Source organism: Rhinoderma darwinii, chromosome 7, assembly GCF_050947455.1.
Source record: "Rhinoderma darwinii isolate aRhiDar2 chromosome 7, aRhiDar2.hap1, whole genome shotgun sequence".
NCBI lineage: Eukaryota > Metazoa > Chordata > Amphibia > Anura > Rhinodermatidae > Rhinoderma > Rhinoderma darwinii.
The window spans coordinates 82,081,476-82,369,833 of NC_134693.1; the positions used below are offsets into that span (position 1 = coordinate 82,081,476).

The 288,358-nt window shown below is 42.7% G+C and overlaps 2 protein-coding genes across 2 annotated transcripts; one reads left to right on the forward strand and one right to left on the reverse strand.

The window, feature by feature from the left end:
• The first annotated feature begins 16,014 nt into the window (after positions 1 to 16,014).
• GSG1 (germ cell associated 1) lies at positions 16,015 to 167,661 on the forward strand. The gene is made up of 6 exons (XM_075832301.1): positions 16,015 to 16,074; positions 18,267 to 18,579; positions 120,720 to 120,767; positions 144,561 to 144,713; positions 166,693 to 166,804; positions 167,284 to 167,661. The coding sequence occupies exons 1-6, from the start codon at positions 16,018 to 16,020 to the stop codon at positions 167,573 to 167,575; spliced, it is 975 nt and encodes a 324-aa protein (XP_075688416.1). The 5' UTR covers positions 16,015 to 16,017; the 3' UTR covers positions 167,576 to 167,661.
• Positions 167,662 to 175,299: 7,638 nt separating this feature from the next.
• EMP1 (epithelial membrane protein 1) lies at positions 175,300 to 212,121 on the reverse strand. Its single transcript, XM_075832302.1, has 5 exons — positions 212,080 to 212,121; positions 180,566 to 180,676; positions 179,379 to 179,478; positions 177,109 to 177,252; positions 175,300 to 176,203 (listed from the first exon to the last, which is right to left on the reverse strand). Exons 2-5 carry the CDS (start codon positions 180,641 to 180,643, stop codon positions 176,052 to 176,054), a joined length of 474 nt encoding a protein of 157 aa, XP_075688417.1. The 5' UTR covers positions 180,644 to 180,676; positions 212,080 to 212,121; the 3' UTR covers positions 175,300 to 176,051.
• Between the last annotated feature and the right edge of the window lie 76,237 nt (positions 212,122 to 288,358).

Here is a 288,358-nt window from a genome sequence, read left to right on the forward strand (position 1 = left end):
ATGGCAATGAATAAGAATTTCTATCAGCCACTGTGCACTCAGGGAATGCTGGGCGTTGTAGTACTACAAATGCTGCCTGTATTGCAAGTTGGATGTTAACCCATGCAACGGGGTTGAGCCATGAGCCCCTTCTAAAAGCTTATTCACACACTGGCTTGGCAAATAGCAATGAATGAGAATTTCTATCAGCCACTGTGCACTCAGGGAATGCTGGCCGTTGTAGTACTACAGCTGCCTGCCTGGATTGCAAGTTGGATGTTAACCCATGCAACGGGGATGAGCCCCTTATAAAAGCTTATTCACACACTGGCTTGGCAAATGGCAATGAAGAACGGCAAATGGCAAATGGAGAATTTGTATTGCAATTTGGATGTTGAGAGTAGAGTAGACTCCCGCTGTAGTGGATGAACCCCTTCGATTGCTGGATTCCTGGCTTTTAGATTCCTAAAGCTTTCCCTTACTGCACAGAGATGCTATCCCTACAGCTCATGGCTAAAATGGCTGCTGAGCTCCGTGCATAGACTTTTATTGCAGGCTTGAGCCCGCCCCTATGCTGCCTCCCGATTGGCTGGGAGAGCCGTTTGCAAGGCATTATGGGGTATCCTGATGTCAGGTGATATTTTGAAATCCTCCATTTTAGATCTAACATGTGGCAGGCGCCAAAATGTAGCTAAAATGGGTTCGGCCGAACCCGGTGAAGTTCGGATTCGCTGCGAACCGAACTTTTCACGATGTTCGGACCGAATCCGGGTTCGGTTGTCCCGGTTCGCTCATCTCTAGTCAAGATGCTCACTACAACCCTAGATGAATGCCTTGAGAGATGTAGTTTCCACAATTTGGTGACTTCTCGGGGGTTTCCACTGTACTAGTACTTCAGAAGGTCTGCAATTGCGACATGGCACCCAAAAAAAAACATCCAGCAAATCTATGCTCTAGTAGGCCCAAGGCGGTCCTTACCTTATAAGCCCTGCTGTGTGCCTAGGCAGAGGCGTGGCTAGGTTCTCCTGCACCTGTGGCAAAGATTCAGTTTGGTGCCCCCAACTTCTTTTCCGACATCTCCTTCCCCCTCGACATGTTTGATTTCTCTACCAATCAAAGAGGTGTAATTTTTTTTCACATTTTTCGAGCATAAAACCATTTGTACATTTTACAAACAATATAGTTATATAAGTTAGTTAACATACAAATAAATTAAAAGAAAATAAATTAAAGTGGTCAGTGTGCCTGACTAATACAGATTTTATAACTGAGCGTAATGACACTATATGGTGACATAATGAAGAGCCCCCTCTTATAGATAGGGCCACACCCCCCCCTTGTACATACTGCCACACACACCCTCTTGTAGATAATGCCACACAGCCCCCCTGTAGATAGTGGAACATAGCCCTCCCTTGTAGATAATGCCACACAGCCTTCCCTGTAGGTATTGCCACAAGCCCCCTCATTTAGATAAAGCACAAAAGAAAAAAGAGTCAAATACTATTAGAGTATAAATTGCCAAAGGCATAGAAAAATACATATTTTATTGAACAATACAAAATACATGCGTAAAATACAGACTACAAATCAAACAACTGTATATCTCCAAATATGTAGGAGGAAAAGTTGAACCACAATAGTTGTAAGTGTATACACAGGAAAAAGGAAGTTTCTCAAAGAGAGGTTATGTTAATTATTCTAAGGTAAATCAAGTAAAGATATAGGGCATAAAGCAGAGTGTGCACATGTTCATATCCCATAATATGTCATATCACCATTACAGTGAATCATGTAATATAGAGTGGAAGATGACGTAAACAGTAAATATTAGTAATCATTTTCTCCCACACTAGTTGTATTTGGGAAACATTAGGCAATGAGCTCAGCCTATCTAAGCCTCAAGTGAGGACACAACGTTTCTCAGAGTATAAATAGCATAACAAATCGTTTAGTTGTAGTAAAACCTGTGTTTATTACTAACCCATGCAGCTCCTCAGATGCAGTGACTCCCAGGTATGGAGAAACCCCAACGCGCGTTTCGCGTAGATGGCTTTTTCAAGCCCCCTCATTGTAGATAGTACTACAAAGTGCCCTGTAGATATTGCCACACTCCCTCCTAGTCAGGGCCGGTCTTTTGATAGATGGCGCCCTGTGCGAAATTATCTTTCGGTGCCCCACCCCATCATAAAAAAATGCCCCATAAAAAAGTATAATGCCCCCATAGTATAATGCCCTATATAGTGCCCCACATAGTATAATGCCCCTTTAGTGCCCCCACACACAGTATAATGCCCCTTTAGTGCCCCCCCATACAGTATAATAATGTTTAATAATATAATATATTATAAACCCTTCAAGGACACTGTATTTTCTCCTCTAATTGTGCCCACACAGTATTATGCCCCCTAAGTGCCAACACAGTATAATGCCCCCTCCCCTGGCTGCCACACACAGCCCCCCTTGTAGATAGTTCCCCCTGTAGATTGTGCCATAGAGGCTCCCTGTAGACAGTGCCATAATTCCCCACCTCCTCCTTGTAGACAGTGCTATACAGCCCCCCACTTCCCCCTTGTAGACAGCGCCATACAGCCCCCCACCTCCCCCTTGTAGACAGTGCCATACAGCCCCCACCTCCCTCTTGTAGACAGTGTCATGCAGCCCCTACCTCCCCCTTGTCATACAGCCCCACTCCCTCTTGTAGACAGTGCCCTCACCTCCCCCTTGAAGACAGTGCCATACAGCCCCCCATCTCCCCTTAGTAGACCGTGTCATACAGCCCTCCACCTCCCTCTTGCACACAATGCCCCCACCTCCCCCTTGTAGACAGTGTCATACTGCACCCCACCTCCGCTTGTAGACAGTGCCATACAGCCACCACCTCCTTGTAGACAGTGCCATACAGCCCCCACATACCCCCTTTGTAGACAGTGTTAAACAGACACACACCTCCCCCTTGTAGACAGTGCCATACAGCTCCCACCTCCCCCTTGTAGACAGTGCCCCCCAAACAATTTTTTTTACTCACCTAGGCACCGTTCCCATGACGAACCGAGCTGCTCCACAACGCCGGTGACGGGATCCATGTGTAGGTCGGCGTGATCCAGTGTTGTCATCACTCCGGTCTGCGCAGTGATTCTGTCCCTGCGCCTAATAGGCTGCAGGCGGAAGAGCCTGTAGCCTAGTCCAGAGTTTCCCAACCTTATCAGACTCGAGGCACCCCTGGAAAAAAACAACTCCTCAGGGCACCCCTACCAAAAATTATTTCGCGAAAGACAGAAAACGGCTAAAAACAAGCACTACACTCTTAGGGTATGTTCACACAGCGTTTTTTTGTAAGGCAGAAAAAATCAGCCTCAAAAGGGAATTTTGACGTAGATTAAGGGTATGTTCACACGAGGTTATTACGTCCGTAATTGACGGACGTATTTCGGCCGCAAATCCCAGACCGAACACAGTGCAGGGAGTGCATCATAGTTATGTACGACGCTAGGAGTCCCTGCCTCACTGCCGGATAACTGTCCCGTACTGTAATCATGTTTTCAGTACGGAACAGTTGTCCGGCAGCGAGGCAGGGACTCCTAGCATCGTACATAACTATGTTGCTAGGAGCCCGGCTCCCTGCACTGTGTTCGGTCCGGAACTTGCGGCTGAAATACGTCCGTCAATTATGGACGTAGTGACCTAGTGTGAACATACCCTTGGAATTGAAAAGGTTATTTGACCTTTTTTTTTTGCATTTTTTGAATTTTTTTAAGCCGTTGAATCTAATGCAAAAGATGCAGGCAAAAAAGCTCCAAACGAGCGCTGCAGGTATTTTCTGCCTCCTATTAATTTCAATTGGAGGTCAGAGGTGGAAACCACTTGAAGACTATCAGCCCCTCACTCATAGTAAAGTAACCATCAGCCCACCACTCACAGTAAAAAATCATCAGCCCACCACTCACAGTAAAATGACCATGAGCCCGCCAATCTCACTAAAGTGACCATCAGCCCGCCACTCACAGATGCCCTCTGTAGATAGTGCCACACAGCCCCCTTGTAGGTAGTGCCATAACCCCCCTGTAGATAGTGCCACACACCCCCTTGTACATAGTGGCATACAGCCTCCTTGTAGATGACACCCCTGACCCCCCCCCCTTCCTGTACATAGCGCCAGGTGTGTCACGACACCCCTGGAGAGTTCTAACTGCACCCCAGGGTGCCGTGGCACCCTTTTTGGGAACCACTGGCCTAGTAGATAGCAGAGCAGGGAGATACCTCCCTGCTCTGCTATAGTGGTCAATAGTATAGATAGTGCCACACAACCCTTGTAGATACTGCCACACAGCCCCCCTTGTAGAGCGTGCCATACCCCACCCTTTGTAGATACTGTCATACCCCCTTCTAGATAGTGCCACAGAGCCCACCAGTAGATAGTGCTACACAGCCTCCGTAGATATTGCCACACTACACCCTAGTAGCTAGTGTTTCAACCCCCTTGTAGATAGTGCCAAACACACTCCCTGTAGACAGTGGCACACCCCCCCTTGTAGATAGTGCCACACAGCCCCCCCTTGTAGATAAAGCCACACAGCCCCCCTTGTAGATAGCAACAGACAGCCCTCGTGTAGATAGCAACACACAGCCCCCTTTGTAGATAGCGACACACAGTGCCCCAAAGAAAAAAAGCTTGTAGTCACCTATCCTCATTCCTGCAACTAATGGAGCAGCTCCACAGCTTCCTCGGTAGCCTATGAGACGGGATCCTTGCGTAGGCTGGCGTGATCTATTGACGTCATCACGCCGGCCTGCACAGGGATCCTGTGCCAGCACCTTAGTGATTGGCAGAGAAGGGAGCTAACTTCTTGCTCCACCATAGTATTCAATTGTATATGTGTTCTAAGGACACAGATACAATTGAATCTGGCAGTCACCTGGGGGCCCTGGTTGCCCGGTGCAGGTGACGCACCAGGAATGGGAGGCCCTGCCGTCCAGCACGTTATGGGCCGAACGGGAAACACCCTTTTTGTGCTGCGTGTCCCGTAGCAACTGCTATAGTAGTAGCGCTGCAGCGCCCCCTTCCTTTCCTCCTAGTTTAGCCCGGTGCATATGTGCCCTGTCTGGCCCACCCAAGCTACACCCCTGTGCCTAGGCAGCAGATAACAACCTCATGTGGAATATTACAGTACCCGGAAGAACCGCATAACAGTTTATGGGATGTATGTCTTAGGGTATGTTCACACGTAGTCAACCAAAACGTCTGAAAATCCAGAGCTGTTTTCAAGGGAAAACAGATCCTGCTTTTCAGACGTTTTTTTACCAACTCGCATTTTTCGCTGCGTTTTTCGCGCCGTTTTCGCGGCGTTTTTTACGTCCGTTTTTGGAGCTGTTTTCATTGGAGTCTATGAGAAAACAGCTCCAAAAACGTCTGAAAGAAGTGTCCTGCACTTCTTTTGACGAGGCTGTATTTTTACGAGTCGTCGTTTGACAGCTGTCAAACGACGACGCGTAAATAACAGGTCGTCTGCACAGTACGTCGGCAAACCCATTCAAATGAATGGGCAGATGTTTGCCGACGTATTGGAGCCGTATTTTCAGACGTAAAACGAGGCATAATACGCCTCGTATACGTCTGAAATTTGGCCGTGTGAACATACCCTTTGATAGCACAAGCTGAGCACAACATATTGGGCACGCAAATGGTCTTACTGTGGGAAACTAGCAATTTTCCCTCTGCACAATCCACTGCACCTAAAAGTCAGGAATACACCTGTTAGAATAAAATGCTCCCTACACCCCTAGATGAAAGCCTTGAGGGTTGTAGTACCAAAATTGGGTCACTTCTTGTGAATTTTAGCTGTACTGGCACAAAAAGCATTCCAGCACAATCTGCGCTCCAGAAGCCAAATGGTGCTCCCTTCCTTCTGAGACCTGCAGTGTGCCCAGACAGAAGTTTACTACCACATCTAGGGTATTGCTGTACCCAAGTGTATCTGCGTGACAAATTTTGGGTGGTTTTACTTTTTTTACGCCTTATTTTTCGTTTTCACCCCCAAATTCTATGAAACATCTGTGTGGTTCTTAAAAAAATCTTCCAAGGCCTCTTTCACACGCAGAATTTTCCTGTCAATTTTAACTGCATCAAAAACCGCATCTAGTGTTATTAAGATGTAACATAAGTTTTTGTAAGGCGTTTTTAGTGGCATTTTTTATTTGGTATTTTTTGGGCATACTTTTTTTCTGGCAATTTTTAAGTCCTATAGAGAAGCCCATGGGAAAAACACCTGAAGGGTAGGAACACACAGTGTTAAAACTGCGGATTTTCCGTAGTACAGTAGTAGCAGTGTGGGTGAAATAAATTGCTCTGCGGTGCTGTTTTTGACCCCGCAGCATGTCAATTTATGGTGCGGAATCACTGCACTTCTGTTGCAGGTTTTCCCCATTGAATTCAACGGGGTAGTAAAATCCGCAACAACTACATTATTTAACATGGTGAACGCCGTAAAAAAAAAAAAAAAAAGCCAGAATTGCTATTTTTTCGTCATCCTAGCTTCAAAAAAATTTGCTAAAAACTGATCAAAAAGTCGCATGTACTCCAAAATGGTACCAATAAAACTACCAGTCGTTCCGTAAAAAAAACCCCTCATACAGCTATATAGGTGGAAAAATAAAAAAAGTGATGACTTTTAAAATATGGCGACACAAAAACAAATAATTTTGAAAAGAAAAGTGTTTTTACTGTGTAAAAGTAGTAAAACATAAAAAAAACTATATAAATACGGTATCGCTACAATCGTAACAACCCGCTGAATAAAGTTATTATGTTATTTATAGCATACAGCAAATGGCGTAAATTTAAGACACATAAAAGAATGGCGAAATTTCCATTTTTTGTTACACTACCCCACCGAAAAAAGTCAATAAAGAGTTAATCAATAAATTATATGTACCCCAAAATGGTGCTGTTACAAAAAACAACTTGTTCCGCAAAAAAAAAAGTCCAGCTATGTCGACGGAAAAATAAAAAACGTATAGCTATTTGAATGCGACGATGAAAAAACGTAAAAAATTGCTTGGTCATTAAGGTTTAAAAACACCTTTCGTATTAAGAGGTTTAAGGCTATGTAAACCTTTGAAGTCTCTGATTATGATGATGAACTTAGATGTGGCATGCAGGGCCAGCTTTTAACTAAGCCGTCAAGCCTGCAGACCTGACGGATTTGGCTTAGACGACAAGATACAGCTTTTATGTCTACAGTATATATAGAAGCTGTATCTCAAAAAGTAAACAATTTTTTTTATAAAAACCTTATTAAAAGTTGTTTAAAATCACATTATACACAGTTTTCTTAAAAAAAAGTGACCTTCAGGGTATGTTCTCACGCTTACTAAAAAACGTCTGGAAATACGGAGCTGTTTTCAAGGGAAAACAGCTCCTAATTGTCAAAAGTTTTTTTTAGCAACTCCTGTTTTTCGCTGCGTTTTTTAAGGCAGTTTTTTTAGCTGTTTTTCTATAGAGTCAATGAAAAACGGCTCCAAAAACGGCCCAATAAGTGACATGCACTTCTTTTTCGTGGGTGTCTTTTTACGTGCTGTAAAAAAAATGCACCGTCGGAACAGAACGCCGTATTTCCCATTGAAATCAATGGGCAGATGTTTGTAGGCGTTCTGCTTCCAATTTTTCAGCCGTTTTTCAGGACGTTTACGGCCCGAAAAATGGATGAAAACACTACGCGTGCACATACCCTAAAGGTTTACTTTAAGGAGGTAATCACACTACAGGCCCACCTACATTCAGGTTGTAACACCGTAAGGGCTTATTCAGACGAACGTATAATACGTCCGTGCAACGCGCGTGATTTTCACGCGCGTCACACGGACCTACACTACCGTTCAAAAGTTTGGGGTCACCCAGACAATTTTGTGTTTTCCATGGAAACTCACACTTATATTTATCAAATGAGTTGCAAAATGACTAGAAAATATAGTCAAGACATTGACAAGGTTAGAAATAATGATTTTTATTTGAAATAATAATTTTCTCCTTCAAACTTTGCTTTCGTCAAAGAATGCTCCATTTGCAGCAATTACAGCTTTGCAGACCTTTGGCATTCTAGCTGTTAATTTGCTGAGGTAATTGGGAGAAATTTCACCCCATGCTTCCAGAAGGCCCTCCCACAAGTTGGATTGGCTTGATGGGCACTTCTTGCGTACCATACGGTTGACCGTAACCAGGGCCGCCATCAGGAATTTCAGGGCCCCCTACAGCTACATTTTCTGGGTCCCCCTACCGTGGCACCGCCTATTAACGGTACTCCGTCCAGTACTATATCATGGTACCCAGGGCCGCCATCAGGGGGGGTATTATGGGTACTGATGTGAGAGGCCCGGCCAAACCTAATTGAAAGGGGGGCCCGGCAAACTGCCGCGACTTGCCTTTGGTAGAAAAAAAACAGGCCCCTGCAATGGGGCCCGTTTTTTTCACCAAAAGAATGTCATGAGCTGCGGGCCCCCCTTTCAATTAGGTTTGGCCGGGCCTCTCACATCAGTACCCCTAATACCCCCCTCATGGCGGCCCTGGGTAGCATGGGGGCCGTCAAACACCGCCGCCTGTGCGACCGATCACGCGCACCCGCAAACTCCCGCGCATGCGCACCGGCGACCGCCTGGAACCGCGCACCGAATTTTGAGGCAGATTTTGACCTGCCCACACTATCTTGCCGCGTTTTTTTCCCACGGCGATTGAGGACAGCAGACAGAAAACGCAGCGAAAAATGCATTTTCTGACTCCCATTGATTTCGATGGGAGGTCAGAGGCAGAACCGCGGCAAGAAAGGACGTGCTGCTTTTTCTTTTTTCCGCGACTGGCTCCCATTGATTTCAGATTAAATCAATGGGAGGCGGTTTTGGAAGTTTTTTGGTGCTGATTCTGACGCAGTGTCCGAGTCAATATCAAGGGCCAAAAACTCTGTGAACTGGGCCTTATTGTTAGGGCTTATTCAGACGAACGTGTAATACGTCCGTGAAACGTGTGTGATTTTCACGCGCCTCGCACGGACCTATGTTACTCTATGGTGCCGTGCAGACTGTCAGTGATTTTCACGCAGCGTGTGTCCGTGTGTCCGCTGCGTAAAACTCACGACATGTCCGATATTTGTGCATTGTTCGCGCATCACGCACCCATTGAAGTCAATGGGTGCGTGAAAATCACGCCCAGCACTTCCGCAGCCGTATAAACTATGAATGAAAACAGAAAAGCACCACGTGCTACAAACAGAGTGTCATAATGATGGCGGCTGCGCGAAAATCACGCAGCCACGCATCATACGCTGCTGACACACGGAGCTGTTATGGACCTTTTGCAAGCGCAAAACGCCACGTTTTTGCGCGCGCAAAAAGCACACGCTTGTGTAAATCCGGCCTTAGGGTAGGAACACACTAGGCATGAACGCTGCGGATTTTACATTTTATTGTGTAAAATCCGCAGCGTATCACAGTCGCAGCAGAGGGGGTGAGGTTTGAACAAATCTCATCCACACGCTGCAAAAATAATGGACCTGCAGTGCGGCTTTTTGGCTTTTTAAGTCGCATGTCAATGTATTCTGTGGAATCGCCGCTCCTCTGTTGCAGAAATGCTGCGGTTCTGCCGCAAAAATCACAAATGAGAAAAAAAAAAAAAGGCACTTTTTTAAATTTATAAAAAAGTTTAGACTTGCCCCGGCCGTAGTCCTGGTGACGCGATCCTCTATTCTTAGCGTAGCCCGGCCTCCTGTCATGACGTTTCATCCCATGTGACTGCTGCAGCGGTCACATGGTCTACAGCGTCATCCCAGGAGGCGGGGCTACGTTCAGAAGAGAGAGATGCGTCACTTAAACTACGGCCGGGGTAAGTCTAAACTTTTTTTTCCCTGCAGGATTCCCGCAGCGGACACGCCTCACGAAACCTGCGCCACTATTTGGTGCGGTTTTGCTGGCGGAATTCCCTGCGGCTCCCGGGATAAGCTGTGGAGTTTTACTCAGCATATCCGCCTAGTGTGTCCCTTATGATGTCGCTCCTGGAGCTGCTGCCGCTCTCTAAATAGGCAGTTGGTTCAGTAGAATTTGGAATTATTTTTTTTTGTGAACCAGCTTAAAAAAATACAAAACTTTTGTGTTAGGGCCTGTTCACATCACTGTTCGCTTCCGCTCCGGGGTTCCGTCTGAGGTTTCTGTCGGGTGAACCCCGCAACGGAAAGTGAAAGTGATAGCACAGCTTCCGTTTCCATCACCATTAGCGCAGTCGACTGCGCTATTAATTCCGTCCGAAAACCAGCCGGAATGGTGACGAACGGAAACCATTAGCGATGTTTCCGTCACCATTGAGATCAATGTTGACTGAAACGGAAGCTGTGCTGTCACTTTCACTTTCCGTTGCGGGGTTCACCCGACAGAAACCTCAGACGGAACCCCGGAGCGGAAGCGAACAGTGATGTGAACAGGCCCTAACACAAAAGTTTTGTATTTTTTTAAGCTGGTTCACAAAAAAAAATAATTCCAAATTCTACTGGACCAATTGCCTATTTAGAGACCGGCAGCAGCTCCAGGAGCGACATCATAAGGGACACACTAGGCGGATATGCTGAGTAAAACTACACAGCTTATCCCGGGAGCCGCAGGGAATTCTGCCAGCAAAACCGCACCAAATAGTGGCGCAGGCTTGGTGAGGCATGTCCGCTGCGGGAATCCTGCAGGGAAAAAAAAGTTTAGAATTGCCCCGGCCGTAGTCCTGGTGACGCATCTCTCTCTTCTGAACGTAGCCCCGCCTCCTGGGATGACGCTGTAGACCATGTGACCGCTGCATCAGTCACATGGGATGAAACGTCATGACAGGAGGCCGAGCTGCGCTAAGAATAGAGGATCGCGTCACCAGGACTACGGCCGGGCAAGTCTAAACTTTATCAATTTAAAAAAGTACCTTTTTTTTTTCTCATTTGTGATTTTTGCGGCAGAACCGCAGCATTTCCGCAACAGAGGAGCAGCGATTCCACAGAATAAATTGACATGCGACTTAAAAAGCCAAAGTCACACGGCAGGTCCATTATTTTTTTTTGCAGCGTGTGAATGAGATTTGTTAAAATCTCATCCACTCTGCTGCGACTGTGATACGCTGCGGATTTTCCACAATAAAATGTGTTGCATAAAATCCGCAGCGTTCATGCCTAGTGTGTTCCTACCCTAAGGCCGGATTTACACAAGCGTGTGCTTTTTGCACGCGCAAAAAACGTGGCGTTTTGCGCATGCAAAAGGTCCATAACAGCTCCGTGTGTCAGCAGCGTATGATGCGCGGTTGCGTGATTTTCGCGCAGCCGCCATCATTATGACACTCTGTTTGTAGCACGTGGTGCTTTTCTAATTTCATTCATAGTTTATACGGCTGCGGAAGTGCTGGGCGTGATTTTCACGCACCCATTGACTTCAATGGGTGCGTGATGCGCGAACAATGCACCAATATAGGACATGTCGTGAGTTTTACGCAGCGGACACACGGACACACGCTGCGTGAAAATCACTGACAGTCCGCACGGCACCATAGAGTAACATAGGTCCGTGCGAGGCGCGTGAAAATCACTGACAGTCTGCACGGCACCATAGAGTAACATAGGTCCGTGCGAGGCGCGTGAAAATCACACACGTTGCACGGACGTATTACACGTTCGTCTGAATAAGCCCTAACAATAAGGCCCAGTTCACAGAGTTTTTGGGCCTTGATATTGACTCGGACACTGCATCAGAATCAGCACCAAACAACTTCCAAAACCGCCTCCCATTGATTTAATCTAAAATCAATGGGAGCCAGTCGCGGAAAAAAGAAAAAGCAGCACGTCCTTTCTTGCCGCGGTTCCGCCTCTGACCTCCCATCGAAATCAATGGGAGGCAGAAAATGCATTTTTCGCTGCGTTTTTTGTCTGCTGTCCTCAATCGCCGCGGGCAAAAAACGCAGCAAAAAAACGCGGCAAGATAGTGTGGGCAGGGCAAAATCTGCCTCAAAATTCTTTAAGGAATTGTGAGGCAGATTTTTTTTTGCCTGCAAAATACTGTGTGAACAGGGCCATACATAAACAACACTTTGAGATAATTTACTCACTGTCAGAAGAGCTGCTCCCACTCCAGTCCTCTTCCGGCGATGTCTTCCAGGGGAGGTCTTCGGTCCAGACGTCCAGTCCTTCACCTCCAGCCAGGCTCCAGGTAAGTTTTGTCCATGTGGGTCCGCGGCTTCGTTCGCGGGTGCGCGGGCGGCCGGTCGCGGGTGCGCGCGCGGTCGATCGCGGGTGCGCACGCGGGCGGTCTCCAGTGCGGGCGTTCGTGGATGCGCGCTCGCGAGTGCGCACGCGCGGGAGTTTCATTGTGCGCGCGATCGGGTGCGCGCGCGCGCGCGGGCGGACGGTTTGACGGCCCCCCATGACGAGGGGAGGGGGCCCGCAGCAGCAGCAGCAGCAGCAGCAGCAGCTCACGACATTCTTTTGGTGAAAAAAACGGGCCCCATTGCAGGGGCCCGTTTTTTCCTACCAAAAGAATGTCGAGGCAGTTGCCGGGCCCCCCTTTCAATTAGGTTTGGCCGGGCCCCTCACACCACTACCCCTAATACCCCCCTGATGGCGGCCCTGACCGTAACACAACAGCTCCCACAACAGCTCTATGGGGTTGAGATCTGGTGACTGCGCTGGCCACTTCATTACAGATAGAATACCAGCTGCCTGCTTCTTCCCTAAATAGTTCTTGCATAATTTGGAGGTGTGCTTTGGGTCATTGTCCTGTTGTAGGATGAAATTGGCTCCAATCAAGCGCTGTCCACAGGGTATGGCATGGTGTTGCAAAATGGAGGGATAGCCTTCCTTATTCAAAATCCCTTTTACCTTGTACAAATCTCCCACTTTACCAGCACCAAAGCAACCCCAGACCATCACATTACCTCCACCATGCTTGACAGATGGCGTCAGGCACTCTTCCAGCATCTTTTCAGTTGTTCTGCGTCTCACAAATGTTCTTCTGTGTGATCCAAACACCTCAAACTTCGATTAGTCTGTCCATAACACTTTTTTCCAATCTTCCTCTGTCCAATGTCTGTGTGCTTTTGCCCATATTAATCTTTTCCTTTTATTAGCCAGTCTCAGATATGGCTTTTTCTTTGCCACACTGCCCTGAAGGCCAGCATCCCGGAGTCGCCTCTTCACCGTAGACGTTGACACTGGCATTTTGCGGGTACTATTTAATGAAGCTGCCAGTTGAGGACCTGTGAGGCGTCTATTTCTCAAACTAGAGACTCCGATGTACTTGTCTTGTTGCGCAGTTGTGCAGCGGGGCCTCCCACTTCTCTTTCTACTCTGGTTAGAGCCTGTTTGTGCTGTCCTCTGAAGGGAGTAGTACACACCGTTGTAGGAAATCTTCAGTTTCTTGGCAATTTCTCGCATGGAATAGCCTTCATTTCTAAGAACAAGAATAGACTGTCGAGTTTCACATGAAAGCTCTCTTTTTCTAGCCATATTGAGAGTTTAATCGAACCCACAAATGTAATGCTTCAGATTCTCAACTAGCTCAAAGGAGGGTCAGTTTTATAGCTCCTCTAAACAGCAAAACTGTTTACAGCGGTGCTAACATAATAGCACAAGGGTTTTCAAGTGTTTTCTAATCATCATTAGCCTTCTAACACAGTTAGCAAACACAATGTACCATTAGAACACTGGAGTGATGGTTGCTGGAAATGGGCCTCTATACACCTATGTAGATATTGCATTAAAAACCAGACGTTTGCAGCTAGAATAGTCATTTAGCACATTAACAATGTATAGAGTGTATTTCTGATTAATTTAATGTTATCTTCATTGAAAAAAAAACCGGTGCTTTTCTTGCAAAAATAAGGAAATTTCTAAGTGACCCTAAACTTTTGAACGGTAGTGTATGTTAGTCAATGGGGCCGTTCAGACTTCCGTGATTTTCACGCAGCGTATGTCCGCTGCGTAAAACTCACGACATGTGCTATAGTTGCCCGTTTTTCGCACATCACGCACCCATTGAGGTCAATGGGTGCGTGAAAACCGCGCATGGCACACTGAAGCACTTCCGTGTGCCGCGCACGATGCGCGCTACAGTAGTCAAAACTATGAATGGAAACAGAAAAGCACCACGTACAAACATACAAACAGAGTGTCATAATCATGGCGGCTGCGTGAAAATTACGCAGCCACGCATCATATGCTGCTGACACACGGAGATGTTATGGAGCTTTTGGGCACGCAAAACGCTGCGTTTTTTGCGCGCGCAGAACGCACGCGCTCGTGTAAATCCGGCCTTAGCATTACAGATAACACACTAGAGGTCAGTACATAATGTTATCTTTTACTTCAGATGCATAGTTGCTTATCTTCATTTATTACAGTATGCCATCATACATAATTTTTTATATATGTTATACACACTGTGATAGCTGTGACAATCTCTGTGATAGCTGTAGAGGAATTCTTAAAAGTTTTTTTTTATTCAAAAACAGTCAAAACTAAGCAATAGATGAATAGAACTTTAAACAACTTCACAGAAGAGGACCACTTGAGTACTTTTTACTTTAGGCAATTGTTGTTTTGTTACTGATTTTAGTGCATTACTTGAACATCACAAATAAACCATTGGAATAATTATTTTATTTTTCCCCTATTGTCTTACTTTCTTTGGCTAAGCTGACACTGCCTATGGCCGGGTTTACACGAGCGTGTGCGTTTTGCGCAAGCAAAAAACGCAGCGTTTTGCATGCGCAAAAGGCACTTAACAGCTCCGTGTGTCAAGATCATATAGTGCGTGGCTGCGTGATTTTCGCGCAGCCGCCATCATTATGACACTCTGTTCGTATGTTTGTAAACAGAAAAGCACGTGGTGCTTTTCTGTTTTCATTCATACTTTTCACTGCTGTTGCGCGAATCACGCGTGTCCCACGGAAGTGCTTCCGTGTGCCATGCGTGGTTTTCACGCACCTATTGACTTCAATGTGTGCGTGATGTGCAAAATACGCACAAAGAACGGACATGTCGTCAGTTTTACGTAGCGGACTCACGCTGCGCAAAAATTACTGACTGTCTGCACGGCCCCATAAACTAACATAGGTCCGTGAGAGGCGCGTGAAAACCATGCGCGTTGCATGGACTTATTTTATGTTCGTCTGAATAAGCCCTATGTCTGAGTTCACACGGGACTGATACGCTGCGTAAAAGCACGCAGCGTATCCGTCCTGTGCGCCACAGGGAATTCTGGGCGAAAAACCGCACTAAACTGTGGTGCAGTTTTTCGCCGGAATGTCCGCTGCGGAAAACTGCAGCACCAGCTGGCCTACTAGCAGGCCGGCCTCCTGGGATGTCGTTTCATCCCAGGAGACCGCTGCAGCCTGTGATTGGATGCAGCAGCGGTCACATGGGATGAAGCGTCATCCCAGGAGGCCGGCCTTCTGACATCACCCAGACCGGCCTCCGGGGATGACGTTTCATCCCATGTGACAGCTGCTGCAGCCTGTGATTAGCCAGGAGGCCGCAAACACAGACTTCTGGGTGAGTATCAGGCTTTTTTCTTTCTTTGTTGCATTTTTTGCGGCGGGATCGCTGCGAACCCGTTGCAAAAAATGCAACAACTGCTATTTGTTGCGGGATTGAGCTCCCCATTGAATTCAATGTGGAATTCCTGCAACAAATAAGCATTGTTAACGCAAATACAATTAACATGCTGCTACATCTAGTTTTGATAAAATGTGAATAGTTCAGCTATTGCTATGCAGAAGATCTGAGATCAGAATGAATTTGAAGGGTTTAGATCGAACAGCTGGGACTTGATTGTTTTGTGGATTAGGAACCTCCATTACTGTGCAGCAGATGTTGGTGATTTCACTGCAATGATTCGAGTTGGTCTCTGGGAATTGCGATTAGATGGGAACAGAAGAGTATTACCAGCAGTTTCTTGTTTTCAAGGCTTTGTGCACGGCTTGTTGTATCTTTGTTCTGCAATCCATAATAACTATTTTATGTGTTCCTGTACGTCTGTGCCATGCACCTTTCATCAGAAGTGGCATCGTCTGCAAGATTTCTGCAGAAGACTACATCAGTAAGTTCTTATTCTACATTTATAGTGACATACTTTAGAAGCGGTAAATAATACCTTAAGGGTATGTGCACACGACCTCTTTTCAGACGTAATGGAGGCGTTTTATGCCTTGAATTACGCCTGAAAAGACGGCTCCATTACGTCTGCAAACATCTGCCCATTGCTTGCAACGGGTCTTACAATGTTCTGTGCAGACGAGCTGTCATTTTACGAGTCGCTGTCAAAAGACGGCGCGTAAAATTACGGCCACGTCAAAGAAGTGCAGGACACTTCTTGGGACGTAATTGGAGCCGTTTTTCATTGACTCCAATGAAAACCAGCTCCAATTACGTCCGTAAAAGACGCCGCGAAAAACGCGTTCACTTGTAAAAACTTCTGAAATTCTGGAGCTGTCTTCTCCTGAAAACAGCTCCGTAATTTCAGACGTATTTGGAGTTGTCGTGTGCACATACCCTAAATGTTAGGTCTAGAATTAACATAGAGCATAGTCCTTTATGTGAGGACTTTACCAGTCTTTTGTATTTTACACAAACTTGTTCAAAGCTTTTACAGTTTACAAAGCTTACATATTATGCTGAGTCTTCATTAGTTTTACTTCCATCTTTTATACTTATTAATTTAACTAATCACTTTACAATACACATTTGGTTTACAATTATGTTTGGCTAATATGATCGAATTTGAGCTTCAAGGTGCTCGTACACCGTATGGTAGTGCTCCAAACTGGCATGTGTTTTTACGGCATATTTCCAAGTTTTCTTTAATTGTAATTAAAAAAGAAAATTTTAAGACGAACAAAAAAAAACAAAAGATTAATATCTTTCGTTGTTTTGTTCATCTTCTAAAAAAAACCTGCAGCTAATAACCTCTATTATAATAGCGTAATCAGAAAAAAAAGATCACGGGTGACCTGGGGGTGATCACGGGTGATCTGGGGGTGATTACGGGTAATCTGGGAACACAGGTGGATTTGTGGTGAGTTCTTTACTGTCTGACAGCAAAAGATTTGAAGCAGTATCTCTCTCCTCTCACAATACAACAAGAACCAGCACAAATCCTGTGCTGCATTTTCTAAATATTTGATTATGGTCACTGTGATAGGTATATCATAGTGACCATATGATCAGGGACTAATTATGTCGGTCCTGTATCAGTTACTATGCACAGACAGACTCTGCCTTGTACTTACTGTGCATACGTGCACTATTTTGTTTTGCATGGGGGTGGGGGGGGGGGGGTGTGCCGATCGGTGGCTGCAGGGGCCCAACATAATTTTTTTTTATGTTCTCTCTCCAAACATTCATGGTGAGAGGAGATAAAAAGCTTATTTTTAGTTCATACTGCATTATATGGGTTATCGCCGGTATTCGTTGAAGACTAGCTGAGAGCAGGAAGCTTTCCCTCCTCCCGGCGGCACTTATTTATTCTGATGTAGTATCATAAAAAGGCACATGCATCAGAATAAAACCTGTTAGTGGCCGCCGTAAAAACATGTATGGGCGGTCACTAACGGGTTAAATATAAAACGGTCAAAATTGTATTATAACTTGGAATTACTGCAATGAAGGTTAAGTGAGTATTACTAGGTCGCAGGTACTACTATTGTACCCAGGCAATATGCATACATACATACGTACGTATTATTATTATTATTAATAATATTATTCAAAACTGATTTATACTAGGTAAAAGGAAATACATACCTTAAATTATACAAAACATCCAAGCATATATTTATAAGATGTAAATAATTTTAGCAAAACCAGCTCTATTACCCAAATTCACTAGGGTCCGACCACTGGGACCCCCACCTATCACAAGAATGGGCTTAGCCTGCCGTTCCTGGGATCCACATAGGAACGGTGCGGTAGTGCGCATGCCCAACCACCACTCCATTTATCTCTAAAGGTGTCCCGAGCGCTATCTCCGGCAGCCCCATAAAAATGTATAAAGCGGTGGCTGAGCATACGCACTACGGTTCCATTACTATGGGGCTCCCAGGAATGGCAAGATGAGCTGGTTCTCGAGAACGGTGGGGGTCCCAGTTGGACCCTTACCAATCAGAAATGTAATAAATATTGAGTATGGGAAAACCCATTTAATGGGATTATTTTGCATTAGATAATTGTCTTGGTATCTATAGCATTTATATTGTGTTAGTGATAAAAGCTTTACATTTTACTTTCTTATAGATGGAGCTCACAGAGGTTGTCCCCTGGCGTCGTGCTATACTGGCACTGAGTTTTAATTTGGTGTCCCTTGCTCTCTCCACCACAGCTCTTCTTAGTAGTTACTGGTGTGAAGGCACACAAAAAGTTCCTAAACCTCTTTGTGGAAATGGAAAAGCGACTAAGTGCATAGTGGTTCCTATAGCTGTGGAGAGCATTAATGCCTCTGGTCAAGATGTGGTCCATTACAGCTGGGAGACGGGAGATGACAGATTTGCTTTCCGCTATTTCCACACTGGAATCTGGTATTCTTGTGAAGAAAACATTTTGGGGGCAGGTAAGAAACATGTTATTGTTTTTTGTATAACTAAAGGTAATGGTGTAGAGCAACAGAAACCACTACCACTTTAATTGGATATTTACCAAGCGAAACAAATAGAGCTGGGCACAACAGGACGTTCCAAGGTGAAGCTATAACAGCCTATAAAAAAGGGGCTCTAACAACTTCCCCACTGCCTCAGGGGCGCATTGTTTGGGTGTATTAAATTCATGATAATCACGTCTTTTACATTAAGTCCATCTTATCGTCAAGAAGGGCCATCAGTCGTGCATTTTATTCATTATCCACGAGAGCTTAAAGGGGTTGAATAGGATTAGAAATACATGGCTGCTTTCTTCTAAAAACAGTTCCACACCTTTTCACAGATGGTCTGTGGTATTGCAATTCAGCCCCGTTCACTTTAATCCCGTAAAACCCATTTAAAGAAGCACTCCAGCAATTAATTCTTTGCATATATAATGCTAACTCACCAGCTACATTCCAGCAGTGTCATTTTTTTCATCCCAGCTCAGTTATATCTATACATTTTGAACTCTGTCATTACGGGCAGCTGTGTCATATAAGTTCAGGCTGACCACCAGAATAGACTGTGCTCTCATGTGTAGAACCTACAGGACGTGGGGTACAATTAACACACAGTAATGTTTTTTACAAAAAATGCTAACTTTATTCATAATACAAAAATATTTAAAAGATGAGTTATGCAAAGCATGAACAAGACGTCCCTCATGCAGGGAGCATATATGGACACAATGTAACACACGAGCATGGATTAAACAAAAAAAATACATAAGTACAGGATGTACAGATATGTATCATGAAATCACTGTGTATCCTAGAACATGTTAGCTAGACAGCTAACAAGATATGCAAATGTGCAGCTGGTCATTAGATGCAGTGATCAGTGTTGTATTATGTAAAAACAACATGTAATTGTGCTCGAATATACAAGGTGCGTTTAAATTACATACCTTTCTGACTTGCCCTGCAGGAGAGAGACGTCAGACCCGACGCGCGTTTCGGCGGAATGCGTTCGTCCGGGGGTGGCGTCTCTCCAGTGGGGACCTCCATTAAAAGGTTGACTCAGCCAATCAGACAGAAGTAGGGCGTTAACATCCAAGACCATGTTTATGCTAGTATGGGCGTCACACACCTGGTATGGAGATGGCCGGTGATGCACTCCCGGATGAGCGTCATCAAGGTGGGCGGGGGCCAACGACGTCTGACATCGCCGGGCCATGCCCACCTCGATACAGACACATGGACCGCAAGGCAGTCCAGCCACTCCCCCTGGGGTGAGTGCGCAGCTCAACATGCCTGAATATAAGGTAAGTATAAATAAAGATATGTCCGATTGAATGACTCGTGGAGAGACGTACTGAGAGAATAAACGTTTTAGAAGCAGCAATGTTATTACAAATTACAGGCATATATTGGATACTGTGGCAAAACATATATTGTGAAAAAAGTTTAGTGCTCATAAGGGAGACAAGATTAAACTTGATAAAGAATATATGGACCAAGTAAAAAATATATATAATATGCAGCAATATGTGAAAATTTTTATACAACACAAATAAATAAATAAAACCACCGTGAGAAGATATATATATTAACATAAATAGTTTAATGGATAACCGTGAATTGATAAATATATGTATATATGAGAACCTACTTATATATATGCAGTGAAAAGATTTAATGTGTATGGACCTAAATATGTGAAACAATAAAGTATCCAAAGTATATTATCTATATGTAACAGGGATGTGCTATATACCCATAAAAACTCATATATCTATGACACTAAAAAAATATATATATATATACAAAAATATGTGTGAAATGTATAAAATATATGTCTCCGTATAAAGTGAAAAATGTATGCCAGAATTTCATAGACATCACAATATACATACAAAAATTAATAAATAAATATACAATTGATAATGCTGATATAGCATGTGTACGTATGTATATGCATCAAAAACGGTTACTACACACACACATACACTTACATACGCAGACAAAAAAAATGAAAAAATGAAAAGGACCAAGGGGTAGTGGAGAAGGGAGGAGTCTAAATTTACTGCGAAAGAAGATGAAATGGGGGTATTCTTCTCTACATTCCTTGATGATTTTCATTTCTATATTCCTACTTCAATTGTCTCCAAGTGTAGTGACGTCACTACCATCTATATGTAGCTGAAAAATGGAGGTCATTAGAAACAATAATGACATTACAATTAAAAATGTTCAATACACAGATATTGCTTTGTATATATATATTTTTTTAGTGTCATAGATATATGAGTTTTTATGGGTATATAGCACATCCGTGTTACATATAGATAATATACTTTGGATACTTTATTGTTTCACATATTTAGGTCTATACACATAAAATCTTTTCACTGCATATATATGAGTAGGTTCTCATATATACATATATTTATCAATTCACGGTTATCCATTAAACCATTTATGTTAATATATATATCTTCTCACGGTGGTTTTATTTATTAATTTATTTGTTTTGTATAAAAATTTTCACGTATTGCTGCACATTATATATATTTTTTACTTGGTCCATATATTCTTTATCAAGTTTAATCTTGTCTTCCTTATGAGCACTAAACTTTTTTCACAATATATGTTTTTCCACAGTATCCAATATATGCCTGTAATTTCTAATAACATTGCTGCTTCTAAAACGTTTATTCTCTCAGTACGTCTCTCCACGAGTCATTCAATCGGACATATCTTAATTTATACTTACCTTATATTCAGGCATGTTGAGCTGCGCGCTCACGCCAGGGGGTGTGGCTGGACTGAAAACCAAAAAGTTATCCTTACATGCTGCAATAAGACCAAATCAAACGTATCGTAGAAAGATACAAAAATACTTTATTGAAGACAAACAACACAGTTGATCAAGACACTTTAAAAATTAACACCCATAAAACCAATGTACATCAGTACAAGGAAATAGACAGTGTTGAATATACGGCAGGGCAAACAATGTTGGTACTATGCATACCATATCATTAAATATGAAGTATGTACCATGGGTATGAATATACTTGTAACAATATTGCACAGCCTATTACCTAGAGTATGACCACAAAACATGTATGGTAACAATCATAGGGAAACCATTAGAACCTCATGACACGCATACGAAAACCCACCATGAGCCATTCCTCTGCCACAATACTGTCAGAACACCCCAACGTGCGTTTCGCACCTGGCTTCGTCAGGGGGTGCTGGAAGAGTGTGACCGGAGGATTTAAATAGGAGGTACACAGCTGGAAGTGTACCTCACTTACTTTTCCATAGGATGTTCAGCTGGCGCATGCACGAGGAGAGGCGGCACCTCAATCACGCAGTCCACGGCGTCCGGAACTGAGCAATTCGCAACTGTACAGAGATCAAGTCCATGTTGCGTCATGGACTACGTCATGAACTGCCCCCAGCCCAGCGCATACGCACAACACCCACGGACCACCGCATCCATCTTGGACAAGGGCAAGGCCGTCGCAGTTGCCCATATCCAATGATAGAAAGCGGTATATATACAGGAGCACCATTTGGAACTAGAGGAATGCATTTACAGATCCCAGATTATATAAAAACAATACAGAAATATATAGTCACTACATAATACAAGCAGACAAACTCACACTCACTACCTACGCACTTACACATTATACACACCTACATACATACATACATACATACATACATACATACATACATACATGTAATGACGGGGTAGGGAGACAGACAGGTGAGCCCTAATCTACCCGCCACTCAGTCCCTGCCTACTTTCAACGACCCATCCTAGGTGACGGGGTACAACTGGGCGACGGTCCCTACGCTCAGTAAGTGCACGACAGACAAACAGACAAGGGTACACAGAAGCTAGGGAAACGGGGTAGCTGCCCACGGAGACACCGTGAGCAACGAGAGTAGTGAACGAGCTGAGTCAAACCAGGAGTGCACAAGGTACAAAACGCTGAGCAGGAGAGTGGTCAGTAAGCCAAGGTCAATAATAAGCAGAGGATCAGTAGTTCAAGCAGCAGCAGCAGCAGCAGAGCCAGGACACAAGCAGAGCAGAATCACAGGCAAAGGAGGAACAGGAAAGGCAGGTATAAATAGACAGTGGGCGGGAGCTAGCTCCGTCTGGTCAGGCTGTGATAGACTCTCCCACTCCTAAGCCTGCTATCCTGAGTGGTGGAAGATGGAGTCAGTCTCACAGACATAGGAGCAGGTGCAGACTGATTACCCACGGGCGTCAACACAGAAGCTGTGTCTGGCAGATCCTTTACAGTACCCCCCCTTTTATGAGGGGCCACCCTTTCTAGGTGGACCTGGTTTATTGGGGAAACGAAGGTGGAACCTCCTGAGCAATACCCCAGCGTGAACATCCCGGGCGGGTACCCAAGTCCTCTCCTCAGGTCGGTATCCTCTCCAATGGACCAGGTACTGAAGGGAGCCTTGGACCATCCTGCTGTCCACAATCTTGGCCACCTTGAATTCTACCCCCTCAGGGGTGAGAACAGGGACCGGAGGTTTCCTCGAGGGAGCCAAGGACGGGGAGCAGCGTTTAAGGAGGGAGGCATGAAACACGTTGTGTATTCGAAAAGACGGGGGCAACTCCAGTCGGAAGGAGACAGGGTTAAGGACTTCAATGACCTTGTACGGCCCTATAAACCGGGGAGCGAACTTCTTGGACGGGACTTTAAGGCGCAAATTTTTTGAAGATAGCCACACCAGATCCCCGACCACAAACAAGGGGTTAGCAGAACGTCTTCTATCTGCCTGAGTCTTTTGTATGCTCTGGGACGCCTCTAGGTACTTCTGAACCTGGGCCAAGACTGTGCACAGTTCCTGATGAACGACATCTACCTCAGGATTGTTGGAACTACCAGGTGAAATGGAGGAGAACCGTGGATTAAACCCAAAATTACAGAAAAAGGGCGAGACCCCTGACGAGTTAGTGACCCGGTTATTAATGGAAAATTCGGCGAGGGGAATGAATGAGACCCAATCATGTTGACAGTCAGAGATAAAACACCTTAAATATTGTTCTAGAGACTGATTAGTCCTCTCCGTTTGGCCATTAGTTTCAGGATGAAATGCCGAGGAGAAGGACAGATCAATCTCCAACTTTTTACAGAAGCTCTCCAAAACAATGAAATAAATTGTACCCCTCTGTCAGAAACAATATTGACAGGAACCCCATGGAGATGCAGGATGTGTATGACAAACAAGGTAGCTAACGTCTTAGCATTGGGTAGTTTCTTGAGGGGCACAAAGTGGCACATCTTACTGAAGCGGTCTACTACAACCCACACCACCGACTTGCCTTGAGATGGAGGCAAATCGGTGATAAAATCCATGGCGATATGGGTCCAAGGTCTCTGGGGAATGGGCAAAGAACATAGTAAGCCCGCTGGTCGGGACCTGGGAGTCTTGGACCTAGCACAAACCTCACAAGCGGCGACGTAGGCCTTAATGTTTTTAAGCAACCCAGGCCACCAGTAGTTTCTGGCAATGAGGTGCTTGGTACCCAGGATGACTGGATGGCCAGATAGTGCAGAGTCATGTTTTTCCCTAAGTGCCCTTAGCCGGAATTGCAGGGGAACAAACAGCTTGTTCTCAGGAAGGTTCCCGGGAGCTGAACCTTGATCAGCCGCAATTTCGGAGACTAAATCAGAATCAGTAGAGGAAATGATTATACCTGGAGGCAAAACACAAGCAGGATCTTCCTCCGAAGGAGGGCTTGCCATGAAGCTACGCGACAGTGCATCAGCCTTAATATTTTTAGACCCAGCCCTATAGGTGACCAAAAAGTTGAATCTGGTAAAAAATAATGCCCATCGAGCTTGTCTCCGGTTTAGCCTCCGGGCAGATTCTAAGAAAAACAGATTCTTGTGGTCGGTAAGGACCGTTACCTGGTGCCTAGCCTCCTCCAGGAAGTGGCGCCACTCTTCAAATGGCCATTTAATGGCTAAGAGTTCGCGGTTGCCAATATCATAGTTACTCTCAGTGGGCAAAAACTTCCTGGAGAAGTAGGCACAGGGACGGAGATGGGTGAGGGACCTGGTATCCTTGGACAAGACAGCACCCACTCCCACCTCGGAGGCATCAACCTCCACGATGAATGGCTCCATTTGGTTGGGCTGAACCAGCACTGGGGCTGAGATAAAGCACTTCTTAAGGACCTCAAATGCCTGGACAGCCTCAGGAGGCCAGTGGAGGAGATCAGCACCTTTGCGAGTAAGATCCGTAAGAGGCTTAGCGATGACCGAGAAGTTAGCAATAAATCTCCTGTAATAATTAGCTAACCCCAGGAAGCACTGTATCGCCTTCAGGGAGGCAGTTTGGACCCATTCCGCCACAGCCTGGACCTTGGCGGGGTCCATGCGGAATTCATGAGGAGTGAGGATTTGACCCAAAAATGGTATCTCCTGCACCCCAAACACACATTTTTCGGTCTTAGCAAACAGTTTGTTTTCCCGAAGGGCCTGGAGCACCTTCTTGACATGCTCAATGTGGGAGGACCAGTCCATGGAAAACACAAGTATGTCATCAAGGTACACTACAAGAAATACCCCCAGGTAGTCTCTTAAAATCTAATTTATGAAATTCTGGAAGACCGCGGGAGCATTACAAAACCCAAAGGGCATGATGAGGTATTCAAAAAAACCTTCGGGCGTGTTAAACGCAGTCTTCTACTCATCCCCCTCTTTGATGCGGATAAGGTTATAAGCCCCCGTAGATCAAACTTAGAGAACCATTGGGCCCCCTGAACCTGATTGAAGAGATCAGGAATCAAAGGAAGGGGGTACTGGTTCCTTACAGTGACCTTATTCAAGTTCCGGTAGTCAATGCACGGCCTAAGACCACCATCCTTCTTCCCTACGAAGAAGAAGCCAGCACCTACCGGAGAAGTAGAGGGGCGAATGTAACCCTTGGCCAGGCATTCCTGGATATATTCTCTCATGGCTTCACGTTCGGGACAAGAGAGATTAAATATCCTACCCTTAGGGAGCTTAGCTCCTGGTACCAAATCGATTGCGCAATCGTATTCTCTATGAGGAGGTAACACTTCGGAGGCCTCTTTAGAGAAAACATCAGCGAAGTCCTGAACAAACTCAGGTAGAGTGTTCACCTCCTCAGGGAGAGAAATAGAATTAACAGAAAAACATGACGTCATGCATTCATTACCCCATTTGGTAAGATCCCCAGTATTCCAGTTAAACGTGGGATTATGCAACTGCAACCAGGGAAGGCCTAAAACCAAATCGGACGATAATCCCTGCATCACCAGTACAGAGCACTGCTCCAAATGCATGGAGCCAACAAGGAGTTCAAAAACACGGGTATGCTGTGTAAAATTACCATTAGCAAGAGGAGTGGAGTCGATACCCACTACCGGGACAGGTTTAGGCAAATCAATCAATGGCATAGCTAGAGACATATAAAATTCCACAGACATAATATTAGCAGAAGACCCTGAATCCACGAAGGCACTGCCGGTAGCAGACCTACCACCAAAAGAGACCTGAAAGGGAAGCAAGATTTTATTAGGTTTCATATTTACGGGAAATACCTGTGCGCCCAAGTGACCTCCGATGACCCGATGATCACTTAGGCGCAGAAGTTTTCCGGCTGCTTATTCTTACGCCTAGGACAGTTGTTCACTTGATGCTTGTCATCCCCACAGTAGAAGCAGAGACCATTCTTCCTGCGGAACTCTCTACGTTGTTAGGGGGACACGGAGGCCCCGAGTTGCATAGGTACATCCGAGTCTTCCGTGGAAGAACGAAGCAACGGAACCTCGGGAGGCATCATGGGGGAGTTAGAGGAGAAGGCACAAAAACGTTCAAGTCGTCGTTCCCTGAGACGTCGGTCAAGTCGTACCGCTAAAGCCATAACCTGATCTAGGGAGTCAGAAGGGGGATAGCTAACTAGCAGGTCTTTCAGGGCGTTCGACAGACCCAATCTAAACTGGCACCTCAAGGCAGGGTCATTCCACCGAGAAGCTACACACCACTTCCTAAAGTCAGAACAATACTCCTCAACAGGTCTCTTACCCTGACGTAAGGTCACCAGCTGACTCTCGGCAAAGGCAGTCTTGTCAGTCTCGTCTTATATGAGCCCGAGAGCAGAAAAGAAAAGATCAACGGAGGAAAGTTCAGGGGCGTCAGGAGCCAAGGAGAAGGCCCATTCTTGTGGCCCGTCCTGGAGCCGGGACATAATTATACCCACCCGCTGGCTCTCAGAACCTGAGGAGTGGGGCTTTAAGCGAAAATAGAGCCTACAACTCTCCCGAAAGGAGAAAAAAGTCTTCCGGTCCCCTTAGAACCGGTCAGGCAACTTGAGGTGGGGTTCAAGAGGTGAGGTGGGGGGCACTACCAGGGTAGCATCATGCAGGTTGTCCCTTTGAGCCAGGGTTTGGACCTGTAGGGAGAGGCCCTGCATTTGCTGAGCCAGGGTCTCAAGGGGGTCCATAGTTGTGTCAGGGACCAGGGTAGACTAGGTATATGGGCCTGTGATTATGTAATGACGGGGTAGGGAGACAGACAGGTGAGCCCTAATCTACCCACCACTCAGTCCCTGCCTACTTGCAACGACCCATCCTAGGTGTCTGGATACAACTGGGCGACGGTCCCTACGCTCAGTAAGTGCACGACAGACAAACAGACAAGGGTACACAGAAGCTAGGGAAACGGGGCAGCTGCCCACTGAGACACCGTGAGCAACGAGCGTAGTGAACGAGTCGAGTCAAACCAGGAGTGCACGAGGTACAAAACGCTGAGCAGGAGAGTGGTCAGTAAGCCAAGGTCAATAACAAGCAGAGGATCAGTAGTTCCAGCAGCAGCAGCAGCAGCAGCAGAGCCAGGAAACAAGCAGAGCAGAATCACAGGCAAAGGAGGAACAGGAAAGGCAGGTATAAATAGACAGTGGGTGGGAGCTAGCTCCGTCTGGCCAGGCTGTCATAGGCTCTCCCACTCCTAAGCCTGCCATCCTGAGTGGTGGAAGATGGAGTCAGTCTCACAGACATAGCAGCAGGTGCAGACTGATTACCCACGGGCGTCGACACAGAAGCAGTGTCTGACAGATCCTTTACATACATACATACATACATACATACATCCATACATACATACATCCATACATACATAAATGCATAAACACATACTCTATACACTTCACACATACATACATTTTGGTGACTGCTTCACACCTGTTTCCTGACGGAATTGGAACACGGTAAATTGGAGAGCATTTTACAGCCCATTGCAAATCCCACTGTGGCAGCAGAAGGGAAGAGGTGATGAGCAGGTCATGCAGGGTAATGTGGACAAGGGCGCTATTCTGTAATTTAGGAGTATTTCTGGTTTGGCTTAAAAAGCTTGTATTAGTAGAAAATGAAAAACAAAAGATACGTTGTCGGAGTCATCCACTTACATTGCTGATTCTCAGCAGTTCCATCACTGATGGTTTCCTGGGTCCCTTAGATGCTTATTTTTTTATAAACTTTTTTGGGCAGCCCCTTTTTAGATAGTGTCACAGTGCCCTCTGTAGATAATAACACAGTGCCCTCTGTAGATAATGCCACAGTGCCCTCTGTAGATACTGCCACCCACCCACCCATAGATAATGCCACAGTACCCTCTGTAGATAATGCCTCAGTGCCCTCTGTAGATAATTCCAGCCCCCCAGCTAAGGTCACAGGGTTCTCTGTAGATAATGCCACAGTGCCCTCTGTAAATAATGCCACAGTGCCCTCTGTAGATAGTGCCACACACACACACACACACACACACTCACACACACACACACACACACACACACACACACACCTCCCTGTAAATTGCTCCATTGGGGCTCCCTCTAGGAGTGGAATCCCCAGACAGAGCATTACTGCATTACTGAGGCTTGGGCCGGGGATTCCTCTGCTGGAGGAGCCCCTGATTTAACTGTCCATTGACAGTGATGTCAGGGGCTCCTCCTGGACCGGAATGTGATGTCAGGGGTAACCCCGGACCCGGAGCCCCAGAGCATAGCAGTGCACTAGGATAGGCTCTGCTCCGGAACTCTGGGGAAGACCCTGATATCACTGTCTATATATGGACAGTGATGTCAGGGGCAACCCCTGAGGTGGAGTCTCGGGCAGAGAGCTACTAGCGCTCTGCCTGGGACTCTAGCTCTGCTCATGCCATTACTGTCCATAAATAGACAGTGATGTCAGGGGTTTCCCCAGCCGGAGTCCCAGAGCAGAGCCACTTCTAGAACTCTGACTGGGACTCCAGCTCTGCTCCTGAAATCACTATCCATATATGGACAGTTATGTCAGGGGCTTCCTCAGAGTTAGAGTCCAGGAGCAGAGCGCTAGTATAAGCTGTGCTCTGGGACGTCAGTCCTTCGGCCTGCTCTTTCCACTCCAGAGGGAGCTACGCTGCCCCACGGGTCGCAGATGCCATTCTCAGGGGCTGCATGTGGCCCGTGGCCGTGTGTGTGAGACCCTTGCCTTAGGGTATGACCACACGTAGCGGTTGAGTTATGGTGGAAAACCACATTTTTACTGTAGTTTTGTGATGTGGTAAATGGCCGCCCTTTTTTTTTTCACAGGTGAAACACATTTGTTTTATGTTTCACCTATGAACAGTATGTGGCCAATTACTGCATCACAAAATTACAATAAATCGTGGTAAAAGCATGTGCATTTTTCCGATGTGTTTTTTTTAACTACACCTCAACCGCTACGTGTTAATATACCCTAAGGGAACAAAATAGTCAAGCCTCCCTCACACAGAAACTATAACTAAAATTCTTCCCCACATAACATTTACAGCAAAGCCCCCTTTGTGCAGCAGTTTTCAGGCAATTGCTTTATAACCAAGTCATTGACCACAGTTGTGTGATAATCTCTGCAAAAAAATACAATATTACGGTAACCTGTGAATAGTTGCTGAATAAGTCGGCCCACGCATAGCATTCATAGCCAATTCGCCCCCATCCCCACAAATATGATATATTAAGAAGTCCCCCCCCACACGCAACATTTACAGTAAAGTCCACCCTCCCACACAAAAACGATTTATACAGGATCCCCCCCACACATAGCGTTTACAGTAAAGTTTCCCCTCCAACAAAAACGATTTATACAGAATCACCTCCCCCACACATAACACTTACAGATCCGCATCCTTGCACATCACTTACACAGCTGTACTTACCAGTCCTGATCTCCGTGGAGGAATCTTCATGCTGTCAGCTGCGTATTACAAGTTGCAGGCAGGAGGAGAGCTGTGTGTAAGGCCTGATTCACACGAGCGTGTTTTACATCCGTGTTACGGACGTTAAAACAACGGCCGTCACACGGACCTATGTAATTTAATGGGGCTATTCAGACATGCATTGTTTTTCATGCAGCGTGTGTCCGCTGCGTGAAACTTACTGCTGGTCCTATTTTTGTGCAATTTGGTACACCACGCAGACCATTGAAGTCAATGGGTGCGCGAAAACAACATCTTCCGTGTGCTGTCTGTGTTTTTCGCGCACCCGTTGCTAAAGAAATCATGAGGGGAAAAAAAACACCTCCTTCAGTTTTTTTGCTGACGTAACAAAAAACGCATGACATATGGATGACACAAGCGCGTAAAAAACATAGACGCCCACCGTACACGGGTGCCACACGGAACTGCCTTTTTTTACGCGCGCAAAAAGGAAACGATCGTGTGAATCTATCATAAGACTGCTCCTCTCCAGCTCTTTTTTCCCCCATCCTTTCTAACTTATAGGTAAATAGATGGGGCCAAAAACATCAACACAATCCACGTTGTTCTCCTCCACAGGCAGAGTGTGTGACCACCTCTAATGTATAATGCAACCGCTAGGTGGACAAACGCTCTGCCTCTGCAGGAGAACACTGTGGATTACATTAAACGGCTTCTGCTACTGTACAAAACACTCCCCTGCACTGCCCCAGCTTTTTCAAATTAATTTTATAGCAATGGCTGGCGGCGGCCCTAAATGTCTACTAGAGGACCGGCCCGGGGGGCACATGTCTCCCTGCCCCTGGCCCAGCCCGCCCCTGATGGAGGACAACCCATAAATGCCACAGAAACTATAACAGGAATACACAAGTATTTTTAGTATCATCTCTACTGTAATTTTAGGCCCTGTTCAGATGGAGTTTTTGCAGGCAGAAAAAATCAGCCTCAGAATTCCTTCATTAATTTTGAGACAGATTTTGAACTGCTTGTGTTTTTGCGACGGTTTTTGCTGCGTTTTTCGTCCGCGGCTATTGTGGCTAATGCAACGACCATGGGCAAAAAATGCCATGAAAAACGCTCGGAAACGGGCACTGTGGGTTATTTCTGGCTCCCATTGATTTCATTATGAGGTCATAGGCAGAACAGCAGAAAGAAAGAACATTCTGATTCTTTTGTTCTGCTAACGGCTAAAAGCCGCCCAGGGAAAAAAAACGCCTCTGCCTCCCATTGAAATCAATAGGGAACGATTTCGGATGTTTTTTGGCACTGATTCCGACACGGCTTCTGTGTCAAAATCAGCGCCAAAAACTCTTTGTGAACAGGGCCGTACCGTAACATCACCCCTGCTCTAATACCAAATACTAGTTAATGTCTGTCAGCTGTCTCTAACATAATGTCCTCTCTATATCTGAATCTCTATATCTAAATCTATCAAAAACTAGGCTTCTTTTGTATCCCTTATTTACCAACCTACCTAAACCTGATGTTTTCATTTCAGTATATAGCACTACCATATCTCCTAGGCTGCAGGCTTGTTGTCTTGGGGTTATGTTTGACTCAAATCTGTCCTTTACTCATATTCAATCACTTACATGCTCATGTTAACTGTACCTCAAAAACATCTCCCGAATTTCACCATTCATCACTGTGGAAACAGCCAAAACTGTAATTGCTACCCTGATTCTTTCTCGGCATGACTACTGCAACTCCTTACTAATTGATACTCCGCTCACCACGCTCCCCCCCATCCAATGTATCTTGCATGTAGCATTTATGCTTATCCTTCTATCCAACTGAAATAGAAATGCCTTTACCGTGTGGCAGTCAGTACACTGGTTGCCCATTCCTTTTAGAATTTAATTTAAACTTCTAAGTTTCCTCCTTCATCCCAGTCTACTGCCCCATCCGTGCTCTACAATAATCTAAGGTTAACATACTCCATAATCTGAACCTCCCGCTCCAGTCTCCAGTATTTTTCCTGTGCTGCACCAGTTCTCTAGAATGCTTATGGTTTCTTAGTATTCCTAGCAACTTTTTCTTGAACCAGGGGGTTACTATACATTAGGCAGAGGTTACAGCTGGGCCCTAGGGCCTGAATGCTCACTTTCCTGCTTTCATAAGCAAATTCCAGTGTTTACTCTCTGTACTCAGATATCATTGTTTATTTCCCCTGTGTGCATTATTCTTGTATTATGATACTGTGCTCCTGTGCATGACTTTACTATGGTCCTTAGCCATAAGTTGTGACATCACAACATTTATTCATGTTCTATGAAAACACTGTTTTTTTTTATTCCTGCTTTGTGAATTTACTGTTTATATCAGTTTTGTGACATCACTGTTTTTATTAACTGTACTGTACTGTGCTTAAATTTGAAGTGAGGGGATATTATTTTATCAATTTCCAGGGTCTGTAACATAAAATAACTTTTAATTGATGCAAAGTATTTTTATTTACATTTTAACTTCCAATTTATTAAAAGGTGCCTAAACTTTTGCTTTAAGATGCTCTTATTAAACATGTCAATTTAGATTGGGGCTCCTAATGCTGGTGCTTGCTGCATCTTTACTACATATATTTTCAATAAAGGTTTTGTGATTGTGGTTATTGTGGTGCTTCAACATACATAATTAACATACAATGTGTTCTAGCATGAGGAGCCCCAAAGAGGAGTACAGAGCGCCATCATGTTGTAACGATATTGTTTCTCAGGTGTGGAATTTAATATCGAGTCAAAAGCTCAGTTCATAATAATAGTCAGTAGTAATGCAGAGTTTGTAGCACTTTAATGAATAGCACTTCAAGAAATTGTACTTGAAGGAGTTGTAGTGCAGAAAACTGGAATAAGGAGTCTAAGGAATCCTGCGGTCTTCACACTGAATCCCCGCAAGAGGGTGTGGACTTTGCTGCAGGGGGATTCCCGATTCCCAGCATAGTTCCAAAATGATGGCTGGGCTACAGGTGAAGGAGTACAATGGAGCGAAAGATTAGCGATGGTCAGATGTATACCGAGTTAGGTACACAGGCGCAAGAGATTAGTGTAATGACCAACAGGTTTGTAGACCCACTGGGCTACTCCACCGGATTGGCTTAGGTCCTTCCTCTAAGGGCCTCGTTGTCTAAGCAGTCTCCCCAGTCTTCACCCTTTAACCCCTATACATTGATCTGGTCTTCACTGCAGGTCTTGATCTGGTCTTGAGGTGGTCCCGGTGGAGTAGCTTCTGGCCAGGCAGATGCAAGGCAGGCACAGGTAGATGGTGCCTTGATGGATGGAGGCCCAACCGTGGATCACGGGTAACAGTGGTATAGCAGATATCAGAAGCAGGAAACCGAACACAGACAGGTAGCGAATTACTGGATGCAGGCTGGTAGCGGATTACTGGATGCTAGTTTGTAGCAGATTGCTGGATACAGGCTGGTAGTGGATTACTGGATGCAGGCTAGTAGCAGATTACCGGATGCAGGCTGGTAGCAGATTACCGGATGCAGGCTGGTAGCGGATTACCGGATGCAGGCTGGTAGCGTATTACTAGATGCAGGCAGGTAGCGCATTACTGGATGCGGAATAATAACGGATTACTGGAAGCAGGCTGGTAGCAGATTACTGGATGCAGACTGGTAACGGATTACCAGACATAGGCTGGTAGCAAATAGCAACAGCAGACAGGCTAGAGAATGGCAACGGACAACTGGATACATACTGGTAATTGGCAGCGATAGCTGACAGGATCAGGTGCATACAGGAACCTTCGCAGGATAACACTAAATATTTCCAATATTGTTCAGGCACCTGGCAGACGGTGAAGTTGCCTTAAATAATCCTGGGGAGCAGTAGGGATGATTGGGTGATTTTTGAATACAGTGCATACTGGCCCTTTAAGAGAAGGCTGGAGCGCGCGCACTCGTGTTGTAGAAATCAATTTAGGCAGGTCATCAACTGGACCTCGTTGTAGTCTTTATCTGGTTTCAAATGGTGGGAGAGCATGCAATAGGTACGATGCATCAGAGAAAAATTTGCACACTTGACACAATATGTAAGTCCAAACAGATTCTCTGATTTATTAGGAAACAATACATAGAGTATAGATCATTAAAAGGGGTGTTGACCATGTCTCCCTCTTCAATCACATAAGAGGGACCATGGCCTTCGGTCCATCCAATCAATGTTGGCCATGTCTCCTCCCTCTCCAATCACATAAGAGGGGGCCGTGGCCTTTGATCCATCCAATCATAATGAGAACATGTATAAATTATTACGTGATTTATTAGAAATGTAGTCATCATATTCTTAGCCACGTGCTCAGAGTTTGTTATGTGTTATTTCTAGAAAAGTATCTTTTCAGTTTTTGGTCAGCCATTTCTGGGAAAAGAGGAAGCTCTCTTCAGTTGTGGTGAGAGAAAGAGGAACAAAAGTAGAGACAGTTATTATGAAACGTAGTTTTACAACATCTTTTTGCTTTGTAAGGAATAGTTTCTTAGGAGAAATAAATTTAATCTTGTTCATAAGAACATGATTAGAAAATAAATGATAAAGCACAGGCTTCCATCTCAGACCCTCCTTTTTCTCATTTTTAAAACCTATTCACTAATCCCCCAAGCTACTATCCTCACCCGCTAAACCGGTGAGGGGGACATCCTTACTGCTTCTGCCCATCCACCTGGGGCTCAGTGACAGGTTGTTTTCTCATAGGATATTCTTCATGGAAGGGTTTGGGTTTCGGCCTTTGATTTATCACCTTATTTCTTTTTTTTACCTTAAAATGTTATTAGCCATATTAACAAACGAAAGCCTATATAGCCAAGTATGCAAAATAAAATAATTTGGAACACAGTTTGATGTATACCTTCAGCCACCCTGCTATTCCTTTGTACCAATTGGCTGGGTTTAAGAAAGAAAAGGCATTATCCCACCTGGAATCTTTGTTAACCTCGTGTCCTTTTAGCCACTTTTCTCTAAAGACTAGCTATAACACGTAGGTTGCCTGCAGGATCAATATAATGGCAACAGGCGGGGCCCACAATCTGGCACATTCCTCCTTGAGAGGCAGTTAAGCAATCAAGTACTATGGTGTGTTGGTTAGCTACTACAATCAATGGCTTTTGTATAATATTGGTGGTATTGAGTAAGCTAATAACCTCAAATATTTGTTTATCCAAATAGCCTCTACTAGTTTATCCCACATCTGCATTATCATAGGGTACCATGTGTACTATATGGCTTCACCCATATGCCTGGGGTTTGTTGTCTGCCCTTCTTTTGTACAATGTGTTTCTGGGCACAGCGTTAAAATATACATTCTCATGTGGTATAATAAAAGTTGCATGTGTTAGATAGGCTAACGTACATGTATCCGTGAAGTTACTTGGGAGCCATTTATACGCCTGATGTTCACATACAATATACATATTTTTCGGTGCCCCTATGACTGACCCTTTAAACAAACTGGTCACCCATTTAGCCATCATATTACCTTTTAATATGGTGGACAATCAGTGATGTCGGTGTTATTTCTGACATATAATCGCAAGGCCTCCCCAAGTAATTGTACAGTGGTATTTACGCTGGGGGGCATCTGACCTAAAGTAGCATCAATTTCTACACACTGAGTATCGATGTAACTGGTCCGGTTGCACTCTGTGTAATTTAATAATGAGAAAGGTACTCCTTTAGATTTAATCTGAATGCAGCTGCAGGATGGGTAGCTAGTATAACAGGCAAAGTCCACTTGAGCTGAAGCCCAAGGTGTTGGTGCAAATTTGAGGGATGGGCCGCCCCTGTTAAATAACATTCAAGGCTCTTCCGTCGATGCAGCTACGTGCAATGGTACATTTTTATTCTTGTTTTTCCCTGTTAGAGTAGTAATTACAGTATTATTATACAGTTCCCTTATTTCATTTAAAGTAACAGGGATAGCGAGGTAGGGCATGCTTTTGGCATTGACAGGGCTGTGTGTGCAAATCCAACAATCAGTCAGGTTACATAATGTCACATATCCATCAAGTTCAACCAAGGGATGGGAAAAGTGAATGGAAAAATTTCTACACATAGGAGCTAATATTTTTTTGTTCTAGGAAATTATCTAAGCCTTTTTTAAAGCCATCTACTGTCCCTGCTGTGACCAGCTCCTGCGGTAGACTATTCCATAGATTCACAGTTCTCACAATAAAGAAGGCTTGTCGCCTCTGCAGGGTGAACCTTTTTTTCTTCAGACGGATGGAGTGCCCCCTTGTTTTTTTAGGGGGTTTTACATGGAACAGGATTTCACCGTATTTTTTGTATGTGCCATTAATATATTTATATAAGTTAATCATGTCCCCCCCTTAGTCGTCCTTTTTCAAGGCTAAATAGGTTTAATTCTTTTAATCTTTCCTCATAATTTCGATTCTCCATGCCCCTTATTAGCTTCGTTGCTCTTCTTTGTATTTTTTCAAACTCCAGTGCATCCTTTCTATGAACTGGAGCCCAGAACTGAACTGCATATTCTAGTTGAGGCCTTACTAATGCTTTGTAAAGTGGCAATATTACATCTCTGTCCCGCGAGTCCATGCCTCTTTTAATACACAACAATATCCTGCTGGCCTTTGAAGCAGCTGATTGACACTGCATGCTGTTATTTAGTTTATGATTTACAAGTACACCCAGATCCTTCTCAACAAGTGACTCCCCCAGTGTAGCTCCCCATAGAACATATGATGCCTGCAGGTTGTTGGTATCCAGATGCATAACTTTACATTTATCTACATTAAACTTAATTTGCCAACTGGATGCCCAAACACTTAGTTTGTTTATCCGCTTGCAATTCACGAACATCTTCCATAGACTGAACTATATTACATAGCCTGGTGTCATCTGCAAAAATAGAAATAGTGCTATTAATCCCATCCTCTATATCATTAATAAATAAGTTGAATAATAGTGGTCCCAGCACTAAACCCTGGGGTACACCACTTATAACCGGGGACCATTCAGAGTAGGAATCATTGACCACAACTCTCTGGATACGATCCTTGAGCCAATTCTCAGTCCAATTACAAACTATATTTTCTAAACCTATAGTCCTTAATTTACCCATTAGACGTCTATGAGGGACAGTGTCAAATGCCTTTGCAAAGTCCAAAAACACTATATCCATAGCGGCCTGCTCACCTCTTCATAAAAACAGATCAGGTTAGTTTGACAACTTCTGTCCTTAGTAAAACCGTGCTGGCTGTCACTTGTAATACTATTTTTTGTCAAATAATCCTGTATATAGTCCCTCAATAGCCCCTCAAAATGTTGTTTTGCTCCCTCAGAGCATGATACAAAACCTGGTGTTGTTTTATGAACTTATTGTCTCAATTGTCCTTGAGTACATCATTGAGGGTGCCCACCAGTGGCAACATCATCAAGAGCGGGAGAAGTAGTTAATGTTTTCCAGTTCCCAGAGTTCTCGTACCTGCTACCTGTATCCTGTATCCCGTGCTACCATGTTCCTGTGCCATTGAGAGCTGGAGTCGTGTTACATAGTTACATAGTTTGTACGGTTGAAAAAAGACACATGTCCATCAAGTTCAACCAAGGGATGGGAAAGGGGAAGTGGGATGGGAAAGGGGAAGTAAAAAATTTCTACACATAGCAGTTAATATTTTTTTGTTCTAGGAAATTATCTAAGCCTTTTTTAAAGCCATCTACTGTCCCTGCTGTGACCAGCTCCTGCGGTAGGCTATTCCATAGATTCACAGTTCTCACAGTAAAGAAGGCTTGTCGCCTCTGCAGGTTGAACCTTTTTTGCTCCAGACGGAGGGAGTGCCCCCTTGTTTTTTGAGGGGGTTTTACATGGAACAGGATTTCACCATATTTTTTGTATGCGCCATTCATATATTTATATAAGTTAATCATGTCCCCCCTTAGTCGTCTTTTCTCAAGGCTAAATAGGTTTAGTTATTTTAATCTTTCCTCATAACTTAGATTCTCCATGCCCCTTATTAGCTTCGTTGCTCTTCTTTGTATTTTTTCCAACTCCAGGGCATCCTTTCTATGAACTGGAGCCCAGAACTGGACTGCATATTCTAGATTAGGCCTCACTAATGCTTTGTAAAGTGGTAATATTACATCCCTGTCCCGCGAGTCCATGCCTCTTTTGATACACGACAATATTTTGCTGGCCTTTGAAGCAGCTGATTGACACTGCATGCTGAAATTTAGTTTATGGTTTACAAGTACACCCAGATCCTTCTCAACAATTGACTCCCCCAGTGTAGCTCCCCCTAGGACATATGATGCTTGCAGGTTTTTCATACCCAGAAGCATAACTTTACATTTATCTACATTAAACTTCATTTGCCAAGTGGACGCCCAAACACTTAGTTTGTTTAAATCTGCCTGCAATTCACAAACATCTTCCATAGTCTGAACTATATTGCATAGCTTGGTGTCATCTGCAAAAATAGAAATAGTGCTATTAATCCCATCCTCTATATCATTAATAAATAAGTTGAATAATAGTGGTCCCAGCACTGAACCCTGGGGTACACCACTTATTACCGGGGACCATTCAGAGTAGGAATCATTGACCACAACTCTCTGGATACGGTCCTTGAGCCAATTCTCAGTCCAATTACAAACTATACTTTCTAAACCTATAGTCCTTAATTTACCCATTAGATGTCTATGAGGGACAGTGTCAAATGCCTTTGCAAAGTCCAAAAACACTATATCCACAGCGGCCCCTCTGTCTAGGCTTCTGCTTACCTCTTCATAAAAACAAATCAGGTTGGTTTGACAGCTTCTGTCCTTTGTAAAACCGTGCAGGTTGTCACTTATAATACTATTTATTGTCACATAATTCTGTATACTCCCTCAATAGCCCCTCAAACATTTTCCCCACAATTGATGTTAAGCTTACTGGTCTATAATTACCCGGCGAAGACCAAGAACCCTTTTTGAAAATAGGCACCACATTTGCCCTGCGCCAGTCCCTTGGCACTATACCACTCATGAGAGACTCTCTAAATATTATGAAGAGGGGGACAGAAATAACTGAACTAAGCTCATTAAGAACTCTAGGGTGTAACCCATCTGGTCCCGGGGCCTTGTGTACATTGATTTTATTTAATTTAGCTTGGACCATATCTACAGTCATCCAATTCAGTATATCAACTGATATATTAACAGCACCGGCAGCGGCTACATCAGCTGCTCCTTCTTCTGTTGTATATACAGAGCGGAAGAACCCATTTAGTAACTCTGCATTCTCTTGATCCCCTGTGACCAACTCCCATTACCACTATCTAAGGGTCCTACATGTTCAGACCTGGGCTTTTTTGCATTTATATGCTTGAAGAATTTTTTAGGATTTGTTTTACTATCCTTGGCCACCTGCCTTTCATTTTGTATTTTTGCTGATTTTATTACATTTTTACAGATTTTATTAAGCTCTTTATATTATACAAAGGCTGCAGATGTACCCTCAGATTTGTATTTTTTAAATGCCCTTTTTTTGTCATGTATTGCCCCTTTCACAGAAGGTGTAAGCCATGTGGGGTTTAATTTAAGTCGTTTATACTTGTTACCTGTAGGAATACATTTTGCACTATAATTACCCAAAATAGATTTGAAAATCTCCCATTTATCATTTGTCCCATTATTTGACATTAGTTCTTCCCAGTCTATATCCTGAATTGCCGCCCTCATCCTGGGGAAATTGGCTTTCTTAAAATTAAATGTTTTTGCCCTCCCAGCCTGCGTTTGTTTTTTACAGTATAGGTAAAATCTAACTATATTATGATCACTGTTACCAAGGTTTTCACGAACATTGACATTCCCAACAAGCTCTGCATTATTAGAAATGACCAGATCCAACAGAGCTTCACCTCTAGTCGGGTCTTCCACAAACTGGCACATAAAATTTTCCTGCAACAGGTTGAGGAAATGTCTCCCCTTTGCAGTTGAAGCCGAATCATGACACCAATTAATATCCCGATAATTAAAATCTCCCATTATCACAACAGTACCCGCCTGTGCAGCCCGCTCCATTTGTTTATATATTTGACCTTCTATCTCTTCAGTTATATTGGGGGTCTATAGATTACACCAAAAGTAATTTTTTCAGTGTTTACTAATTTGTGCCGTATGCTACACCTTCCGTGCTACACAGCGCCTGGTGCCTGCCTGCTGCCAAGGTCCTATCCAAGCCTATCATCGCTACTGTCTGAAGTTACCACAGGTACCCTTAATCGAACTATAGACTGTGACTTGGTATCCTGTTAGCCAACTGCTATCCCGCTATGGTAGTACGGCCCAGTGGGTCCACGCACCCATCATGACCGTACGCTCAGGCCATGGACCCCGCTGGTCAATCCAAGACCATGTTGACAGCTCAAGGCATGCAAGTAGATCTGCGAGACCTCCCCGGCCGGGGCCAGGTTCTTCTTCGTCAAAAAGAAGGACGGATCTCTGCGACCCTGCATCGACTATCGTGGTCTCAACCAGATCACTATCAAAAATAGATATCTGTTGCCATTGATTTCAGAAGTTTTTGATAGCATACGAGGAGCCAAGATTTTTTCTAAACTAGACCTCGTGGGGCTTACAATCCTAATCCGGATTCGCTGGGGTGACGAATGGAAGACGGCATTTAATACCCGAGACAGGCACTATGATTATCTGGTGATGCCCTTCGGCCTGTGTAACGCTCCCGCGGTCTTCCAAGAATTCGTCAATGACATCTTTCGGGATCTCCTCTATGTTTTTGTTGTGGTCTATCTCAGTGACCTCTTAATTTTTTCCCCAGACCCGACAACTCATCAGAGACATGTCCGTCAAGTTCTGCTGCGATTGATGGAGAATCGCCTGTATGCCAAGCTGGGGAAGTGCATGTTTGAGAGGAATTCTCTACACTTCCTGGGCTACATAATCTCGGACCAAGGTCTCAAGATGGATCCGGAGAAAGTAAAGGCCGTCCTGGAATGGTCACGTCCTCAAGGATTAAGGTCCATACAGCTATTTTTGGGATTTGTCAATTTCTACCTGCAGTTCATCCCAAGATTCTCCTCACTGACAGCTCCCATCCCTACCCTCACCAAGAAAGGCATGAACGCCAAGGTGTGGACTTCAGAAGCTGAATCCGCATTTAATAGCCTGAAGAGTGCCTTCACGTCAGCCTCTACCCTCCATCATCCTGATATATCTCGACAGTTTTCGTTGGAGGTGGAGGCCTCCTTAGTTGGTGCTGGCGCACTTCTGTTCCAGAGAGGTCTCAAAGGCTAGGCAGTGGTATGTGGCTATTACTCTAAACTTTTCTCTTCCACAGAGTGCATCTACTACATGGGGATCGAGAGTTGCTGGCCATCAAGTTGGCCCTGGAGGAGTGGAGACATCTACTAGAGGGCGTATCTCATCCCAACCTGATATTTACTGACCACAAGAACCTCACCTATCTCCAGACGGCCCAACGGCTGAACCCCCGTCAAGCCAGGTGGTCGCTGTTCTTTGCCCAGTTCCAGTTTGAGCTCCACTACTGCTCGTCCGACAAGAATGTGAGGGCCGATGCCTTGTCCAGGTCGTTTGAGACAGAGGACACCATGGAGTCTCCACAAAATATTATTGATCCATCCTGTATTATCTCTGTTAAACCTCTGGAAGTTAGAGACATCCCGGCAGGGAGGACTTTTGTGCGCCTGGCAGACAGAGGGAGAATCCTCTGCTGGGGACACAGCTCCAAACTGGCAGGTCACGCGGGTGCCCGTAAGACCCGAGACCTAATTGCCTGTCATCTCTGGTGGCCCACGCTGCCCAATAGGTATGATGCATCGAAAATAAATTAGCACACTTGACACAATATGTGAGTGCAATCAGATTCTCTAGTTTATTAGGAAACAATACATAGATTATATATCATTAAAAGGGTTGTTGGCCATTTCTCCCTCTCCAATCACATAAGAGGGGCCATGGCCTTCGGTCTATCCAATCAATGTTGGCCATGTCTACTCCTTCTTCAATCACATAAGAGGGGGCCATGTCCTTTGGTCCATCCAATCATAATGAGAACACGTATAATTTATCACGTGATTTATTATAAATGTAGTCATCATATTCTTAGCCACGTGCTCAGAGTTTCTAAGGTGTTATTTCGAGAAAAGAAGAAGTTTCTTTTCAGTTTTTGGTCAGCCATTTCTGGGAAAGAAGGAAGTTCTCTTCAGTTGTGGTGAGAGAAAGAGGAAAAAAAGTAGAGACAGTTATTATGCAACATAGTTTTGCAAAGTCTTTTTGCTGTGTAAGGAATTTTTTTTTAGACAGGAGAAATAAATTGAATCTTGTTCATAAGAACATGATTATAAAATAAATGATAAAGCACAGGCTTCCATCTCACTAGGAAAACAGCAACTATGGGCAGGAGCAGGCAGAAGATGTCAGCAGCCTCGTGGGAGGGGGGCCACTGAAGAAGGTACAAGACAGCGGTCGGGACCGCTGGCAGGAGCGGGACCCGCCGCTGGCAATACAATCAGCCATGACCAACCATATGCAGAGTTCGGTACACAGAATCAAGAGATCAGCCATGGTCAAACGTATGCAGAGTTCGGTACATATTGGTTAAAGGCTATGTAAACCGTTGTAGCCTTTTTTTAAAATTATTTATTGTATGTGTTTAGTGTTTTTATACACTTAGTTGTAAAACGTCACTGTAAGCCGAATCTGTCAGAGGAACACATGAGCTGCTGTCAATCAAGTCATCAGTCCAGCTGACTGAAGGATTCGACGTACAGTGACATTATGCAACTTCTATGTATAATGGATACATAGGACCAGCAGCGCTGAAACAAAATATGTTTTTTTATAAATGTACGGAAAAAAAAATTCTAAAAACACAAAGCAGATCGGCCAAGGTTGCAAAGCAAGACTTGAGAGTTCAGAGCTCAAGTCCAGGAAGTTCAGTTCCTGACATGTTTCAATTATAGCATCTTCCAAATTGATGTAATATTCAAAATGTTAACAAGGATTTCCACCAAAAATGTAAAAAAATTGCCATATAATAGAAGCTAGAGCAGCAGCTAAAGTTTGGTAATTATATTTTTTTCACAAAGATATACTGTATTTTTCGGACTATAAGACACAGATTTTAGCAAGAATAAATCTTGCTAAAAACTCAGTGTCTTCTTGTCGGCAGTCGAGGGACCCGGCTGCGCCAGATCCCCTGACCGCTTCATTAATTAATCCCTTCCCGACCCATGACGCGTTGGAACGTCATGAAGCGGGGAGTGATGTTTGGAGTGGGCTCACACGCTGAGCCCGCTCAAAACACTGACGGTGTCAGCTGTGTTTTACAGCTGACACGCTGCCCTAATGGCCAGGAACAGTGATCGCGCAGTTCCTGGCCGTTTAACTAGTTAAATGCCGCGGTCAATAGCGACCGCAGCATTTATATGGATTTTCCCATGAGGGACATTTATGACATATCCACAGGATATGTCATAAATGTCAGATAGATGGGGGTCCCACCTCTGGGACCCGCACGTAACTCTACTAGCTTTTTGTGCTCTCCCAGCCACTTAATGATTACATGGTCGCGTTACAGATACAGCGTAACTTGCTGAGCTACGCTGTTTACGTAATTCCCATAGGACTGAATAGTAGTTACGGAAACAGTGTAGCTCGCATTCTAGGCTGCTTCTGTAACTGCCATTTGCTACTATGAGAGTTGCGGAAACAGCATAGCTTAGCCATTCCCTACTTTACGTCGTAACTCGACCATGTACTCATTAAGTGTCATGGAGAGCACAAATAGTTAGAATGGTGTTTAGGGGGCCCCGTTCTACAGATAAGTGCGGGTCCCAGAGTTGGGACCCGCACCTATCTTGTGAATATGTCATAAATGTCCTTCATGGGAAAACCCGAGGGGGACGGCCCTCTCCGACAGCCCAACGGCTGCCCCACAATGTGATGGTTCTCATGGCAGCCTCGGACCTAATGAAGGCCCCCAGATCTGCCTTTTGTGTGCCACAGCTAAGCACTGCTTCCCGCAGGGCATAGCAGAAGCCTGTAAAAATGACAATATACTGAAATACATTTGTATTGCAGTGTATTGTACCAGCGATCTAACGATCGCTAGTTCAAGTCCCCTAGGGGAACTAATAAAATGTGTAAAAAAAGTTAGATACATTTTCAGGAGTGTAAAAAAAATTCAAAAATATTAAACGTTCAAAAAAAATAAGCCTTTCCCCATTTTTCCCCAAGCACAATGTAAAAAAAAAAAAAAAATTTATATTGCTGCGTCACCTTAGCGCTGAAAAATGAACTTAAAAGTGATCAATAAATCGTATGTACCGTACCAAAAATTATTTTTTTTAACAAATAGTTTTTTTTTGTAAAAGTAGTAAAATATGAAATCATTTTTTCCTCTTTTCTATTGTCTAAAACCTGGGTGCGTCTTATAGCCTGAAAAATCCGGTAATCATTTTTCTATTTTCTTGCGCAAAAGTTTAGCAAAAAAATGCAGCCATATTGGTTACTGCTTTTGAGTTAACTTCTCTATAGTGAGTTAAAGGGGTCATAATAGATTCCCCTTAGAAAGTAAGACATCATTCATAAAACAGTGACAGATGTCTGTAAATCATTGTATTTATGTTACAGCTTGACTACAGCTCTAGCAGTACAGCATATATATTTTGACAGATGGTGTGACGCGGTGTGAGCTCTGCAATTGTGATGCTTGCATTTAATCCAAGGTCAAGTATTAATACACTGCTTCTATCGCTACACCTACCAGAAGAAAAGTGAATAGGGTCTTTAGTGCACATTTACCAGTATACATAGCTGCTTGCGTTATTAGAATTATTAGGCTTTCAGGCCTCATTTACACGACTGTATTGCTGCTCTGTTTTGTATGGAGTCGTAAAAGGGCACCTATAAATATATATATATATATATATATATATATATATATATACACACATACACATACAGTTGGGTCCAGAAGTATTTGGACAGTGAAACATTTTGCCTCTGTGCACCACCACAATGGATGTTAAACAAAGCAGTCAAGATGTGATTGAAGTGTTGATATTCAGCTTTAATTGAAAGGGTTCCCCTTCCCAGCATTTCAATCCCTTCCCGACATTTGTTGTAGGAAGCTGAGCCTGCACCATCAGCCATGGGTGTCAGCTGTGTGCTACAACTGACACCCGGCTGAAACAGCAGGGACCAGAGCTAGCTCCGATCCCCGTCATTAACTCCTTAGACGCCGCATTCAAAAGCGACCACGGCATCTAAGGGGTTTGTAGTCGATGGCTGTAATAACACCCGGAGGCCTAATGGTGGTCTCCCGGCCTGCCGAGTACATAAGCCTACTATTCCCCACCCAATGATGGCTCTTAAAAGCCTTCCTGACATGACAAGAAGATAGCATGGGCTCAGAAGCTGAGCAGTACTGCTGGTACTCCAGTCAGGCGCCCAAAAACAATGATGAAAAGAAGGGGCCCGTCTGCTACTTTTAACATTACATTGAGGGCCCCAGCGTTAGTTACTTGGAGAAAGGAACGGACCCTGCAATGTAACGGGCCGTTCTTTACTCTGAAGTAACTTACACTGGGGCCCTGAGAGGAAGATGCTGCCTGAGCAGGAAACAGAAGCTCCATGTCATGTGTGGAGGGAGCCACCCACAAGACACTGAGGACGGAAGAAGAAGGAAGAGCCGGAGAGGAGCAGTGACACGCAGCTCCCCCGCTCCTGCCTCCTAAAATGTTTTTGTGGGGAGGGTGTGACTTGGCTGTGAATGCTATGTGTGGGAGAAGGGATTCATTATTAATTTTTCTTGGGGGACGGGGAACTTAACTGTTAGGCTGAGTTCACACGTGGCGGATACGCCGCGTAAAAGCACGCAGCGTATCTGCCCTGTGCGTCGCAGGGTATTCCGACCGAAAATCCACATCAAACTGTGGTGCAGTTTTTCACTGTGTCCACTGCGGAAACTGCAGCATTTAGCCGGCCTGCTAGCAGTCACATGGGATGAAAAGTCATCTCAGGAGGCCTCACTGGAGGAAGAAGCCCAGACTCCTGTGTAAGTAAAAGATTTTTTTTTTTTTTATAGTGGCATTTTTTATTAAATTCAATCTAGAAAACCCGAAACAAATAAGCAGCGATTCCGAAAATACAATTGATATGCTGCGTGTGACGATTGCCGATCACGTCACAGGGGTGAACTACACTACTGAGTTTATTAATTTACCACATAAATCCACGCCCATCTACTCTAGATGACCGGATTATGCTAAATCACTCACATAGGTTTCCAACACCCCAATAATTTATACCACAGTATGCTACGACCACCTATACTTATCTAAACAATAGGGGCCTACGTCGATATATTCCCTTAACACCAGTTACAATAACTTAGATTATCTAAATGGAATACACAATAGTGCAGTGCAATACAAAAAAAGTCAGATTAACCCCTTCCCGCACCTTGGCGTAAATGAACGCCCAGGTGAGCAGTTACATCCGCGATTTAACAGTTAACCACCAAACGGCGCTACACCGCAGTGCCGGTTAACTGTGCAGGGTGTCTGCCCTACTCTCCCCATTGCCGATCAGCGGCCTATCGCCGCTGAATTCGGCAATTAACCCCTTCAATGCGGCGGTCGATTGAGATCACCGCATTGAAGAGGTTTTGAGCAGATCGGCAGCCCCCCACATGCATTTGCGGGGGCTGGCGATCCTTGTCACGGCAACCGGAGGCCAGACAATGTCCTCCGAGTTGCCATGTTCGGAAGCCTCGGAGGAGCAGCCTCTGGCTTCCTGTCAGTGTGACTATCACGTCACAACGACAGTTAGAACACATTACACTACGTGTGTAGTGTAATGTACTCTAGCAGCGATCAGAGCTGCAAGTCTAAGTGTCCCCTAGTGGGACAAGTAAAAAAAAGATAATAAAAATGTTTTAAAAAAGTGTAAATATTAAAAATAAAAGTTATAAGTGACATAAACAAAAAATGCTTTTTTTCCTATAATAAGTCTTTTATTATAGGAAAAAAATTAACACGTTAAAAAAAGTACACATATTTGGTATCACCGCATTTGTAACGACCCCAGCTATAAAATGATAATATTATTTTTCCCGGACGGTGAACACCGCAAAAAAAATAAGTAAAAAAACAATGCCGGAATCACTATTTTTTGGTCACCACTCCTGACAAAATATACAATAAAAAGTGATCAAAAAGTCGCATGTACGCCAAAATAGTACCAATAAAAACTAAAACCCGTTCCACAAAAAACAAGCCCTTGCACAGCTTTTTTGACTGAAAAATAAAAAAGTTATGGCTCTCAGAATTTTTTTTTATAAATAAGTGATTTTATTGCACAAACGTTGCAAAACATTAAAAAAACTATATACATATGGTATCACCGTAATCATACCGACCTGCAGAATAATGTAAAATGGTCATTTATAGCCCAGGGTGAACGCCATAAAAAAAATAAAAAAAAACATTGTCAGAATTTATGGTTTTTGGTCACCTTGCTTGCCAAAAAATGGAATAATAAGTGATCAAAAAAATTGCATTTACCCCAAAATGGTACCAATAAAAACTACAGATTGTGCCGCAACAAATAAGCCCTCACACAGCTCCGATGGAGAAGAAATATAAAAGTTCTGGCTCTCAGAATATAGCGACAGAAATTGTTCAGTGTCCAAAAGCGGATAAGATTGGGCGCCATTTATCAGTGTGACACTGGCCACATATCTGCGGATTATTATTTATTTTACCCCATTATTATACCCTCTTATTATGCCCCTGATGTACTCCGCACAGATTACATATGCCCTTACATTATAAACTGAAATACCAGTAAAACGCCAAACAGAACTAACAAGCTAAATCTGCGCGCCAAATGCCGTTCTCTCCCTTCTAAGCCCTACAGCGTGCCCAAACAGCAGTTTACGTCCACTGATATGGCATCGCCATACCCGGGAGAACCCGGTTAATATTTTATGAGGTATTTGTCTTCAATGGCACAAACTGGGCATAACATATAGTACACTAAAATGGCATATCAGTGGAAAATTTTAATTTTCACTCTGCACCATCCGCTGCGCATTAATGCCTTAGCGCACCACAACATAGCATGTGGGGGGTGATGTATGGAGCGGGCTCACGTGAAAAATAAAGAATTTAGAACTGCAAAATCTCTGTTTTTTAGTCACCTTGGCTCCACCAAAAAATGTAATAAAAAGTGCTCCAAAAATTGCATGTACCAAAAAATTGTACCAATAAAAACGACCGCTCGTCCCGCAAAAAGTAAGCCCTCCCAGCACTCTATTGACGGAAAAATAAAAAAGTTATGGCTCTTGGAAAGCGGGGAGGGAAAAACTAAAAAGGAAAAGAAAAAAATTGTTCAGTCCGAAAAGGGTTAATTACTTTCTAATGAAAAAAACATTTATGACCACATATGGGGTATTGCCGTAATCGGGAGAAATTGCTTTACAAATGTTCGGATGCTTTTTCCTATCCTTTGTGAAATTTAAAAAATGCAACATTTTAGTGGAAGAAATGTTGATATTCATTTTCACGGCCTAATTCTAATAAATCCTGCAAAAGACTTACTTAGTTACATAGTTTGTACAGTTGAAAAAAGACACATGTCCATCATGACTTGTGGGGTCTAAATGCCGACTATACCCCTAGATTGATTCTTTAAGTGGTGTAATTTCCAAATCGGGGGTCACTTTTGGGGGGTTTCCACTGTTTTGGCCTTTCAGGGACTTTGCAAATGCGACATGGCACCCAAAAACCATTTCAGCTAAATCTGAGCTCCAAAAGCCAAATAGCACTCCTTCCCTTCTAAGCCCCGCTGTGGGTCCAAACAGCAGTTTATTACCACATATAGCATATTTCCGTAATCGGGAGAAATTATTTTACAAACATTGGGGTGCTTTTTCTCCTTTATTCCTTGTAAAAATTAAAAATGGCTACCTTTTTTTTCAGAAAAAAAAGTAGATTTTTAACTTTACAGAATAATTCCAATGAATTCAGCAAAACAACTGTGGGGTCAAAATGCTAACTTTACACCACAAATTCCTTGATGAGTGCAGTTTATTACCACATATGGGGTATTGCTATAATCGCGAGAAATTGCTTTACATATTTCGGGTTGTTTTTTCTCTTTTATTTCTATGTTTTTTCAGAAAAAAAAGTAGATTTTCATCTTTACATACTAATTCAAATAAATGTAGCAAAAACACTGTTGGTTCAAAATGCTAACTATACCCCTAACTATACCCCTAGATAAATTCCCTGAGGGGTGTAGCTTCCAAAAAGGGGGTCACTTTTGGGGGTCTTTATTGTTTTGGCCCCACAAGACCTCTTCAAACCTGACATGGTACCTAAAATATATTCTAAAAAAAAAGGAGGCCCCAAAATCCACTAGGTGCTCCTTTGGTTCTGAGGTCTGTATTTCAGTAAATTAGCATACTAGGGTCACATGTGGGATATTTCTAAAAACTGTAGACTCTGGGCAATAAATATTGAGTTGCATTTCTCAGGTAAAACTTTCTGTGGTATAGAAAAAAATGTATTACAAATGAATTTTGGAAAAAAAAAATGAAATTTCACCTCTACTTTGCTTTAATTCCTGTGAAATGCCTAAAGGGTTAAAACACTTTCTGAATGCTGTTTTGAATAATTTGAGAGGTGCATATTTCAAAATGGGGTGATTTATAGGGACTTTCTAATATATAAGGCCCTCAAAGCCACTTCAGAACTGAACTGGTCCTTGTAAAAATAGCCTTTTGACATTTTCTTGAAAATGTGAGAAATTGCTGCTAATGTTCTAAGTCTTGTAACGTCCTAGAAAAATAAAAGGATGTTCAAAAAATGATGCAAACATAAAGTAGACATATGGGAAATGTAAACTAGTAACTATTTTGTGTGGTATTACTATCTGTTTTACAAGCAGATACATTTAAATTGAGAAAAATGCTAATTTTTGCAAATTTTCTCCAAATCTTGGTGTTTTTTTACAAATAAATATTGAATTTATCGACCAAATTTTTTCAATAACATAAAGTACAATATGTCATGAGAAAACAATCTCAGAATCACTTGGATAGGTAAAAGCATTCCCAAGTTATTACCACATAAAGTGACACAAGTCAGATTTGAAAAATCGGCTTCATCCTGAAGGCCAAAACAGGCTCAGTCCTGAAGGGGTTAAAAGAGGAAAAATATACATACAGTTACAATGCATTCAGTTTAAAAAAATAAAAGGGATATAAGAAACAGAACAAAACGTTACTGATGTACAGCAGTGATATCCTGGCTGTGGGGACAGCTGAAAATACGGGTAGTCACTCTAACCGAGATATGGATCCCCAACGACTGACACTGACCCTTTCTTCTCCTGGCATTTTAAACCCATTTTCTTCCCTCCAGTCCACTGGCTGGTGATGTCACTGAGAGGAGGCTTTTCATATGATAATGATGCATACTCCTCCCATTACACAGTGGTATTTCTATAGGCAAACATAAAAATGATCATTTGCTCTAGGTAAAACAGATGTATCTTTTGTCAGAAGTGGTTATGAACTGACCACTTAATAACCTACTTTTGATGATATTACCTATAACACCACACCTCCCCCTTAAGACATGGCATGGGATCATTGATATAGCCATCAATATCCCTAGCCGATCTCCGCAGCTTCCCCCTGGCACGATAACCCATCTGCGTTGCCATGCTCACTGCCCTTTTTGTCCTGGATAGTGAAATCATATTGTTGCAAAGCTAAACTCCATCTCAGCAGCTTCCCGTTATCACCTGCCATCCTATGCAACCAACTAAGTGGGTTGTGGTCGGTCACTACTGTAAATCTGCGCCCATAGAGGTATGCCTGTAATTTCTGCAAGGCCCATACAATGGCCAAACATTTCTTCTCTACAGTGGCATAGGCTACCTCCTCGGTAGAAGCTTTCTGCTCAAATACATTATTGGATGTTCATGTCCTTCTGTATTTACCTGGCTGAGCACTGTGCCTAGTCCATAGGCACTGGCGTCAGTCTGCACCACAAACTTGTGAGTAAAATCCGGGCTTTGCTAGACTGGGGAGCTAGCAAGGGCAGCTTTTAAAGATGACAGAGAACTCTCGCAGTCGGCAGTCCAATTAACTATTTGAGGTGGTTTCTTCTTTGTGAGGTCTGTCAAAGGTTTTGCTAGGGAACTGTAGTTAGGAACAAACTTTCTATAGTATCCTGCGGTCCCCAAAAAGGACATAACTTGTTTTTTGGTCTTATGAGTGGACCAGGCGGAAATTACATCTACCTTCCCTGGCTCTGGCTTTAGTGTCCCTCCACCCACCTTGTGCACGAGGTACTGCACTACGGTCATGCCTATCTGACACTTTCCAGGCTTGATAGTCAGTCCTGCATCCTGGATACGCCTGAGCCCCTGCGACAGGTGGGTCAGGTGATCTTCCCAGGTCTGACTGAACACAGAAATGTTATCCAGGTAGGAGACAGCAAACCCTTCAAACTTCTCTAACAGCTTGCTCACCAAGCGCTGGAATGTGGCAGGAGCATTTTTCATACCAAAGGGCATTACCTTGGACTCATAGAGTCAAAAGGGGGTTATGAAGGTGGACCTCTCATGCGCTTCCACGGACATAGGGATTTGCCAATACCCCCGACTTAAATCCATGATTGTTAGGTACCGGGCACTGTATACGCATCAAACACAGTGATGGCATTCAACTTCCTGTAGTCTACGCAAAATCACGTTGTTTTGTCCTTTTTGGGGACAAGCACTACAGGTGTTGCCCAGGCACTTTGAGACACCTGCATCACGCCCAGTCCTAACATTTCCTCTATTTCTTTCTTCATGTCAGCCCTCACTTCTTGGGAAACTCTATTAGCTGCTTGCCTAACAAGTTGGTGATCCCCTGTGTCGACATGGTGAGTGGCTAGCTGAGTTCTCCCAGGTCTCCCTGTAAAAGTGGCAAGGAAGGGGTTAAATACCTTCTGCAGCTGGGACTTCTGACCCTCAGACAGCTGTGAATTAACTACGGCATCCTCAATGGATCCTATCTCCTTTGCTGAAGCCACTAAATCCAGCAGTGTTTCACTTTCTCCATCCTCTGGCAAACTGCAGACTGGCAGAGCGCACATATCCCGGTCATAATGCGCCTTGATCATATTCACATGAAAACCATTGTGTTTCTTGCGAACATGATCGATTGTGACTACGTAGTCCACGTCGTTTAGGCGTTGATGAATTGGATACGGGCCTTCCCATGCCGCCTGGAGTTTGTTTTGGGTCATAGGGACCAGTAACCATACCTTCTGACCCACCGCATACACTCTCTCTCTCTCTCTCTCTCTCTCTCTCTCTCTCGAGCATTTCTATCATACCACCTCTTCTGACTTGCCTGTGCCTGCACAATGTTCTCATGTACTAGGCCTGTCAGTTCCTGCATCTCTAAATTTCAGGACATAACCAATCACAGAGACCTCTGGTGTAAGCAATTCTCCCTCCCATGCTTCTTTCATGAATAGGGGTGGCCTCTCATGGTAACACGGCACCCTCCCCCCCTTTTTTTCCTCCTGTTTTCCTTCAGTTCTTTTTATGGTCATTAATTAAAGGTCATTTGGTTTAACCCTCTTTTTCCCCTATTTTTATTTGGTACTTACCTGTATGAGGTCAGGTTCAGGTCAGTGGTCAGTGGTCCTGGAAAATTCCTATGTGGCGGGAAAATCTGGTGTTTTCATTGGTTCCCTTTGGTAAAAAGGCGGGAATTTTGAATATATATTCCCAGGTTTTGGAGTGGTCAGCCGCCCGTCCGAGTTGGATGAAGAAGAAGAACATCATTGCCCCTCCCCCCTCCCTTTTAGGCGTCGCGGTATCTTGATAGTGGGGGGTTAGTCGCCCGGTTTATGGGTGGACAAGTTCATGAATTATTGGTATAATATTTATTGGTCTTTAATATTTATTAAAATATTTGGTATTTATTACAAGTTTAATGTTTATTTATTCTATTTATTATGTAACCCCTTAACCCCTTCCTGCTCCTGGACGTACTATTAGGTCATGGCAGCTGTATCGTTCGCGCTCCATGACCTAATAGTACGTCTCGGGAGTAACGGCCGTTTCGGCCGTCCTCCCGACACATACAGGAGCAGTGATAGCTGCTGTCTCGTACAGCAGCTGTGACAGCTCCTACAGCGGGGACCGATCGCTGTGTCCCCGCTGATTAACCCCTTAAAAGCCGCGTTCTATAGAGATCGCAGCTTTTTAGAAGTTAAGTTGCCATCGCCAGCCTGCTACACGATAGCGGCCGGCGATGGTGACTATGGAATCCGGACACCAAACAATGGCGTCCGGCTATGCCATAGACGGAAGCCTAGTGGGTCCTGACAAAGTATGCTTGCTGTCAGTGAGTAGCATGTAGTGCAGTGTATTAGAATTGCGATCAGGGCCTCCTGCCCTCAAGTCCCCTAGTGGGACAAAGTAATAAAGTTAAAAAAAAGTAAAAAAAAGATGTGTAAAAATAAAAGAAAATAAAAGTTTTAAAAGTATTAAAAGTAAAAATCCCCCTTTTTACCAATTCAGTCATTTATTATTAATAAAAATATATAAACAAACAAATAAACTATACATAATTGGTATCGCCGTGTCCGTAACGGCATGAACTACAAAATTATTTCGTTATTTATCCCGCACGGTGAACGCCGTAAAAGAAAATAATAATAAACCGTACCACAATCACAATTGTTTGGTCACTTCACCTCCCAAAAAATGGAATAAAAAGAGATCAAAAAGTCGCATGTACCTAAAAATGGTACTGATCGAAACTACAGTTCATTACGCAAAAAATAAGTCCTCGCACGGCTTTATTGATTGAAAAATAAAAAAGTTCTGGCGCTTAGAATAAGGTAACACAAAAAGTGAAGGATTTTTTACAAAACGTATTTTATTGTGCAAACGCCATAAGACATAAAAAAAAAACTATAAACATAGGGTATCGCCATAATCGTATCGCCCCGCAGAATAAAGTGAATATGTCATTTATAGCGCTCGGTGAACGCTGTAAAAAAAATAGAATAAAAAACCAATAGTAGAATTGCTGTTTTTTAGTCACCACGCCACCTAAAAATAGAGTAAAAACTCTATTGCATGCACCCCAAGAAAACTACAATGGATTCCTCAAGGGGTCTAGTTTCCAAATTGGGGTCACTTTTGGGGGGTTTCCAATGTTTTGGCACCACAAGACCTCCTCAAACCGGACATGGTGCCTAATAAAAAAGAGGCCTCAAAATCCACTAGGTCCTCCTTTGCTTCGGAGGCCGGTGCTTCAGTCCATTACTGCACTAGGGCCACATGTGGGATATTTCTCAAAACTGCAGAATCTAGGCAATACGTATTAAGTTGCGTTTCTCTGATAAATCCTTTTGTGTTATAAAAAAAATGGTATAAAGAGGATTTTCTGACAACAAAAAAAAATTTACATTTCACCTCTACTTTGCTCTAAATTTCTGTGAAACACCTAAAGGGTTCATAAACTTTCTAAATGCTGTTGTGAATACTTTGAGGGGTCTAGTTTCTAAAATGGGGTGTTTGATAGGGGTTTCTAATATATGGGCCCCTCAAAGCAACTTCAGAACTGAAATGTAACCTAAAAAAATAAATAAATTAGGCAATACTTGGCTTCTTACATTATACTGATAATGAGCCGTGCCCACCCCGAGATGACCCCAGTATTGACCGTTTATATAAACGGAGACCCCTATTAGACCGTTTCAGTGCCCGGTTTTCCCAAGCATACCCGATAAGTGTATTTCTATTGATGAGTCCCTGGTACATTTTAAAGGGAGGGTTCAATTCCGCGAGTACCTGCCGGGTAAGAGGGCAAGGTATGGCGTGAAGATGTATAAGCTGTGCGAGAGTGCATCAGGGTATACCTACAGATTTAGGATATATGAAGGAAAGGCCATCCCCAAACCAGACTGCATCCTGGACTACAATAGGTAAATGGGAGGGATGGACTTGTCAAATCAAGTCCTGAAGCCCTACAGCGCCATGCGGTGTGGTATAAGAAGCTGGCCGTGCACATCATACAGATGGCATTGTACAATGCGTACATGCTACATCGATGTGCAGGCCAGAGGGGAACTTTCCTGGAATTTCAAGAGGTGGTTATCAAGAACCTAATCTTTAGGGACCAAGAAGGGGGGGCACCCAGTACATCTGGAAGCGGGGCCACACGCATCGTACCAGGGCGGCAACACTTTCCAGAAGAAGTTCCCCAAACTGGCAAGAAGGGAAAAAGTCAAAAGAGGTGCAAAGTCTGCTATAAGAGGGCGATAAGGGATGACACAATATATCAATGTGACACGTGTCCCGAATAACCAGAGCTCTGTATGAAAGAGTGTTTTAAAATTTATCATACATCCCTTGGTTTATAATTTACCCCAATTTTACTTACCCTGATGCACTCCGCACAGCTTATCCCCCCTCGTGTTTCCCCTCTGGGCCCTGCTGTGTGCCCAGGCAGCTGATAACAGCCACATGTAGGGTATTGCCATACCCGGGAGAACCCACATTACAGTTTATGGGGTGTAGGTCTCCGGTCAAAATGCTCACTACACCTCTAGATGAATGCCTTAAGGGTGTAGTTTTTAAAATGGGGTCACTTCTTGCGGGTTTCAACTGTACTGGTACCTCAGGGGTTTCTGCATACATGACTTCGCACTAGAAGGCCAAATGGTGGTCCTTTCCTTCTGAGCCCTCCCATGGGCCCAAACGGCAGTTTATCACCACAAATGGGGTATTGCGGCACTCAGAACAAATTGCGCAAAAGAATTGGGTATTTTGTTTCTTGTGAAAATAAGAAATTTTCAGCCAAAACTACATATTATTTGAAAAAAATAATTTTGTTTTAATTGCCAGCCCAATTCAAATAAGTTTTGTGAAAAAAACTATGGGGTCAAAAGGGTCACAACACCCATAAATGAATTCCTTGAGGGGTGTAGTTTCCAAAATGGGGTCATTTGTGGTTGGTTTCTATTGCTTTGATACGTCTGGGGCTCTGCAAATGCGACATGGCACTCGAAAACCAATCCAGCAAAATCTGGACTCCAAAGAACAAATAGCGCTTCTTTCCTTCTGAGCCCTCCCATGGTCCCAAACGGCAGTTTATCACCACAAATGGAGTATTGCCGCACTCAGGACAAATTGGGCAACAAAATGGAGTATTTTATTTCTTGTGAAAATAAGAATTTTTTGAGCTTAAACGACATATTATTGGAAAAATATATATTTTTTAATTCCCAGCCCAATTCAAATAAGTTCTGTGAAGAAACTATGGAGTCTAAATGGTCACATTACCCATAAATGAATTCCTTCAGGGGTGTAGTTTCCAAAATGGGGTCACTTCTGGTGGGTTTCCATTGCTTTGATACCTCTGGGGCTCTGCAAATGCGACACGTCACCCGAAAACCAAACCAGCAAAATCTGCACTCCAAAGAACACACAGCGCTCCTTCCCTTCTGAGGCCTCCCATGGGCCCAAACGGCAGTTTATCGCCACAAATGGGGTATTGCTGCACTCAGGAGAAATTGGGCAACAAAATGGGGTATTTTGTTCCCTGTGAAAATAAGAAATTTTGATAAAGAATGACATCTTATAGGAAAAAATGACATTTTTTTCATTTCACAGCCCAATTCAAATAGGTGCTGTGAAAAAACTGTGCGGTCAAAATTGTAACAACAACCATATTTGAATTCCTTGAGGGGTGTAGTTTCCAAAATGGGGTCACTTCTGGTGGGTTTCCATTGCTTTGATACCTCTGAGGCTCTGCAAATGCGACACGGCACCCGAAAACCAATCCAGCAAAATCTGGACTCCAACAAACACATAGCGCTCCTTTTTTTTCTGAGGCCTCCCATGGGCCCAAATGGCAGTTTATCACCACAAATGGGGTATTGACGCACTAAGGACAAATTGGGAAACAAAATGGGATATTTTGTTCCCTGTGAAAATAAGAAATTTTGATTACAAATTACATTTGTTTTTAAAAATGACATTTTTTTCATTTCACAGCCCAATTCAAATACGTGCTGTAAAGAAACTGTGCGGTCAAAATGGTAACAACAACCATAAATGAATTCATTGAGGGGTGTAGTTTCCAAAATGGGGTCACTTCTGGTGGGTTTCCATTGCTTTGATACCTCTGAGGCTCTGCAAATGCGACACGGCACCCAAAAACCAATCCAGCAAAATCTGGACTCCAACAAACACATAGCGCTCCTTTTTTTTCTGAGGCCTCCCATGGGCCCAAATGGCAGTTTATCACCACAAATGGGGTATTGACGCACTAAGGACAAATTGGGAAACAAAATGGGGTATTTTGTTCCCTGTGAAAATAAGAAATTTTGATTACAAATTACATTTTTTTTAAAAAAATGACATTTTTTTCATTTCACAGCCCAATTCAAATACGTGCTGTGAAGAAACTGTGCGGTCAAAATGGTAACAACAACCATAAATGAATTCATTGAGGGGTGTAGTTTCCAAAATGGGGTCACTATTGGGGGATTACAACTGTTTTGGCACCTCAACACCTTTTCAAACCTGGCATGCTGCCTAAAATATATTCTAATAAAAAAGAGGCCTCAAAATGCACTAGGTGCTTCTTTGCTTCTAGCTTCTGAGGCCTGTGTTTCAGTCCATTATCACACTAGGGCCACATGTGGGATATTTCTAAAAACTGCAGAATCTGGGCAATTAATATTGAGTTGCATTTCTTGGGTAAAACCTTCTACGGTACATATAAAATGTATTAGAAATGAATTTTTGAAGAAAAAAAATGAAATTTGTAAATTTCACCTCTACTTTGCTTTAATTCCTGTGAAACGCCTAAAGGGCTAAAATACTTTCTGAATGCTGTTTTGAATACTTTGATGGGTGCAGTTTTCAAAATGGGGTGACTTCTGGGGACTTTCTAATATATAAGGCCCTCAAAGCCATTTCAGAACTGAACTGGTACCTGAAAAAATAGCCCTTTTGAAATTTTCTTAAAAATATGAGAAATTGCTGTTAAGTTCTAAGCCTCGTAACGTCCAAGAAAAATAAAAGAATGTTCAAAAAACGATGCCAATCTAAAGTAGACCTGTGGGAAATATAAACTAGTAATATTTTGTGTGGTATACTCTGTTTTACAAGAAAATTCTGAAAAATGCTAATTTTTGCTAATTTTCTCTAAATCTTGGCGTTTCTCACAATAAATATTGAATTAACGACCAAATTTTTCAACATAAGTACAACATGTCACGAGAAAATAATCTCAGAATCGCTTGGATAGGTTTAAGCATTCCGACGTTATTACCACATAAAGTGAAATATGTCAGATTTGAAAAATGGGCTCTGAGCCTTAAGGCCGAAACTAGGCTGCATCCTTAAGGAGTTAATAAATACTGCAGCCATTTTATTCCATCAGCATTGTCTCTTGGCCTTTATTTATTAATTACGTTTTTAGTATGTGTGTTTGGAAGGTTGGGTGGCGCTTGTGTTTTCCATGATATCTAGGGGTCCCCGTACCCTCCTGCCATACAGGAGCTCAAAGGGTGAGAAACCGGTTGATGCCTGCAGTACCTCTCTGTAAGCAAATAGCAGGTGCGGGAGATAACGCTCCCAGTCTCGCCCTTGGAGCTCCATAAGCATTCGTAGCATCTGCTTGAGGGTCCCTTTAAACCTTTCACACATGCCATTAGTCTGAGGTTGGTAAGGGCTGGCCACCAGGTGTTGCACCTGTATTTTCTTACAGAGGCACCGCATCAAATTAGACATAAACTGGGTCCCCTGATCTGTTAGCATCTACCTGGGAAATCCTACACGGGAAAATATGGTGGGAAGGGCATCTGCTACCTTATCAGCGCTGATGGAGGATAATGCTATGGCTTCTGGGTAACGTGTGGCATAATCCGCTACCGTCAGGATAAACCGCTTTCCAGAACTGCTGGGTGTGGCCAATGGCCCTACCAGATCCACAGCGATCCGTCAAAAAGGCACATCAATTATGGGCAAAGGAATGAGGGGGGGCCCGCTGAATAGGTCCCGACTTCCCCATCCTTTGGCACACAACGAACGGCAGTAATCTGTCACATCATTCCCCAGGCCAGGCCAATAAAAGTTGTGTTTTAAATGACTTTTAGTTTTACTTATCCCTAGGTGACCAGCTAGTGGTATCTCATGAGCCACCTGCAAGAGTTGTTCCCTGAACTGATGTGGCACCACTATTTGCCTGTATTTTAATACATCCTGGTGGCGGTCAGTGGAAATACTTTATCTATACAGCTTATACTTTGTCCCAGGTTATTTTTTCAGTGTCCCCCTCCTCTGGTTTTCGATCAGCCAGCTGTCGCAGCTTCTGCAGACTATTGTCAGTGCGTAAGGCTGTCTGAAACAAGTGACATTCTGCGTCAGTACTGGCTGATAATAACACTTTCTGACTAACTTCTGCCACTGGCTGCGGGCTGTCAGCTGTCCCCACTTCCTCTGTAGCAGACACAGAACCCAGACACAGGTTTGTGTTACAGGCACCCTGACTGCGTGTTACAGGAGAACTGGACACAACATTCTCCCTGTCTTGGTGAACTGGTGTGTGTGTGGATGTGACGGGAATTTCATGCATGTTTATGACATTTCCCTCTACTAAATCGCCACACAAATCATTATCTGATGCTATACAATCATCACATCCTACGTCATTGCTAGTTATACAGTCTACATCCAATGCATTGTTAGATGAGTCTAGGTTATCACTAAGCCCAGTAACATTATGTAATTCTATAACATTACTGGACACATTACTGGACACAAGGCCATCACATTCCATAGTATTGACAGTTTCATTATTATGATATACTACCTGCGGTGACACACATGGGGCATCAAGTACGCCATAGTCCTCCTCAAGGTCTGAAGAAATATATCTGGAGACTAAACGTCCCAGATCGGTTCCTAGTAACACATTAGTGGGGATTTTATCCGTCACTCCCACATCCATCATCCCTCTTCCTGCCCCCCAATCCAGGTAAACTCGTGCCATGGGTAAGGCAGGGGTCAGACCACCAACTCCAGAAACAGTTAGAGTTTTTCCTGGGATAATGTCTTCTAAAGTAACAAGCTCTGGGAGGACAAGAGTAATTTCGGCACCAGTGTCCCTCAGTCCCATGGTAACTGTCTTGCCCACAGTGACCGCTTGTAAATTGTCACAAGATGCACTCTCCCTCCCACCCACAAACAAAACTGCTGGGGACAAGATAGATGGTTTGGGCAAAGGGGTGGTTTTCCTTTTCTCTGGGCATGCAGTGCAGATATGCCCCACTTGGTAGCATTCAAAACACCTGCGGTTATCAACAGCAGGCCTGGGAGGTGGGGCAGGGGCAAAACCTCCTCGTGATCTGCAAGTAGGGGCAAAAGTGTTAATAGGGGGCTTTCCCCCTTTCCAGCCTGGAGCTCTGTTGGCAGCATATACATCCGCTATCTGGGCAGCTTTATCAAGGGTCTTGGACTCACGGTCCAAAATAAACTGTCGTACTTCCATAGGACAGGTGTGGAGAAACTGGTCCATGATCATCAGATCCTCCAAATCTTCAAAAGTGTTGACAGCTAATCCCTACGTCCACTGCCTGAAGTGGTTCTTTAGTACATCGGCCAGGTCTGAGTAACTGTCAGTACACGTGCGCTGCAAAGCCCTAAAGTGTTTCCTGTATACCTCTGGGGTGAGGTTAAACCATTGGATTAAGGCCTTTTTAATAGCCTCATAATCTTGATCGATAGTTGCGGGCAGGGCTGCAAACACCTCCAGAGCTTAGCCTTTCAGCCCTGGAGTCAAATACTTAGCCCAGTCTGCAGGTGGCAGTTGGAATTGTCGGCAAAACCTTTTAGATAAACGTCCAGATCGCCGTCTTTCTCCATGACAGGGAAACGATCTAGACGGGGTTTAAGGTATGCGGTGTCTGTGGACTCACCCTGAGGTGAGGATGAAGCACTTGGCAGCTGCATTTGGGTCAACTTTAGCTGGTACACCCGCTCTGCCTGGCGTTCTGCATACTCTCGCTCCGCTTGGCGTTCTGCAAACTCTCGATCCACTTGGTGTTGTGCAACTTCTCGCTTTGTTTGGCGTTGTGCAGCTTCTCGCTCTGCTTGCCATTGTGCAGCTTCTTGCTCTGCTTGGCGTTATGCAGCTTCTCGCTCTGCTTGGCATTGTGCAGCTTCTCGCTCTGCTTGGCGTTGTGCAGCTTCTCGCTCTGCTTGGCGTTGTGCAGCTTCTTGCTCTGCTTGGCGTTGTGCAGCTTCTCGCTCTGCTTGGCACTCTTGCATCACCAGTTGCATCCGCATATCAGGATCACAGGTGCCCATCTGCTGGAGGATTAGAGAAAGAGAAGAGTCCATAACGTTTTGAGATCTGGTACTGCTGGTACTGTCATTCCCAGCCAGTTCCTGACTAGAGTCTTCTGTCCGTTCCTCTGAGGCTAAAGGTTCCTGCTCTGGTCCCATGGAATGGTGGAGCTGTGTATCATCCGCCACCAATGCTTGGATCAGATCCACTTTAGTTTTGTTCATTCCGTCCAGCCTTCTCTCCTCACAGAGGACCAGCATTTCATCTTTCCTCTTATTTCTATACACCTCTGCCATCCTATCAGCGGTTTTTCCAAATAAATGAAAGAAAAGAAAAACAAGAAGGGAAAGGAAAACCGTTTTGCACGTATGTATGTTAACTGACAAATGGTATGCACTGAATTCTCCCTTGTGGACTGTTGTATTCTTTTCAAGGATACTCCAGCCATTAAGTGTAAAGGTTAATTTCTTAAACAAAACACTTAGGGTATGTTCACACGAGGGCGTCCGTAACGGCTGAAATTACGGGGATGTTTCAGCCTGAAAACATCCCCGTAATTTCAGCCGTAATGGCATGTGCAGGCGCTTGAACGCCGCGTCAATTACGGACGTAATTGGCACTGCTATTCATTGAAGTCAATGAATAACGGCTCCAATAACGGTCAAAGAAGTGACAGGTCACTTCTTTGACGCGGGCGTCTATTTACGCGCCGTCATTTGACAGCGGCGCGTAAATTACGCCTCGTGTGAACAGACAAACCTCTGCCCATTTCTTTCAATGGGCAGATGTTTGTCAGCGCTATTGAGGCGCTATTTTCAGACGTAATTTGGGGCAAAAACGCCCGAATTACGTCCGTAAATAGGCCGTGTGAACATACCCTGAATGTCTTTAACAGTGTAAATGACAATAACACTATCCCACCGCTGCCACCAATCTGTGACGATCGCCAATCTCAGGTCACGTCACAGGGGTGAACTACACTACTGAGTTTATTAATTTACCACATAAATCCATGCCCACCTACTCTAGATGACTGGATTATGCTAAATGACTCACATAGGTTTCCAACACCCCAATAATTTATACCACAGTATGCTACCACCACCTATACTTATCTAGGCAATAGGGGCCTACGTCTCTATATTCCCTTAACACCAGTTACAATAACACAGGTTATCTAAATGGAACATAAAATACAGGTAACGTTCTTCACCTTCGGAGGATTAAGTTCTGTAAGACTACAAGGAAGAGACTTATTAACATTTCAAATTAAATACACAATAGTGCAGTGCAATACAAAAAATAGTTGTCAGAATAAAATATGAAAAATATGCATACAGTTACAATGCATTCAGTTTATAAAAATAAAAGGGATAAAAGAAACAGAACAAAACCTTACTGATGTACAGCAGTGATATCCTGGCTGTGGGGACAGCTGAAAATACGGGTAGTCACTCCAACCGAGATATGGATCCCCAACGACTGACACTGACCCTTTCTTCTCCTGGCATTTTAAACCCATTTTTTTCCCTCCAGTCCACTGGCTGGTGATGTCACTGAGAGGAGTCTTTTCATATGATAATGATGCATAATCCTTCCATTACACAGTTGTATTTCTATAGGCAAACATAAAAATTATCATGTGTTCTTGCAGGTATCCCCTAGAAATATAATATTACCTGCATTTCACCTTAGCAGACATTTACCAACCAGGGCATAGCAAACACAACTGTAATAGGCCTATGTTTTTAGCCAATAGCCAATTCCAGGTAGTTCCTCTGGGTGTAGGGATGTGAATTTGACATATATATGAGGGCTATTTCCCCTGATCATAACTAGCTATGTGGGTCACTTCAAATATCAATTATGATGGGGTTTGCCTTGATGCACCATATTTTCATTAAGCATAGGCCATTCTCACATGTTTCATCTGGTCCACATGGCAGACACACAACAGGTTACCATTTGCATAGCTTTAGATGTTTGGTCAGGATGTGTGGGCAATTACTTCTAACCCTGGGTGAGAATGTTATCTGATGCTAGATACAGGCCCTAGTGACACATTCTTAATCAACACATCTCGCGCCTTGGTGAGGAAAGGGCCTATTACACATTTGCCTGACAGTGGACGTCCTTTGATGGCCAAAGATATGCACTTCTTAGTAAAACAGATGTATCTTCTGTGTCAGAAGGGGTTACGAACTGACCACTTAATAACCTACTTTTGATGATATTACCTATAACACTACACTGCGGAATAAAATTCTGCACCGCAAGTCATGACATTTGTTCTATCTCATCCACTCTGCTGCTACTGTATTTGCTGCAGATTTTTGCAACGAATTCCATTGTGGAAAAACTGCAGTATTTACGCTACATGTGTACTGACCCTAAGGCCTGATTCACACGACCGTGTTTGGCACGTGGTATATGGACCGAATGTCGGACATATTTCTGAGACCGAACACAGTGCAGGGAGCCGGGCTTCTAGCATCATAGTTATGTACTGTAATGACGGGGGTGGGGAGACAGACAAGTGAGCCCTAATCTACCCGCCACTCAGTCCCTGCCTACTTGCAACGACCCGCCCTAGGCGACGGAGTACAACTGGGCGACGGTCCCTATGCTCAATAAGTGCACGACAGACAAACAGACAAGGGTACACAGAGCTAGGGGGAGAAAGGGGCAGTTGCCCACGGCAACACCGTGAGCAACAAGAGAAGTGAACAAGCCGAGTCAAACCAGGAGAGTACGAGGTGCCAAACGCAGAGCAGGAGAGTAGTGAACAAGCCGAGTCAAACCAGGAGTGTACGAGGTACCAAACGCAGAGCAGGAGAGTAGTCAGCAAGCCGGGGTCAATATGAAGCAAGGACAAATAGAACAAGAAGCTGCAGCAGGGCCAGGAAACCAAACGAGAAGAATCACAAGCAAGGAGGAACAGGAAAGGCAGGTATAAATAGACAGAGGGCGGGAGCTAGCTCCGTCTGGCCAGGCTGTGATAGGTTCTCCCACTCCTAAGCCTGCCACCCTGAGTGGTGGAAGATGGAGTCAGTCTCACAGACATAGAAGCAGGTGCAGACTGATTATCCATGGGCGTTGACCCCGAAGCTGTGCCTGGCAGATCCTTTACAGTACCCCCCCTTTTATGAGGGGCCACCGGACCCTTTCTAAGTGGACCTGGTTTACTGGGGAAACGAAGGTGAAACCTCCTGACCAATATCCCAGCGTAAACATCCCGAGCGGGTACCCAAGTCCTCTCCTCAGGCCCGTATCCTCTCCAATGGACCAGGTACTGGAGGGAGCCTTGGACCATCCTGCTGTCCACAATCCTGGCCACCTCGAATTCTGCCCCCTCAGGGGTGAGAACAGGGACCGGAGGTTTCCTCGAGGGAGCCAAGGACGGGGAGCAGCGTTTAAGGAGGGAGGCATGGAACACGTCGTGTACTCGAAAAGATGGGGGCAACACCAGTCGGAAGGAGATGGGATTGAGGACTTCAATGACCTTGTACGGCCCTATAAACCGGGGAGCAAACTTCTTGGACGAGACCTTAAGGCGCACATTTTTAGACGATAGCCACACCAGATCCCTGACCATAAACAAGGGGTTAGCAGAACGTTTTCTATCTGCCTGAGTTTTTTTGTATGCTCTGGGACGCCTCTAGGTTCTTCTGAACCTGAGCTCAGACTGTGCACAGTTCTCGATTAACAACCTCTACCTCAGGATTGTTGGAACTACCAGGTGAAATGGAAGAGAACCGTGGATTAAACCCAAAATTACAGAAAAAGGGGGAGACCCCTGACGAGTTACTGACCCGGTTATTAAGGGAAAATTCGGCAAGGGGAATGAATGAGACCCAATCATATTGACAGTCAGAGATAAAACACCTTAAATATTGTTCTAGAGACTGATTAGTCCTCTCAGTTTGGCCATTAGTTTCAGGATGGAAGGCAGAGGAGAAGGACAGATCAATCTCCAACTTTTTACAGAAGGCTCTCCAAAACAATGAAACAAATTGTACCCCTCTATCAGAAACAATATTGACAGGAACCCTATGGAGAAGCAGGATGTGTTTGACAAACAAAATAGCTAACGTCTTAGCATTGGGTAGTTTCTTGAGGGGCACAAAATGGCACATCTTACTGAAGCGGTCTACTACAACCCACACCACCGACTTGCCTTGAGATGGAGGCAAATAGGTGATAAAATCCATGGAGATATGGGTCCAAGGTCTCTGGGGAAAGGGCAAAGAACATAGTAAGCCCGCTGGTCGGGACCTGGGAGTCTTGGACCTACCACAAACTTCACAAGCGGCGACGTAGGCCTTAACGTCTTTAGGCAACCCAGGCCACCAATAGTTTCTGGCAATGAGGTGCTTGGTACCCAGGATGCCTGGATGGCCAGATAGTGCAGAGTAATGATTTTCCCTAAGTATCCTTAGCCGGAATTGCAGGGGAACAAACAGCTTGTTCTCAGGAAGGCTCCCGGGAGCTGAACCTTGATCAGCCGCAATTTCAGAGACTAAATCAGAATCAATAGCGGAAATGATTATACCTGGAGGCAAAATACAAGCAGGATCATCCTCCGAAGGAGGGCTGGCCATGAAGCTACGTGACAGTGCATCAGCCTTAACATTTTTAGACCCAGCCCTATGGGTAACCACAAAGTTGAATCTGGTAAAAAATAACGCCCAACGAGCTTGTCTCGGGTTTAGCCTCCGGGCAGATTCTAGGAAAACCAGATTCTTGTGGTCGGTAAGGACCGTTACCTGGTGCCTAGCGCCCTCCAGGAAATGGCACCACTCTTCAAATGCCCATTTAATGGCTAAGAGTTTGCGGTTGCCAATATCATAGTTACTCTCAGTGGGTGAAAACTTCCTGGAGAAGTAGGCACAGGGACGGAGATGGGTGAGGGACCTGGTACCCTGGGACAAGACAGCCCCCACTCTCACCTCGGACGCGTCAACCTCCACGATAAATGGCTCCATTTGGTTGGCCTGAACCAGCACCGGGGCCGAGATAAAGCACTTCTTAAGGACCTCAAAAGCCTGGACAGCCTCAGGAGGCCAGTGGAGGAGATCAGCACCTTTGCGAGTGAGATCCGTAAGAGGTATGCGATGACCGAGAAGTTAGCAATAAACCTCCTGTAATAATTAGCGAACCCCAGGAAGCACTGTAACGCCTTCAGGGAGGCACGTTGGACCCATTCCGCCACAGCCTGGACTTTGGCAGGGTCCATGCGGAATTCATGAGGAGTGAGGATTTGGCCCAAAAATGGTATCTCCTGCACCCCAAACACACATTTTTCGGTCTTCGCAAACAGTTTGTTTTCTCAAAGGACCTGGAGCACCTTCCTGACATGCTCAATGTTGGAGGACCAGTCCTTGGAAAACACAAGTATGTCATCAAGGTACACTACAAGAAATACCCCCAGGTAGTCTCTTAAAATCTCATTTATGAAATTCTGGAAGACCGCGGGAGCATTACACAACCCAAAGGGCATGACGAGGTATTCGAAATGACCTTCGGGCGTGTTAAACGCAGTCTTCCACTCATCCCCCTCTATGATGCGGAGAAGGTTATAAGCCCCCCGTAGATCAAACTTAGAGAACCATTGGGCCCCCTGAACCTGATTAAAGAGATCAGGAATCAGAGGAAGGGGATATTGGTTCCTTACAGTGACCTTATTCAAGCTTCGGTAGTCAATGCATGGCCTAAGACCACCATCCTTCTTCCCTACGAAGAAGAAGCCAGCACCTACCGGAGAAGTAGAGGGGCGAATGTAACCCTTGGCCAGGCATTCCTGGATATACTCTCTCATGGCTTCACGTTCGGGACAAGAGAGATTAAATATCCTACCCTTAGGGAGCTTAGCTCCTGGTACCAAATTGATTGCGCAATCATATTCTCTATGAGGAGGTAACACTTCGGAGGCCTCTTTAGAGAAAACATCAGCGAAGTCCTGAACAAACTCAGGTAGCGTGTTCATCTCCTCAGGGGGAGAAATAGAATTAAGAGAAAAACATGACGTCAAGCATTCATTACCCCACTTGGTAAGGTCCCCAGAATTCCAGTCAAACGTGGGATTATGCAACTGCAACCAGGGAAGGCCTAAAACCAAATCGGACGATAATCCCTGCATTAACAGTACAGAGCACTGTACTGCGGAAATCTCTACGTTGTTGGGGGGACACGGAGGCCCCGAGTTGCATAGGTACCTCCGAGTCTTCCGGGGAGGAACAAAGCAACGGAACCTCGGGAGGCATCATGGGGGAGTCAGAGGAGAAAACATCAAGACGTTCAAGTCGTCGTTCCCTGAGACGTCGGTCAAGTCGTACCGCTAAAGCCATAACCTGGTCTAGGGAGTCAGAAGAGGGATAACTAACTAGCAGGTCTTTCAGGGCGTTTGACAGACCCAACCTAAACTGGCACCTTAAGGCAGGGTCATTCCACCGAGAAGCTACGCACCACTTCCTAAAGTCAGAGCAATACTCCTCAACAGGTCTCTTACCCTGACGTAAGGTCACCAGCTGACTCTCGGCAAAAGCAGTCTTGTCAGTCTCGCCATAGATGAGTCCGAGAGCAGAAAAGAAAAGATCAACGGAGGAAAGTTCAGGGGCGTCAGGAGCCAAGGAGAAGGCCCATTCTTGGGGCCCTTCCTGGAGCCGGGACATAATTATACCCATCCGCTGGCTCTCAGAACATGAGGAGTGGGGCTTTAAATGAAAATAGAGCCTACAACTCTCCCGAAAGGAAAGAAAAGTCTTCCGGTCCCCTGAGAACCGGTCGGGCAACTTGAGGTGGGGTTCAAGAGGTAAGGTGAGGGGGACTACCATGGTAGCATCAGGCTGGTTGACCCTCTGAGCCAGGGCCTGGACCTGTAGGGAGAGACCCTGCATTTGCTGAGCCAGGGTCTCAAGGGGTTCCATAGTGGTGTCAGGGACCAGGGTAGACTAGGTATGGGCTTGTGATTATGTAATGACGGGGGTGGGGAGACAGACAAGTGAGCCCTAATCTACCCGCCACTCAGTCCCTGCTTACTTGCAACGACCCGCCCTAGGCGACGGGGTACAACTGGGCGACGGTCCCTACGCTCAATAAGTGCACGACAGACAAACAGACAAGGGTACACAGAGCTAGGGGGAGAAAGGGGCAGTTGCCCACGGCAACACCGTGAGCAACAAGAGAAGTGAACAAGCCGAGTCAATGCAGGAGAGTACGAGGTGCCAAACGCAGAGCAGGAGAGTAGTGAACAAGCCGAGTCAAACCAAGAGTATACGAGGTACCAAACGCAGAGCAGGAGAGTAGTAAGCAAGCCGGGGTCAATATGAAGCAAGGACAAATAGAACAAGAAGCTGCAGCAGGGCCAGGAAACCAAACGAGAAGAATCACAAGGAAGGAGGAACAGGAAAGGCAGGTATAAATAGACAGAGGGCGGGAGCTAGCTCCGTCTGGCTAGGCTGTGATAGGTTCTCCTACTCCTAAGCCTGCCACCCTGAGTGGTGGAAGATGGAGTCAGTCTCACAGACATAGAAACAGGTGCAGACTGATTATCTATGGGCGTTGACCCCGAAGCTGTGCCTGGCAGATCCTTTACATGTACGATGCCAGTTGTCCCTGCCTCCCCTGTCCCGTGTTGAATACATGATTACAGTATAGGACAGTGAGGCAGGGACTCCTAGCATCGTACATAACTATGATGCTAGGAGCCCGGCTCCCTGCACTGTGTTCGGTGCAGGAAATGCAGCTGACGTGCGGTTCGACTAATCAGGGGATTCTGTTTAAAGGCTATATAAACCTTTGAAAACTTTTTTTTTTGTCTAATGTCTATCAGTGTGTTTGGTGGAACTGGGCTTCTACTATGGCTAGTAGGCTTATACTATGCAAGATTATGACTATAAATATTAATGTACATTAATGGCTGCAACTCCAGCAAATGAACCTAGAACAGGTATATTGACATCAGGACTAATGGATAAATCGGAACAGTTACTTGGGAATAGAGCCCTTGGTAAATATTTGTCTTTTATCATTTAATAATGTAAATTTTTTTAAAAAGTAAGGCAATATTAGTAGGAACTGTTAAAAATGAGCCTTTACTTTTAGGTAGAGAATATAATTAATATAGATATAGGAGATCTCCTCTCCAATTTATCCCCTTAGTATAACGAGTGTCCATTTGGAGAATCCAAAAGCCTTCCCTATTGAAAAGATGTCTCTTTCAATCACCTGCTCTGGGAGGTTTTTTCACTAATTCAATGCCAAAAAATCTGAAGTAATCTAAAGAGCTGTGGTGTTTATCGATAAAATGTTTGGCAGTTTCAATTTTTTTTTAAAGAGTTTTTAAGTATATCTGAGATATGTTCTGCTATCTGTGTTTTAAGTTTTCTGGTTGTGCAGCCTATGTAATTAATATTGCATGAAACACATGCAATCATATACATAACATGATGTGTGTAACAGTTCATAAAATAATTAATTATATGCGTTTTATTACTTGGTCGATTAAATTATTTAGTTTTGATGCTGTATTTGCAAATATTACGTCTGTTACCATCACATTTAAAGAAACCTTTTTGGTATAGCCATATTTTATTGGCGGTATTGGACAAGAAAAGGCTAGGTGATAGAATATCACCTAGACTTTTACCTTTTTTGGCCTAATATTTGCAACCCGAGTTTAAGATTTGAAACAGAGTAGTATCCTGATTTAACATGGGAATATATTTTTTTATCATATTGATAACATCAGTATAATTAGAACTGTGAGCAGTGGAAAAGACTATAGGGGATATTGGTGAATGATTCATTTCTTTACTGTCATACAAAAAGGACTGTTGTGATCTATTTTTAATTTTATAATTCCAGCCTTTATTCCACATCCACTTTTTATAGCCACTGAGTGACAGCCTTTGCTCTAAATCCCTTCTCTGTGTAAAAAATGATAAATCGACTGAACATGCGCTTTGGCTCTAATTAATTCTTCCTGTGGTATCGCTTTGACAGTGTGACAGCTAGATGCGTGTAAGATGGTGTTGCCTGCCAAAGTTTTACAATATAGAGAGGTAGAGACATCTATTTTTAGTAGTATCACCTCTCAGAAGTAGGTCCAAGAAGGCAATTTGAAATTTAGATGTATTGAAGGTGAATTTTAAATTCAAAGTATTATCATTGATGAAGCTAACAAATTGTGGTTTTGACACTATATCTCAGTCTCACACCAAGAGCAGATCATCAATAAAGCGTCCATACACATGATAGCACCGCTAAATTGGTCAATTTGAGAATAAATAAATCTTTCTTCCCACCAAGACATATATAAATTAGCCAGTGAGGGAGAAAATTTAGAGCCCATTGGTGCACCTTCAATTTGTATATATAGAAAGTGTTGTCAAAACGGAAAAAGTTATGGTTTAAAAGATATTCAATCTACATTATGATAAACTGCTGCAATTCTGGAGTATATGTGCTATATTTATTTAAATCCAGTATAAGGAAAAAAATCGGGGAAATCCAAGGGCGCAGCCGTATCCAGATAAAATTGTTTTTATTTTGTACATAGAACAACAACAAAAAGGATTGTGTTTCGAAGCCGTACCGGCCTCTTCGTCAGGTCAGAGTACAAGTGATTGTCCTACGAAAGCACACAGTTTATATAATCCAAAAAACAGATGACTACCGGGTTAAATGAGAGGTCAGATTAAAAGGCGGGTTCAAACAGGTTGTTCTCAACGAAATAGGCCTGTTAACCCCTTAAAAACTTGTATATATATATAAACACATATATATATGTATTGATAAATATCAACCAAGTTTATATAGAATTAAAAAATAGTAATAAAAGTGTATATATATACACATAGAAAAATTACATTAGAAATTGTTAAAACAATTGCATTCGAAAGAATATATCTAAAAGACATGGAGCATATACATATATATGAAGCATTTTAGATATATTCTTTCGAATGCAATTGTTTTAACAATTTCTAATGTAATTTTTCTATGTGTATATATATACACTTTTATTACTATTTTTTAATTCTATATAAACTTGGTTGATATTTATCAATACATATATATATGTGTTTATATATATATACAAGTTTTTAAGGGGTTAACAGGCCTATTTCGTTGAGAACAACCTGTTTGAACCCGCCTTTTAATCTGACCTCTCATTTAACCCGGTAGTCATCTGTTTTTTGGATTATATAAACTGTGTGCTTTCGTAGGACAATCACTTGTACTCTGACCTGACGAAGAGGCCGGTACGGCTTCGAAACACAATCCTTTTTGTTGTTGTTCTATGTACAAAATAAAAACAATTTTATCTGGATACGGCTGCGCCCTTGGATTTCCCCGATTTTTTTCCTTATACTGGATTTATTCAGCGGATATTGAACCTCAAATCTCCGGACTGGGAACTGTGGCTGCAACCGACTCTGACAGAGCTACCTCTGAATGCACGTGTGGGATGTTGTGCTCCTAGCATAACATCACCAGGTCAGTACCCTTGACCATATACATTTTTTCGTTATACATACAAATTCAGGCACGATGTGCGCTTTGTTTTTATCTTTATTTCCATAGCGTGATACATATTTATTTAAATGGAATTCCATGGCATGACATGCCAGGTCATGGGGATTACAAGAATACAGTCCCACGACATCGCAGGTGAGCCAAGATGTTGAATTGGACCATGCAAAATCCTGGAAAGATTTGAGAACCTCTTTACTATCTTTCAAATAACCTGGGCATCATTCGACTAGAGGTTATAGCAGATTATCTATCCATGCACAACATTTTTTGTTGAGAGACCCTATGCCAGATATAATCGGGCGTAATGGGCAAGGAAAAATTTCTTAATGGACCTTAGAGAATCCATGAAAAATAGGCATGACTAGGAACTGTGGAATAAGATATTTCAAGTTTTTGTCATTTAGAACTCCCAGACCCACACCCTCTTTTAGTAATTTATTAAGGGATACTGTACACATTGCAGTTGGATCAGACGATAACGTACGACAGCTTTTAGTATTGGATAATAAATAATTTAACTTAATTTTTATATAAGCAAGAATCCAATATTACTACTGCTCCCCCCTCGTCAGCTTTACATATAACAAACTAAGGAGTTTGTAACCGATAGGCATCCCCGCGATGCGATCGCGGGGTACGATGGCTATTATGGCAACCAGAGGCTTGTCAATGGCCTCCTGGTCTGCCAGGTATGGAAACTGGCAGGGCCAAATTGGCTACCTGTCAGTGTAAGTGATCAGACAGTTGGATCTTCAAGTCCCCTAGTGGGACTAAAAGAAAAGTGTAAAAAAAATAATTGAAAAAGTACTGAATTAAAATACTTCCCTTATCTAGTCCTTTTTTTATTGAAAAAATTTAAGAACAAAATAAAATAAACTATACCTATTTGGTATTACCACATCCGCAAAGGCCTGAACTATAAAAATATTATTATTTTGGTGAACGCCATAAAGAAACAAACTAAAAAAACAATGCCAGTGTAACATCCAGCGGACCGCCGTCACTCCTTACCCCCTGACGGCCACAAACTCCTTTCTTCTGGCCAACATCTCCCTCCCTGGAGACATCGGCACATGCGGCTGCTCTGCCCCATAGTGTCCTCTAGGGTGCGCGCGCACGCTCGTGTCAGGCCTTAAAGGGCCAGTGTGCTCACATGCAAATTATGTCTAATTAGCCCCAGTTCACCCAGGACTACTGTATAAGAAGGGCCCTGCCCTTTCATTCCTTGCCTGAGCGTTGTTGTCTACCCATATTCGTATTGCAAATGGTCCCTTAGTTGTTATCCTGCTCCCAGTGTTCCTGTGACCTGCTACTAGTATCCTGTATTCCGTGCTGTGTTCTTTCCTGAGTCTTATCTAGTGTTGGAGTCGTGCTGCGTCACCTGCCACGCCTGCTGTCACACAATACATTTGGTGTCATCTTTCATACCTTCTGTCATACACCACGTGTGGTGTCATCTGCCACTCCTGGTATCTTCCGCCACGTCTGGCGCCACCTGCCACGTTAAGTTCCATCTGTGCCAAAGCCTCTATTACTGTCTGGACTCTCACGGGTATCTTTGTGTTAAGGAATTTGCATAGACTTTGTATAGAGTGTCATTTGGCCATCTGCCACTCCGCTATGCGGGAGAGGCCTAGTGGGTCCACATACCACTAGATCGTGACAGCATGCTCAGGCATTGGAACCCGTTGGCCAACCGCTGTCGTTTCAGGTGATGCAAACGGATATGTGTGACCTGCGTGCACGCCAGGACCAACTCCTTGTGGCAGTAAATTCTATCATCTCCAGACTGAATAAGCCTCTTGCTCCTCCTCTGAATGCTGCTGCCGTTCCACTGCCATTACGCTGCCTCTACCACCTTAATATGACAGCGATCCTAGAGCCTGTAGAGGTTTCATGAACCAATGTATCATTCATTTTAGACTGCGTGCTCATGTCTTCCCCTCTGATGAGGCCAAAGTAGCATTTATCATTTCCCTTCTCGCTGGCAAGGCACTGGCATGGGCGAACCCCATATTGGAACTGGAGGGCCCAGAATTCTCGGATCTAGCATTATTCTTAGAGACTTTTCGTACTGTGTTCGAGGACGGCGGGTCGGACATCCTCTGCAACGGTCACTCTGCTAACTCACAAGCAAGGAGGGTACACGGTAGGAGAGTATGCTATATCCTTCCGTACACTGGCAGCGGAGTTGGCATGGAACAATGGTGGTGACTAGAGATGAGCGTACCGGGACAACCGAACCCGGTTTCGGTCCGAACATCGGGAAAAGTTCGGTTCGCAGCGAATCCGAACTTCACCGGGTTCGGCCGAACCCGTATTGACCGAACCCGGCTACATTTTGGCGCCTGCCACATATTAGATGTAAAATGGGGGATTTCACAATATCACCTGACATCAGGCTACACCATTAGGGGCTCATCCACTACTCACTACTCAGCCAGTGTGTGAATACACTTTTATAAGGGGCTAATCCCCGTTGCATCCAACTTGCAATACAGGCAGCCTTTGTAGTACTACAGCACCCAGCATTCCCTGAGTGCACCGTGGCGTGGCTGATAGAAATTCTCATTCATTACCATTTGCCAAGCCAGTGTCAGTGTGAATACGCTTTTAGAAGGGGCTCATCCCCGGCCGTTAACATAACAAATAACAATCCAACTTGCAATACAGGCAGCCTTTGTAGTAGTACTACTACAACGCCCAGCATTCCCTAAGTGCACCGTGGCGTGGCTGATAGAAATTCTCATTCATTGCCATTTGCCAAGCCAGTGTCAGTGTGAATACGCTTTTAGAAGGGGCTCATCCCCGGCCGTTAACATAACAAATAACAATCCAACTTGCAATACAGGCAGCCTTTGTAGTAGTACTACTACAACGCCCAGCATTCCCTAAGTGCACCGCGGCGTGGCTGATAGAAATTCTCATTCATTGCCATTTGCCAAGCCACTGTCAGTGTGAATACGCTTTTAGAAGGGGCTCATCCCCGGCCATTAACATAACAAATAACAATCCAACTTGCAATACAGGCAGCCTTTGTAGTAGTACTACAAGGCCCAGCATTCCCTGAGTGCACCGCGGCGTGGCTGATAGAAATTCTCAATTATTGCCATTTGCCAAGCCAGTGTCAGTGTGAATACTCTTTTAGAAGGGGCTCATCCCCGGCCGTTAACATAACAAATAACAATCCAACTTGTAATACAGGCAGCCTTTGTAGTAGTACTACAAGGCCCAGCATTCCCTGAGTGCATCGCGGCATGGCTGATAGAAATTCTCATTCATTGTCATTTGCCAAGCCAGTGTGTGAATACGCTTTTTAGAAGGGGCTCATCCCCCGGGTTTTGATTCAACTTGCTGCACTCCAGCAGTGAAATATCTGGTAAAAAAAAGGTTGTGAAAGGAAGGGGTAGAGGAAAAAACACCCATGCCATGTCCTCTTCCAGTCCAAATGTTGGATCTGTTGGTGCCAGACCGAGGACCAGAATTTGTGGCACAAGACATGTGCCCAGTTCCACCAGTAGCAGCAGCCATGTGCCTGCTGGTAGTAGTAGCAGTATCAGCAAGCCAGACTTGTCCATCTCCTCCGGTGAGCGGGTTACTTTAGACATACGGCCATTGTGGACTGGTTGGCTGGCTCGCGGTCATCTCAGCAGGAAGACTCTGACGATCATGCTTCAAGCCAGGTTTCGTTGGATTCCAGATCCTCTACAGTTCCTTGGCACAGTGACAGTAGTAATATGGGTATTTCTAGCGTTTCCATTCCATCATCTATGTCTTCACTCCCCCTTCCTAGTGGGAAGCCATCTTTCCTGAGAGTCCTAAGAGACATCTCCTCGGGTGCGAAGGAAGACACTGAGCAACATAGTGATGATGATTTGTTTTCCGCGAGTCAGCCAACAGAGTGTGTTGCAACGGTGGTGGAGGTGGAAGCGGTGTCCGAGACGCATAGCTGTGGTAGTGGGGGTGTTGGTGGTGGTAGCCGTGGTGGCAGACGCAGTAATGAGGGGGGGCATGGAGCCCGCCATGATGTCACATCACATTCACAACACAGTGACAGAAGTGGCGGGCATGATGAGGAGGGCTATGATGATGATGTTGTTTTAGACAGGACGTGGGAACCAGGTGACGAGGTGATGGCAGTGTCAGAGTAGGAGGGTAGTAGTGGCGGCACTGGCAGTGATAAACAGACAAGCCGAGGTAGGGGCAGAAGTCAATCTGCAAAACGTTGCAGCGGTAGGGTCAGCTCAGGAGCCGGTGACGGCGACACTGATGCTGGTGTAGGCTCCCGAAAAAAGCCTGCCAGACAAGGGGCAAGCTCGGGTGGTGGTGGTGGTGGACGTGGTACTACCTCTTTACGGTACTCTGCCGTGTGGCAATTTTCTGTACCTTCCCGGAGGACGAAAACATGGCAAAGTGCCGTATCTGCAAGCAGAAAGTAAGGCGTGGGCAGGGCAGCAATGTAGGAACTACCGCTCTACGTAAACACATGGAGCGGCATCACAAGGCCATGTGGGACAATAGACATGCCCCACCATCATCATGTACATCTAATGAAGACCCCTCTGCCACTGCTGCTGTTGCTCCGAGTCCCTGTCATCTAAGTAGTAGCCAGGCCTTATCCACCATGTCGTTGTCATCATCATCATCACTATCATCTAGTGCTCCTCCTACGTCCCGTCAGTTATCCATTACGGAATCGTTGTCCAATAAGCAACAATATATACCCAGTCATCCACTTGTCGTGCGGCTTAATTCACACCTGGCTAAGTTGTTGGTGGTGCAGTCGCTGCCGTAGCACCTGGTCGACTCCGCCGGCTTCAAGCAATTGATGGCGTGCGCTCAGCCTAGGTGGCGAATACCTAGCCGACATTACTTCTCCCAAACAGCTGTCCCTGCCTTGCACAAGCACGTGGAGGAAATGGTGTGCCAGTCCTTGCAATTATCCGTGTGCAGCAGGGTACATGCCACCGTCGACACGTGGAGCAGCAACTATGGGCAGGGACAGTACATGTCTTTCACGGCCCACTGGGTCAATATTTTGCAGTCCGATGCACCACCGCAGCAATGCCAGGCATTACCACCTCCACGCTTGTATCTTTCTGGTTCAACTCCGGACACCAGGCGCCTACCATCCTCCTCCTCCTACTCCTCCTCCTCTTCCTTGCCCTCCTCAATGGAGGTCTTCCCGTCCCCGACAGGACACAGCGTATCTTCCACTCCTCCTCCCTCCTCTTTTCATAGGTTCAAGGTGAAGCGCCACAACGCTGTCTTACACCTGCTGAGCCTGGGCGAGAAAAGCCACACAGGGCAGGAGCTGCTGCTGTGCATCAAGGAGGAAATCGCACGCTGGCTGTCTCCTCTGAAACTCACACTGGGCAATGTTGTCTCTGATAACGGGAAGAATGTTGTGGCTGCACTGCGTCTAGGTCACCTGACACACGCTCCTTGCATGGCACATGTGATCAATCTGGTCATAACACGCTACTTAAAGTCATATGTTGGTTTGAAGGGTGTGCTGGCCATGTCCAGGAGGGTTTGCGTTCACTTTAGATGTTCGTATGCATTTAAGCACGCCCTCCTGGACTTGCAGCGTCAAAACAATCTCCCAGAACACAGCCTGATTTGCGACGTTCCAACACGCTGGAATTCCACCCTGCACATGTTGGACCGTCTGTACGAACAGCGGAAAGCCGTGAATGATTTCCTGATGCAGCAGACGGGCAGCGTTTGGAGTCAGTGTAATTTCGAGCTCAGGCACTGGCAGCTGGTTAGAGACGCATGTCGCTTTTTGAGGCCCTTTGAAGAGGCCACACGATTTGTGACCCGTGACGCTAGCGGAATAAACGATGTTATGCCGCTGATATTCATTCTGGAGCAAACGCTCACAGCGATGATTCAGCAAAGGATGGAGGAAGGATCACATCTGGCTATGGATGTTGAGGAGGAGGAGGAGGAGGATGAGGATGAGGAAACAGGACCTGAAGAGGAGCTGGATTTGGAGATGGAGTCACAGGAAGGGATAGGGGACGAGGCAGCCGCACAACATGACAGTGATGGTGATGATGAGTCTGACGACGACCTTGATGATGGACAACCATGGCAGTATGGGGCGGAGATGGAACCAACCGGGCCCTCTGAAACGCTGGCCAGGATGGCGAGCTGTATGCTTCGTTACTTGCATGCTGACTGTCGTATTGTTAGCATGAAGCAAAGAGATAAGTACTGGATAGCCACACTTTTAGACCCTCGGTATAAAGCCAGAATGGGGGAGTTTTTTGCGCCTTCCGACAGGGAGGCAAAATTGGCTTATTATCGAGAGAAGCTATGCAGCCAGCTTGTCACGGCTTTCAAACGGCAAACACCTGCTGCAAGCATGTCTGACCGGGGGGCCACTCTCCGCTCCCCACTGACTCATCGTTCCACCGCCTCTGGCAGAGCTACCTCTGCAATAGGCGGCAGCAGCGGCAGCAGCAGCAGCAGCCAATTCAGTTTGGAAAATATGATGACAACATTTTTACATCCAATACCCCGACCTGACACACATCGTAGTCACCAAAGGGATGTTCACCATGACCAGGTGCAGCACCTAAACCTCCAGGTTCACTCGTACCTGGACTGCGCCCTTTCTCCATCAGAAATGCTGATCCCAGACCCCATGGACTTCTGGGTGAGCAGATTGGATCATTGGCAAGAACTGGCCCAGTTTGCCATGGGTGTACTGTCTTGTCCACCCTCCAGTGTAGCGTCAGAGAGGGTATTCAGCGCGGCAGGGGGCTTCGTCCCCCCTAAGCGAACAAGATTGTCCGCCAACAGCTTGGAAAATCTCACGTTTCTGAAAATGAATCAAGCGTGGATCGGTGAGGATTTTAAAAACCCTGTGCATGATGCCACTGATTAGATCTGACATTGCTGCTGCTGCTGCCGCTGCCGCCTGCTACTGCCACCTGCAACTACTGGATTCTGTCCTGTCCACTCTTTTTTTAATGTGCCGCTGTTGGTGCTGCTACTACTTCTACCACCAATCCACCCCCAGTGCCGTCTGCTACAAGCAGGCCTGCCCCACCACAGGGCTTTGTCCTGTGACTATCCAGTGTCTTTTAATGTGCTGCTACAACTACTACCACCCTTGCAGTCCATTGGCTACCTCTACTACCACCAATACACCCCCAGTGCCGTCTGCTACAAGCAGGCCTGAGGCCTGCCCCACCACAGGGCTTTGTCCTGCGCCTGTCCAGTCTCTTTTAATGTGCTGCTACTACTACCACCAACCTTGCTGTACGTTGGCTACCGCTACTACCACCAATACACCTCCACTGCCGTCTGCTACAAGCAGGCCTGAGGCTTGCCCCACCACAGGGCTTTGTCCTGTGACTGTCCAGTCTCTTTTAATGTGCTGCTGCTACTACTACTACCACCCTTACTGTCCGTTGGCTACCTCTACTACCACCAATACACCTCCACTGCCGTCTGCTACAAGCAGGCCTGCCCCACCACAGGGCTTTGTCCTGTGACTGCCCAGTGTCTTTTAATGTGCTGCTACTACTACTACCACCACCCTTGCTGTCCGTTGGCCACCTCTACTACCACCAATACACCTCCACTGCCGTCTGCTACAAGCAGGCCTGAGGCCTGCCCCACCACAGGGCTTTATCCTGTGACTGTCCAGTCTCTTTTAATGTGCTGCTACTACTACTACTACTACTACCACCCTTGCTTTGCGTTGGCTACCTCTACTACCACCAATACACCTCCACTGCCGTCTGCTACAAGCAGGCCTGAGGCTTGCCCCACCACAGGGCTTTGTCCTGTGACTGTCCAGTCTCTTTTAATGTGCTGCTACTACTACTACCACCCTTGCTGTCTGTTGGCTACCTCTACTACCACCAATACACCTCCACTGCCGTCTGCTACAAGCAGGCCTGAGGCCTGTCCCACCACAGGGCTTTGTCCTGTGACTGTCCAGTCTCTTTTAATGTGCTGCTACTACTACTACCACCCTTGCTGTCTGTTGGCTACCTCTACTACCACCAATACACCTCCACTGCCGTCTGCTACAAGCAGGCCTGAGGCCTGTCCCACCACAGGGCTTTGTCCTGTGACTGTCCAGTCTTTTTTAATGTGCTGCTACTACTACTACTACCACCAACCTTGCTGTCCGTTGGCTACCTCTACTACCACCAATATACCTCCACTGCCGTCTGCTACAAGCAGGCCTGAGGCTTGCCCCACCACAGGGCTTTGTCCTGTGACTGTCCAGTCTCTTTTAATGTGCTGCTACTACTACTACTACCACTCTTGCTGTCCGTTGGCTACCTCTACTACCACCAATACACCTCCACTGCCGTCTGCTACAAGCAGGCCTGCCCCACCACAGGGCTTTGTCCTGTGACTGTCCAGTGTCTTTTAATGTGCTGCTACTACTACTACCACCACACTTGCTGTCCGTTGGCTACCTCTACTACCACCAATACACCTCCACTGCCGTCTGCTACAAGCAGGCCTGGAGGGCTTGTGAAAAGCCATTGCTTGTTGCTTTTACATCCATGTATGGATGAACCCCGGCAGGCATCTGCCAATAAAAAGGGTAAATTTTTGGAGGGCTTACACTCAAAAGCCATTGCTTGTTGCTTTTACATTACATCCATGTATGTATGAACCCCGGCAGGCATCTGCCAATAAAAAGGGTATATTTTTGGAGGGCTTGTGAAAAGCAATTGCTTGTTGCTTTTGCATCCATGTATGGATGAACCCCGGCAGGCATCTGCCAATAAAAAGGGTAAATTTTTGGAGGGCTTGTGAAAAGCCATTGCTTGTTGCTTTTACATTACATCCATGTATGGATGAACCCCGGCAGGCATCTGCCAATAAAAAGGGTACATTTTTGGAGGGCTTGTCAAAAGCCATTGCTTGTTGCCTTTACATTACATCCATGTATGGATGAACACCGGCAGGCATCTGCCAATAAAAAGGGTAAATTTTTGGAGGGCTTGTCAAAAGCCATTGCTTGTTGCTTTTACATTACATCCATGTATGGATGAACCCCGGCAGGCATCTGCCAATAAAAAGGGTACATTTTTGGAGGGCTTGTGAAAAGCCATTGCTTGTTGCTTTTACATCCATGTATGGATGAACCCCGGCAGGCATCTGCCAATAAAAAGGGTAAATTTTTGGAGGGCTTACACTCAAAAGCCATTGCTTGTTGCTTTTACATTACATCCATGTATGTATGAACCCCGGCAGGCATCTGCCAATAAAAAGGGTATATTTTTGGAGGGCTTGTGAAAAGCAATTGCTTGTTGCTTTTGCATCCATGTATGGATGAACCCCGGCAGGCATCTGCCAATAAAAAGGGTAAATTTTTGGAGGGCTTGTGAAAAGCCATTGCTTGTTGCTTTTACATTACATCCATGTATGGATGAACCCCGGCAGGCATCTGCCAATAAAAAGGGTACATTTTTGGAGGGCTTGTCAAAAGCCATTGCTTGTTGCCTTTACATTACATCCATGTATGGATGAACACCGGCAGGCATCTGCCAATAAAAAGGGTAAATTTTTGGAGGGCTTGTCAAAAGCCATTGCTTGTTGCTTTTACATTACATCCATGTATGGATGAACCCCGGCAGGCATCTGCCAATAAAAAGCGTAAATTTTTGGAGGGCTTGTCAAAAGCCATTGCTTGTTGCTTTTACATTACATCCATGTATGGATGAACCCCGGCAGGCATCTGCCAATAAAAAGGGTAAATTTTTGGAGGACTTGTGAAAAGCCATTGCTTATTGCTTTTACATCCATGTATGGATGAACCCTGGCAGGCATCTGCCAATAAAAAGGGTAAATTTTTGGAAGGCTTGTGAAAAGCCATTGCTGTTGCTTTTACATCCATGTATGGATGAACCCTGGCAGGCATCTGCCAATAAAAAGTGTAAATTTTTGGAGGGCTTGTCAAAAGCCATTGCTTGTTGCTTTTACATCCATGTATGGATGAACCCCGGCAGGCATCTGCCACCATAAAGGGTACATTTTTTGAGGGCTTGTCAAAAGCCATTGCTTGTTGCTTTTACATCCATGTATGGATGAACCCCGGCAGGCCTCTGCCACCATAAAGGGTCAATTTTTGGAGGGCTTGTCAAAAGCCATTGCTTCTTCTTTTACCACCTTATATGTATGAACCCTGGCAGGCATCTGCCGCCAAAAATGGTTAATATTTGTACCTTTTTTAACAATGCATTAAGCATACAACATGCACAAGTGCAGTGGTTTCTGTTAGTTATCACCGTGTCCCATCCGTTTTCTTTTAGCCATACATGTTGGCGTAACTTTGACTCTAACTTTGCCTTAAAGACAGCTCAAAAGTACTTGGATACACTCATGGGTGACCTAAGAGTGTTATACAGGGCTTCTAGGGCTTTTAAACAGTGTTATACACGATTTTTAGGGGCTTTCTTGTATTACAGGTTCGGTCCGAATCCAACTTTTTCATGAAATTCGGCGAACAAGCCGAACCGAACTTTTCATAAGTTTTCTCATCTCTAGTGGTGACCTTTTGGCAGGGACCGTCCACGCACATCAAAGACGAGCTAGCAGCCCACGATCTTCCTTCTACCCTGGATGCTCTTATCCTGTTGGCTACTCGTGTCCGTGCTCAGGAGGTTCGTCTAGAGAGATGTTTCCACAGGCTGGCACCCTCGTTCCAGAAACCCCTATTGCCTCCTCCTGTTGCTCTACCCAAAGAACCTATGCAGGTAGACAGAATCAAATTTTCTGAGCTTGAGAAACAGCACAGATGCTCTTCAGGTCTGTGTCTGTATTGCAGCCTTAAAGGCCAATTCGTGTGCCGATGTCCACAAAAGCCAGGAATCTCCAGCACTCTAGGTGGGACGATGCCAAACGTCAATGCCTCTTCCAAGTTATTTATTTCTTTGACCATCATCTCTGGGGTGACTTCACACTCAACTTCTGCCTATCTGGATTCCGGAACAGCTGCAAATTTTATCCAGCTGTAGCTAGTGGATCGTCTACATCTACCCACTGTTCTTCTGGAGAGACCCCTGGCTGTTGCCTCTGTGAATGGACTACCATTCCCCATTTCTATTGTTTCCGTCTCTAAACCATTGACACTGCAAATCGGAGTTCTGCTCTCGGAACAGATCACCTACCTTATCTTGCCTAAAGCTATCAATCCTGTTCAGCTGCGCCTGCCTTGGCTTCGTCTACACGCTCTGGTTCTCGACTGGAGTTATGGAGAAGTCCTCCAGTGGGGGTCCAAATGCCTTCATTGCAGCCTGCCACAGGTTCATCCTGTTTTGCCTGCACTGCCTCAGTCACTCTCCCTTCACATTATGCTAGTTTTGCGGATGTCTTCAGTAAGAAGGAAGCAGAGACTCTTCTTTCTCATCGCATCTATGACTGCCCTGTTGAGTTACTTCCTGACGCCTCACCATCTAGAGGGTGAGTTTATCCTCCCTCCCTGCCAGAGACCCTAGCCATGTCCACCTACATTAAGGAGAACCTTGAGAGAGGATTCATCCGGTAGTCTTCCTCCACAGCCGGAGCTGGATTCTTTTAGGTGAAGAAGGACAGATCTCTTCATCAATGTATCGACTACCGGGGACTGAACCAAATCATGGTCGAGAATATGTACCCCCTGCCGCTCATCTCAGAACTTTTCGATAGAATTCGTGAGGCCAAGGTGTTCACAAAGCAGGATCTACGGGGAGCTTATAACGTGATCCGTATCCGCAAAGGTGACAAGTGGAAAACCACATTTAAAACCTGAGATGGACATTACGAATATCTCGTGATGCCCTTTATACTATGTAACACTCCAGCTGTGTTCCAGGAGTTTGTAAATGACATTTTTCGGGACCTGCTGTATGTCTGTGTGGTGGTCTATCTGGACGACATCCTGATCTACTCACCTGATTTGATGACACATTGTAGGCATGTTCGCCAAGTTCTGTGGCGGTTAGGGGAGAATCGCCTATATGATAATCTCGAGAAATGTGTGTTCAACAGGAACTCTCTGCCCTTCCTGGGCTACATCGTATCTGACCGTGGACTTAAGATGGACCCAGAGAAGGTGAAATGCATCTTAGAGTGGGCACGTCCACAGGGCCTTCAGTCCATACAATGATTCCTGGGATTTGCAAACTTCTATCGCAAATTTATCCCGAACTTCCTCTCTCTGACTGCTCCAATCTCGGCCCTCAACAAGAAGGTGGTGAACGCCAAGGTTTGGCCTCCGGAAGCAGAATCAGCGTTTACTAACCTCAAGAGTGCTTTCACCTCAGCCTCCATTCTCGATCACCTTGATGCTTCTCTGCAGTTCTTTCTGGAGATGGACGCATCTTCCGTTGGTGCTGGAGCACTACTATGCCCAAAGAACTCTAAAGGCAAGATGGTGGCTTATGGCTTCTTTTCAAAATTATTCTCTCCAGCAGAACGTAACTATTCCATCAGGGATCGGGAGTTGCTGCTGTCAAGTTAGTCTTAGAGGAGTGGAGACACTTGCTGGAGGGTGCAATCCATCCTTTTATCATCTATACAGATCAAAAGAACCTCACATACCTACAGTTGGCACAATGACTAAATCCTCAAGCCAGATGGTCCGATTTCATATCTTGCTTAACTTCAGTCCTGCAGACAAGAATGTGAAGGCTGATGCTCTGTCTCGCTCGTTTGAAACCAATGACTCTGAGGAAAGTCCTCAATATATCATAGATACTTCTAGGATTATTGCCTCTATTCTCTGCAAATTAGAGACATTCCTCCCGGAAAAACTTTTGTTTGTCTTGCAGACAGGAGGAGAATTCTCCGCTGAGGACAAAAATCTAAACTAGCTGGGCACTCTGGTGTCCGTAATTGCTCATCACTATTGGTGGCCCACTCTGCCTACAGATGTTGCGGATTATGTCTCCTCATGCATGAACTGTGCCTCGAACAAGTCTACCCGCACCAAACCTGCTGGTCTGCTACTACCTGTCACGATCTGTGAGTGAGTGGACCCACTAGGCGCACCGCCGTAGCGGGATAGCAGCTAGCCAAACTACAGTATTATAGTCCAGACAGTACGAATGGCAGGCACAGACGGGATCTTTGGCAGCAGGTGATGTAAGACCTGGCGGAGGACACCAGACGTGGTGTAACACAGCAGGCGTAATAGACAGCACAACGCGACTCCACACTAGAGATGGCACAAGAACAAATACAGCACGGGCTACAGGATATGGGTAGCAGGGCACGGGAACACAGGGAACAGGATACGACTACGGGACCATTTGCAAGAGTAACAGAGGAATACAAACAATGCTCAGGAGTGAAAGGGCAGATCCCTTTTTATAGTCCATGGTGATCATGGGCTAATTAGAACATTTTAAGGCCAGGCATGAGTGTGCGCGTGCACCCTACGGGAGACTGCAGAGCGGAGCGGAAGTGAGTGCTGGCGTCTCCTAGGAAGGAGATGCAGGCCGGCGCTCATAGATAGATGGCTGCGGCCGTCGAGTGGTGAGTAGGACGCTAGAGTATCCCCCCTCTTACGCCCCTTTTCTTATGAACAGAGCGAGAGAGGAATTTCCTAATGAGAGTACGGGCATTAAGGTTCTCTTCTGACTCCCAGTACTTCCCCTCAGGACCAAACCCTCTACAGTCCACCAAATAGAAAGTCCTTCCTCCTACCCTCTTGCAGTCCAGGATCTCCTTTACCACAAACACATCAGATGAACCGCTGGGAGCAACTTTGGGACTAGGAGATTTTCTGTAGTGTTTCAGGACCACAGGTTTCAGGAGGGACACATGAAAGGAGTTAGGGTTTCTGAGACTAGGAGGCAGCCGAAGCTTATAGGAGACAGGGTTTATCTGTTGTAGGATCTGAAAGGGTCAGAGGAACCTGGGAGCAGATTTGTATGAGGGCACCTTCAAACGAATGTTCCTTTAGGACAGCCAGACTTTTGTACCTGGAAGAAACTGAGACAGCTCTCTTCTTCGTGTATCCCTTTTCGCTTCATGTGATCGACTGCCAGCAGAATAGGGGACTGAGTCTGTTGCCAGATTTGTAGAAATGCAGGGTTCATGGATGTTTGCCATAGACAATGAAGAATGGTGTGGAAGCATTTGGAACCAGTTCAATTGGACAGTCGTTAGACCGGAGTGGAGGAAGCATCTCAGCCTCCTTTTTGCTGGAGATGTCTACAAATTGGGAAAAATTAGTAAGTAATCCCGCTAATGACTGAAGCAGAGGAGGCTGGGTGGGCTGGATCTGTAACAGGCAGTGGTGGGGACATTTGGGACCCCATTGGAGAACTTCTCCAGAATTCCAATCCAGGACTGGAGCATGCAACTGGAGGCAAGGTAGACCCAGTAGAACCGGATTAATGGCTTTAGGCAAGAGAAGGAATGTAATTAGTTCAGTATGAAGGGCTCCAACTTGGAGCTTCAGTGGCTTGGTCTCAGAAATGATCGGATCAGGCAGAGGAAGACTGTTCACCGAGGCAACAGTCAAAGACATCTCCAGAGGAACAGTGGGCAACTGGAGATGATCCACTAGATCTTTCTGGATAAAGTCCAGATAGGCAGATATCCGGTGAGTCTTCTCGCCGGACATTATGGTCATGGGGATGGACAATTTGGGGAAAAAGTCTTTTATTTAGCTCCGTTCCGCCTAGGGTTGTCTCTCCAACCAAACCTAGGCACTGGAGATTGGGGACACAGACAAACAAAATGGCCTCCGGGGCCGCAGTACAGACATAGTCCTGAAGTGCGTCTGCGTTGTTTCTTTTGGACAGACAATTTGAGGCGGTCTACTTGCATAGGCTCCTCAGGTGTAGCAGGTGATGAGGGCAACAGGGGTTGCTGAAATGTAGGAGCCAGCCGAGGAAGTCTTCTGCACCTCTTGAGACCGTTCCTGAATCCGTATGTTGATCCGGGTAGCTAGAAGAATGAGGTAATCTAGGGTAGAAGGCAGGTCTCAAGTGGCAGGCTCGCCTTTGATTTCAGAGGATAGACCCTGCCAGAATGGGGCCACTAAGGCATAGTTGTTCCAGGTCAGCTCGGCCGCCAGGGTACGGAACCGAATGGCGTACTCGCCCACAGTGGTGTCTCCTTGGCGCAGGGTCAGCAGGGATGCAGCTGCTGAAGAGACTCGTCCAGGTTCCTCAAATGCTGTGCGGAAAGTTTGTAGGAAGCACTGTAAGTCACGGGTCTCTGGTCCCTGACGTTCCCAGATGGTATTCGCCCATGCCAGGGCTTTGCCAGCAAGGAGAGAGACTATGAATGCGATCCTAGCGCCATCAGAAGGAAACGCTCTGGCATGTAGACTGAAGTGGATCTGGCACTGGTTCAGAAATCCCCTGCAGGCCCTCGCGTCTCCGTTGTAGCGATTTGGTAGTGGCAGCGAAAATCGGAAGTCGGCACTGGTACTAACAGGAGGTATAGAAGAAGGAACAGCCGGAGCAACTGGAACAGGTGCTGTGGCGGCTGCAGCTTGTGCATCCAGCCGATGTGCAATGTAATTCACCACCAGGAGGAGTTGGTCCTTTCGTGACCGAAGGTCTCGTATATCTGCCAGCATGGCTTGTAACATTGTCATGGTCTTGGGTTGGTTAGCGGGGTCCATGGCCTGAGCGTACTGTCATGATCTATGGGTGTGTGGACCCACTGGGCCATACCGCCATAGCGGGATAGCAGTGGCCAAACTACAGTGTACCAAGTCAATATATAGTAGTCCTTCTCAATGAATTAGAATATCGTCAAAAAGTTAATTTATTTCAGTAATTCATTTCAAAAAGTGAAACTCTTGTATTATATAGACTCATTACACACAGAGTAATCTATTTCCAGCATTTTTTTATTTTAATGTTGAAGATTATGGCTAGCAGTTAATGGAAACCCAAAATGTAGTCTTTCAGAAAATCTGAATATTGGGTAAAAGTTAAAGATTGTAGACTCATGGTGTCACACTCTAATCAGCTAATCAACACAAAACACCTGCAAAGGTTTCCTAAGGCCCCATGCCCACTTCCGTTTTATCCTTCAGGGTGCTAGCCATTTTTTTGACGGCTAGCACCCTGACCCATTAAATTCAATGAGGCCATGCACACTTGAGTTTTTTTGACGGTCCTGTTGTTCCATTCCAACAAAACTAGAGCATGTCCTACTTTGGTCCAAGATTCCGTGACCGTGGGGCCCATACAAGTCAATGGGTCCATCAAAAAAACTGAAGGCACACGGAAGGCATCCGTCCGTGTGTGACGGAGCCGTTGTCTAGCAATGACCGGGTGGGCAAAAGTACACGGAGAGAGAGAAATATTGCACTGCACTAAATGGCAGCCCCTTCTCTCTATTAAGCACTGATAGAGAGAAGAGGCTGCTGATCAGTGCTGGATAGAGAGAAGGGGCAGCACTTTTGGGCAGAGCATCCGCAGCGGAACGCAGCGATAGAAAGAAAAAGTTCATACGTACCCCGGCCGTTGTCTTGGTGACGCATCCCTCTTTTGACATCCAGTCTGACCTCCCTGGATGACGCAGCAGTCCATGTGAATGCAGCAGCCTGTGATTGGCTGCAGCGGTCACATGGGATGAAATGTTATCCCAGGAGGCCGGACTGGAGGAAGAAGCAGGGACTTCTGGGTAAGTATAAACTTAATTTTTTCTGAGTTGGGGTATTTGAAGGAAACATTAGAAATCTATATTGTGAGTGCCACGCATGGTATTCACTGTCCAGGGTGCTGAAAGAGTTACTGCCGATCAGTGCAGCCCCTTCTCTCTATCCAGCACTGATCATAACTCTTTCAGCACCCTGGACAGTGACTACCGCTGGATAGTAAGTAGCATGCGCGGCGCTCGGAAAAGGAAACACGGAAGTGTACATGGAGTACACACGGGAACCACACCGATCCAATCACGGACACACGGATCCGTGAAAAACGGCCATGAAAACGGTGAAGGAAGTGTGCAGGAGGCCTTAGCCTTTAAAAGGACTGGTCTGTTGCTCAGTGGTCCAAAGTCCTGTTTTCAGACGAAAGTAAATTTTGCATTTCATTGGGAAATCAAGGTCCCAGAGTCTGGAGGAAGAGTGGAGAGGCACTCAATTCCAGTTACTTGCAGTCCAGTGTGAAGTTTCCACAGTTAGTGATGGTTTGGGAAGCCATGTCATCTGCTGGTGTTGGTCCACTGTGTTATATCAAGTCCAGAGTCAGCGCAGCCATCTACCAGGACATTTTAGAGCACTTTATGCTTCTCTCTGCTGACAAGCTTTATGGAAATGCTGATTTCATTTTCCAGCAGGACTTGGCACCTGCCCACACTGCCAAAAGTACCAATACCTGGTTTAATAACCACAGTATCACTGTGCTTGATTGGCCAGCAAACTCGCGGGACCTAAACCCCATAGAGAATCTATGGGTTATTGTCAAGAGGAAGGTGAGAGACACCAGACCGAACAATGCAGATGAGCTGAACGCCGCTATCAAAGCATCCTGGGCTTCCATAACACTTCAGCAGTGCCACGAGCTGATCGACTCCATGCCACGCCGCATTGTTGCAGTAATTCGTGCAAAAGGAGCCCCGACCAAGTATTGAGTGCATATACTGTACATACTTTTCAGTAGGCCAACATTTCGGTATTGAAAATCATTTTTGAAATTGGGCTTATTTAATATTCACATTTTCTGAGATACAAAATTTTGGATTTACATTAACTGTTAGCCATAATCATCAACATTAAAAGAAAAAAAATGCTGGAAATAGATCACGCACTGTGTAATGAATCTATATAATATATTAGTTTCACTTTTTGAATTGAATTACTGAAATAAATTAACTTTTTGATGATATTCTAATTAATTGAGAAGGACTAGTATATTGTCCAAGCACAAGGGTACCTGTGATAGTCCAGACAGTAGTAACGGCAGGCACAGACAGGATCTTTGGCAGCAGGTGATGCAAGACATGGCGGAGGACACCAGACGTGGTGTAACACAGCAGGCGTAATAGACAGCACAATGCGACTCCACACTAGAGATGGCACAAGACCAAGTACAGCACGGGATAGAGGATACCGGTATCAGGGCACAGGAACACAGGGAACAGGATACAACTACAGGACCATTTTCAAGATTCACAGAGGAATAGAAACAATGCTCAGGCAAGGAGTGAAAGGGCAGAACCCTTTTTATAGTCCAGGGTGATCATGGGCTAATTAGAACATTTTACATCTGCACGCAATGGCCCTATAAGGCTCGGTACGAGCGTGCACGCGCACCCTATGGGAGACTTTAGAGCGGAGCAGAAGTGAGCGCTCGCATCTCCTAGGAAGGAGACGCAGGCCAGCACTCAAAGATCAATGGCAGCAGTGAGTAGGAACGACAGTCCGCGGCCGTGGACGCTACACTTCCCCTGCCTGTCCCTGATGCCGCTTGGCGGCATATCGCTATGGACTTTATTACGGACCTTCGATCCTCAGCTGGATGAATTACGATCTGGGTAATAGTGGATTGTTAATCTTAAATGGCACATTTTATTCCGTTGACTGGGCTCTCGTCTGCTCCTCGTCTGGCAAATCTGTTTATTCTACACATCTTCCGTTTGCACGGACTTCCTATGCATATTGTCTTGGACCGGGGTGTTCAGTTTACATCTGAGTTCTGGAGAGCCCTGTGCAACCTTCTAGATGTAAAGCTGGAGTTCTCTTCTGCCTACCACCCACAGTCCAATGGTCAAGTGGAGAGGACCAATACAATTTTAGAGAATTATCTTCGTCATTTAGTTTCCGCCCAACATGACAATTGGGTACAACTTCTGCCTTGGGCGGAACTCTCATACAAAAATCACACAAGTGAGTCTACTGCCTCGTCCCCTTTCTACATTGTGTACAGCCAGCATCCCCGAGTTCCTCTTTCTTTGCCAGCCATGACTCAAGTACCAGCAGCAAAATCTTCATTTGGGTCTTTTATTCACATCTGGCAGCAGACTAAGTCTGCGATCCTCCAGGCAGTGGACCACATAAAAAAGCATGCCGATAAAAATAGAAAAGTTCCCCCTCAGTTCTCTTCTGGAGTCAAGGTCTGGCTATCCTCGAGAAACATTAATCTCAAGATGCCCTCTCACAAATTCACTCCCTGGATCTTCGGCCCTTTTGAAGTTCTGCAACAGATAATTCCTGTATCCTGTAAACTTCGGTTGCCTCCTACTTTAAGGATTACAAACTCGTTCCATTTGTCCCTCCTTAAACCTGTGGTTCTGAACCGCTGCAGTAAAGCAGTTGCTCCCAGTGGTTCTTCTGATGTGTTCGTGGTGAAGGAGATCCTGGACTATAAAAAAGTAGGAGGAAGAACGTTCTATTTGGTGGACTGGAGAGGGTTTGGTCCTGAGGAGAGGTCCTGGGAGCCAGAAGAGAACCTTAATGCCCTACTCTCCTTAAAAAATTCCTCTCACGCTCTGCATCCAAGAAGAGGGGGCATAAGGCATACTGTAACGTCCGCGGAGCAGCCTAGTGGGTCCACATACCACTAGATCGTGAGCACTCACCTTGCCAAAAAAGTGATCAAAAAGTCACATGTATCCAAAAATGGTACCAATAAAAACGACAAAGTTATTGTTTTCAGTACATGGCGTCAGAAAAAATACATTCGTTTTACAAAAAATATGTATTGGGAAAAAGTTGTAATAGCAAAAAAACAAGCTCTCGCACAGCTCAGTAGACGGAAAAGCCAAAACTTTATGGCTCTGAGTATATGGCGACACAAAAACATGATTTTTAAAATGTAAAAACAAATGTTTCATTGTGTAAAAGTAGCAAAACATTTAAAAACTTTATAGATTTGGTATAGCCATAATTGTACTGACCCGCAAATTAACCTGTAATTTATACAGAACGGTAAACGCATTAAAAAAAAAAATACTAAAAAATCTTTGCAGGAATTGTTTCACTTTACCTCCCAAAAAATTGGATAAAAAGTGATCAAAAAGTCGCATGTACCCCAAAATTTTACTAATAAAAACTACAGCTCGTCTCGAAAAAATAGCACTAATACCACTATGTCTATGAAAAAATAAATTAAGTTATGGCTCCCATAAGTTAGGAATGAAAAAATAAGGCCAAAGGGGAATGTTTCTTCTATTTCAAGAGGCGATTATCAAGACACTAATATTAGGGAACCAGGAAGGGGAGGGCTCAAACATATCTGCTGGAAGCAAGGTTTCCCATATTATACCAGGACAACACTTTTTCCAGCAAGATTCCCCAAACTGAAAAGGTGCAGAGTGTGGACCAAAAGGGGTATCAGATCTGGCACCAATTATCAGTGCGACACTTGCCACACATCTATAAATTATTATTTACCGCATTATTATACCTCCTTCTGATATCCTGATGTACTCTGCCCAGTTTGCATATGCACCCACATTATAAACTGAAATACCAGTAAAACCCCAAACAAACCTACCACCAAAATCTTTGCTCCAAAAGCCAAATGACGCCCCCTCCCTTCTGAGACACTATGCCCAAACAGCAGTTTACTTCCACATGTATGGCATCACCATACCTGGGAGAACCCTTTTAACAATTTTTGGCTTGTGTGTCTCCAGTGGCACAGGCTGGGCACAACATATTTGCCACTGAAATGGCATATCTATGGAAAAATTGCAATTTTTACTTTGCACCATCCGCAGCGCATTCATTTCTGAAAAACAACTGTGGAGTCAAAATGCTCACTACACCTCTTAATAAATGTCTTGAGGGGTGTCGTTTTCAAAATAGGGTCACTTCTCAGGGGTTTCTATTATTATTTCACATCAGAGCCCTGCAATTGTGAACCAATACCAGGCAAAAGATTAGGGCCACATGTAGGGTGTTTATAAAAATCGGGAAACACAGCATAATAAATAAAGTTCTAAGCCTTGTAACTTCCTAGAAAAATAAAAGAATGTTCCAAAAACGATGCAAACATAAAGTGGACATATGGGAAATGTAAACTAGTAACTATTTTGCGTGGTATTACTATCTGTTTTACAAGTAGATATCTTTAAATTTAGAAAAATGCTAGTTTTTTCCAAATTTTGGTGTTTTTTTACAAATAAATATTGAATTTATCGACCATATTTTTTTCACTAACATAAAGTACAATATGTCACGAGAAAACAAACTCAGAATAACTTGGATAGGTAAAAGAATTCCGAAGTTATTACCACATAAATTGACACATGTCAGATTTGAAAAATCGGCTTTGTCCTGAAAGCCAAAACAGGCTCAGTCCTGAAGGGGTTAAACAAGTATTGAAAGCAGCTATGTATATAAGTGTGAAAAACTATATGAAATAACTACCTTCATTAGGGTTCTAAGCAACCAACATCTAAGGGTATGTCCACACTAAGGGTATGTGCACACACACTAATTACGTCCGTAACAGTACGGGACAGTTGTCCTGCAGCGAGGCAGGGACTCCTAGCATCGTACATAACTATGATGCTAGGAGCCCGGCACCCTGCACTGTGTTCGGTCCGGTACTTGCGGCCGAAATACGACCGTCAAATACGGACGTAATTAGTGTGTGTGCACATACCCTTAGCGTAAATACTGCAGATTTTCCATAAATCCATTGCAGAAATCCGCAGCGTAATACAGTAGCAGCAAATCAAATCTCATCCACATGCTGCATAAAAAAATCTGACAATAAAACGTTCGTATATTGACCTGCGGTGCGTTTTTTTAAACCACAGCATGTCAATTTCTGCTTTGGATTCGCTGCTTTTCTGTTGCGGGTTTCCCCTATTGAATTCAATGGGAGGTAAAACCCACAACAAATAGCAGATGTTACAATGTTTGCAGGGGAAAAGCTGCGATTCTGCCTCAAAAACGCAAATGAGAGAAAAAAACCTTATACTTACCCGTTCTCTATACTTCTCCATCAAGGCTGGCCTATTGTGATGGCGTTTCATAGCCTGTGGCCAATCACAGGCTGCAGCAGTCACATGGGCTGCAGCGTCATCCCAGGAGGCTGGACTGCAATGAGGGACAAGTCACCATGACTACAGTCCGGGGTAAGAGTAAGGTTTGTTTTCCGCAGTGGACATTCCAAATTTTGGTGTAGTTTTTCGGTCGGAATGTCCGCTGCGGATACTCTGCACCCAAAAAAAAATTGTTGTGTTTTTTTTGCGGTGGAATTGCTGCTTTTCCACCACAAAAAAACACAACATCTGCTATTTGTTGTGGGTTTACCTCCCCATTGAATTAAATCGGGAATACCCACAACACATAAGCAGCATTTACGCAAATACAATTAACATGCTGCGGATTAAAAAAACGTGCCACAGGTCAATTCCTGAGCATTTTTCCGCTTAGCCTTTACACAACGTGTGGATGAGATTTGTTAAAATCTCATACACTTTGCTGCTACTGTATTATGTTGCAGATTTTCCGAAATAAAATTTGTTGCAGAATATCCGAAGTATTTACGCTACGTGTGAACTTTCCCTAAATGTTCAACAAACCCCCCTTTTCTTATTTTTCCTCTAAAGTAATGTGAAAAAGAAACAAAATTGGTATTGCCACGTCTGTAAAAGTCCAAACATTATTTAACCCGCACTGTGAACGCTGTAAAAATAAAATTAATTATTGAAACGCCAGAATCGCCTTAGCGCTAAAAAAAAATGTAATAAAAAGTTATCAAAAGTCGTATGTACCAAAAAAAATTACCAATAAAACCTGCAGCTCATTCTGCCAATTTTTTATTTTTTTTTTGGTAAAATTAGTAAAACAAAAAAAAAACGAGATAAATTTCGTATCTAATTTCTTAACCACTTGGCTACATGTGTTGTAACTGTATGTTACAACAACAAAAGGGGAGCATGGAGAGGGGTCACGGGCTGAGCCCGCTCCATACTCATCGAGTGTCGGCTGTATATTACAGCCAGGGCCGCCATCAGGAATTTCAGGGCCCCATACAGCTACATTTTCTGGGCCCCCCTACCGTGGCACTACCTGTTAACGGTACTCCGCCCAGCACTATATCATGGTACATCAGGGGGGTATTAGGGGTACTGATGTGAGAGGCCCAGCCAAACCTAATTGAAAGGGGGGCCCGGCAACAGCAGTCACATGGTCTACAGCGTCATCCCAGGAGGCGGGGCTATGTTCAGAAGAGATAGATGCGTCACCTAAACTACGGCCGGGGCAAGTCTAAACTTTTTTATAAATTTAAAAAAGTGCCTTTTTTTTTTTTTCTCTTTTGTGATTTTTGCGGCAGAACCGCAGCATTTCCGCAACAGAGGAGCAGCGATTGCACAGAATAAATTGACATGCTGCGGCTTAAAAAGCCACACTGCAGGTCAATTTTTTTTGCAGCGTGTGGATGAGATTTGTTTAAATCTCATCCACTCTGCTGCGACTGTAATACGCTGCGGATTTTCCACAATAAAATGTGTTGCATACAATCCGCAGTGTTCATGCCTAGTGTGTTCCTACCCTAAGGCCGGATTTACACAAGCGTGTGGTTTTTGCGCGCGAAAAAAACGTGGCGTTTTGTGCATGCAAAAGGTCCATAACAGCTCCGTGTGTCAGCAGCGTATGATGCGTGATTTTCGCGCAACCACCATCATTATGACACTCTGTTTGTATGTTTGTAGCACGTGGTGCTTTTCTGTTTTCATTCATAGTTTATACTGCTGCGCGTGCTTTGCGTGATTTTCACGTACCCATTGACTTCAACAATGCACAAATATAGGACATGTCGTGAGTTTTACGCAGCGGACACACGCTGCGTGAAAATCACTGACAGTCTGCACGGCCCCATAGAGTAACATAGGTCCGTGCGACGCGCGTGAAAATCACGCGCGTTGCACGGATGTATTACACGATCGTCTGAATAAGCCCTAACAATAAGGCCCAGTTCACAGAGTCTTTGGGCCTTGATATTGACTCGGACACTGCGTCAGAATCAGCACCAAAAAACTTCCAAAACCGCCTCCCATTAATTTAATCTGAAATCAATGGGAGCCAGTCGCGGAAAAAAGAAAAAGCAGCACGTCCTTTCTTGCCGTTGTTCCGCCTCTGACCTCCCATCGAAATCAATGGGAGGCAGAAAATGCATTTTTCGCTGCGTTTTTTGTCTGCCGTCCTCAATCGCCGCAGGCAAAAAACGCAGCAAAAAACGCGGCAAGATACTGTGGGCAGGTCAAAATATGACTCAAATTTCTTTAAGGAATTTTGAGGCAGATTTTTTCGGCCTGCAAAATACTCTGTGTGAACAGTGCCATACTTAAACAGCACTCTGAGACATTTTACTCACTGTGTCAGAAGAACTGCTCCCACTCCAGTCCTCGTCAGGCGATGTCTTCGGTCCAGATGTCCAGTCCTTCATCTCCAGGCTCCAGAAAATGGCTTGGACCGTAGAACTCCTGCCGCCGCGCAACAACTGGACTCCTCCCCCTCTCCTTACGCAGCTACGCTCTGGATGAGGAGGAGGAGGCGGAGGCGGAGGAGGAGGCGGAGGCGGAGGAGGCGGAGGCGGGCCAGCAGGTAAGTAGTCTGTGCGCCGCTCTCCCTGTGTGGCTGTCCTTGCCAGCAGTTCGGCGATGCTCTTGTGGTGCGGGCACGAGCAGGTTGCGCGCCGGCATGCCCGGTTGTTCGCGCGCGGGCGCGAGCCTGCGGTCCTTCGTGCGTGCACCTGTGGTCTTTCAGGCGCGTGCTTGTGCGGTCGAGCGCGCGCGGGTGCGCGTTTGCGGTAGAGCACGCGCGCGCAAGCGGGGGGTGTTTTACGGCGGTGTTTTACGAGAGGGGGGCCCGCAGCTCACGTCGGTGTTTGATGAGTGGGGGGCCCGCAGCTCACGACATTGTTTTGGTGAAAAGAACAGGCCCCATTGCAGGGGCCTGTTTTTTTCTACCAAAGGCAAGTCGCGGCAGTTGCCGGGCCCCCCTTTCAATTAAGTTTGGCCGGGCCCCCTACAGTAGTACCCCTAATACCCCCCTGATGGCGGCCCTGATTACAGCCAACACATCACTGCAAAGGCTTGTCAAATGATCGCTTGTACAAGAGAATACCAATGGGCACTGAGAACAGAGAATAAATATCATAGAGACAATCAAACATAGTACAACAGGTTATTTAAAATCTCACAGTGGAGGCACACATTGATTAGCTTCATATAGAGTGGAAGTCACATAGCTAGAGCATAGCCACAATGTGTTGGTATAGTGAGGACGTAATAGCAGTACTTGGAGATACAACTAGGTGAAGATTGTAAACAATGCCCGGGTAGGACCGGTCCCACACCAGCGCTGCGCTCCTGATGCACGTTTCGCCGTAGCTTCGTCAGGGAATGGCGTCAGAAGAAAGATAACTCCCTTTTTAAACCCATCATAACCCCTCCCAATTAACCAGTCTGTGGTTGAGGTATGCCGGAAACCGGAAGTTAAGCCGCTGCCAGGATAATCCTCAATCCGGAGACGAAGATACCAGAATCCCTGGTATTGTTTGAATGAAACCAAAGCACTGTTTGGCTTACGGAGGCTACATGGCCAAACAAAATAACACGAGGTCCGAAGCCCATCGGTGAGAATAAAATTGATAAAGAAAAAATACATATCTAAATACATATATAATAAATAAATAAATATATATATACACACACTACCGTTCAAAAGTTTAGCGTCACTTAGAAATTTCCTTATTTTTGAAAGAAAAGCACAGTTTTTTTCAATGAAGATAACATTAAATTAATCAGAAATACAACCTATACATTGTTAATGTGCTAAATGACTATTCTAGCTGCAAATGTCTGGTTTTTAATGCAATATCTACATAGGTGTATAGAGGCCCATTTCCAGCAACCATCACTCCAGTGTTCTAATGGTACATTGTGTTTGCTAACTGTGTTAGAAGGCTAATGGATGATTAGAAAACACTTGAAAACCCTTGTACAATTATGTTAGCACCGCTGTAAACAATTTTGCTGTTTAGAGGAGCTATAAAACTGACCTTCCTTTGAGCTAGTTGAGAATCTGGAGCATTACATTTGTGGGTTCGATTAAACTCTAAAAATGGCTAGAAAAAGAGAGCTTTCATGTGAAACTCGACAGTTTATTCTTGTTCTTAGAAATGAAGGCTATTCCATGAGAGAAATTGCCAAGAAACTGAAGATTTCCTACAATGGTGTGTACTACTTCCTTCAGAGGACAGCACACACAGGCTCTAACCAGAGTAGAAAGAGAAGTGGGAGGCCCCGCTGCACAACTGAGCAACAAGACAAGTACATTAGAGTCTCTAGTTTGAGAAATAGACTCCTCAACTGGCAGCTTCATTAAATAGTACATGCAAAATGCCAGTGTCAACGTATACAGTGAAGAGGCGACTCTGGGATGCTGGCCTTCAGGGCAGAGTGGCAAAGAAAAAGCCATATCTGAGACTGGCTAATAAAAGGAAAAGATTAATATGGGCAAAAGAACACAGACATTGGACAGAGGAAGATTGGAAAAAAGTGTTATGGACAGACGAATCGAAGTTTGAGGTGTTTGGATCACACAAAAGAACATTTGTGAGACGCAGAACAACTGAAAAGATGCTGGAAGAGTGCCTGATGCCATCTGTCAAGCATGGTGGAGGTAATGTGATGGTCTGGGGTTGCTTTGGTGCTGGTAAAGTGGGAGATTTGTACAAGGTAAAAGGGATTTTGAAAGGGGGGCGTGGCCAGCTGCAGATGTGAGAGGACGCATGTGGCGATAGCTCCGGCCCAGCATCCTGTATAACATCTTCCTGACGGTGCTGAATCCGCTAAAAACAGCCAAAATTCCTTACCTGCTGCGTGGGAAGGGAAGGATATCTTCCAGGAAAAAGATGAGCCCGCCTAAAGCGATAGATGCAGCTGAAAAGCTGAAATCATATGCCCGCGTGGTTATCCAAGATGGCGCCGGCGGGAGCTCCGCGACGCAGGGGACTGCTGAAGTTGGGGCTGGGACTTCCACTCCTGTTCCCTCAGTGCCGGATGCGGGGATTACGTTGCAGGAGGCCTCGGATAAACTGCTGACAGCCATCCTGGAGACTCGTACGTCGCTCACTGCCAAGATCGATGAGGTGAGAGTGGATGTGGGCCTGTTGAGGCAGGATTTACAGAATGTGCGGGAGAGAGTTACTGAGGCAGATGGCCGGATCTCATCCTTGGAGGACCTCACTGCCAGTATGCCTGCTGCAATTGAGGACTTACATTGTAAAGTGGATCGATGGAGGCAGAAAGCCGACGACCTAGAAAACAGGTCGCGCCGCAATAATCTCCGTATCGTGGGATTGCCGGAGAGAGTGGAGGGGCAGTGGCCTGGGGAATTTGTGGAGAAATAGCTGCGTGACATCTTCCCGACTGCCTCCATCTCGTTGGCTTTTGCGGTGGAGAGGGCGCACAGGGTTCCGGCGAGACCACCCATCCCGGGTGCTCCCCCAAGACCTCTACTGGCTCGGATGATGAACTGTAAAGACCGGGACACGGTCCTTCTGTAAGCACGAAAGGCTGGAGGGATCCGCTTTGATAATGCTTCAGTGTCCATCCATCCTTATTTTTCTCCTGATTTGCCTCGACAGAGGGCGTCCTATGTTCCCATTAAGCGCCGTCTTCGGGATTTACAGATTCCGTACTCCATGGCTTATCCCGCTCGACTTCGGGTGGTGGACGGAGATCGTGCTTTAGGCTGGGTTCACACTACCTATTTTCAGACGTAAACGAGGCGTATTATGCCTCGTTTTACGTCTGAAAATAGGGCTACAATACGTCGGCAAACATCTGCCCATTCATTTGAATGGGTTTGCCAATGTACTGTGCAGACAACCTGTAATTTACGCGTCGTCGTTTGACAGCTGTCAAACGACGACGCGTAAAAATACAGCCTCGTCAAAAGAAGTGCAGGACACTTCTTTCAGACGTAATTTGAGCCGTTCTTCATTGAACTCAATGAAGCACAGCTCAAACTTTACGGCTGTCAGAGAAGCCTCGCAAAATGCGAGGAGGAGCATTTACGTCTGAAACGAAGCAGCTGTTTTCTCCTGAAAACAGTCTGTCTTTTCAGACGTAAAAGCCTCTCATCGTGTGCACATACCCTAATTCTTCACGGATCCTGCTGAGGCGGATGAATGGCTCACAAAAAATAACAGACGTTCTCCTCGTCGCTGATCGCGTTGGCTATCCAAGCTGGGTAATTATTACTGATATATGGAACTCATGGATATCCCATATTGTTTAACCTCACAGCGTCTCCTGTTGGAGGCATCCTTTTGTGAGAAAGTTATGGCTCTGTACCTTATTCGCTGCAAAAACCGCATGGTATACAGGGTATGGGTGGTGTATCTTGGGATGTTTATGTTCTTCCTTTCCTTACCGGGGTATAATGCAACTATGGTATGCGGGGCTTTCACCGACAGTCAGGTTTCATTATGTTTATCACCTATTCTGAGTAATGGGTGCTGGCCGGGAGGGGAGCTGCATCACTTGAATATAACTTGCGTTTGTACGGCAGAAATACGCTAGCCGTAGAGACTCCCCCTAGATTCTTGGCTACATAGGTTTGCTCCTGTTGAGCAATGTATGTTAATGAATGTGTTCTGAAGGTTTTTGAGTCAACTCATGTTGCGGTAGAGCTATTCATATACATAGTACATGTATGGGACATATTCAGGTTTATACAATGACTTCGGAAGGTAGGTCCCCTGGGGTTCGTAGGAGAGACTCAGAGATATAGCTGCCTAATATATTTTGATAGTGAGAAATGGAGGGACTACGGTTAAGGTACTGGAATGTTCGGGATATGGGCTCTCCTGAAAAGAGACATATGATCTTTGCAGCTGCGAGATGACATCACCCTCATTTAACTTGCTTGCAAGAAACTCACCTGACACCTGATACTATGAGATGCTTGAGTAAGCCCTGGGTACAGTGGGTGGGGCATGCTTCCCACACTTCCTATTCTAGGGAGGTGGCTATCTTGGTGCACTCTGAGCTCCGTTGGAAACTGCTACAGTCCAACTTAGACCCTCACGGGAGATACATTTTTCTGCAGGCGGTTATTGATGACTCTCCCTATGTGATAATGGGGGTGTATCCTTGGAGATACTTCAGGAAGCCATGCGATTTGTGTCCTCATATCCGGGTTCCCGTGTGGTTATGATGGGGTATTTTAACATGCTTATGGAACCTGGTTTAGACCGCTTTCAGGGAAATGAGGGGCGAGGATCTGGGGGCCCGACTCGGTTAGGCCTACTTATGCAAGAGATGGGGTGGATTGATCTGTGGAGGGCGACTCACATGGGTGTTAGAGAGTTCACGTGTCACACCCCACAACATAATGGGTTGTCCAGAATCGATTACATCTTTGGTTCGCCTGCTATCTTCCAGAAAGTAGAATCTATTACACATTTACCAAGGGGAATATCGGATCATAACCCAGTATTGCTGACTTTAAAGAGACCACAGACAGGCAGGAGAGGGGTGGGTAGGATTCATCCTTTTTGGCTTCAGCTCATTCAGCAAAATGATCGAATACCTGACCAGTTGTCGATTTTCATAGAAGCTCATGCTCAAACGGGGGACCGCTCTCTGGTGTGGGATACTCTCAAGGCCTATTTGAGGGGGTGTCTCCGATCCTCCATATCGTATGTTAAATGCGCCTCGGCCCTTAAGGAAGAGGACTTGGCATGTAGGTGCTCACAGGCGGAGGGTGTGTTTGTCCTGGATCCCTCACCTTCTAATAGGAATGCATGGTTAGACCTAGGAAGGCAGTATTTACAGGTCTTGAAGGATAAAACCTCTCGTAGCTTATTTTTCAGTAAGCAATTGAATTAGGCAATCAATCTGGTAAACTACTTGCTCATGTCGTGAGGAATTGCTCTCGATCACCTCCTGTGATGCGTATAGTTGGATCCGACGATAGCATGAGCACCTCTCCGGGGGACATTCTTGCGCAATTCACACTATTCTATGATCATCTGTATTCTTCTCGGGTTGATTATACGCTGGATGAGTTGGAGATGTATTTGGATGGAATAGCTTTCCCTACTTTGACGACTGAACAGGTGGCGATGTTGGATGCGCCTTTTACTGTGGAGGAAATTTTGGTGGGGATGGCATCTATGTCTAGGGGGAGGCTTCAGGGCCGGATGGTATTCCCCTTGAAGTATATCTACAATATAGGGAGCTGCTAGCTCCTCAACTGTTGGCTCTGTTTGAGCATAGCTTTAGGGGTTCTTCTGTTCCGGACTCTATGAGTGACGCCATCATAATCGTATTGTTAAAACCCGAGAAAAACCCTGAAGAGTGTGGTTCCTATGGGCCGATTTCGCTGCTGACAGTAGATTACAAGATCTTGACCAAGATGTTAGCTAATCGGCTTTGTACTGTGATAAAGGAGGCCATTCATCCGGATCAGTGTGGTTTCATACCGGGCAAATCTACCTCGGAGAATATACGCCGGGTGCAGGTTGTGTCGCAGATAGGTTGGGGAGAGCAACAGGAGTGGGCTTTGGCATCCCTGAATGCAGCCAAGGCCTTTGACTCGGTTGAATGGCCTTATTTACTGGCAGTGCTGCGGAGGTTTGGGTTTGGGGAGGGTTTCATTAAATGGGTCTCCTTGATGTACCGCTCTCCTAGGGCACAGGTGTTAGTGAATGGGGTACTGTCTCCTTCCTTTTGCCTCCACAGGGGCACGAGGCAGGGGTGTCCCCTTTCGCCACTTCTTTTTGCGCTGGCCATTGAACCACTGGCTATCAGTATTAGGCGTGATCCCGCATACATGGGGATTAGAATTGGTTCCAGAGAGGGCCATATAGGGCTGTATGCAGACGATATGGCGTTATTCATGGCTAATCCTAATGCCACTCTTCCTAGGGCCATTTCTATTATCAATGAATTCGGGAGGTATTCTGGCTTATTGATTAATTGGCAAAAGTCGTATTTGATGCCTCTGAGGCGGGACGATTGTGGGTGGGGCACTGAGTTTTGTGGCTTGAAAGTAAACCCTGACTTTAAGTACTTGGGAATTATTATTTCTAGAGAATGTTATCGATCGTATGAGCTAAATGTAGCGCCCCTATTGACCTACCTTAGGGATAAGGTGCAGGTGTGGAAAATTCTGCCTTTGTCGGTGGCAGGACGTGTTAATATACTTAAGATGATTATTTTACCCACATTCTTGTATGTTTTGGAACACTGGGATGTGCTAGTGCCTAAACGCTTTTTCAAAATGGTGAACTTGGTGTTTGCGCCATTTGTATGGGGGGGGGGAGATCCAAACTTAAACTCTCTACCCTTCACAGACCTAAAGACGAGGCAGGGGCTGCGTTACCGGATGTTTTTTTATACTATTTGGTGGGTCAGCTCCGGTATCTGGTATCTTGGGTTCCCCCCCCCCCCCCTGACGACTAATGCTGAGTGTCATCTGGCTCGGGTCCTGGGATTGAAAAGCTTATGGCCGATATTGGAGCCGCAGGACTTTAGACACCGGTCTCTGTTACCATTACATAGATTGGCCAGGCGTGTTTGGCAGCAGGCTAAAGATGTACTGGGATTTGAGGGGATGGTGGCGGAGAGTCCACTGTGGGATAATCCGAGCTTTTCTCATCTTTTTGGTTTATTGGGGAAGAATTATTGGACTTCAAGAGATGGACATACCCTATCACAACTGCTTACAGTGGACGGTTCTGTTATGTCGGTGAGTGAGAATCGAGCGGCTTTTAATATACCACCGGGGGAGGAGATATACTGTATACAACTTCGCCATGCGTTGCTAGCACAATTTCCACCGAATTCTACCATTCTCTAGCTATGTCTTGGTGGCACGTTTGGGTACTCATTCTATGCGTGGATTTGTATCTCAAATTTACTCCTTTTTACTGGAAGCTAAATTTCGCCTTGAACCCTTAGCGGTTGAGGATAAATGGTGGGAAATTATTCCACAACTCACAGATGAGGAATGGAGGGAGGCCCAGAGGTCCCATTTGCTGGTTTCACCTGCTGCTAATAATAAACTAGTACAACTATTTATCTTACACCAATGTTATTTAACGCCCATTAGATTACACCGTATGGGATGGATGGCATCCTCACACTGCCACAGGTGTGGGGAGGAGGGGGCAGATTTTATTCATTTGATGTGGGGATGTCGGTGGACCCTTAGCTTCTGGGAGGAGGTGGTCGTATTATTAACGGCAGTGATGGGGAAGACGGTACCTCGCAGGCCGGAGGTGTGTTTGCTGGGACTGATCTCTGAGGAGCACTGGTCGGTACACGAGAGGACCTTTCTTAGGGAAGCACTCTTTATTGCAAGGAATGCGGTAGCTATACGATGGATGGCGGACAGAGCACCGACGGTGGCACAGTGGCGTAAATTGGTTAATGACATTCATCCATTTGAATTAGTGGTGTATAAACATCGGGGAAGACCGGCTAAATTTGACCTGATCTGGGGTGGTTGGTGCTCATCGAATCTCACTCACTGTACGGTCCAAGGGTTGTCGGCTGCTTTGTCACATGACGGGGGCGGACAAGGTTAAGGGACTTGGGTGGATGGAGCACATCCAGATGTTTTTTGTATATGAGATGTTTGGTTCTTATCTGAATGCTATTGGAAGGCAGGCATTTATTTATTGTATTTGAATGTACATTTAATAATACTGTTTTGATTCATTTGTTTTGTGACTACGTGGTCTGCGTACCATGGACAGGTTATTTAGATGGATGGCTGTATTCTGTTATACTGCTGTACATGACAGTTTGACTCTGACAGTTTATTATCAATAAAACGAGTTTAAAAAAAAAAAGGATTTTGAATAAGGAAGGCTATCACTCCATTTTGCAACGCCATGCCATACCCTGTGGACAGCGCTTGATTGGAGCCAATTTCATCCTACAACAGGACAATGACCCAAAGCACACCTCTAAATTATGCATGAACTATTTAGGGAAGAAGCAGGCAGCTGGTATTCTATCTGTAATGGAGTGGCCAGCGCAGTCACCAGATCTCAACCCCATAGAGCTGTTGTGGGAGCAGCTTGACCGTATGGTACGCAAGAAGTGCCCATCAAGCCAATCCAACTTGTGGGAGGGCCTTCTGGAAGCATGGGGTGAAATTTCTCCCGATTACCTCATCAAATTAACAGCTAGAATGCCAAAGGTCTGCAATGCTGTAATTGCTGCAAATGGAGCATTCTTTGACGAAAGCAAAGCTTGAAGGAGAAAATTATTATTTGAAATAAAAATCATTATTTCTAACCTTGTCAATGTCTTGACTATATTTTCTAGTCATTTTGCAACTCATTTGATAAATATAAGTGTGAGTTTTCATGGAAAACACAAAATTGTCTGGGTGACCCCAAACTTTTGAACGGTAGTGTAGGGTCAGTTTTATAGCTCCTTTAAACAGCAAAACTGTTTACAGCGGTGCTAACATAATTGCACAAGGGTTTTCAAGTGTTTTCTAATCATCCATTAGCCTTCTAACACAGTTAGCAAACACAATGTACCATTAGAACACTGGAGTGATGGTTGCTGGAAATGGGCCTCTATACACCTATGTAGATATTGCATTAAAAACCAGACGTTTGCAGATAGACTAGTCATTTAGCACATTAACAATGTATAGAGTGTATTTCTGATTAATTTAATGTTATCTTCATTGAAAAAAACTGTGCTTTTCTTTCAAAAATAAGGAAATTTTTTAGTGACCCTAAACTTTTGAACGGTAGTGTATATATATATATATATATATATATATATATATATATATATATATATATAAAAAGAAAGAACAACCACAATTAAAAAACACTACAAACGTGCAGGAAATGGTTCAAAAGGTGAAGTGAGAAAAAGAAGAAAAGAAGAACCCCAAATAGGGGAGGATGAAAAATAATAGTTAATAAACAGCAATCTTAGTGTCCCTTGCTCAAATCTGTGGAAATAAGAAAATATAAAGGAGAAAAAAATAAAAAATGTATATGTTTGAAAATGTTAATAAAGATCATAAACCAAATGAAGCATACATAAAAAGTGTAGTGATAATTGAAGGATATTTAAACAAATATATATATATATATATATATATATATATATATATATATATATATATATATATAGATGAAAGTATAACTATACTAATACAAATACAATAAAAGAATAAAGTGCCATAGTGTAAGGCCAGTAATTATTTGGCATAAAAGAAATAGATATAAAGAAAAAAAAATATATACAATAATGCATAACTGTACAGATATGTGTATATACAAACATACAAACCCATACATGCACATACAAACATATGTGTTAATGAAATTTATATGAATATAAATAGTGAAAAAGTTAATAAATATATTCACATATAATGAAAAAATATTGAAAACATGACAATGCATTATTGAAACGACCAATGTTAAAATTTTAAGTGGCTGGTGCAAAGCAATAATGAGTGCACAAATATTCAATGAAACCAGTACATGTATATATAATATGTGATAGTACAAAACTAAATGAATATATATATATATATATATATATATATATATATATATATATATATATATATATATATATATACACTACCGTTCAAAAGTTTAGGGTCACTTAGAAATTTCCTTATTTTTGCAAGAAAAGCACAGTTTTTTTCAATGAAGATAACATTAAATTAATCCGAAATACAACCTATATATTGTTAATGTGCTAAATGACAATTCCTGCTGCAAACGTCTGGTTTTTAATGCAATATCTACATAGGTGTATAGAGGTCCATTTCCAGCAACCATCACTCCAGTGTTCTAATGGTACATTGTGTTTGCTAACTGTGTTAGAAGGCTAATGGATGATTAGAAAACACTTGAAATCCCTTTTGCAATTATGTTAGCACCGCTGTAAACAGTTTTGCTGTTTAGAGGAGCTATAAAACTGACCTTCCCCTGAGCCAGTTGAGAATCTGGAGCATTACATTTGTGGGTTCGATTAAACTCTCAAAATGCCTAGAGAAAGAGAGCTTTCATGTGAAACTCAACAGTCTATTCTTGTTCTTAGAAATGAAGGCTATTCCATGCGAGAAATTGCCAAGAAACTGAAGATTTCCTACAACGGTGTGTACTACTCCCTTCAGAGGACAGCACAAACAGGCTCTAACTAGAGTAGAAAGAGAAGTGGGAGGCCCCGCTGCACAACTGAGCAATAAGCCAAGTACATTAAAGTCTCTAGTTTGAGAAATAGACGCCTCACAGGTCCTCAACTTGCAGCTTCGTTAAATAGTACCCGCAAAACACCAGTGTCAACGTCTACAGTGAATAGGATGCTGGCCTTCAGGGCAGAGTGGCAAAGAAAAAGCCATATCTGAGACTGGCTAAAAAAAGGAAAAGATTAATATGGGTGTTAGGATCACACAGAAGAACATTTGTGAGACGCAGAACAACTGAAAAGATGCTGGAAGAGTGCCTGACGCCATCTGTCAAGCATGGTGGATGTAATGTGAAGGTCTGGGGTTGCTTTGGTGCTGGTAAAGTGGGAGATTTGTACCAGGTAAAAGGGATTTTGAATAAGGAAGGCTATCACTCCATTTTGCAACGCCATGCCATACCCTGTGGACAGCGCTTGATTGGAGCCAATTTCATTCAACAACAGGACAATGACCCAAAGCACACCTCCAAATTATGCAAGAACTATTTAGGGAAGAAGCAGGCAGCTGGTATTCTATCTGTAATGGACTGGCCAGCGCAGTCACCAGATCTCAACCCCATAGAGCTGTTGTGGGAGCAGTTTGACCGTATGGTACGCAAGAAGTGCCCATCAAGCCAATCCAACTTGTGGAAGGGCCTTCTGGAAGCATGGGGTGAAATTTCTCCCGATTACCTCAGCAAATTAACAGCTAGAATGCCAAAGGTCTGCAATGTTGTAATTGCTGCAAATGGAGCATTCTTTGACGAAAGCAAAGTTTAAAGGAGAAAATTATTATTTGAAATAAAAATCATTATTTCTAACCTTGTCAATGTCTTGACTATATTTTCTAGTCAATTTGCAACTCATTTGATAAATATAAGTGTGAGTTTTCATGGAAAACACAAAATTGTCTGGGTGACCCCAAACTTTTGAACTGTAGTGTATATACTGTGTATATATATATATATATATATATATATATATATATACACTATATGCATTAACCCCTTAATGACCGCCGATACGCCTTTTTACGGTGGCCTGATCAACGTCTTATGACAGCCGGGCTACTGTTCCAGTGGTAGCCATCGAAGTTTACAGAGATCGCGGCCATTTTGTCAGGTCCGTATTTCACACCGAATAACCACCTCTGTAAATTGAAAGCTGAAGGCATGCCTGGAGAGAAGTACACCACACAAATGTCTGAGGTACAGCTTCAATGTCAGCCAGGAGGAACTGAACTTTATTCAGAACAAAGAAACACACACAAAGAAGACACATGCCCCTCCCTATAGATGTGGGACTTGCTTGAATCCCATTGGCTCTTCTGCTGTAAGTCTTCCTATACATTCTTCTGCACACTCCTCTTTGCATTCCAGGGGGCGGTGTCTTCCATAGGTGTGTCCGACATGAACAAAGAACTTGTTATATATATCAGTATATTACACAAAGAACTGAAATGTATATACATATGTGTGAGGATAATATTTTTCAAACAATATACATGGTAATGATCCCTGACAGTCCCCCCTAAAAATATTATTCTATCCCTGAGTCTTGCCTATCGACCTACCACTGACCACTCGAACCAGGCGGGTAGGGGTTTTGGATTTCTTCACCAGCTTGAGACGAGCTACTCCTGATGAGTAACCCCCCTTTGTACCTGGACTTCCAAGGTGTCGGAGTGGTCCTAACTTTCCCTATTCTCCTCTGGATACAGGATGGTTGTCTTGATATAATCTACAAACCACTGCTGGTTGTAATATATATATATTAATCCGGTCTACATTTTTATTAACAGTAATAATTGTCGCACTGTCACTTACTGTCCTAATGGGACTTTACCCCTGCAGATATGACAGGTCATGGGCAGCACAGTGACCTTCACCTCACACCTTCACATAAAACTCCTCAGATTGTAATTTGCAGCACCGTGGCATATTTACACACATTATAATTATAAACCTCAGACATTATAAACAATAGGGCCTCAGCTAATAACATAATGCTATCACCAATCTCATGCTATCACCCTCAGGTCTCGGGTCCCATCAGTTCATTGGCAGTCCTGTACACCATCGTCTTCTTCTTCTCCTGTCTTCTGCTCTTCACTGACTGTCACCCTCAGGGTAACCCACACAATTGTGGAGTCAGACTACGTTGGTGTCCAGTGGGGGAGTTATTATTACCCCCTCCTGGTCACTTACTTATCAAAACACTTGATCCTGCTGACGGATTCACTCAGGTCTTTTGTCTTTACTTTGCTGATGTCATCAGGACTTGGTTTGGTCCTTCTCATCTGTCCGACACCGTCTCCTTTAGTTTACGTCATCAGGCTGTACATAGCACCTCATGTTGTGAGCCTGGGGTGAGATCCCACGTAGGCGGATTAGTGGAGTTGTATTGTGACTATCAAACCCTCCGCATCTGTACTCTTCCTCTGGAAAGTTACTTGTCTGGGCGGCCGCTTAGAATTGTGACACTGCCGTCAGTTCATGATAAACGCGTTGTAGTGGCTCAGGCTGCGCCTGCCTCATCTCAGTGATGGAGTTCATCGTGTTAAAAGTATTTTAGTTCATATTTACTGGCACTTGCTGGGGACCCCCAACTCTTGTCAATTGTTAAAATAAATACTAATCTGGTGATAACATCATCTGCATACATTATAAACGTTGTTCTAAGTACATACAATAATGTCAGGCCCTTAAATTACATCAAACACCTTTATATAAGGAAATACTTCTCTGTTACAATGGACAGGGCACCTAGAAGATGTGTAATTTATTGGGTACATTTCATTTGCACTTGGTGATACTCTTTCAGCAGGATTTGTACCTTGATCTCAGCTGATTGCCTAGAACATCTCCACTTCACAGAAACATACACAGATTCCACATGTTTATCTGACAAGTGTCTCAAACCAATTTTTCTTACTCTAATCTGGTTCGTTCTACCTGGGAAGGCCTCTCAAGGTCGGTTCTCTTCGTGGGAGGCGGGTATGATAAGGTTGGCATCGGTCTGCCAGGACTGTTCTGTAGGCAAATCAAACAGCTCTAACAGAATTTAGCAGCGACAGCTGTAAAACCTGGGACATACCAATTAGATCTTACCACATCGATCCTTGCAGTCTTGGGGCATATGTGAGGTCATACACCATCAATGCAAGTGCCATCAAGAGTGCCTTGGGTGTTACCGGTTCATCTTCCCTTATCCGTCCACATTCTGTTAGAATCTGGTTCTCACGCCTTCCGCTCCCAGATGGACTCTTCCTGTGAAGAACAAGCTTTTCATAGCCTAATCAGTAATTGATCTTAATCAGATAATTAACTTGAAGGAGAACATTAACAATGACAGATTTATTTTAAACGTTCACACTGGTCAGTAACTAAAACTTACAAACTGATTCTTCTTCTTTATATACATATCTATACATACACATATACACTGCACAGAATTCTCTGCTCTAAAATTTCCCTTTCACAACAAAAATAAAAATAAACAAATAAAAATGTTTTCGAATGGAAATATTCCGCTTCTGTACCTTTTATCTGACGCATGACTCTAATAGTCCAATGCTAAGGCTGGTCCAGAACTTTACATAAAACTTAACCTCAGTATTTAATATTCCCACAACCCTTCTTAAATACAGTTATTAAACAAACTAACCTTGGGACAATGTCTAGAGAACTGCTGACATCTTATCATTGTACAAACACCAGTTCAATACTTGGGATAACATTGTTCCCCCCGTCACTTACACACAAGGTCTGCAGTGGGAAAAATACAGGCCGGGCTTCAGGCCCCCCCGAGAACAGGTCTACACACATGAGCACTTTGTCATACACTTCTACCTCGGGTAGTTGTATGTTCTGCAGTCGCTGGGACGGGTAATCTGGCCGGGCTGCACTTTTCACAGGTACCTTTGCTGTTTTACCTATGTCATGCCGTGCGCACATCATGCCGGCTGCTACAAACCTAGTGGTGGCATTATTGTATTCAGGGACAAGCCAATTTACTGACACCTGGCTGCACATACCCTTGTTGTCAGTTCTGTCTTCTCTCGCTCTCTCAATTGGCTTACCCGATGATCCAATAAAGTTCCTACTACCAATGGGCCCATAATTGTGGGCGATGCCAAAAGCGTACCTAGAGTCAGTGTAAATATCGGCCGTCTTACCTTCTGCCAGGTTACAAGCCTCAGCGAGCACCTCCAGCTCCGCTCCTTGAGATGAACAAGAAGGTGAGAGTGGTTTCTGGGTAATTTACCTGGTGCCTCGTATCCCGGCTTGTACATACTGTATAATAAAATCTCTTTATTACAAATTTACATTAAAAACCCATGTCACATATAGATAGAACATCTCAAAGGGGTGGCGTCTTCATCCTCTAAAATAAAACCAAATGTTATACACTTCTCCACACTCATCTGATAATCCAGAATACTTTGAGAATCTCACTTTTATCAGATTCTGCAAATACTTGATTAATACAAAAACAAATAAAAATAAAACATTCCTAAAAACTTTACATCAAATTAACAATGTCCAGACAATTTTTGTTCTGCCTTCTCCCTCATCTAAATCCATAAAGACTCGTGTGAGTGACGTCACCTCTGCCTCCTGTGTAAATTTGCTGGAGGGGGATGGTCTCTTACACATTTTTAGATCTCCTGAAACCAAATTAATTAACTCAGAACAAACCAAAATTGTACCTGATCAGTCCCTTCACCATTCCCCCCTTTGTGGACTCTGCAAAAGTAATCTAGCAGAGTTCAAAACTACATCTCAACATAACAAAGTCTGGCACTCTATCTGTGCAGCACTAGTTTAACCCCCTGTAATGTGCAACAGCCTGAAACAAAAATGACTTTTTCCTGACGAAAATACATTTGATCTTTACAATGACATAACTCATGTGTGAAATCAAAAACAAAACAATTGTAGTTAGTTATTCAATAAAACAAAAAATATTATCTCTGATAACATTAATTACTGCAAACCAATAAACTGTATATATAAATAGGGAACGGTGGGGGCACATACATTTTCAAAACCCCGTGTCTCACAGTATCTAAAGTTTAATACATCTGAATTAACATCAAAACACATGAAATCTGATCACATCATAACACATAAATATCGTAACTTTTATAAACAACAGCGCATGCGCAAAAGAGAATAAATTTATTTAGGTTTGTAGACATTACTGATATATATATATCTCTCAGCAGTGCATATTGAAATCCTTTGTCTCATCAGCCCTGCAGACTGCACCCAGTTAGCCCCCCTCCTCCTCCCAAACACAGCACACAACAGGCGAGAGGGAGGGGGGTCACACACTCATTTCTCACAACTTCTAGTCTCACAATCTTAACACTTTCAATGCCGGCAAAACAACATACGTATCTGCAATCATTCATCACACCATTGTATAGGAATTATCTACGTTCAAAACATCAACCACATAATCTTTAACAATACAATCTGTCGGCCACCATCTCTATATTATGATGACGTGTTGTTTCATCAGTGAACTAGACTGGAACTTCTGTAAATAGAAAAAACACTACAAATGACAAAATTAACAAGGTGATTATATCATACTGATTTGGTTGGGCCGGGCGTGGCCACATCAGGGGCAGGGGGGGCAGCCTCTCCCATTGGAAACACAGTGCGCAGCTGTGAAGGGGTGGTGGTTTCCCACCCACAATGAGGACACAGTCAACATGAGGTACGGACGCCATTACCGGGCGTCGGCTGGTCCTGTTTTCTAATACATACAATACCTTTCTTATTCCTAACTTCCTCTTCTGCAAATCCCTCTAAAGCACTTTCCATCAACTTACTACCTTCCAACTTCCCTTTGTTCTCCAGAATACCTTTTGCCCAATCTGCGGCTTGGAGCCGCCCTCCTCTATGGATCCCACACACTCCCATCAATTTCTTCATTTTTTGGACTATCCTGGAGATTTGAATATGGACCGTAAACCATCCATTCTAACAGTCTATATTATACACGTAATTTATATAACAATTTTCGATCTGCAACTCTTGGTCTGGCAGGAAATATTATAATTTCACAGTCTCCAACGCTAAGTCTCGCCGAAATAGTATAATCTCTAGTCTGCAATGTATTTATTATTACATCTCGCTAGGATTATTATCATCTCTAGTCTGCAATGTATTTATTATTACATCTCGCTAGAATTATTATCTCTAGTCTGCAATGTATTTATTATTACATCTCGCTAGAATTATTATCATCTCTAGTCTGCAATGTATTTATTATTACATCTCGCTAGAATTATTATCATCTCTAGTCTGCAATGTATTTATTATTACATCTCGCTAGAATTATTATCATCTCTAATTACCCAGAGGATGGTTAGTCGGGCGCGACTAAGGTCTCACAGGTTTTTTACCTCACAGCGGAAAATATCACCTCTGTCGCCTGAGATAGTCCAGGAAATCAACAAAAGGGTTCTACAGATCGCCACAAGACTGCCCACTAACACAGATAAGACGAAGATTTATAAAAATCAATTCGCTTACCGTGTTATTGCGGAGGTGATCAAATTCCTTCAGTGGGCAACTTTGAGTCCTCTGTTTCACCCTGTGATTGTCGACTGTCCGGATTTTGATATTTCCTCGAGTGAGGCCCCACGTTCGGGCGCCAAATGTCAGGTCCGTATTTCACACCGAATAACCACCTCTGTAAATTGAAAGCTGAAGGCATGCCTGGAGAGAAGTACACCACACAAATGTCTGAGGTACAGCTTCAATGTCAGCCAGGAGGAACTGAATTTTATTCAGAACAAAGAAACACACACAAAGAAGACACATGCCCCTCCCTATAGATGTGGGACTTGCTTGAATACCATTGGCTCTTCTGCTGTAAGTCTTCCTATACATTCTTCTGCACACTCCTCTTTGCATTCCAGGGGGCGGTGTCTTCCATAGGTGTGTCCGACATGAACAAAGAACTTGTTATATATATCAGTATATTACACAAAGAACTGAAATGTATATACATATGTGTGAGGATAATATTTTTCAAACAATATACATGGTAATGATCCCTGACAATTTCACCCCTTAAATGCCACTGTCTTTAGCGACTGCTGCATTTGAGTGGTTTACAGAGGGATTGAGCTCCCTCTGTCACCCATTGGCGGTCCGCAAATGCAATTGCGGGCATCCGATGGGGTGCCATGGCAGCCGGGGGCCTAACAAAGGAGCCTAGGCCTGCCCTGGCTATATGCCTATTAGGACGTGCCAGAGGCATGTCCTAATAAATGCCTGTCCGTTTTATACTGACAGGCAATAATGCTCTGGTATACGAAGTATACCAAAGCATTATATCTGCGATCTAAAGAACGCATAGTCAAGTCTCCTAGTGAGACTGAAAAAATAATTAAAGGTGAAATAAAAATTAATAAGGTACACATTAAAAAAAATAAAATCATTTTTTACCATAAAAAAATGGTTTTATTTAGGAAAGTCGCAAATTAAAATAAAAACCACACATATATGGTATCCCCGCAATAGTAATGACCTCAAATAATAAAGTTAGCGTCTTATTTAAACCGCAAGGTAAACGCTGTAAAAAAATGCATACACCAACGCCAAAATTACTATTTTTTCCCATTCCCCCCAACAAAATAATAATAAAAGGTTAATGAATAAATCCCATGTACACCTAAATGGTAGCAATGAAGTCCCGCAAAAAACAAGCCCTCATATGGCTACATTGAAGGAAAAATAAAAAAAAGTTATGGTTCTTGGAAAGCAGCGATGCAAAATAAAATTATTTTAGGTCAAAAATGTTTTTGTTCTGCAAAAGTAGTAAAACATAAAAAAAACTATGCATATTTGGTATCACCATGATCATACCCACCAATAAAGGTAGCATGTTATTTATGCCGCACACTAAACGGCGTAAATGTAAAATGCATAGAACAATGGCTAAATTGCTGTTGTTTTTTTTATTCCCCCCCAAAAAAAGTTAATAAAAGTTATAAAAAAAATTCTAAATACCCAAAAACGGTAAAAAACAAGTACTCATGCAGCCATGTCCACGTGAAAATAAAAAAGGGAGATTCTGCTCCTTCAGGGAGCTACAGTGGCGCTATCTACAGGAAGGCGAGTGCAACTACAAGGGGGCAGTGGGCTGTGTGGCACTACCTACAAGGGGGCTGTGTCGCACTACCTACCAGGGGGCTGTGTGGCACTACCGACTGTGGGCTGTATGGCACTACCTACAAAGGGCTGTGTGGCACTACATACAGGGGGCTGTGTGGCACTACCTACAGGCGGCTGTGTGGCGCTATCTACAGGGAGCTGTGTGGCACTTCCTACAAGGGGGCTGTGTGGCACTACCTACAAGGCCGCTGTGTGGCACTACCTACAGGTGGCTGTGTGGCACTACCGACTGCGGGCTGTATGGCACTACCTACAAGGGGCTGTGTGGCACTACATACAGGGGGCTTTATGGCACTACCTACAAGGGGGCTGTGTCGCACTACCTACCAAGGGGCTGTGTGGCACTACCTACATGGCTGTGTGGCACTACCAACAGGTTGCTGTATGGCACTACCTACAAGGGGGTTGTGTGTCTACCTACAGGGTACTGTGTGGCACTACCTACAAGGGGGCTGTGTGGCACTACCTACAGGGGGCTGTGTGGCACTACCTACAGGCGGCTGTGTGGCGCTATCTACAGGGAGCTGTGTGGCACTTTCTACAAGGGGGCTGTGTGGCACTACCTACAGGGTGCTCTGTAGCACTACCTACAAGGGGGCTGTGTGGCACTACCTACAAGGCCGCTGTGTGGCACTACCTACAGGGGGCTGTGTGGCACTACCGACTACGGCCTGTATGGCACTACATACAGGGGGCTGTATGGCACTACCTACAAGAGGCTGTGCGGCACTACCTACAGGGTGCTGTATGGCACAACCTACATGGGGGCTGTGTGGCACTACCTACAAGGGGGCTGTGTGGCACTACCTACAAGGGGGTTGTGTGTCACTACCTACAGGGTTCTGTGTGGCACTACCTACAGGGGGCTGTGTGGCACTACCTACAAGCGGCTGTGTGGCACTACCTACAAGGGGGCTGTGTGGCACTACCTACAGGGGGCTGTGTGACACTACCGACTGGGGGCTGTGTGGCACTAGGGATGTACGATGCATCGAAACTTTGATACTGTTTCCATACTCTGCATTCTGTTACTGTTATTTCATGTATTTCGATACTTAGCTGTGCGGCCGCACAGCTCAGTATTGTAACACATGAATGTCCGAGAGCGGGCCTGCGGCCGCACAGCTCATTATTGTAACACATGAATGTCTGAGAGCGGGGATCTGGCCGAACAGCTCAATATTGTAACACATGAATGTATGAGACCGGGGCTGCAGCTGTGTAATACAGTCATTGCCGCGCTCCTGAGTCCTGATAACAAGTGCGCGGGGTCAGGATGATGAGATGCAGCCGGCGCTGCACTAATGAGCGGTGGCACTGAAGACAGTACATGGCGGGCGCACTACAAAACACCCTCATGTTCTGTCTTCAGTGCCTGAACCGCCGCTCATTAGTGCAGCGCCGGCCACATCTCCTCATGCTGACCGCGCACGCACTTCCTGTCAGGTGCGGGGCAATGGCTATTGTATATACCCAAAAACGGTAAAAAACAAGTACTCATGCAGCCATGTCCACGTGAAAATAAAAAAGGGGATTCCGCTCCTTCAGGGAGCTACAGTGACGCTATCTACAGTAAGGCGGGTGCAACTACAAGCGGGCAGTGAGCTTTGTGGCACTACCTACAAGTGGGCTGTGTCGCACTACCTACCAGGGGGCTGTGTGGCACTACATACAAGTGGATTGTGTGTTTACCTACAGGGTACTGTGTGGCACTACCTACAAGGGGGCTGTGTGGCACTACCTACAAGTGGGTTGTGTGTTTACCTACAGGGTACTGTGTGGCACTACCTACAAGGGGGCTGTGTGGCACTACCTACAAGTGGGTTGTGTGTTTACCTACAGGGTACTGTGTGGCACTACCTACAAGGGGGCTGTGTGGCACTACCTACAGGGGGTTGTGTGGCACTACCTACAGGCAGCTGTGTGGCGCTATATACAGGGTGCTGTGTGGCACTACCTACAAGGGGGCTGTGTGGCACTACCTACAAGGCCGCTGTGTGGCACTACCTACAGTGGGCTCTGTGGCACTACCGACTACGGGCTGTATGGCACTACCTACAAGGGGCTGTGTGGCACCTCATACAGGGGGCTGTATGGCACTACCTACAAGGGGCTGTGTGGCACTACCTACATGGGGGCTGTATGGCACTACCTACAAGGGGGCTGTGTGGCACTACCTACAAGTGGGTTGTGTGTCTACCTACAGGGTACTGTGTGGCACTACCTACAAGGGGGCTGTGTGGCACTACCTACAGGGGGCTGTGTGGCACTACCTACAGGCGGCTGTGTGGCACTATCTACAGGGAGCTGTGTGACACTTCCTACAATGGGGCTGTGTGGCACTACCTACAGGGTGCTCTGTAGAACTACCTACAAGGGGGCTGTGTCGCACTACCTACCAGGGGGCTGTGTGGCACTACATACATGGGGGCTGTGTGGCACTACCAACAGGGTGCTGTATGGCACAACCTACAAGGGGGCTGTGTGGCACTACCTACAAGGGGGCTGTGTGGCACTACCTACAAGTGGGTTTTGTGTTTACCTACACGGTACTGTGTGACACTACCTACAAGGGGGCTGTGTGGCACTACCTACAGGGGGTTGTGTGGCACTACCTACAGGCGGCTGTGTGGCGCTATCTACAGGGTGCTGTGTGGCACTTCATACAATGGGGCTGTGTGGCACTACCTACAAGGCCACTGTGTGGCACTACCTACAGGGGGTTGTGTGGCACTACCTACAGGCGGCTGTGTGGCGCTATCTACAGGGTGCTGTGTGGCACTTCCTACAAGGGGGCTGTGTGGCACTACCTACAAGGCTGCTGTGTGGCACTACCTAAAGGGGGATGTGTGGCACTACCGACTGCGGGCTGTATGGCACTACCTACAAGGGGCTGTGTGGCACCTCATACAGGGGGCTGTGTGGCACTACCTACAAGGGGGCTGTGTGGCACTACCTACAGGGGGCTGTGTGGCACTACCTACAGGCGGCTGTGTGGCACTATCTACAGGGAGCTGTGTGGCACTACCTACAGAGGGCTGTGTGGCACTACCTACAAGCGGCTGTGTGGCACTACCTACAAGGGGGCTGTGTGACACTACCTAGAGGGGGCTGTGTGGCACTACCGACTGGGGGCTGTGTGGCACTAGGGATGTACGATGCATCGAAACTTCGATACTGTTTCCATACTCTGCATCCCCAAACGGTTCGATACCGTTATTTCATGTATTTCGATACTTAGCTGTGCGGCCGCACAGCTCAGTATTGTAACACATGAATGTCCGAGAGCGGGCCTGCGGCCGCACAGCTCATTATTGTAACACATGAATGTCTGAGAGCGGGGATGCAGCCGAACAGCTCAGTATTGTAACACATGAATGTATGAGACCGGGGCTGCAGCTGTGTAATACAGTCATTGCTGCGCTCCTGAGTCCTGATAACAAGTGCGCGGGGTCAGGATGATGAGATGCAGCCGGAGCTGCACTAATGAGCGGTGGCACTGAAGACAGTACATGGCGGGCGCACTACAAAACACCCTCATGTTCTGTCTTCAGTGCCTGAACCGCCGCTCATTAGTGCAGCGCCGGCAACATCTCCTCATGCTGACCGCGAACGCACTTCCTGTCAGGTGCGGGGCAATGGCTGTATTACACAGCCGGAGCCCTGCTGGCGGAGATCAGAGAAACCTCTCATCTCCGCCGTTATTCCCGTGAATGCTGCGATTACAGCGGACTGCAGCATTCAGGAGAAAATGAGAAGGGGATGCCTCTTGGTTTGCGTCACAGGGAATTCCTGTGACGCGATTGAGGAATATACCATATATGAGCAGACAGCCCGGGGCTGTCCTACCATATTTCCTGTTGTTAGGGCATACTTAGGTATGTCCTAACAACTTCCTGTGTACTATCAGTACACAGGCTAATGTACTGTAATATAGATATATGCCTGTGTACTATCCGTATATAGATATATGCCAGTACATTAAAGTTTAAAAAATAAAGTAAAAACATAAAGTAATGTTAAATAAAAAATAATACACATACACCTTTTTTTTTTTACAATAAACATTAAAATAAGTCTCAATACATAAAATATACACACATTCAGTATTGGCGCGGCCGTAATAACCTGCACATTATTTTTTTTGCATCATTTAGGATGTGTACGCTGTAAAAAAATAAAATAAAAACTTATTGTGCGGCACGAGGTGTGATGAATTTAACCTCCATGTGCCTCACATTAATAGTAATTAACCCCATCATGTACCTTACACATTAACCCATTATGACTGAGAAACATGATGGGGTTAATTAGTATTAGGGTATGTGCACACACACTAATTACGTCCGTAATTGACGGACGTATTTCGGCCGCAAGTCCCGGACCGAACACAGTGCAGGGAGCCGGGCTCCTAGCATCATAGTTATGTACGATGCTAGGAGTCCCTGCCTCGCTGCAGGACAACTGTCCCGTACTGAAAACATGATTACACTACGGGTCCGAAAAGGTTGGGAAACTCTGTAGTAGGCTACAGGATCACGACGGCCTATGCAAGGATCCCGTCGTGGAGCAGCTCAGTTTGTCGTGGGAACGGGTCCTAGGTGAGAACAATTTTTTTTGGGGGGTACTGTCTACAAGGGGGAGGTGGAGCTCTGTATGGCACTGTCTACAAGGAGGAGGTGGGGGATTATGGCACTGTCTATACGGAGGCTGTTTGGCACAATCTACAGGGGGGCACTATCTACAATGGGGGGCTGTGTGTGGCAGTCAAGGGAGGGGGGCATTATACTGTGTGGGGGCCACTAAGCAGACATTATACTGTGTAGGGGTACTAAAGAGGGCAATATACTGTGTGTGGCACAATTAGAGGACAAAATACTGTGTCCTTGAAGGGTTTATAATATATTATATTATTAAATATTATTATTATACTGTATGGGGGCATCAAAGGGGCATTATACTGTGTGGGGGCACTATAAACGGCATTATATTTTTTTATGGTATAATTTCTTTTATAATAGGGGTGGGGCACCGAAAGATATTTTCGCACGGGGCACCATCTATACTAAGGCCGGCCCTGGCAGCGTGTGGAACCTGGGGGGCGCCCAGTCAAGAGTTTGCTATGGGACCCAGTCTTTCCTAGTTACGCCCCTGGTTTCCGCTAATAGAACTGAAACCTTATGGAACGGATACAGACGGAAACTATTTGCAATGAAAGCATTACCATTGAAATCAATAGTAATGCAAGCAGTAAGCTTTGGTTTCCGCTTGGTTTCCATTCACGGAAAGATCTAATGGAGCCCATGAATGGAAGCCCGCTGCAGATGTGAACGAAGCCGAACTCCTCACTGCTATTATTTTGAACAGGCTCTTTTCAATTAATGATTCATTACGCATGTCCTAATTGTTGGGTCTGTTTTTTTTTCTACTCCTCTACTACACTTACAAGTAAATTATTTGCTATGTAGAAATATCACTTCTACCAAAAACATTGATTTATCAGGTTAATGATGTTGGACTGCTATTTTTTTTTTCAACACTACTGTACATACTTTGTGTTCTTATAATTCTTTCTGTCTTATTGCAGATGAGAAATGCCGAAGTTTTTTGGAGTTAACCCCCCCAGCTGAAAGAGGTATACAGAACATTGTATTGTGTTATATTTTATGGTTATTTTGTTACCCTGTTCTAATCACTGATAATTTTACAATCCTCCAAAGAAATAATAATTTTGTACTCACTGTTAGGGTTCACTCACACGTGGCTTATTTGCTTTGTATTTGAAAACGACAATGTATGCCTATCGTAAAATTATTTCGCAACTCAGATAAATTTCTCTACTTCTTTTGTTCTGGAATATTTTTTCCCATAGGCATACATTGTAACGTTTTCAGCAGCGAATGTTTACTCTGCCGAAATACAAAGCAAGTATGCCATGTGTGACTGCACCCTAAAGTTTCTTTTCTGACTAGTCCCGTCTTCAGCACAAATGGCGATTTTGTCCCTCTGGTTTAACAGGAGGCAATTAGTCTGATTATTAATCCCCTATATATAGCCCCAATTTGCCTTGCTGTTTGTTCCACTGAGAGAGAGTTTATGTTTTAACTTTTTTTTTTATTCAGCTTGAAATTGTACAAATTGTGCTTTGCAGTCCAGACTATTCAGAGATTTTTTGCAAGCACAGAATCGAACTTTCCTGACTATCCTTCCTGCAGCATGAATGAGGAATTAGCAATCAGAGAAAGGAGGGAATAAAATATTAAACATCTGCTAAGTGAAGTAAAGAACGTTTGAACGATGGGAAACTTTGCTGGCACCTTGGGCAAAGGGGAAAGAGCAGTCCTCGACAAGACCTTATCTTCATAGAAGATTAAGTAGGGTTCCTTAACCATTAGTGCCTTGATCTCACTAATCCTTTTAGCTGATGTTATGGCCACAAAGAAATAGGTTTTAAGGGAGTTCAGTTTAGGAGATGCGACCTCCACTTGTTCAAAAAAAGGTCTGCAGAGAGCCTTCAGAACTAGGCACAAATAACATTTTGGAACTGGGTCACGGACCATGGGTCTTTTTCTCTGAATTGCTTTGACAAATAGATGAACCAGAGGCTCAGCTGATAATCTCCTATTCAGGAAACATTAATAGTATCAAGCTTGAGCCCCTTATCAAATCCATCCTGTAAAATTTGATTTATGGAGGCAGATTGCATTGGAGCCCCTCACTTGGAGACCACTGGCTGTCAACCCAAGGTGCCCCAATCCGGTATGGGATGCATTGGTCATAACCCCAAACTATTGTTTCAGAGAACTCCTTTCCTATCTTTGCAAAAGCTTTAGTTGGAGTTGTCAAACCCAGAACCTCCATGATTCCTCCTTCTTGTCTAGCAGTGGGTAGGTCCACTCATATTGTTTCTATTTGAAAGTGATGCTTTAGAATAAATGCTATCACAAATCTAAAATATTTAATTGTCTTCCAATCTTTACTGGTCTTGGAAACTAGGAAGGCTTTTGAGTAAACGCCCTGGTACAGACTCTGGGACGGCTTTCCTGCAAAATACCTGAATGACTGTCTGTAAAATCTGATGCTTTTTGGGGTTTGCTAGTTAGGAGGGAGACACAAATCTTGGTCTTGGGGAAGACCAGAACTGGATCCTGTAGTAGTTGTGGATAACTTCCAAGATCCACTGGTCTGACACATGTTTCTGCCAATGAGAAAGGAAAGCTGACAACCTACCGCCTACAGGGAGAGTTCTGGTGTAGCAACTCCAGACTCCTCAACCCATTATTATCTTTCCCCCTAATTTGGGTTATCCTAGAACTTATTCTTTGAATAGTTGTTGCCCTATCTTCCCTGAAAACAATGCCCTGACAAAATCTCTGAGATTTCTATCCAAAAAGGCCTCCATTTCCTTCCTGGTTTTGGTAAAGATTTAGCTTTATTGTCACTTGGGACAACCATATAATTAGAGACCCCATTTTTTGTGCACTTAAAACACTTGCTGATCATAGTCCGTTGCTCTGGCACCTTCCAATAATTTATCATTAAGTTGTTCAGGGTCCTGTCAACTACAAACTCCTTCCTCTTCTCAGGTGTCATGCTTTCACTATCCTCAGCTTCCTTTTCATCAGAACAGACAGCATTTGTTTTAGAGAAAACAATTTTAGATCTTTAGTTTCTACATCTGAAGAAAGTAAAGAATACACCTCATCTACAACCATAAAGTCTTCTCCTAGGGTCTCTTGAATATGATCATTTGGCCATCCAATCTGACTGAGTCCGTTCTCTCTGCCATACAAGGCCTTGGTAGCATTGACTACTTTAAGTCATGCATAAACGATTGTACAAATCTCTAAACCCAGGTCACCAGATCCAGGTTTGTTGTTGGGCTCTCCTGATCAGATTCCCTGTTCCTACAGCCCCTGCAGCTATTGATCTAATGGCTGTCTGGCAGAGGGATGCCTCATAAAGTGCACACTAGATACTGCGTCTTGGCAGAACCTTGACATGATATCGAAAGTATATAACATAGCAGTAGCAAAATTAATAAGAATACACTTAGCAGCTTTAAAGAACACTCTAGCAATTTTTCTTTTTTTTGCCTATATAGTACACCACAGGCTGCTATTAAAGCATAACATAGAGGATCCTGTGTATACCTTGTATATACCTGTTCTAGTGGATGTGCCATTTCTGGGTTGTCTGCCATCCTGATTCCTTTTCCCCCCTTTAATATGGTTCCCCTAAAGCAGACTACATTTCCCATGATGCTTCTGGCTTTGTAGAGGCAGAGGGGGCAGAGTCTCATCACATTGCACTTGCTCTGCTCTGAGTCCTATGTAAGTGCAGCATGTGATAGATCAGTGACATAGAACTTTTGTCCTCATACTGCAGAGTCTCTGTGTATCCTATTTTGTTCTGCCTGTATCTTCTGCCTCCTGCTAGTGATAGATTTCTCTATGTCAGTTCTTACAAGCAGGAGACAGTGAGGAGCAGCATCTCATAGAAATACCCTGGACTCTCTGCACACAGCACTCACCGATAGTATAGACAGCTAATCATTGTATGGACTCACCTATTATATCACTGCACTCCTGCTCCCTTAGATGTGGGAGAAATAATTTCTTCAGAAGCACTATATGCGTAGGGGACATACAGAGGTACAAAGAGGGTGGAGCTGGGTGGGGGTGGGGTGTCTCAGAGCTGCCAGGAGGGATTTGATTGGTGATGATGTAATCCTGTAGTTCACAGGAAGTCAAACACACTGGAGAATTGACCTCCTGTCTACACATGAGAACATGGTCTATTCTGGTGGTCAGCCTGAGATCACATGACACAGCTGCCCGTAATGAAAGGGTTCAAAATTAATGAATGCAAATGAGCTTGGAAGAAACAAGTGACACTGCTGGAATACTGCTGGTAGGTTAGCATGATATGTGCAAAAATAAATTTGCTGGAGTGTTTCTTTAAATAGAGTTTAATATACCTTCCATATTCTCTGACTTGTTGAGGTCCTCCAAGGTATAGCTCACACCTTTACTGATTGACCGAAACACTGCTAGTCTGGAAACAGATCACAATGCCCCTAATAGGGCTTATTGAGGAGCTGTCAGCTCTCCTGATTTTTAGTACATGTTTGTATTCCTTATTAGATAACAATTCTGGGACATCTTTTCTTGAAACTCTACTTTTTGCCTTTCCTCTGTTTTTGACAACTAGCCATACCATTCCCCTTGTCAAAGGGGGTGGTCCCTACACAGTCTGGTACTGTTAACACTGATTGGACAGTGTCAGACTGTGTAAGGAAACATCCCTACCTGGTAACAACCAATTGCCAATTTATTCATACATTTCCAGGAGGAAATAAGTGAGGAACAGTACAAAGTAGAGTTTTAAGAAAAGATGTTCCAGAATTGTTATTAAATGGGGAATACTGTACAAGGAGACCACTACAGTAGGAGATCTGACTAAACTTAACAAGGTCCCCACCACAGTCGCCCATAAAGATGGGGAATGGAATAGCCTGAAATTGCCCCACGCTGAACACCATCAAAATGGAGACCCATATAGCAGCAACATCACACAGAGCATGCACCCTAAAAATGTGCATGTGCCATATGCCTATTTAGTCTCGTCCCGTACACAGAAGTGGCAGTGCAGACTTACCAAAAACGTATAAGAAGTGCCTGGGAAAACTAAAGAAAAAATATATACAAGCTATAAATAATTCACCAAGGAGTCCGCAGCCCAAAGCAGGGCCGAACTGGGACTTAAAATCAGCCCTGGCCTGGCAGGCCATACGCAGCCGCCAGTGTTGGGCTGGAGTACATGGGACCACCTTTCAGCTATACAAGACATGGGGAGATTTATTAAAACAGGTGTAAATGAAAGAGGAATAGTCCTGATAGCTCCAACTCCAACGAATCCACTGCTCTTCCACGAGAATAATGAACGTGCTCATTATTCTAGAGGATTTTTTTTGCGGAGCGGAAAAAAATTCAAGCAGACTTCTTTCCTCTGCATGTGAATGGGGTATAAAATAGCCCATTCACTTGTAATGGATGTAGAACGTTAGTGGATTTGAAAGGGATTTAGTTGTGGAATCAGGGACTTAGTCCTAATCGAATCCGGACTGCGTGATCATGGCCTAATACTGATGTATAAAGATTGCAAATTATACCATTATTCAATGCTAAAATATCACCATACTGTAACTAAATAGTATTATTTATATTCAGCCATATACACACACACTCACATGCTGGATACAAGACGCACAGATGCAACCCAGAAGATGAACACATGCTGCATTCATACCACTCAGACCTAGGACAAATGCGCATGCACACCACTCACACCTAGGACACATGCGCACGCACACCACTCACATCTAGAACACATCTACACTCACACCAATTACACCTAGAAAACATGCGCACCCATACCACTCACACCTAGGACACATGCGCCCGCACACCACTCACGCCTACGACACATGCACACGCACACCTAAGGACACATGCGCACGCACACGTCTTACACCTAGAACACATCCAACACTCACACCTAGAACATATGCCACACATGCACCACTCACACCTAGGACACATGCGCACGCACACCACTCACACATAGGTTATATCCTCCACTCTCGCCACTCACACCTAAGACATATGCTGCATGTTGTCTACCCACACCAAGGATATACAGTGAAGGAAATAAGTATTTGATCCCTTGCTGATTTTGTAAGTTTGCCCACTGTCAAAGACCTGAACAGTCCAGAATTTTTAGGCTAGGTTAATTTTACCAGTGAGAGATAGATTATATTTTAAAAAAAAACTGAAAATCACATTGTCAAAATTATATATATTTATTTGCATTGTGCACAGAGAAATAAGTATTTGATCCCCTACCAACCATTAAGAGTTCAGCCTCCTCCAGACCAGTTACACGCTCCAAATCAACTTGGTGCCTGCATTAAAGACAGCTGTCTTAAATGGTCACCTGTATAAAAGACTCCTGTCCACAGACTCAATTAATCAGTCTGACTCTAACCTCTACAACATGGGCAAGACCAAAGAGCTTTCTAGGGATGTCAGGGACAAGATCATAGACTTGCACAAGGCTGGAATGGGCTACAAAACCATAAGTAAGATGCTGGGTGAGAAGGAGACAACTGTTGGTGCAATAGTAAGAAAATGGAAGACATACAAAATGACTGTCAATCGACATCGATCTGGGGCTCCATGCAAAATCTCACCTCGTGGGGTATCCTTGATCCTGAGGAAGGTGAGAGCTCAGCCGAAAACTACACGGCTGGAATTTGTTAATGATCTCAAGGCAGCTGGGACCACAGTCACCAAGAAAACCATTGGTAACACATTACGCCGTAATTGATTAAAATCCTGCAGTGCCCGCAAGGTCCCCCTGCTCAAGAAGGCACATGTACAGGCCCATCTGAAGTTTGCAAATGAACATCTGGATGATTCTGAGAGTGATTGGGAGAAGGTGCTATGGTCAAATGAGACTAAAATTGAGCTCTTTGGCATTTACTCAACTCGCCGTGTTTGGAGGAAGAGAAATGCTGCCTATGACCCAAAGAACACCGTCCCCACTGTCAAGCATGGAGGTGGAAACATTATGTTTTGGGGGTGTTTCTCTGCTAAGGGCACAGGACTACTTCACTGCATCAATGGGAGAATGGATGGAGCCATCTACCGTCAAATCCTGAGTGACAACCTCCTTCCCTCCACCAGGACATTAAAAATGGCTCGTGGCTGGGTCTTCCAGCACGACAATGACCCGAGACATACAGCCAAGGCAACAAAGGAGTGGCTCAAAAAGAAGCACATTAAGGTCATGGAGTGGCCTAGCCAGTCTCCAGACCTTAATCCCATCGAAAACTTATGGAGGAAGCTGAAGATCCGAGTTGCCAAGAGACAGCCTCGAAATCTTAATGATTTACAGATGATCTGCAAAGAGGAGTGGGCCAAATTTCCATCTAACATGTGTGCAAACCTCATCATCAACTACAAAAAACGTTTGACTGCTGTGCTTGCCAACAAGGGTTTTGCCACCAAGTATTAAGTCTTGTTTGCCAAAGGGATCAAATACTTATTTCTCCGTGCACAATGCAAATAAATATATATATTTTTGACAATGTGATTTTCAGTTTTTTTTTTTTTAATAGAATCTATCTCTCACTGGTAAAATTAACCTAGCCTAAAAATTCTAGACTGTTCATGTTTTTGACAGTGGGCAAACTTACAAAATCAGCAAGGGATCAAATACTTATTTCCTTCACTGTATATATATATATATATATATATATATATATATATATATATATATATATATAGAAGAAAGCATAGAACACAGTGACGGCACCAGGACTTCAAGTCAGATGAAAGCAAAGTGGATTTATTCACCTCAGAAAAAACAGCAACGTTTCGGTTCAACAGGAACCTTTCTCAAGCCATAACAAACTCAAAATGGTGCCAAGTATATATAGGGAGTGCGTACATCAGTTAGCAATATAACAATTGACTGTACAATTCTCATTCAATGTATAAAATTGTGATTCTAATGGTGTATTCCAAACATTAGAAATATAGTGCAATAATGAATCTTCAAACAGGCATACATAGATATGAAGATATCAAGAGCAGAGTGAACATACATCGTGAAAAATGGATAATCAGTACATAATAGGATTACTCAAGAAACCAGCAGGGGCCAATTATAGATTAATTTAGATCCATAAACTTACAGTTTACGATCTCTCCATGCAACCAGCGTGTAGTGTTCGTGCGTCTCCACTGCGCATGCTCCAAAATGGTGTCGAAACCGGATATTAGAGCCGGTGGAATGCATCGTGCAGCGCAATCGCTACTGCGCATGCGCGGAGACGGAACAAGCGTTCCAGTCCCATTGCGCAGGCGCAAGCAGCGATGGAAAAATAAAAGGTATATATACTCTGCAGAATTTAAGCCCAAACGCAATCCTAAGAAGATTACATCTGGACTAAAATACCCCAGTTAGAATATTTACATTTATTTTCAACAAATGGCATGAGTTTGAAGAAATAAAGATCTGTATACTATTACCATCCCATTAAAAAAGAATGTGACTGTAGTCACTAATGGGATTAAATAGAGTAAGCCATATTAGAAAAAAATGAATATCTCAAACGGACATGCTGACACAAACATATGTCATAAACATATATAAATTTATATTTATTATTCAAGGGGTGCTGATCAATAGAAAGATAACCTATACAATATGTAATAGAACCATATATCAAACTAAATAAAGTTATATATGGATATGTAGACATAAGACACTCTACATTGCTGTAATAAATACTGTATATGCAAATATAAGAATAAAAATTTCCAACTGGGACTCAAATAGTCCCAATAAATCGGCCTCTGCTGTTTATCAGAATCCTCCATGATGTTTGACAATTCCATGTGTCTCTAGAAAGTGTAAGAGAGACAAATTACCATATGATATTCACAATCACAACATTTTTTTAAATTTTTTTTTTTAAAAACAATGTATACATGAGAGAGAAATCAAAATAAGACTTCAACCTATCCATATATAGAACACAAACTATACCAATCGGGAACAAAAACCCATCGTACCCCCCAACATCTGCAGGCAAGCTACCCCCTACTGTATTACATATGCGGGCCATAAGAGTATTCTATATTAAGCCCCTTCGGAGACATAGTTTCCAACTTATAGATCCACTCTAGCTCTTTTTTCTTCAAGGCCAAACCTCTATCACCCCCACGTCTCATTTGAGGTACAGAATCAATGATTCTGAATCTCAACTGTGACAAGCTATGATTTTTTCATTTTTTTCATTTTTTTCTAATATGGCTTACTCTATTTAATTCCATTAGTGACTACAGTCACATTCTTTTTTAATGGGATGGTAATAGTATACAGATCTTTATTTCTTCAAACTCATGCCATTTGTTGCAAATAAATGTAAATATTCTAACTGGGGTATTTTAGTCCAGATGTAATCTTTTTAGGATTGCGTTTGGGCTTAAATTCTGCAGAGTATATATACCTTTTATTTTTCCATCGCTGCTTGCGCCTGCGCAATGGGACTGGAACGCTTGTTCCGTCTCCGCGCATGCGCAGTAGCGATTGCGCTGCACGATGCGTTCCACCGGATCTAATATCCGGTTTCGACGCCATTTTGGAGCATGCGCAGTGGAGACGCGCGAACACTACACGCTGGTTGCATGGAGAGATTGTAAACTGTAAGTTTATGGATCTAAATTAATCTATAATTGGCCCCTGCTGGTTTCTTGAGTAATCCTATTATGTACTAATTATCCATTTTTCACGATGTATGTTCACTTTGCTCTTGATATCTTCATATCTATGTATGCCTGTTTGAAGATTCATTATTGCACTATATTTCTAATGTTTGGAATACACCATTAGAATCACAATTTTATACATTGAATGAGAATTGTACAGTCAATTGTTATATTGCTAACTGATGTACGCACTCCCTATATATACTTGGCACCATTTTGAGTTTGTTATGGCTTGAGAAAGGTTCCTGTTGAACCGAAACGTTGCTGTTTTTTCTGAGGTGAATAAATCCACTTTGCTTTCATCTGACTTGAAGTCCTGGTGCCGTCACTGTGTTCTATGCTTTCTTCTATTTTAAAAATAAGGGGGAATTGATTCATCCCCTGGTGACGAGCACACGGCCTGATTTTTGCTATTGTAGGAGTGCTGTGTTCATCTATTTGCAGGACTATATATATATATATATATATATATATATGATTGTGTGTGTGTGTGTATATATATATATATATATATATATATATATATATATAGATACATATACTGTATGTCTGAGTGTTAGGCGGCCGTTTTTCAAAATGGCCGCGTAAAAAAACATCCGCGAAAAAGAAGTGCATGTCACTACTTCAGCTGTTTTTGGAACCATTTTTCATAGACGCTATAGGAAAGCAGCTCCAAAAACGGCCTGTTAAAAACGCAGCGAAAAACGCGACTTTGAATAAAAACGTCTGAAAATGAGGAGCTGTTTGCCCTTGAAAACAGCTCCGTATTTTCAGAAGTTTTTGATATTTTGTGTGCACATACCCTAAGGGTTAAGATACTTCATCTGACCGGATAGAACAGACATATTACTCAGCAGTAATGAATTAAACAATTAGGAGGTCCCAGGTAGCCTTAAATAGAGCCCAAATCCCTTCAGAAAGCGTAACATATGCAGCAGTATACATATATAGGGTGGGAAACTTGTGCTGCCTACGGACTCCAGGAAACATTCAGGTACATTTTCCACTTCCTGATCGTCCTACGGCAGCACACTTGAGGGACTTAACAAGCAATGATGAGAATATGGGGGGGGGGGGGAGAGAGAGGGGGGTGGTGGTTTAAGCTTTGGATGCTCCACTAGTATTTTTTTTGCCAGAAGCAGAACCTTCAACTGAAAAAAAAGTTTAGCCTATAGTGTTTAAAGAATGTCGAGGAAGAAGACCAATTGGCTGCTCTGCAGACTTGGTCTAAGGGGACATGGCATCTTTCTGCCCACGATGTAGATGTGGATCTGGTTGAGTGGGCCCGAATATCTAAGGGGGACTCTAGGCCTTCCAAGGAGTAGCAGTCCCTGATGATTTCTTTGAGCCATCTAGCTAGTGAAGCTTTGCTGGCTTTTTTCCCCTTATTTGTCACCTGGAATTGGAGAAACAGCCCTTCAGAATGTATAAAAGGGGCCGTTATTTCCAGATATGCAAGTCTAAGCATTGTGAATCAATAGGGGTATTAGAGGTTGAGTCTACTGGTAAGACTGGCAAAACTATCTCCCGATTCATGTTGGAGCTGGATGGCACTTTTGGTAAGAACCCTGGCATTGTTCTAAGGATAACACACTCGGATAAGATCCTAAGATAAGGCTCTTTACAGGACAGAGCTTGCAACTCGCCAACCCATCTTGCCGAGGTAATTGCTATCAAGAATAGGGTTTTATATGAGAGAAGCTTAAGGCTTATACTGTGAAGTTGTTCAAACAGCACACGGCTGACGTGTTTCAAAACAATGGGCAACTCCCAAGAGGGCTATAGTATGGCCTTAATTTTTGAACCGCTTTCAGGAATCTGGTTATCATTTGATGGTTGGAGAACCTCCCCTCTGAATTGGCATTAATGGCCGTCAAATGCACTTTTAACGTATTGGCCTTGATATCCCTCTTGTAGAAACTGTAATACTGTGGACACTGTATCTGGTAACCTGTCATTGTCCTGACACCATTTAGAAAATATAAGCCATATTCGAGAATATATTTTCATTGTACTGGGTTTCCTGGAGGCTAATAAGGTATTGACTACCTCATCAGAGAAGCCCTTATTTTTCAGAGACTGTTGTTCAGTTTCCATGCTGTTAACTGTAACCTGTCTAACGTGGGATCAAACCAACCCTGCTGTAGCAGGAGATCTGGACATAATGGAAGTTTCCAGAAGTTGCCGTTCGAGAGATTCATCACGAGCGGAAACCATGCCCTTCTGGGCCAATAAGGAATGATCTCTATGGCCTTCCCTTTCTCGTCCCTTATTTTCCTCAATACCCGAGGAATGGGGGGAAATACATATATGAAGGTCTTTTCCCAACTCAATGATAGGCTGTCTATGGCATATGGGTGATCCGACCTGTTGAGGCAGCAGAACTTCCTTAATTTGGTATTCTTTGCGGTCGCCATGACGTCTAAAGATGGTTTGCCCATCTTCCTGGTGATTTGAAGGAAGACTTCCGGATTCAAGCTCCACTCACCTGGGTGAATCTGAGTCCTTCTCAGCCAACCTGCTTTCAGATTCAACACTCCTCGAATGTGGACTGTGGAGATTGATCTCAGATTGTGTTCTGCCCACCGCATGATCTGACTGCATCCTTTTTTGAGGGAATTGCTTCTGGTGCCCCCCTGTTTGTTTACATAAAATACTGCGGGGAGGTTGTCTGACTGAATTTTGACATCGTGATGATGGAGAACAGTCTGAAGGGGTAATAGTGCTAGTTTGATCGCCCTGAGTTCTTTCATTTTATATGAAAGGCACCTGACGTCTTTTGCACCCATGATGTTCCCACATCTGCACCCCAGCCTGAGTCTTAGGCATCCGTAGTGAGGAGTATCCGATGAACTGGTCTCAGAGACCTGCCTCGATCAAGGTGGTAGGGTACCAGCCACCACTGGAGGTCCCGTCCCATTGAAATTAGGGTGTCGAGAGACACTATTTTCTTGTCCCAACTTTTCAGTATGTTGGATTGTAACATTCGGATGTGTGCACTTGCCCTTAGTACCGCCTCGATAGCTGATATTAGAAGCCCTAACACTCTCCTGGCCTGATGGATGGAGCAGTGACTCAGTGATATTAGTCATTGAATTCCTTGACGGATAGAATATATCCGGTTGCTGGACAATGTCAGTGGCATTTTCTGTGTGTCTACCATGAAGCCTAACTATTTCAACCTGGTGCATGGTGTTAGACTTTTGGAGGTTTATCATGAAACCGTGTGAGATGAGCATGTCTAGAGTGACTTTTAGGTGCTTTGTAAGGATGTCTTCTGACGTGGCTTTCACCATCCTATCATCCAGGTAAGGACATACGAAGATCCCTTTCATGCGTAGTACTGCAGACAGTACCACCGCTACCTTTGTAAACACTCGGGGTGCTGATGTTATCCTAAAGGGCAGGCAGGTGAACTGAAGATGTAAGACTTGATGATGAAGAAGAACTGCTCCCCGAAGAAATTTCCTGTATTTCTTCAGGACCGGGATACGAAGGTATGCATCTTGCAGATCGATAGTGGCTAGAAAATCTCCTACTTGGATAATATTTATGACCGATTGTATAGGTTCCATCTTGAACTTTTTCTTTACAAAGAATTGGTTCAGCTATGTCAAATCTATCACTAACCGCCACTTGTCTTCCTTTTTTGGAATGGCAAAAATAGGGGAGTGCACTCCCTGACCCCGCTGATAATACGGGACTTCTTCCAATGCTCCCTGGCGACAGCCAGATCAACCCTGGGCGGAACATCCCAGTTAGAACTAAACTTGGGATCTGTTTTGTAGGTGTGTTTAAACCTCGCCCCTTGATCAATACGTCTCTCCGGCTTATCCCATTCTGGACCTAATCTGTAATAACAGGATGGGAGGGAAGGACTCTGTCTTTGTTGACCGGAAAATAATAAAATTGTTCCCTTTTGGGTTTGAGACACATCTTTATCAGTCTCGACGGTCAGTTTGACTGCTTTCAGCAAGTGCGGGACCTTGTCTTTAACAGATAAATATTATATAGAGGTTCCCCATCAGAGTCCTCTGAATCCAGATCATCCTCCGATATATCATATTCGGAAGGGGAATGCGGAGAGGGCGTCCGCTTTCTACCTTTAGATTTTTTTGGCATAGCAGCCATCTTAATCTCCTGAAAGGTATCCGTAAACTGATCCTTAAACCAGGACAGAAGCCCCTTGGCTTTAGTATGGAGGGATTGTTCAGGAGGTCTTCAAGAGGAGCAGAAACTCTGGTCCCAATCCCCTGGCAACGGTTGCTGACAACCTTTACACACATTGTGCTTGGATTTCCTCTTGCGTTTCCCTTGAGATGCAGGACTTGCTATCTGGGAAAAGAGGCATGCAAATTACAATCTAACCTGTAAGCGGCCTCAAGGAAGAAAACCCCTCTAACATTAACACAATGAAATAGTAAAGAAATATTCGGCACACAAGGTGATGATTTTAGCAAATCTTTCGGTTTTATTTTATCAAAAGTTGATGCCAGAGGTTTAGTGTGACGTTTCGGTCGTATATTAGACCTTCATCAGGCACTACAAGAGCAAAATATATTGCAAAACTGTAGATTAGCATCATGTGGATAAATAGATATACAACGTAAATCAAGGTAAAGAGAGAAATAAAAGGGGGGGTGAGGCATAAAGCGAACATAAATGAAAACAGGTGTCTATGGCATGTGCACAAACATTTCACATAGACATGGTACATAACGGAGAAACGGTCGTGAACATATAACTAATTTAAATATTTACAAAATATAGCTTATGTTTGATAGTATAGCATGTATAATATGTACATAGAAGACAGACATCCTAATCCAGGAAACATTGTCAGGGCATATATAAGGTCAAGATATAACGGCACAGTGAAAAATAGAGTAAGGATTGGCTGTAGCTGAAGGTAACATGCAAAGAGTTAATATCTGTATCTGTATTTCCTGATAAGGAACTGAACCTGTGTAATTCATACATAGACAAGGGGGATTTTACTCTCTTGAGCCAGGCTTGAGAAAGACCCTCCACTTGTCACGGGTCGAAACATTGCAATTTTTTACTGGATGTTTGACCAATAAAAGAACATATTGATTGAAATTTGGGAGACGTGTGCTGCTGTTCAACCACTCTTTTTCTGAGGATTACATTACGTCAGACTGGGTTTATCTGATCTTACAGCGTGTCACCGCTCCTGACATCGGGATTTGTGCTGCTTCAAATATTTTATTTTTGGGATATCCACAGGATATGTCATAAATGTCAGATAGATGAGGGTCCCACCTCTGGGACACGCACCTATCTCTAGTATGGGGCTCCCTAAACCCTGTTCTACCATTTTCTGCTCCCGCTGCCTCCTGGCCACTTCCTGACTATATGGTCAGGAGATACGAAATCAGCGCAGCTTGCTGAGCTACGTTGTTTCCGTATGTCCCATAGAACTGAATTGTAGTTACGAAAAAAGCGTAGCTCGCATGCCACGCTGCTTCCGTAACTGCCTTTCACTACTATGGGACTTACGGAAGCAGCGTATCTCAGCGAGATGACATCACTGTCCGTATATAGACATTGACGTCAGGATCTTTCACTGGACCGTAGTCCCGGGTCAGAGCCTGTACTAGCACTCTGCTCGGGAACTCCAGCACTACTCCTGACGTCACTATCCATATATGGGCAATGACATCAAAAGTTTCCAATCGCTACAGCGCTGGACCCAGGAAAGGGAAATATAATAATTGTTTTGCTTTTATGTGTTACTGATTATTTATTTTTTGTGTTTTTTGACATGTTGGGTTGTTGGACTACTTCGATTCGAAGACTACTTCAAGGACGGAGTTTTTTGTTGTTCTCAATAAAATGGTTAACGAGGGTTGTGTGGGTGTTTTTTGTTTCAATAAAATATTTGTTTTTTATATCTCTCTGTTTTTAACTATACTACTACCGCCTTAGTAATGGCCGCTGTCTGATTGACCGCATCCATTACTAAGGAGGGGCTCAGTGTTAGCCGGTGCAGAGGCTAACACTAACCCCCACATTATTACCCTGGTACCCACCGACACCAGGGGTACCGGGAAGAGCCGGGTACGATCCAGTACCCAATCATCTGTAGTGATGGTTGTATAATGCTGCGGCCGCATGCTGGTATTATTAGGCTAGGAAAGCCCAAACACCATGGCCTTTCCCACCCTGGTAATGCTGGGCTGCTGCGTTGTATTTGACTGGTTATGAAAAATGGGTGGGGACCGCACGTCATGTAACTGTATAATCAGAAAAGAATTACATGGTTCAACCCCATTTTTCAGAACTAGTCAAAAAAATATAGCAGCAGCAAGCTAGTATAACCAGGGTGGGAAGGGCCACGATTTTTGGGCTTTCCCAGCCTACTCTCACTAGCCTGTGTCCGCTCCAGTGCCCGACCATCACTGCGGATGGTAAGGTACTGGATCGTACCCGGCTCTTCCCAGTACCCCTGGTGATGGTGGATACCAGGGTAATAATGGGGGTTAGTGTTGGCCTTTCCACCGGCTAACACTAAGCCCCAGCCTTAGTAATGTACACTGCCGATCAGCCAGCGGCTATTACTAAGGCAGTAGTGATAAAGTAAAAAAATCAGATTAAAAAAAATATTTAATTGAAATAAAAACAGACACAACGCTTGTTAACCATTTTATTGAGAATTAAAAAAGAGGCCATAAGTGGTCTTAGAATCCGAAGCCGTTTAACAACCCAACCTGTAAAAAAACACAAAAAAAATAAATAATTAGTAACACATAAAAAAGCAAAGAAATTATTACACTTACGTTTCCTGGGTCCAGCGCTGGAGCCGCAATGTCAGTGAGCTACGCTGTTTCCGTAACTTCAGAAGTTATAGGGAGCGTCAGCACTTAAAGTGCAGCATCAACTAAAAAATGGCCCAGCTTTCACCTACACTCTCCCATCTGGCACCCCACTAATTCTGCCCCTCTCCCCCTCCTCCCATAGAGCCTCTGCCACCATCTGTGCCCCCCTGCCACAAGTAAAGGTTCCAAATCCCCTTCAGTGTATCCTTACCACTTGCTGCTCGTCATTTTACCGGACAATATTCGCCGCATGCTGCACTATTATGGTCACAATTATTTTTACCTGCAGTGGAAGCTTCTAAGGCGTCTTTCACACCGCAGTATTTATCAGTTTGTATGTATCAGTTTACTGTATGTGGCTGGAAAGCTCCTGACACTTATGATAAATGGATCCAGAGACCCCTATACACACAACACTTTTGTTTTTTGCTGCGTGGAACAGCTTTAAAGGCTGCACTATTCCATACATATGTATGTGTTTTATTTTTAACATGGATGCCTGTGAGGACGTTAAACCGTTTAATGCATCTCCTGGGAGCTTTATCAGCACATACATTATATTAATAGAAATACTGTGGTATGAAAGCCACCTAAGAGCGTCCAATGCAGATGTGAACACACCCCAGTGCTGACAATAATAATAAGGCTGCGTTATTACATCTATCACCAATGTGGCTACAGCTAACAGTTTGCTGACTCCGCCTACTTGTGCTGGCCCCACCCACAAAATGGGGCCACTTTAAGCTCCCAATCCACCCCTGCAGACTGGGCAGGTACTGATTCTCCTTTTTCTTTGCGGCGCCAAAGATGTGCGCTAATGAGCGAGGCATCAGTGCAGAAAACAAGTCTAGAGATGATTAACTGTGACTCGGCCAACAAGCACTATACTTCAATTCTGCAGTGCTCCTTCCGATCATTGCAGAGTACACAGCAATAAATCTCGGAAAGATGTGGTTTTAAACACCAGGAGACAGCAGTTATTGTAATGTTGGTGCTTGTGTTCACCACTGTCCGCAGGGCCGATTCTAGCTTTTCTGCTGCCTGAGGCAAAAATTTAAATGGTGCCCCCCAGATTTTGATTGTCATCCCCCTGGCTGTTCTACATCACTAACAGCCTCCTCCAACTATTGCAGATGTGCCGTTGCCTTGTACTTGCATGCGCGGTGCAGTTGGGCAGAGTACACCTCGCTGAACGGTGTGTGCCCAAGTAGTACAAGGCAATGACGCATCCGAGAAAGTTGGAGGCGACTGGTAGTGATGTATAACAGCTAGAGGGATGTCAATCAAGCATGGAAAATTGGGTTTGGAGGCAGGACTCTGACTCTTCAGGATAGCTGCACCGCCCCATGACCCTTTAATGAGTAATTAGCATATATCGTGCTCCCCTTTAAAAGTTGATTTTATAGATTTTTCTGCACCTGAAAACAACATACAGGAGAATGTTTGGAAAGATTGTCAGGTCATGTATCACCGCATGGTGGCGGTTCAAGAGTTTAAAACTACCTGACACATTCCCATTAAATATACAAAGAATTGAAAACAATTCCATCTGCCCTGTAATTTCTTTTATTATAAGTATATTCTTTATAATTACAGCATCAGAACCAAGCTCTGACATATATATGGCTCCAGAACCAAGCTCAGTACTTAAATACAGCACGAGAGCCAAGCTCAATACATATATACAGCACCACAACCAAGCTCATTACATAAATACAGCACTTCGGGTCTGGCAGAAATAGTCCATTCACCGAGGCAACAATCAAAGGCCTTTCCAGGGGGGTTGTGGGCAACTGGAGAAGATCCACCAGGTCTCTCTGAATGAAGTTAGCTGCGGATCCAGAGTCCAGATAGGCAGAGACCCGGTGAGTCTTTTTGTCGACACGAAGGTCACGGGGATGGACAATTTTGAGGAAAGTCCTTTTTCACCCAGGGTTGTCTCTCCAACCAATCTGGGGCTTTTGGGGGCACAGATGCACAAGATGGCCTCCGAGGCCACAATACAGACAGAGCCCCGAAGTGCATCTGCATTGTCTCTCCTGGGTAAACAGCTTGAGATGGTCCATCCTCAAAAGACTCCTTTGGAGGAATAGCTGACGAGGATAGCAGGGGTTGCTGCAAAGTAGGAGCCGGGCTAGGCAGTCCTCCCTCCCGACGGGCCTCTTGGTCAGTCTCGGAACCTTATGTCAATCGGGGCGGCCAGAAGGATGAGGTCATCCAGGGTAGATGGCAAACCAAGCTTATTACATAAATGCAGTACCAGAACTAAGCTCAGTACATAAATACAGCTCCAGAACCAAGCTCATTACATAAATACAGTACCAAGCTCAGTACATATATACAGCACCAGAACTGAGCTCAGTACATAAATACAGCATCAGAACAAAACTCAGTACATATATACAACACCAGAACCAAGCTCAGTACATATATACAGCTTCAGAGCCAAGCTCAGTACATATATACAACATCAGAGGCAAGCTCAGTACATATATACAGCTCCAGAACCAAGCTCATTACATAAACACAGTACCAGAACAAAGCTCAGTACATATATACAACACCAGAACCAAGCTCAGTACATATATACAGCTTCAGAACCAAGCTCAGTACATATATACAACATCAGAAGCAAGCTCAGTACATATATACAGCTCCAGAACCAAGCTCATTACATAAACACAGTACCAGAACCAAGCTCAGTACATATATACAGCACCAGAAACAAGCTCAGTACATATGAACTGCACCAGAGCCAAGCTCAGTACTCATATACAGCTCCAGAACAAAGCTCAGTACATATGTACAGCTCCAGAACAAAGCTCAGTACATATGTACATCTCCAGAACAAAGCTCAGTACATATATGCAGCTCCAGAACAAAGCTCAGTACATAAATACAGCACCAGCACAAATACATCTCAATTTAGTGCATCCCCTGCCGTATAGGTTTGTACGGCGTAAAACAACAGCTCCCAGAATGGATCGAACAATGGTAAGGATATGCTGGGAGATGCTGTTTCACAAAAAAAATACCATCATCTTGCTGCAGATCATACAGTGAATACAGTACTAATTAGAGGCAGAATAAACATTTACAATAAGTGACTCACCGGTGACGTCTCAGATTCTAGTTGCTCTTTTTGTCTTTTCTTCTCCATCCGGTCCAGACCTCTATGATGATTTCTCCCGGCCACGTCCCATTTCTGCAGTTTGCCGCTCAGATGTCTTCAGCTTCTCACTATTCAAACATTTCTGCACCTATAAATGAAGATAAAATTCTCATGGTGACACACAATGTAAATGTGACACATACCCCTAAATATAATAGCTCCATACACTGCACCTCTAATTATAATAACACCATAAATTGTGTCCCCGATTACCATAGCTCCATACACTGTGTCCCTGATTATAATAGCACTATACACTATGTCCCACACACACACACACACACACACACACACACACACACACACACAGTACTCCCCATAGATAGTGCCCCCCATAGCCCCCTGTAGATTGTGCCACACACATAGCCCCCTGTAGTTAGTGCCCAACATATAGCCCCCCTTGTAGATGGTGCCCCAAATATAGCCCCCCTGTAGATAGTGACCCACATAGAGCCTCCCCTGTAGATGGTGCCCCACATATTTCACCCACTGTATATAGTGCCCCACATATAGCCCCCCTGTAGATAGTGTCCCACATAAAGCCTCCCCTGTAGATTGTGCCCACATATACAAAGATTGGTGAAGATCACCTGTTACACAATATTATATCGTGTCAAAGAGACCACATTGGTGTACACCACCAGGTTAAGCTGAGTTAGATCAGGAAAGGAAAAGGGGAGAAGCATGTGGTCTGTGAGTAAATTAATAAATAACTTTTATTGTTTTAACATTAAAAGGAACAAATGGTTAAAAGGTCCAGTGGTGCAATTGGTATGTGTGAGTGACCCCTCAATTCACATACCCTTGGCCATAAATTAATTGATAAGGTAATATGTAATGTTGCTGTCAGTGTGCTCCGTTAGCAATACTTGGTAATTAGACTGTAACTCCCACAAATTGTATTGCAAATAAATGAAGCTATTGAGCTATAAATTTGCCGATCACTCTGTCTTAAATTAATACTGGCTGTGTTACTTAGGTTGAGGTTATGTTTATTGCACTATGCAGCAATAAGCGCAGCTGGGCCAGTGTAGGTATGCCCTGCTGCTTATTGAGAAGGAAAATTGTGATGTTGTTGAAATGAGCGAGGTGAGACATGTTCTAGTGTTAATGGACATCTGTATATTTGCAAGGCTCAGGATATGCCTGCAACGTAATTTGAACTCAGACACATTTCTATGGTGTATTATAGCTGCTGCCATATGTTCTTTTCCAATCCCTAATGACAAATACTTGTATTCCATACCAATCGAGACTTAGGTCTCTGATTGGCTAGTGGGGCTGCCAATCAACCAAGAACCCTATTTATAGGGCGGTTTAATGGCGGCTTTTCACCGCTAGAAGAAGCCAGAATTCTGGCGAAACGCACGTCGGGTGCTTAGCAACAATTTTAACAAATCCTCTGGTGCACCCCTTGGCCCCAGCTGTCAAGGCTCCATACGACAAACTGTTACCGTGCATGTGACATAAACCAATAAATCAGGTAATTAAAGCCTTGTCTCTGACTTTCCCTGACTTTCTTTGGAATGATGCAGATGATCTATCTGTGGTGCATACGAGGCTACTGAACACCAGTTGGGGTGGTGCACATAGAACAGATCGCAGCTACTGAACTTCAGCTAGGGGGAACTGCACACAGGAAAGACCGTGGCTAATGAATACCGGTGTGGGGGGACTGCATACAGGATAAAGCAACTACTGAATACCAGGTTGAGGAGGTGCACATAAGTGAGACCGCGGTTACTGAACACCAGATTTGGGGGATGAATACAGGAGAGACTGTGGTCACTGAATACCAGTTTGGGGATGGTGCACACGGGAGAGAGCGGCTACTGAACAGTTTGGGGGAGGGTTGCACATAGGAGAGAGCTCTGCCAACTTTTACTAACTTTTTCTTTTGCAGGGAGGTTACTGAACTCCGTCCTTGCAGCACTGATTTCCAGGACAGAGCAGCGTTTTATAATGCGCTTGCTGGTGCTGAACAGCAGATGAGAGAGCAGTGCTGCATTGTATGTTTGCGTTCATTGTGTTTGCGTTCAGCACACAACGGCGCTCGACACCGGGAGAGGGAAGTGCGCCAGCGAACAATGCCGCACGTGCCGCAATTTGTAAATAACTCCAAATGATCTTTTTCATGTTCCCAATTCTGTACAGTACAGTGCAGCATCACACTGCAACGCTGCTTAACAAGAATTACTATTTTGTTATGTATAGAGTAAGGCTGCAGAAAGAAAGGTGTGGAACCCAGACTTGGCAGACCTGCTCATTAACCGTTAGATTGCTGCAGAGCAGACCAACTCCCCTACCGAATAAGTATGTTTATCGGGGTTCCTCTTAATTCATTTTATTTACGTTTTGTAAAAAAAGTTTATTAAAGATTCTGCTTTTTTTAACTTTTGTAATATTCTCTCTACACTGATTTGAACCGCAAGAGTTGTTGCTAGGGACCCCAGCTACATAGACTGCTGTTTACACACTGGGTGTCTATGGATGAGGCCTCCATATAAAGACCTAATTTTATAAAACAAATGCAGATAAAAAAAGTTACACTCTTGCCCATAGCAGCCAATCCGATCACTATTTTCATTTTGTAACCTGCTCTGGAAAAATGAAAACTAGAACCTGTTTGATTACCATAAGCATGTAACAATGGCGGCAGGTCCCCACCGCCTGGTCTCGTACCTCCTCCAGCGCCTGGTCCTGCCTATCTGCCAGGCTGCCTTATCCAATCCCGTTTGCCCCAGGACATTGGAACAACCTAGATGTATCCTGCATCTGATTCCAGTCTGCTATTGCTATCTATTCTCACATACCTCCTAACTTTCAAGTATCATAAAGAGGGACAACCGATGCAGCGTGCGTAGCAATTTTTTTTCCCTTTTAAGCCATGCCTCTAACCCCGTCCAATTGCTGCCCATACACACCCGGTTCAGCCTACACAGTATCATGATCCTATAGTGCTTCCCACAGTATAATGCCCCCATCCAACCCCCCACATTGTATAATGCCCCTATAGCTGCCCCTACACAGTTTAATACCTCATTGTGCCTCCCACACATAATGCCAAATAGCTGCCCCAACACCATATAATGCCCCCATAGCTTCGTCATACGGTATAATGCCCTCATTGATGCCCCCATACGGTATAAAGCAAACACAGATGCCCCAATACAGTATAATGCCCACACAGATGACCACATACAGTATAATGCCTACACAAATCCCCCCATACAGAATAATGCCTCCATAGTTGCCCCATGCAGTATAATTCCACAATAGCTGCCCCACACAGTATAATGCCCACATAGATGCCTCCATACAGCATAATGCCCACACAGATGCCCCCGTACAGTATAATGCCCCATAGCTTCCCCGATACAGTTTAATGCGTCATAACTACTGTGATGTCAGGGGCTCCCTCTAGGAGCGGAATCCCCAGACAGAGAATTGGCAATGCTCTGGCTGGGGGAATCTGCTCCAGGAGGACAGTGACGTCAAGGGCTTTCCCAAGATAGGAGTCTCCGACCAGAGAGCTTGCATTGCGCTGGCCATGGACTCCATAGTTGAAAGACTTACATCACTGTCCATATATGGACAGTGACGTCAAGGGCTTCCCCGGGCTCAGCGCTTAAAGTAGCGCTGTGCCCGTGGAGTCCTCAAAGAGTGGACAGTGAATGCTGAAGCAGGGAGCAGATGGTTCAATGATTCAGCTTTGGATTCAACTGTGTCTGCATCCTAAGGCTGCAGATACACAGTTGACACCGGGACATACCACTGGCTGCCCAGGACAGTGGGACACCACCCAGGATACGGGACTGTCCCGCTGAATCTGGGACGGTCGGGAGGTATGGTTGTCAGCCCCTATTCAGTTATTCGATACCAGCCTGTATCCAGTCTGCTATTGCGGTCTGTTGTCAGACTGTATTCAGTTATCTGCTACCAGCCTGTATCCATTTTGCTATTACTGTCTGTTGTCAGCATGTATCCAGTTTTCCGCTATCTGCCTATGTCCAGCTACCTGTCATGAGCCAGCGTCCAGCTACCCACTACCTGCCTGTGTGCAGCTACCCACTTCCATCCATCTAGGTACCATCTGCCAGTACCTGCACCTGGTCCGCTTGGCCAGCAACTACTCTGCCAGCACCACCTCAAGAGGTAGAAACCTGATAGCCACCCGCAGTGAAGACCAGATCCCTGTATAGGGGTTAAAGGGTGAAGACTGGGGAGGCTACTTAGATAACTCTCTTAGGTGTGGCCCCAAGCCAAACCAGTGGAGTAGCCCAGAGGGTCCACAACCTGTTGGACTTAACAGAGCATCCCCTTTAGTTTTTGTCTCTACTTTTTTTTTTATGAATGCGAGCCATAGTTCCACTTATGCAGCTGAGGCCCCAGGATTTCTTCTTGGGGACCGAACAAGTGCACTGAATACTCTACTGTACATTGCAAAGTAAGATCTCGTAGTGGTTGTTTCAGTAAACTTTATGATAACATTATCCACCCAACATTCAGTAAGTGGGACAGTAGTGACAATATGTTACTAAGAACATTTACACTTTTGTTGTATCCTTTAAATTCCAAATTTAAAAATATAATTATAGGGCAGGAGATATGTAAATATATAAATGATTAATGTATAGGGAGAACTCATATTTAAATGTGAGAACATTGCAGTCATGGACATACACATATGCTTTATGCAGATAATCTCTGGCATACAGGTATAAATAACTCTCATCATAGATACCACAGACAAGACCTAAATTTTCAGGTTAGATCTTGTGCTTGATTTTTTAAGACCTATATTCAGAGGAGCAATGGCCGATAAGCTATTAATTTAGATTAATAAGCGACAAAAAATAATGGAAATCATATAAAAGACAGATAATAAAATAAAATAATGGTCCAGTATCCGTTTAATTGTATTACTGCTGGTTGCTCTATTTATTAAATTACCTATTTTAGTGAATAGCATAGACAGCATAACTAAATAGTACAAATAAATCCAATCACTGTAACCATACTACTGTTTTGAGAATAAATGGGACCTGTCCTTACCCTTGTGTTCTCTATTACAGGGATCCTGTGGCTGTCGCTAGGATCTGAACTGGCGTACATTACACTGTTAGTTATTAGTTTTGTGCTGCTGTTACTGGAAATTATTTACACTGGAAACCCCGTCTGTGGACTCAAGCTGAACGCATTTGCTGCAATGTCCTCAGTGCTTTCAGGTAATGGGATTTGCTCCCACAAGGTCATATTAAAATGTGATTGAAAGATTCAGTCACGTCCACTATTTTGCATCATATGTATCACATCATCCACTATCAAATGCCATATATTTTTGCCTCATATTAATGATGTTTTAATATACCACTCAATCCTTCCCCAACAAAATCTGTAAAATATATAGTCATGCGGAAAAACAAAGTGCCCCCTCTATAAATTCTATGGTTTTATGTATCAGTACATAATAAAAAAAAAAAAAGGTCCTTAGAAAGTCTTAAAATTAGGTAGATACAACCTCAAATGAACAACAACGTATGACAAATTACACCATGTCATTATTTATTACATCCCTTCTCAACCACCCCACGTAGATTAACGGGCTGCAGCGCTGGTCCTTGTGCCTGCAGCCCGTTAACCTACGTGTGCTCCTAACAGAGCACACAGGTATTCTCCGCAGCCTGGAAACTCCCAGTACAGGCTGCTACTAGCAGCCTTAGTACTGGGGGAAAAATCGGGTTGGATCACAGCCGTGATCCCCGCCGATTAAACGCTTAAAAGCGGTGGTCAATAGCGACCACCACATTTCAGTTGTTATAACAACATCGGCACAACGCGGCGTGATTGCGGGAGCCGATTGTTGCTATGGCAACCGGAAGCCTACCAAAGGCTTCTGGCCTGCCATCTATGGAAGGCGATTAGGTCCTGCCTAATATGCCACCTGTCAGTGTGAAACTGTCAGGTATAATACCCTGCAATACATAAGTATTGCTGGGTATTATAACAATGATCCAATAAATGGATCTTCAAGTCCCTAGTGGGACTAAAAAAAAAAAAAGTTACAAAAAGTTACAAAAATTTTTAGAAAAGTAAAATTTCAAAATAATAAAATAAAAAATCGCCCTTTTGTCCCTTATAAAGTCCTTTATTATTAGAAAAAAATAAATAAACTATGCATAGTTGGTATCGCCACGTCCATAACGGCCTGAACTATAAAAATATAATGTAATTTATCCCCCACGGTGACCGCCATAAACAAATAAAATAAAAATGATACCGGAATCGCAATTTTTAGTCACTTCAGCCCCCCAAAAATTTAATAAATAGGGATCAAAAAGTCGCATGTACCCAATAATTGTACCAATAAAAACTACAGTTTGTTCCACAATAAATAAGCCCTCACACAGCTTTCTTGATGGAAAAATAAAAAAGTTGTGGCTCTTAGAATATAGCGACACAAAAATTAAATAATTTTTTTAAAACCGTGATTTTATTGTGCAAACACCGTAAAACATAAAAAACCTATATACATATGGTATCGTCGTAATCGCATCGACGCACAGAATAAATTAAATATGTCATTTTTAATGCCCGGTGAACTCCGTAACAAAAAAGAATAAAAAACAATAGGAGTTTTCACAGCCTAATTATACTAAATTCAGCAAAAAACCTATGGGATCAAAATGCTCACTATAGCCCTAGATAAAAAAAAAATTCAAGGCTGTAGTTTCCCAAATGGGGTCACCTCTGGAGCGTGTCCGCTGTTTTGGTCCCTCAGGGGCTTTGCACATGCGACTTGACACCCGAAAACCAATCCAGCATACTTGAGCTCCAAAAGCCAAATAACGCTCCTTCCCTTCTGAGCCCCGCTGTGTGTCCAAACAGCTGTTTATTACCACATATGGGGTATTGCCGTAATCAGGAGAAATTGCTTTGCAAATCTTGGGGTGCTTTTTCTTCTTTATTCCTTGTAAAAATTTATCATTTCTTAGAAATAATTTTCATTTTCATTTTCACTGACTAATTACACTAAATTCAGCAAAAAACTTGTGGGGTTAAAATGCTCACTATGCCCCTTGATGAATTCCTTGAGGGGTGTAGTTTCCAAATGGTGTCTTTTTGGGGGTATTTCCACTATTTTGGCACCACAAAACCTGACATGGTGCCTAAAATATATTCTAATATAAAGGAGGACCCAAAATTCTCTAGGTGCTCCTTTGCTTCTGAGGCCGGTGCTTCAGTCCATTAGCACACTAGGGCCACATGTGGGATATTGGATAAAACGGCAGTATTTGGGCAATAAATATTGAATTGTGTTTCTCTGGTAAAACCTTTTGTGTTACAGAAAAAAAATAGATTTTCTGACAAAAAGAAGAAATTTGTAAATTTCGCCTAACTTTGCTTTATTCCTGTGAAACACCTAAAGGGTTAAGAAACTTTCTAAATGCTGTTTTGATTGGTGCAGGTTTTAAAATTGGGTGACTTATGGGGTTTCTAATATATAAGGCCCTCAAAGCCACTTCAGAACTGAACTGGTACCTATAAAAATAGGTTTTGAAATTTTCTTGAAAATATGAGAAATTGCTGCTAAAGTTCTAAGCCTTGTAACGTCCTAGAAAAAAAATGATGTTCAAAAATGCTGCCAACATAAAGTAGACATATGGGAAATGTTAATTAGTAACTATTTTGTGTGGTATTGCTATCCGTTTTACAAGAAGATACATTTCAATTTAGAAAAATGCTAATTTTTGCAAATTTTCTCTAGATTTTGGTGTTTTTCACAAACAAATACTGAATTTAATGATCAATTTTCCACTAACATAAAGTACAATATGTCTCGAGAAAACAATCTTGGAATCGCTTGGATAGGTAAAAGCATTCCCAAATTATTACCACATAAAATGACACGTCAGATTTGAAAAAAATCGGCTGCGTCCACAAGGCCAAAATAGGCTCAGTCCTGAAGGGGTTAAGAAAAAGCAGGTCAAAATGGAAATACCATGTGTGAAAAACTAAGTACACCCCATGAATCAATAGCTTGTAGAACCACCTTTAGCAGCAACAACTTCAAGTAATCATTTTCTGTATCACTTTATCAATCTCTTACGTCGTTCTGGAGGAATTTTGGCCCACTATCCTTTACGTTGCTTTAGTTCATTGAGGTTTGTGGGCATTCATTTATGTACAGATCTCTTAAGATCCTGCCACAGCATTTCAATTGGGTTAAGGTCTGGACTTTGACTGGGCCATTGCAAAACCTTGCAAAATCTTTTCTTTTTCCGCCATTCTGTTTGCTGGTGCGCTTGGAATCAATAGCACAGTCGACTCCGCTATTGATTCCGTCGGAAAACCGCAAACCTGCCGGAAAGGTGACGAACGGAAAGCATTAGCGATGTTTCCGTCACCATTGAGATCAATGGTGACTGAAACGGAAGCTGTGCTTTCACTTTCCGTTGCGGGGTTCACCCGACGGAAACCTCCGACGGAACCCCGGAACGGAAATGAACGGTGATGTGAACAGGCTCTTAGATCATAGCTGATGTCTCTCCTCTTTGGCATTTTATGAACACATGCCTGAATGCTCCAGACCATTAAACTGACAAAACTTCTTTAGTTTTTCACACATTGCTTTTCTATTTTGGCCTAGTTGTTGTTAAATAATGACACTGTAATTTGTCATGTGTTGTTGTTCATCTGAGGTTGTATTTACCTAACTTTAATCCTTTCTAAGGACCAGATGCTTTTTTTATAATGTCCTAATGCATAAAACCATAGAATTCACAGAGGGTGTATTTTGCTTTTCTCATGACTGTATGTATATATATATATATATATACATATATATATATATATATATATATATATATATATACATATACATATACATATATATATATACATATATATATATATATATATATATATATATACAGAGTTAGGCCCCATGCACACGACCGTAATAGACGGCACGGGCAGCCCGTAGAAGTCTCTGGGGCTCCCGTAATTACGGGTGACTACGTGTGTGCACCCGTAATTATGGGAGCGTTGCTAGGTGACGTCAGTAAATAGTCACTGTCCAGGGTGCTGAAAGAGTTAAACGATCGGCAGTAACTGTTTCAGCACCCTGGACAGTGGCTACCGATCACAATATAGATAAAGCTGTTAAAAAAAAAAAAGACGTTCATACTTACCCAGAACTCCCTGCTTCTTCCTCCAGTCCGGCCTCCTGGGATGACGTTACAGCCCATGTGACCGCTGCAGCCAATCACAGGCCAATCACTGGCTGCAGCGGTCACATGGACTGCCGCGTCATCCAGGGAGGTCGGACTGGATGTCAAGAGAGGGACGCATCACCAAGCCAACGGCCGGGTAAGTATGAATTTCTTTTACTTTTATTACGGAAAGGGCTGCCCCTTCTCTCTATCCTGCACTGATAGAGAGAAGGGCTGGCGATTAGTGCAGTGCAATTTTGCAGCCAAAAACGTGCCCGTAAATACGGGTGGAATACGGGTGACACCGGACCCGTATTTACGGGTCCGTAAATACTGGTGCAATACGGGTCGAATACGTGTGACACCAGACCCGTATTTACGCCAGTATTTACGGGTGGACAAAAATACGGTCGTGTGCATGGGGCCTTTCAGAAGGATATGTGAACAAATAATAATCTGAATTGTCACACAGAAGTGTGTTACAGTGCCCATTTGAAGCACCACACATGTACACACAAGATTTTCAGCCATCCTGAATATTTTTAAATAGGCCAGTATTACTCAAGGGCGAGCTATTGTGTACAGCAAAATCATGTATCAACAGTGATTCAATGTGTATATAAGATTTATATACACATAGTAAACAACTTATTAGGTAGGTCCAACACTTCGAGTGAGCCAGTTGGTGTAACTAATATTTTCTGGACTTCCTCTGAACAATGTTGTTTTGACTTTAGACTGTAAGGCCTAGTTCACACAGTCTTTTTTGCAGGCAGAAAAAAATCTGCCTCAAAATTCCTTCAGGAACTTTTTTTGCTGCCTTTTTTACAGCGTTTTTCGCCGACGGCCATTAACCCCTTCCCAACATTTGCCGTATGGGTACGTCATGGAAAGCTAGTTCTTCCTGCAATCCATACGCCAAATGCTTGGCACTGGCTCAGAAACTGATCTGGTGCCATCATCGCCGGATCTCAGCGGTGTCTTACAGCTGACATCAGGCTCTAATGGCGGGGACCGAAATTAGCTTTGATCCCCGCCATTAACCCCTTCAATGCAGCGTTCAAAATTGCTGGGGTTCCGGTGGCTGCAATGGCAACCGGAGGCCTAATACTGGCATCCCTGTCTGCCTATCACAGTGTGCCCAAACAGCAGTTTCCTTCCACATATATGCCATTGTCATACCCGGGAGAACACTTTTAACAATTTTTGGGGTGTGTGTCTCCAGTGGCATAAGCTGGGCATGACATATTTGGCACTGTAATGGCATATTTAGGGAAAAATATAAATTTTCAATTTTCACCATCCACAGCGCATTCATTTATGGAAAAGACCTGTGGGGTGAAAATGCTCACTACACCCCTTAATAAATGCCTTGAGGGGTGTAGTTTCCAAATGGGGTCACTTCTCAGGGGTTTCTTTTTATTATTTCACATCACAGCCTCTGCAATTGTGAACCAATACTTTGTAAATCACCAAATTAGGCCTCAATTTTACATGGCACTCTTTCACTCCTGAGCCTGGTCGAATGTCCTGGCAAAAGATTAGGGCCACATGTAGGGTGTTTCTAAAACCGGGAAACACTGCATAATAATTAGAGAGCTGTCTTGTTAAGGTGGCACAAGCTGGGCACCACATATTAGCATATCTATGGAAAAAAAAAAATTTCACTCTGCAACATCGAGTGCACACTAATTTCTACAAAACACCTGCAGGGTTAACATGCTTACTACACCACTAGGTAAATGCATTGAGGGAACAGAACCGATAAAAACACAGGGACATATACAGAAACACCGAAAAAGGCCATACTTGCAAATGGACACAGCCAGGCCAGAAATGCTGATGAAAGGGCGAGCAGGTGCTTTAAATAATAATAGCCACTCCCACTAGTCTTGAGGGGAGTGGTGTGCGGTGCATGGGATGTGTAGTAAGAAATAATAAATGAATAGTGTGTGTGCAAGTGTAATACTATAAGTGAAATATAGGGGGCAGTAATAAATGAAGTGCCTCAATAGAAATAAATGGATAATGGGGTGCAAGTGAGTGAAACATGGAGGGATAGTGTGTATGTCATGAGGCACAACGTGTATAGCCAGGTAGAAGCCTATTTGTGACGCCTTGATAATTCATAGAGCGGGCTACCCTGCTTGCTATGCCAAACAACAACACACCATGCTCTCCCAGCATCAAAGACCCGGCTGTGTCCAAGAGAAGCGAATATACATAATAATGAAAAATACCTGGGGTATTGGTAATCATTTTGGCCAAAAGGACGCAAGCTCGCAATCCACGACAAGGATCCCCAGACTTGCGAGTCCCTAAATCCTAAACTGGAACAGAACGTTCCTGATGCACAAACAGAACCGATAAAAACACAGGGACATATACAGAAACACCGTAAAAGGCCATACTTGCAAATGGACACAGCCAGGCCAGAAATGCTGATGAAAGGGCGAGCAGGTGCTTTAAATAATAATAGCCACTCCCACTAGTCTTGAGGGGAGTGGTGTGCGGTGCATGGGATGTGTAGTAAGAAATAATAAATGAATAGTGTGTGTGCAAGTGTAATACTATAAGTGAAATATAGGGGGCAGTAATAAATGAAGTGCCTCAATAGAAATAAATGGATAATGGGGTGCAAGTGAGTGAAACATGGAGGGATAGTGTGTATGTCATGAGGCACAACGTGTATAGCCAGGTAGAAGCCTATTTGTGACGCCTTGATAATTCATAGAGCGGGCTACCCTGCTTGCTATGCCAAACAACAACACACCATGCTCTCCCAGCATCAAAGACCCGGCTGTGTCCAAGAGAAGCGAATATACATAATAATGAAAAATACCTGGGGTATTGGTAATCATTTTGGCCAAAAGGACGCAAGCTCGCAATCCACGACAAGGATCCCCAGACTTGCGAGTCCCTAAATCCTAAACTGGAACAGAACGTTCCTGATGCACAAACAGAACCGATAAAAACACAGGGACATATACAGAAACACCGAAAAAGGCCATACTTGCAAATGGACACAGCCAGGCCAGAAATGCTGATGAAAGGGCGAGCAGGTGCTTTAAATAATAATAGCCACTCCCACTAGTCTTGAGGGGAGTGGTGTGCGGTGCATGGGATGTGTAGTAAGAAATAATAAATGAATAGTGTGTGTGCAAGTGTAATACTATAAGTGAAATATAGGGGGCAGTAATAAATGAAGTGCCTCAATAGAAATAAATGGATAATGGGGTGCAAGTGAGTGAAACATGGAGGGATAGTGTGTATGTCATGAGGCACAACGTGTATAGCCAGGTAGAAGCCTATTTGTGACGCCTTGATAATTCATAGAGCGGGCTACCCTGCTTGCTATGCCAAACAACAACACACCATGCTCTCCCAGCATCAAAGACCCGGCTGTGTCCAAGAGAAGCGAATATACATAATAATGAAAAATACCTGGGGTATTGGTAATCATTTTGGCCAAAAGGACGCAAGCTCGCAATCCACGACAAGGATCCCCAGACTTGCGAGTCCCTAAATCCTAAACTGGAACAGAACGTTCCTGATGCACAAACAGAACCGATAAAAACACAGGGACATATACAGAAACACCGAAAAAGGCCATACTTGCAAATGGACACAGCCAGGCCAGAAATGCTGATGAAAGGGCGAGCAGGTGCTTTAAATAATAATAGCCACTCCCACTAGTCTTGAGGGGAGTGGTGTGCGGTGCATGGGATGTGTAGTAAGAAATAATAAATGAATAGTGTGTGTGCAAGTGTAATACTATAAGTGAAATATAGGGGGCAGTAATAAATGAGGGGTGCATTGAGGGGTGTAGTTTCCAAAATGGGGTCACTTCTGGGGGGTTTCCACTGTTTTGGTCCCACAGGCACCCAGAAACCAATCCAGAAAAATCTGCACTCCAAATGGCGCTCCTTCCCTTCTGAGCCCTGCCGTGTGCTCAAACAGCAGTTTATGACCACATATGGGGTATTGCTGTACTCGGGAGAAATTGCTTTACAAATGTTGGGTGCTTTTTTTTCCTTTATTTGTTGAGAAAATGAAAAATTTTGCATTAAAGCTACGTCTTATTGAAGAAAAAGGATTGTTTTTATTTTCACTGCCCAATTCTAATAAATTCTATGAAACATCTATGGGGTCAAAATGCTTACTACACCCCTAGATAAATTCCTCAAGGGTTGTAGTTTCCTAAATGGAGTTACTTTTTGGGCGTTTTCATTGTTTTGTCCCCTCAGGGGCTTTGCAAATGCGACATGGCCTCCACAAACCATTTCTGCTAAATGTGATCTCCAAAAGCCAAATAGCGCTCTTTCCCTTCTAAGCCCTGCCGTGTGTCCAAACAGCCATTTATTACCACAAGTGGGGAATTGTTTTTCTCGGGAGAAATTGCTTTACAAATTTTGTGGTGCTTTTTCTCCTTGAGTCCTTGTGGAAATGAGAAAAGATTAGCTAAACCTACATTTTCTTTGAAAAAAATGTAGATTTTAAGTTTTATGGCCTACTTCAAATAACTTCTGTAAAAAAACCTGTGCAGTCAAAATGCTCACTATACCCTTAGATAATTTCCTTGAGGTGTGTAGTTTCCCAAATGGGGTCACTTTTGGGGGATTTCTACTGTTTTGGCGCCGCAAGAGCCCTTCAAACCTGACATGGTGCCTAAAATATATTGTAATAAAAATAAGGCCCCAAAATCCACTAGGTGCTCCTTTGCTTCTGGGGCCGGTGCTTCAGTCCAGTAGCACGCTACGGCCACATGTGGGATATTTCCTAAAATTGCAGAACCTGGGCAATAAATATTGAGTTGCATTTCTCTGGTAAAACTTTCTGTATTATAAAAAAATTGGATTCAAAAATAATTTTCGGCAAAAAAATATGAAATTTGTACATTTCACCTCTACTTTGCTTTAATGCCTGTGAAACGTCTAAAAGGTTAAAGGGAATGTGACGCTAGAAAAAATTTATTTTGTTTTTAGTTAAACAATTAGTGCGTAGGTGATTAAACATTGTTCTAATTTTTTTTATTTTTTTTACGAGTCAGGAAATATTATAAATTAGATTCTAATTTATAATATTTCCCAGTGCTGGTCACTAGATGGAGCAATTCCCAAAATTGCAGCATTGCATGTGGTAAAGCAACCACATTGCTTTATGGTGCAAAATTTGAGAAAACTCACTCGCTCTAGTGAGCTCTCAGAATCCCCCCCTCCTTTATCCTGGCTAGTGCCGGGAGAAACGAGGGGATTGAACGGTCAAACCTCCTACACTGTGTGTCGCAATTTTTTGAGCTAACACACAGTGTAGTAGGTTAACATACACTAGTAAACACACAGTAAAACACTTACATACACAGAAATAACTTACCTGCTCTAGCCGCCGCCGCTCCCTCCGGTCCGTCCGCTCCGTCTGCTACCTCCCGCTCCAAGTGCACAAGTCCGGAAGCCGCGACCGTAAGAAGTAATCTTACTGTCTGGCCGCGACTTCCGGTCCACAGGAAGATGGCGCCGGACGTCGCACAGTTCAACTTGCGGCGTACACCATAGTGGATGGAATGGGCCCCGTTCGCATTCACTATGGGACTATATGTGCCGTATTCCATGTCTGTATGTGTCGTTAATCGACACATACAGAAATGGAAAAAAAAATGGCAGCCCCCATAGGGAAGAAAAAGTTCAAAAATAAAAAAAAGTGAAACACAAACACACAAATAAATACAAAAGTTTTTAATAAAACACAAAAATCAAACTGATGTAAAAAAAATTTTTTCGTGACACTGTTCCTTTAAGAAATTTTCGAAATGCTGTTTTGAATACTTTGAGGGGTGAAGTTTTTAAAATCGGGTGACTTTTTGCGGGTTTCTAATATATAAGGCCCTCAAAGCCACTTCACAACTGAACCGGCCCCTGTAAAAATAGCCTTTTGAAATTTTCTTGAAGATGTGAGAAATTGCTGCTAAAGTTCAAAGCCTTGTAACGTCCTAGAAAAATAAAAGGATGTTCAAAAAACAATGCCAATCTAAAGTAGACATATGGGGGATGTTAGTTAGCAACAATTTTGTGTGTTATAACTGCCTGTCTTACAAGCATATACATTTAAATTGAGAAAAATGCTAATTTTTTGCTAAATTTTGGTGTTTTTCACAATTAAATACTCAACATATCATGCAAATTTCGCCAATAACATAAAGTCCAATGTGTCACAAGAAAACAATCTCAGAATCGCTTGGATAGGTAAAAGCATTCCGAAGTTATTACCACATAAAGTGAAATGTCAGATTTGAAAAATGAGGCTCTGTCAGGAAGGTCAAAAGTGGCCAAAAGAGGGAAGGGGTTAAGGACCGCGGGCAGAAAAACCCAGCGACATGCCACTTCTTTTTCCATGAGTGGCTGAAAGCCTCCTGGGCAAAAACGTCTCTGCCTCCCATTGAAATCAATGGGGGGCGAATTCGGATGTTTTTTGGGGCTGATTGTGACGTGGTTTCCACGTCAAAATCAGCGCCAAAAACCTCTATGTGAACTGGGCCTAAAAACTCCACCCCTGCCTTATGGAAGTGTAAGACTGAGCAATTCTTTTTGCACTACTCTCCTCAAGGCCTTCAGAAGCTAAGGTATGACAGGGCCCATCTCTGCCCCATCATTAGCTATTGCAGCATGCAGTGTTTTTTTAGGCGTATTGATTATCATTTGTTCTGTCTTATAGACCAGAAAGAGTTTAAGGTGTTGACTTAGCCTCTAAATTCTACAGATCTTAATCCAATTGAGCATCTGTTTGATGTGCTGGAAAAACAAGTCTGATCCATGGCAACTTACGGGACTTAAAGAATAACTGTCATTTCAAAAAACTTTTGCCATGTCATACTGACAGGTCAGAAGTTTTGATCGGTGGGGTCCGGCTGAAAAAAAAGGGGCAGAAGCACTCAGCCAAGCGCAGTGCCCCTTTGTCTATAATGGGATCAGTCTTAGCACCCAGACCCCCACCAATCAAATCTTCTGACATGTCACAATGACATGTTGAAAGTTTTATGAAATGACAGTTACTCTTTCATGGATCTGCTGCTAGCGTCTTGGTGCCAGATACCACAGGACACCTTTAGAAGTCCATGCGTTGATGGGGCACAAGTGTTTTGATGGCACAAGGGGGACCTACAAAATGTGTCAGGTAGTTTTAATGTTATGGCTAAGCTGTGAATAATCAGCATATATATCACTGACTGTTCCTTATTAGTAGTACTGTACTTATACAGTGAACTTTATATCTGGTTGCTAGTTTCTATATTGCAAGGATCAGTAAGGGTCTGTTCACATCAGTGTTGCCCTTCTGTTGAGGGGGTCCATCTGAGGTTTCCGTCAGGTTAACCCCTCAACGAAAATTGCTCTCAATGGTGAGGGAAACGTTGTTAATGGTTTCTGTTGATCACCGTTGTGACAGGGTTCCATTGTTTTGACGGAATCACTAGCGCAGTCGACTTCAATGGCACAGTTGAAATCAATGGTGAGGGAAACGGAAGCTAAGGTTTTTCCGTTTGCCTTTCCGTTGAGGAGTTAACCTGACGGAAACCTCAGACGGAACCCCTCAACGGAAGAACAACGCTGATGTGAACAGACCCTAAGTGATTCATACCACGTAGAGATCCTGGATTCATCATTATTGCTGTGTTACATGTGGATTAAGGGCTCATGAACATAGCTGTATTAGGGGGGATTCACACGAGCGTGTATTCGGTCCGTGCGGGCCGCGTGGTTTTCACGCGGCACGCATGGACCAATACAAGTCTATGGGGCAGTACAGACAGTCCGTGCTTTTTGCGCAGCGTTTGTCTGCTGCGCAAAATGCGCGACAGGTTCAATAACTCTGCGTATTTCGCGCATCACGCACCCATTGAAGTCAATGGGTGCGTGAAAATCACGCGCACCACACGGAAGCACTTCCGTGGGACGAGCGTGATTCGCGCAACAGCAGTGAAAAGGATGAATGAAAACCGAAAAGCACCACGTGCTTTTCTGTTTCCGAACATCCAAACGGAGTGTCTTTGCGTACCGAACTTCACCGGGTTCGGCCAAACTCGTTTTGGCCGATCCCGGCAAAAAAATTATCGGTACGCGACGTCAGGAGATAGTCACTGTCCATGGTGCTGAAAGAGTTAAACTGTTTCAGCACCATGGACAGTGACTTGCGATCCCAAAATACATTAACCTGTAAAAAAAACCCGAAGTTCTAACTTACCGATTACTCCTGTCTCCTTCCTGCAGTCCGACCTCCCGGGATGACACTTCAGTTCAAGTGACAGCTCCAGCCAATCACAGGCCAAGCACAGGCTGCAGCCAGTCACAGGCTGCAGCGGTCACTTGGACTGCTGCGTCATCCAGGGAGGTGGGGCCCGATGTCAAGAGAGGCGCGTCACCAAGGACGCGTCACCAAGGACGCGTCACCAAGGCAACGGCCGGGAAGTTCTCGGTAAGTAGGAACTTTATCTTTTTTTTGTACAGGTTTTTCGCTGTTGTGTTCGGCATTCACTGTCGAGGGTGCTGAAAGATTTAGCTCTTTCAGCACCTTGGACAGTGACGGGCGTTGACAAGCCTCATCTCTATGATGCCGGCTGCGCGAAAATCACGCAGCCGCGCATCAGACACGCATGACACACGCAGCTGTCAAATGGTTTTTGCGCTCGCAAAACGCTGCGTTGTTTGCGCGCGCAAAAACGCAACGTTCGTGTGAATCTCCCCTTATGGCTTAGTTTAGCATAGAGCCATAATAGATCTGCCCTGGAGATCCATGAGCCCTCTACTGTATCTCCGTATGTCTCTAATTTCAAACGGAGGCATACAGAGTTTTATCTGTTGGATTCTGTATAAATGGGATGCAAGCACCGTGCCAGTGTGCATGAGCCCCTTAGATGCAAATTTTACTGTCGATTTGCAGCATATTTAATTTTTTGCATCACAATGGGGGAAATCTGTGGCAAAATACACTGCAAATAAGGCACATACAGAGCATATCGCGGATTTCAAAATTTGCAACGTGCTTTTAAGTATACGCATATTTTTTCCCCCACAGCATTTGAATGGTTTTTTTTTTCACTTACATTATTCTGTATATATATCACACTAAAACTCTGCAACAATTTTGCTAGGTGTGAACTTAGCCTAATTGTTCTGGAAGTTGCTGGGCCTCATATTTCCTCAAGAAAGAAATTCTATTAGTCCATGTTCACATGCTGCAGAATCACAGTGGAATTGATGTGGATTCACATTACATTGCACAGGAATGAGGTTTTAGAAAATACAATTCAAATGTTGTGGAATATCATTTTTGGGGGGGATTTGATGGCATACTACAGAAATTACAATCAGCATGCCCTATCTCCTTTGGAACCCCACAGAAATGGAGCGCCGGAGACAGAGAAGACTGTGTTGCTATGCAAACTGCAATATAATTTAGAATCAAAAGACTTATCAAAGTTAATTAATTCGGAAATGTTATGATTAAAAAGTTATAGCAGCAGGTTTGGTGCGAATATTTTATTTTCGTCTTTTGTGTACTGTTTTATTTATCCTTATTACCAGTCTCTTTCAATATGATATTTGAAGAAGGTCCATTTTTAAGCTAATAGTTATCCCAATAATTACAACATTTATCCAATAGTTAAACTTCAAGGCCTTTTTAGGATTTATATTTTTAGAATTTGAATATTTTAGGATATTGTAGCTATTAATATAATATATAATAACAGTCTCTTCAATAAATATAATCATGATCATAACAGTAGAATAATATATAACAGTTATATATTTAACCTCACTGTATATGGAAGTAGAGCCGCTTTCACATAAATGTCAGAGATTTTTCCTCATTGTTTCTGATTCCCTCTTTCTTTCTCTCTTCCTACACATTCACTAACAATTTTTGTTAACTGTCCCCCGAATAACTGTCTTGTAGACATTGAGATTTTCTACGTCCCCACGTCAGTGGCTCACCTTTTTTTGGCTAGACACAGAGCACTCAGATGCTCTGCTATACAACACTGCGTAGCCTTCTTACTAGCTAACCAGAGTCCCACCCAGAGAGACACAGGCAGCTCATGCCTAGAATCTATACTACCTCTTCCCCAAGTTACTAGCCTCTCAATAAGCAATTGCCAGAGGAATATTATTGCTCTACACATCAAGAGCATTCCTATCTCCAATAGCTAAGCGCCAGTTGGTTCTACAACCAGTGACCGCTCCACACATCGGTCTTCCCATACCCTCTCCTACTCTACGCAGCTCAAACAATCAGCTTCTACTCCAGGCAGGGTTACTTCCCCTCTCTCTTTGCCGCTGTTTTCCGGCAAGAGGCTCTTCTTTTCACTATTATGAGCAACTAAGTACTGGAATACCGGCAGGACACTACTCTCCTCCAGCAGTGACCATGCTAAGTAAAAAAACATATTTTAACAACATTTCTATCATGTAATAACTATCTAAATATCAGTATACTTAAAATAACTATGAAGTTTCATTATGCAGTAGACACCCACTACATTTCTTCTCTCACTTTTAGGGAGTGTAGGTTTCTGCACTACAGTTCATAGTCCTGAAGACAACTTGGTAATATACCTTGTGTATTTCTGGTTGGGTATCCAAAGGAGACACTAAAGTATTTAAGCATGAATAACCCCTTTCTTCTGAGTTAGCCCTCAAGTCTTCTCTTCTGGGTAACATGACCTACCGGTCCCCATTCATGTACCCTACAGGTATATTGGATGGAACATTTATAATATCAGTTTATTTTACTTTTCTTGTTGGAAAAGTATAGAGTCTCAACAAGTTTCTCTGTGACCTACATGAAGGTCCTTTCATTATTCTCTGGTCTGACCTCATATATTGGCAAGTCTGACTCCATCTGACGTATAATAAAGTATGGATTGTTTTCCTTTTTAATTTCCAACTTATCAGCTCATTGTGCCCTGTTATTTGTCACCAAGAATCTTTCACCTGGCAACAAAATGATGTGATGTGGAGGTTGTAATTCTATATCTGTAGATTTTCGTTGCTATTTTACTAGATCAGTGGCTTTTTAATCTTGTCTGATGCTCTTCTACTCACTTTCAGGGAGTTTGATTTTTGCTGTTCTCAGGTTATTCCATTAGTAGCGACAGGAATATCTGAGATGGATGCCCAAACAACAACTGATAAGGATAATAACCTGTAGTACTGTGTATAAGATTTTTGTAAGCACATACTTCTTTACATGGTCAGGCTACTTTTCATAATATTCTTCCCTCCAATGTCCTGATCAGGTTCAAGAGAGTTCTATTAAACCTTTCGCATACTCCATTTTCTTTGAGGATAATAGGGAGAAATTTGGAATTTTTCAATTTCCGTGTAGTATGCTTAGCTCTGGGATCAATTGTGGCTCCAAAGTTGGTCAGAGAGCAATCGTTGTAGACATCCATATGGCTGGATAACATTTGTCTGGAGATGTCTTGTTGTAGTCTTAGCTCTTTGATCAACTGTAGGAAACACTATAGCAAACTTTGAAAAATTATTTACTGTACACATATCAAGACATATTTGTGTCCAGAGGTCACTTCATGAACAGCTAAAAAGTGAATAGTCATCAATTTGAAAGGTTCTCTAGTCTCTATTTTAGTTTGGTGGCTGAATTTGTTCAGTCTCTTGTGTAGGGAAAAGTTTGGACAAGCTTGATAAATATGTATTCAAATATCATTGAGATGAAGGGTATAAAAATTTTGACTTGTGTTGCAGCTTTCTCTATGCAGAAATGATCTCCCTTTTCATATATTAACCGACAGGCCATCAAGATCTCTTTTGTTGGTAACACTAGTTGCCAAATGTCTTGCGTTCTGCGTGGCTTCTATATGATTAACCCCTTAGTGTCTAAGCCTGTTTTGGCCTTGTGGACACAGCTGATTTTTGCAAATCTGACATGTGTTAATTTATGTGGTAGTAACTCCGGAATGCTTTTACCTATCCAAGCGATTCTGAGACTGTTTTCTCGTGACATGTTGTACTTTATGATACTGAAAAAATGTGGTCGTTAAATTGAATATTTATTTGTAAAAAACACCAAAATCTAGGGGTGTAGTGAGCATTTTGAACCCACAGGTGTTTCATAGATTATATTAGAATGAGGCAATGAAAATGAAAAATTTATTTTTTTCCCAAAAAATATGTAGTTTTGCACCCAATTTTTTTTCCCACAAGGGGTAATAGGAGAAAAAACAACTCACAATTTCATACACAATTTCTCCCGAGTACGGCAATACCCCATGTGTGGCCCTAAACTGCTGTTTGGCCACATGGCAGAGCTCAAAATGGATGGAGCGCTATTTGGCTTTTAGAGCGCAGATTTTGCAGGACTGGTGTACGGGCGACATGTCGCATTTGCAGAGCTCCCTTAGGTACCAGAGTAGCGTGTACAACACTGAGAAGTGACCCCATTTTGTAAACTACACCCCTCAAGGCATTTATCATTTGCCTGGACACATGACAGGGCTCATGTAAGGCCTATTTTGGTGATTTTCGCAGCATTAGCCTACAATGGCATTTTGGAAACTGCACCCCTGAAGGCATTTTATTAAGGGGTGTTGTGAGCATTTTGACCACACAGGTTGTTTTTTTTCTATTAGAAATGAATGCTCAGTAGATGGTGCAAAGTGAAAATTGCAAATTTCCACAGGTATATGCCATTTTAGTGCACAATATGTTGTGTCCAATTCGTGCCACTGAGGACAAATACCTCAAACTGTTAAGCGGGTTCTCCCGGGGTTGGGCGATGCCATATATTTGGACGTAAACGGCTGTTTGGGCACACTGCAAGGCTCAGAAGGGAGGGAGAGCCATTTGGCTTTTGGAGCACAGATTTTACTTAGTGGTAGTTTTGCTTGGGGAATTTGCTGGTATTTCAGTTTAGAATGTGGGGGCATATGTAATCTGTGCGGGGTACATCAGGGTATAATAAGAGGGTATAATAATGTGGTAAATAAATAATAATTCATAGATGTGTGGCCGGTGTCGCACTAATAAATGGCGCCCGATCTTATCCGCTTTTGGATATGCTGCACATTTTGCGTTGTCATATTCTGAGAGCCAGAACTTCTTTATTTTTTCTTCACCGGAGCGGTGTGAGGGCTTATTTGTTGCGTTGCAATCTGTAGATTTCATTGGTACCATTTTGGGGTACTTGCGATTTTTTGATCACTTTTTATATAATTTTTTTGGCAAGCAAGGGGACCAAAAACCAGCAATTCTGATGTTTTTTATTCTTTTTTTATTACGGCGTTCGCCATGTGCTATGAATGACAAGTTTACTTTATTCTGCGGGTTGGTACGAGTACGGTGATACCACATGTAAATAGTTTTTCTTATGTTTTGCAGCGTCTGCACAATAAAATCACTTTTGTTTCAAATAATGTATTTTTTGTGTCACCATATTCTGAGAGCCATAACTTTTTAATATTTCCGTCAAAAAAGCTGTGGGAGGGCTTGTTTTTTGTGGGACAGGCTGCAGTTTTTAATGGTATAATTTTGGGGTACATGCAACATTTAGATCCCTTTTTTCATTCTGTTTGGCGAGGGGTAGTGACTAACAAACAGCGATTTTGGAATAGTTTTTTATTACATTTTTTACGGTGTTCACCGTGCGGGTAAAATAGCGTGATGTTTTTATCGTTCGGGTCGTTACGGACGCGGGGATATTACATATGTGTACTTTTTTCATGTTTTTCGTTTTTCCCTATAATAAAAGACTTATTATAGGAAAAAAGGCTGTTATAGTGTTTTTTAACATGGAACTTATTTTTTTTGACTTTTTTACAACATTTTTGTTAACTTGTTTTAACTTTTTTTTTTGCCCCACTAGGGAACTTGAAGGCATGAAGCCCTGATCGCTATTCTAATACACTGCACTACCTACATAGTGCAGTGTATTAGAGCTGTCAGCTATTCACTGACAGCAAGCCTATTAGACTTCGCCTCCCGGCGGTGCCTAATAGGCTTCCGTACTATGAAGTGATTGTTAGTCTATGGCAATAGCTGCATCTAAGGGGTTAATCGTCCGGATCCGAGCCTAGCTCCAGTCCTGGCCGTTAGAGCACGATGTCAGCTGTGACAAACAGCTGACACCCGCGCCCGTGGCAACTATCATGGTTGCCGACAGGCTAGAAGACATTTAGATGCAGCGATCGCTTTGATCGCTGCATCTAAGGAGTTAATTGGCCGGATCGGAGCCTAGGTCTGGTCCTGGCCATTACAGCGGGGTGTCGGACAGCCGATACCCGGCGGCCATCACATACACCACCTGATGGAGCTGTGATTGCTCAGTCTGCTGTGACTGACCAATCACAGCGATCGCAGGCAGGAGACCGATGTGATTGGTCCCCTGCCATCTTACTGTGCCGATCAACTGTCATAAACAGTTGATGGCCCAGTTCTGTCACCCTGTCCTTTGACAGGTTGATGGTTCTTAGCCAGGACGCACCGGTACGTCCCGGTGCCTTAAAGCACTGCAGTACAGGACATACTGGTGAGTCCTGGTGCGGTAAGGGGTTAATACAGAGAGAGTATTTATTGCCTTGTTTTATTGCTTGATGCCAAACTCTCAATGGATAGCGATTATCGAACTCCTATCAAAGAAAACATTTCTATTTCTTCTAGTTCTGTATCCAGATATTTAATGGGGTTTAAACATAGAATTTGTGAGAGGACATCTGATTTTGTGTTTGGTGTGCCCTGGTTTATATTTAATGATATGATCAAACTCGGCTAATCATGACAATCGTATGCCAAAGGGTATGAATTTCAACTCTACTCCCAGTGAGGTACCGTATTAAGCTAAACATTCCATCACTATCGCTACTAATTCTACTTTGAATTAACTATAATTAGCTCGGTTTTTCTCAATTGTTCTGAGACTTCGACTTCCATATGCAATAACAATCTATTTCCCTTCTTGATTCTGAGCGAGAAAAGCCCCGAATCCCTTTACACCTGCATCTGTATATAACTGAAATGGAACTGTTTCACAGCACTGTGTCATATGTCCGGTTTCACACTGACAGGCATAATACACTGCAATACAGAAGTATTGCAGTAGATCGCATAGTGGAGTCCGATAGTGGGACTAAAAAAAAGTAAAAAATTTGATTAATAAATAAGATAATAAAAAACTCCAAATTAAAAAAAAAAACTACACATATTTGGTATCACCGCATCCGTAATGACCCGAACTATAGAAATATTATGTTATCTAACCCACAAGGTAAACTGTAAAAATATAATAAAATATAATAAAATTGCTGTTATCTATTCATCCTGCTTCCAAAAATGCAATAAAGATAGATCGTATGTACCCCAATAAAAACTACAAGTCGTCCCACAAAAAATAAGCCCTCATACAGCTACTTTAGCATGAGAATGAAAAGGTTATGGCTCTTAAAATATGACGACACAAATCAAGTAATTTTTAAAAAAAGTGTTTATATTGTGCAAAAGAAGTAAGACGAAAAAATAATATACAAATTTGGTATTGCCGTAAACATAATGACCTGCACAATAAAGTTATTATATTTATATATATATATATATATATATATATATATATATATATATATATATTGTTAGGGAATTAGGTAGCGGGACAGTCGTCTCCTGGGGTAGATGGGCACTCGGTATCAAACACGCCAGTAAATTTCAGTCCGCACAGCGAAGATGTGGTACTACTGGCCTCAGCCAGTTTTATTTACAGGTTGTACATGAAACAAAAAGAAAACAAATAAAAGAAAACTCTATGCCTCTCCGGCACTAACTATACAGTCAGGTGTCCTAACTAACACTGTGCAGGCCTAATGCCTGGCACCATAAACCATGCAGACCATACAACCTGTTATGAATGCAGTCTGTTTGCTTTCACAAGCTCCTCTCCCCAGGCTGAGAGAGAGTGTGACTGAACTGCAGCCTTTTTAAAGGGCTATCACACCTGACCCCTGATTAATAGCTAGACAACCCAAGACCAGGACTGTGTGGACCCACCCATCTCTCCCCACTCCAACAACCAGGCCCTTTTCCAGGTTTTAGACAAAACCTGTTGCAGAGGGAGAACCACATTCTCTGCTGAATTTATTCCCTGGTTATTTTCAGATAGTAGAAGACAGAAATCTTGGGGAAATATAGACCCCATCCACAACCTGTCCACATGGTCTGTCACAATATATAATATTCAGAGATTCTCTAGTGACTGGTATAGTGCCAAGGGACTGGCACAGGGCAAATGTGGTGACTATTTTCAAAAAGGGATCTAGGTCTTCCTTGATATAATCGGGCAACTGATTGTAAGCACTTTGCCCGATCTATAAATTCTGTCTTTCCATCAAATTTTTGCTGCTGCCATTGGAACCAATACTGATGGTGGTGGTGGGGTGGCTGTACTGCTAGAGAATTCTGGGATATCAAGGCTCATCTTGTTTGTGACGCCAAATTTTAATCTCTTTTGGAAGTGGAGTATTTATATTGATTACTTTTTTTATGTATTCTTATCACCAGTCACTACTATCTTTTAATAAGATATTTGCAGATGATCCCTTTTTAAGTCCAATAGGGTATTTATTCTTACAATAGTCAACAAATAGTTAAACTTTAGTCTTTTTAGGATTTATATCTTTATAACTGGTATATTTTAGAATATTGTTGATATTTTATATCATATATAATTAGTCACTTTAATAAATTTAATCAAGAAAACAGAAGAACAATATATAACTGTTTTATATAACTTTACTGTTTTTGGAAGTAGAGCCGCTGTTGTTTTTGAATTATTCCCTTATTTTCATATAATCTTATTTCTGTATGAGTATTTCACTCAAATATCAGAGAGATTCCTCACTGTTTCTGATTCCCTACTTTTTTTTCTTTTCCTACACACTCACTAACAATTTTTCCAATAAGGCCTCATGCACATCGCCCACGGGCCGCCCGCAAAACACGGCTGTAATAAAACAAGTCTGTTCTTTTTGCAGTCCAGGCTCCTGGGCCATGCACGGACCATTCAAATGAAAGGGGCCGCAATTCAATACGTTTGTGTGCATGAGGCCTAACTGTCCCCACTTCAGCCCCTCCCCTTTATTTTACAAGACACAGAGCACTCAAACGCTCTGCCACACAACATTGCGTAGCCTGCTACTCTAAACACTGGCTTCAACTAGAGCCGTATCCAGAGAGACACAGACAGCCCACGCCTCGCATTTATACCACCTCTTACTTGGACTACCACCCTCTTACTAAAGCCATTGCCAGAGGGATATTATTGCTCCACACATCAAGAGCACTCCTCTCTCCATAGGTAAGCGCCAGTTTGTGCCACAAATAGCGATCAGTCCACATAGCGGTCTTCCCATACCCTCATCTTTTAGACGCAGTCCGAATGATCAGCTGCTGCATCGGGCAGGGACGCTCGCTCTCTCTCTTTGCTGCTGTTTCCCAGCCAGAGCTTCTCCACTTCACTATTATGAGCATCTGAGTGATGGTAAAGCAGCAAGACACTTATTTCCTTTGTCAACAACAACGCTAGCGGTCCCTTTCCTCCAGCAGTGACCATGCTAAGTAAAAAAACATATTTTAACAACATTTCTATTATGTAATAACTATCTAAATATCAATATACTTAAATTGTCATTATGCAGTAGACACCCACTGAAAGCGCCCAATAATCTAGAATGTCTGATAACTTGGTACCTAGCAGGATTTTTGCTTTACGTGGTTTGTGGACCTACATGAGTACAGATAGATGCATACGGAGACGGTGGGCAGCGCACTTTATTCTTAAATGCTTTGCATTAATTTAGTAGCTTCTGGTAAACTGTGTAGATGTAATCATTATCAATCATGCATTAATGCCTCAGGTAGCATGGGGCAACTTTTATATAAAAATAAATATTCATATTATTCAAGATGAGTTCAGCCTTAAAGTTATAATGTATTTTCTGCAGGACTTCTAGGCATGGTGGCACACATGATGTACAGTCAAGTTTTTCAAGCCACAGTGAGTCTTGGACCAGAGGACTGGAGACCACATTCATGGGATTACGGTTGGGCATTTTAGTAAGTACATCTATTTTTCAGTAATGTAAGCCTTTAAATGGTATTTTTTTTAATAAACAGGTCAGTCAGTGTGATTAGTGCAACTTTATAAATAGTTTTTGTAAAAAAAATATTTTTACTTTTTGAGATATAGCTGCTCTGTATTGTCTATACAGAGCAGTTGTATCGTGCACGAAATTCTGCTCCCGTCAGATCCGTGGGACTGATGGATTCAGGTCTTAGTGAACGATACAGTTGCTCTGTATAGAGAATACAGAGCAGCCATATCTCAAAAAGTAAAAACAATTTTTATTAAAAACAATTTCTAAAGTTACACCGATCATACTGTCAGACATTTCTAAAAACAATTAAAAAAAATACCGTTCAAAGGTTTACATAGCCTTTAACAAAAAGTACAGGGAAATATTTATGCCTAAATCAAAGTCAGCTTTTCTTAATATAATAGATACCTTATCTTGATCATATCAACTGTATTTTAGCACTGCATGGGCCTCTTTCACCTGCTGCATGGCATCTGCTGTTACAACGCTCAACACTTACACCAAAACTGTTCTGGAATTTCGAAGAAATCAGAGCGCTTTTCAGCACAACATGAAGGAGCAACCCTGCTTTCTGAATCACAAAGGAATGAATTTCTATAGAGACAAGCCTATCCACTCTGTGTCAGAGAGTGTGGACCTGTACACAGAACTTCAAAAGAAAGTCCTTCTACGAGACCATTCGATGGATCTTAACGATGTAGAAGAACCCTTAGATGAGGAACATTGCTAGACAATCATTCTGAATAAGACACTATTTGGAACGTTTAAAAAATTGTAAGCACAATAAAGTTATATGAAAATACAGCTGATAAAAAATGAATTATCTATAATTATATGTATAATAATCAACATCCAGCAGGGCTGGACATTACATATCTGTTTATGGAAATATAAGTGTTCATAATGCTCACTTAGCTATAAGAGTGCATAGTACTATGGGTAAAACTGTTCTCAACCGTATGGGTAAGACATTGGTACGTTGGCAACAAACATTGTTACATTCCCCCCCAGAGTCATTTTACATAAATAATTCATTGTATATCTGAGAGTCTGTTTTTACAACTGTTTGTGGTGTCATTTAAGGCTTCGTTCACATATGCGTCAGGGCTCTATTCTGACGTTCCGTCTGAGCTTTCTGACAGAATGGAGCCCTGACTGAAACAAACGGAACCGATTTAATCACCATTAATCTCAATGATGACGGATCCGATGCCAATGGTTTACGTCTGTCTCAGTTGTGCAAGGGTTCCAACGTTTTGACGGAATCAATAGCGTAGTCGACTATGGTATTGATTCCGTCAAAACGACGGAACCCTTGCACAACTGAAACAAACGGTAACCATTGGCACTGGATCCGTCACCATTGAAATCAATTGAAACCTATGGTTTACGTTTGTTTCAGTCAGGGTCCCCTTCGGATGGAAAGCTTCGACGGAAAGTCAGAACAGGACCCTGATGCAGATAGGAACGAAGCCTTACTCAGGCAAACAGTGATAATAATTCTCACAAGTACAGATACAGTAAAGCTATCAATCTAAATGTTCAGCTATCTGCTCTTATCCATGATAGACCAGCAACATAAGGTTAGCAGGTCTTTATCTAACTGTTTTTCTGTCTTTTTTATATAATATTTCCCAGTAGCTTCTATGGGCCCTTTTCTGCTTGGTAAACAAGCATTAATCGACAATATAGCAAGTTAATCGGTGCTCGGGAGTATGGGGATGAACAGTCCATACTAGAATCATTCGTCCCCATACATTTGAATCATGTCGGCAGTACATCCCCTGTTTACTCAGGGACATGTGCTGCCGACAAGCAACCATTTTTATGGCTGCATAAAAGATGTGATCAGCTGTTTGTTTGTTTGTCAGCAAATCGCTGCCCAATTTTCACGTGCCAATGATTGGGAACGAGCGGTTGTCGCGTGATTAACGGCCCATGTAAAAGGGGCTTAAGTCTTTTGAGCTTTGTCTTATCTTTTTTTTATTTTCTAGTATTTAGAAAGCACCAACATGTTCTTCAGAGCTGTACAAAAAAGGTATTCGCTCTCATGAGTCCCTGCCTTTAATGGGACTCAAAATCTAATATACACACATTATGGCTAAATTCATAGGAAGCCAATTAACTTACAAGCATATTTTGGAGTGAGGGAGGGAAGTGAAGAACCCAGAGGAAACACACAAAGGTAGTGTACATACAAACTTTATGTAGATGGTCGGATTGCAACTCATGACCCCAGTGTTGCAAGGCAGTAGTTCTAACCACTGAGATTTCCTGTATGGATTTTCAGTGAGAACACAGTTTACAGGTTTTACTCTTGTAATCAATATTAATGAGTTTTTCTAGATACTTTTAATTTTGTAAGATCTGTAAATATTATTTTTACCAAACTTATATGGTGTTATGTAGGTTTAGAAACGTGCCAAGGTCTTTTCTTTTTTTTTTAAATATATTTATTTATTTAGAACAAGTACAAATTGTAGGTCAGGATTGGAACCACTAAACAGTACCAAGTTTCTAAAACAGGTTCATTCTCCACCCTTGTCCTGCACATGTGGACGGTATACTAAACTAGACTGCATAATCTCCAATAAACAGGCTTTATCTGTAATCCCGGGATTAGGTGTTCCCTTCAAAAACGAAGGAAATTTGTAATGAAAAGGGGATTCAAACCACTAAATGAAAGACACAAATTAAAGAGGAGGTTCTGGGATGATTCCCATCCTTTGCTGGCTTTCTTTCTTTGTTGGTATGACCTAGCAATTGGCATGATCCCCCAACAGATTGGTCAGATAAAATTGTATTTAATTTGTCATAATTCTATATCTTGCTTATCCTATTATAAAAGATAAAGAGATGTTTCTTCTTTGTAAAACATATGTTCAGTTCACAGGCAAGGTGAGTCACATTTATGCATTTGAACTGGTTTGAATTTTTTACTTGTTCCCTTTCTTGTGTCTATATCTTATATTCTTCAACATGGCATCAAGTGTGTGAGATTTTAGACATTAGGGTGCAGTGTACAGGACTTTAGAAAATAATTTCTTAGCTTTACTTGTTCTATGCACAAGACTTCTAATAAATCTTGCAAACAATAGGTGACCACGGAATCTGCATTGTTGTTCTGGGCTTTGGATAATAGCAAAAATGTTAGAAAATAAATTGACATTATAAATATAAATATATATTTTTTATATAGGTTGTAATTTTTTACTTACATGTACACTACCGTTCAAAAGTTTAGGGTCACTTAGAAATTTCCTTATTTTTGCAAGAAAAGCACAGTTTTTTTCAATGAAGATAACATTAAATTAATCAGAAATACACTCTATACATTGTTAATGTGCTAAATGACACAAATGTACAAATGTACATTGTGTTTGCTAACGGTGTTAGAAGGCTAATTGATGATTAGAAAACACTTGAAAACCCTTGTACAATTATGTTAGCCCCGCTGTAAACAGTTTTGCTCTTTGGAGGAGCTATAAAACTGACCTTCCTTTGAGCTAGTTGAGAATCTGGAGCATTACATTTGTGGGTTCGAATAAACTCTCAAAATGGCTAGAAAAAGAGAGCTTTCATGTGAAATTCGACAGTCTATTCTTGTTCTTAGCAATGAAGGCTATTCCATGCGAGAAATTGACAAGAAACTGAAGATTTCCTACAACGGTGTGTACTACTCCCTTCAGAGGACAGCACAAACAGGCTCTAACCAGAGTAGAAAGGGAAGTGGGAGGCCCCGCTGCACAACTGAGCAACAAGACAAGTACATTAGAGTCTTTAGTTTGAGAAATAGACGCCTCACAGGTCCTCAACTGGCAGCTTCATTAAATAGTACCCGCAAAATGCCAGTGTCAACGTCTACGGTGAAGAGGCGACTCCGGGATGCTGGCCTTCAGGGCAGAGTGGCAAAGAAAAAGCCATATCTGAGACTGGCTAATAAAAGGAAAAGATTAATATGGGCAAAAGCACACAGACATTGGACAGAGGAAGATTAGAAAAAAGTGTTATGGACAGACGAATCAAAGTTTGAGGTGTTTGGATCACACAGAAGAACATTTGTGAGACGCAGAACAACTGTAAAGATGCTGGAAGAGTGCCTGACACCATCTGTCAAGCATGGTGGAGGTAATGTGATGGTCTGGGGTTGCTTTGGTGCTGGTAAAGTGGGAGATTTGTACAAGGTAAAAGGAATTTTGAATAAGGAAGGCTATCACTCCATTTTGCAACGCCATGCCATACCCTGTGGACAGCGCTTGATTGGAGCCAATTTTATCCTACAACAGGACAATGACCCAAAGCACACCTCCAAATTATGCAAGAATTATTTAGGGAAGAAGCAGGCAGCTGGTATTCTATCTGTAATGGAGTGGCCAGCGCAGTCACCAGATCTCAACCCCATAGAGCTGTTTTGGGAGCATCTTGACCGTATGGTACGCAAGAAGTGCCCATCAAGCCAATCTAACTTGTGGGAGGAGCTTCTGGAAGCATGGGGTGAAATTTCTCCCGATTACCTCAGCAAATTAACAGCTAGAATGCCAAAGGTCTGCAATGCTGTAATTGCTGCAAATGGAGCATTCTTTGACGAAAGCAAAGTTTGAAGGAGAAAATTATTATTTGAAATAAAAATCATTATTTTTAACCTTGTCAATGTCTTGACTATATTTTCTAGTCATTTTGCAACTCATTTGATAAATATAAGTGTGAGTTTTCATGGAAAACACAAAATTGTCTGGGTGACCCCAAATTTTTGAACGGTAGTGTATCTAGCTTCTACTTTTCTTCCAACTCAAACCGTAGTCATCACAGATTAAATCTGTTTTATAGAGTGTACAGAGGTGTAACTTGAAGGTTTTGAGCCCTAATGCAAAATCTGTGACCAGCCCCACCTTTTACTATATACCTGTTCTTCTTTTTAAGTATGTGGTGTGTGTAGTGTTTGTAAGAAGTCTGCTCATCGTTCATTCACCTAAATGCACCTGTCACATGCCTACAATTTTGATGCCTAATTTTGCACATAAAATTGCCACCTTTACAACGGCTCTGCACATTTGATATGGTTTGGAATTAAAAATGTATAATTTATTTTGAAGGGAAATTAAGTGATATAATAAAACTAAAACGAAGGCATTAAATTACTAGTAATAACGAAATAAAGCATTTAACCTCAGATGAGCCATATTGTGTAGAAATGTTTTTGTCAACTAAAGTTTTTTTTAAATGATAGGACTTATGAGATTCTTTTATAAAAGCATTTGAGTGGGTAATTAAAGGTTCTCTATTATTATTATTTTATATATATTTTATTTGCTTGCTTTACAATATCCATGTTTGTCCAGGTTAAGAACCTGTTCCCATCAATGTTGTCTCTCCGTTGAGGGGTTCCGTCTGAGCTTTCCGTCAGGGGAACCCCTCAACGGAAAGGCAAATGCAAATCTTAGCTGCCTTTTGCATCATCATTGATCTAAATGGTGACGGAAACTTTTCTAATGTTTTCAGTTTGTCACCGTTGTGACAGGGTTCTGTTGTTTTTGACGTAATTAATAGCACAGTCGATTGAACTATTGATTAGCAACGTTTCCGTCACCATTGAGATCAATGGTGATGCAAACAGAAGCTAAAGTTTCCGTTTGGCTTTCCATTGTGGGTTCCCCCAAAGTAAACCTCAGATGGAACCCCTCAATGGAACAAAACAAAACTTGTATTACTTGTTAGACCCGCTGGTGGGTGATAGCAGGGAATTGAAAACAGAGATGCATGCACAAACAAAAAATGATACACCAAGATGATATATTTCCTCTTCTGGACCTTATTGTTAGACATTTAAATTCTGAAGTATAATCTTTAAGGCTATGTTCACACCTGTGTTGGTGTGTTCCTTTGTTCTGCTCAGTCGGAGGAACAGAACAAGGGAGTAACGGAAGCTACGGTTCTGTTGCACAACGGACACTGCCGGCAGCCAACAGAACCCATTGACTTTATTAAGTTTCATCGGGGTGTCCTTGATTTTAACTGGAGAAAATAGAACAGCATGCTGTGCTACAGTCTCTGGTAATCAAGGCTGGATCTGCGACGTAGGTCTCTAACGGAGCCTCCAACGCAGATGTGAACGAGGCCTTAGTAGTATTCTGCAATTCATTGTACATAACGAAGAAGCTTACAGGTATAAATATTACCCCATTTTATCATTGTGACTGCCATAAATTGCAGCTAAGATGGAAAATGAAAGACTGTTTCTGTACCTGTAGACCTTTTTCTATGTGTGTGTATAAAAGTTATAAACTTTACAACTCCTTTAACTCTTTTCTGAGTTAAGCTGGCCATATACATGAGCACTAGTCCGATAGTTATTTCCCCCAACTCCATCCGATCTGACAGGGAAATGGGAATAATATTCTGTCATTCACCTCTAACAGCAGCCGTTGAGGACAGTTGGGAGGTTTCTGCCCATATGAAATTGCCAGCCGAACCAGTCCACAAAACCCCAGACACCCTGACCATAGGACCATATGGCTCCATGGAACCTAATTTATGAAGCAATCCCTTACATCAACACAAACTCACCTGGTGAACTGAAATAATTAAATCTAAGGTCCCACACACATGGCCGTGCCTATAATCACGGGCCGCAATTGCAGCCGCCCGCATTTTCGGCCCGTGCTCCCATACAAAGTATAGGAGCGCGGTTTGTAAAAAAAAAAAAAGAGGACATGTCCTATCTTTTGCGGCACACTTCTATGGCCCGGACACCGCAAATAAACAGGAAGGTGACCGTGGACATTAGAAGAGAATGGGTCCGTAATTGCGAACTGCAATTGCGGTCCGCAATTACAGACGATTTTTACAGTCGTGTGCATGGGGCCTAATACTTTCCAATGTTATTTGATAATTGGAAAATGATGTCTAACACAATAAATTTAAAATCTAGGACCTTTTTTTAATATAATTATAATAATTTTTTTGTTTGCATATATATTTTGGGTCACATTTCCCCCTTTAGAAAAATCTCCTGTATGGTTGGTCTGACCTGTGGTTAGCTGCTGAAAGCATCTTGGAACAATTCAGTCATGATCACTGAAAGCTGTCAATCAAGTATGAAAAAATAAAAATGATGTCCAAACATTACTTTTTTTAGCACCACTTTTACTTCAAAATTGTTTTATTAATGACCCCACTTTGAATAGGCAAATAGTTAAACATTATTCTGTGGATGTTTATAATAAATAGTGATAGAATAACAGAAGAGACAGATTGCATTACGTTAAGCAATATTATATTTCAGTCTATGAAGCTATTTAATATTGTATTAAAATATTTACAAATAGTGCAAAAAATATGTTTATTCCCTTCCACATAAAAGCAATAATCCTATTAAATATGCAATGAGTAGTAAAAGATTAGAAGGAAGAAAAATACATGCAGGTCTACCTAGGTAGTATACAGCATTAAATGACAAGGTCATTAACCGAGAGTGATCCAGACATGTTTATAAAATGAGACTGTCTAAAGTAAGAGAGTCAACAGAGTCAAAAGCAAATCATTTGATTCAATTGCCTTGAACTGCTACTTTTTGGCTTAAGTATTTCCCATAAAATAACAAACCTGCAGCATGTGTTCCTATGTTATTAATCCTGGAAATGTAAGTTGACAACCACATTACCATTCCCCTTGTCATTAGGGTGTGTCCTTACACCGGCTGAAACTGTCAGAGCCTGGGACATTGCCTGGGAGCTCATTGACAGGGAGAATGGTAGCACCCAGCTGTCAGTTTATTTATACATTTCCAAGAGGAATAATAGAGGAACATCACAACTATATAGGCTTTATAATTGTTATTTAATTGGAAATGCAAGTATTTTCTGAAACAGACATGTCAGGAGGGGTGATAGGTCCTCTTTAAAAGTGGGGAATACATAACCATGAACATAAAGCTGAATATGTTTTTCATCATGGTCTCCCATGAATAAGACAGTATGATGTACTAGTTTACCTAATCAAATGAAACATGGGTTTTTTTTGCATCTACAATAGTATAAGGTTTCTTTCACTTCCCCAGTGTCATTTGTTTTTGAGCCTTATCAGACATTCTGGCGTAATGCCTTAGGGAGTATCTTTTCTATTAACCCTATATAACAATGCATTTATTTAATAACCGCTAATAATAATTTTACAGAAAAACTTAAACATGGAGATATACTTTATTTTCACACGATACGTTATTATATATGGCATACAGTAAATCCTCAAAATGGGACAACACTTTTCTCGGAATAGCTAAATATATCGGATCTAGCTTTAACAATATTATCTGACATTTCGCTATACAGTGTGTGTATATATATATATATATATATATATATATATATATATATATACACAATGTATATATATATATATATATATATATTTATATAATCTATATAGATATATATATGTGTGCGTGCGTGCGTGCGTGCGTGCGTGTGTGTGTGTGTGTGTGTGTGTGTGTATACACAGGTACCAGTTATTTCCCATAACTTTTGACTTTGAGTGTAAAACAGGTTATTTCTTTGTAAAGTTGCCTGACAAATAGGCCTTTGTGCCCCTAAAGTTTGCAATTTTTTTTTGTTGTTCTGGATAACCAATAAAGATATCACATTAAAATACTATTGTTTTTGTTATTTTAAACAAAAGTAATTCATATCACAAAGGAAAAAAAATTTATTACGTTTAAATGGTCAAAATGGAACAACTCCTTTGCTCACAAATTCACTTGGCAGTTCAAGAAGCCTTGTATTGTGAACATGCAGTACTTAGACAATACCACAAGGTGTCCTCAGAACACAACCTAACACAAAGATCTTGCACCTAAAATACATTTTAATATAGAAATAAATTAAATTAATAGAAGACTTGATGTTGTTTTCAGGTCACACGCAATAGCCAATTTGTACCTTTTGTGATTTTAGTAATGACTAACAATCCCTAAATTGGAAAAACTAGAAATTTGCAGCAACATGTTTCCCTACTGCCATTTTTCCTTTCAAATGGGGAAGTTATATTAAAAACAATGTGATTTGTTTGAGTGACTGTCATAGACTAGACCCACAGTATTTGCCTCTTGTCTATGACATCATGATGGAGAAGTTCCCATGCTGGCAATTTGGGGGGATTCTGTTGAAATTACGATTCACAGGCTGTGGGGTAGGTACAGAGCTATAGGACATTTACTTCTTCCGCAGAACCATAAAAAGGACTGCAAGTATAAAGCTGAGGCAGAAACAGATCCATGCTAAAATGAAGCAATATGCATGGTACCAGCCTGTCATGCGTCCAAATCTGGCTGTGAAGATGGAAACTGCAATAAGAATACAGACGACTGTAAAGAAAAAGAAAAGTTTGTTGTTAGATGACTGCATTTATGTCCCACTTTAATAGTTTAACATTCGTCATGTATTATAATAAATATTCTGGCTATGTGCCCTCTTGTGTCTGTCAAAGGTCATCTTTTTTTATATTAACTAAACTGAGAGCAAAGCCAAAAATGTGTCATTTTTATATCCATTTCTATATGTTTCACTTTTATTGCCAATCTCTCATTGTTGCATTTGTTATAACAATTCATTTCTAACCTGTTTTTTTTTTTTGTTCCAAACTACCAACGTTTTCACCTTTAACTTATAAGGGCTGTATGAGATTACAGAAAAGGGTCTGCTTTATTCCAGAAACACTGCCACACTTGTCCATGGGCTGTATCAGGTATTGCAGCTGAATTCTGCTAAAATTCTTCTATATTTATCCCGAGGGGATAAGTGAAGTGTGCCAAACCATGTGGCCAAGTTTATATTCTATTTACTTTTATCAATGATGACAGCCACCCTGGTTGTCATAAGAAGTAGACGAATGGTAGTCACACATATTCAACCTGTGTCCTAGTTAACACCAGGTCTTAACTTGTAAAATATATGTAGATTTCCAATAATAATATTCCTGTTGGCCACTTTGTCCATTGAAAAAAGAGCTATAGAATCTGAGAATAATTGCAGGGGCAGTGATTACAATTTTGTTTAGTTCGGTATTTAGCATCAAACAACTTTTTAAGAAGTCGCTAATAACCAGCAACAACTTTCTAATGGAGAGGATTAAAACTGATGTTTCATGAGCATTTTGTTGTCAGTTGAAATCTTGCAGAAATGGCAGACCAGATCAAAATAACTAAAACTAGCATGATCGCACGATAAAACTTTACTATGAGTCCTGCCCATTATGGTTGTGCATACTCACAGCAGATGAACATCAAAGCTCCTGTAATGTAAAAACGACATCCTTTCCCCAGTTTGAAGAGCTGTGCAATGAATGATATCAGTGCAAAACAGCAGAAGATAATGGCCAGGATCATGAAGGATTCCACCGCCTTCATAGCAGGTCCTGAAAGAGAGGAATAGTAGCAGTGGACTAGCATGATACGAGCGGCAGGATCTAGGGCCCTACATCTTGGCATTCATGATACTACTGTCTATATAGCTGATGATATACAATTATTTCATACTCTGTGGAATTTTCTAATAATATTATTTCTGTTATATATAACTAAATATAAATTTTATTTTGAATGCATTATGTTCATATTTAATTCTGGTATGTACAGAAATTCATGAGATCTGTATGAAAATTCTCATTCGTACAAATATTGGTAATTACATGGTATTTGAAAAACTATTTCCGAGGATGCATTCAGCAACCTTATGTAAATGAGACATTAGGGCTGTGACCTTGATTCAGTTCAGCCCCAAATCTAGACATAGCTTACCTGGTTCTTCAGCTCAAATTTAAGGGAACAGATCAATAGTCACTTTCCTGCCCACATTACCACTCCAGAATTGGAATTGCTCTTTAGGGCACAGAAAAGGCGAGAATGCAAAGCAAGACTCAAACCATGTATTTATCCATCTCTTACTGCCAAATGAACCATATTTTTTTTTTAATAAAAGTAAGAATCTCTTCAAGACCTTTTTCATACAGTGCAATTTTAATGCAGTGTTTTTTGCATTTTTCCCAGCCAAGACCAGGAGTTGATTATATGTTAGTCAGATAGATACATTCATGGCTTTTGTCCAGTTTTGCATTCTTGCCCTTTATGATCATAACACAGACAGGTTGAGGGAATTTACTGCCTGGCAACTTTATTAAAATGTCTGAGTTTGCTGGACAGTTTATCCCTAGCAATAAGACTGTCAGACGTGAAACGGCACTTCAACTGGACGTTACGTTGTGCTGACAGCTGAGAAGGACATGTGGACATCATGAACAATCCCTTTAAGATAGTGAGTAGTACATGTATTTTTTATGTATCCTGATAGGAACATTGTAACTTATAATTTGTAAGGTTTCATTTCCCTTCCTCTCCTGCCGGATTTTCCCCTCCCACGATCCCCGGGCCTCTTCCTGCTTCATTTGTGTGAGGTCCCCCTGTCTTCTTATAGACGCTCAGTAGTTCGACACCTGGTGAACGCGGCTAGGGCGTGTGTTCCTGCACTGTGGAGACAGTCCTGTCCTCCGACAGTGGTCATGTGGTTCGGCAAGATTCAGGAGATCATGAGAATGGAGGACCTCAGGGCATCAATGAAGGGGACTCATGCCTCCTTCCTAAAAACATGGCGGGAATGGATCCGATTCCAAGCAACCGAGGAATATAAGACCATCATGGCCGCGTGAATTCCCACCTAGATCCGGTGTGTCAGGTCAGCTCCCCCCCTTCCCCCCCTTTTTTTCCTCACCGTTTTTCTTCTCCCTCTTACTGTCTCTGCTCTTCTCTCCTCCTTTTAATTTTCTCATGTTCGCTTCTGGACTACCATGCACGGCTGCGGGTTCAGGGTGCATTTCGGAGATTCCTTAAACATTTGTTTCCAGCGACATGGTACTCTCAGGTGACCCCATGCACTTATGTGATGCTGATAACTGACCTATGACCTGTTGAATGTTTTGCACTGCCATTTTCGAACTATGTTGTGTATACTTTGAACGTTTTGTGATACAAAATAATAAAATGAAAATAAAAGAATTTATAAAAAAAAAAAAAAAGCTTCAGAAGGTGGGAAATAGATGCTATTTAAAGTGTAGCTAAACATTTCACAAACTTCTGACATGTCATAGTGACATGTCAGAAGTTCGGATTGGTGGGGGTCCGAGCACTGAGACTCCCAGCAATCTCTAGAACGAAGCAGCTGAAGTGCTCGTGTGAGTGCTCAGCCACTTCGTGTCTGTTCTGCTTTTTCCAGAAAGCCGATGTATTGGAGTACGGGCTCATAGACTTTCTATTGAGTCCTTACACCGTTACATTTATTTCCGGAAACAGCCGAACAGACACGAAGCAGCTGAGCACTCACACGAGCACTTCAGCTGCTTCGTTCTAGAGATTGCTGGGAGTCTCAGCGCTCGGACCCCCACCAATCCGAACTTCTGACATGTCACTATGACATGTCAGAAGTTTGTCAAACGTTTAGCTACACTTTAAGCTAAGGCCATAATATTTATAACTAATAATAGTAACTTACCTTGTTCACCAATGTTGTCAAGTACACTACTACAGCTCCCAGACGAGCAGAGTTGCCATATTCCTAGTGAGGTTAGGCCTGTGCCATCTTTAAGCCAGACCTGAAACAAAATAACCATAATAAACACAAGTCAGTGCATATATTTATATGTATATGGACATGAATGTAATTTCATTCAACGTATTGTAGGAATATTATAAGCTTCATTTTAAAACGTAACTTTTTATAAAGTGGAATTTAACACCAACTCTTCTGAAAATACTAGAACATTTTTGTTTAAAGAGGCTCTGTCACCAGATTTTACAACCCCTATCTGCTATTGCAGCAGATAGGCGCTGCAATGTAGATTACAGTAACGTTTTTATTTTTAAAAAACGAGCATTTTTGGCCAAGTTATGACCATTTTTGTAGTTATGCAAATGAGGCTTGCAAAAGTCCAAGTGGGTGTGTTTAAAAGTCGATCTTACCTGCAAACGCTGATGCTGCTGCAGAATCAACTGTAGCCTCTGGTGCCGATGTGGCCGTCACGATGCAGGACCTGTGAGTGACGTCACAGGTCTGCACTGTCAGAAGCTGGGCGTTCTGAAGAGAAGAGGATGTTACTTCTCTTCAGAGCGCCCAGCTAGTAAAAGTATTAAAAACGCCCCGATGTACGCACCTAATACACGCCCACTTGGACTTTTACTTTTAAACACACCCACTTGGACTTTTGCAAGCCTCATTTGCATAACTACAAAAATGGTCATAACTTGGCCAAAAATGCTCGTTTTTTACAAATAAAAACGTTACTGTAATCTACATTGCAGCGCCTATCTGCTGCAATAGCAGATAGGGGTTGCAAAATCTGGTGACAGAGCCTCTTTAATTTAAAGTTATATCCGGAGTTATTCTTTTGGCAGCGATAATGATCTGAAGCTGCTGTTCTGTCTCTGGACAGGTCAATGGTTTTAATTATATTCAGCAGCAGAAAGGGGCCCATCCGATTAATATAATTTATTACTATTATCTTTTTATAACCCGCTATTTATATAGCGTCAAGATATTAGTAAACTGCTGTTTAAGTATTTCACAAGTTTTTTTCATATTCTGTTCAGCTCCAAAATATTTTGGTACAGGTTCATAACACATTATACATTGACATAATAAATACAAAAAGCAATACATTTTTCTATTATTTGAATACGTACGTTGGAAATCGTGGCCACAAAGAGCATTATAGTGACGGCGATATGAACCACAAACACTGCGGCTAGGATGACCAACATCTTGACTTATTACTGGTGATAACACAAAGGGGCCTAGAAACATATAAAATTATACAAATAATCAGACATGAATGATGAAGAAACATTATACAGTATATGCTCACGAAACCCACTGTCGCCTATTTTAATACATGGCTGCAACATGAGTTGTGAAAAAGACACTAATGACTAAATGCCCACAATTGTCTTTCTCATGTGTTAAAAAGGGATTGTTCTTTATAGCTGTAATAAAATATATAGTTTGTGCATTATGGTTAAATACAGGACTATTTTAATTATTTGTCAAATAACATAAAAAACCCATAATGCACTTTAGGGTCTGTTAATCACAGAATGGTACAAAATAGACAATCTGACTGTGTGCTCGAAGGAGGGTCCCAGGTAGAGCGCAGTCCTTATGTCTACCGTTGTACTAACAATAACACTTTACTAATTTTTCTAGCATGAAAAAACATTAATAACAGAATTTCACTTGTGATGTACTTACAATACAACCATCATCATCGAGGAAAGTAATCAGTGGGGATCCAACTGCTGGGACCCCCACTGATCCTAAGAATCAAGGGGCCGCAGCACTTGTTAAGCGCTGCAGCGCCTTCACAGTTTTGCCCTGCACAGCCATGGCCAGTAACTTTATTGTGTAGAAGAAATACCATAGGGATATTGATCGTTTAATTTTCAGGATCGGCAGGAGTCCCAGAGATCTGAGTGTAATGAAAGAGATCTGAGCGTCCCAGAGTTATGCCATAACGTTTCAAGATGGGAATACTTATTTAAGGAAAACTGATTACGAAAATAGATGAAGGACGGTAAATGAATGGGGAAGGAGCCTCTGAAGAACAATAAAAGGAAAGAGAACTAAGGGTGAGATAAAGGGAATGGGCTGGGGGAAAGATAGGATTAGTCAGGGGGCAAGGTTGGGAGCCCTGTAGTGTTTCATCCCATAAATGAATGTTACATGGTTACTGGTAAAGCAAAGAAAGAGGTGGAAAGGAGAAAGAAAAGCAGACAAATATCATATGAACGTTAACTTAAAGAATGAAAGATTGAGACACAAATTGCTAGATATGAGTAAAAAAAAAAAAGGGAGAATAAAAGCTTAGGTACATATTGACAGATCAGGATGGAATCTGTGTGAGAGCAAGATTGTCCATTAAAAACCTGAACTTGCAACGTCAAGGAGTGTCCCTATGGGCGAGGTAGTATCACTTCATCACTGGTATGTGAGATTTAGAGACACTCCTCCTACACTGAAAGTGTATTAATTTATGTGACTCAGTCTATGATTTCACCACATCACGTTCAGGCCCCATTAGGCTGTGTATCTGCTAGATTTTATTCAAAGCGAGTTATTCAACAGGTAACTTCAAGTATAGAAAAGTGAGTGTAAAGAAAAGGGCAGGTTCAAAGTCACAGCATCACTAAAAAAAGGTACTTGTATATTCTACAGCCCTGTTCATTTTACCTCTGTGATGTCCGTTTAACGTTTACAGCAGGAAAGCTCCCGATGTACACGCTAAACGTGTCCATAGGGCTCTTTAGTCCGAAGGAAGCCAAAAGATTGTCCATTTGACCTCTGTCATGCTGGTATACATTGGTATACATATAGCCTTGGGTGACCTATGCGTGTGACAGATGCCTAACAGTGGCATTTGTCACCCATAGGCTATAATGGTATCCGTTTCACGAATACGTCATGAAAACGTCATTAGAGTTTATGACATATACGTTAAACGTTTTCCATAGTAGTCTATGGATGACGGCTGTCACTGTTAGGCATCCTTCAAAGGCTACATTTAATGTATACGACAGGAGCTTTTTCCGGCGATTACGCTAAACATAGGGAAAAAACATCAGGTGAATAGGGCCTACTCATATTTGTCTGGGAAGTTCAGAATTATTTGCTGCATAGAATGTATGAAAGCACAGACAAGCATTTCCAGTGGGAAGGATTTTATTGGTGGATATGTGCCTTGTTGATACGATCAATAATTCCTCATCTAGGTAACAACCCTTTATCTTAAATGAATCTACATAAAATGTTGCGTAAACTTGTATATACATCGTATTACTTATCTTGTACTGATCCTGAGATACAGTTTGTATTATAGTTCAGAGCTGCATTCACAATTTTACAGACTTGTTGATTGAATATCAAAGTTTACTCTAGTGTTTAGTACCATCTTTACGGCAGGCACTGTACAGTAATCTGGATACTGTAGGAAAACCACTGCACTATAAGAGCTCTGCTAAGCTGTCATGGGTGTGTATGTCTGCAATCTTGTCGACTGTTTCCAATAACAGAATTACAAATGAAGCGCTGGACTTTAAGGGTAAGGCCACACAGAAGCGGCCCTGACATGGTCATTGTACGGCCAGCGATTGCACCGGCACCATGTTCGGCGCGGCTGTCAAATATCCTGTTAAAGGCCGCACGTCATTGCAGGTAAAACGGTCCTTTACCTGCAAAATTGTGCGGCCATTAATTAATACACCCTTTATGGCCGCACAATTTTGCAGGAAAAGGGCTCTTTTGCCTGCAATGACGCTGGGCCATTAACAGGATATTTGAAAGCTGCGCCAAACATGGTGCCGGCGTGATTGCTGGCCACGTCGCGACCGTGACAGGGCCATTCCATGTGGCCTTCCCCTAATTCAGACTCAAACCTAGGTAGGATGCAATGCATTTACAAAGCTATTTATGAAGTTTTTATATGAACTGTAAAATAGTGAACGTATGCTTTACATTAATGCAATTCAACCACTAAATTCACTAGAAATGAGAAACTAGAAGCAGCAATGTAAATGTGATACTCATAGATATAGCTACACTGGTAGTGTTAAATATTCAGGTCATCAGATCATCTGCAGGTCGTATAGTTTTAAAAAAGTAAAGTATTATCTTTGTCGGCAGCTCATCTCCCTATGTAAACAGGGAGATGCACTGCCGACATGATAATAATGGATGGGGACGAGCGATCGGAGTAACGACCGCTCGTCCCCATCTATAGCTCTGTGTGACAGGAGCAAACGAGCGCCAATCAACGATTTCTCGTTGATCGGCGCTCGCTGTACCGGCCGCTTATCGCCCAGTGTAAAAGGGCCTTAATGCACATATTGTATCATAGTGATGTCCTGCTATGATAGAAAAGTCGATCTATCTGTATGTATTGTACTAGGTAAGAAACATGATAATGAAAAAGCATTGGAGAATTTGCTCCATCAGGGGTTAATCTGAGTGTCTACAAGAAACAGTTTACTAAACCACAATAGTTCATGAGTAAATAGATTTATCCCTTTACACACTAAGGCCATGACTATAGCTCTAAGTACGGCTCAATGGAGTATTTAATAACCCGTTTCATAGCCAAGTCAAACACTCATCTTGCATCTTCTTGCTTATCTGAAAAGTCAATTTGTGGTATTCTCACTATTGTTCTGCTGAGATTTGCCGCTTGCTGTCATTTAAAGCACAAGAGTTACGAATAGTTTCAGTCATGACATATTAGCAAAACAATAATACAAATATTTTGATGTAATGCAAAAGAGAATGTAACATGCAAACGATAAAAATGGTTTGTCCCGTTTAGAAAACTCATTTACAAATACACTATTAGGGAGTTTTGAATTAATAGAAAGGGGGTGCCCCATTCAGGAACTTCTTCTGTTAGCAGGGGACCCAGCATTACTGTTCATGACAGACAGCCCATTATAATCAATGAGAACACTTGCTGCTGGTTTCTCCCACAGATTACAGCTGATCGCCCAGGGTCCCATTAGCAATCTATGGTCAAATGACCCGTGTAGCAAAACGAGATTGTCCAAAGCGGACAGTGCGTCTAAGGGTACATTTTGGCTGCTGAAATATTTTATATATACATTGTAGGATTTTCAAAACTAGGGTATCTGTCTTTTTTTTTTTTTTTTTTAAAGGTGTGAATTACAGTAGAAGGTGCTATAGAAATACATTTTGTCATGTTTTCCTTCAATTAAATACATATGAGGGTATGTCTGTTCTATTAAGTTCTCATCACAAGGGTGGGGCTGTAGCAACCTTCCATGACAACCTTTCTTCATTAAAAAAATAAAGCAATACAATCAGTGCGTGAGCAAGAGGATCTCATAAGGGCCTAGACCGAATTTTAATGGATAAATAAATCAATCAGAAAATTATGTATATTGGGTGGAGATGTTAACTTTTCGTTATAAAATGGATTAAGCCTTAATTTTAGCAAGAAATAATGATACATTTGTTTCGTGGGTTTATTTTTCTTTCTTTTTTAAAAAATAAATAAATTAGTTATTCTACATGCCACACCTCAGCCTAAATCTGTTCTGGATCAAGGCCAGTGTTATCTGAAATAGGGTGTGGACTGGTACTAAGCAAAAAGTTGAGAAAATTATAGATGTAATAATATAGACAAGGAAAGAACAATTTGTTACTTCCATTGATGCAGATATAATATTTTTAGGGATGAAGTTATTTGAAGGTAAAATGTAATGATAGTGTCTACAACATGAAATGGCTTTGTACCACAGCATGAAGTCAGTCATACCAAATTAGAATGTTTGTGTTTTACCAGGTATCAAGGCAAAATCGAAATCTAGAATGTATGCAAAATAACTCCAATTTAGTTCAACTTCATTGATGATAACAGCAAATCTATTGTAAAAGGACTTAAAGGGGACCTGTCAGCAGTTTTAAGGTCTCAAAACTGCTGACAGGGTGATATAGAAGCGGGGAAGCGCATTTTAAACTTACCTTTTTTCTCGGCAATACAAGTTGCATCACCGAGAAAATTAGTATGGAAGCCTCCTTGGCCCCGTCTGGAAGCGGGACCAAAAGGCTTCCGGAAACCGACGGGAAGATGGTGTGGGCACAGAAGCTGAGCCTGCGTCATCAGCGGCGGGTGTCAACTGTATTTTACAGTTGATACCCTGCTGTAACAGCAGGGACCGGTGCTAGCTCCGATCCCCACCATTAACCCCTTAGATGCAGCGATGAAAAGCGATTACTGCATATTAGTGGTTTGTAGTCAATTCGGCAGGCCTGTGATGCGATTGCAGGGGTGGCAATTGCTGCTACAACAGGAGGTGTTAATACTGGCCTCCTGGTCTGTAATTACGGAAGCCGATTAGGCCCCGCCCAGAGGCAGAGCATAATCGGCTTGCTCTTACGCCTTATTCACACGGACGTGTCCGTTTTTGCGCGTGCAAAAAATGCTGCATTTTGCGCGCGCAAAAGGTCCGTGTGGCATCTGTACATGGTGCGTGGCTGCGTGATTTTCGCGCAGCCGGCATCATTTTGACACTCTATTTTTATGTTTACAAGGTGCTTTTCTGTTTTGATTCATTTATTTTACTACTGTAGCGCTGTAGAGTTGACTTCAATGGGTGCGTTCTACGCGAAACACGGGCAAGTATAGGACATGTCGTGAGTTTCACGTAGCACACATACGCTGCATGAAATTCACTGACAGTCTGAACGGCCCCATTCACTAACATAGGTCCGTGCGACGCACGTGAAAATTACACGCGTATCACGGACGTATAACACGTTTGTGTGAATAAGGCCTAAGTGAACTACTGACAATTCTAATACATTGCACTACATAGGTAGTGCAATGTGTTGGAACATAAATCAGACAGTTACACCTTCAAGTCCCCTAGTGGGACTAAAAAAAAGTGAAAAAAAGTCGTAAAAAGTTCAATTAATGTTTCAAGTAATAAAATAAAACACAATCACCCTTTTTACCTTTTCAAGTTCTTTATTATTGAAATAAATAAACCATCCATATTTGGTATAGCTGCACCCGTAACGGCCTAAACTATAAATATATTATGTTATTTATCCCGCATGGTGAACGCTGTAAAAAATGTTTTCAAAAACAATGCCAGAATTGCTGTTTTTTGGTCACGTTGCCTTCCAAATATTGGAATAAAAAGTGATCAAAAAGTTGCATGTATCCCAAAATTTTACCTATAAACACTATAGCTCGTCTCGCAAAAAACAAGCCCTTTCATACAGCTCTGTTGACGAAAAAATGTAAACGTTATGGTTCTCACAACATCGCGACAGAAAAAATACATTCTTTTTACAAATGTAAGTTTATTGTACAAAAAGTTATAAAACATAAAAAGTCAGAATATGGCAACACAAAAGTATTTTTTATTTTTAACATTGTTTTTTCATAAAAAAAGTGCTGTAAACTTGGTATCGCCAGAATCGTACTGACCAGAATAAAGTTAACATATAATGTGTAATGCATGGTGAACGCTGTATAAAAAAAACTATGCCAGAATTGCTGTTTTTTGGTCACATTGCCTCCCAAAAAATAGGATAAATAGTGATCAAAAAGTCGCATGTACCCCAAACTGGTACCAACAGCTCGTCCCGCAAAAAAACAGCCTTCATGCTACTACGGCTATGAAAAAATAAAATAAATTAAGGCTCCAATTAGTCAGGAAAGAAAAAATATGCTGTTGTGCAGGCCGAGGTTAAGATTTCTTCTGTTTCCAGAGGCGATTTATCAAGGCCTTAAAATTAGGGAACCCGCAATGGGAGAGCCCAAACATATCTGCTGGAAGCGAGGGCACCTGTATTATACCAGGACAACACTTTTCCAGCAAAATTACCCAAACTGCAAAGGTGACAAGTGTGGACCAAATGGGGGATAAGAAAGGACACCATTTATCAGTGCGACACTGGCCCGTGCAGAAAGGATTGCTTCACAGCTCAACACACATCTATAGATTATTTTTTTCAATTATTTTTTTTACCCCATTATTATACCACCTGACTATGCCCCTGAAATACTCCGCACAGATTACATATGCCTCCACATTATAAACTGAAATACCAGTAATACTCCAAATAAAATCTACTACCAAGCAAAATCCGTGCTTCAAAATCCAAATAGTGCTCCCTCCTTTCTGAGTCCTACACTGTGCCTAAACAGCAATTTACTGACACATATATAGCATCGCCATACCTGGGAGAACCCTTTTAACAATTTTTGGGGTGTGTGTCTCCCGTGGCACAAACTGGGCACGACATATTTGCCACTGAAATGGCATATCTAGTGAAAAATTGCAAATTTTACTTTGCACCATACGCAGCGCATTCATTTATGGAAAAGACCTGTGGGGTGAAAATGCTCACTGCACATTTATTAAGATAAATGCCTTGAAGGGTGTAGTTTCCAAAATGGGGTCACTTCTCAGGGGTTTATTTTATTATTTCACATCAGAGCTCTGCCATTGCGAACCAATACTTTGTAAATTGCCAAATTAGTCCGCAATTTCACTCCTGAACCCTGTTGAATGTCTAGGCAAAAGATTAGATGCCACATGTATGGCGTTTCTAAATCCGGGAATCACAGCATAAAAATGAGAGAGCTGTCTTTTCATGTTGGCACAAACTGGGCACCACATATTGGAATATCTATGGAAACATTTCCATTTTCACTCTGCAACATCAAGTGTACACTAATTTCTGGAAAACACCTGTGGGGTTAACATTCTCACTACACCCCTAGGTAAATACCTTGAGGGGTGTAGTTTACAAAATGAGGTCACTTCTGTGGAGTTTCCACTGTTTTGCTCCCACAGGGGCTTTGCTGTAGCGACATTGCGCCCAGAAACCAATCCAGCAAAATCTGCACTCCAAAAGCCAAATGTCGCTCCTTCACTTCTGAGCTCTACCGTGTGCCCAAACAGCAGTTTTTGACCACATATGGAGTATTGCCATACTCGGGAGAAATTGCTTTACAAATCTTGGGGTGCTTTTTCTCCTTTATTTGTTGAGAAAATTTTGCGCTAAACCTATGTCTTATTGGAAAAAAATGACATTTTTATTTTCACTGCCAATTCTAATAAAATCTATGAAACATCTGTCGGGTCAAAATTCTCACTACACCCCTAGATGAATGCCTCAAGGGGTATAGTTTCCCAAATTGAGTCACGTTTGGGGAGTTTCAACTGTTTTGGTCCCACAGGGGCTTTGGAATAGCGACATGGTGCCAAGAAACCAATCCAGCAAAATCTACACTCTAAAAACTTAAAGGCTTGCCTTCCCTTCTGAGCCCTGTTGTGTGCTTAACACCTTCCCGACCGCCCACTGTCTTTTGACGTCAGGCGGTGCGGGTGCTTAGTCTACAGAGACGTCTTTTGGCGTCGCTCTAGATTAGGCTGATGAGCGCTCGTGTGAGCGCTCGTCCTCTAAGCAGGAGCTGTTACTAACAGCTCCTGATCTTAGAGCAGCCTCCTGAACACAGTCCGTGACCGCGGCAAGATCAAAGGGAATTCCCCTCTTTGATCGCATCACCGGGATTCCAGTGATGCGATCAAACACTGGGGAATCCCTCTGCAGTCAGCCCTGGGACCTACAAAGGACCCCAGGGCTGTCTGTTACGTGTGCCTGCTGTTCGGGCACACTATGTGCTGCCCGATCAGCAGCCTGTGTCATAGTGACACAGTGTAATGTATTAGCGTACAGAAGTATGCTAATACATTGCAAGTAAAAAATAAAGTTACAAATAAAGTTATCCCTTGATGGGATTAAAAAAAAAAAGTAACAAAACAAATAATTAAATAAAAAAAGTCCCAAAAAAGTCTTTATTTTGAATACATTTTATTGCCCCTACACTAAATAAAAACAAAAAACCTACACATATTAGGTATCTACACGGCCGTAATAACCTGATTAATGAATCTAATGGGTTATTTCGCGTGAAACGTGAACAGAATAAAAATGAAACAAAAAAAACAATTCCGAGAATCGTCTTTTCCTATACTCACGCCGTAAAAAAAAATTTTTTTACCCCCAAACTATGGGGAAAAAAAAATACTGTTTCTCTCGCATAAAACAAGGCCTCATATAGCCACGTCAATGAAAAAATAAAAAAGTTATGGCTGCTGAAACGAAGAGAGGCAAAAACAGAAAAATTGAGCTGGTCATTAAGGTCTTTTCAGGCCCGGTCATTAAGGGGTCAGTTTCTGACCATATATAGGGTATTTTCGTACTCTGGAGAAGTTGCTTTACAAATGTTGTGGGGCTATTCCTTGTGGACATTTTTTTTTTTTAGCTAATGCAAAAAAGTTAACATTTTTAATTTACAAATTATAATAAAATCTATGAAACATCTGTGGGGTCAAAATGTTTACTACTCTCCTAGATCAATTCCTTGTGGGGTGTAGTTTCCAAAATGGGGTCTTTGGGGTGTTTACTTTGTTTTGCCATGACAAGACCTCTTCAAGCCTGACATGGTGCCTAAAATATAATCTAATAAAAACAAGGCCCCAAAATCCACTAGGTGCTGCTTTGCTTCTGAGGCTTATGCTTCAGTAAATTAGCCCACTAGGACCACATGTGGGATATTTCTAAAAACGTAAGAATCTGGGCAATGAAAATTGAGTTGTGTTTCTCTAGTAAAACCTTCTGTGTTACAGAAAAAAAAAGGATTAATAATGAATTTCTAGAAAAAAAAATGAAATTTGCATATTTCACCCCTACTTTGCTTTAATTCTTGTAAAACGCCTAAAGGGTTAAGAAACTTTCTAAATGCTGTTTTAATTACTTTGAGGGGTGCAGTTTTTAAAATGGGGTGATTTATGGGGGTTTCTATTGTATGGGCCCCTTAAAGCCACTTCACATCTGCACTGGTCCCTGTAAAAATGGCCTTTTGAAATTTTCTTGAAAATGTGAGAAATTTCTGCTAAAGTTCTAAGCCTTGAAACGTCCTAGAGAAATAAAAGGATGTTCAAAAAACAATGCCAATCTAAAGTAGACATATGGGAAATGTTAATTAGTAACTATTTTGTGCGGTATTACTATCTGATACATTTACATTTTTAATAATGCAAATTTTTGCAATTTTTCACAAAGTTTTGGTGTTTTTCACAATTAAATACTGAATGTATTGACCAAGTTTTACCAGCAACATAAAGTCCAATGTGTGGTGTTGTTCAGATAGCACTAGTTTTTCTCAGGTGCTCGGAATAGGGTCCCAATCCAGTTGAAGATAGAAAGAATTGTATTCAGCACACTCTTGGAATGTTAACGTAAATTTATTTAGATTTTTTTCAATTTTTTCGTAATGCCAGTGGCTACATGTGCAACGTTTCGGTCGTGAGACCTTCGTCGGGCACTGAGCTGTACTGGGGACTGGTTTAGCGGTATGGCTGGTGCTGTATCTGTAATGGCGGCTAACCCCTCTTAGTGGCGCTCATTAGAAAATTGAGGCTCTGTCAGGGAGGTCAAAAGTGGCTGCAGTGGGAACGGGTTAAAACTGCTGACAGGTTTCCTTTAATTACAAATGGATATTAGATATAGCTCCTTTATTAGATCACTTCTGCTCTTAAAGGGAGTATTTCCGATATTAGAAATTTATTTTTACTGCATTGTAAACTTTGTTGTTATCATTGTACACACAGGTCATATCATCAATAAGGTCTAATAGATTATTTGTGAAGCATCCCATATGAAATAGACCCAAGTGGCTCTAAGGTCAATTCCAAATTATGTTGTCTTCTTCTGGATCTTTGGAGCCTTGTTGTATTCATGGCCCAGAGTATTATCTAACCCTGGGCTCCTATAGTTCTCTAAATTGCTGATATATTGTGGTTAGAATTAGGTTACAGAACACGGATCTAAGTATTGCCACTTCAAAGGAGGACAGAGATTTATTACATATACAATAGCCACATTGGGATCTGTGCATATATCCGATTCACCTAACTGCTCATATGTACACATAGAATCCATAGCTAGATATAGCCATAGAAATACTGTAGTACAATACACATACCTGCAAATCTGTCACTTCTATGTCTGACTTTGATCCTAAAATCGTTTTAGCCATACTTGTCTATTTGCTATGTAGAGTACATAAGACAGAACACAAATCACGTTCACAGATGTAGGTGTTGCCACAAATTTGTCATATTTTAGGATTTGCACGTGTTATTCCCATGTGCATTTAGAGGCAAGTCTAAACACTGCTTTCTCAGCCCCTCATTAAATTGCAGGGACTTTACGGAATATATTTATTTTACTGCTCACCTGCTGCTTTTTCCCATGCTAAACAGTTAGTACATTTAATGTATACCTTCTATTTAAAGGGTATGAGGGAAATTTATTAAGACTGGCGTTTCATACGCCAGTCTTAATATAAGGATAACTGGAGTAAGATATGCATGCCTCTTTTTAAATTAGGCACATCTCTGGCTGTCCGTGCACCTTAAAGGGAAATCTACACCAGCTACGATCTAGCGTAGATTTCTGCTATCATTTCCGCCAGTATCTGGTGTAAATTATAGTAAACTTGTTGGCAACTGCAGGCCTGCGCTTTTCACTAAGCCCTCCCACTTTTTGAAAAAATGTAATAAGCCGCGTAAATGCATCAAAAGTCTAAATTCTGGGCAAATCTGCAAATCTTAAGGCTTGTCCACACGTAACAGAATTGCTGCAGCAAATTTCTGCAGCAATTGCGTTGAAAGTAGCAGATATTCCGCTGTGGAAAAACACACCATGAAGAAAATGGTGCATATTTTACAGCGTTTTTCTCAATGTCGGGACATGGTGACGTCTCCTCTGAAAAATGCAGCAATTCAGTCCACTTTCCCCAGCAGGAATTGACTTGCTGCTGTACGAAATATACCGCAGGTCAATTTCTGGTCTAAATTTTTACGCAGCGTGTGGATAAGATTTGTTAAATCTCATCCACTTTGCTGCTACTGTGTTCTGCTGCGTATTTTCCGTTCGCAATTCCGGACGGAAAATACGCAGCAATTCCGCTACGTGTGGACAAGCCCTTATTCTTAGGCGGGATTCACACGACCGGGTCGTTCCCGAGCCCGAGTGTCGGCCGGTAAAATCGGCCATTTTGCCCGGCCGGTTTGCATTAAGTTTTGCATCCGTGCCGGGCCGGGCAGATCCGGACAGTGACATCAGCGGCAACTCCTGAAGGGGAATCCCCATGTGTTCGGGGATTCCGCTTCAGGAGTTTCCCCTGATGTCACTGCCCAGATATGGAGCAGAATCCCCGAACACACGGGGATTCCGCTCCTTCAAGGAGCTAAAGTGCGGCTAGCACATAGCAGAGCGGGGAGATACCTCCCTGCTCTGCTATAGTGGCGTCGCTACAGTAGTAGCAGCCGCAGCAGCAGCAGCTGCTAGCGGCGCCATCGAAGGTGTCGCCAGGCCAGGGTGCTTTTAAAACAAGCAGGGGAAGGGAGCCAGCGCAGCGCTCCCTTCCACCTGCTGTACACCCCGGCCCTGCCACACAGTGTACAGCGATGCCATTCATCAGAATGGCATCAACTCCTCCTCCTCACATGCACTCTGCGCTGTGAGGAGGAGGAGATGGAGCGCAAGCGCCGGAAAACCCGGCCATCACTCGGGACACATCCCGGTGATGGCCGTGTATTACCCGGCCCCATAGACTTCTATGGGAGCCGGGCGGCCGGGTACCCGGGTGAAGATAGAGCATGTCCTATTTTTTGACGGCCAGTTTTCCCGGCCGTCAAAAAATCGGTCGTGTGAATAGCCCCATTAGGGGTCTATTATTCCTAATGCAGCCGGGTGCCGGCCGATTTATGAACGGCCGGCACCCGGCCGGGAAACCCTGCCGTGTGAATGAGGCCTTACTGCCTGTATGTTAGCATGAAGAGGTAGTGTTACTACACACAGGGTTTGTTTGCAGTCTGTAACCAGAGGTTAGCTTTAGATCTGTATAGATAAAATGGTAGGATATCATTATAATCAAGACTGTTTGCAAAATTGCTTCATTCTTTATTTCAGATGCACTAAAAATGAGTTCCAAAAGTGAACAAAACTTTAAACTAATAATTAATATTCAGAGTAAATCATTCAAGATATATGATTCTTTTCTTATATACCTTCTGAAGCAGTGAAACCTCTAGGAATCTGTTCTGCAAACTGGGAAGAAACTCTGTACAATCATTTACATAAGTATGTATCGATATCAGGAAGATAAATGAATGTAAATGATCTGTCATTGCTCACATGTTAAGATCGCCTTCCCACTGGCACACCCTGTGTTCTATTTATGTGATGGATTGAGTAATCTGCCCATGCATGGCATAGTAACTACTCTCTATTGTGTGGGAACCTGCACTATAGCATCTCCCTGTATTTTAAACTTGCTTAGTTATGCAGGTTACTTGGCTTTTGTAGATGTACAGACATGTTAATATTGCCTCAGGTAATATGTCAATAATCACAGGTGTATAGGAACTTAGCAATGGTATTGTGGCAGAATTTTATAGCAAACTATGGAGGAGACATAAGTATTGTAACAATATTTAGTATCTTGGAATACCTACAGGAAGAACCTGCTGTTGCATCCTGACAGTCTTTACCCATAGTCAAATTAGAGGCAAAGATTCCATATTTTTAAATACCCTGGCCTTAGCAGAATGGCTTCTTGGCACCCCCTTCCCCGGTACTTAGCACCCAGGTACATGCGCTACCAGCCTCTCCAGCTACACCCTGCCTCACTATAGGACTTTGTATTGTCATAACATTGCATATGTATAGTGGAAGGTTTCATTTCTTACATGGTGTGATCATTTCTCAGATAAACATTAAATCCTATTAATCGGGTATCTATTACCTACCAGCTGACTATAGGTGTGCAAAATGTAGAACCAGTAAGAAGTCATTGAAATGTCTTTGTACTAATGGCATATTATAGTGTATCCGATTTGGGCCTGGGGCTGTAACGTGCAATGAGGGAAAGAGTAGAGGGACACTGCAGAGAGGCGCTGAACAGAGTGTCAGTAAGCATGAAGGGGGTAGTTTCCATTCATTGAATTTTACTGCTGCTCGGTATAGATATGGCAGGATGGGGGAAGTTTTGTGAACATCACTGCTAACGTTATTTCCAGAAGTGCACCCAAGACTGATAACCATTTATATTTAGTTGTTTTAGTGCTCCTTTTGACCAGCTAAGTGGTTTATATATGGGGTTAATATTTGGTCTTAGATGCCTCCGTTTCAGAATATGTAAGGATTTCTCTCATGAAACCTCATGATTATTCGACACAGAAGTATTTCAGAACAATGAGTTGTAAAACGTACCATGGAATGTTAGATCTGCCAGGTCAAAAGACTGACAATATATCCTAACTGATGTACGTATTTTATATTATGTAAATGGCACAGTTTCTCTGGGATCTTCATTACATTCTTATTTAAACAGTAGACAAGTCTGATAAGGGACACAGCATAACACATTCGATGTATCACGTGCTGTAACTGGAGTATATAAAATGTGTTATTATCATATATATATATATATATATATATATATATATATATATATATATATATATATATATATATATATATATATGTGTGTGTGTGTGTGTGTAGGGCTGCTAGCCTGTGAATATAATTATAAATATATATATATATATATATATATATATATATATATATATATAACAGTTAACAGTCTAGCAGCACTGGTAATAGCGGGTGGGTGCAGGTCCCAGGCACTTGACTATTGTCCCCAAATTGACAAAAGTATACAAAATAGGCAGCAGTCCCAGGTAAGTGGAAAAAAGTTTAGTTTTTATTAGCCCTTGTGTGACTTTTCGGCTCCACACACTAGAGCTTTTCTCAAGCAATGTTCACATGTACAGGCAGTGGTATATATAGGGCAGTGATAATCAACAATCATCGAGATCAATGTTACAATAAAAGCACAGACATAATATAATATCAAAGTGTATCTCAAACTTTCATATAAGTGCATTATTTCAAAGTTGCATATATCAATATAGTACTTAAATAAAGTGCATAAGTGCTAAATAACATAAATAAATATATTTAACAATTTATCATTGGGAATGTGTAACACCTGTAATATATATCATTAGTGAATCAGTGTCTGTTAAAAACCTTAAAGGGGTTGTCCAAGATAAAATAACTATGTGTTTGGCCCCATGCACACGAACGTGCTTTTGCGGCCGCAATTCCTCCGAAAATCCACGGGAGAATTGCGGCCCCATTCATTTCTATGGGCCCATGCACACGACTGTGGTTTCCACGGTCCGTGCATGGCCCAAGAGTCCAGGCTCACAGAAAATAGGATTTGTGGATGGCTCGCGGGTGACACTCCGCTGCCGGAAGCCCGAAATCAAGGCCGTGCACTTGGCTACGGTCGTGGGCATGAGGTCCTAATGCTTGCAATTTATAAATGTAAATACATTTGTAATATACTTACATTTTCCAAAGTGGCCCCGTTTCCAGATCCTGCCGAGGTGTACTTGACGAGTAACGTCACTCTCTGCACTGGCTCTGGCCGCTGTGTTGATCTTCAATTCCTTTCCGGGTATACGACACGTCACTAGTGACGTGCCGTGTATGGGCTGCTCTGTTGTAACGCGCATGCGCGGTCCCTGCTGTTATCTCGAGAACAGCAGGGACCGTGAGAACAGCAGGGACCGCGGATGCGCGTTACAGGCTGTGCAGCAGAACAGCCCATACAGGGCACGTCACAAGTGACGTGTCGTATACCCGGAAAAGAATTGAAGATCAACACAGCAGCTAGAGCCAGGATCTGGAAGCGGGGCCACTTTGGAAAATGTAAGTATATTACAAATGTATTTACATTTATAAATTACAAGCATTAACACATAGTCATTTTATCTCGGACAACCCCAGCTGGTGTGTCTACAGTAGTGAGCGGCATCCCCTCCGCGCGTTTACGCATGCTCTGGCGACTGGAATAAACTATAGTGCTATTGCGCATATCCGCGCATGCACAGTGCATTACGCAAGTAATAGCGTGGCCATTTTGGGAAAGGCGTTAGAGACTCAGGGTTTAATTGTAAGTGTGGATGTCAGCGCTTGCGCAATACATGCCAGAAGTGGTGCAGCGGCCATTTTGCAAAAGGTGGCCGTCGGTATAATGTAACTATGGAAACATGGGAAGCATCATGCGAGGATCCCAGTGATCCACATCTGAGTGCTGTTGGGTAGGGGGACAAAACCTCAAGGGGAGAGTAATCAATACAATAATCATCAGCAAGAACCAAAATGGTTGCTAATCAGATGGCCATATTAAGCGTACGTTATCGCGAAAAAAAACACGCATATATGGTATAGTATATGGGATGAAATAACTATAAGTAAATAGCAATAGAATAATTATCTATAGTGGATGGTATAGGCACTTTAGAGCGCAAGTGAGCAGCCAGGGGGCTGTAAACACCCCTGTTTTGCTCCTTTGCCCTAATTGCGGTTGTGCAGACACTGTGTAGCACCTGGGTCCCCTACCAGGGCACCCAGGGAGCTCTGTGCCCACGCGAGTGAACACACTACCTTCCATTAAATCTGTGGGGGTCGTGTGTTTACTACCCCATTAATACTTTATCCTGGCTGCTCACTTGCGCTCTAAAGTGCATTTATGATCCACTACAGATAATTATCCTATTGCTATTTATTTATAGTTATTCATCTCATATACTATACCATATATGCGTTTTTTCCGAGGTGACATACGCTTAATATGGCCATCTGATCAGAGACCATTTTGATCCTTGCTGATGATTATTGTATTGATTACTCTCCTCCCCTTGAGGTTTTGTCCCCCTACCCAACAACACTCAGATGTGGATCACTGGGATCCTCGCATGACGCTTGATTATTACTGACCTATTGTGTGGAGCCGAAAAGTCGCACAAGGGCTAATAAAAGCTCTATTTTTTTCACTTACTTAGGAGTGCTGAATAATTTGGACTTTTATATACTCGTATCTATCTATCTATCTATCTATCTATCTATCTATCTATCTATCTATCTATCTATCTATCTATCTATCTATCTATCTATCTATCTATCTATCTATCTATCTATCTATCTATCTATCTATCTATCTATCTATCCATTCACATATATCTATATATATATATACACGGAAATATATACATATTTAGTTTATATCTATATATAAGTATAAATGTAGAGAATGGTTTATTTCTCCTTTCAGATTTCACCATGACAATGGTCATCTTGCAAATGTTTCTGCGCAGCGAATAATCTCCATTATGGAAGCCAGTTATAGTCACTGTACAATAGCCTCCGGCATCCATACTTTCATCTTTAAACTGACAGAAATGCACTCAGGGCTGTTAGAGAGTAATATTTATTTTAGCACACACACACACGTGTCCACCATGTTTCGAGCTTGTACTGAATTTTATAGAATTCATTTCATTTAAGCAGGCAAAAAGCCAGGGGCATAACTCATATCTGAGGGCACTTTGTTGATTTCCAAGACTATACTTGTCACATTTTTTAACAATTTTAATTAAAATTGGAAAATTAAATTTGTTTCACTGACTAAGGAGTTGACAAATTCAAGTACAATTACAGGAAATGTCTTATGTGTAAGTTAAAGTCCTGTTTTTGCAGCGAGTACAGTAAAGATTTTATTCCGGCGTCAGCAAAAGCCAATGCTTGGTGCCTGACTGGTAACTGTACCGTAACATAGATCAATCCCAGCAGCTGAATTTATATGTGGTCTCTGCTGAACACAAGCAATAATATATGGGGTCTCTGCTGAACACAAGCAACAATATATGGGGTCTCTGCTGAACACAAGCAACAATATATGGGGTCTCTGCTGAACACAAGCAACAATACATGGAGTCTCTGCTGAACACAAGCAACAATATATGGGGTCTCTGCTGAACACAAGCAACAATATATGGGGTCTCTGCTGAACACAAGCAACAATATATGGGGTCTCTGCTGAACACGAGCAACAATACATGGAGTCTCTGCTGAACACAAGCAACAATATATGGGGTCTCTGCTGAACACAAGCAACAATATATGGGGTCTCTGCTGAACACAAGCAACAATATATGGGGTCTCTGCTGAACACGAGCAACAATACATGGAGTCTCTGCTGAACACAAGCAACAATATATGGGGTCTCTGCTGAACACAAGCAACAATATATGGGGTCTCTGCTGAACACAAGCAACAATATATGGGGTCTCTGCTGAACACGAGCAACAATACATGGAGTCTCTGCTGAACACAAGCAACAATATATGGAGTCTCTGCTGAACACAAGCAACAATATATGGGGTCTCTGCTGAACACAAGCAACAATATATGGAGTCTCTGCTGAACACAAGCAACAATACATGGAGTCTCTGCTGAACACAAGCAACAATATATGGAGTCTCTGCTGAACACAAGCAACAATATATGGGGTCTCTGCTGAACACAAGCAACAATATATGGAGTCTCTGCTGAACACAAGGAACAATATATGGGGTCTCTGCTGTACACAAGGTACAACGTGTTCTGTGGCTTTTAACTCGAAGGCCCTGTTCCCACAGAGTTTTTTTACATGTTTATTGACGCGTAAACCGCGTCGCAAACCGCGCCAAAAAAACTGCCGAAAATGCCTCCCATTGATTTCAATGGGAGGCGGACGCGTTTTTTACTGCTCGCAGTAAAAAACACTCGCGGTAAAAAGAAGCGACATGCCCTATCTTCGGCCATTTACGCCTTTGATTTCCCATTGACATCAATGGGAAACAGAGAAAGCATATTTCACTGCATTTTTGCCCGTGGCACTCAATGGGCGTGAGCGAAAAACGCCACGAAAAACGCAGCGAAAATCGCGGCAAACGGCGTGCAGGGAGATCAAAATCTGCCTCAAAATTCCAAACGGAATTTTGAGGCAGAATTTTCCTCCTGCAAAAAACTCTGTGTGAACTCAGCCTAAAGCTTTGTTTACATCTGCCCTAGGGCTCAGTTCCGACGTTCCGTCGGAACGGAGCCCTGGCAGACACACAGATCCGGTGCCAATGGTTTCTATTTGTCTCAGTTGTACAAGGGTTCTGTAGTCGACTATGGTACTGATTCCGTCAAATCGATGGAACCCTTGAACAACGGAGACAAACAGAAACCATTGGCATCGGATCCATCACCATTGATTTCAATGGTGATGGAAATGGAAACTTAGGGCATGACCACACATGGCGGAATTCCTCCGCAACTGTCCGCATCGATGCCGCACAGAATCTGCGTTGCAGATTCTGCAGCGGATCTGCACAAAATGTGCAGTACATTGATGCGGACTAGCTGCTGCAGACTGCGGGAAAAGTGCTTCCCTTCTCCCTATCAGTGCAGGATAGAGAGAAGGGACAGCACTTTCCCTAGTGAAAGTAAACGATTTTCATACTTACCGGCCGTTGTCTTGGTGACGCGTCCCTCTTTCGGCATCCAGCCCGACCTCCCTGGATGACGCGCCAGTCCATGTGACCGCTGCAGCCTGTGCTTGGCCTGTGATTGGCTGCAGCCGTCACTTACACTGAAACGTCATCCTGGGAGGCCGGACTGGAGACAGACGAAGGGAGTTCTCGGTAAGTATGAACTTATATGTTTTTTTACAGATACATGTATATTGGGATCGGTAGTCACTGTCCCGGGTGCAGAAACAGTTACTGCCGATCGCTTAACTCTTTCAGCACCCTGGACAGTGACTATTTACAGACGTCTCCTAGCAACGCTCCCGTCATTACGGGAGCCCCATTGACTTCCTCAGTCTGGCTGTAGACCTAGAAATACCTAGGTCCAGCCAGAATGAAGAAATGTCAAGTTAAAAAAGCAAGACGCATCCGCAGCACACATGACATGTGCATGACAGCTGCGGACTTCATTGCGGAACTTAGAATCTCCATTGAAGTCAATGGAGAAATTCCGCCATGAGTCCGCCACTGCTCCGCAACAGACAGAGCATGCTGCGGACACCAAATTCCGCTCCGCAGCCTATGCTCCGCAGCGGAATTGTACGCATCGTGTAAACGAACACTGCTAAATTAAAGTGAAAGTCAATGGAGAAACGGCTCCGCTGCGGATTAACGCTGCGGAGTGTCCGCAGCGGAATTTAAGTGGAATTCCGCCATGTGTGAACCCGCCCTTATGGTTTCCGTTTGTGTCTGTCAGGGCTCCATTCTGATGGAAAGCTCCAACAGAACAGAACCCTAGCTCAGATGTGAACGAAGCCTAACTTTTATAACCAGCAACACATGAAGGGTGTTCCAGTGTATATATCATCTATAGATATGATGTCTGATGACCTTATTGTTCTCTACCATTTCACTATTTATATCTCAATATGTATTATACTTTTTACGTCTAATACCCTCTTCAACTTTGGTGATTATGATGAACATAGCAAATAAACATACATAAGAGTTTTTTTTTCATGGCGGTTAAGTTATTAGGACTATGATAATGGTTAGCAAAAAAAGCAGTTGTTGGGATCTCGGGTGGCTCCATGGGGGTCTGTTCCTGTGGTGAAAATAGATTTATTCCTGGTGTCTTTTACTCTCTCTCGCTCTCTCTTGTGGGCAGTTTGTTTAATGTTGAACATTAGAGAATGACCTGTGTTCTTCATGCTATGCTTTATATTGATTTGCTTTATGAAACAAAACAATATATGGTAATTTTCTGATGATGTAGAGCTGGCTAATCTAGTTCTACTGAATCTGTTCCTTTGTCATTTAATAAAGAGCTGACGCCCACGCACCGTGGAGTAGACTGAACTAGCATGCAATATCGGAAATAGTGAAATCACCAAAGCATTGCAAAGCCTGATTATTTGCGTGAGTTCATTTATAGGATGCCATTTAGGAATATTAGGTTATATGATAAATTTGCAGTCCCTGATATATGCCGAACGCTGCCAGCAAATGTTATAATCTTAGGCAATGTAAGGCTTCATGCACATAGCCGTAATATGGCATCCATAGACTGCCCCTGTATGCCTCCGATTTCACACGGGGACATAAGCAGATTTTTTCAGTTGGATTCTCTATGAATGCTATATTACGGAGCTAATCATCTTCCATTTGCATGAGGCCTAATGGTCACAAAAAGGGCCAAAAATGTACATTTCAATGATTCAGTGTTTTATTTTTGTTTGTTTTTAAATAGATAAGCAAAGGTTTATCTTTGAGTAAAGATTCTTTTTTATACTGTTTCATGAATACAGAACTTGCTAGGTTACACATGCTTCAGTTTACATAGATTTTATTGCCCAGGCCATGCATGAAATATATCACTAAACTTGGGAAAAAGATAATGTCCATATTTGTTGGATATTGCTAAGATCACCGGAAAACATCTGGAAGATATTAGAGCATGAAAACATACTTATTGATATTATGAAAAGTGATGGGATACTTGCTTGACTGTGATTTACAGCATGAATACCACTTTACGTTTAGCATTGTAACCTCCAGCATCGATTAGTCATACAGTATCTGTAGATCTCGTCACGCTGCTTTTCTGGGTTAATCCAGTAGCACTGTCATAGGCACCCATTAGTTCCAGCCGTCAGTGATGAATAGACTGACAATAATATTTTAAGGTGTTGTCTGTTTCTGAGCATAGAATGGTGCTGGAGCCACCACACATGAAAACTACAGCAATGTCTATAGAACATATACTGGCACAAACTCACTCTATACTCATACTGTAACTCAACGCCCTTAATGTGTTTGCCCAGCTAGATCTGACTGCTGTGCAGAACACTTCCTAATGTTTTTAGGTCTGAGCAAACACCCCACTCTAAGGCCCTGTTCACACAGAGTTTTTTGACACGTTTTTTGACGCGGAAAACGCGTCGGAAAACGCGCCAAAAACGACCCAAAATGACTCCCATTGATTTCAATGGGAGACGGAGGCGTTTTTTTACCGCGAGTAAAAAAAACGCCTCGCGGCAAAAAGAAGGGACATGACCCTTCTTGATGCGGTTTCCGCGTCCAAAACCGCATTGAAAGCAATGGGGACACGTCAAAAAACACCTCGAACTAGTGAGGTGTTTTCTGACGAGTATATTGCCGAGAGTTTTGGAGGAGTTTCTTGCAGTCTCCTGCTGCTAGTCCAGCCCAGAAAGGGGCTGTCATTTCCTGTCTGCTCGTGGAGGCTGAAAAACATCGTGGACAGAACTCAGGGATACAGAAAACCGAAGTCCTGCATCCAAATACAAGTAAGTGCACTTGCTCCTATGTTCCATACATGCTATACATGTATGGAGCTGTGCATTTTTTTTTTTAGAATTTTTTTTTAATTTTTTTTTCTGATTTTTTTTTTAGATTTTTTTTTTAGATTTTTTTTTTCAATTTTTTTATTTTTAATTTTTTAATTTTGTTATGCAGTTGTTCATGGATGTCATCTCTTTTTTATTTTTTTTTAACATTTCAGGAACAGAAATGACGACAGCAGAGGTGTACCACCGAATGGACATTGATGTTGGGAAATTGATTCAAGAAGTAAGTATACTTTTTTTTTTTTAATGTGGGCCTGTTCACATCAGCGTGGTTTCCGCTGAGGGGTTCCGTCGGTGCTTTCAGTCAGGGGAACCCCTCAACGGAAAGGCAAGTGTGAAGTGGTGACAGATCCGTTGCTAATGGTTTCTGTTTGTCCCCGTTGTGCAAAGGGTTCTGTCGTTTCGACTGAACCAATACCGCAGTGTAGGGAATCCCATTAGCAACGGATCCATCAGCATTGAAGTCAATGATGATGCAAACAGAAAACAATGTTTTTTTTAATGTGGGCCTGTTCACATCAGCGTGGTTTCTGCTCAGGGGTTCCGTCGGTGCTTTCAGTCAGGGGAACCCCTCAACGGAAAGGCAAGTGTGAAGTAAGTTCCGTTTGCATCACCATTCATTTCAATGGTGACAGATCCGTTGACAGAAGGCTGTCAGGCTGGGTTCACACGACCATGTTACGTCTGTAATGTACGGAACGTATTTCAGCCGGAAGACCCGGACCGAAGACAGTGCAGGGAGCCGGGCTCCTAGCATCATAGTGATGTACGACGCTAGGAGTCCCTGCCTCGCTGCAGGACAACTGTCCCGTACTGTAATCATGATTACAGTACGGGACAGTAGTTCCACGCAGAGGCAGGGACTCCTAGTGTCGTACATCACTATGATGCTAGGAGCCCGGCTCCCTGCACTGTCTTCGGTCCGGGTCTTCCGGCCGAAATACGTTCCGTACATTATGGACGTAACATGGTTGTGTGAACCCAGCCTCATGCGTGTGAAAACCTCGGCAAAAACAGCCTGAAAAACCGCCTGGAAAACCGCCTCAAAAACCACGTCAAAAACCACGTCAAAAACCACATCAAACATGAAAACCTCCAGGGTCAGTTTTTACAGGAGGAATTTTCCTCCTGCAAAAAACTCCGTGTGAACAGGGCCTAAAGGGTTTGGTCACACATGTCGTCCAAATTCTCTGCCATTTTTCCTTCTTTCTTCCTTCTTTCTTCCTGAAGCTCTATTAAAAAGATTTATCTTAGTCTTTTTACACATTAACATTTCTGATGACCATGGGATTATACAATGCCTAGAGTTAGATAAATTCCAATAAAACAGCTTTAATGAGAATGCTTTTCCAAGAAAGAGTTGGATAGGTTGGGTTGGGGGGATATATATATATATATATATATATATATATATATATATATGGGTCTCTGCTGAACACAAGGGACAATATATGGGGTCCATGCTGAACACAGGGAACAATATATGGGGTCTCTGCTGTACACAAGGAACAACATGTGTGTGTGTGTGTATATATATATATATATATATATATATATACACACATGTATATGTGTATATATATATGTGTATTTATATACATATATATATATATAAAAAAAAAATATATATATATATATATATATGTATATAAAAGCCCTGATGACCCATTCCATTGCTTTCTGCTTTTAACAAGCTTATGGTCACACACATATATATATATATATATATATATATATATATATATATATATATATATATATATATATATATATATAGTTGATGACGTTAGTCTACATATAACCATTTAGTATATAGTGGTAATTTAATTATTCTTAGTGCAGTTTGAAAATGAGTACATGGAAATGACATTCATCTTTCCACCATGTGTATATCATATAAAATATATATCTACATTGTTTGAGCCAAAAAATAAATGTATGTTGAAATATACAATTATCTTTGAAACAGCTTTCTATCTAGTAATAAGATTAAATATTGCGGCTCTCAGTCATGGGAAACAAACATTTAACTGTTTTTTAAAATTGTAAACGCTGCAATTTATTCTACTGGAAGAAATTGCCCTCAGCAAAATAGCATGGCGGACAATTGATCTTGTTACACAAAAAGCTTATCAAATCATGGTTCATAAGTTTTACACCTTAGGTTTGGTTACCAACCAAGGCAAAAGTAGAATATTATAAAATCACATAAGTTATTAACAGAAGGCCATTGTTGGGACTGAGTAATGTTTCCTGAGAAGAACATAAAACAAAATAATGGTTTCCTATGTAAAATAGTATTAAATAAAAAAAAAAGAGAAAACAGAAACAATGTGTTCATGCCATCTCTATGGATATTCAGTACTGTGTAACTAATAGGAAAATAGAAGACATCCACTTAAAATGTCTGAAGAAGACAAATGAAGGAGAATCTGCAACTTGTAGGAATTACAATAAAGACAATATAGGTTGAAATCACATTGGATACAATTACCCATTGCCCTTGACTTGACAAACTATCTATATAACTTGCTTTGCTAGGGCCATAATATTTAACCAGTTCTATCTCCCAAAGTATGTTCCCACTTTTCCTTAAAAAAATAAATAATAATAATAATAATGTTAGTTGTTATAACATTGAATTGTACACTATCAATGGGAAATAGGCATTCAGTCTTGTAGAATAAATAAGTTAGGTACCATACAAGCATTCCTAGAGTAGTAGTAGTTGTGCAGCTCACAATGGACTATAATTCAAAAAGTTGCGGAATAACATTAGTAATGACTTGATTAAAAGATATTCAAACTTCATGCCTTGCATGTTGATCCAACTCATGATGGCTCCAGAGTACACATCAAAGAGAAGATCAAACACCAGAAGGTGGTATCATTTAGATATTATTATTTTTTTCGGTCTTTTCTACTGGCGTACATAAATCAGTCATCACTGTAAGCCTCTGTGGCCTGTTTTTTTTTACGCCATGATTAAGTAATTTACTGGGCCTGCACCCTTTTAATTTCACTGTGTGTTTTTGTGTAACTGAGCCAAATTATTCCAGGACCTTGTAATATTCATTAATTAATTATTGGCTTCAATTTGTGGACCTATAGAATGTGCCCATCATCCTGCATATCTACAGAATACTTATTCTACATTTCTTGTCTTTCCTGACATAAACAGCAAAATATGTTATTATTAACTCTGGGTAGTGACCTACTCTTTTCTCGATGTGTTTTTTTCTCTGGGGGCTTAAATATTACAATTCGTTCTGAACATTACATTCATAATACAATTCTCACAAAAAATGCAGGAGCCTAAATATGAATCTAAAAGGAACTGTATAGTAAGAGCCTATACACGAGGCTGGTGCATTATCATAAACAATATAATCAATCTTTTTACTAGATAATTGTATATTTCTTTAATTAGACTCCATTATAATGAATGTTAGCATGTGTATATGCAATACCAACGCATACAAATGAAGGGCTGTCTTTATTCTCTACCACTTAAGTCCAATGTATAAGTGCCATTTATTGCTAAGATGTGAACAATCTCTTTCCTAGTTACTTGTAATGGTGTCATTTGCATTGTATGGTCAAAGCAATTTCAGGAGTCAGTTATTGCTAACAAGTATTGTAAAGAAAATAGCATTTTGTAAATGTTGCTTTGCATTTGGCATTTCAGAATTCATAGAGGTAGAGTTAAGATGTTAAGTCATGCAAGAGATGTGTAACTATTGTGTGATAATATCACACTAGCAGCCAACCCCACCCAATTGTCAGATTCACAATACTCTGACTCATTGTATATTGAAAAACAAAATCCTAAGCAACCCAACCCATCTTGTGAGATATGTACTGGCAGACAGCGACACTGGGAAACCACATTGGTTAAGTGGACTAAGGGACATTGTCAAAGCCACTGGAAGGGTACTGTTCTACATATCAGCATCCGCATGCAGCCAAAACCACGCTCACTTGTGGGGCCAATGGCCACACAAATTTGCAAAATCGTGCCGCCATTCGCCACCGCATGTGGGTGTGGTTTCGGGTGCATTCAGACGCCGCTGGGCAGTACCCGAATGTTCGTCGCCTACACCCCCTCAGCTGTATTGTACAAGCCTATAAAAGAGAGGTATGACCATTGAGGGGTGCAAAAGTCATAATAAAACTGCTTGGATTTTATGTTGCAAGCAAATTCCATATCTATACTGACAAAGAACTCAGATACATGTTTTGCCTGCTATAATATCAGTGCACTGAGAAGAGTACTCATAATGAGATTGTTGTAGCCCTGAGGTTATAAAGTCGTCATTGTACACTTAAGGCTTTAGCACATACCTGCTATGAGTAACACGAAACTGCCTGGGGCCAGCAGTCACATTATGCAGTCAATTGAATGGCTTAACTGACATCTAAGTACTATCACTCAGAATGTCTGTATATTCATGATTAAAAATGTATATATAGATTGGGTTAAAATTACCAAGTATTTTTTTTTACTTTCAGTACTAGTAAGTTTATCTTTATCGGTCTATATAACAAAGCAGTAGTTCTCTATCACACCTTAACCATCATGCCATGCAGTTGGTGTCATCAGTGTGTACTCCCGATTTATTGCTATATTAAACAATTAGTTAATTATGGATGTCTACTATATTGTTACATCGAGTGCCATGACTGAATGTTTAATAAATGTAAGCAATGCAAGACATCCCTATCAAGCGATCATGATGTAAGCCTTATATCACGTAGTTGGCATTATGACATTCCTAATCCCGATTCCAGAAGTAAAGTGTTCTATATTGTCTGTGGCTATACATGTTATGCGAGTTTAGCAAGGAATAAGCTGCATTCCACTAATATGTGATCTGTTCTACATGATTTCTCTCTCTTATTCTCTTATCATTTATATTTTGAATTTCCTATTTTATCGCAATACTTTTTTACATTATCATCCCTGTTACACATGCTTTACCAATAAATCAACCAACCTCTATTTACTTATTCCACATATAAATATGAATCAACATTTAACATGGAAATCAGGTTGCTTCTTTATAGGATTACTAAAAAAAACATGAATAAAATAAGAAAAATAGAATTTGTATTATTTAATTGTTGGTTGATTTGAATGAACCTATTTAGGTAGTTCTCTAATACAATGTAATTGACAGACTCCCATTAGGAGTGGACATCATCGAGACATAGAGCAAGGCAAGCAGAGGAAATATGAAAATCCTTGCAAATGCCTGCAACTCTGTCAGCAAGTCATTGAATCTGGTTTAAGGTATCCAATGCATGTGAATGAGACTATAGACTGTTGTACAATGGCATTTGGCCTACTAGCAGGTTCGGGTGCTACCTACCTGCAATTATCCTGCTAATCACATTATATCACTGAGTTGCTGTGTAAGGAATTTCTATAATATGTAACGTTTAGGTGGTAACTGAATCTCAAATTAAGACATTGAAGCCAGACTAGAGAGCATGAAAACATTGTGGCAATCTAACCTGAGAAACACCCAGTTTGAAGCAACCCTTGCACTGATTTGCAGTCAGAACAAGGGTTACTTTGTCCCGTAAATTTCACTGATGTTGTAGCACATAATTTTTTACAGCCACTAAATGAACTAGTAAAATAGTTTCAAGGTGTATTCCAAACGTAGACATTTATGTCATATCCACGGTTTATGCCATAAATGTCTAATAGATAAGGTTACCAGATCTGGGACCCGCCCCTAAATCGAGAACGGATGGTCACCAGACCCCTTCTTTGCCTGATGCAGTTGCCGTTGGCCGCATGTTCCAGGCAGGTGCTGGTGGGGAGAGGACCGTGCGTGTGCGTGGATCTCTATATTCTGTACAATGGGAGTATGGAAACAGTTGAGCAGCGCTGCTCGGCTGTTTCCATTACTCCCATACAATAAAATTGAGAGAGCTGCACCCGGCCCCCTCCTAGAACTGGAAGCTTGTGGCCGCCACACCAGGCGCAAGAGGGATTAGGTGACCCCCGTTCTCTATATAGGTGCGGGTCCCAAAGCATCTATCAGACATTTATGGTATATTCTGTGGATATGCCATAAATTACTAAGTTGGGAATACCCCTTAAATACTTATTTTAAAAAAACATTATGTGGCCTAGTTTTTGTTAGGAAGATAATTGTTTAGGTGATACATGTCATAAAAAAGGTTTCAAACTCTAAAATTAGGAGCAGGTAACAAAACCTTCACTTGTGGTCAGTGCCACAGGATTGGAGGATGACTGATGTTGTACCAATTTTTATAAAGGGTACAAAAGTGGAACGGGTGACATATTTGATGGTATTCTAAGGCCCAGTTCACACAGAGTTTTTTGACATGGTTTTTTGATGCGGTAACTGCGTCGGAAAACGCGCCAAAAAACGGCCGAAAATGCCTCCCATTGATTTCAAAGGGAGGTGGACAAGTTTTTTCCCGCGAGCGGTAAAAAACGCTTGCGGGAAAATGAAGCAACATGCCCATTCTTCGGGCGTTTACACCTCTGACTTCCCATTGACATCAATGGGAGGCAGAGAAAGCGTACTTCGCGGCGTTTTTGCGCATGGCGCTCAATGGGCGCGAGCGAAAAACGCTGTGAAATACTGAATCTGCCTGAAAAAAACTCCGTGTGAACTCAGCCTAAGGGATGAGTTGCAAAATTACATAGCAATTAATAATCTAATAACAGATAACCGGCAATGATTCATGAAAAGCAGGTCCTGCCTAAACAATATTCTCAGTTTCTAAGAGGAGGTAAGTGCAAATCAGGATGTTGGTAATGCAGCTGATCTTGGTTTTGCAATAGCATTTGATACTGTACCACACAACCGCCTTGTATTGAAGCCACAGAGGCAGTGACTAGGAGATCATGTATGTAGACTGGTAAAGAATTGGTTAAGGGACAGAAAATTAAGAGTCATTATAAATGGTACTCACTCATAATGGGCTAAACCCAGCACAAGGACCTGTGTTAACTTAACTTGATCGTAAAATATTACCGAAAGACACTGATAAGCTGGCCGCCTGGGTAAGAATGTAGTAATGCACCTAGGCCGCAGTAGTAGTATTACTGCATATACATTAAATGAAATAAAACTGGGAAAAACAGAACAAGAGAAGGACATGACATCTGGGGATTCTCCAAGGCTGGAATCCCTGGCCAGAGCGTTGCCGACGCTCCGGCCGTGTACTCAGGCTTTGCAAAACTTCGGACGTCACTTTACCTATATGGACATCAGGAACAGCACCACAGTCCCTGGGCAGAGCGCTAGTAGAAGGCTCCAGCCCTGTTCATGGACAGTGACTTAAGGAGTTTGCCCATGGCCATTCCCCGGGCAACGTATCCCACTGTATGCGATACAATCGTATACGTTTTGGCTAAATAGATCAAAATCCAGAGCATTAACCGTTCACTGCCTGCTCCATGGTTTCGTTCACTGTAATTGACATCAGCACCAAAATCAGTTAATGCGCATAACGTACAAACATGAGTGCCACACTTTCCGTTGCCCACCCCCGGTAATGGGACCCAGAAATTCCTGTGTGTGGTCAATACAAAAAACTAGCACATGATTTATTAATTCCAGGAACTGTACAAAGGACCAAGGGACCATCATTGCGTGTTGAGGAAAGGCGATTCAAACCTAAATATAGGAAAGGGTTCTTTACAGTTAGAATAGTCAAATTATGGAATGCCCTATGTAATGCTTGAACCGGAGCAGCTTTCCTAGTATTAAGCTGCAGAATGTAACTTGGTAGTGGCAATTTTATCTGCAGTAACAAGACCCGATGTATTGACAAAAACTATATTTACAGTGAGACCTCTTTGTGAGGACCACACTAATATGCAGAGAAAAATGGTATTCTAGCGGAGGGAGTCTTCTCATAATGAGGGCCAATATACATAGGATATAAAGTAATGGTCTTTTTAAGGAGAAGTCCTCTCATAATGAGGGCCAATATACATAGGATATAAAGTAATGGTTTTCTAGATGAGAGGTCCTGTCATAATGAGGATAAATATACATAGGATAGAAGGTAATGGTCTCTTAGAGATAGTTAGAGATTCCTTTCAAGGTTGAACTAAATGGGACATATTCAAGTGACAGTGACACCACTTGCTGTTATTTGACTGTAGTGACATGCAGTGATATGCCTGAGACTGTTGTTATAGTATAGTTTATATATTTTTCTGCATCTTCATACAACAGCATGTATATGATAAAATCAATCAAGGAGTAATTCTCCAAGGCACCATAAACATTAGAAACTGCTAAATCATACACATTTTTACAAATCGTAATATTATTTTTTCCCGCAAATATTCAGACGGAAACTGTGTCAGAATTAGCACTGAAATACCGCCCCTTATCTCCTAGCATTCATTTCAATGAGAGGTAGAGGCATTTTCTTTCCAGCATGATTTTTGACAGCTCACAGAAAAAAAAAAGTGTCAAGTCCTGTCTTAAAGCGGTTTCCGCCTTTAAACCACCATTGAAATCAATCAAAAACCAGCTAAAGATTTTGCATTTGCTTAATAAAAAGAAAGGACTAAAATACGCCTTAAAAAAATTGTCAAAAGGAGCGTAAAAAACGCTTTTCAAAATCTGCCTAAAAAATCCTGAGGCAGATTTCGAGGCAGATTTCTGCTTGCCAAAAAACGGTGTGAACATACGTTTTCCTTTGGGCTGTCCATTGTAATATTCAGCATTTTTAAGCATTTACAAGGTATAAACAGAACCTGTTTTTATGCATTAAATCATCCAGGCATTTCTGGAGCTGTTTTTCTATAGAGTCAATGAAAAACGGCTCCAAAAACGGCTCAAGAAGTGAAATGCACTGCTTTTTCGCTGCCTTGTTTTTACGCGCCTTTTTCTGAAAATGAGACGTAAAAAAACACCCCGTCAGAACAGAACGCCGTATTTCCCATTGAAATCAAGGGGCAGATGTTTGTAGGCATTCTGCTTCCGATTTTTCAGCCGTTTTTCAGGACTACCCTAATAGTTCCAACAATGAACAATAAAATGAACAATAAAAAAAACGCAATAATCCAGACAAATAAAATAAATCACAAACAGGAAAAAGCAAAAGTCTAACAATTTCACACTTTAGATATAAATATACAGATCTGGAACGAGTGTTTATGTTGCAATATATTCAACAAATGTTAACTGTTAATAGTCAGTGATAACTATAACAAAATGTTCTATTTAATTTTTTGCTTTGCTCAGAGAAATGACTGATCTGTAATGACATAGCCAAAGCCTGAATGCATCTTTCTCAACATGAAGGAAAGCTTACCGTAGAGTTTTGTCTGTTTCCAGAAGTCCTTGCTCACTTTTAGTGTGAATGGCAATACTTGCATAGAAATATTTCACAAGTAGTTATAGGTTCTCTGTGATGCAATTAGGGAGGTGCCTGTGTGAGGTTTTTATTGGAACATACATGCAAAGGAATAGCAAGGAAAGAATTCAGCTACAAAATTCAGTTACACCCTGTTTTTGGCAGCTGTACGGTTGCAAGGTATGGTAGGAGGCAGAAAATATGTACTACAGTACCTTCTGTGCAGCATGAGTCACAGTTACATTTTAAGGTGGAAAGAAAATGAATGACTAAAACATTCACAATGTTGCACAAAAAATCCCTGGGAAACGGATTTGTTTACAAACACAGAAAAAAATCGAGGTGTGGGTAACTATGTGGTAATATTGCGAGTAGTCTGGAGTAGTAACACCTAAGATTGTAGGAAAATATTCATTCTTAGGCATTGGCCATAAGTGGTCATGGTAATACATACAAAAAACGTTCTAATTTCTATACTAAAATTCCTCTTCCATTGCAGCCTGGGGTATCAGCTTATAAATTCCCTTCCATCCGTACATTGTATAGAGGACAGCTCCATGCAGCGGCCACATGGTGCTTCTTCAAATAGATTGGCTGTATTTGGACAGCTCCAGACCTATTACTATTAGCAGCCACCTGAAAAGCTCATGTGGCCACAGCACAGAGCTATAAAGTGTATGGGTGTGCAATGTTACGGGCTGAGTCGCAGATGTAATGTTTACATGTAGTCGTGGCCAATGAAGGGGGAGCTGAGCAAGCATATATAAGGAGAAGAATTTATCATACAATTTGTAATAATGTGACCACTTATTCCCAGTCCTAAGAAATCAATATAACCCCAGACAACCCCTTTAATGCTAAAGTATATATATACACAGTTTCACATAACAAACAAAATTCTCCTGACTTCACCATAGACATGCACACTCAGCCAAGCATACATGTTTATTTCAATGGGGGGACTGCCGGCACCTTGGACGTAACGGATATCGGGAGAGGAATTTGTGGGTGTTGGCCGTAGACGATGAAGAATGGTGTGGTTCTTGTGGACTTGTGGACTCGCTTGTATGGTTATTATACGAGAACTTGGCCCAAGGAAGAAGCTGCAACCAGTCATTATGCTTCCTGGAGATGAAGTGTCGTAGGTAGCCCTCAATGATCTGATTGATCCTCTCGACCAGACCATTGGACTGGGGATGGTAGGTTGAGGAAAAGTCAAACTTTATTTCGAAGAGTTTACAGAGGGCTCTCCAGAACTTTGAGGTGAACTGAACCCTTCGATCAGACACGATATGCCGAGGTAAGCCATGCAGGCGGAAGATGTGTTGGATGAAGAGGTTGGCCAGTGGAGAAGCAGAAGGTAGGCCGGTCAGCAGAACAAAATGAGCCATCTTCGAAAATTGGTCCACCACCACCCAGACCGTACTGCATCCAGCAGAGGGAGGCAGGTCCGTAACAAAGTCCATTGCTATATGCTGCCAGGGAGCATTGGGCACAGGCAGTGGCTGGAGCAGGCCAGTAGGTACAGAGTGAGCAACCTCGTAAGCCGCGCACACCATGCAGGACTAAACAAAGTCCATAATATGGGCAGCGTGGGGCACCAGAAATGATGGGCAATCAGGTCTCGGGTCTTACAGGCACCCGCGTGACCTGCCAGTTTGGAGCTGTGTCCTCAGCGGAGGACTCTCCCTCTGTCTGCCAGGTGCACAAAAGTCCTCCCCAGAGGAATGTCTCTAACTTGCAGAGGATTGACAGAGATAATGCTCACGGATCAATAATATTTTGTGGAGACTCCATGGTGTCCTCTGTCTCGAGCGACCTAGAAAAGGCATCGACCTTCACATTTTTGTCGGCCGGGGGTAGTGGAGCTCAAACTGGAACCGGGCAAAGAACAGCAACCTCCTGGCTTGACGGGGGTTCAGCCATTGAACCGTCTGGAGATAGGTGAGGTTCTTGTGAGGTAAATACCAGGATGGGATGAGCTGCTCCCTCTATTAGATGTCTCCACTCATCCAGAGCTAATTTGATGGCCAGTAACTCCCAATCCCCAATCGAGTAGTTTTCAATAGAGAAAAGCTTAGAATAAGAGCCACATACCACTGCCTTGCCTTTGGGACCTCTTTGGAACAGAAGTGCGCCAGCACCAACCAAGGAGGTGTCCACCTCCAATGAAAATTGTCGAGATACATCAGGATGATGGAGGGTAGAGGCTGACGTGAAGGCACTCTTCAGGCTATTACATGCAGATTCAGCTTCTGGAGTCCACACCTTGGCGTTCATGCCTTTCTTGGTGAGGGTAGAGATGGGAGCTGTCAGTGAGGAGAAGCTTGGCATGAACTGCCGGTAGAAATTGGAAAATCCCAAGAAACGCTGTAAACCTTGAGGACGTGGCCATTCCTAGACAGCCTTTACTTTCTCTGGATCCATCTTGAGACCTTGGTTATGTAACCCAGGAAGGGTAGAGTATTCCTCTCAAATATGCACTTCTCCAGCTTAGCATACAGGCGATTCCCCCACAATCGCAGCAGAACTTGGGTCTGGGAAAAATATTAAGATGTCATCGAGATAGACCACAACACAAACACAGAGGAGATCCCGGAAGATGTCATTGACAAATTCTTGGAAGACCACGGGAGCGTTACACAGGCCGAAGGGCATCACCGGGTATTCATAGTGCCTGTCTCTGGTGTTAAATGCCATCTTCCATTCATCACCCCAGGGAATCTGGATTAGGTTATAAGCCCCACGCAGGTGTAGTTTAGAAAAAAATCTTGGCTCCTTGTATGCGGTCAACAAGTTCTGAAATCAATGGCAATGTGGCAATGGATGTCTATTTTTGACCGTGATTTGGTTGAGACCCCGGTAGTCGATGCAGGGTCACAGAGATCTGTCTTTATTTTTTAGGGGAAGAACCTGGCCCCAGCCGGGGAGGAGGATCTTTGTATGAAAACCCTCTCCAATTTCTCCTTAATATAGGCCGACATAGACTAAGTCTCTGGCAAGGAGAGAGTCTATACCCTACCACGGGGAAGGGACGCATCAGCTCAATAGGACAGTCATAGGCCTGGTGTTGAGGCAGTATCTCCGCCTCCTTCTTGCTAAAGACATCCGAGAACAGAGAATAACGAGAAGGCAATCTTGCCAATGACTGAGGCCGAGGAGGCTGGACCGAATGGATCTGCCCCAGGCAGCGGTTGAAGCACTTGGGACCCAACTGGAGAACCTCTCCAGAATTCCAGTCCAGAACTGGGGCATGTAGTCAGAGCCAGGGCAGGCCGATCAGCACAAGGTTGACGGCCTTGGGTAGAACAAGAAACTAGATGAGCTCGGAATGAAGGGCTCCCACTCGGTGCCTCAGCGGCTTGGTCACAGCTACAATTGTGTCTGGCAGAGGTAGTCTATTCAACGAGGCGACGATCAATGGCCTCTTCAGGAAGGTTGTGGGCAACTGGAGGAGATCCACTAGGTCTTTGTGGATAAAACTGGCTGCGGACCCAGAGTCCAGATAGGCAGAGGCCCGGTGGGTCTTCTCACCGGACATTATAGTCACAGGAATGGACAGTTTAGAAGGGAGTTTTTTATCCAGTGCTGTATCGCCTAGGGTTGTCTCCCCAACTAATCCTAGGCGTTGGAGTTTTTTGCTTCTGAGGACACAGACACAAGACATGGCCTCCGAGGCCGCAATACAGACAAAGTCCCAAAGTGCATCTGTGCTGTTTCTCCTGGATGGATAACTTAAGCCGGTCCACCTGCATAGGCTCCTCAGGTGGCCCACCTGGTGAGGGCAGCAGGGACTGCTGGAAAGTGGGAGCCAGCCTATGGAGTCCTCTCTCCCGACGAATCTCTTGGGATCGTTCCCGGAACCTCATGTCAACCAGGGCAGCAAGCAAAATGAGGTCATCCAGGGTAGATGGCAGATCATGAGGGGCCAGTTCGACCCTGATCTCAGACAGTCTCTGCCCGAATGTAGCCACAAAGGCCTCATTGTTCCAGGGCAGCTCACCTGCCAAGGAACAGAATTAAATGGCATACTCGCCCACGGAGTTGTCTCCCTGGCGAAGGTTCAGCAGTGAGGCAGTTGTCGACGAGACTCGTCCAGGCTCCTCAAACAAAGTGCGAAATGTCCATAGGAACCCCTGAAAGTCACGGGTCTCTAGTCCTTGTCGTTCCCAGAAAGGGTTCACTCATGTAAGGGCCTTGCCAGTGAGCAGAGAAATGATGAAGGCGATCCTGGCGCCATCAGATGGGAACGCTCTGGCATGTAGAGAGAAGTGGATCTGGCACTGATGGAGAAATCCCCTGCAGGTACTCGCGTCTCCGTTGTAATGCGGCAGTAGTGGTAGCGAGAATCGGGGATCAGCACTTGTACTGACAGGAGGTGTTTCAGAAGGGTCAGCCGAGGTAACCGGACAAGGAGCTGTGCAATGGAGTACAGTTGGTCCTGTCATGAACGAAGATCTCACAGAGTTGCTTGCATGGTTTGAGATGTCGACATGGTCTTGGGTTGACCAGCGGGGTCCATGGCATGATCATACTGTCACGATGGGTACATGGACCCACTGGGCAAGATAGCAGCAGGCTAACAGGATACCAAGTCAAAGTCTATAGTTCGAATAAGGTTACTTGTGGTAACTTCAGACAGTAGCGATGGTAGGCTCGGATGGGACCTTTGCAGCAGGGAGACACCAGGTGTGGTGTAGCATGTAGTATATGGCACAACACAACTCCAACTCTCTATAGCATAACACAACTCCAACTCCCAATCGCACAGGAACAAGGTAGCACGGGATATAGGATACAGGTAGCAGGTACGGGAACACTGGGAACTGGAAAACACTAAGGGACCATTTGCAAAGACTAACACAGGTAAACACAACAACGCTCAGGCAATGAGGGAAGGGGCAGGGCCCTTCATATAGTCCAGGGTGAGTATGGGCTAATTACATATTAAATTCATATGCACACGCTGCCCCTTTGAGGCCGGGCACGAGCGTGCGCGCGCACCCTATGGGACACCGCAAAATTAAGTGGGAGTGAGCGCTGGCGTCTCGTAAGGAGGAGATGCGAGCCAGCACTCACAGATCCATGGCTGCGGGCGTCGGGAGGTGAGTAATCCCGACGGCCTGTGGCCATGGGTGTTACAGCCTTCATTAGGTTTTAGGGACATGGAAGTCATGGCTTTATTGGGCAGGGTTTGAAGCATATCATTACAGTATATTCTACAAGGTTATAGTTCCCCTCAACATATGTTTAAATGCACTAGAAGCGAGATATGTAAATATACATTGCACTGAAAATATAGATTTGAGCTAATATAAATATCTCTACTATGCGCACAGTGACATTTTCCATAAAAAACAGTTGTTGTTATAATGATGTAAGGCTACATAAGAGCAAAATAACTAATTTACAGAGGTTTAGGCTTATTTGAGATAATGATTCACATGTCTTTGGTAGGTAAGAGAACTGTCCCTGTATTGTATATTTCATCCCAGTCATGAATAATATTGGGTGTGGTGAGAGCAAGTATAAGGTTCTTTTATGTCAAAGTAGTTAAGCAAGGATTATAGGGTAATCCTGGCTGGTAGGGTACTGTGAATTCAGTGGAGACAGTACAAAAAGCCTGGCAAATAAAATAAAAAGAAGGATCATCATTATTGTGTTGCGTTTTATTGTAATCCGGGAGAAAAACAAATTAAGGGCCAGTTCACCCGGAGTTTTTTGACACTTTTTTGACACGGGAACGACCGAAAATGCCTCCCATTGATTTCAATGGGAGGCGGAGGCGTTTTTTTCCCACGAGCGGAAAAACCGTCTCGCGGGAAACAAAGGCGACATACCCTATCTTTGAGCGTTTACGTTTCTGACATCCCATTGACATCAATGGGAGGCAGAGAAAGGCTGGGTTCACACGACCTATTTTCAGATGTAAACGAGGCGTATTATGCCTCGTTTTACGTCTGAAAATAGGGCTCCAATACGTCGGCAAACATCTGCCCATTCATTTGAATGGGTTTGCCGACGTACTGTGCCGACGACCTGTCATTTACGCGTCGTCGTTTGACAGCAGGACACTTCTTTGCAACATAATTTGAGCCGTTCTTCATTGAAGTCAATGAAGAGCAGCTCAAGATTACGGGTGTCAAAGACGGCTCGCATAAAGCGAGGAGGAGCTTTTACGTCTGAAACGACGCAGCTGTTTTCTCCTGAAAACAGTCTGTCTTTTCAGATGTAAAAGGAAGCTAGCGTGTGCACATACCCAAAGCATATTTCACTGCGGTTTTTTCCTGAGGCGCTCAATGGCCGCTGGCAAAAAACGCAGCGAAAGACGTAGTGAAAATCGACATGCAGGCAGAGTAAAATCTGTCTCAGGGTATGTTCACACGTAGTCAACAAAAACGTCTGAAAATCCAGAGCTGTTTTCAAGGAAAAACAGACCCTGCTTTTCAGAAGTTTTTTGACCAACTCGCATTTTTCGCTGCGTTTTTCGCGCCGTTTTCGCTGCGTTTTTTACGTCCGTTTTTGGAGCTGTTTTCATTGGAGTCTATGAGAAAACAGCTCCAAAAACGTCCAAAGAAGTGTCCTGCACTTCTTTTGACGAGGCTGTATTTTTACGCGTCGTCGTTTGACAGCTGTCAAACGACGACGCGTAAATAACAGGTCGTCTGCACAGTACGTCGGCAAACCCATTCAAATGTATGGGCAGATGTTTGCCGACGTATTGTAGCCCTATTTTCAGACGTAAAACGAGGCATAATACGCCTCGTATACGTCTGAAATTTGGCCGTGTGAACATACCCTCAAAGTTCCAAACTCTGTGTGAACCCAGCCTAAGGCCTTATTCACACGAACGTGTCCGTTTTGCATGCGCAAAAACGCTCACTGTGACGTGTATATGGTGCGTGGCTGCGTGATTTTCACGCAGCCGGCATCATTATGACACTCCCTTTTTATGTGACGACAAAAGAAGGAGGGGATCTTATGTTTCCCTTCTCTTCTTTACCAGCTGTAGCGCGAATCACGCGCGTCACCCGGAAGTGCTTCTGTGTGTCGTGCGCAATTTGCACGCACCCATTGACTTCAATGGGTGCGTGCTGCGCTAAACACGGGCAAGTATAGGACATGTCATGAGTTTTACGCAGCGCACATACGCTGCGTGAAAGTCACTGACAGTCTGAACGGCCCCATTCACTAACATAGGTCCGTGCGACGCGCGTGAAAATCACGCGCGTATCACGGACGTATGACATGTTCGTGTGAATAAGGCCTAAGTGTCTTTTTATAGACTTGACAAAGCTTTATTTCATTAACATTTTGCTGTTTCTGTAGACAAGGATTTGACAGATTATCAAATATTGCAAAAAATTTAAACATTACAAATAGAATTGAAATTTAAAGTGGAAAATTAAATAGGGGAAACTTCATTGATTGGTGGCAAACAGATCAGATTAGTATTTGCTATCGCTGTGACAAGTATCGTTTGGCAACAACAACATTGAGCCAATACAACTCTGGATACTCTGTCGAAGGTTCTTGATGTGTGTGCCAACACCTGTGTTCAGATCTTTATGGCAGTAGTGCCAAGCTTTTAATGATTTACTATTGAATTCAATTTTAAACGTTAAGACAAGCAGTGAATATTCAGAGAATTATTGAACGTATATTTATTGTATTCCAATGGAAAATGAAAGACGTAGAAATAAGCCAGTGTGGAAGGAGATTTAAAACTTAGTCAAATACAAAACAGAAAGATACAGACCACGTATTCCATAGTATTAATGAGCATATAGAAAATTTGTATTACTTTGTCATATTAATTTGTAAAGACAGATCGTTTTTAAACAGCAAGACATGTATGAGGAGTCAGACTAGCCTAAAGAAGAACAATAAGATCCTCCAATGGGCTCAGATGACACAATAACAAGGCCCAAACATAATAGGGCCCATGAGAGCCCTCAGAATAATTTTCATATGTAGGCCGAATTCACCACAATGAGTGAGTCATTTTAGATATAAAACACCATAAAAATAAATACAAAAATCACACCCATTCTCACCTCTACTAACTTTACCATCTTTAGAAAAAAATTATCACTCAGGATGGGCCACAGCTCATGTGTAAAGCATGAGCGGTTAATGATATGAATTTCATCTTTGAAGATGTCGATGATAATTATGAAGATAGTAATAATAATAATAAACCACTTTTCATAAAAACTAGAGAAAAGAATCTTAAAGCTCACTAAAGGCAGGGTACGCATTACACATCGACACAAGACTAAAGAAAAAGGAAAAACATATGGAATCTCTTTTAAATCAATACGTGATTAGAAAGCACGTAATATGTTACTATTTAACTTTCAATTGCTTAACATAGAAGTATAAATGGATCTTGCGTATGCATGAAGGTAAAATATCTGACTCCTTCAGGAGTCCATAATTTCCTAGTGTCAACATTTTCAGTGGCTAATTATTCTACATCCAAGTGTCAGTCCGTAAGCATCCAGCGACATAAGTTCTGTTCCAGGTGACCTTGTAAACTAATATCTCATCTGTAGTGACCCATTGAATAATTTTCAAGTTTGTACGACCATGAAGTCCCAGTAAACAACTGGGATACTTTTCAGAGATTGCTGACCCAGTGAGATACTATTAAGTCCTTGGTGATCCACCGGAAAGTCAAGAATTCTTTGAAAAACACTACAGAAACTGTTCACTCCTTGATGACTTAGTAGCATATTGTATAACTTCTAAAGATGTTGTCTCATGATGACAAATACTTTCCATTTGCCTTATTGGGGCATTTTAACATCATAGATGGGGGTCCTTCATCAGCATGGAACAGCTAACAAGGACTGGTTCTGACTCTGGCAGACTGGGCACACCCATGTATTACATAGTCGGCAGGTCACTTAAATACGGTTTAGGTTTAAGGGTATGTTCACACGCTTAACAAAAAACGTCTGAAAAATACGGAGCTGATTTCAGAGAAAACAGCCTCTAATTTTTAGGCGTTTTTGAAGCTGAAAATGAAGCTTCTTTTAATTTGGAGCTTCTTTTGAGGCTTCTTTTGAGGCTTCTTTTGAGGCATTTTTTGAGGCTTTTTTCATAGTGATCAATGGAAAATCAGCTCTAAAAAACGGCTCAAGAAGTGACATGCTACTTCTTTTTACGGAGCGTCCTTTTACTCTCCGTTTTTTGACAGCGAAGCGTTAAATAAAGGCTCGTGGGAACAGAACATCGTAATTCCCATTGAAAGCAATGGACAGATGTTTGTAGGCGTATTAGGGGCGTTTTTTCAGGCGTAATTCGAGGCGTAAAACGCCTCCATTACGTCTGAAAAGAGGTCGTGTGCACATAGCCTTAAGGAACACGATATGTAAAACTGATTATATACAAGGCCTGAGCGGGCAATGCATAACACAGCAATACTTTGTGGTTTTTTTATGTATCATTGTGTCATAAACCACCCATTAGGGTCCTGCACATAACACAAAATATCAGTTTTGTCTATGGCTTTTGTTTAAAGGCTATGTACACCTTTGAACCCAATTTTTTGATAAATCACAGTTTTAGGTGATTTAATGCAACTTTTAAATTGACTTTAATAAAAATTTTGTTTTACTTTTAAAGACACAGCTTCTATGTATCCTGTATACATAGAAGCTGCATCGCTCCGCCAATGCCGATTCCGTCAGGTCAGCAGGACTGCTCGACTGATAGCTGGTCCTGCGTGTAGTTTTTATCAGCTGGATCCTGCGTGCCAGAGACACGCAGGACTAGCTTTCAGTCGAGGCATCAGTCCTGGTGACCTGACAGAATTAACTTTGACAGAATGATTCAGCTTCTCTTTATATAGGATACATAGAAGCTGTATCTTAAAAAGTAAAATAATTTTTTAAGGTAACATTAAAAGCTGCTTTAAATCATGTAAACATTGTCTTGTTAAAAAATACACTTTGGGGTTCAAAGGTGTACATAGCCTATTAAGGCTGTGGAAACATTTGGGATCTTTTTTTTTTTTTTTTATTAATATGGAAATGCATTTATTTGGGGATAAAGACTACTTTTGTATAGATTTTTATTTTAAAAACGAAAAGGCACTGTTTCACTTCTGCAGCTTCTATGTATCACAGTACATAGAAGCTGCAGAAAGCTGTTCTAAGCTAAATCCGTGAGTGAGCCGCACTGACGGATTGGCTGACAGCGGCTCCTACGTGCGCCTGAATGACTTTCTAAGTGCAGTGCTGATTAAGTCAAAGTGGATCCACAGAGCTTTGAAAAAGGTTTACCATATGCCTTCTTTATGTAGGCATAACTTTTTTTTTTTTTAGGACGTTATAAGGCATAAGTTTAATAGCAGTTTTCAAAAATTTTTAACACAATTAGCAAAACCCATTTTTTTAGGCCCCACTTTTGTTTTTGTGGATGGTACCCCCCTTGTAGATGGTGCCACACAGCCCCACTTGTAGATAGTGCCACACAGCCCCCCTGTAGGTGATGCCACAAAGCCCTCCCATGTAGATGATGTCACACAGCTCTCCCTTGCAGACAATGCCACACACAGCCCCCACTTGAGAAGATGGTGAACACAGCACACCCTGCAGATGGTGCCACACACAGCCCCCCCTGTAGATGATGCCACACAGCCCTGCTTGTGGATGGTGCCACACAGCCCCCCTTGCAGACAAGGCCACACAGCCCCCATTGTAGATGGTGCCACACAGCCCCCCCTTGTAGATGGTGCCACACAGCCCCCTTGTAGATGGTGCCACACAGCACCCCCTTGTAGATGGTGTCACACAGCCCCCTTGTAGATGGTGCCACACAGCCCCCCCTTGTAGATGGTGCTACACAGCCCCCTTGTAGATGGTGCCACACAGCTCCCCTTGTAGATGGTGTCACACAGTCACATTGTAGATAGTGCCACACAGCCTCCCTTGTAGATGGTGCCACACAGCCCCCTGAAGATGGTGCCACACAGCCCCCCTGCAGATGGTGCCACACAGCCCCCTGCAGATGGCGCCACACAGCCCCCTGCAGATGGCGCCACACAGCCCCCTGTAGATGATGCCATACAGCCCTCCCATGTAGATGGTGCCATGCAGCCCCCACTTGAAGACGATGCCACACAGCGCTCCCTTGCAGACGGTGCCACACCGCCCTCCCTTGTACACAGCCCCCCTTATAGATGTGCTACACAGCCCTCCCTTGTAGATGGTGCCACACACAGCCCCCTTGTAGATAGTGGTACACAGCCCCCTGCAGATGGTACCACAAAGCCCCCCTGTAGATGATGCGCATAGCCCTCCCTTGTAGACGATGCCACACAGCCCTCTCTTGCAGACGGTGCCACCTACAGCCCCCCTTGTAGATGTGCCACACAGACCCCTGCAGATGGTGACACACAGCCCCCCTATAGATGATTCTACACAGCCCTCTCTTGTGGATGGTGCCACACAGACCCCTTGTAGACGAGTCCACACAGCCCCCCTTGTAGATGGTACCACACAGCCCCCCTTGCCGATGGTGCCACACAGCCCCCTTGTAGATAGTGCCACAGATCCCCCTGCAGAATGGTGCCACACAGCCCCCCTGTAGATTATGCCACACAGCCCTCCCTTTGTAGATGGTGCCATACAACCCCCACTTGTAGAAGATGCCACACAGTGCCCCCTTGCAGACAGTGCCACACAGCGCTCCCTTGTAGTGCCACACAGTCCCCTTATAGATGGTGCCACACAGGCCTCCCTTGTAGATGGTGCCACACAGCCCCCTTGCAGATTGTGCCACATAGCCCCCATTGTAAATGGTGCCACACAGACCCCTTGCAAATGGTGCCACACAGCCCCCTATAGATGGTGCCACACAGACCCCCTGTAGATGGTACCACACAGCCCCCCTGTAGATAGTGCCACACAGCCATCCTGTAGATGGTGCCACACAGCCCCCCTTGTAGAAAGAATATAAATGTACTTACCTAGCCCTGTTCCCTGCTCTGAGACCATTGCATAGGCTGGCGTGATATGCCTAATATGGCCTGTAGCGTAGTGATGACGGAGCAGGGAGCTGCACCGCTTTAGCAGATAAAATTGAATGTGGCAGTCGCTAGCACCGGGGCACAAAAGGGCCGCTGCTGCCTGGCCCATAAATGTAATGTCCCGGGCGGCAGGGGGCCCTGAGAGGTTGGGACTGGCTGCCCCCTTCCCTACATCGTAGTTGCGCCTGGGGCACATAACACACAGTGATAACTCTCTTAGTACAGATAATGTAGTAGACATTACCAGCTGTTAGGGCTGGGTGATTAATCAAATTAATTTGCTTAACATGCCCTCAAGGCTGCTTTTTAACAGAATCGTTTAATCTTTAGTGGCGCTGTGCTGCAGGAGGAAGCTCCGCCTCGTCTCCTGCCTAGTCCGCCCCATTCTGTCTCTGCTTCCCCATGGAACTGCTGTTCTGTATTGAACAAAATGATACAGTATGGTACAGCAGTTTGGTGGGGAAGCAGAACCTACTAGTATATAGCCACACCGCCCTGTATATACCGCCCGCTGTCGATTGCAACCCCTTGCAGATCGCACCCCCCCTTGCAGATCGCACCACCACCACCCCTTGCAGATCGCATCACCAACCCTGTTTACAGATTGCATCACTACCCCCTCTTGTAGATCACATCAGCACCCCCCTTTCAGAACGCATCACCACCATACTCCCTTGTAGATCGCACCACCCCCCCTTGTAGATCGCACCACAACTCTCTCCCCCACCTTGTTGATAGCGCCACTGTAGCTTCCACTAGGAGCTGAAACCCCGGCCAAAACATCAGCAACCTCTGGCCGGGGATACAGCTCCTTGTGGCAGCTACGGTGGTGTTATCTACAAGGAAGGGGGGTGTGATCTAAAAGGGGGGGTGGGGCTGCGATCCACATGTGGGGGTGTGATCTACAAAGGAGGGGGTGCTGCTGCGATCTACAAGGGGGGGTGTGGGTGCGATCTACAACTGAGGGTGGTGGTGCTGCGATCTACAAGGGGGTGGGGGTGCGATCACTATATGTGTGCACTGTCACTACATGTGGGTACTGCGGCACTGTCAATATGTTGGCACTGTCACTATATGTGGGCAGTGTGGCACTGTCACTATATATGGGCACTGTGGCACTATGTCACTATATGTGGGCACTATGTGGGCACAGTGGCACTATCTACAGGGACATTGCAGCACTATCTACATGGGCACGGCGGTGTTTTCAGCGGATTGACAAAAAAAATACCCTGACAAATTAAATTCATCCTTTTTTCTTTTTTTTTCTTTTAACGGCCATGAAAAACGGATGGCAAATGGCCCTTAAAAAATGGACAGACGGACTGGAAATGGATGAGAATTTGGAGACACACTGATGCAAGATGGACATGAAAAACTGACAATTGATCAGTATTTAATGGCCATTTAATTTTCTCCGTCATGTGACTGTAGCCTAAATGACTATGATGCCAGGAGTCCTGTTCACATGTACCGTGATCGTGCCGGGAAATCCGGCTGACACACGGACCGTTTTTCACTGTCCAATCATGTGTCGTGTGAATCCGGCCTTAACCCTTTCAGGACCAGACTCATTTTGGTTTTTATGCTTTTGTTTTTTCCTCCCTGCATTCAAAAATTCATAGCTCTTTTATTTTTTCGTTGACACAGCCATATGAGGGCTTAATTTCTATGGGACTAGTTGTACTTTTTAATGGTACTATTTAATATTATGTGCGATGTACTCGGAAATTTGAAAAAAAGTCAGAATGGGGTGGAATTGGAAAAAAACAACAGTTCCGCCATTTTTCATATGGGTTTCGTTTTAACGGTGTTCGAAGTTTGGTGAAAATGACACATTACCTTTATTCTGCAGGTCATGATGGTTCCAAATTGATATTGATTTTGTTATGTTTTAGTACCTTTAAAAAAATGTTTGCCATATTGTGACCCCCGTAACTTTTTTTTATGTCTGTGTACAGAACTGTGTAAGGCGTCTTTTTGTACGTGGAAAGATGTCGTTTTTATCAATACCATTTGGAGGAATGTCTGGCATTTTGATAACTTTTTAGTATTTTTTTTTGTGGAGGTTGAATATCTCTTGGTATTACAGTTAAATAAACAGAAAAAAATAAGAAAATCGAGATTCAAATCGGAAATCGCCTAAAGTGTTGAAAAAAATCTGGATTTAATTTTTTTGCAAAATCGCCCAGCACTACCTACAGTCCTATGTAACATCACAGATACCACACAGTGATAACTCTCTGAGTACAGATAATGTAGTATATGTCACTTGCAGTCCTATGTAACACCACAGATAACACACAGTGATAACTCTCTGAGTACAGATAATGTAGTAGATGTTACCTGCAGTCCTATGTAACATCACAGATAACACACAGCGATAACTCTCCCGGTACAGATAATGTAGTAGATGTTACCTGCAGTCCTATGTAACACCACAGATAACACAGTGATAACTCTCTGAGTACAGATAATGTAGTAGATGTTACCTGCAGTCCTATGTAATACCACAGATATCACATTCTGATAACTATTCCCACACATATATAAACACACACACAGAGGCATACATATATACACACTGAGGCCTCATGCACACATCCTTGATAGTTTTCACGTCCGTTTAAAATTGATCCGTGTGTCCGTTATGACTTCCGTGTGCTTTCCGTTGTCACTCCGTGTCCGTTCCGTTGTTCAGAGCATAGAGAACAGTTTGAGATTCCTCAGCTTGTCTTGCTTTGGTTTCTTGCGATTTTTTGATAAAAAAGATGTGCTCCAAACCAGTTCATCATATCCTTTTAGACAACCAAAAGCGAACAACAAAGGGACATAGCCCTTAGAATGATAGTCAACAATATAATATAGAAAAATGAACAATCTTTATTTAGAAATGATACAACAAATATCACAGAATATAAAACACGAATGGACCACATAAGGAGATAAAGACAGTGCGGTCAGATGAAAAAGACCATAAACGTACAGAGTCAGCCAACCTAGGGAAGTCAAAAACCGCTCAAATGACCCACAGGGAAATGATCGTGCATGTGGAATGGCAATGCCCAGATGTATAGAGAAATGAGGAGAAAATGACTATGCATCTAATGAGGAATATCTATACATTAAATAGGTATGAGTGGGCTATAGAGAATCTCAGCACAAAACCAGGGCAGGGATGGTGAAGCAGGGTAAACCTGTAGTAGTACATAGAAAGACAGAAATAATGTCATGCAGCAAACCAAAATGTACACATACCCTGAGACATGGTGGGGAGCGGAACAGACGACCCAAAGGGAAGGATGAAAGATGCCTCGACGCGCGTTTCGCCAAGCAGACCGGCTTCGTCAGGAGGCTGAGTGACCTAAAACTAGGGGGGCTTATATGGGAATGAACTATGGTTGCCCTCAGCTGTGGCGGACGCAAATCGGCGCTGGACACGCCCACCAAGCGACACACATATCCCGGGATGCGCCGCACGTCAGATGACCCGGCGCCGCATGATGACCTCGGCTGAGAGTCACCATGACAACGTGGGACACTAAGCGGCACTCCCGGATGTGGGTCGCACGGCGCATGCGCAATCCAGCGTCTGTGCACGCACCACAGCTAAGGGAACCAAGATTGACAGAAACAAGATACGCAAAAGAATGACAGGAGTGGGACTAATATGGTGAATGACCCGAAGGGATACAAATATCCAATAGATCAGAGTACGTACATGAGTATCAATCAGTGTCATACACTAATAGTATTATACAGCGCATATAGTCATATATACAATTATGTTAATAACGATACATAGGAATGAATAAATAAATAAATAAAGAACACAGTGTATGATAATGTGCAACATTTGATAAAAAATCTGAATGAATAAATATTTATAAATGTGATTCTAGACAGAAAATGTGTGCCAACATAATCTTGAGAAATAAAAAATAAAACATATAAGGAAATAATAAACATGTAAAGAAAAACATGTGCATAAACAATAGACATGTGCATAATAATAGTGCATAAATACAATGAATAAAAATAATAAACAATAATAATAAATAAATGATAAATAAAAAATGAAAAATAATAAAAAAGTGACAACAAGTAAGATGACCCAAGAATTAATGTATAATATTATGTAATAGGGGCATGAGATGTAGTGAGAAAAATGGAGTGCTAAAGATGACAAAAATACATATATAAAATATAAAAATATAATGCTGAAGTATAATAAATGTAGTGCAAAATTCATTATAATAAATATAAATATGAAAAAATAATATAAAATATAGAAAATAAGATATGGACATATAAACAATATATAAAGATAATGACACCCAATAACATATAAAATAAGATACAGTATATATAGATATAGTGAGCATACAAAAAATTTATATACAATATATACATAAAATAAAAGAAATAATAATTATGCAAAGAACGACAAACAAATAACAAACCATAGTATCGAATTATAAATATACGCTATATAGAAAATAGACACATATGTCTGAAACTAAAAAAATATATATATAAAAAAATATATATAAATATATAATGATGTATGTATACAAATAATAAGTAAAAATAAATAATAAATATGAAATAAAATAAAACATGGAAAATAATAAATATAAATAAAAATAATAAAAATAATGCTTGTACAATAAACATATAACAGACAGTTGTATCTAGATCTTCGTTGATCACAGGAAATCTAGATGATAGTCACAGTATCTTCACCAATCCAGTAGGCTATATGTAAAGGTAGTGCCACTCAAAACTATGAACACTCTGTAAAACAAAAAATACAAGTAAATAAAAACAGAACAGAAAAGCCACCCTAGAAAATTAAAATTCACGCATAGCTGTAATTTATAGAAAGGGCTTAAAGCTAGTGGCCTCATTTAAACCAAATGGTGCCGTGGTATTAAGAAGCGTGATCCATTTCATCTCCCTTCTCAGAAGAGCCGACCGTATATCACCACCTCTGTACCCCAAGGAGATCTTATCTATGCCACGAACCTCAAAACCCCTGGGATTACAGGAGTGGTGCTCGCGGAAATGACGGGCTACAGGTTGAAGTTTATCAAAATCACTAATGCTAGCGGCCGATTTGATTTTGTTAACGTGTTCTAACACACGTACCTTCAAGGGTCTACTGGTCATGCCAATGTAGATGAGGTCACATAGGCAAATAGCGAAATAAATCACAGCCACTGTATTGCATGTGATATGATAAACGATCTTGTAGTCTTTGCCTCTGTCAGAACTGTAGAACTTGAAGGCATGTGGGATGTATTTACACGCGGAACAATTCCCACAATTATAAGAACCCCAAGGGGGACCACGACTGCCGAAAGGATTAAGAGGAGCGCTGGGAACATAGTGACTGGATGTTAAAAGATCCCTTAAGTTCTTAGATCTCCTCCAAGTGATGGAGGGATAACTAGGCACGACACTTGCCAGGTCATGATTAGTAAGTAATACCCTCCAGTGTTTTTGTAAAATGTCGCGGATCTCAGTCCATTGTGGGTTAAAGGTGGTAATGAATCTGACGTTTTGATCTGTATGTTTCTTTTTTGGCTTACTTACCAGAAGTCCATCTCGGATTGAATGTTTTGCTCTAAGATAGCCCCTGGTGATGTCTCTCTGGTTATAGCCACGGTTTCTAAACCTAGCTGTCATGTCAGATGCTTGACGCTCAAAGTTACTGTCACTGGAGCAGATACGCCTTGCCCTTAAAAACTGACCCACTGGTATGGCCTTCTTAACCTTTGGATAATGTGCAGAAGAGGCATGAAGGAGGGCATTGGTAGAGGTTTTTTTCCTATAGATGTCAGTAGAGATGGATCCAGTATCATCCTTTGTAATACAAATATCCAAAAATTCCACGCAGGTCTGACTAAATTTCCACGTCAATTTTATGTTGAAATCGTTAACATTAAGGGAATTAAGGAATGATTCAAGCTGCAACGTGGAGCCCTGCCAGATGAACAGAATATCATCTATATACCGTGACCACAGGAGTATCCCATCGTGACCCGGAGTCTGTTGGACAATGTCCCTCTCCCACAGACCCAGGAATAGATTGGCATATGAGGGCGCACAAGTCGCCCCCATTGCCGTACCCTGGAGCTGCAGGAAGAGGCGGTCCTTAAACGTAAAGAAATTATGAGTCAAAGCATAGTTGAGAAGACATAAAATAAACTCAATCAGATCCGGGTCATGATTGGTCATCTGAAGAAAATATCTCGAAGCTCGCATCCCGTGGTCATGGCATATAGACGTATACAGGGACTCCACGTCACATGTAACAAGGACCATATCGCTATCAAGATGCAGCCCATTTAGGCGCTGTAGCATATCTGTGGTGTCCCTAATATAGGATGGTAAAGTTTCCACACATTTTTGCAGAAAGAAGTCTATGAATCTGCAGATGTTTTCACAGAGGCCTCCAATCCCCGATACGATCGGACGACCTGGGGGATTGGTGGCATTCTTATGCACTTTTGGCAATAAGTAGAATGTTGGTTTAATAGGAAAGTCAACCGAAAGTCCCTCCTTCAATTTCAAATTTATAATCGATTCGTCTACACCCCTTTGTAATAGGGTATCCAATTCGTTTTTAAAGGTCTGGGTAGGGTCAGATGGTAACCGCTGATAGCAGTGTCTCATCTCCAATTGTCGGAAAGCTTCACTCTCATACATCCGTGCCGGCCAGATCACAACATTACCCCCCTTATCGGCTGGTTTGATAACCACATCCCTAAGTTGTTTGAGTTCAATAATTGCCTGTCTTTGATTATAGTTGAGATTGCAGGACAGTCTATTATCTACAATACCCTCTAGATCTTTCTTGACCAATTTAAAGAAGATATCCACTGATGGACACAGCGCGAAAGGGGGAAAATGTTGGGAGCGGCGACACAGATGCATGGGTAGGCGGGGGTCTACCCTTTCGTCCTGTTCCTCCAGAAGCGATAGTAAGGCATCAAAAGCCTGTTGTTCGGCCAAAGAACCAATAGGAACTGTATGGTCAGTTCTATTGAAGTGTTTCTTAAATATGAGCTTCCTAGAGAACAGGGCCAAATCTTTAACAGTGGTGAAAATATCAAATTTCCCAGTGGGGGAAAAAGATAAACCTCTTTCTAAAACATCTGTTTGTGATGGTGATAAAATATGCGTGGAAAGATTAATTACCTTTAGAGCCTCCTGTTTCTCTTGTCCCTGTTGAACACCTCCCTGGTCTTTCTTTTTACTGCCGGTGTTCTGGAGTTGGACAGTGGGTCTCCATCTCCTGCGGCCTGTGGTCTGTCTAAAAAACCGCCACATTCTTCTTCAGATAACAGAGAAGTAGAGGATACAGAGCGGGAAAAGGAGCGTGTTCTATCCCTTTTAGTGTGCCAGCGATAAACTTTATTGGACTGGAAATCGCTCAGATCTCGTTGGAATTTCCTAATTTTAAGATCTTGTATCTCTCTTTCCCACTTGACCAATTCTTCCTCAAGTTTTTTATCAAAATTATCGATCTCTTCTTTAGTAAGGGACTGATGTTTTTTTTTTCTTTAAGGAGATCAATCTCCTTTTCCAAGGAATCAAGGGTTCTGCGATCTGCTCCAATGAGCAGTTCAATGAGCGTGCGGGAGCATTTTGTAAGGGATTCCTCCCATTTGGATACAAATGAGGGGTCCTCAGAATCTAAGGTTGGGAAATCCTGCAGACGTAGACCTCGAGGTAAAATATCTTTCTGTAGATAATTTTCTAACGCTGCTTTGTTCCACCAGACTTTAATACGTTTTTTTAAAAGATCACGAATTTTAAGCTTCAAGCCCTTAGTATTACTACTCTCTGTAGTTACTACTGGATTTTCTCCAAATATGGTACCAAGTCGTATTATCCAATCCTTATCTCGTTTCCTGAAATCCATATATCCTGAGGTATTTTCTGCAAACACAGACAAGAATAATTGAAAAACCTACACAAACCTCGAACCAAAGCAATGGCATGAAAAGGGGTCCCTTAATACAAGTAGACAACCAAAAGCGAACAACAAAGGGACATAGCCCTTAGAATGATAGTCAACTATATAATATAGAAAAATGAACAATCTTTATTTAGAAATGATACAACAAATATCACAGAATATAAAACACGAATTGACCACATAAGGAGATAAAGACAGTGCGGTCAGATGAAAAAGACCATAAACGTACAGAGTCAGCCAACCTAGGGAAGTAAAAAACCGCTCAAATGACCCACAGGGAAATGATCGTGCATGTGGAATGGCAATGCCCAGATGTATAGAGAAATGAGGAGAAAATGACTATGCATCTAATGAGGAATATCTATACATCAAATAGGTATGAGTGGGCTATAGAGAATCTCAGCACAAAACCAGGGCAGGGATGGTGAAGCAGGGTAAACCTGTAGTAGTACATAGAAAGACAGAAATAATGTCATGCAGCAAACCAAAATGTACACATACCCTGAGACATGGTGGGGAGCGGAACAGACGACCCAAAGGGAAGGATGAAAGATGCCTCGACGCGCGTTTCGCCAAGCAGACCGGCTTCGTCAGGAGGCTGAGTGACCTAAAACTAGGGGGGCTTATATGGGAATGAACTATGGTTGCCCTCAGCTGTGGCGGACGCAAATCGGCGCTGGACACGCCCACCAAGCGACACACACATCCCGGGATGCGCCACACGTCAGATGACCCGGCGCCGCATGATGACCTCGGCTGAGAGTCACCATGACAACGTGGGACGCTAAGCGGCACTCCCGGATGTGGGTCGCACGGCGCATGCGCAATCCAGCGTCTGTGCACGCACCACAGCTAAGGGAACCAAGATTGACAGAAACAAGATACGCAAAAGAATGACAGGAGTGGGACTAATATGGTGAATGACCCGAAGGGATACAAATATCCAATAGATCAGAGTACGTACATGAGTATCAATCAGTGTCATACACTAATAGTATTATACAGCGCATATAGTCATATATACAATTATGTTAATAACGATACATAGGAATGAATAAATAAATAAAGAACACAGTGTATGATAATGTGCAACATTTGATAAAAAATCTGAATGAATAAATATTTATAATTGTGATTCTAGACAGAAAATGTGTGCCAACATAATCGTAAGAAATAAAAAATGAAACATATAAGGAAATAATAAACATTTAAAGAAAAACATGTGCATAAACAATAGACATGTGCATAATAATAGTGCATAAATACAATGAATAAAAATAATAAACAATAATAATAAATAAATGATAATTAAAAAATGAAAAATAATAAAAAAGTGACAACAAGTAAGATGACCCAAGAATTAATGTATAATATTATGTAATAGGGGCATGAGATGTAGTGAGAAAAATGGAGTGCTAAAGATGACAAAAATACATATATAAAATATAAAAATATAATGCTGAAGTATAATAAATGTAGTGCAAAATTCATTATAATAAATATAAATATGAAAAAATAATATAAAATATAGAAAATAAGATATGGACATATAAACAATATATAAAGATAATGACACCCAATAACATATAAAATAAGATATATTATATATAGATATAGTGAGCATACAAAAAATTTATATACAATATATACATAAAATAAAAGAAATAATAATTATGCAAAGAACGACAAACAAATAACAAACCATAGTATCGAATTATAAATATACGCTATATAGAAAATAGACACATATGTCTGAAACTAAAAAAATATATATATAAAAAAATATATATAAATATATAATGATGTATGTATACAAATAATAAGTAAAAATAAATAATAAATATGAAATAAAATAAAACATAGAAAATAATAAATATAAATAAAAATAATAAAAATAATGCTTGTACAATAAACATATAACAGACAGTTGTATCTAGATCTTCGTTGATCACAGGAAATCTAGATGATAGTCACAGTATCTTCACCAATCCAGTAGGGTATATGTAAAGGTAGTCCCACTCAAAACTATGAACACTCTGTAAAACAAAAAATACAAGTAAATAGAAATTGTATTTATGCACTATTATTATGCACATGTCTATTGTTTATGCACATGTTTTTCTTTACATGTTTATTATTTCCTTATATGTTTTATTTTTCATTTCTCACGATTATGTTGGCACACATTTTCTGTCTAGAATCACATTTATAAATATTTATTCATTCGGATTTTTTATCAAATGTTGCACATTATCATACACTGTGTTCTTTATTTATTTATTCATTCCTATGTATCGTTATTAACATAATTGTATATATGACTATATGTGCTGTATAATACTATTAGTGTATGACACTGATTGATACTCATGTACGTACTCTGATCTATTGGATATTTGTATCCCTTCGGGTCATTCACCATATTAGTCCCACTCCTGTCATTCTTTTGCGTATCTTGTTTCTGTCAATCTTGGTTCCCTTAGCTGTGGTGCGTGCACAGACGCTGGATTGCGCATGCACCGTGCGACCCACATCCGGGAGTGCCGCTTAGCGTCCCACGTTGTCATGGTGACTCTCAGCCGAGGTCATCATGCGGCGCCCGGTCATCTGACGTGCGGCGCATCCCGGGATGTGTGTGTCGCTTGGTGGGCGTGTCCAGCACCGATTTGCGTCCGCCACAGCTGAGGGCAACCATAGTTCATTCCCATATAAGCCCCCCTAGTTTTAGGTCACTCAGCCTCCTGACGAAGCCGGTCTGCTTGGCGAAACGCGCGTCGAGGCATCTTTCATCCTTCCCTTTGGGTCGTCTGTTCCGCTCCCCACCATGTCTCAGGGTATGTGTACATTTTGGTTTGCTGCATGAAATTATTTCTGTCTTTCTATGTACTACTACAGGTTTACCCTGCTTCACCATCCCTGCCCTGGTTTTGTGCTGAGATTCTCTATAGCCCACTCATACCTATTTGATGTATAGATATTCCTCATTAGATGCATAGTCATTTTCTCCTCATTTCTCTATACATCTGGGCATTGCCATTCCACATGCACGATCATTTCCCTGTGGGTCATTTGAGCGGTTTTTGACTTCCCTAGGTTGGCTGACTCTGTACGTTTATGGTCTTTTTCATCTGACCGCACTGTCTTTATCTCCTTATGTGGTCCATTCGTGTTTTATATTCTGTGATATTTGTTGTATCATTTCTAAATAAAGATTGTTCATTTTTCTATATTATATAGTTGACTATCATTCTAAGGGCTATGTCCCTTTGTTGTTCGCTTTTGGTTTTCTGCTTGTATTAAGGGACCCCTTTTCATGCCATTGCTTTGGTTCGAGGTTTGTGTAGGTTTTTCAATTATTCTTGTCTGTGTTTGCAGAAAATACCTCAGGATATATGGATTTCAGGAAACGAGATAAGGATTGGATAATACGACTTGGTACCATATTTGGAGAAAATCCAGTAGTAACTACAGAGAGTAGTAATACTAAGGGCTTGAAGCTTAAAATTCGTGATCTTTTAAAAAAACGTATTAAAGTTTGGTGGAACAAAGCAGCGTTAGAAAATTATCTACAGGAAGATATTTTACCTCGAGGTCTACGTCTGCAGGTTTTCCCAACCTTAGATTCTGAGGACCCCTCATTTGTATCCAAATGGGAGGAATCCCTTACAAAATGCTCCCGCATGCTCATTGAACTGCTCATTGGAGCAGATCGCAGAATCCTTAAAGACAAAATACATCAGTCCCTTTCTAAAGAAGAGATCGATAATTTTGATAAAAAACTTGAGGACGAATTGGTCAAGTGGGAAAGAGAGATACAAGATCTTAAAATTAGGAAATTCCAACGAGATCTGAGCGATTTCCAGTCCAATAAAGTTTATCGCTGGCACACTAAAAGGGATAGAACACGCTCCTTTTCCCGCTCTGTATCCTCTACTTCTCTGTTATCTGAAGAAGAATGTGGCGGTTTTTTAGACAGACCACAGGCCGCAGGAGATGGAGACCCACTGTCCAACTCCAGAACACCGGCAGTAAAAAGAAAGACCAGGGAGGTGTTCAACAGGGACAAGAGAAACAGGAGGCTCTAAAGGTAATTAATCTTTCCACGCATATTTTATCACCATCACAAACAGATGTTTTAGAAAGAGGTTTATCTTTCTCCCCCACTGGGAAATTTGATATTTTCACCACTGTTAAAGATTTGGCCCTGTTCTCTAGGAAGCTCATATTTAAGAAACACTTCAATAGAACTGACCATACAGTTCCTATTGGTTCTTTGGCCGAACAACAGGCTTTTGATGCCTTACTATCGCTTCTGGAGGAACAGGACGAAAGGGTAGACCCCCGCCTACCCATGCATCTGTGTCGCCGCTCCCAACATTTTCCCCCTTTCGCGCTGTGTCCATCAGTGGATATCTTCTTTAAATTGGTCAAGAAAGATCTAGAGGGTATTGTAGATAATAGACTGTCCTGCAATCTCAACTATAATCAAAGACAGGCAATTATTGAACTCAAACAACTTAGGGATGTGGTTATCAAACCAGCCGATAAGGGGGGTAATGTTGTGATCTGGCCGGCACGGATGTATGAGAGTGAAGCTTTCCGACAATTGGAGATGAGACACTGCTATCAGCGGTTACCATCTGACCCTACCCAGACCTTTAAAAACGAATTGGATACCCTATTACAAAGGGGTGTAGACGAATCGATTATAAATTTGAAATTGAAGGAGGGACTTTCGGTTGACTTTCCTATTAAACCAACATTCTACTTATTGCCAAAAGTGCATAAGAATGCCACCAATCCCCCAGGTCGTCCGATCGTATCGGGGATTGGAGGCCTCTGTGAAAACATCTGCAGATTCATAGACTTCTTTCTGCAAAAATGTGTGGAAACTTTACCATCCTATATTAGGGACACCACAGAGATGCTACAGCGCCTAAATGGGCTGCATCTTGATAGCGATATGGTCCTTGTTACATGTGACGTGGAGTCCCTGTATACGTCTATATGCCATGACCACGGGATGCGAGCTTTGAGATATTTTCTTCAGATGACCAATCATGACCCGGATCTGATTGAGTTTATTTTATGTCTTCTCAACTATGCTTTGACTCATAATTTCTTTACGTTTAAGGACCGCCTCTTCCTGCAGCTCCAGGGTACGGCAATGGGGGCGACTTGTGCGCCCTCATATGCCAATCTATTCCTGGGTCTGTGGGAGAGGGACATTGTCCAACAGAATCCGGGTCACGATGGGATACTCCTGTGGTCACGGTATATAGATGATATTCTGTTCATCTAGCAGGGCTCCACGTCGCAGCTTGAATCATTCCTTAATTCCCTTAATGTTAACGATTTCAACATAAAATTGACGTGGAAATTTAGTCAGACCTGCGTGGAATTTTTGGATATTTGTATTACAAAGGATGATACTGGATCCATCTCTACTGACATCTATAGGAAAAAAACCTCTACCAATGCCCTCCTTCATGCCTCTTCTGCACATTATCCAAAGGTTAAGAAGGCCATACCAGTGGGTCAGTTTTTAAGGGCAAGGCGTATCTGCTCCAGTGACAGTAACTTTGAGCGTCAAGCATCTGACATGACAGCTAGGTTTAGAAACCGTGGCTATAACCAGAGAGACATCACCAGGGGCTATCTTAGAGCAAAACATTCAATCCGAGATGGACTTCTGGTAAGTAAGCCAAAAAAGAAACATACAGATCAAAACGTCAGATTCATTACCACCTTTAACCCACAATGGACTGAGATCCGCGACATTTTACAAAAACACTGGAGGGTATTACTTACTAATCGTGACCTGGCAAGTGTCTTGCCTAGTTATCCCTCCATCACTTGGAGGAGATCTAAGAACTTAAGGGATCTTTTAACATCCAGTCACTATGTTCCCAGCGCTCCTCTTAATCCTTTCGGCAGTCGTGGTCCCCCTTGGGGTTCTTATAATTGTGGGAATTGTTCCGCGTGTAAATACATCCCACATGCCTTCAAGTTCTACAGTTCTGACAGAGGCAAAGACTACAAGATCGTTTATCATATCACATGCAATACAGCGGCTGTGATTTATTTCGCTATTTGCCCATGTGACCTCATCTACATTGGCATGACCAGTAGACCCTTGAAGGTACGTGTGTTAGAACACGTTAACAAAATCAAATCGGCCGCTAGCATTAGTGATTTTGATAAACTTCAACCTGTAGCCCGTCATTTCCGCGAGCACCACTCCTGTAATCCCAGGGGTTTTGAGGTTCGTGGCATAGATAAGATCTCCTTGGGGTACAGAGGTGGTGATATACGGTCGGCTCTTCTGAGAAGGGAGATGAAATGGATCACGCTTCTTAATACCACGGCACCATTTGGTTTAAATGAGGCCACTAGCTTTAAGCCCTTTCTATAAATTACAGCTATGCGTGAATTTTAATTTTCTAGGGTGGCTTTTCTGTTCTGTTTTTATTTACTTGTATTTTTTGTTTTACAGAGTGTTCATAGTTTTGAGTGGGACTACCTTTACATATAGCCTACTGGATTGGTGAAGATACTGTGACTATCATCTAGATTTCCTGTGATCAACGAAGATCTAGATACAACTGTCTGTTATATGTTTATTGTACAAGCATTATTTTTATTATTTTTATTTATATTTATTATTTTCCATGTTTTATTTTATTTCATATTTATTATTTATTTTTACTTATTATTTGTATACATACATCATTATATATTTATATATATTTTTTTATATATATATTTTTTTAGTTTCAGACATATGTGTCTATTTTCTATATAGCGTATATTTATAATTCAATACTATGGTTTGTTATTTGTTTGTCGTTCTTTGCATAATTATTATTTCTTTTATTTTATGTATATATTGTATATACATTTTTTGTATGCTCACTATATCTATATATAATGTATCTTATTTTATATGTTATTGGGTGTCATTATCTTTATATATTGTTTATATGTCCATATCTTATTTTCTATATTTTATATTATTTTTTCATATTTATATTTATTATAATGAATTTTGCACTACATTTATTATACTTCAGCATTATATTTTTATATTTTATATATGTATTTTTGTCATCTTTAGCACTCCATTTTTCTCACTACATCTCATGCCCCTATTACATAATATTATACATTAATTCTTGGGTCATCTTACTTGTTGTCACTTTTTTATTATTTGTCATTTTTTATTTATCATTTATTTATTATTATTGTTTATTATTTTTATTCATTGTATTTATGCACTATTATTATGCACATGTCTATTGTTTATGCACATGTTTTTCTTTACATGTTTATTATTTCCTTATATGTTTCATTTTTTATTTCTTACAATTATGTTGGCACACATTTTCTGTCTAGAATCACATTTATAAATATTTATTCATTCGGATTTTTTATCAAATGTTGCACATTATCATACACTGTGTTCTTTATTTATTTATTTATTCATTCCTATGTATCGTTATTAACATAATTGTATATATGACTATATGCGCTGTATAATACTATTAGTGTATGACACTGATTGATACTCATGTACGTACTCTGATCTATTGGATATTGGTATCCCTTCGGGTCATTCACCATATTAGTCCCACTCCTGTCATTCTTTTGCGTATCTTGTTTCTGTCAATCTTGGTTCCCTTAGCTGTGGTGCGTGCACAGACGCTGGATTGCGCATGCGCCGTGCGACCCACATCCGGGAGTGCCGCTTAGCGTCCCACGTTGTCATGGTGACTCTCAGCCGAGGTCATCATGCGGCGCCGGGTCATCTGACGTGCGGCACATCCCGGGATGTGTGTGTCGCTTGGTGGGCGTGTCCAGCACCGATTTGCGTCCGCCACAGCTGAGGGCAACCATAGTTCATTCCCATATAAGCCCCCCTAGTTTTAGGTCACTCAGCCTCCTGACGAAGCCGGTCTGCTTGGCGAAACGCGCGTCGAGGCATCTTTCATCCTTCCCTTTGGGTCGTCTGTTCCGCTCCCCACCATGTCTCAGGGTATGTGTACATTTTGGTTTGCTGCATGACATTATTTCTGTCTTTCTATGTACTACTACAGGTTTACCCTGCTTCACCATCCCTGCCCTGGTTTTGTGCTGAGATTCTCTATAGCCCACTCATACCTATTTGATGTATAGATATTCCTCATTAGATGCATAGTCATTTTCTCCTCATTTCTCTATACATCTGGGCATTGCCATTGCACATGCACGATCATTTCCCTGTGGGTCATTTGAGCGGTTTTTGACTTCCCTAGGTTGGCTGACTCTGTACGTTTATGGTCTTTTTCATCTGACCGCACTGTCTTTATCTCCTTATGTGGTCCATTCGTGTTTTATATTCTGTGATATTTGTTGTATCATTTCTAAATAAAGATTGTTCATTTTTCTATATTATATAGTTGACTATCATTCTAAGGGCTATGTCCCTTTGTTGTTCGCTTTTGGTTGTCTACTTGTATTAAGGGACCCCTTTTCATGCCATTGCTTTGGTTCGAGGTTTGTGTAGGTTTTCCATCATGTCCTTTTAGCCTGGCTTGTTTCACGGTGCTTTGAACAGCAATCTGCAATGCTGGAAGAAGAACCAAGGAGGAGAAGGAGATATTGGGGTCATCCCATTGTCTCGCAATGGGCTTCTAAAGGGCATTTCCATACCCTCTACTGTGACCTGCGGCAGCACCCAAAAATGTTTCACAATTTCTGCCGTATGTCAATCAGCACCTTTGATTGTGCATCCTGTAATCTCTCTCCAGGACACATATATGAGGCGTTGCATTTCTCCTGAAGAACAATTGATCGTCACATTAAGGTAACTTAAATGCCCCCTTTCCAAACCCCCCCATGTCATCCTAATACAGCTAGCATTAATGTAAATGCCCCCTTTCAAAAAAAAAAACATGTCACCCTGATACAGCAAGCATTAATGTAAATGCCCCTTTGCCATAAACCAGACATGTCACCCTGATACAGCTAGCATTAATGTAAATGCCCCCTTTCTATAAACCCCATGTCACCTTGATACAGCTAGCATTAATGTAAATGCCCCCTTTCTATAAACCCGCCATGTCACCCTGATACAGCTAGCATTAACGTAAATGCCCCCTTTCAACAAAAAAAAAACCCATGTCACCATGATACAGCTAGCATTAACGTAAATGCCCCTTTCCATAAACCCACCATGTCACCCTGATACAGCTAGGATTAACGTTAAAGCCCCATTTCCATAAACCCGCTATGTCACCCTGATACAGATAAGATAAATGTAAATGTCCCCTTTCCAGAAACCCACCATGTCACCCTGATACAGCTAGGATTAATGTAAATGCCCCCTTTCCATAAACCCGCCATGTCACCCTGATACAGCTATGATTAACGTTTATGCCCCCTTTCGATAAACCTGCCATGTCACCCTGATACAGCTAGGATTAATGTAAAAGACCTTTTTTTAAAAATACTCATCATGTTTTGTTTTTTTAAACTTTTTCAGATTTCTTGCAACAAGGAACTCCTTTGCCTCTCTACACAATAAGTATCTGCTGGGGAACACCACCATCTCTCGGATTATCCGGGTGACGTGCGAGGCAATCTGGCACTTGATGGAAAGCACATTCATGTGTGGAAGCCGCCTCTACAACTACAGGTTTATAATTTTGGATATTGGGGCCTATGGGAAAACTGCCATGATCATGATCATGCTCTGATCTTGAGGGCTTCCAGAAGGGGTGAACGGCTTCAATCAAATCAGCTGTCCCTCACTGAACCCAGACCACTACCAGGATTAGAGATGAGCGAACTTATCAAAAGTTCGGTTCGGCTAGTTCGCCGAATTTCACAAAAAAGTTCGGTTCGGACCGAACTAGTTCTGACCGAACCTGTCACTTACGTGCACCGAGCATAGTACTGTCCAGGGTGCTGATAGAGTTAATGGGCTGCACTAACTCTTTCAGCAACCTTCACAGTACATGCTCGGCGCGCGGAAAATACCATTTAAATGTAATAAAAAAATAAAAATTATACGTTCGTACTTACTTTCCTCCTGTCCGGCCTCCAGCGATGACGTTTCATCCCTTTCGTCGCTGCAGCCAATCACAGGCTGTAGTGGCGGTCACGCACGTCAGGATGACGCTTCATCCCACGTGACCGCCTCTGCAGCCAATTACAGGCTGCAGCGGCGACATGAATGAAACGTCATCGCTGGAGGCCGGACAGGAGGAAAGTAAGTATGAACGTATTATTATTATTTTTTGGCATGTATGTATGTTGGCATGTATGTATGTATGTATATCTGTGCATGTATGTTTGCATGTATGTTGGCATGTATGTATATATGTGCATGTTTGTATGTATATTTGCATGTATGTATGTATGTTTGCATGTATGTATTTTTGCATGTATGTTGTCATGTATGTATGTATGTTGTCATGTATGTATATATGTGCATGTGTGTATGTATATTTGTATGTATGTATGTATGTTTGCATGTATGTTTGCATGTTTGTATGTATATTTGCATGTGTGTATATATATATATGTATGTATGTTGTCATGTATGTATGTATGTATGTTGTCATGTATGTATATATGTGCATGTATGTTGGCATGTATGTATATATGTGCATGTGTGTATGTATGTATATTTGCATGTATGTATGTTGTCATGTATGTATGTATATATGTGCATGTATGTTTGCATGTATGTTGGCTTGTATGTATACATGTGCATGTTTGTATGTATATTTGCATGTATATATGTTTGCATGTGTGTATGTATGTTTGCATGTATGTATGTTTGCATGTATGTATGTTGTCATGTATGTTTGTATGTATGTTGTCATGTATGTATGTATATATGTGCATGTATGTATGTTTGCATGTTTTTATTTTTGCATGTATGTTTGCATGTATGTTTATATATATATGTGCATGTTTGTAATTATGTTTGCATGTATTTATGTTTGCATTTATATTTGTGCATGCTTGTATATATGTATGTATGTATCTTTGCATGTTTGTTTGTATGTATGTATGTTTTCATGTGTGTGTGTATGCATGTATGTATGATAGTTTGCACGTATATATGTGTGTATGTTTGCATGTATGTATATTTGCATGTATATATGTGCATGCTTGTATATATGTATGTATGTTTGTATATATGTATGTATATTTGTATATATGTATGTATGGCCATGTATGATACTGTCTGCTGGCGCCCTGTATCTAAGTCAACTTCACGGCAGGCTTCTATACATGGTATAACAGTCAGTATCACACATTAAACTGAATCTAAGCCTACGACATGTTTTATTTCATTATTTTTTTTTTTTACAGGTTTGGTGTTTGGACTACGTCGGTTTCGAGGACTACTTAGATGACGTTTTTTTTCTACAATAAAATGGTTAATGAGGGTTGTGTTGGGGGTGCTTTATTTCAATAAAATATTTTATCTATATCTTTGTCTTTTTCTTTTCAAATTTTATTATTACCACTTTAGTAATGGCCGCTGTCTGAGTGACAACATCCATTACTAATGCGGGGCTTAGTGTTAGCCGGTGCAGAGGCTAACACTAACCACCATTATTACCCCGGTACCCAAAACCACCAGGGGTGCCGGGAAGAGCCAGGTACGATCCAGTACCCGACCATCTGTTGTGATGGTCGGGCCCTGGGGCGGCCGCAGGCTGGTATTATGAGGCTGGGAAGGGCCAAAAACAGTGGACCTTCCCACCCTTGTAATGCTAGGCTGCTGCTGCTGTGTTGTATCTGGCTGGTTATAAAAGTGGGGGGGACCCCACGTCATTTTTTTAAATTATTTATTTATTTACATTTTTTTTTTTAAAAAGACATGGGGTTCCACCCAATTTATCATAACCAGCCACATACAACACAGTGTTATTAGCCTGGGAATGGACAAAACCAGTGGCCCTTCCCACCCATGTAATGCCAGACTGCTGCGGCCTTGTATATGGCTGGTTATTAAAAATGTGGGGGACCCGTCTATTGCTAAATTTGTTAAATTCCAAAAAAAAAACGACGTGGGGGTCCCCCCCATTTTTATAACCAGCCCGATACAACACAGCAGCAGCAGCCTAGCATTACAAGGGTGGGAAGGTCCACTGATTTTGGCCCTTCCCAGCCTCATAATACCAGCCTACGGCCGCCCCAGTACCCGACCATCACAACAGATGGTCGGGTACTGGATCGTACCAAGCTCTTCCCGGCACCCCTGGTGGTGGTGGGTACCGGGGTAATAATGGGTGGTTAGTGCTAGCCTCTGCACCGGCTAACACTAAGTACCGCCTTAATAATGGACGCTGTCAATCAGCCAACTGCCATTATCTAGGCACTAATAAAGTTTGAAAAAAAAACACAAAGACAATTCTTTTTTATTGAAATAAGAAATCCCCAACAAAACCCTCGTTAACCATTTTATTAAAATTTGAAAAAACGCAGATCTACGCAGTAGTCCAACGAATCGTAGATGTAGTCCAATCGGTACATCAAAATCTGCAACAACATAAAAAAACAGTTATCAATGTGAACAATACCAATACTTCTACTCACCTACACACATATATACACGCACACACAAACAAACAACCATACACAGACACACACATATATACACAAACACAACAAGATATACACACACACATAAACAGACAAACACACACATATACACGAACTCACACATATACAAACAAAAACACACATATCCAAACACACACACACACAGTTATACACACATACACGAACACATATACACAAACACATATACAAACAAAAACACACATACCCAAACACACATATACACAAACACATATACACAAACACACCCATATATACACACAAACACACACCCATATACACACATATACACATATACAAAAACACACACAAACATCTACACACAAACATATACACAAATACACCCATATATACACAAACATATACACAAAACACATATACACAAACACACCCATATATACACACACACATATAAAAACAAAAACAGACAAAGTCACATACCCAAACACACATATATACACAAACACACACATACACAAACACGGTTTCTTTTAAATGCTGCTGGGGAACCCGCTCGATCCACTATATAAGGCTGCGCTACAGTGCAGCATTTAAAAGAAACAGGATCCTGACCTGTCCATAGAGTTTAAGGCAGCACAGAGTATTTCAGGAGATGAGCGTGCAGATTCAGTGCTGCTGCGAACTCTGCTCTTACCATTACGTAGCTCTCAGTCTGTTACCTCTCCTCCACTCCTGTCCTCCAGAACACCTTCACATGATTGGCAAGTCACCACGTAATGGTAAGAGCAGAGTTCACAGCAGCACAGAGTATTTCAGGAGATGAGCGTGCGGATCTTGTGCGGGGTGGTGACTTGCCAATCATGTGAAGGTGTTATTGAGGACAGGAGTGGAGGAGAGGTAACAGACTGAGCTACGTAATGGTAAGAGCAGAGTTCACAGCAGCACTGAATCTGCACGCTCCTCTCCTGAAATACTCTGTGCTGCTGTGAACTCTGTTCTTACCATTACGTAGCTCAGTCTGTTACATCTCCTCCACTCCTGTCCTCTATAACACGTTCACATGATTGGCAAGTCACCACCACGCACAAGATCCGCACGCTCATCTCCTGAAATACTCTGTGCTGCTGTGAACTCTGCTCTTACCATTACGTGGTGACTTGCCAATCATGTGAAGGTGTTCTTGAGGACAGGAGTGGAGGAGAGATAACAGACTGAGAGCTACGTAATGGTAAGAGCAGAGTTCACAACAGCACTGAATCTGCACGCTCATCTCCTGAAATACTCTGTGCTGCCTTAAACTCTGTGGACAGGTCAGGATTCTGTTTCTTTTAAATGCTGCACTGTAGCGTAGCCTTATATAGTGGATCGAGCAGGTTCCCTAGCAGCATTTAAAAGAAACAGGATCCTGACCTGTCCACAGAGTTTAAGGCAGCACAGATTATTTCAGGAGATGAGCACGGGCAGCCGTTCGTTTTTCCGAGCCGTGCTCCCATCATGCACACGACCGTAAAAACACCCGTTATTGCGGGTCGTAATTACGACCCGCAATAACGGGCTCATAGACTTCTGTTACCCACGGGTACCTTTCCGTTTTCTCACGGGAAGGTGCCCGTGCCGTTAAAAAAATAGAACATGTTCTATTTTTCTATTTTACGGGCCGTGCTGCTATAATTATAATGACAGCACGGTTCGCAAAAGCGGCCGGCTGCCCGTGGCCGGCCGGCCGTGCTCGTAGTTACGAGTCGTAATTACGAGCACGGCCCGTAAAATAAAAAAATAGAACATGTTCTATCTTTTTAACGGCACGGGCACCTTCCCGTGAGAAAACGGGAAGGTACCCGTGGCTAACAGAAGTCTATGGGCCCGCTATTTCGGGTCGTAATTACGACCCGTGATAACGGGTGTTTTTATGGTCGTGTGCATGAGGCCCCGTAATGACGGGTGGCTACATGTGTGCACCCGTCATTACGGCAGCGTTGCTAGGCGACGTCAGTAAGGGTATGTGCACACACACTAATTACGTCCGTAATTGACGGACGTATTTCGGCCGCAAGTACCGGACCGAACACCCTGCAGGGAGCCGGGCTCCTAGCATCATATTTATATACGATGCTAGGAGTCCCTGCCTCTCCGTGGAACTACTGTCCCGTACTGAAAACATGATTACAGTACGGGACAGTTGTCCTGCAGAGAGGCAGGGACTCCTAGCATCGTACATAAGTATGATGCTAGGAGCCCGGCTCCCTGCACTGTGTTCGGTCCGGTACTTGCGGCCGAAATACGTCCGTCATTTACGGACGTAATTAGTGTGTGTGCACATACACTAAATAGTCACTGTTCAGGGTGCTGAAAGAGTTAACTGATCGGCAGTAACTGTTTCAGTACCCTGGACAGTGACTACCGATCACAGTACCTGTAAAAAAAAAGACGTTCATACTTACTGAGAACTTTCTGCTTCCTCCAGTCCGGTCTCCTGGCCGTTGCCTTGGTGACGCGTCCCTCTCGACATCCGGCCCGACATTCCTTGATGACGATGCAGCCTTGTGAGCGCTGCAGCCAATCACAGGCTGCCGCGGCCTCTGCAGCCAATCACAGGCTGCAGAGGCCTCTGCAGCCAATCACAGGCTGCCGCGTCAGAAAAGGTCGGACTGGAGGAAGAAGAGGGACTCGTCAACAAGACAACGACCGGGTACGTATGAAATGCTTTTTATTTTATTTTTAATCAGCAGCCTCTTTTCTCTATCAGTGATTGATAGAGATAAGTGGCTGCCGATTTGTATAATGTTTTTGACCGGGTTCGGTCAAAACGGGTTCGGCCGAACCCGGTGAAGTTCGGATTCGCTGCGAACCGAACTTTACCGGAAGTTCGGACCGAAACCGGGTTCGGTTGTCCCGGTTCGCTCATCTCTACTGACATGTTTCACTTTATGTGGTAATAACTCCGGAATGCTTTTACCTATCCAAGCGATTCTGAGATTGTTTTCTCATGACACATTGGACTTTGGGCAAAGCCCCACGTGGCGGAATTGCTCTTGAATTCCGCTGCGGACACTCCGCAGCGTTAATCCGCAGCGGAGCCGTTTCTCCATTGCCTTCCACTTCTTTTTAGTAGGCTTCGTTTAGACGTGGCTGAAAATTCCGCTGCGGAGCATAGGCTGCGGTGCGGAATTTGGTGTCCGCAGCATACAATGGATGTTGCGGACCAGTGGCGGACTGGTTGCGGACTCATTGCGGAAGTTCTCCGTTGACTTCAATGGAGATTCTAAATTCCGCAATGAAGTCCGCAGATGTCATGCACATGTTATGTGTGCTGCGGATGCGTCTTGCTTTTTTGATATGACATTTCTTCATTCTGGCTGGACCTATGTATTTCTAGGTCTACAGCCAGACTGAGGAAGTCAATGGGGCTCCCGTAATTACGGGAGCGTTGCTAGGAGACGTCAGTAAATAGTCACTGTCCAGGGTGCTGAAAGAGTTAAGCGATCACCAGTAACTGTTTCTGCACCCTGGACAGTGACTACCGATCCCAATATACAGCAACCTGTCAAAAAAATAGAAGTTCATACTTACCGAGAACTCCCTGCTTCTGTCTCCAGTCCGGCTTCCCAGGATGACGTTTCAGTCTAAGTGACGGCTGCAGCCAATCACAGGCTGTAGCGGTCACATGGACTGCCGCGTCATCCAGGGAGGTCGGGCTGGATGCCGAAAGAGGGACACGTCACCAAGACAACGGCCGGTAAGTATGAAATTCTTTTACTTTCACTAGGGAAAGTGCTGTCCCTTCTCTCTATCCTGCACTGATAGAGAGAAGGGAAGCACTTTTAACGCAGTACGCAGCAGCTAGTCCGCATCAATTTACTGCACATTTTGGGCAGATCCGCCGCAGAATCTGCAACGCAGATTCTCTGCGGCATTGATGCGGACAGCTGCGGAGGAAAACCGCCACGTGGGGCCATGCCCTTTATGTTACTGGCAAAATTTGCCCGATACATTCAGTATTTAATTGTGAAAAACACCAAAATATAGCAAAATTTTTAAAAAATTTGCATTTTTTTCTATTTAATTGTATCTGCTTGTTAGACAGGCAGTTATACCACACAAAAATGTTGCTAACTAACATCCCCCATATGTCTACTTTAGATTGGCATCGTTTTTTGAACATTATTTTATTTTTCTAGGATGTTACAAGGCTTAGAACTTTAGCAGCAATTTTTCACATTTTCAAGAAAATTTCAAAATGCTATTTTTACAGGGGCCAGTTCAGTTGTGAAGTGGCTTTGAGGTCCTTAGATATTAGAAACCCCCAATAAGTCACTCCATTTTAAAAACTGCACCCCTCAAAGTATTCAAAAAATGTAGAAAGTTTCTTAACCCTTTAGACATTGCGTAGGAATTAAGGCAAAGTAGAGGTGAAATTTACAAAGTTCTTTATTTTTTTCCAGAAATTCATTTTGAATCCATTTTTTTTGTACCACAGAAGGTTTTACCCAAGAAATGCAACTCAATATTTATTGCCCAGGTTCTGCAGTTTTAGGAAATATCCCACATGTGGCTCTAGTGTGCTACTGGACTGAAACACAGGCCTCAGAAGCAAAGGAGCACCTAGTGGATTTTGGGCCTCCTTTTTATTAGAATATATTTTAGGCACCATGTCAGCTTTGAGCAGGTCTTGTGGAACTAAAACAGTGGAAACCCCCCAAAAGTGACCCCATTTGGGAAACTACACCCCTCGAGGAATTTATTTAGGGGTGTAGCAAGCATTTTGACACACCAGTTTTTTTGCAAAAATTTTTGGAACTAGGCCATGAAAATGAAAATCTAAATTTTTTCAAATAAAATGTAGGTTTAGCTAATTTTTTTAAATTTCCAAAAGAACTAAAGTAGAAAAAGCACCACAACATTTTTAGAGCAATTTCTCCCGAGTAAAACAATACCCCACATGTGGTAATAAATGGTTGTTTGGACACACGGCAGGGCTTAGAAGGGAAAGAGCGCCATTTGGCTCTTGGAGCTCAAATTTAGCAGGAATGGTTTGCGGAGGCCATGTCGCATTTGCAAAGCCCCCGAGGGGACAAAACAGTGGAAACCCCCAACAAGTGACCCCATTTTGGAAACTATACCCCTTGAGGAAATTATCTAGGGGTACAGTGAGCATTTTGACCCCACAGGTTTCTTGCAGAAATTTTTGGAAGTAGGCTGTGAAAATGAAAATCTACATTTTTTTCAAATAAAATGTAGGTTTAGCTAATTTTTTTTTCATTTCCACAAGGACTAAAGGAGAAAAAGCACCATAAAATTTGTGAAGAAATTTCTCCCGAGTAAAACAGTACCCCACATGTGGTAATAAACGGCTGTTTGGACACACGGCGAGGCTGAGAAGGGAAAGAGCGCCATTTGGCTTTTGGAACTCAAATTTAGCAGAAATGGTTTGCTGAGGCCATGTCACATTTGCAAAGCCCCTGAGGGGACAAAACAGTGGAAACTCCAACAAGTGACCCTATTTTGGAAACTACACCCCATGAGGAAATTATCTATGGGTACAGTGAGCAGTTTGACCCAACAGGTGTTTTACAGAACTTATTGGAAATAGGCCGTAAAAATGAAAATCTACATTTTTTCAAAGAAAATGTAGGTTTAGGTATTTTTTTTTCATTTCCACAAGGACTGAAGGAGAAAAAGCACCATAACATTTGTAAAGCAACTTCTCCCGAGTAAAACAATACCCCACATGTGGTCACAAACATCTGTTTGGACACACGGTAGGGCTCAGAATGGAACTAGCACCATTTGGATTTTGGAATGATTTCTGGGCGCCATGTCACATTTGCTGAACCCCTGTAGTACTAGTACAGTGGAAACACCCCAAAAGTGACTCCATTTGTGAAACTGCACCCCCTGAGGAATCATCTAGGGGTATAGTGAAAATGTTGATCCCAAAGGTTTTTTGCTGAATTAATTAAAATTAAGCCATGAAAATGAAAAATATTTTTTTTTTCCAACAAGATGTAGTTTTAGATCAACATTTTTCATTTTTACAAGGAATAGAGAAGAAGAAGCACCCCAACATTTGTAAAGTAATTTCTCCCGAGTACGGTAACACCCCATGTGTGGTTATAATCAGCTGTTTACGTATATGGGAGCATTCAGAAGAAAAGGAGCGGTATTTATCTTTTGGAGCGTAGATTTTTCTGGAATGGTTTGAGGACAGCATGTTGCGTTTGCAAAACCACTGATGTACCAAAGAAAAGTGACCCCGTTTTAGAAACTACACCCCTAAAGGCATTTATCAAGGGGTGTAGTGAGAATTTAGACTCCACAGGTGTTTTTCAGAAATGAATACGCAGTGGATGGTGCAAAGTGAAAATTGCAAATTCTCCACTGATCTGCCCATTCACCGCACAATATGTTGTGACCCTAGAGAATCTTACCCCATAAATTGTTAAGCGGGTTCTCCCGGGTATGGTAATGCCTTACTTGTGGACATATATTGCTGTTTGGGCACGCTGTAGGGCTAAGAAGGGAAAGACCGCCATTTTGAGCATGGATTTTGCTTGGTAATAGTTCTGTTTGGGGTTTTGCTGGTATTTCCGTTTATAATGTGGGGGCATATGTAATCTGTGCGGAGTACATCAGGGCATAATAAGAGGGTATAATAATGGGGTAAATAATACAATTATCCATAGATGTGTGTTACGATGTGAAGCAATCCGTTATGCACAGGCCGGTGTCGCACTTATAAAACGGTTTTCTTTCTTATCCCCCTTTTGTAACACTCTGCACCTTTTGGGGACTTTTTCTCCTTCGTAGTTTGGGAAATATTGCTGGGAAAGTGTTGCGCTGTTATAATACGGGCGCCCTCGCTTCCAGCGGATGTGCTATGTCCCTTCCCTTTCCTAGTTCTTAAATACTAGGGCCCTGAAACTGAAGGAATGTTCCCCTCCGGCCTGCGCATTGAGATGTTTTTTCATCACTAGTGCCATAACTTTTTTGTTTTTCAGTTGATTGAGCGGTGTGCGGGCTTGTTTTTTGCGAGACGGGCTGTAGATTTTATTGGTACCATTTTGGAACACATACGACTTTTTGCTCACTTTTTATTTCATTTTTTGGTAAAGGAAATTACCAAAAACAAGCAATTCTGGAATAGTTTTTTATTGGTTTTTTTTTCAGCATCCACAGTGCACCCTAAATTACATCTTAGCTTTATTCTGCGGGTCGATACGATTACGGCGATACCAAATTTATATAGTTTTTTTTATGCATTGCAGCTTTTGCACAATAAAATCACTTTTTTTATAAAATCATTTGTTTTCAGTGTCGACATATTCTAAGACCCATAACTTTTTTATTTTTGCGTGCACAAAGCGGTGTCAGGGATTATTTTTTGCAGGACGGATTGTCGTTTTTTATTAGTACTATTTTGGAGTAAATGGGACTTTTTGATCATTTTTTATAGCATTTTTTGGAAGGAGATGTGACCTAAAAACCAAGATTCTGGCGTAGTTTTTCATGTTTTTTTTTACGGCGTTCACCGTGCGGGATAAATTACATAATTGTTTTGTAGTTTGGGTCGTTACGTACGCGGCGATACCAATTATGTATAGTTTTTTTATGTATTGCGGCTTTTGCACAATAAAATCACTTTTTTTATAAAATCATTTGTTTTCTGTGTTGCCATATTCTAACACCATAACTTTTTTGTTTTTGCGTGCACAAAGCGGTGTCAGGGATTATTTTTTGCGGGACGGATTGTCGTTTTTATTAGTACTATTTTGGAGTAAATGTGACTTTTTGATCACTTTTTCTAGCATTTTTTGGAAGGAGATGTGACCTAAAAACAAAGATTCTGGCGTTGTTTTTCATGTTTTTTTTTTTACGGCGTTCACCGTGCGGGATAAATTACATAATCGTTTTCTAGTTTTTGGTCGTTACGGACGCGGCGATACAAATTATGTATAGTTTTTTTAATTTTTACGGTTTTTCCCATAATAAAAGACTTACTATGGGAAAAAAGTCAGTTTAGCTTTATTTTTATTTGAAATGTGTGTGTTTTTATTGTTTTACCACATTTTTATTAACTTTTTTGAACTTTTTTTTACTTGTCCCACTAGGGGACATGAGGGCCTGATGCCCCGATCGCTACTCTAATACACTGCACTACATCCGTAGTGCAGTGTATTAGCGCTGTCAGTTATTCACTGACAGCAAGCCTATGAGGACGCAACGCAGGCGGGTCCTCATAGGCTCCCATACAAGGCAGACTCGGACGCCATTTTCTGGCGTACGACTGCCACAGCAACCCAGCGATTGCGTCACTGGGTTGCCAGTCGGGTTAAAACTCTATTGAGCGCAGCATCTGAGGGGTTAATCTGCCGGATCTGAGAATAGCTCTGGTCCTGGCAGTTACAGGAGGGTGCCAGCTGTATGATACAGCTGTCACCCCGCGGTGATGGTGCCGGCTCTGCTCCTGAGCCCGCACCATCACTGCGCCGTACCTATACGGCGCTTTGCGGGAACACCTTCCCGTCAGCGCCGTATATATACGGCGGATGTCGGGAAGGGGTTAACATAGGTCAATAAACAACCTGTATGCCTGCCTAACCAAGGACATGTAGGTAAATCCCCTTCTACTACCGCCCGCTGTGACATAACACCATAATACAAAATATCTCAACCATACACCATTGTCCAGAACAAACCAGTAACCACCTCGTTGATCACCATGTAAAAACAATTCCCTGTTCTTTTTTTTTTTTCTTTTTCTAGGTGTTTTTTTTTTGTTTTTTTTTATAACCATTAACCGTTATTTTCCAGTTTTCTTTTTTTTTTTTTTGTTTCTTTTTATAACTCCTTCCAAATAACCGTAAACATTACATAGTTACATAGTTACATAGTTTGTACGGTTGAAAAAAGACACATGTCCATCAAGTTCAACCAAGGGATGGGAAAGGGGAAGTAAAAAATTTCTACACATAGGGGCTAATATTTTTTTTGTTCTAGGAAATTATCTAAGGCAGGATTCACACGACCGGGTCCCACCCGAGCCCGAGTGTCGGCCTGTAAAACCTGCCATTTTGCCCGGCCGGTTTGCATAAAGTTTTGCATCCGTTCCGGGCCGGGCAGATCTGGACAGTGACATCAGCGGCAACTCCTGAAGGGGAATCCCCATGTGTTCGGGGATTCCGCTTCAGGAGTTTCCCCTGATGTCACTGCCCAGATATGGACAGGGACATCAAGTGCTCTGTCCAGGAGCGGAATCCCCGAAAACACAGGGATTCCGCTCCTTCAAGGAGCTAAAGTGGGGCTAGCACATAGCAGAGCGGGGAGATACCTCCCTGCTCTGCTATAGTGGCGTCGCTACAGTAGTAGCAGCCGCAGCAGCAGCAGCTGCTAGCGGCGTCATGGAAGGTGTCGCTGGGCTAGGGCGCTTTTAAAACAAGCAGGGGAAAGTAGCCAGTGCAGCGCTCCCTTCCACTTGCTGTACACCCCGGCCCTGCCACACAGTGTACAGCCATTCGTCCGAATGACATCAACTCCTCCTCCTCACATGCACTCTGCGCTGTCAGGAGGAGAAGATAGAGCGCAAGCCACGGAAAACCCTGCCATCACTCGGGACACATTTTGGTGATGGCCGTGTATTACCCGGCCCCATAGACTTCTAAAATAGAGCATGTCCTATTTTTTGACGGCCGGTTTTCCCGGCTGTCAAAAAGTCGGTCGTGTGAATGGCCCCATTAGGGGTCTATTATTGCTAATGCAGGCGGGTGCCGGCCGATTTATGAACGGCCGCCACCCGGCCGGGAAACCCTGTCGTGTGAATGAGGCCTAAGCCTTTTTTGAAGCCATCTACTGTCCCTGCTGTGACCAGCTCCTGCGGTAGACTATTCCATAAATTCACCGTTCTCACAGTAAAGAAGGCTTTTCGCCTCTGCAGGTTGAACCTTTCTTTTTCCAGACGGATGGAGTGCCCCCTGGTTTTTTGAGGGGGTTTTACATGGAACAGGATTTCACCATATTTTTTGTATGTGCCATTCATATATTTATATAAGTTAATCATGTCCCCCACTTAGTCGTCTTTTCTCAAGGCTAAATAGGTTTAGTTCTTTTAATCTTTGCTCATAACTTAGATTCTCCATGCCCCTTATTAGCTTCGTTGCTCTTCTTTGTATTTTTTCCAACTCCAGGGCATCCTTTCTATGAACTGGAGCCCAGAACTGGACTGCATATTCTAGATGAGGCCTCACTAATGCTTTGTAAAGTGGTAATATTACATCCCTGTCCCGCGAGTCCATGCCTCTTTTGATACACGACAATATTTTGCTGGCCTTTGAAGCAGCTGATTGACACTGCATGCTGTTTGTAAAAGGTCTATATATAATATATAAATATATATATAATGAATACTCACTACTACACACTCACCCACGTGTGTACAAGGGCTGGTATAATAGCTGGGTTTCACCTACTTGGTCGCCCACTATTACTACCCCCTTTATAATCAGGGTCACTAGGGTTATGCCTAGTTCCCCTACCTTTTCGTTATACTAACGTCTACTTGCTTTGCTTGCTTCTACACGGAATAAGATCGTACAATAAATACAATTGTATAGTAAATAAAGGGTAATATTTATTACTAACAATAATCACACTTACATATAAAATACATAAACCAAACACAGAACACAGTAACTGATCACAGTATAGTATCAGTATACCCCAATACACAACACGTTAATATATACTGAGTATACTCACACTATACGTAGTACAGTATAAACACGGTATCCTATGTTATGCCTCCACCCACATACCTAAACATAATACAGTTACGTTACAATCCAATACACGCTACCTAATATCACTTTCCCTATACTCTAAGGGTTCAGCAATGGGTTATCAAGGGGAATGGGTTGCTGTGTAAATGGTGGGAAACGGTTAAACAGGTACAGCAGGGCTAACAAGTTACTCAGGGCAGCAAGGGTAAACAGGGACTCAGGGCTACAAGGGTTGAAGTAAGGAGGGGGGAGATCATAACGTGTAGCTGCTGCTACACGTGGATACTTAGCAGTCCATATGGTCTCTCAGGAAGGGCCATGAGCCAAGAGCAGGCCAGGAGGGAAGAGGAGACCCTTAGTGGAGGCAGGTAGCAGGAACAAAAGAGAGAGAGCTTTGGGAACGTTTGTCCTTTTAATCCTCCCCGTGCACACCTGTGTGACCCCACAGGCTCATGCACGTGAAAGAGGGGGGCCTGGGAGGGGGATGGAAGGGCAATTGGAACTTCCTTCTACCTGGATTAGTTCATTGTTTGTTTTACATCCCCCAGGGTGTCTGATTAGATGACACCTTTCTGGAGGGACAAATGCATATATATATATATATATATATATATATATATATATATATATATATCTACACTACATATACATAGATATAAATATATAAAACACTTACCTTTACACTGTTATTTAGTTTATGATTTACAAGTACACCCAGATCCTTTTCAACAAGTGACTCCCCCAGTGTAGCTACCCCTAGGACATATGATGCATGCAGGTTGTTCGTACCCAGGTGGATAACTTTACATTTATCTACATTAAAATTAATTTGCCAAGTGGACGCCCAAACACTTAGTTTGTTTAAATCTGCCTGCAATTCACAAACATCTTCCATAGTCTGAAATATATTGCATAGCTTGGTGTCATCTGCAAAAATAGAAATGGTGCTATTAATCCCATCCTCTATATCATTAATAAATAAGTTGAATAATAGTGGTCCCAGCACTGAACACTGGGGTACACCACTTATTACCGGGGACCATTCAGAGTAGGAATTATTGACCACAACTCTTTGGATACGGTCCTTGAGCCAATTCTCAATCCAATTACAAACTATGCTTTCTAAACCTATAGTCCTTAATTTACCCATTAGACATCTATGGGGGACAGTGTCAAATGCCTTTGCAAAGTCCAAAAACACTAAATCCACAGCGGCCCCTCTGTCTAGGCTTCTGCTTACCTCTTCATAAAAACAAATCAGGTTGGTTTGACAGCTTCTGTCCTTAGTAAAACCGTGCTGGCTGTCACTTATAATACTATTTATTGTCACATAATCCTGTATATAGTCCCTCAATAGCCCCTCAAACATTTTCCCCACAATTGATGTTAAGATTACTGGTCTATAATTACCCGGCGAAGACCTAGAGCCCTTTTTGAAAATAGGCACCACATTTGCCCTGCGCCAGTCCCTTGGCACTATACCAGTCATGAGAGACTCTCTAAATATTATGAAGAGGGGGACAGAAATAACTGAACTAAGCTCCTTAAGAACTCTAGGGTGTAGCCCATCTGGTCCCGGGGCCTTGTGTACGTTTATTTTATTTAATTTTGCTTTCACCATATCTACATTCATCCAATTCAGTATATCAACTGATATATTAACAGCACTGGCAGCGGCTACATCAGCTGCTCTTTCTTCTGTTGTATATACAGAGCGGAAGAACCCATTTAGTAACTCTGCCTTCTCTTGATCCCCTGTGACCAACTCCCCATTACCACTATCTAAGGGTCCTACATGTTCAGACCTTGGCTTTTTTGCATTTATATGCTTGAAGAATTTTTTAGGATTTGTTTTACTATCCTTGGCCACCTGCCTTTCATTTTGTATTTTTGCTGATTTTATCTTTTTACAGATTTTATTAAGCTCTTTATATTTTACAAAGGCTACAGCTGTACCCTCAGATTTGTATTTTTGAAATGCCCTTTTTTTGTCACGTATTTCCCTTTTTACAGAAGGTGTAAACCATTTGGGGTTTAATTTTAGTCGTTTATACTTGTTACCTGTAGGAATACATTTTGCACTATAATTACCCAAAGTAGATTTGAAAATCTCCCATTTATCATTTGTCCCATTATTTAACATTAGTTCTTCCCAGTCTATATCCTGAATTGCAGCCCTCATCCTGGGGAAATTGGCCTTCTTAAAATTAAGTGGTTTTGCCCTCCCAGCCTGTGTTTGTTTTTTACAGTATAGGTAAAATATAACTATATTATGATCACTGTTACCGAGGTTTTCACGAACATTGACATTCCCAACAAGCTCTGCATTATTAGAAATGACCAGGTCCAACAGAGCTTCACCTCTAGTCGGGTCTTCCACAAACTGGCCCATAAAGTTTTCCTGCAACAGGTTGAGGAAATGTCTCCCCTTTGCAGTTGAAGCCGATCCATGACACCAATTAAAATCTCCCATTATCACAACAGTACCAGCCTGTGCAGCCCGCTCCATCTGTTTATATATTTGACCTTCTATCTCTTCAGTTATATTGGGGGCTCTATAAATTACACCAAAAGTAATTTTTTCAGTGTTTACCTCCCTTTGTAATTCCACCCACAAGGTTTTAACCTCCTCACAATCTTCACCCTCTAATGTCTCATTCACACTCACCTTCATATCGCTTCTCACATACAGACATACACCACCACCTTTCCTATTCACCCTGTCTTTCCGAAACAGTGTAAGGCCTGATTTACACGAGCGTGTGCATTTTGCGCGCGCAAAAAACGCTGCGTTTTGCGCGCGCAAAAGGCATTTGACAGCTCCGTGTGTCATCCGTGTATGATGCGCGGCTGCGTGATTTTCGCGCAGCCGCCATCATAGAGATGAGGATAGTCGACGCCCGTCACTGTCCAAGGTGCTGAAAGAGCTAACTGATCGGCAGTAACTCTTTCAGCACCCGCGACAGTGAGTTCCGATCACAATATACACCAACCTGTGAATCAAAAAAAGATGTTCATGGTAAGTTACCATGAACTTCCTGCTTCCTCCAGTCCGGTCTCCCGGCCGTTGCCTTGGTGACGCGTCCCTCTCTTGTCATCCGGCCCCACCTCCCAGGATGACGCGGCAGGTGAACATATAGCATGTTTTTTTAAGAAGGAGCCTCTCCACTTTTCCCTACTCACGGAGAAATTGGTCCCGACAAGACTTCCTCCGTGTTCTAACTTCGTGTACTCTAAAAAAGAAAAATATAAAAATATTAAGAAAAATTTGGTTATTAATGCACTATACATAGTACAGGCTATATGTATGATCGTTGGCGTTCAAACTAGATGCACCCACGCGGATCAGCTGAAGGGACCATGGCTATTGTGCGAGTATTCTGTTTACCCTCTGACGCACTTGGAGCAGCGCATACTACATACCACACCTACAATTGTGTTGGCAAAGCACAGTAATGATCCAGTAATCATTAAAATGGTCGCACCGCTCGCACATGCACAGCGGTTCATTTAAAAAAAAACGTTTGCGTGGGTGCGTAAAGTTTCACCACAACCAAGCATATATTAATGGCCTAATATCAAAATAGGTCATAATTAATAAATTACAGCAAAACGGAATGTGTGTATTTACTTACTTATTTTCTGACGCTGTGCACGAGTTCCCTGCTCTCAACGACGCTACAACAGCTCCTTTGAAAGTTCCTCCCACGCAGAATCTTTTTGGAGCGGTCGTGGTACGATTCTGACCACGTATCCCACAGTTCTGGGAGGTCATGCACCATTGTAATCAGTCTGTCCACATCCATCTTGTGTGTTGAATGCTGTGAACTTTGGAACTTTGGCATACCCAGCAGTTGCTTGGCAATGGATCCATCAAAAACGGACGGCACATGGATGACTTCCGTGTGCCGTCCGTTATTTTAACGGACCCATAGGCTTCAATGGGCCCTACCGTCACTGAACAACGGACAAAAGTAGGACATGCTCTACTTTTGACGGAACGGACGAACGGAACCGTCAAAACAACGGAAGTGTGCATGGCCCCATTCAAATGAATGGGTCAGGGTGCTATCTGTTAAAAAAAACAGATAGCACCCTGAAGAGAAAAATGTAAGTGGGCATGAGGCCTAACATAGAGACATATATATGTGGTAGTTCAGAGTGCACAAGACCTGAGTAAGTGCACGATTAGGGTCCCAACCAAATGACTTAGCAAAAGAAGTATTCGGCACACAAATTCATGATTTTTGCAAATTTTTAAATTTGATAGAGACATATATATGTCATGCCCATGGCTGTGGGCCGTCAGACTCACTCACCTTCTGATGCCCGCAGCCATGGATCTGCGAGCACTGGCCCCAGTCTCCTCCTGAGGAGATGCCAGCGCTCACTCGGCCGGGTCTCCTTAGGGTGCGCGCACACGCTCGTGTCCGCTAGTAAAGGGGCAGCGCGCGCACCGGACTTTCATAGTTAATTAGCCCAAAGCACCCTGGACTATAAGAAGGGCTCAGCCCCTACCTTCCACGCCTGAGCGTTTTTGTCGTACCCTAAGTTTGTCTTTGCAAATGGTCTCCTAGTGTTTCCCAGTTCCCAGTGTTCCCTGCTCCTGTATCCTGTATCCTGTATCCCGTGCTATCCTGGTCAAGTGCCATGCTGAGCTGAAGTCGTGCTGTGCTTTATAACATGCCTATCCTGATACACCACACCTGACGTCTACCTGCTGCCTAGTCCCAGCTGAGCCTGCCTTGCTACTGTCCGAGCTGCCACAGGTACCCTATACGAACTATAGACTGTAACCTGCGCCCTGTTGGCCAGCTGCCATACCGCCAAGGCGGTACGGCCCAGTGGGTCCACGAACCCAACGTGACAATATACACATATAAATACACATACTGGAACATATACACACACAAACAAACATAGACACTTACCATCTCTCCTTGCTGACAGGATCTCAGGTTTCTTGCAGGACGGGCTGTGGGCAGAGCTTCAGCTTCTGCTCTTGCTCATCGGCACTTGTTTCCTATTTGTGTGTAATGAGGTGCAGAGGACAGAGCAGATGCAGAACCAGTGGTGCCTTCTACATGCTGGGAGGGTGCAGCACCCTGTGCACTCGCACAGGTCCCAGGCCTCTAAGGCTGGCCCTGCCCCTGTGGGACCACTCAAATTTCAGATATCCAGATACCCTATATGGAGTAAAGAAAGAAAGAAAAAACAATATATTTGTAAACACCTAAAAGCAATTAAAAATTATTATAAAAGCTTCTAGACCAACTATGGTCATATACGGATAGAGAACACAAAAAGGAAAACAGTGCAAACCTTTGGTGATGACTGTGCCCAGGATGAGGCCAAGTGGGTCTTCACCCTAGACATAGTCATCCTCAAAGGTTTGAATGAAGCAGTAAGTTTATTATTTATAGTAGTCATCTGGATGCTTTTGCTCAGTGCAGGGTGTTTTTAACAGGCTGTTTATTACTAAATGCATCATGGCATCCGCAAACAATTTCAGAAAAATTTGAGCTCCAAAAGCCAAATGGCGGTCTTACCTTTCTGAGCCCTGCCATGTGTCCAAACAGCAGTTTTTGACCACATATGGGGTATTTTCGTAGTTGTAAGAAATTGCTTAGCAAATGTTGGAGTATTTTTTTCTCCATTATTCCTTGAGAAAAATATATATATTTTTAGATAAAACTACATTTTATTGGGGAAAAAAATATGTAAATTTTTCTTTTACAGCCTATTTACAATAAATTCAGCAAAAAACCTGCCAGGTCAAAATGCTTGCTATACCCCTAGATACATTCCTTGAGGGGTATAGTTTCCAAAATGGGATCACTTTGGAAGGGTTTTCACTGTTTTGGTCCCTAAGGTGCCTTGCAAATGTGACATGGTGTCCGCAAACCATTCCAGCAAAATTTGAGATCCAAAAGCCAAATGGCGCTCCTTCCCTTCTGAGCCCTGCTGTGTATCCAAACATGGACGTATGTTGCCCACAGTACATGGTAACTGCAGTACCCCCATCCCTGTTCGAGTTACCACTACAATGACCAATGACCTCCTAGCCCAAGCCAGATTGCATCCTGAAATATAATAGGTACATGGGCACAGGGCCGCCATCAGGGGGGTATTAGGGGTACTGATGTGAGGGGCCCGGCCAAACCTAATTGAAAGGCAACTGCCGCGACTTGCCTTTGGTAGAAAAAAACAGGCCCTTTTTTTTCACCAAAAGAATGTCATGAGCTGCGGGCCCCCTCTCATCATGGGGGCCGTCAAACACCGCGCGCGACCGATCGCGCGCACCCGCAAACTCCCGCGCGTAGGGAATTCTGCCAGCAAAACCGCACAAAATAGTGGCGCAGGTTTCGTGAAGCATGTCCGCTGCGGGAATCCTGCAGGGAAAAGCAAAGTTTAGACTTGCCCAGGCCGTAGTCCTGGTGACGCATCTCTCTCTTCTGAACGTAGCCCCGCCTCCTGGGATGATGCTGTAGACATGTGACCACTGCAGCAGTCACATGGGATGAAACGTCATGACAGGATGCCGGGCTGCGCTAAAAATAGAGGATCGCGTCACCAGGACTACGGCCGGGGTATGTCTAAACTTTTTTATAAATTTAAAAAAGTACCTTTTTTTGTCTCATTTGTGATTTTTGCGACAGAACCGCAGCATTTCCGCAACAGAGGAGCAGCGATTCCACAGAATAAATTGACATGCTGCGGCTTAAAAAGCCACACTGCAGGTCAATTTTTTTTGCAGCGTGTGGATGAGATTTGTTCAAATCTCATCCACTCTGCTGCGACTGCAATACGCTGCAGATTTTCCACAATAAAATGTGTTGGATAAAATCCGCAGTGTTCATGCCTAGTGTGTTCCTACCCTAAGGCCGGATTTACACAAGCGTGTGCTTTTTGCTCGTGCAAAAAACGTGGCATTTTGCGCATGCAAAAGGTCCATAACAGCTCCGTGTGGCAGCAGCGTACGATTTTCGCGCAGCCGCCATCATTATGACACTCTGTTTGTATGTTTTTAAACAGAAAAGCACGTGGTGCTTTTCTGTTTTCATTCATAGTTTATACTGCTGTGGAAGTGCTGGGCGTGATTTTCACGCACCCATTGACTTCAATGGGTGCGTGATGCGCGAACACTGCACAAATATAGGACATGTCGTGAGTTTTACGCAGCGGACACACGCTGAGTGAAAATCACTGACAGTCTGAACGGCCCCATAGAGTAACATAGGTCCGTGCGAGGCGCGTGAAAATCACGCGCGTTGCACGGATGTATTACACGTTCGTCTGAATAAGCCCTAACAATAAGGCCCAGTTCACAGAGTTTTTGGGCCTTGATATTGACTCGGACACTGCGTCAGAATCAGCACCAAACAACTTCCAAAACCGCCTCCCATTGATTTAATCTGAAATCAATGGGAGCCAGTCGCGGAAAAAAGAAAAAGCAGCACGTCATTTCTTGCCGCTGTTCCGCCTCTGACCTCCTATTGAAATCAATGGGAGGCAGAAAATGCATTTTTCGCTGCGTTTTTTGTCTGCTGTCCTCAATCGCCGCTGGCAAAAAATGCGGCAAGATAGTGTGGGCAAGTCAAAATCTGCCTCAAAATTCGGTGCGCGGTTCCAGGTTGTCGCGGGTGCGTGCGGTTGCGGGTGCGCGCTCGCGGGCGGTGTTTGACGGCCCCCATGACGAGAGGGGGGCCCGCAGCTCACGACATTCTTTTGGTGAAAAAAACGGGCCCCATTGCGGGCAATTCGCGGCAGTTGCCAGGCCCCCCTTTCAATTAGGTTTGGCCGGGCCCCTCACATCAGTACCCCTAATACCCCCCAGATGGCGGCCCTGGGTAGCATGATATAGTGCTGGACGGAGTACCATTAACAGGCGGTGCCACGTTAGGGGGGCCCAGAAAATGTAGCTGTATGGGGCCCTGAAATTCCTGATGGCGGCCATTCATGGGCAGGTTTGGTTTCTCTGATCAAGTACTAAAGCAATACAGTGCCAAATAGAAAACAAAGGAAAAGCTGGCCTTGCAAATATCACTGTGTAACTCTCACGATGGCCTGGCCAAACTGGAATTTTACATTTGGGAACCAGGAAGGAGAGGGCCCCAGTAATTCTAGAAGCGAGGGTGTATGTATTGCACCAGGGCAACACTTTACCTGTTAAGTCTTCTCCACTAGTATGACAGAAAAGACCCAAAAAAAGGGTGCAACGTGTGTTACAAAAGGGGGATAAGAAAATGCACCATTTATCAGTGTGACACCTGCCAGGAAAATCCTGGCCTGTGCCTAAAGTATTGCTTCAAAGCACATCACAAATTCATGGATTATTGATTGAATCCTTCATTTGTTATAGCATACATTTCTGCGTCAAGCATTTATTCTGCACCGTTACACATCATTCTGTGTCCAAGTGACAACTTTTTTTTTCATATAGATAGATTTTAATTTAATCACTGTATTGCTGCCTGCTGATGCAGAAGTCACGGATGTAATTCTATGTCAATTTGTTATACAGTGCCATTATACATCAGTCTGTGTCCGAGTGACATATTTTTTTTAATAAATAGATTTTAAATTCAAATACTGGTGTGGATAGAGTGCCACTGCCGTCTGATACAGAGAGGGCCAGCTTTAGGGGTGTGCGAGCTGTGAAAGCGCAGTCCCCTCCGAGCATGTAGGGGGCACCACTGGGCTCAACGTCTACTCTGTGCTCTTCTCTTAGTTACGCACACGGAGTAAATAAGAGCTGAGGAGCAAAAGAAGAGGAGGAAGCTCCGCCCACAGCCCGTCCTGCATGAAGCCTGTGATCCTGTCAGCAAGGAGAGATGGTGAGTTTCTATGTGTGTCTCTGTGTGTATACAGTATGTGTCTCTGTGTTTGTATGTGTATATGTTACAGTGTGTGTGTGTGTGTGTGTGTGTGTGTGTGTGTGTATATGTGTATATGTGTCTGTATATGCTTATGTCTTTGTAAAAGTGTGTGTTCAATATTAAAGTAGAACAGATAAAACAAAGATATCTGTGCTGCCTCCTATATACCATGCTGCCCCCTATATACCCTGCTGCCCCTATATATCCCGCTGCCTCTATATATCCTGCTGCCCCCTATATATCCTGCTGCCTCCTTTATACCCTGCTGCCCCTTATATACCCTGCTGCCCCTATATACCCTGTTGCCCTCTATATATTCTGCTGCCCCTTATATAACCTGCTGCCTCCTATATACCCTGCTGCCCCTATATACCCTGCTGCCCCTATATACCCTGCTACCACTTATATATCCTGCTGCCCCTTATATACCCTGTTGCCCCTTATATACCGTGATGCCCCTTTATATCCTGCTGCCCCTATATACCATGCTGCCCCTTATATACTCTTCTGCCCCTTATATACCCTGCTGCTTATATACCCTCCCGCCCCCTATATACCCTGCTGCTCCTTATATACCCTGCTGCCCCTTATATGCCCTGCTGCCTCTTATATACCCTGCTGCCCCTTATATACGCTACTGCCCCTTATATACCCTGCGACCCCTTATATACTCAGCTGCCTTATAAACCCTGCTGCCCCTTATATACTCTGCTACCCTTATATATACATGCCTTTGTGTGTGTGTGTATTTATATGTGTCTGTGGGTATAGTTATCATCTACGACATTATCTGAGAGTTATCACTGTGTGTTATCTGTTGTGTTACATAGGACTGCAGGTAATTCTACTACATTATCTGTTATCAGAGAGTTATCACTGTGTTATCTGTGGTGTTACATAGGACTGCAGGTAACGTCTACTACATTATCTGTACTCAGGACTGCATGCAAAATCTCCGACTGTAAAGGATCTGCCAGACACAGTTTTTGTGTCGACGCCCGTGGTTAATCAGTCTGCATCTGCTCCTAGGTCTGATAGAGTGACTCGATCTGCTACCACTCAGGCTGGTAGGCTGAGGAGTGGGAGAACCTATCACAGCCTGACCAGACGGTTCAAGCTCCCGCCCTCGGTCTATGTATACCTTAATTTGCTTCTTCTCTTTGCCTGTGATTCTGTCTGGTTTACTGGCTTTGGTGTTCCTGCTAGTACTACTGACCTCTGCTTCATATTGACCCTGGCTTTACTGACTACGCTCCTGCTCTGCGTTTGGTACCTCATACACTCCTGGTTTGACTCGGCTCGTTCACTACTCTTGTTGCTCACGGTATTGCCGTGGGCAACTGCCCCATTTCCCTTCTTTGTACCCTTGTCTGTTTGTCTGTCATGCACCTACTGAGCGTAGGGACCCGTCGCCCAGTTGTACGCCGTCACCTAGGACGGGTCGTGCAAGTAGGCAGGGACTGAGTGGCGGGTAGATTAGGGCTCACCTGTCTGTCTCCCTACCCTGTCATTACAACTACATTATCTGTACTGGGTATATAGGGTCTGTTTGTGAATGTGTCTTTGTGCTTGTATATATGTGCCTTTTATGTATTTGTATATGATCCTGTCTGTGTATTTATCTGCCGGTGTGTGTGTGTATATGTGTCTGTACATCTATATATTTACCTGTATGTATATATTCCAGATATGTGTATGTATATTTGCCTGTATGTCTAAATATCTGTCTTTATGTATGTACAGTATATATGTTCCAGTATGTGCGTGTTGTGACAACCTGGGGACCACTTAGCTCACAAGATCGCCATCTCCAGGGTGAGATGGTTGGCACACATAGAAAGTTCAGTCCAACTCATTGAATAAAGTTTTAAACCAGCCGCAGCTAGCTTTATTGTCTTCAGCACAGTAAGAAGTGTTACAACAAAAACCATACAAAGCAAAACCCTTGGCCGTCCAGCCTCTAACTAAACATTAAGTTTCCCTCATTAAAAGATCCTGAGCCTTGTGCCCTGTACCTCAAAACCTTCACAGCTTTACCTTACACAGTGGTGACTCTCACAGGCCAGCATGCCTGTCTTCCCCAGACTGAGAGCCCTGTGTGAACTGCACACACCTGAATTAAAGAGTCGCCTCAGGTGAAGCCTAACTAGACTCATCAGACAGCCCAAGACACGGACTGTCTGTATGGAGTGGAAGCCGCCCTTCTCCTTCACACTCCAGCAAACCAGGCCCTATTCCAGGTTTTACACCCAAACAACAGCAGAGAAAATCCTCTCTGCTGTACATGTTCCCTGGTTGCTTAAAACTTGACAGTTTCTGCACTGTCCAGTAGCTGCACTGCTACAGTTTCTATATATGTGGTTAATTTTTGGTTTGTGGGGGCAGCAATAGATTGTCCCGCACAGGGCGGCATCCAACCTAAGGCCGGCCCTGGATACAGACGTCATGGACAGGATGTCGCTAGTTGTTTTGCATATATATATATATATATATATATATATATATATATATTTGCCACTAAAAAGGGATAATTTTTGGACCGTGTTTTAATGTTAAAATACATTAAAAAAATCTGACAGTGCAGTGTGTTTTTAAACAGGCTGTTTTTACAAAACACGTCATGGTTTACGCAAACCATTACAGCTAAATTTGAGTTTAAAAAAGCTAAATGGCGCTCCTTCCCTTCAGAGCGATGCCACGTATCCAAACAGCAAGTTTATGACCACATATGGTGTATTACTTTGCTTGGGAGAAATTGTTTTACAAATGTTGTGCTTTTTCTCCTTTATTCCTCACAGCCCAATTATAATAAATTACAAGAAACACCTGTGGGTTCAAAATTCTCACTACACCCCTAGATGAATTCCCTGAGAGGTGCAGCTTCCAATAAGGGTCTTTTTAGAGGTGTTTCTTGTGTTTTGGCACCACAAGATCTCATTGTGTTTGAGTCAAATCACATACTGGCTGTAACGTCCGTGGTCGCTGACCACAAACTCCTTTCATCCAGTCGACGCGCCTCTCTCCAGAGATGTCTGCACATACGGCCGTCCTGTTCCACAGTGACCACCATGGTGCGCTCGCGAGCTCAGTCCAGACTCAAGAAGCCAGAGCGCACGCATGTGGGAGATTTAGCTGATTGCTCCCAGAGCATCCTGGGCTATAAGAAGGTCTCAGCCCCTTCCTCCCACGCCTGAGCATTGTTGTCTAAGTTTTTCTTGCAAATGGTCCCCTAGTGTTTCCTCCCCGGCAGGAGCCAGGTTCTTCTTCGTCATCAAAAAGGATGGCTCACTGCATCATTGTATTGACTACCGAGGTCTCAACCAAATCCTGTGACTCATCAGAGACATGTCCGTCAAGTTTTGCTGCAGTTAAGAGAGAATTGTCTGTACGCTAAGTTGGAGAAGTACGTGTTTGAAAAGGATGCTCTGCCCTTCCTCGGCTATATTGTCTCGAATAGAGGTCTCAAGATGGATCCTGTAAAGGTAAAGTCCGTTCTGGAATGGCCACGCCCTCAAGGCTTGAGGGCCATACAGCGCTTTCTGGAATTCGCCAATTTTTACAGACGGTTTATTCCAAACTTCTCCTCACTGACTTCTCCTATCTCTGACTTCACTAAGAAGGGTATGAACGCCAAGGAGCAGTTGTTGTCGTATCCTAAGTTTGTCTTGCAAATGGTCCCCTAGTGTTTCCAGCTCCCAGTGTTCCCTATTCCTGTATCCTGTAACCTGTATCCTGATCTAGTGCCGTGTTGAGCTGTTGCCATGCTGTGCTGTATACCATGCCTGTCCTGCTACTGCACGCCAGTCGTCTACCTGCTGCCTAGTCCCAGCCAAGCCTGCATTGCTACTGTCCGATCTGCCACAGGTACCCTATATGAACTATAGACTCTGACCTGCGCCCTGTTGGCCAGCTGCCATACCGCACCCTGAATTTCTTTAACCCCTTCCCCCAGCTTGCATTCTGGGCCCTAATGGCCAAGCCATTTTTTACAGACCATTTTTAAGACCTATAACTTTTTTATTTTTGCGTCGACATAGCTGTATAAGGTCTTGTTTTTTGCGGGACGACTTGTAGTTTTTAGTGATACCATTGAGAGTAGATGCAACTTTTTGATCACTTTTTATCACATTTTTTGAAAGTCAGGATTAACAGAAAACAGCAATTTTTCCATTGTTTTTTATTTTATTTTTTACGGCGTTCATAGTGTGGGTTAAATAATGTAACAGATTTATAGTCAGGGTCATTACGGACGCGGCGATACCAAATATGTGTAACTTTTTTGCTTTATTGTGGTTTTTTTTTTAATAGTGAAGCATTTTGTAAGGGGAAAAGGAGGGTTTTTAATTTATTTATTTTCACTTTTTTTTATTAACTTAATTCAACTTTTTTTTACTTTTATACTATTCCCACTAGGGGACTTCACTATGCGATCCTCCGATCACTATTATAATACACTGCAATACTTTTGTATTGCAGTGTATTACTGCCTGTCCGTTTAAAACGAGCAGGCATCTGGGGGGCATCTGGGGGCCTTTTTTTTGGCCCACGGCTGCCATCGGAGACACAGACACTCAGCGATTTTATCGCCGGGTGTCAGTGGGATTAGAGGGAGCTCCCTCCCTCTCTCCAACACCACTCAGATGCGGTGCACGCTATATTGAGCATCGCATCTGAGGGGTTAAACGGGTGAGATCGATACTAATATCGATCTCACCCGGCAGAGCAGGGACGCCCCCAGCCCTCAGCAGCCTCTGGCAGCTGAGAGCAGGGAGATTTCATGGCTCCCTGCTCTGTTTACTTTATTCTAATGCAGCGCCGTGGAATGGCGGCCCTGTAGAATAAAGCCCATTAATGACCGCCGTGAAAAGGCTTACCGGCTTACCCCTTTTTTTAAGGGGTTAAAAAATATATATTATTTTCAAACTTTACCTTGGGGTTGCTTTAATTCTTGTGAAATGCTTAATGGATTAAAAAACTTCCTAGATGCTGCGTTAAATACTTTAAGGGCTGTAGTTTTTAAAACGTAATATTTATGGGAAGTTCCTAACAAAGAAGGCCTCTCATCACCACTTCAGAACTGGTCCCTGAAAAAATTGGTTTTGGAAATTTTCTTAAAAATTTGAGAAATTGCTGCTAAACGTATAAGCCTTCTAACGTCCTTGAAATTAAAATGATGGCAACATAAAGTAGGCATAGGGTCCATGTTAATTAGTCACAATTTTGAGTGGTATAACTATCTGTCTTACAAGCAGATACATTAAAATTTAGAAAATGCTAATTGTTTTTTACATTTCACAAAATTTTGGGCTATTTTCACAAATAAACGCTGAATTTTACAACCAAATTTTACCACTAACAAAAAGTACAATGTAACACAAGAAAACAATCTCAGGACCACTTGGATAACTAAAACGAAAAGTTATTATCACATAAAGTGTTTCATGACAGATTTGAAAAATGAGGCTCTGTAAGGAAGGTCAGCGGTAAGGAGTAATTACTACTGTGTAAAAACTGGCTGCTCACCTTAAGATCTCTATTTTTTACACATGCATAGACATTAAAGTTAGATGCATTTAATTGCATTTAAATGCATTTAATTTAGACTGTATATTTGCTGTATGTGTTGTTAAATAGCTATGTACATGCATTCAGCATTACTTACATTACTTAAATTCCATTACATTCCAGCATAGGGCAAGGTTTAATTAAATAAGAAAAGGCTTCTTAATCTCAAGAGACTAATAGCTATTTAAATATACCTTTTGAAATTCTTAGCACTCACCTCTTCATTAGCTGTGCTGAAACATGAATCATCAAGTCAGAAGAGGTGACTTCAATATAGAACCAAAATGCACTGCTAAAGATAATAGTCTATGAGCCCGTACACCAACTGCTCGGCTTTCTGAGAAACCAATCGGCTCAGCGCTAACCCGAGCACTTCTACTGCTTTTTTTTAGCGATCAGTGGTGGTCTCAGTGCTTTGCCTCCTGTTTGCCACCACTCTTTCTCCTGTATGCCATCACTATCCCCTGTGTTTGCCACCACTCTGACCCCTGGGTATGCCATCACTATCCCTTGTGTATGCCATCACTCTGTTGCCTGTATGCTATCACTGTCCCCTGTGTGTCACCACTCTACCCCCTGTATACGCATTGTGCAAAAAATACAATGGACTCTAGAAAACTCTTGTTGGTCAGTTATTTCATTTTTCATGGAACATTAAAGCACAAAATGCGAAAGCATTTGCAGGGACATAATCCTCCCAGAGAAAGAGACATGTCATCCTGGTACAGATAGTATAACTGTAGCTGTCCCCTTTGCTTATTGCCACCATGTCACCCTGGTACAGTTAGTATAACCATAGATGTCCTCTTTGCCTACTGCCGTCATGTCACCCTGGTGCAAATAGTATAACCATAGTTGTCCACTTTCTGCTAGCATTAAAAACATATGTTTTTTTCTTTTTTTTTTACAGATTCCTGGCAACCGGGATCTAATGTGTATTGCTGCATTTTGAGTTTCTGCTGGGTTTCTCCACCATTTCGCGGACCTGCCGTAGTGAGCTGCCAGTGACTGAGAATGACGGTGATGCCACAGCCCAAGGCAGTAGACTGGTTCGGATTGCCGAGGGCTTTTATGACTCTGCACAGTTTCCCAACTGTGTTGGTGCCCTGGATGGAAAACACATTGTGTTAAGAAGCCGCCTCACTCAGGGTCCCTATATTTTAATTATAAGCAGTAGTTCTCAGTGGTGCTGTTGGCTTGGCCCTGGTGCTTCAGTCCAACCAGTTTGCCCTTTCAGAACCAAGACATCTGTCGGGATCTTCTGGTCCTCCAGAGCCATTCATCACCTGCTGCATTTTTAACTACCAGCTCACACGTGCAAGATGGTATGTTTGGTGTGTATTTGGGATACTCAGCAGCAAGGTGCATGTATTCCAGTCCTCTCATGTAGTCCAGTCAATAGCATAAAAAGAACACACGTGAGTGTAAATATTGCACAATCCAGATTGCAGTATGATGAAATACATAACAATTAATAAATGTGTAGATATATTATCATTTATGGAGGAAACAATGTATTGGCAACAGGTAGATGAAGGTTTAAAAATGGCATACGCAATAGGTCTGAGATCCCATGATTTGTAGTCTTGGTGATATAACAAAATTGAAGAGTTTCTAATGGTCTAAGTTGGCAGTACTTGCTGATGATGTCAGCAGTGGATGTCTCAGGAGGCCACACTATTTTCGATATGGTAGAGACAGTTCTTTCAAATGTTACTATTGGAAAAAGCTATTTGTTATAAGGAAAAAAAACACATTTAGTTTGATCTGGTCAAAATGGATTCTTACATACACAATCCATGAACTGGAATTAATATGTCGTAATTTAAGGTATAATTTTTTTCTTATTTTTTTCTTCTCCCCTTTCTCAATGGGTACTTGGGGACGGATGGACTGAAAGGTTTATGTAGTATTGTATTTTATCTTACATAAAAGCAGAAAAAAAAAATTGTATGTGCTGTCCTTGACAGTACTGCACTCACAGGAATTTCCTTAGAGGAGTGTGGAGTGTGGATCTCTGTCTTTTCTGCAAGTCTCTGTATACAGATCATTGGTAGCAGTGATCTAATGGGTTGTTACTATTAGATCAGTAGGGGCTGGAGAGAACACATAGATAATGTGCGCCCAAAGAAAAAAAAAAAAACTAATAATTAATAAATATAATTTGTAACAATGTAAACAAAAAAATGTACTAAATAAAAATAGATAAAATAAAAATAAAAAAAGATAAGAAATGAACCCTTTCAAGACCGAGCTCATTTTGGCCTTCAGGACCGGCCCCATTTTTTCAAATCTGACACGTGTTACTTTATGTGGTAATAACTCCGGAATACTTTTGCCTATCCAAGCGATTCTGAGATTGTTTTCTCATGACATATTGTACTTTATATTAGTGGAAAAATTTGGTCAATAAATTCATTGCTTATTTGTGAAAAACACCAAAATTTTTAGAAAATTTGCAAAAATTATGATTTTTCTAATTTTAAATGTATCTGCTTGTAAAACAGATAGTAATACCACACAAAATAGTTACTATTTCACATATTCCATATATCTACTTTATATTTGCATAATTTTTTGAACATTATTTTATTTTTCTAGGACGTTACAAGGCTTTGTACTTTACCAGCAATTTCTCACATTTTCAAGAAAATTTCAAAAGGCGATTTTTGCAGGGACCGGTTCAGTTCTAAAGCGGCTTTGAGGGCTTTATGTACTAGATAGACCCCATAAATCACCCCATATTAAAAACTGCACCCTTCAATGTATTCAAAACAGCATTCAGAAAGTTTCTTAACCCTTTAAGTGTTTCACAGGAATTAAAGCAATGTAGAGGGGAAATTGAAAATTTTTATTTTTTTTGCTGCAATTAATTTGTAATACATTTTTTTCTGTAACACAGAAGGTTTTACCAGAGAAACGCAACACAATATATATTGCCCAGATTCTGCAGTTTTTAGAAATATCCCACATGTGGCCCTAGTGTGATAATGGACTGAAATACCGGCCTCAGAAGCAAAGGAGCATCTAGTGGATTTTGTGGCCTCCTTTTTTTAGAATATATTTTAGGCACCATGTCGGGTTTGAAGAGGTCTTGTAGTGCCAAAACAGTGGAAATCCCCCAAAAGTGACACGGTTTTGGAAACTGCACCCCTCAAGGAATTTATCTAGGGGTATAGTTAGCATCTTGACCCCACAGGTCTTCTGCTATATTTATTGGAGTTTGCCTGTGAAAGTGAAAATCTAAAAAAAAAAGATATTTGCAAGGAATAAAGAATAAAAAGCACCCCAAAACTTGTAAAGCTACTTCTCCCGATTACAGCAATACCCCATATGTGGTACTAAACTGCTGTTTGGACCCACGGCAGAGCTCAGAAGGGAAGGGAAGGGAAGGAGTGCCATGCCGTGTTTGCAACTCCCTGGAGGGAGCAAAACGGTGGAAATCCCCCAAAAGTGACCCCATTTTGTAGACTACACCCCTCAAGGAATTTTTCTAGGGGTATAGTTAGCATTTTGACCCCACAGTTTTTTTGCTGAATTTAGTGGAGTTAGGCCGTGAAAATGAAAATCTACTTTTTTCTGAAAAAACATAGAAATGTTTCATTTTTACAATGAATAAAGGAGAAAAATCACCCCAAAATTTGTAAAGCAATTTGTCCTGATTACAACAATACGCCATATGTGGTAATAAACTGCTGTTTGGACCCACGGCAAGACTCAGAAGGGCAGGAACAATATTTGGCTTTTGGAGCTCAAATTTAGCTGGAATGGTTTTCGGGTGTCATGTCGCATTTGCAAAGCCCCTGAGGTACCAAAACAGTGGAAACCTCCCAAAAGTCCCTTTAGGGGACTGGAATGAGTGATCATTAGGTCGCTGGTACAATACACTGCAGTACTAATGTATTGCAGTATAATATCATTTTTACAGGCTCCTGTAACAGCGCGATCACTGTTCCTGTCCATTAGTCCCGGGTGTCAGCTGTAATACACAGCGGACACCTGCAGAATATGGCACGGGCGCAGCGCATGAGCCCGCTCCATATATAATACCCCGCACCACGACATGCTATTAAGTCGTGGTGCGCGAAGACTTTAATGCGCAGCGGATGGTGCAAAGTGAAAATTAACATTTTCCACTGCTATGCCATTTTAACGCACAATATGTTGTGCCCAGTTTGTGCCACTGAAGACAAATACCTCATACAATGTTGAGCGGGTTCTCCCGGATATAAAATATCATATATGTGGATGTAAGCTGGTGTTTGGGCACGCTGTGGGGCTCAGAAGGGAAGGAGCGCCATTTGGCTTTTGGAGCGCAGAGTTTGCTTGGTAACTGTTCTGTTTGGGGTTTTGCTGGTATTTCAGTTTATGATGTGGGGGTATGTGTAGATTGGGCAGAGTACATCAGGACATAATAAGAGGGTATAATAATTCGGTAAATAAATAATAATCCGCAGATATGTGGCCAATGTCGCACTGATAAATGGCGCCCGATCTTAACAGCTTTTGGACACTGCACAATTTCTGTCACCATATTCTGAAAGCTAGAACTTCTTTTCTTTTTTCTTCACCGGAGCCGTGCGAGGGCTTATTTGCTGCGGGACAATCTGTAGTTTTCATTGTTACCATTTTAGGGTACATGTGATTTTTTTATCACTTTTTATTAGATTCTTTTGGCAAGCAAAGTGACAAAAAAACAAATTCTGACAATGTTTTTTGTCTTTTTTTTTTTTACACTTTTCACCGTGCGCTATAAATGACATTTTACTTTATTCTGCGGGTCGATACGATTACAGCGATACCAGATGTATATAGTTTTTTTATGTTTTGTGGCATTTGCGCATAAAATCACTTTTTTCGATAAAATTATTTATTTTTTGTGTCACCATATTTTGAGAGCCATAACTTTTTTATTTTTCAGTCAAAAAAGCTGTGTAAAGGCTTGTTTTTTTGCGGGACGGGTTGTCGTTTTTATTGGTACTATTTTAGGGTACATGCGACTTTTTGATTACTTTTTATTCTATATTTTTGGATGGTTGGTGACCCAAAAAATAGTGATTCTGACATTGTTTTTTAATTATTTTTTTGCGCTGTTCACTGTGCGGGAAAAATTATATTATAGTTATATAGTTTGGGTCGTTAGAAACGCGGTGATACCAAATATGTGTACTTTTTTTAACTTTTTCATTTTTTTCCTATAATAAAAGACTTATAGGAAAAAAAGCATTTTTTGTTTTTGCAACTTTTAGAACTTGTTTTTACGCTTTTATAAAACATTTTTATTACTTTATTTTTTACTTTTTACTTGAAGACTGGCAGCACTGAAGGCTGCTATAATACATTACACTACCTAGGTAGTGTAACGTATTATAAACTGTCAGTGTGACGCTGAGAGTCACACTGGCAGGAAGCTTATGAGTAGAGATGAGCGAACCAGGACAACCGAACCCGGTTTCGGTCCGAACATCCGGAAAAGTTCGGTTCGCAGCGAATCCGAACTTCATCGGGTTCGGCCGAACCCGTTTTGACCGAACCCGGTCAAAAATATTATACAAATCGGCAGCCACTTATCTCTATGAATCACTGATAGAGAAAAGAGGCTGCTAATTAAAAATAAAATAAAAAGCATTTCATACGTACCCGGTCGTTGTCTTGGTGACGAGTCCCTCTTCTTCCTCCAGTCCGACCTTCTTTTTTGACGCGGCAGCCTGTGATTGGCTGCAGAGGCCTCTGCAGCCTGTGATTGGCTGCAGAGGCCTCTGCAGCCTGTGATTGGCTGCAGCGGTTACATGGGCTGTATCGTCATAGAAGAAGGTCGGGCCGGATGTCGAGAGGGACGCGTCACCAAGGCAACGGCCATGAGACCGGACTGGAGGAAGCAGAAAGTTCTCGGTAAGTATGAACGTCTTTTTTTTTTACAGGTTACTCTATATTGTGATCAGTAGTCACTGTCCAGGGTGCTGAAACAGTTGCTGCCGATCAGTTAACTCTTTTAGCACCCTGGACAGTGACTATTTACTGACGTCGCCTAGCAACGCTGCCGTAATGACGGGTGCACACATGTAGCCACCCGTCATTACGGGTAATATATTTTATAATGGGAGCACGGCTCGGAAAAACGACCGGCTGCCCGGCCGTGCTCATCTCCTTAAATACTCTGTGCTGCCTTAAACTCTGTGGACAGGTCAGGATCCTGTTTCTTTGTGTGTGTGTGTAGATGTTTGTGTGTGTGTGTGTGTGTGTGTGTGTGTGTTTTTGTATATGTGTGTATATGGGTGTGTGTTTGTGTGTTTATGTGTGTGTTTGTGTATATGTGTTTGTGTATATGTTTGTGTGTATATGTGTGTGTTTGTGTATATATGGGTCTGTTTGTGTACATGTGTTTGTGTATATGTGTGTGTTTGTGTATATGTGTGTGTTTGTGTATATGTGTGTGTTTGGGTATATGTGTGTGTTTGGGTATATGTGTGTGTTTGGGTATGTGTGTTTTTGTTTGTATATGTGTTTGTGTATATGTGTTAGTTCGTGTATATGTGTGTGTATATGTGTGTGTGTTTGTCTCTTTGTGTGTGTGTGTTTGTGTATATCTTGTTGTGTTTGTGTATAACTGTGTATATGTGTGTGTGTGTGTGTGTGTGTTTGTGTATATGTGTGTGTTCGTGTATATGTGTGTGTTTGGATATGTGTGTTTTTGTTTGTATATGTGTGAGTTCGTGTATATGTGTGTGTGTTTGTCTGTTTATGTGTGTTTGTGTGTGTGTATATCTTGTTGTATTTGTGTATATATGTGTGTGTTTGTGTATGGTAGTTTGTTTGTGTGTGCGTGTATATATGTGTGTAGGTGAGTAGAAGTATTGTTATTGTTCACATTGGTAACTGTTTTTTTATGTTGTTGCAGATTTTGATGTACCGATTGGACTACATCTTTGATTCGTTGGACTACTGCGTAGATCTACGTTTTTTCAAATTTTAATAAAATGGTTAACGAGGGTTTTGTTGGGGATTTCTTATTTCAATAAAAAAGAATTGTCTTTGTGTTTTTTTTAAAACTTTATTAGTGCCTAGATAATGGCAGTTGGCTGATTGACAGCGTCCATTATTAAGGCGGTACTTAGTGTTAGCCGTTGCAGAGACTAGCACTAACCACCCATTATTACCCAGGTACCCACCACCACCAGGGGTGCCGGGAAGAGCTTGGTACGATCCAGTACCCGACCATCTGCTGTGATGGTCGGGTACTGGGGCGGCCGTAGGCCTGTATTATGTGGCTGGGAAGGGCCAAAAACAGTGGACCTTACCACCCTTGTAATGCTAGGCTGCTGCTGCTGTGTTGTATCGGGCTGGTTATAAAAATGGGGGGGACCCCCACGTCGTTTTTTTTTTTAAATTTAACAAATGTAACAATAGACGGGTCCCCCACACTTTTAATAACCAGCCATATACAACGCCGCAGCAGTCTGGCATTACATGGGTGGGAAGGGCCACTGGTTTTGTCCATTCCCAGGCTAATAACACTGTGTTGTATGTTTCTGGTTATGATAAATTGGGTGGAACCCCATGTCTTTTTTAAAAAAAATTATTAAATAAATAATTTAAAAAAATGACGTGGGGTCCCCGCCCCCACTTTTATAACCAGCCAGATACAACACAGCAGCAGCAGCCTTGCATTACAAGGGTGGGAAGGTCCACTGTTTTTGGCCCTTCCCAGCCTCATAATACCAGCCTGCGGCCGCCCCGGAGCCCGACCATCACAACAGATGGTCGGGTACTTGATCGTACCTGGCTCTTCCCGGCACCCCTTGTGTTGGTGGGTACCGGGGTAATAATGGTGGTTAGTGTTAGCCTCTGCAACGGCTAACACTAAGTACCGCCTTAATAATGGACGCTGTCAATCAGCCAACTGCCATTATCTAGGCACTAATAAAGTTTTAAAAAAAACACAAAGACAATTCTTTTTTATTGAAATAAGAAATCCCCAACAAAACCCTCGTTAACCATTTTATTAAAATTCACTCAGACAGCGGCCATTACTAAAGTGGTAGTAATAAAATTTGAAAAGAAAAAGACAAAGATATAGATAAAATATTTCATTGAAATAAAGCACCCCCAACACAACCCTCCTTAACCATTTTATTGTAGAAAAAAAACCCGTCATCTAAGTAGTCCTCGAAACCGACGTAGTCCAAACACCAAACCTGTAAAAAAAAAAAATTTTTAAAAATGAAATAAAACATGTTGTAGGCTTAGATTCAGTTTAATGTGTGATACTGACTGTTATACCATGTATAGAAGCCTGCCGCGAAGTTGACTTAGATACAGGGCGCCAGCAGACAGTATCATGCATGGCCATACAGACATATATACAAACATACATGCAAACATACAAACATACATACATATATACACGCATGCACATATATACATGCAAATATACATACATGCAAACATACACACATATATACATACATACATGCAAACCATCATACATACATACATGCATACACAAACACATGAAAACATACATACATACAAACAAACATGCAAAGATACATACATACATACAAGCATGCACAAATATACATGCAAACATAAATACATGCAAACATAATTACATACATGCACATATATATAAACATACATGCAAACATACATGCAAAAATAAAAACATGCAAACATACATACATGCACATATATACATATATACATGCAAACATACATACATGCAAACATACATACATGCAAACATACATACATACAAACATACATATTATGCAAACATACATACATGCAAACATACATACATACATGCAAATATATACATGCAAATATACATACATGCCAACATACAAGCAAACATACATGCACATATATACATATACATACATGACAACATATATACATACATACATGACAACATACATACATACACACACACATACATGACAACATACATACATACATGCAAACATACATACATACATGCAAACATACATACATACATGCAAACATACATACAAACATACATACATACATACATGCAAACATACATACATGCAAACATACATACATGCAAACATACATACATACATGTAAATAAATATATGCAAATATACATACAAACATGCACATATATACATACATGCCAACATACATGCAAACATACATGCACATATATATATATATATATATATATAGCAAACATAGAATGGTGACAGCACCCTGCGACACTAATGCCACCTAAACCACTAAATATAAATAAATATGCACTAAAGCTAAATCTACTTACAAATAGGGAGGTTCTTAGTGCACATTTTGATCAAAAAGTGTTAGCCCACCTGCCACGACAAGGCGACCTCTGTAAGGTGGGAACCTACGCTGCACATACACCCAGAACTGGGACTAAGCCTACATATATACCTGGGGATGGTAGGATCCAGCATTGAACTGATTAAAATCACCCAGGGCAGAATGGGAGGAGTGCAAGAACAACAAGTGGAGGCAGTCACTAACCCCACATATATGGATACCATAAGCACAACAAAAATTTGAACAGCACATTCCAACTAAATGATACAAAATGTATGCAGGTGCAAGAACACCCATGACTGCAGATATACAGCAAACATAGAATGGTGACAGCACCCTGCGACACTAATGCCACCTAAACCACTAAATATAAATAAATATGCACTAAAGCTAAATCTACTTACAAATAGGGAGGTTCTTAGTGCACATTTTGATCAAAAAGTGTTAGCCCACCTGCCACGACAAGGCGACCTCTGTAAGGTGGGAACCTACGCTGCACATACACCCAGAACTGGGACTAAGCCTACATATATACCTGGGGATGGTAGGATCCAGCATTGAACTGATTAAAATCACCCAGGGCAGAATGGGAGGAGTGCAAGAACAACAAGTGGAGGCAGTCACTAACCCCACATATATGGATACCATAAGCACAACAAAAATTTGAACAGCACATTCCAACTAAATGATACAAAATGTATGCAGGTGCAAGAACACCCATGACTGCAGATATACAGCAAACATAGAATGGTGACAGCACCCTGCGACACTAATGCCACCTAAACCACTAAATATAAATAAATATGCACTAAAGCTAAATCTACTTACAAATAGGGAGGTTCTTAGTGCACATTTTGATCAAAAAGTGTTAGCCCACCTGCCACGACAAGGCGACCTCTGTAAGGTGGGAACCTACGCTGCACATACACCCAGAACTGGGACTAAGCCTACATATATACCTGGGGATGGTAGGATCCAGCATTGAACTGATTAAAATCACCCAGGGCAGAATGGGAGGAGTGCAAGAACAACAAGTGGAGGCAGTCACTAACCCCACATATATGGATACCATAAGCACAACAAAAATTTGAACAGCACATTCCAACTAAATGATACAAAATGTATGCAGGTGCAAGAACACCCATGACTGCAGATATACAGCAAACATAGAATGGTGACAGCACCCTGCGACACTAATGCCACCTAAACCACTAAATATAAATAAATATGCACTAAAGCTAAATCTACTTACAAATAGGGAGGTTCTTAGTGCACATTTTGATCAAAAAGTGTTAGCCCACCTGCCACGACAAGGCGACCTCTGTAAGGTGGGAACCTACGCTGCACATACACCCAGAACTGGGACTAAGCCTACATATATACCTGGGGATGGTAGGATCCAGCATTGAACTGATTAAAATCACCCAGGGCAGAATGGGAGGAGTGCAAGAACAACAAGTGGAGGCAGTCACTAACCCCACATATATGGATACCATAAGCACAACAAAAATTTGAACAGCACATTCCAACTAAATGATACAAAATGTATGCAGGTGCAAGAACACCCATGACTGCAGATATACAGCAAACATAGAATGGTGACAGCACATGTATATATATATACATGACAACATACATACATACATACATACATGACAACATACATACATACAGACATACATACATGCAAACATACATACATGCAAACATACATACAAACATACATACAAACATACATACATGCAAACATACATACATGCATGCAAACATACATACATACATGCAAATATATACATGCAAATATACATACAAACATGCACATATATACATACATGCCAACATACATGCAAACATACATGCACATATATATACATACATACATACATGACAACATACATACATACATACATACATGACAAAATACATACATGCAAACATACATACATGCAAACATAAATACAAACATACATACATGCAAACATACATACATTCAAACATAGATACATGCAAACATACATAAATACATGCAAATATATACATGCAAATATACATACAAACATGCACATATATACATACATGCCAACATACAAGCAAACATACATGCACATATATACATACATACATACATACATGACAACATACATACATACATACATACATACATGACAACATACATACATTTCAACATACATACATGCCAACATACATGCAAACATACATGCACATATATATATATATATACATACATACATACAGTGAAGGAAATAAGTATTTGATCCCTTGCTGATTTTGTAAGTTTGCCCACTGTCAAAGACATGAACAGTCTAGAATTTTTAGGCTAGGCTAATTTTACCAGTGAGAGATAGATTATATATAAAAAAAAAAAAAAAAGAAAATCACATTGTCAAAATTATATATATTTATTTGCATTGTGCACAGAGAAATAAGTATTTGATCCCCTACCAACCATTAAGACTTCAGCCTCCTCCAGACCAGTTACACGCTCCAAATCAACTTGGTGCCTGCATTAAAGACAGCTGTCTTACATGGTCACCTGTATAAAAGACTCCTGTCCACAGACTCAATTAATCAGTCTGACTCTAACCTCTACAACATGGGCAAGACCAAAGAGCTTTCTAAGGATGTCAGGGACAAGATCATAGACCTGCACAAGGCTGGAATGGGCTACAAAACCATAAGTAAGACGCTGGGTGAGAAGGAGACAACTGTTGGTGCAATAGTAAGAAAATGGAAGACATACAAAATGACTGTCAATCGACATCGATCTGGGGCTCCATGCAAAATCTCACCTCGTGGGGTATCCTTGATCCTGAGGAAGGTGAGAGCTCAGCCGAAAACTACACGGGGGGAACTTGTTAATGATCTCAAGGCAGCTGGGACCACAGTCACCAAGAAAACCATTGGTAACACATTACGCCGTAATGGATTAAAATCCTGCAGTGCCCACAAGGTCCCCCTGCTCAAGAAGGCACATGTACAGGCTCGTCTGAAGTTTGCAAATGAACATCTGGATGATTCTGAGAGTGATTGGGAGAAGGTGCTGTGGTCAGATGAAACTAAAATTGAGCTCTTTGGCATTAACTCAACTCGCCGTTTTTGGAGGAAGAGAAATGCTGCCTATGACCCAAAGAACACCGTCCCCACTGTCAAGCATGGAGGTGGAAACATTATGTTTTGGGGGTGTTTCTCTGCTAAGGGCACAGGACTACTTCACCGCATCAATGGGAGAATGGATGGAGCCATGTACCGTCAAATCCTGAGTGACAACCGCCTTCCCTCCACCAGGACATTAAAAATGGCTCGTGGCTGGGTCTTCCAGCACGACAATTACTCGAAACATACAGCCAAGGCAACAAAGGAGTGGCTCAAAAAGAAGCACATTAAGGTCATGGAGTGGCCTAGCCAGTCTCCAGACCTTAATCCCATCGAAAACTTATGGAGGGAGCTGAAGATCCGAGTTGCCAAGCGACAGCCTCGAAATCTTAATGATTTACAGATGATCTGCAAAGAGGAGTGGGCCAAAATCCCATCTAACATGTGTGCAAACCTCATCATCAACTACTAAAAATGTCTGACTGCTGTGCTTGCCAACAAGGGTTTTGCCACCAAGTATTAAGTCTTGTTTGCCAAAGGGATCAAATACTTATTTCTCTGTGCACAATGCAAATAAATATATATAATTTTGACAATGTTATTTTTTTTATTTTTTTTTATATAATCTATCTCTCACTGGTAAAATTAACCTAGCCTAAAAATTCTAGACTGTTCATGTCTTTGACAGTGTGCAAACTTACAAAATCAGCAAGGGATCAAATACTTATTTCCTTCACTGTACATACATACATACATGCATACATGACAACATACATGCAAACATACATACATGCAAATATATACATGCAAATATACATACAAACATGCACATATATACACATACGTGCCAATATACATGCAAACATACATGCACATATATACATACATACATACATACATGACAACATACATACATACATACATACATACATACATGACAACATACATACATGCAAACATACACACACACACACACACACACACACACACACACACACATACATGCAAACATACATACATACATACATACATGCAAACATACATACATGCAAACATACATACATGCAAATATATACATGCAAATATACATACAAACATGCACATATATACATACATGCCAACATACATGCAAACATGCATGAGCATATATACATACATACATGACAACATACATACATACATACATGACAACATACATACATGCAAACATACATGCAAACATACATGCACATATATATATATATATATATATATACATACATGACAACCTACATACATACATACATTCATGCAAACATACATACATACAAATATACATACATGCAAACATACATACATGCAAACATACATACATACATGCAAATATATACATGCAAATATACATACAAACATGCACATATATACATACATGCCAACATACATGCAAACATACATGCACATATATACATACATACATACATACATGCCAACATACATACATGCCAAAAAAGCGTCATCCCTGGAGGCCGGCCTTCTAACGTCATCCTGACGTGCGTGAATGCCACTACAGCCTGTGATTGGCTACAGCGGCGACATGAATGAACGTCATCGCTGGAGGCCGGACAGGAGGAAAGTAAGTATGAACGTATTATTTTATTTTTTTATTACATAAAAATTGTATTTTCCGCGCGCCGTGCATGTACTGTCAAGGTTGCTGAAAGAGTTAGTGCAGCCCATTAACTCTATCAGCACCCTGGACAGTAGCATGCTCGGCGCACGGAAATTACAGGTTCGGTCCGAACTAGTTCGGTCCGAATCGAACTTTTTCGGGAAATTCGGCGAACTAGCCGAATCGAACTTTTGATAAGTTCGCTCATCTCTACTTATGAGGACCGGCCTCCGGCTGATTCTCATAGGCTGCTGTGCATGGCAGACCCGGGGGCCGTTGTATGGCCTCCGGTTCTGCCTTATAACCGACTGCAGCACCCGCAATCGGTCCCCGGGAAAGTTTGTTGTAGCAGTTGTTTCCAGTTCGTTGCTACAACATGCTTTCCCTGCGATCACATGACCGGGACCTGAACCAATTAGGTCCCGGTCATGTCTCTGGGACCAGAGGCAGGAGTTAACATCGAGATCCGGTTGTCAGCGCTACTCTGAGACACCCGGATCGCACTTTTAACACCCACCGTGAATTCACGTCTGCACTGCACTGAGCCCAGCAAATGCCGACGTGAATATACAGTGGGCGGTCGCGAAGCGGTTAATTGCCCTACCTTAAAAACAAGTGCACAATTCTCCAAACCCAAACGTACCAATTTTAGACATTTTCAGTTTTTACGTCTTTCACCGTGTGGTATAAACAACAACTTAACTTTAATCTGTGGCTCAATACGATTATGGTGATATCAAATGTATATAGATTTTTTTATATTTTACTACTTACTAAAATTACTAAAAAACCAAAAATTTTGTTAAAAAAATAAATAGTTTTGTTTCACCACATTCTGAGAGCCATAACTTTTTATATTTCTGTGCATTGAGCGGTGTGAGGGCTTTTTTTTTTTTGCGGTATAAGCTGTAGTTTTTATTGGTACCATTTGTTGGGACATATGACTTTTTGATCACTTTTTATAAAAAAAAATTTGGGAGCTAAGTTGATAAAAAAAAAAATTGACTTTGGCAGTTTACATTTTAATTTTTTTACGGCGTTCACTGTGCGCATTAGATAATGCTATATTGTAATAGTTCAGACTTTTACGGACGCAGCAATACCAATTTTGTTGACTTTTTTTATTTTTTACATTACATTAGAGGAAAAATGGGAACAAATTTTTTTTTTAACTTTTCATTATTTTTTTTATTTTTTTTCATCGTTAGATCGCTGGTACAATATACTGGAATACTAAGGTAAAAAACGAATCCTCTAATTCTGCCATGCACAGAGATGCTAAATATTTGTACATTTTGTAACATACAGTATGATGTCGAGAGCAAGTACTTTGCACACCAGATGGGAATAATTTTTCAAAGTTGATAATTTATTTGTAGCCAGTAACAGTGCGTGCGACGTTTCGGTCAATACCATGACCTTCCTCAGGCACTATAGATTCATAATAGTATATATATGTATTTAAACTCCCCTAGCAGTGTATAAATTAGAGGAGTCTTCCGCTCCTTGGTTAGCGCCTCCTCTAGCAGTCAGCCGCCTTACAAACGTGCCATTACACAGGATCCAGGACAACACAGGTAAACCCACACATACTTTTGTCAGTTACTCTATAACTTTGATACCATCTATCTACAACACTACTCAGCGATTTATCTTTTAGCTCTTGCATACATACTAAGTATTATAGATCTCTACACTATCTAGTGAGTCACCTATAGCTAGATTCATCTATTGCTATCTGTCTACTATGGTACGTCCTTTAAGATATGTAATTTTTCCTTAAAGAGGCTCTGTCACCAGATTTTGCAACCCCTATCTGCTATTGCAGCAGATTGGCGCTGCAATGTAGATAAGAGTAACGTTTTTATTTTTAAAAAACAAGCATTTTTGGCCAAGTTATGACCATTTTTGTATTTATGCAAATGAGGCTTGCTAAAGTCCAACTGGGCGTGTTTAAAGTAAAAGTCCAACTGGGCGTGTTTAAAGTAAAAGTCCAACTGGGCGTGTATTATATGCGTACATCGGGGCGTTTTTAATTCTTTTATTAGCTGGGCGTTGGGAATGGGAGTGTATGATGCTGACGAATCAGCATCATCCACTTCTGTTCGTTAACGCCCAGCTTCTGGAAGTGCAGAGACACAGCGTGTTCTCGAGAGATCACGCTGTGTCGTCACTCACTTCCTGCCCCAGGTACTGCATCGTGTCGGACGAGCGAGGACACATCGGCACCAGAGGCTACAGTTGATTCTGCAGCAGCATCGGCGTTTGCAGGTAAGTCGATGTAGCTACTTACCTGCAAACGCTGATGCTGCTGCAGAATCAACTGTAGCCTCTGGTGCCGATGTGGCCGACACGATGCAGGACCTGGGGCAGGAAGTGAGTGATGACACAGCGTGATCTCTCGAGAACACGCTGTGTCTGCACTGCCAGAAGCTGGGCGTTCTGAAGAGAAGTGGATGATACTGATTCGTCAGCATCATACACTCCCATTCTTAACGCCCAGCTAGTAAAAGAAGTAAAAACGCCCAGATGTAACACACATAATACACGCCCAGTTGTACTTTTACTGTAAACACGCCCAGTTGTACTTTAGAAAGCCTCATTTACATAAATATAAAAATGGCCATAACTTGGCCAAAAATGCTTGTTTTTAAAAAAAAACAAAAAACGTTACTCTTATCTCCATTGCAGCGCCGATCTGCTGCAATAGGAGATAGGGGATGCAAAATCTGGTGACAGAGCCTCTTTAACTATCTCTATAGATGTGTTGATGTACAGTGACAATTACCTAACTAGTAACTAGTAGATCTGGATACACAATTTATACTATAATAATTTGCAACTTTTTCCTGTATTTTGTGATTGTCTGCATAAAACGCACCTCTTCAAATATGTAAAATATATTTAATGTAATTTTCGATATAACTTTAACATAATCTGTGACATCTAGGTCAATGTGTCCCTACTCACTCCATCTATTGCTTCTGACGAAGCTTTACATGCATTTGTGATATGTATGCCTGATTCTATCATCATTGATGACATTATGTATTATATTCTATGGAGTTTAAAAAAAAAATAAAAAAATATATGTATAAATATATATATATATATATATATATATATATATACATATACATATATATATATATATATATATATATATATATTCACTACCGTTCAAAAGTTTGTGGTCACCCAGACTATTTTGTGGTTTCCATGAAAACTCACACTTATATTTATCAAATGAGTTGCAAAATGACTAGAAAATATAGTCAAGACATTGACAAGGTTAGAAATAATGATTTTGATTTGAAATAATAATTTTCTCCTTCAAACTTTGCTTTCGTTAAATAATGCTCCATTTGCAGCAATTACAGCATTGCAGACCTTTGGCATTCTAGCTGTTAATTTGCTGACGTAATCGGGAGAAATTTCACCCCATGCTTCCAGAAGGCCTCCCATAAGTTGGATTATCTTGATGGGCACTTCTTGCGTACCATACGGTCAAGCTGCTCCCACAACAGCTCTATGGGGTTGAGATCTGGTGACTGCGCTGGCCACTCCATTACAGATAGAATACCAGCTGCCTGCTTCTTCCCTAAATAGTTCTTGCATAATTTGGAGGTGTGCTTTGGGTCATTGTCCTGTTGTAGGATGAAATTGGCTCTAATCAAGCGCTGTCCACAGGGTATGGCATGACGTTGCAAAATGGAGTGATAGCCTTCCTTATTCAAAATCCCTTTTACCTTTTACAAATCTCCCACTTTACCAGCACCAAAGCAACCCCAGACCATCACATTACCTCCACCATGCTTGACAGATGGCGTCAGGCACTCTTCCAGCATCTTTTCAGTTTTTCTGCGTCTCACAAATGTTCTTCTGTGTGATCCAAACACCTCAAACTTCGATTCGTCTGTCCATAACACTTTTTTCCAATCTTCCTCTGTCCAATGTCTGTGAGCTTTTGCCCATAGTAATCTTTTCCTTTTATTAGCCAGTCTCAGATATGGCTTTTTCTTTGCCACTCTGCTCTGAAGGCCAGCATCCTGGAGTCGCCTCTTCACTGTAGACGTTGACACTGGCGTTTTGCGGGTACTTTTTAATGAAGCTGCCAGTTGAGGACCTGTGAGGCGTCTATTTCTCAAACTAGAGAATCTAATGTACTTGTCTTGTTGCTCAGTTGTGCAGCGGGGCCTCCCACTTCTCTTTCTACTCCGGTTAGAGCCTGTGTGTGCTGTCCTCTGAAGGGAGTAGTACACACCGTTGTAGGAAATCTTCAGTTTCTTGGCAATTTCTCGCATGGAACAGCCTTCATTTCTAAGAACAAGAATAGAC

Excerpts from the sequence above, each read along its gene's own strand:
- GSG1 (XM_075832301.1), top strand. The coding sequence starts at position 16,018 with ATGCACCTTTCATCAGAAGTGGCATCGTCTGCAAGATTTCTGCAGAAG. Across the intron at positions 18,580-120,719 it reads AGAAAACATTTTGGGGGCAG|ATGAGAAATGCCGAAGTTTT; the intron begins GTAAGAAACATG and ends GTCTTATTGCAG. Across the intron at positions 144,714-166,692 it reads AATGTCCTCAGTGCTTTCAG|GACTTCTAGGCATGGTGGCA; the intron begins GTAATGGGATTT and ends TATTTTCTGCAG.
- EMP1 (XM_075832302.1), bottom strand. The coding sequence starts at position 180,643 with ATGTTGGTCATCCTAGCCGCAGTGTTTGTGGTTCATATCGCCGTCACT. Across the intron at positions 179,479-180,565 it reads TTGTGGCCACGATTTCCAAC|GTCTGGCTTAAAGATGGCAC; the intron begins GTACGTATTCAA and ends ATTTTGTTTCAG. Across the intron at positions 177,253-179,378 it reads TGACAACATTGGTGAACAAG|GACCTGCTATGAAGGCGGTG; the intron begins GTAAGTTACTAT and ends CCTCTCTTTCAG.